General features: G+C 40.3%; 5 protein-coding genes, 2 non-coding genes and 1 pseudogene across 14 annotated transcripts in view; 5 read left to right on the top strand and 3 right to left on the bottom strand.

Moving 5' to 3' along the window:
• LRBA (LPS responsive beige-like anchor protein) overlaps positions 1–9,527 on the bottom strand; it is a 731,946-nt gene extending 722,419 nt beyond the window's left edge. For 2 of the 3 annotated variants that reach the window (XM_044224882.1, XM_044224884.1), the window contains exons 1-2: positions 9,043–9,527; positions 8,263–8,702 (exon numbers count right to left, since the gene is read on the bottom strand). In XM_044224882.1, coding sequence (XP_044080817.1) covers positions 8,263–8,478 — 216 coding nt within the window. In that variant the 5' untranslated portion in view covers positions 8,479–8,702; positions 9,043–9,527. The remainder of the gene's footprint in view (positions 1–8,262; positions 8,703–9,042) is intronic. The other variant, XM_044224883.1, reaches the window with a different exon arrangement.
• Positions 9,528–74,273: 64,746 nt separating this feature from the next.
• RPS3A (ribosomal protein S3A) lies at positions 74,274–83,173 on the top strand. Its single transcript, XM_044225972.1, is given in 9 exon segments — positions 74,274–74,681; positions 74,683–74,987; positions 78,579–78,776; positions 78,807–79,019; positions 79,743–79,846; positions 80,418–80,605; positions 81,940–82,148; positions 82,719–82,828; positions 83,002–83,173. Coding segments are annotated over 9 exon segments (1,857 nt in total). The 3' UTR covers positions 83,124–83,173.
• LOC122890772 lies at positions 81,184–81,256 on the top strand. The gene has a single exon (XR_006381195.1). It is a non-coding gene; the product is annotated as a small nucleolar RNA SNORD73 (small nucleolar RNA).
• On the top strand, positions 82,424–82,495 carry LOC122890773. Its single transcript, XR_006381196.1, has one exon. It is a non-coding gene; the product is annotated as a small nucleolar RNA SNORD73 (small nucleolar RNA).
• Positions 83,174–95,304: 12,131 nt separating the features above from the next.
• LOC122919146 lies at positions 95,305–96,797 on the bottom strand (annotated as a pseudogene).
• Positions 96,798–101,710: 4,913 nt separating this feature from the next.
• Positions 101,711–281,506, bottom strand: SH3D19 (SH3 domain containing 19). Of its 6 annotated transcripts, none has more exons than XM_044224873.1 (21): positions 281,179–281,506; positions 189,220–189,259; positions 155,310–155,350; positions 149,326–149,368; positions 146,927–147,065; positions 146,627–146,789; positions 144,685–145,686; positions 135,646–135,753; positions 131,083–131,195; positions 125,195–125,256; positions 123,538–123,802; positions 121,243–121,311; positions 120,933–121,073; positions 116,853–116,925; positions 115,697–115,827; positions 113,375–113,433; positions 111,089–111,291; positions 110,562–110,614; positions 107,817–108,003; positions 107,334–107,431; positions 101,711–103,639 (listed from the first exon to the last, which is right to left on the bottom strand). In XM_044224873.1, the coding sequence occupies exons 1-21, from the start codon at positions 281,288–281,290 to the stop codon at positions 103,523–103,525; spliced, it is 3,219 nt and encodes a 1,072-aa protein (XP_044080808.1). In that variant the 5' UTR covers positions 281,291–281,506; the 3' UTR covers positions 101,711–103,522. The 6 variants fall into 6 exon arrangements, with proteins under 6 accessions (XP_044080808.1, XP_044080810.1, XP_044080809.1 ...); XM_044224875.1 differs by having other exon boundaries at positions 146,636–146,789; XM_044224874.1 differs by having other exon boundaries at positions 107,334–107,428; positions 281,179–281,465.
• LOC122889587 (serine protease 48-like) lies at positions 223,335–226,215 on the top strand. Its single transcript, XM_044224880.1, has 4 exons — positions 223,335–223,803; positions 225,010–225,173; positions 225,369–225,623; positions 225,716–226,215. Exons 1-3 carry the CDS (start codon positions 223,434–223,436, stop codon positions 225,612–225,614), a joined length of 780 nt encoding a protein of 259 aa, XP_044080815.1. The 5' UTR covers positions 223,335–223,433; the 3' UTR covers positions 225,615–225,623; positions 225,716–226,215.
• Positions 245,138–247,081, top strand: LOC122889588 (serine protease 48-like). The gene is made up of 2 exons (XM_044224881.1): positions 245,138–245,722; positions 246,434–247,081. The coding sequence occupies exons 1-2, from the start codon at positions 245,419–245,421 to the stop codon at positions 246,643–246,645; spliced, it is 516 nt and encodes a 171-aa protein (XP_044080816.1). The 5' UTR covers positions 245,138–245,418; the 3' UTR covers positions 246,646–247,081.
• Positions 281,507–288,358: the final 6,852 nt, after the last annotated feature.

The following is a 288,358-nucleotide window of genomic DNA, read 5'->3' as shown; positions in this document are numbered from 1 at the left end:
TGGCTCAGCACGAAGTCCACCTGGGATTCTCTACCTCTCCCTCTGCCACTCATCCCCCACACACATGCTGTCATAAAAAAATAAATAAATAAATAGAATTTTTAAAAGATGACATATTTACATTACCTTATGAGAAAAGTATTTTCACCCAGAAACAACAAAATCCAAACACCTCATCAGAGGCCTAATTACTTTAAATTCTCATAGCTTTCTAAGATTTACTGTAGCTTATAAAAATACCACACCAATGAAGTTAGTATTCATTGAATAAAGATATTAGACAAAAAATATATTTTTCAGTTCCCAAGCAATAATTGAGACCTCATTAGTTTTCATCGTTCTCTAAGAATATACATGGAAAATCCAGCCTCTCAGCTCTCTCTAAAACTACAATTTTTTTAGAATATGAATTACTAAAAGACTGATAACTCTGGTAAAAAGAAGTCTGGGAAATATATACAAACACCCAGATGCAATTTCTAACAAAAATTAGAGCATGAACATCAGATAGTTACATAACCTTAAAAGTCATTTGGGGCGGGACGCCTGGGTGGCGCAGTTGGTTGGACGACTGCCTTCGGCTCAGGGCGTGATTCTGGAGTCCCGGGATCGAGTCCCACATCAGGCTCCCAGCTCCATGGGGAGTCTGCTTCGCTCTCTGACCTTCTCCTCGCTCATGCTCTCTCTCACACTCTCTCTCTCAAATAAATAAATAAATAAATAAAAATCTTTAAAAAAAAAAAAAAAAGTCATTTGGTGTCCAATTTCCCACCCATAGTAAGAATCTGCACTACAAAATCCCTAATATGCAAACTTCCACAAACTCCATCAAGACATTCTGTACTTGAGGGCGCCTGGGTGGCTCAGTGGGTTAAGCCGCTGCCTTCGGCTCAGGTCATGATCTCGGGGTCCTGGGATCGAGTCCCGCATCGGGCCCTCTGCTCGGCAGGGAGCCTGCTTCCTCCTCTCTCTCTCTCTGCCTCTCTGCCTACTTGTGATTTCTGTCAAATAAATAAATAAAATCTTTAAAAAAAAAAAAAAAGACATTCTGTACTTGACACAGCACATTTCAGTCACATATATTACCCTTATACAAATCCAATTAAATCATGAGGAAAGATATACAAAGATATCAGAAAAGATATACAAAGACACACAAACACCTTTAAAATCTAAAACGAGTAGTATTTGATGCAATTAGTTTAGCAAATGAGAAAGAATTCATGTACTCTCTACATTTCTTGTTTCTTTCTTTTGTTTTTCACTTTGTGTATTGTCCCAACAGTTTTCAAGACTCATTAGAAACACTCACTAAATACAAGTAGGTCTCTGAGTATATATATCCCATTACATGACATAATACTAGAGAAAAGAAAAAACTACTTTAAAGCAGGTTATAAGAGAATATCCTGAAAATAAATTAACAAAATTATTTCTTAGTGGTTAAACAGATATTGAGGTAACTCAAAATTTCACAATGAAAAATTCAAGCTACCTGAAAAGTATCTTCATAAGAAATAGTCAGGAAATAATGAAAGAAATATGGATTAAGGTCTTAACAACATATCTTTTGCAGAAAAGAACAAAAAAAACTAGGGTTCCTAATGATTATAATTTATCAATGATAAGATTAGGAAATTTCCATTTAACAAACATTTTTGAAGTACCAACACTAAAAAATTCTAGAGGTACAAAGATAAATAAGACAACTTACTAAGTACTATAAAACAAAAATGCATTCTGAATACTTTTCTTTCACATATACAAAAAACCTATTAAAACTTCTTTTTTTTAATTTTTTTTAAGGTTTTTATTTACTTATTTGACAGAGATAGCAGAGAGGCAGGCAGAGAGAGAGAGAGAGGAGGAAGCAGGCTCTCTCCTGATTTCTCAATTTAAAATGAACTAATTTTAATGGAAACATGAATGGGTACCTGCAGGGACTTAAATGATCAAACCTATCACTTCCAAGAAACTATGAAGCTTTTAAAATTCATCAGTTCACCTACATGTCTTTTGATTGTCAACATTAATAAACAAGCTAACAATATCTATTCATGACCTACATAAACGTTCGTATACTTTGAACCATTTATTCCCATCTAGAAATTTCAATGCACAAAGCTACCTAAAGAAGCATCAATAGCAAAAAAAAAAAAATTTTTTTTACTCAAATAATTCATCTCCTCCTACAGTGAAAACTATAAAACATTGATTAAAGAAATTAAGGAAAACTGCAAGAAATGGAAAGACAAGTCCATATTCATGGGATGGAAAACTCAATATTCCTCAAAGTTAACTATAGATTCAACACCTCCCCATCAAAATCCCAGCCTGCTTTTTCAAAGAAACAGACAAACTGATCTTATAACTAATGCAGAAATGCAAAGAACCAAGAATAGCCAAAACAACCTTGAAATAAATAAATAAATAAATAAATAAATAAAAAGGACACACATCCCTATTTCAAAACTTACTACAAAGCTACAGTAATTTAAGACAGAGTGGCTGCGGTAAAGAACAGAAATACAGATCAAAGGGAAAAAGTCCAAATAAATCCTTACACTTATGGTAAACCAATTTTTGACAAAACTCAGCAGCAAGAATACCTATTTCAACAGAGTGATAATACCCAAATACAAAAGGTGAATTTAGACCCTATCACATCCTGTCACATACAAAAATCAACTCAAAATGGGAGCACTTGTCTGGCTTAGTCAGAGGGCGGGACTCTTGATCTCAAGGTGGTGAGTTTGAGCCCCATGTTGGGTAAAAAGATTACTTGAACATATAAAACCTTTTTTAAAAAATCAACTCAAAATGGATCACAGGCCTAGATGCAAGAGCTAAAACTATGAAACATCTTGAACACAGGATGTAAATGTTCTAAAATTAGATTGTGGTAATGCCTGCACAGCTCTATAAACTTAATAAAAATCACTAAATTGTTTACTAAAAACAAGTGATTTTTTTATGGTACATAAATTATACCTCAACAAAAGTGCTTAAAAACAAGTCTGAAAAATCACAATGACTATTAAATAAATTCAGAAGGAGTACATAATATACTGCAGAGCCAATAAGGCTGGTAACAGCTATATAGAAACAAAAAATTATAAGGTTGGAATATGATGATTTAACTATCTAAACTACAGATCTTAAAATAACAGTAAATACTTATAATAGCACTGAATGTGCCACACATTATTTTAAATGTTTTACAAGTATTTATTCATATAATCCTAAGTGTAGTTTCCCCCTTGTACAGAGGAAAAACTATGGTACAAAGAGTTGTTTTTTTTTTAAGACTTTATTTATTTATTTGACAGAGAGAGATCACAAGCAGGCAGAGAGGCAGGCAGAGAGAGAGGAAAAGCAGGCTCCCTGCTGAGCAGAGAGCCCGATGCGGGCCTCGATCCCAGGACCCTGAGATCATGACCCGAGCCGAAGGCAGCGGCTTAACCCACTGAGCCACCCAGGCGCCCCAAAACTTGCTCAAAATTGCAATAGAATGTTGAGTTCATGAATGACTTTTTTCCTCTTTAAACAAATACCTTTGAAAAGAATAGTGGACATCATTGGTTGTTTATCCAACTATTCATTTACCCTTTCTATTTTTTTTTTTTAAAGATTTTATTTGAGAGAGAGAGGGAGAGAGTGCATGCATGCAAGCAGCCAAGGGGCAGAGGAAGAAAGAATCCCAACCAGGCTCTACACCCAGCATGGAGACTGACTCAGGGCATGATCCCAGGACCCCAAGAATATGACCTGAGCCAAAGTCAGACATTTAACCAACTGAGCCTCCCAGGCACCCCTACCCTTTCAATCTCTCTGCCCAGTATTTTATTTGCGTATCCACCTCTCACCATACAGGCCCCGTAGTTCAGAGAAAATTAACCCCATCCTTAGGTGTAGTAGTTGGCCCCGGTTTGCTTAAGCCAATCAACCATTTCAATGACCATAGTCACTCGTTCAGTAATCAGGTCCAGACCCTTATTTGGAATGTTAGGACAGTGAAGCTCTCCCAAGAGATGTGAACAAAAATATATATGGTCCCAACCACCACTGGCAGCCATCCTACAATCATGAGAGAACAGCAACAGACTGAAGAAAGCAGAACTTTCGAAATGGAAAGAAAGTGATCTTTAATATTACTGTATTACCATAAGTCTTGCCCTACCTTTGGACTTGGAGATAAATAAGTCTATAAATCCTATTTACTGTGTTTAAAACCAGTTCAAGTTTCCTATTACTTATAACATGATGTACAAATTTATGGGGGTTGGGAGAGAACATTAAGAAGCATTTTGTGCTATTATCTTTTTTTTATTTTTTTAAACTTGCTAATTTGTTACTATCTTTCTAATAAATGTCCATATAAACGCTTGAAAAATAACTACCTGCAATTTTATATGTCTCACACAGTAGCTTGCAGTATTTTAATCAGACATTTAAAAATGTTATTTTTTTAAATATTAATTTCCAATTCTTCCTGAAAAATCAAAAGGTATGACACCTTTGGGCCCATGTTACTATCATCCAACAACAAACCAGAATGGAACAGAAGCTGCCTTTTTAAGTCTATAAGCACACCCTCTGCAGACAGTCAATAAGAACGGAGCCTCTATGTGATATGCTCAGCTCCTATAGTTATTGTAAGTTTGCACCATTAATATCTTTAGCAGGACCTATATCAAATGACATATAGTGAGTCATGAAAAATTATATTCCACTTTTTAAGATTTAACATTTTAATTAAAATAATAAACTTTTTAAACAAGTTTTATTAAAACATGTATTTGTCACTAGCCCGTGAGAAACACTTTTCTTGAATTGTATACCTTTAAAGACCTAATGGAAGTTAAACTCAGCAGCAAGTCTCTGAAAACATGCCAATACCTTAATTATTCTTGGTCCAAATGTCTGACAAATTAGTTTAGCACACAGATAAGAAAAAATGAAATGGTTTAAAGCTGCAACTAGAAAAATGTAAAAGTTGCCTAGAAGTTTGAAACACTTGAATACACAGGTGTACTATTAATCAAAACTTATCTTTAAAACAGATTTGCAGAAGAAATTATAAGAACAGTGGTAAATTTCAAAGGAATTTTAGTCAAGTTACAGTAAGGTCAAGCTACATTAGCAAATTTAGGAGAGAGCACTTTGTAAAGATCTCTGGATGTATGGCTCTACCACTAATTTGGACAACTCCAGGGAAAGGGAAGTTATTAATTTTAACAGCACAGATATTATTACTTAAAGTAGCTAACATGTAATCAGTAAAAAACAATCAGTAGGACATGATCTATTTTAACAAAATGCATCAAAAATAGGAAAAAGTTATAATTGCTATAAATAGTAGTTTAAACTTACTAATGAAAAATCCAGTGAAGATAGTAGAATAAAGCAGAACACACATAAGGAAGGATTCAGTCATACTGGTAATATACTGGGCTAAGACAGACTCACAGGGCTTATATCATTGTAAGACTTAATAACTTACACATATTACATATTCTTCTGTATTCTAGTTTTTCACAATTTTATACATTTTAATCCAATATACTGACTATAAAAAATGTAATGATAAACTTTCTACATCCGCATGCCAAGTAAAGAAACAACTGAATGGCCAGAAAAATGTTTTTGCTTTAAAGCTGTTTTTGTTTTACTCTTTAAAGCAGTTTTGTGAAAGCTATTAGAATGTTAGAGGAAGAAATGGGGGGCACCTGGGTGGCACAGTCAGTTAAGTCTTGGATTGACTTGGGCTCACATGATGATCTCAGGGTTATGAGATCAATCCCCAGGTCAGGTCAATCTGCTTAAGATTCCTTCCCTCTCCCTCTGCCCTTCTCCATCCCCCCAGCTCATGCTCACTCTCTCTTAAAAAAAAAAGAAGAAGAAGAAGAAGAATTGAATTATACTGATGGAGAGTTCATCATTAATATTAGGTGTCCTTATACAAGGAAAGTTATGCCTGAGCTATAAATACCTGCTCAGAGAAGCAAACAATTCTACATCAACTCAACAGACAGATGTACTCCTAGAAAGGTGGCCATTCTAAGCATCACCAAATAGTAGGCAATCTACTCAACCTTTCAGTGTCTCTGTCTACTCATCCATAAAATGAGATATATATTAAACAGTTGTTCAAAGAATTTAAAAACATATGTAAATCACTTGACCCACCGCCTGGCAAATAGTAAACATCATAACGTTTGTAAAATCATGATTATTAATATTTCCTTCTTTAAGCGGAATTAAGATTAAAGCTGATAACTATCAGGAAATATTTAGGTGCTGTAGAACTAACAATGTTGAGATAGACTAGCTTATCAGATTCCCAAAACTTCAGTTCTCAAGATTTTCTAAAGACTGGCCAAGACCATACATATCCATGAAGGAACATGTAAAGTACTGTAAGGTAGAATGGAAAAGGGAGGAACTAATCCAATTCTGTGCTCTACATGAAAAGAGAATGACCTTAAGTAAAGAAGAGGTGTAACTGAACAGAGTTTCCCTCTCCTTTATACGGGACACCTATTACTCTGAAAACATACAGCTGTGCAGAATTTAACCAATAATCTTGTATCTCTAACAGGCCTACAATTATAGACAGCATATAAGCAAACCATTCCTTCAGGATTTGGATTTTCCTTAATAAAATGCAGGTGACTCATATTTGGTGACCCACCTTCACACAGGGCATTCTAAAGGAGTTCGAATCCTCTTTCTGCCAGAAGAATGTTGTATTTCATACACAAACAACTAATTATGGGCTATATCACTACCACAGATTTCTGTTTGTCATCCAAGGAACATGACGTTTAGAAACAGAAAAAGAAATCTTAAAAAAAAAAAAGTCTATTTTCAAGTCTATTTTGAGGTAAAGGAATGAATCATTTTACCATTTATCTCCTTAAGACTTACAAACTTCTAAAGACCACAAACACACTAGATCCCCAAAGTTTAATAATTGTTAAAACTGGATAATGGATACTAGAGAACTATCCTGTTTTTGTATATATGTGAACATTTCCATAATATATAGGTTTTTTTAAATGTGTATATATGTGTCTGTTCTTTCTAAATAAACAAACAAAATGGTAGAGAAATACCCTATTGGAGTTTTTATACTCCAAAAGTAAGTGAATTTCATTAAGCTCCTTTCTCATTCTAGAAGTTGTACTGCAGGTGACCAGACTATTAGTAAAGGTCTAGTTAAGGAAATAATTAACTGCCCTGGAATAAAACAAGCCTAATCTTGAAAACACAGAAGCAAAAGGGAAGAGTACTAAATAGTTATTACAGCATTATACATTCATATTTGTTCCAATCCGTTATCTTCCTAACACAGGTAAGTAGGCAGAAGAGGTGGAAGTATTTTTAAGGCCAAACTTACTTTCCATTCTATAAACTGATGGGCAACGGAAGTTGCAGTACAGAAATCTAAAACATCCCCATTAGAAATAACCATTTTTAAGAATGGAGTAGAGAATAAGTATTGCATATCCACCTTTCAAAAATAACAAAGTTCTGAGTATAACCAGCAGCTTCCAAAGACCAAATATGCCTTATAGTTAGACATGGATTTACTAAAGAAATAGATTTGCTTAGACTGATCCTGCCACAATCCTCTTTTCAAACTGCCATTCAATTTTCACAAGACGTAACCCAAATCCATTCCAAAATTCAATTTTTGTTAATTATGTCTAAAATAAAACTGTTCAAAATATAAATACTAACTTTGTAGCAAATTAATCTTTCATCATGAACAAATCTTTGTTCATCTATGAACAAAACTTTCATGTTCAAAGCTTACAGCAAAATGCAACCTAGGCCAACTCAAAAGAGTAAGTAGTACATAGGGCATTTATTTCTCAAGTCCAAAAAAAGACAAAAATATCTTTAAAATGTTGAAGAGAAATACAGACTTAGTTACATACATCCCAAGAAAAAACAATGTTTATATAATAAAACTTCCCCACTGGAACCCCCACAAAATACTTCCAAGCGACAATTATTTCCTTAGCACAAAAGTGGTACCGGTTGTTTCACAAAACCTGAAGCACCTACATTTACATAATTCCTCTTAAACTGAAAAATACAAAAAATTCTTTCATTTAGGTCAGCAGAATTTTGTGCTTCTATCCATGGAAAAAGCTATCATCAGTCTGAGTCAAGCACATGGCTCCAACTTCAACGTCTAGATCCCCAACCCACTCCTAAGAATATATGCTTATAAAATAGGTATCTACTTACCAGGTTAAAGACAGTTTCTACAATATCCCTATTGGATACTTCTCCAACTTCAACCAACCCCGTCAACACGGCAAACTTCATTCTGATGCCCCTGATGGGGAGCCCTGGTTTCAGGGACAATGCACCCTCTTCAGCAGAGGTTTCTTCTTTCCCTCCACCTCCCCCGTCATCACCTGTTGGTGGCGGGGAAGGGACATTATTGTCTTCACTAGCCATTACTAGCTAGTTCGCGAGAAAGGACAACTCAGAGTCACTACGGGACAGCAGTTGCAGCACTAGGAATAAACACACACACGCAACACAACAGGAAAAGGGTCACTCTTCCAAGTTGTGGAGAAACCCCAAAAGCAGTTGATGGGGAAAGTCCTTGGAGTCGCCCTCCTCCTCTTGGAGAATATTTGTCCAATCTCTCTCCCCGAGGCTGACAACAACGCCAAACCCTATTGGAAGATTAGATAAATGTTAAATACGCTAGGTTTTGTTTTAGGGTTTCGTTGGGGGGAGAGGGAAATAGTTACTGTCTGTCAAATAAGTTGCTAAAGGGACCCTACTACCAGCCACCCGCTACCCTCCCTGGCTCAAAGAGGTAGGTTCTGAGTGAAGGCGGGTTCAAGAGGCCCCTGAACAGGTTCACTCCTCCCCCACACTCTCGCAGGTTCCAGGCGCAGGGCTACCTCTCCTCACAGGTGCACGGAAAGAGAAACTGTCGCTGGGAAATGAAGGGTCCGAGGAAAAGAGGGGGTCCCCAAGCTACCACATAAGTAGAAAGTTCCTCCTCACCCAGATACTCCGGACTCGTCCTCACCCCCCGCCAGGGAGCCGCGAGACGGAGGTGGCGGCGGAGATCCAGGGCAGGAAAAGGCGGGGGAAGGGGGCGGTGATTACTCTCAACGCTCGGCCCAGGGGGAGGAGTGGAGCACTCAAGCACCTGAGGTTCGACGGCGAAAGGGAGGGAGGTGTGTGTTGTGGCTAGGAGGGAGGAGAGGCCCGGCGGCGAAGGCGAGGAAGGGAGGGAGGAGAGAGGTCAGTGCACCTGGTCGCAGCCTCCAAGTTTCCCTAGTCCGCTCCCCGGGAGTCCGCGGCTGCACAGAACTCCATGGCTTCCTGGCCCACCCGACCCCTGCGCAGAGCCTTTGCAAAAACAGCCGCCCTGGCGCTATGGACACCCCGGCTGAGGCTGCCAGCGGTGGTGAGATTGCTACTACCACAGCTCGCTCCCCCACGGCTCGCACGAATGTCCGTGTACCCACTGAAGCTACTCCTCGCCGCCATGACAGCGCCGAGGGCTGCCGGGCGCGGCGTGCGCGTGCGCGAGCGCGCGGGCCGGTGGGGCGGGCGCCCGCGAAGGCGGAGGCAACCGTGTGGCTGGGTGGGGAAGCGCGGGCGGCCTAGGGGGGCGCGAAAGGGCGGAGGTGCTAGGCGCGGGCTTTCAGGCAGGACTACGTGTGAGGGTGGGCACCCTAGCGGGAGCGTTGCCCAAATTACACCATGTATGTCTCGGATCGGCAAGAAGAGACATTTCCTTCCAGGAGCCGACTCTCTCCGCACACGCACACGTAACACCTACCACCCCCCGACCTGGGAAGGTGCTCTGACAAGTGCTGAGGTGATTCTGAAGCTTCTTCCGTTGTTAAGTTACCGTAGGGTATCCTAGCGCGGAGAGAACCCGCCTCACGTTTCCAAGGTGTTTTCTTGGACTTGAAGAAGGACACCTGAGGGACTGCTACGACGAGCCAGAGAAGTGGCAGCGCTGGAGCCAGCGAGGCTGCTTTCCTTGTCTAAAGGGAGCAGAGAGTCCCCACCCCTGACTACTTTCAGCTGCTGCCCGCCCGCGGCGCTCGGCGAAGACTTGGAGAGAGATTTCCACTGGGATGCCCCAGCAGCTGCCAGCAACTGGAAGAGGAGGAGAGGGGGAACGTGTCCACGAGGAATGGGAAAGATTCCTTGCTTTGCAGCTGCCGCCCCACCAAACCTCTCCCACATTCTAAGGGAGGGAGGATTCCTGAGACAGTTGCTCCAAACAGCGTGGAGGCGGGGTTAATTTTGCCTGAATATCTCAGGGGTTTTTTCACTCTTGAAATTTTCCAAAGTGAAAGTTAGGTTCGCCTCATTCTCAGATCAGTTTAAAAGATAAGTTACCTTAGGACTGAAATCAGCACAGGTCATCGTAATGTGTCCTTCCCCTCCACCCCCACTATTAACAATAAAGTATGCCTCCTGATGCATTAGAGAAAAACAGGTATCGTTAAAGAAAATGGGTTTTCACCCTTATGTACCCTCTGAAGTCATAAGGCCTTAAAAAATAATGATGTTTAATATACTAGTAGTTTCCTAAAATGAAAGTGAAGCAAAAAGTGAGGTCAAATGAAATACCATGGAGGAGCCAGAAGAAAAAATATATTGGTTTGAGAAACGAAATAATTGCCTAGAGAAACGGTTACTTGAGATGGGGTTGAAAAGGAAACTGAATTTCAACTATCACATGGAAATTTGTGGAGGGAGGGAGGTAACATGAGAAAAGACAAGAAGCATCTTCGTACCTTCTTCAGAAAAACAGTACACCTTTTAAAAACACTAAAATGAATTTGACTTCACCAAATCGCATCTGGTTGCAAATGTTTGTTAAAGGCTTGTTTTATATAAGTGGATTTAAATATTCCAAAGGTGAGGCAGACATTTTTCTCATAATCTGAATTGGTGATTCAAGTATTGCCAGGGTAAGGGGCAAGCCACATCAACGGCTTGCCTTTCCTTAAATCACGAAAAACTAAACACCTCAGATTTAAATTTCAGACTGTGGGATGCTTGGGTGGCTCAGTATGCCTTCACCTGGTTGTGATCCTAGAGTCCTGGGATCAAGTTCCCCTTTGGGCTCCTTCCTCAATGGGGAGCCTGCTTTCTCCCTCTGCCTGCCTGCTGCTCCCCCTGCTTGTGCTCTAACAGATAAATAATTAAAATCTCTAAAAAAAATTTTTAAAGTTTATATTTATTTATTTATTTCAGATTGCTAAATGAATAAGTCTGGAATAAGAGGGAGTGGGGTAGGGCACCTGGGAGGCTCAGGGGGTTAAAGCCTCTGCCTTCAGCTCAGGTCATGATCCCGGGTCCTGGGATCCAGCCCCGCATCGGGCTGTCTGCTCCGCATCGGGCTGTCAGCTTCCTCTTCTCTCTCTCTCTGCCTGCCTCTCTGCCTACTTGTGATCTCTGTCTGTCAAATAAATAAATAAAATCCTTAAAAAAAAAAAAAAAGGGAGTGGGATGTGCCTGAAGTAAGAGAGACAAACTTCACTTGACCTTTAACACATATGTAGGGAAGGAGACAGAGAGGTACATTTGAGGTAGAGAAGCATTAATGAAAGGCTTCTATTATAGCATTTTGTCTCCCCAGATGTGGGCAAATAGTTGGGCAAATTGAGTATGTTAATATATCTGGCATATAATTGCTAGTAAAGTATTTGCTAAATAAATAAATGTCTGCCATTAAGAAGAAGCAGATGACAATGAACATGTCCTAGTAACAATGTGGTTACAGTTACTCAATCTAATGACTGGGACTAAGGTTTGTTGCTGTCCTTGATTTGCCAGCTCACTGTTAACACTATTCTACTGTTGAAACAAAAGAGACATAAGGCAATTACCCAAATATTTCCCCCAAAAATTGTCAGCTATTTTTTATAGTTTTTCAGAATTATCCGCCTCCTGCTTTACATTACCTCTGGTTACAGTATAATACCTGACCAAAAATGGGAGTTCAGAAGGAAGCATATGGAAGGCGGAAACTTCACTTCTAGCCACATTTAGAATAAAATAGCTGTGGATTATTGTTTAGGTCAAAAGAATAGAATCAGTTCTTCAGGGTGAATTATCTATCCATCACTATTAAGTTTTTTCATGGCACCATCCTGAACATTGTAGGTACTCAATACATATTATATAAGTTGAGTTGAAACTCTAAAGATAACTTGCTTTAATTTTTCTCACCTGAAAGTCCTTGCTTGAATGTATACACCTACTATCAGTTAGAGAGGGCAGGATCTTGGTATAAATGGCTATCTTAATACGAAAAGCAGTTTTACCAGTTGTTAAAACGTTTTTATATTTTTGGTACTATAATGGATGGTTTCTAGTCAAAAGATTTCATATAAAGGTGAGTTTACAGGACTGCATTACTTGTATCCCTATATTATATGTTCAAATTCTATACAAAAAGGAAGAAAGTAGGGAAAAGGATTACCTCCTATAAAGCCAGGCTCAAGTTCTTTTTATCCTCATTGACTTTGTATTTCTTGTCTATCACCATCCTGACAGAATTAAGGACTAAAATTTTTCATAATTTTACTTGCCTTCAGCATTATGTTAAAAAACCGTAGCAGGACAAAAAAAAAAAAAACAGTAGATTCAGAACAGGAAGCCTGTGCATAACTCAGAGAAGCTCAAGCAAAGAGAATGTAATTTCATGGTAAAATCAAGAAGATTATTGATCTATAAACCCTTTCCTATCTACAAAGAAAATTTTGATAGCAAAGATACGATGGAATTTTCTTTCTACCAGAAAGGATACCCAACCTACCCAAATGTAACTTATTGGCATTTTGCTAGGGAATAGATGAAATGATAGTTTAGGGGAAAGGTACCACCCACATGATTTGCTATGAGCCTGGATGTGTATCACTGGATTTGGAGTTTCTTCAAATTGTTATTTCTCATCGCTTATGGTATGATAGACTGGAAATATATGGTCCTGGCTTGCAGCACCCTCCTTGTGATAAAATGAAACATTCATTAAATCTTACTAATGTAAAATAAATTTTTTATGTTAGTAGTCTTTATTAATGACATTTTTATTGGGCGTTAGATTCTAGGAACAATTAAATTTAAAAGAAAAAGACATTATCTTCTCTAATAGTTGGAAACTCAAAAAAGTTTAAAAGTATTATTGACTGATGTTTTTTTAAGATTTTATCCATTTATTTGTCAGAGGGAGAGAGAGAGAGCACATGTACAGAGAGCAGCAGGCAGAGCAGGCAGGAGGAGAATCAAGCACCCTGCTGAGCAGGACCCTAAGAGCACTACCAGAGCTGAAGGCAGATGCTCAACTAACTGTGCGGCCCAGGCATACCTGATTAATTTCTTAATATCTAGAAGTTCAAAATGATCCACATCAACTTACTACATTTTGGGAATTCTTACATTCTTTTTTCCCTTGTGTATGTCACACAAGAGGTAGAGGCTTTGTAAAGGGCAACTCTACTTTCAGCAAGTATGCTAGCCAAGACATACTTTTTAAGACATAAAATATTAATGCAGTAGTTAGTGTATTTGGCATGGACATAGACTAGGTTGGTTTATTTGTCTTTTCTACTTTCCCAACTCTGTTTTGTTCTTAAGTAGTGTGTAAATAGGTTATCTCATTTGCAGGGTTCTCTTATGATAAGTTAACAGTTGTCATGTACTACAATGAAATGTACCACCACCCCATCCCATCTTTGCAATCTATTTAAGTGTATATCCCTAGAATAACTATTGGTATTGTTAGCTAAATTCTGAATTTTTGTCCAGTGAGGTCTCTGAGAGGTCAGTGTGTCCCCTGAAAGTAGCAGGTTACTGTTTAAGTCATCACATAAAAGTGGGGGTGTTCACATAGGAAATGAGACACCAGGAGAATGACTTCAAGCAGATAGGACAAGAAATTATTTTTTTCCAGTCCCCACTCTCTGCATTTGAACTTTTCATTTCCTCTTGGTACTCAAGCTGAGGGGAGAAAGATGACTTCTGTCATATGGAGGCATACTTGGAGCATTCCTTCTTGGAAGCCAAGCTAGGCAGAGAGACTATATAAAGAAAAATTAAGGCCTTCCAGTCAACAGCCCCAGCTGAGTTCCCAGGCGAGTTCCCAGCCAACCACCAGAACCAACATCCTACCATGAGAGTGAGCCATCTTGGATATTCCAGCCAGGTTGAATCCTCAGATGACTGCAGCACTGCCAACACCACATGGTTTAGAAGAGCACAGTTGGATCCAGTTAACCCATAAGAAATTATAAGAGATAATAAGTACTTGTCAATTTAAGCCACTGAGTTTCAGGGGTGTTTCTTACATGGCAATAGATAGAACAACATCAGGTAAAAACATATTGTATAGTTTTGGGTTACTCTCCTGACCATATTATTTTTTTCTGTCCCCAGTATAAACTTTTATAAACTATTCCAGCCTAGTCACATCCATGTTGTAATTTGGAGTCCCCATAACTGAGCCCATATCTTAAAGAGGATGGTAGCAGAGATCCTCAAGGGAAGAGGAATTATGTGGGATCACATTTAGGGTTATAAGGTCCACAAGAAATTTTCCAGGGAGGTTTGCTCTTGATTGCTGAAGAGTTAGATTTAATTTTATTCAAGAAAGCATCCATTTCCTTTAGACACCAAATTATTTTCTTTGCTGAGAAATGTGCAACCATGTGGGTAAGGCAAACATCTATTAAGACAGGGGGAAAAGGGTTCAAGTCCACTAATATTTTTTAAATGGGGGTGTCTGGATGGCTCACTCAGTTAAGCATCTGCCTTTGACTCAGGTTATGATCCCAGGTCCTAGGGATTGAGCCCCACATCAGGCTACTTGCTCAGCAGGGAGCCTTCTTCTCCCTCTCCTTCTGCCCACCCCCCTTGTGCTCTCCCCTTGTCAAATAAATAAATAAAAGTCTTTAAAATTTTTTTAAATGTTAATTAAGATAATAATGAGATAAGATTTTTTACTTCTCATTGCAAATATTTATAGTACCCAGTGTTGGCAAAGGGGAAATGTGCACTCTCATTTGCTGCAAATGTAAGACATCACTGAGAGGCAGGTTAGCAATATAAGCAACATACTGCTCTTGCACTGAGGAATGTATCCTAACCTGAATATAACCCAGTAGATCAGAGGCAGAGTTAAAATTATGTTTATTTTAGTAGTATTTATAATTTCAAAAACTTAGAATCTACATATCTAACACAAAAAAACAGCTAGATAAATTCTGGTTCTTCCACACAATGGAATTCTCCATAGCCATTAAAAATAGCATTGGAGATAGTTAATAACCAGAGAATATTTTCATGATACATTAAGTCAGGGGACTCTACTTTTTTGTGTCATATACCACTGATGATGTGGTACTGATTAGGACCAAAAGATGTTTAAAGCAATAAGAAATTCAATCAAAGAAATTAAGATTATTCAAAAAAAAATGTGCTGAATGATCCTACATATTAAGCACCTCATTAGACCTTTAGGTAAAAGAAAAATCCAGTCCCTGCCTTGGGGAGTCTCAGTCTAGTCTTTGAGACTGACATTACAATGCAGTATGTTAAACCTACAAAAACCTAAAAGAGAGACTTTCAAGAAAAATGTGATACCAAAGCTGAGTATTAAAGGATAAATAGGAATAAGCCAGATGAAAAAGTCAGGGAAGGTTATTCCACAATATGAAAAGTCTCCAGAGTGGTTGGACATTTTGGACTGAGAAGATAATTTAGTCCAATTGTCACTCTTAAATAATAGATTTTTTTCTTCTGGATAGAGCTATAGAGAAGCAATAAGCTTGCTTTATAAATAAATATTTAAAAACACATCCTACCACCCACACTTTGATCACACCCTCTTTATAGGTATTCTTTGTGTATGAGGAATCTACGTGTGGGTAACTCTCATCCCATGACATTGGATGGTATTGTGATTGCCTAAAATGTTATTACAGTGTTTATTGTCCCTGCACAAAGGGGGAAATAGAATTGACTCTGTGCTTACACAATAGGCAGCAGGAGGGCGACTGAATAGATTATGATACGTTCTTGGTTTTATTATGAATGAAAATTAGGTTAGCATAACCAAGACTCCCAATCCTAAATTACAATTGTTACAGGAAAATGGTAAGTGTAGGAAAAGCAAGTAGATTGTTAATAAGAAGTTGACTAGAGATGAAGCTGGAGAAGTGGAGTGGACCAAAGTAAACCAGGCCAAGGAGTGGGCTCTACCATGAAGGGAACTTAATGCCTTCAGATTTCAAACTGTAAAGTGATAGGATTTTACCAGCCTCTTAAGAAAAATCACTACCCAGCTAGCTACCCAACTCCATTATATATATATATTTGGGTGGAATCCTCCATTATACAGCATTGGTAGGAGGCAGTGTTTATATTACTTAAATAATTTGCATTTTAAAAGGTGCAAAATGGTATGGGATAATGAAATGATTAACATATTCATTAAATGAGGGTGCATCATTTTAGGCTTTTGCCTCAAAATATTGAGAAACTGAAGATAAAGTTAAGATTCATAGATTATCTCTCCGTAGATACATGCTATCTGATGAGGAGCTATGGAAGTTTATAAATAATATTCAGCTGTTAAACAAATACTTGAATTGAAACATATTTGGAAGGTTGATGTTCCTGTGTGTGGCACACACTCCTAGGAAAATATATTGCTACTAGTAACCACATGAAAAATGAAATTGGACCCCTATCTTACATCACTCACAAAAATTAACTCAAAATGGATTAAAGACTTAAACATAAAACCCGATACTAAAAAAAACACCTAAAAGAAAACAAAAGAAACTCCTTGACATTGATCTTGGTGATGTATTTTTACCGAAAGCCCAAGCAGCCAAAGTAAAAGTCAACAAGCGGGATGACATCAAACTAAAAAGCGTCCTTACACACACACACACAAATCAACAAAATGAATAAGCAAAGCTGAAGAATGGGAGAAAATATTTGCAAATCATATATTGTATAAGGGGTTAATATCCAAAATATATAAAGAACTCATATAGCTCAAAAACAACAACAACAAAACAATCTGATTTTAAAATGAGCAGACAAACAAAATAGACATTTTCCCAAAAAAGACATCAAAATGGCCAGTAGAGGGGTCCCTGGATGGCTCAGTCGATAAAGCATGCGACTCTTGATCTCAGGGTTGTGAATTTGAGCCCCATATTTGGTACAGAGATTGGACGCCTGGGTGGCTCAGTTGGTTAAGCGGCTGCCTTCGGCTCGGGTCGTGATCCCGGCGTCCTGGGATGGAGTCCCATGTTGGGCTCCTTGCTCGGCAGGGAGCCTGCTTCTGCCTCTGCCTGCCTCTCTGTCTGCCTGTGCTCTCTCTCTCTCTCTCCCTCTATCTCTGACAAATGAATAAATAAAATCTAAAAAAAAAAAAAAAAAAATGGCCAGTGAGGGGTGTCTGTGTGGCTCCGTGGGTTAAAGCCTCTGCCTTCAGCTCAGGTCATAATTCCAGGGTCCTGGGATAGAGCCCTACATCGGGCTCTCTGCTTAGCAGGGAGCCTGCTTCCCTTCCTCTCTCTCTGCCTACTTGTGATCTCTGTCTGACAAATAAATAAATAAAATCTTTAAAAAAAAAAAAAAAAAGGCCAGTGAATTCTGGCACACTGAAAAGAAATAAAAAATAAATATTAATTTTTTAAAATGGCCAATAAGTCCATGAAAAAAATACTCAACATCATTAATAATCAGAGAAATGCAAATCAAAACTACCTCACACTTGTTAGCCTGACCACTATCAAGAAGCCAATGACAACAATGTTAGTAAGGATGTGGAGAAAAGGGATCTCTTATACACTGTCAGTAGGAATGCAAATGAGTGCAGCCACTTTGGAAAACTATATGGAGGTTCCTTAAAAAATTTAAAGTAGAACTACCATATAATCTGGCAATTCCTTATACTCATAAGTATATATCCAAAGGAAATTAAAACAGCGTATCAGAGAGATATCTGCGCTTTCATTTCTACTGCAGCATTATTCATAATGGCCAAGACATGAAGCAACCTAAGTTCCTGTCAGTGGATGAATGGATATAGAAGATGTGATATACATATATAACGAAATATTACTTAGCCATGAAAATCCTGCCATTTGCAACAACAGAGATAAACCTGAAGGGCATTATGCTAAGTGAGCTACATCAGACAAAGAAAAATAGTGTATGATATCACCTATATGTGGAATACTTAAAAAAGCTGTACTCATAAAAACAGAGACTGAGATGGTGGTCACCAGGGACTAGCGGTAAGGGAGATGTTGTTTAAGAGTACAAACTCGCATCTGGTAGATAAATAAATCATAGAGCTCTAATGTACCACATAATGGTTCTAGTCAATAATACTGTATTAGAAACTTTAAATTGCAAGAGATTAGATCTTAATTGTTCTCAGCACAGAAAAAGAAATGGTAATTATATGATGTGATAGAGATGTTAGTTAACACTACAATTAAAATCATATTGCATATATGAATATATCAACAGGTTGTACATATAAAACTTACATGATGGGGGCACCTGGGTGGCTCAGTGGGTTAATCCTTTGCCTTCAGCTCAGGTCATGGTCTCAGAGTCCTGGGATCAAGCCCCGCATCCGGCTCTCTGCTCAGCAGGGAGCCTGCTTCCCCCTCTCCCTCTGCCTGCCTCTCTGCCTACTTGTGATCTCTCTCTCTCTCTCTGTCAAATAAATAAATAAAATCTTTTTAAAATAAATAAATAAATAAATTTACATGATGTTATATGTGAATTACATCTCAATTTTTAAAAAAGAAAAGCTTCCTGGAGAAAGTTACACATGCTTTGAGTTTTAAAGGATAAAGGAGATAGTGTGACATGAAAAAAAGGAGAAAAAGGTATCTAAACCAAGAGAAAAAAGTGTGCAAAGACCTTAAGGTCAGAAACAGCATGGGTTCCAGTGCCTATGAGATATCAAGGGGAGATACCCAGTGAATATTTGCAACGGAAGTTGTAGATAGAAATGTGGCATCATCACTAGAATGAGAAAAATCACCAAGCAAAGTGTGTTATGTTAGAAGGGGGTAACAACTACACACTATGGGGCTTATGGTGGGCCTAGAATAGGTTCTCAAAGTTTTCTGAGTCCTAACCTCTAGGACCTGTGAATATATTACCTCACATGAAAAAAAGGACTTTGCAGCTGATTAAGGATCTTGAAGATCTATAGTCTTGGATTATAAAGGTGGGCCCACTGTAATCACAAGGGTCCTTATAAGTGAAAGAGGGAGACAGAAAGGTTAGAGTCAGTGAGAGGTTTGAAGATGCTACACTGATGTCTTTGAAGACAGAGGAAGAGGCCACATACTGAGGAATTCAGGCAGCCTCTAGAGCCTGGCAAAGGTGAGAAGGCAGATTCTCATCTGCAGTCTCCAGAAGGAATGCAGCCCTGCCAATACCTTGATTTAATCCAGTGAAACCCATTTTGAACTTCTGACCTCTGAACTATAATAAATCTGTGTTGTTTTAAACCACATAAAAAAAAAGGGGTGGGGAGGCACCTGGCTGGCTCAACTAGTTGGAAAAGCATGCAACTCTTGATCTCCGGGTCATGAGTTCAAGCCCCACACTGGATGTAGAGATTACATCAAAAATAATAAAAATCTTTAAAAAAAAAAAAGAAAGAAAGAAAGTTTGGGGGTGCCTGGGTGGTACAGTTGGTTAAGCAACCAACTCTTGGTTTCATGACCACTGGGGCATGAGACAGAGCCCTGCATCAGGCTCCGCACTCAGTGCAGAGTCTGCTGAAGTTTCTTCCTCTCTCTCTGTCCCTCCCCACTGTGTAAGTATGCACTCTCTCTCTCTCTCAAATAAATAAAATGTTTTCAAAAGGAAGGTGGGGATGGGAATATATAGAATTCTCGGAGCTGTGATTGCCTAATGCTCTGGTTCTTAACCTTGGCCATGTTTTATTTATTTTTTTAAAGATTTATTTATTCAGGGGCACCAGGGTGGCTTAGTTGTTAAGTGTCTGCCTTCAGCTCAGGTCATGATCCCACGGTCCTGGAATCAAGCTCTGTGTCAAGCTCCCCGTTCAGCAGTGGAGTCTGTTTCTCCCTCTCCCCTTGCTCATGTGCACTCTTTCTTGCTCACTCTCTCTTTCTCTCTGAAATAAATAAATAAAATAAAAGATTTTATTTATTTTAGGAGAAGAGGGGAAGAAAGAGAAGAGGGAGAGAATAGCCAACAGATGCCCCACTGAATCCCATGACCCTGACATTATGACCTGAGTGAAACTAAGAGTTGGTTGTTTAACCAAGCCACCCAGGCACCCCAACCTTGCCCATGTTTTAGAATCACTCAAACCTTTTATAAATCTCAATCCCAGGCCAATTAAATTATAATTTTTTTTAAGTTTTTTTTATTTATTTGACAGAGAGAGACACAGAGAGAGAGGGAACACAAGCAGGGGGAGTAGGAGAGGGAGAAGCAGGCTTCCCGTCAAGCAGGGAGCCCAATGTGGGCCTTGATCCCAGGACCCTGGGATCATGACCTGAGCTGAAGGAAGCCACTTAACAACTGATCCACCCAGGTGCCCCTTAAATTATAATCTTGATTAGGACCCAGACATCAGCATTTTTTGCAGCTTCCTGGGTAATTCCAATGTGGAGCCAAAGTTTATAACCACTGAACTAATTAATTTTTTACTTCATAATACTCTTTTGATGAAATATATAATAAAGAGTTTGATGCTAATTAAAATAACTTGTATAAATATCTTAGTATCACTCATTTAAATTATTTCTATATTAAAAGCAATGGTCTTATAAATCAGAAAGTAGAAGAATTGAGAATTCTGTGTAAAGAAAAGAAAGTAATGTTTGCTAGATTTCATGTTAAAACAACACAGAAATAGTGATAACTCCAAAATAGTTTCTTTTTTTCCTTTTTCTTTTTTTAAAGATTGTATTTATTTATTTGACAAAGAGAAAGAAAGCACAAGCAGGGGAACAGCAGAGGGAGAGGAAGAAGTAGGCTCCCCACTGACTTGGGAGCCTGATACAGGGCTGGATCCCATGACCCCAGGATCATGACATGAGTCAAAGGCAGATGCTTAACTGAATGAGCCCCAGGCGCCCCCAGTTTCTTTTTTTAAAAAAAGATTTTTTTAAAAGCAATCTCTATACCCAATGTGGGGCTCAAACTTAAAACCATGAGATCAAGAGTCACACACTCCACCAAATGAACCAGCGAGGCATCCCCAAAATAATCTATTTCTAAAACAAAATGTAGTTAGTAAATGAAAAATTACCATTTAGGAAAATGTACTCTAACTTCCAGGATCTAAATGAGATTAATGGAAGTTCTATAATCAGCAACTGTGGAAGAAATAGCAGGAAGAAGCAATTGCACTACTTCAGTGATCTGAAGGGGCACCTGTACCCCAATCTTTATGGCAGCAATGTCTACAATGTCCAAACTATGGACATTGGAAAGAGACCAGATGTCCATCAGCAGATAAATGGATCAGGAAAATGTGGATATATACATAATGAAATACTACTCAGCCATCAAAAGGAACAAAATCTTACCGTTTGCATTGGCATGGATGGAACTAGAGGGTGTTATGCTAAGCAAAGTAAGTCAATCAGAGAAAGACAATTATCATATGATCTTACGGTATGGGGAATTTAAAAAACAAAACAGATCTCACTAGTATGTAGAATTTAAGAAACAACATCGGGGAAGAGAGGAAAAAATAAAACAAGACAAAATCAGAGAGGAAGACAAACCACAAGAGATTCTTAATCACAAGAAACAAACTGAGGGTTGCTGGAGTGGAGGGGGTGAGGAGATGGAGGGGCTGGACATTAAGGAGGGCACATGATATAATGAGTACTGGGTGTTATATAAGACTGATGAAAAAAATTTCATTTGTTCATTTGTTTTGTTTCTTAAATTCCACATGTGAATGAACTCATAAGGTACTTGTCTTACTTAATTATTTCACTTGGTTTTATAGCCTCTAGGTTCATCCATGCTGTTGTAAACGGCAGGATTTCATTCTTTTTTATGGCTGAGTAATGTTCTTTTTTTTTTTTAAAGATTTTATTTATTTATTTGACAGACAGAGATCACAAGCAGGCAGAAAGGCAGAGAGAGAGAGATTGGAGGAAGCAGGCTCCCCGCTGAGCAGAGAGCCCGATGCGGGGCTCGATCCCAGGACACTGGGATCATGACCAGAGCCAAAGGCAGAGGCTTTAACCCACTGAGCCATCCAGGCGTCCCTGAGTAATATTCTATTGTGTATGTATCATATCTTCTTTATCCATTCATCTGATGGTGCACACTTGAGTTACTTCCATATTCTGGTTATGGTGAATAATGATGCAATAAACATAAGGTTTTATATATGTCTTCAAAAAAAGGGTAGAAATAGCAGGAGTAAATTATGTTGTATAATAAAATTAGAAGTCTTTATTCCTCTGCTAAACCCAATTTCTATTAATGGAAGTTTGTTAGACAGTTTAACTTTGTGTTTAAGCTTTAGAAGAACAAAATGTGTTTTGCTTATATCAATTTTAACCAGTTGAGAAAAATCTAATATAGAAAGTAGCACATAGCAGTGCTGATCTAGTTCAAGTTCCATGAGTCATAGCTGTAGAAACTTAGAAGGCAAAAAAAAAAAAAAAAAGTTCAAATTATTGAAGGCCTGGAAAAATGAGGTAAGACTAACTTAAGTGGAAACAAGTTTGGTAAGCCTCCCCAGACTATAATACATACTTATTTCAGCATTTCTGTTTTGTTCTTTACAGATGGATGAGAATTAAGAATAGAATATAATTTTCCTTTTTTTCAATTCTCCCTGAACCATTGTTAACCAAGGTGGTGGTGTACAAAGTGAACAGAACAAATGAACAATTTTTTTTTTAAGTTCCCAAATATTTGACTGCTAGGAAACCAAAGTGAGTGCAATTTTTGTACTATTAAATTAATTCTGAATTGTGATAAATCAGACAAGTTAGGTAAATCTTAACTTTTCAGTTAAAAAAATGAAAGAGCAGAGCCACATCTCAGTTTTCAATTTCAAATTCAGAGATTAGTATGACTGGCTATGTGTGAAGAACGGATGGTAGCCAAGCAAAAATAAAAGCAAAGAGATAATTTAGAATAACAAATAGCCTAAGAAAAATGGATCCTGAGAAGGGAAAGAAAAGGACTCAAGCTATATTTTAAAAAATCAAACCAATAGGATTTGCTGATATACTGTATGTGAGGAGGTAAAGATGAGGAAAAGGGTGCAGTGAAAAATGCCATTTAGATTTTTGACTTGAGCAATTGTTGGATAAGCTATTAACTGAGGTGGAAATAACTGGTGTTGAGCTAGGGAAAGAGTTGGCAGTGACATCAAGGATTTAATTCACTCACTTGTTTATGGCTGGGCTCCTTAAGGCATTTGTGTGTGTGTGTGTGTGTGTGTGTGTGTGTGTGTCTGTCTGTCTGTCTGTCTATTTTTCCCCCCCTCTGAAATGGGTGGTGAAGAGGAGACCCAAGGCCAGGCCTAGGGCTCTTTGAAATGAATAGGTAGAAGAGAAGGAACTAGCAAAGGAGATTGAAAAAGGGAAGCCAGTGAGGTACATGGAAAATAGGAGCAGGCAGTCACTGAAGCCAAGGAAGGAAAGCAATTCAAGAAGGAGGAAAATGATTAGGATATGATTGTGCTTACTCATGGCCCTGGTTAATATGGTATCGGCTAATGGAAAATTATGAGACATATCTGCACTTGTGGCTACACCTATGAAAGAACATGCATTTATGTCACAGCAACATTCAGTACATTTAGTTCTCCCCTCCCTTCTTTCCCCACAAAATTTCCATTATCTGTCATAAAATTGATGACAGATACTACTAATTTCTCTGATGACAGATCTTACTAATTTCTCTCTTCTATACGAAATAACACTGAAGGGTCTTACAGACTTAAAAAGTAATGTACATTAATTGTAGAAATGTTAGAAAATGTAGAAAAGTTGAAAAATGGGGAAAAAATAACCCACACATAATTTCCACACCCAAAGATACCATCTCTAACATTTGGTGTAGATGAGTATTCAAATGAAATAAATGTTACAAAATTGAGCTCATATTAAATATAGTGCTTGTAATCTGTTTTTTTTTTAAACTTAGAAATATATTATTAACAACTTTTCATGTCACCAAATAGTGTTTTAAGCATCACTTTTTTTTAAAAGATTTTATTTATTTATTTGACAGAGATATCACAAGTAGGCAGAGAGGCAGACAGAGGGAGGGGAGAAGCAGGCTCCCTGCTGAGCAGAGAGCCCAATGCGGGGCTCAATCCCAGGACCCCAAGATCATGACCTGAGCCGAAGGCAGAGGCTTATCCCACTGAGCCACCCAGGTGTCCCTTAAGCATCACTTTAATAACTGCATTATTACATTATTGACTAAACCATAATTTAACCAATCTTCTATTGTTTAAAAAATTCAAGTTGTTTCCACTGTTTTGCTATTATAAACATTGCAAAACTGATACTGGTTAACAGTATAGACTTTGACATCTAATACATCCGGTTTAAATTCTATTTCCATTGCTTACTGGCTGTGTGTTCTACGACATTACTGAACAAATTAGTTAAGTTTCAATTTCCTCATCTATAAAATGACTATAATAAGTGTACCCATTTTTAAGGATTAAAGTACTTACCATATCACCCCAAAGCAATTAATGCTTAATAAATTAATGCTTAATAAATGCTATAATTATTTTAATAATTTAAGCATATGATACTAAATCACTATCTCTTAAATTTTTTGAAAAAAATTATAAAAGACTTCCTGATCAATTTAGCTATTTGCCATTCTGTTTACCAGCTAGTCTGGTTGGCATTTGGGATATCCATATAATCTTTGATTTAGTCACAAATTCCATTAATTTCTTGGACCAAAAGAGGAAACTCTTCTTTAATTTTTTTAATTTTAAAATTTTAATACCGTTCAAATCAGTGGGCCAGGTTCATTTCAGCTCCTTCACTGAAAAGAGGTAACTCTTTTTTTATTTTTTTAATTTTAAAATTTTAATACAGTTCAAATCAGTGGGCCAGGTTCATTTCAGCTCCTTCACTTCCAAGCCTGAGGGCAGGGACTGCTTTAGTTTTCCTGCCTTCTCTTTGTCTGTGATGGCCAAGGGATAAGTTATCTACATTGAACTTTAATGTTTATTATCTTTGTTTTTCTTGATCATGGTAGATTTGGCTGTGAGCAGAAAGTTGTGTTTCGTTCCATTCTGTGAGGCATGGTTACGAAGGATGCACGGGAGTGTGCAACCTGCCCAGCAAGAAGAGAGGACAGAAGAGCCAAAAGAGGTAACCCTTGACATTGGGTTCTTCTTTGCTCATTCAGACCGTTAGGAATCCAGGAAGCAAAATGATTTAATTGATTTTTTCAGAATCAGAATCTCAGAATCAACTCTTCCAGATCACACAAAATACCAAAAAATATCTAGTACTAAACACAAGAAACTGGTACAAACTCCTGCTCATCCTGCTCAGCCCCCAGTGTTGCCCACTTCTTCTCTGCCACTTTTTTTTTTTTAAGATTTATTTATCTATTTATTTGAGAGAGAGAGAGAACGAGCGGGGATGGGGAGCAGAAAGAGCGGAACATGGGCGCCTGGGTGGCTCAGTGGGTTAAGCCGCTGCCTTCAGCTCAGGTCATGATCTCAGGGTCCTGGGATCGAGTCCCGCATCGGGCTCTCTGCTCAGCAGGGAGCCTGCTTCCCTCTCTCTCTCTCTGCCTGCCTCTCCATCTACTTGTGATTTCTCTCTGTCAAATAAATAAATAAAATCTTTAAAAAAAAAAAAAAAAGAAAAAAGAAAGAGCGGAACAAGCAGATTCCACGCGGAGAGCCGCCTGAGGCGGGGCTCGATTCCACAACCCTGGAGATTGTCCTGAAATCTAGCGCTGGACACCCAACCAACTGAGCCCCCCAGGTACCCTGACACTTTTTGTAGGTAGTGAAAGGAGAGAAGGCTATGCAAAGTTCATGTGGTATCTAGGAACAAGTCTAGAGGTATTAATTCCATCCTGCCTAATACAACACCTCCCACCAACTCAGACACTCGTCTAGCACTGCCCCCACCTGCTCGGAGCCTACAAACTGCACCAGATCCTTTAGCTTATGTGTCAACAAAGAATGATTTTGACTTCCTTCGTAGGGAACAGAGTTGTCACTCATGTCTTGGTCACTTTTTTATTACTGAAAATTCTTCAGGGTTCCTAATAGGTGAGCTACTTGAATCAAAAGTTTTGAGCAGGTGATTTTTTTGGACAAAAGCAGGAGCAGCCAGACAAAATTTCCACTCCACTTCCTCCTCCCAAACTATTTCTGTTTTGTGGCTTATGGGTTGTCTACTGTGATCTTTTTCTGCTAGGTTCCTAGTGTCAGATGAGAACTAGAGAAAGTACAGGTACTATGCTTACACAGCCTTCATTTCTATTTACAAAATCTCTTCTGTGGAGTTTGTAAAGTTTTTTTGGTTTTTTGTTTGCTTGTTTTTTTTTCACTGCAGCACCTATTGCTCTGCTCTGACCATCAGCCAATGGGCACTAAGGTCTGAAGCCAGTTTACGATGGGGGAAGTAGGGAGGGTACCCATCAAACTGGTTTTACTGCCTGAAGATGACTGATTACCCCAGTTTTAGAAAGAAATGGAACAGGGGCACCTGGGTGGCTCAGTGGGCTAAGTCTCTGCCTTCTGCTCACATCATGATCTCAGGGTCCTGGGATTGAGCCCCACATCTCTGCTCAGCGGGGAGCCTGCTTCCCCCACTTCTCTCTGCCTGCCTCTCTGCTTAACTGTGATCTCTCTCTGTCAAATAAATAAATAAACTCTTTAAAAAAAAAGAAAGAAAGAAAGAAATAGAACATATCAGTCTTTGGATTTCCCAATGCTGAAACTGAATTGAGGTCTGCAAACAACTACTTCACTTCAGTGAAATACACTTCAGTTTTTAACTGAAAAAAATACACTTCAGTTTTTAACTGCCATGTAAACCAGCTTTAGAGAGCTACATTGTTCTCAGTAACACTACAGACTGAATTTTACCCATTTGGATTGAGAGAGCTGTTATGTCCCCAAGCACCTGATTGCTGGATCATTCGGTCAATGAAGAAAATGAGTGTCCTGGGTTAATTCTGGAGGTCTGTGAGTCTCTTCAGTTTAAGTGCTGGCATTTAACTTTTCCACTTTGTAAAACCCAGAAGACGTATATTTATTTATTTATTTAAAGATTTTATTTATTTTTATTTATTTATCGGGGGGGGGAGAGCGAGCACAGGCAGACAGAATGGCAGGCAGAGGCAGAGGGAGAAGCAGGCTCCCCGCCGAGCAAGGAGCCCAATGTGGGACTCGATCCCAGGACACTGGGATCATGACCTGAGCCGAAGGCAGCTGCTTAACCAACTGAGCCACCCAGTAGTTCCCTAAAAAATTCATTTTAAATAATGAGGAAAAGAGTTAATTCTATTTGAGGTCAGTTTCCTACATTCTTATTTAACTCCTCTGAGTCTCACCTTCTTCATCTGAAAAACAAGGCTAATAATATCTACCAAATAAGATTGTAATAAGGATCAAGTGAGAAAAGGATTACCACTACATATAGTAATCGCCTTAAAAAGGAAGTTTCAATACTTGTAATAAAATGAACCAATAATGCAGGAGGAAAAACAAATTTTGTTTAAGAATCACACAAACTGGGCACTTGGGTGGTTCAGTTGGTTAAGTGACTGCCTTCGGCTCAGGTCATGATCCTAGAATCCCAGGATCGAGTCCCATATCGGGCTCCCTGCTAGGCAGGGAATCTGCTTCTCCCACTGACCTCTCCTTCTCATGCTCTCTCTCTCTCATTCTCTCTCTCTCTCTCAAATAAATAAATAAAATTTAAAAAAAAATACACACACAAACTTTATAACTTAATTTTTTTAAACCAATGGAGCATTGGTAATAAATGCCCTCATACTTGGAAAGATATGAATAATTATTTTATTTTTTATTTACTTTTTATTTTTTTTATTTTTAAAAGACTTAATTTCTTTTCGTATTAGTGAGAGAGAGAGCATGCTTGGAGTGGGAGAGAGGAACAGAGGGGGAAGGAGAGGGAGAGACTCTCTAGAAAACTCCATGCTGGGGTGCCTGGGTGGCTCAGTGGGTTAAGCCTCTGTCTTCAGCTCAGGTCATGATCCCAGGGTCCCGGGATTGAGTCCCACATCAGGCTCTCTGCTCAGCAGGGAGGCTCTCTGCTCAGCAGGGAGCCTGCTTCCCTCTCTCTCTGCCTGTCTCTCTGTCTACTTGTGATCTCTCCCTGTCAAATAAATAAATAAAATCTTAAAAACAAACAAACAAACAAAAAAACTCCATGCTGAATGCAGAGTTAGACACAGGGTTTGATCTCTTGACCCTGAGATCACAACTTGAGCCAAAAACCAAGAGTTGGGAGCTTAGCCAACTGAATCACCCAGGTGTCCCTAATCCCCCCCCTTTTTTTTTTAAGATTTTGTTTTTAAGTAATCTCTACCCCCAACGTGAGGCTCAAACTCAACAACCCTGAGATTGAGAGTCACACGCTCTGCCAACAGAGCCAGCCAGGCACCCCAGATATGAATAATTCTTATCTTCAAGATCATTTTTAATTGCCTCTCCTATTACATCCACAGAATGTTGCTTCTGCTTATCAACCCTTATCTTTTTCTGCTTTGAGTTTCAATTTCTTATTTATCAATCTCTTTCCCCCACAAGATTGGACATTCCAGGGGTCTTTCCACTCTTACAACACATGGCATGGTGTCTTGCATATAGCATGTTTTCCATATAAGTTTGTGTTGAAATGAAAGAAGTTGAATGTAGAGACTGTTATAGGTCCTTACTGTTTCCCATTGACAGGTGTGTCCTAAATGGAGCTCATTTTTGTTATCTGTCAATGGAAAATGGACCAGAGGAAGGGATATTATCAGAATGAGTTACAGAGGAAGAGGTTTCAGTAAAGAAAGAAGACTAAATTGTTGAATGCCACAGATAGGTAGGGAAGGGAAGAGGATGATCAAAGTCCACTTTTTTTTTTCTGGTGGTTAGGGGTGACCTTCAGTAGAACTGTCTCAATTAAGAGATAGGAAAAGCCAAATTACTGTAGGCTTGAGAGTGAGTGAGTGGTGACAAATAGTTGGAAGGGAGTATAGACCCTATTTCTAGGAAATAAATTCCTTCAGGGTTGAGCTCCAGTCCACCATGACACATAAGCAACCTCCACAGTTCTACACTCTAGCCATGCCAACCATATTACAATTTCCTCTCCACACACAGTGATTTCCCATCTCCAGGATTTTGTTCTTGGTCTTCCGATCTGATCTGAGAGCCCAGTGTCAACCACCCTGAAACAGTAAGATCTTTTCCCAATTGCTCCTGCTTAACGTGTTCTGTTTTGTCCTGAAGCCAGTAAAATGTAAGCTGTAACTTTCTTAAGTAATTTAACATGTTCAGCCAAGGATTACTGTTAGGTAAATACGTGATTTTCTTATTAATCTGTAAGGGATAAATAAACTGTAATAAATACTTAAACCACTTTTTATAGTAAGATACTACCTATTCAAATGGATAGCAGTTATGTAGATCCAGACAAAGAATTTTAAGTCAGAAAAATTAGATCAAGAGACTTTAGAGTTTCAGCTATCCAACAAACATGTATTGAATGCCTTCTATGTGGAAAACACTGTCCCCTCAAGGAATTTGAGATTGAATGAACAGGTCAGCAAACATTGTTTTATAAACAGTCAGTAAATATTTCAGATTTTGTGGACAACATGGTCTCTGTCTCATCTACTCAATTCTGCCACTGTAGCAGGACAAGAGCCACTGACACCACCTAAACTAGTGAGGTGGGCTGTGTTCTAATAAAACTTTATGGACACTGAAATTTGAATTTCATATGATTTTTACATGTCATGATACATTATTTTTCTTTTGATTTTTTTCCAATGATCTAGAAATATAAAAACTCGTATTTGGCTTGTGACCATACAAAAACAGCAGACCAGATTTGGCTCATGGGCCATAGTTTGCTGACTCTTGATACAGTGAATGAACAGAAAAACAGTTCACTCAGAAACACTTTGAAGTTTGAGCCTCAACACCAAAATAATCTACCATGTTCCTACCATTTTGACAAGATTTGTGACTGATTTATCATATACAACATAGATTTTCATTTCTTCACCAATTTTTATTCAGTGCCTAACTTACTCTGAGCTGAGGATGTAGCTGTGAAGAGGTCAGAAAGATGATTATCTTTAGAAAGATCACTATTTTGCAACTACCCCTGTAAAATAATTATCAAAAGATGCTAAAACCAAAGGGTGAAAGGTTACTGAAGAACTAAATACTCACAAGTTGTTGAAATATCAAGCTAACTGTCAAGGGGAAAGGTATTTTGACAATGAAGCAATCTGACAGACCCTGTCTTAACGAAGTGATTACTATGAAATTCATATCTTAGTGAGAAAGCCAAGCAATATACCACTAAAAATATGTAATATAAAACCATTGAGAGACTGTTAATCCAGTGAAGAAAATAAGTACAGTGATGTGACAGAATGTAACTAGGTAGATGGGAGGCTATTTTGAATATTGTATTCAGGAAAAACTTCTCTGCAGAGGTATCATTTCAGCTGAGACCCTCAAGATGAGCCACCCATGTTAGATGCAAGTAGAAAAGGTATTCCAGGGTAAGAAAATAACAGCTGCAAAGGCAAATGTGTCCTGAAATAATTGGAGAGAGGCAAACAAGAGCCAGATTATACAAAGCTATAGGCCATTGTTCAGAGTTGAGATTTTATCTAAACTCCAGTGAGATAGAAAAGAAATTGATGGTTATCAGAAGGAGGTGGGTGTGGTGATGGGTGAAACAGGTGATGGGATTAAGGAGTTCACTTGCTATGATGAGCACCGGGTAGTGTATGGAAGTGTTGAATCACTATATTGTATACCTGAATATTACACTGCTTGTTAACTAACTGAAATTTACAACTACTTAAGTAATAAAACTTCATAAAAAATAAAATCCAATGGGGGATGTTTGCACAACTTTGTAAATAGTATTCTCTGTAAAAAGTGAATTTATGGGGCACCTAGGTGGCTCACTCAGTCAAGTGTTCAACTCTTGATCTCAGAGTTATGAATTCAAGCCCGTTTTGGGTTCCACGCTGGGCATGGAGCCTACTTAGAAAACAAGTAAGTAAATTAAATAAAAAGTGAATTTGCAACCATATGGTCAACTGATTGACAAAGCTGGAAAAATATCCAATGGGAAAAAGACAGTTTCTTCAACAAATGGGGCTGGGAAAACTAGACAGCAACATGTAGAAGAATGAAACTGGACCACTTTCTTAAACCATACACAAAGACAGACTCCAAATGGGGATGCCTGGGTGCCTCAGTTGGGTAAGCATTTGCTTTTGGCTCAGGTCATGATTCCAGGGTCCTGGGATCCAGGCCCCCATTGGGTTCCTTGCTCAGGCAGAGCTTGCTTCTCCCTATGCCTGCTGCTCCCCCTGCTTTGCGCTTGCTCTCTCTCTCTCTCTCTCTCTCTCTGATAAATAAATAAATAAATCTTTTGAAAAAATGAATTAACAACCTAAATGTGAGACAGGAAATCATCAAAAATCCTACCGAACACAGGCAGCAACCTCTTTGACCTCAGTTGGAGCAACTTCTTACTAGACACATTAGAGGCAAGGGAAACAAAAGCAAAAAGAAACTATTAGGACTTCATCAAGATAAAAAGCTTCTGCACGCCAAAGGAAACAATCAACAAAACTAATAGGCAGCCTAAGGAATGGGAGAAAATGTTTGCAAATGACATATCTGATAAAGGGTTAATATCCAAAATCTATAAAGAACTTATCAAACTCAACACCCAGAAAAACAAATAATCAAGTTAAGAAATGGGCAGAAGACACGAATAGACATTTTTCCTAGGAACACATCCACTTGGCTAAAGGACACATGAACAGATGCTCAACATCACTCATCATCAGGATATACAAATCAAAACCATGATGAGAGACCACTTAACACCTGTGAGAATGGCTAAAATTAACAATACAAGAAACAACATGTGTTGGCAAGGATGAGGAGAAAGAGGAACCCTCTAGCAGTGTTGATGGGACTATGGAGGTTCCTAAAAAAGTTAAAAATAGAACCACCTGGGTGGCTCAGTCAGTTGAGAATCCAACTCTTGGTTTTGGTTCAGGTCATGATCTCCTGGTTGGGAAATGGAGGCTTAGGTGGGGTTCCTCAGTCATCAGGGAGTGTGCCTCCACTCTCCCTCTCTCTCTTTTTCAAATAAATAAATAAATCTTAAACAAAAATAGAACTACCCTATGATCTAGCAATTATACCAAGGTATTTACCCAAAGGATACAAAAATACAGATTTGAAGGGGCACATGCACCCCCATGTTTATAGCAGCATTATCAAGCTATGGAACTATGGAATCACCAAACTATGGAAAGAGCCCAAATATCAATAGAACAATGAATGGATAAAGAAGATGTCGTACAGGGATGCCTGGGTGGCGCAGTTGGTTAAACGACTGCCTCTGGCTCAGGGCGTGATCCTGGAGTCCCGGGATCGAGTCCCACATCAGGCTCCCAGCTCCATGGGGAGTCTGCTTCTCCCTCTGACCTTCTCCTCGCTCATGCTCTCTCTCACTGTCTCTCTCTCTCAAATAAATAAAATAAAAAATCTTATAAAAAAAAAAAAAAAGAAGATGTCGTACATATGTACAACAGAATATTACTCAGCCATCAAAAAGAATGAAATCTTGCCATTTGCAATGATATGGATGGAACTAGAGTGTATTATGCTAAGTGAATTAAGTCAGAGAAAGACAAATAACATTTCACTCGTATGTGGAATTTAAGAAACAAAACAGATGAACATATGGGAGGGGAAAAAAGAAAAAAGAGAGAGGGAAACAAACCATAACAGACAAAGATAGAGAACATGCTGAGGGTTGATGGAGGGAGGTGGGTGGGGGATGGGCTAGATGGTGATGGATATTAAGAAGGCACTTGTGGGGGCGCCTGGGTGGCTCAGTGGGTTAAAGCCTCTGCCTTCAGCTCGGGTCATGATCCCAGGGTCCTGGGTTCGAGCCCCGCATCGGGCTCTCTGCTCATCGGGGAGCCTGCTTCCCCCTCTCTCTCTCTGCCTGCCTCTCTGCCTACTTGTGATCTCTGTCTGTCAAATAAATAAATAAATAAATCTTTAAAAAAAAAAAAAAAAAAAAAAAAGAAGGCACTTGTGATGAGCACTGGGTGTTGTATGTAAGTGATGAATTACTAAGTTCTACTCCTGAAACCAATATTATATGTTAACTAACTAGAATTTAAATAAAAAACTCAAAAAGAAAAAAATAAAATAAAAAGTGAATTTATGGTGTGTGAATTATATCCCAATAAACTGTTTAATTAAAATAAAAATAATTTGAGAACTCATTAAAGATTTTAAGCAAGAACATGATATGGCCTAATTTACCTTTATAAAAAGTTCACTCTGATGAATGGCAGCTTTCTTGAGTCACATATCCTTAGTGGCTTGTATTAAGGTTTTAAACATGTGTTTAAATGGAGATCTTCCCAATAATCTATAAGTGGTTGAGTCATGGAAGTGGTGTCCAATTTATCTTTCTATTGTGCAGAGTGTCAAGCCCAGTGTCTTACTCGTGTTTTATGTTCAGAAAATATTTGATAAATGAAATAATTAATATACACACAGATATATCTCAATGATAAGTTATATTCTGTAACTTTTCCACAATTAGACTTTTTGGAATCAAGAAATCAGTGTCTAAATATTTATTCAATATGGTTTATCCTCAATTTCAAATACCATATTTTTAAGACTTTTTAAAAAGATTTTATTTATTTATTTGACAGAGAGAGAGAGAGCGATCACAAGTACGCAGAGCAGCAGGCAGATGGAGAAGCAAGCTCCCTGCTGAGCAGAGAGCCCAATGCTGGCTTGATCCCAGAACCCCAGGATCATGATCCGAACTGAAAGCAAAGGCCTAACCCACTGAGCCACCCAGGTGCCCCTCATTTTTAAAATATTTATTTATATATTCCAGAGAGAGAGAGAGCATGAGTGGGAGAGGCAGAGGGAGAGGGAGAGAATCTTAAGCCTGGAACCTGACGTGGAGCTCATTCTCACGACCCTGCAATCATGATCAGAGCCAAAATCAATAGTTAGACACTTAACCAACTGAACCACCCAGGTACCCCCAAATCCCACTGATATAAAACATCCCTAGATAGTTCCATGCAGTCATGAAACTGTTTGTGGAGGACTTTAGTTTTATTTTTCATTTATTTATTTATTTTAGAGAGACAGAGGAGGGTATAGGGGCAGAAGGAGAGGGAGAGAGAATCTCAGGCGGACTCCCTGCTGAGCATGGAGTCTCAGGGCTCAATCCCAGGACACTGAGATCATGACCTGAGCTGAAATCAAGAGTCAGATACTTAACTAACTGAGCCACCGGGCCCCCCTAATTTTATTTTTGTATATTTTACCACATTTTTCAAATTTCCTATAAATTAACTTCTAATACTTTTATAATCAGAACAAGTCTTTTAAGACTTTGAAATGTTTATCTCTTCTAGACTATTAAAAACAGAAAAAAATTAACATGGCTAATTTTAAAAACTGTGTACACAAAATCCAAGAATGATTCCTACCCAAATTTCACTCTCTGCAGCACTCTTCCTCACCCAGGTGAGGCCACTCATTCGTTCATTTGTTTATTCATCAATAAAATACAATCAGGCCAGGGCTGATAATTCTACAGCTCCAGCGTGGGCGAAGACCATTTACTTAGAATACGGTGTGAATGGCACCCTCTGGAATTGTGTAACACTTAGGCACTTAGCAGATACTGGTCCAGGTACTTTGTAAGCCCTGGAGGTAGAGGAGTAAACAAAGCAATTCACACATTGTTATAATTACATGTTTAATTATCCGCCTTCCCCAGAGTGATGTAAACCCTGTGAGGCCAGGAACCATATAGAAGATAAATCAGATTTCTGCAGGAGGTGATGACTAAGACTAAGGAGTTTAGCAAGCAGAGAAGGGGGAGAGTTAAGGAAGAAGATTCCTATCAGAAAAAAAAAAAACAGTATGTAGGCAGGCAAGAAAAAATTGTGTTTGACAAATTATGTTTGGCTAAGGAAGAGATCAAAAGTAAAGAACTCAAGAGAGACCCATCCTGGAGGAATTTGTGAGTCACAGTAAAGTACGTAGACTTAATACTAAAGGGAAGGAGAACCCATGAAGAATTTTAAGGAGGGAAATGGCTGGATCACATTTATGTATCCCCAAACCATATGCTGGATTAGAGACAAGATCTGACTAAAGGCAGGGTGATTTGTATAGAAGCTAAACAGCCTAAGAAACGGATTCACAAATTGGAGCCTATTGTAAATTGAACTTGAATAAGAAAAAAAATAATTTTTTTTTAACAAGAGGAAAACAAACAGAAATGTATTAAAATGTATACAGCAGGTATAGATGGAAGATACCAGGGGAAACTGAGTAACCCCCAAAATAAAACAATTTAAAAATCCTTATCTTTACTGATCCCTAACTGAAATTTAGGAATTCCTCTTGTAATGAATGTAAGCACTAAACCACAGTACAATGTCTGTGGGGCACTGGGTGGAACAGTTGGTTAAGCACTGGACTCTTGATTTTGGCTCAGGTCGTAATCTCAAGGTCATGAGACTGATCCCCACATCAGGCTCCTTGCTCAGTGCAAAGTCTCCCTGGGGCTCTCCTCTCCCTCTGCCCCTCCCCACTGCTCTCTCACTCTCTCTCTCTCAAATAAATACATAAACCTTAAAAAAATGTCTGTGACTTTATGATCAGTAGAAATCAGATATTTCCTTTTCCTTTTTTTTTTTTTTCAAGATTGTATGTATTTTTTTAGAGAGAGTGTACAAGAGTTGGGAGAGGGACAGAAAGAGAGAGAAGCAGACTCACTGCTGAACACAAAGCTGGATAAGGGGCTTAATCCCATGACCCTGAGAACGTGACCTGAGCTGAAATCAAGAGAGGCACAACTGACTGAGCCACCCAGGCACCCTGAAATCAGATATTTCCATAACACATTCCAGTTGTTGCAGATATCTCACAATACTGTTTATTCTCATTGCTACTGTGAAATAGTAGTTATTATACCCACTGCCGGACCTTATTATTAAGGATTAATAAAGAAATACATGTGTTACAGGGCACTGGGTGGCTCAGTCAGTTAAGCATCAGACTCTTGATTTCGGCTCAGGTCCTGATCTCAGGGTGTAGGATCAAACTCCACAATGGGCTCCGTAATAGGTGTGGAGCCTACATAAGATTCTCCCTCTGACGAATGGATAAAGAAGATACAGTCCATAATACAATGGAGTATTATGCCTCCATCAGAAAGATGAATACCCAACTTTTGTATCAACATGGACAGGACTGGAAGAGATTATGCTGAGTGAAATAAGTGAAGCAGAGAGAGTCGATTATCATATGGTTTTGCTTATTTGTGGAGCATAAAGAATAACACGGAGGACATGGGGAGATGGAGAGAAGGGAGTTGGGGGAAATCGGAAGGGGAGACCATGAGAGACTATGGACTCTGAGAAACAAACTGAGGGTTTTGGAGGGGAGGGATTGGGGGGGGTAGTTGGGGGAGTCTGGTGGTGGGTATTAAGGAGGTCCTGTATCGCATGGAGCACTGGGTGTGGTACATAAACAATGAATTCTGAAACACTGAAAAGAAAAAAAAATTAAAAAGAAAAAAAGATTCTCTCTCTGCCCCTTCCTGCCCCTCTTTCAAAGAAAGGAAAGGAAAGGAGAGGAGAGGAAAGGAATACATGTGTTACATTTATATTTTAAATATGGGGATAACGGCACTGAAATATAATAGTTTCCAACTTTATGTATTTAAAAACTTTACTCTGAGTAGGGTCCATTGGCTTTACCAAATGGGCAAAGTGGGCTGTGGCACACAAAAAAGGCTTAAAATCCCTGCTCAGGGTCTGGTTATACTTAAATACCTGGGACTTCTCTAAAATACCAGGCTTCCTTCTCTGGCCTCTACCTGCTTCCCTAATCTCTTCTGCTTTAAATACCAGCTCTTTCCATCATCAGACTAATGCTTCAGACCTCACCTCAGGATTCCCTGCTCCAACCCCATTCCCCACTCAGGCGTCCTTTCTATATACCCTCATGACAACCTGTTTTTACTCCAAACATAGTCTTTACCACATGGACCTCGCATCCTACAATTTAACATTTGAGGTTTTAAATATCACAAGTGGCCCTGAAACTCTAGGACATGTAGTAATTTGTCAGTCTGCTGAGGCATGAAATAGGATTGCTACTGCTGACACAGAGTCACTGAGCCAGTCAGGAGCCTGACTTCCCAGGGTCCACACTGCTACATGATGTTGTTTAATGTGCACAAAAAAGCTATACATGATGTCATATTATCCCCCATTTTACAGATGAATAATGTGATGAAATCACAAATTAGAGTAGAATTAGTGGATCTGGAGATTTTCAAAGGTTGACAGCTACAACTCTTTAGACTACTGTTTTGTTTCTAACTCAACCATAAGGAAGCTAGCAAGGTAAAGGCAAGGACTTTGTCTTGAATCTTGACACCCCCAGGGCACAGACTGGTCCTGGTATTAGTAGGTATTCATTAATAAAAGGAGGAATCCTAAGAATTCTGCCTTCCCTCACTGAAAAGAAATTTCCTGGAGATCCTGGCCTTCATTTTGATCCCAGCTAATTCCCAGCTCCTAGAAAAGTGCCTCACTCATAAAAACTAGAAGTATTTATCTACTGACTGCTTGTTTAACTTTAATTTGTGTTTGACACCTGACATACATTTTATTTTATTGATATAATTCTATAAATGCCTTTAAACAGCAGAATATTGTACAAGGTATAAATAAGACCAGTTTTATAGATACCTAGTAACTCCAGCGTTCAACGTTTCTATTCTTTGGAATAACTTGAACATCAGTCTCCTTGATTATTACAGGAAATTTTTACTTATAAACTGCAAAGAGAGACATCTATGTTTTGTTTTGGCTATTGATCATCAGTACACATACAACTGGTACACACACGTTAAGTGTACTTTTATGTAGTCACATTTTTCCTTAGGTTCAAATAAAGTAAAAATAATAATATATAATTTCTCAGTTTTTTCAGAATACTTGATCCTACAGAATGAAAAAAAAAGCAAGCAAGGATAATCAAGAGAAAGTCTTAATGAAAAATTTTATTATATTAAACGGAAGCATTCACTTAGGCTTAAGATTTCTTTTTGAGAGAGTTGAAACTTTTTGGTGGTATTAGGTCAAAGAAAGAAGGGTCCATCTTTTTTCTTTGTCTAGAATGTATTAAGTATAAAAAGTGTTCTATCTCAAAATGCTTCCTTCCTAACTGATCCAGAAATAGACACATAAAATCCAAATGTGAAATGTACAAATTTCTACTTTACAGCTCCTTGCCCTTTTCTCTCATTAGCTTTATTTGAACTGAACTTACTCAGATTGTCGCTAATAACTAGGTGCCCCATGTATATTTAGAAGCCACCTTGCAGAGGCATTTGTCTTTGCCTCTAATATACAGTTTAAATAAGCATTTCAGTTACTGTTTCTCACAGATCACAAAATCCCCAGTTTTGTAAAATTAGTCACTTTCACTTTTTAAAAAAATAATGAATTTTCAAGTGGTAAGGGATGACAAAAGCATTTGGTACTATTTCTTTATATGTTATGCAACAAAAGTAAATTTACTAATGCTTTTTAAGTGATTTATACAAAGATAAGGATAAAATGTAATAAAGGAAAAACAACTTCAGTTCTTCCTTGTGAAATCTGGGGATACATTGACAAATAGTAATGTTTCAGTGAGTCTGAATATATCCTAACCCTACGTATTAGTGGCATGATATAATGGGACCAAAATCATCTCCCCATCAGTGTTCTACCACACCTCAAAAGTCAACAATGGGATTAGTCATTAAGGGTTTTCTTAGCACACAACCATTTTAACTGTAAGAAACCCTGTTAATTTTATTTGTGAATTCATTACTGCTCATGTCATCTAGAAAACACCATGGTCACAAAGAAACGATACATATAATAGGTAAGTTTTTATGGAGAAAAAAACTGCTGGAGAAAAAAAGCTCACCTCTTACTATACAAAAGTGGGGACCCAGTATAGCCAGGAAGTAATGCTTCACCATCTTTCTTTCCTTCTGATCCCAAGGAAGGGTAACTTTGAGTTGGGAAAGAGGTAAAGAAATTTAGCAACTAGTGTCACCTAAGCTTTATACTGTGTGTTTTGCTAAGTGATGATTCTAAAAAGATAAATCCCTAAATTTCCCATGTATAGCATAAAAGGGGCAAAGATTTAGTTCAAATATAAAATAAACTCTAATCTAGGGGTATCTGGGTGGCTTAGTGGTTAAGCAACCAACTCCTGGTTTGGACTCAGGTCACGATCTCAGAGTCATAAGACTGAGCCCGTATGGGGCTCCACACTGGGCATGGAGCCTGCTTAAGATTCTCTCTCTCCCTCTCCCTCTGCCCATCCTCCCCAGCCTTTCAAGACACCCCCTAGCAATTTACATGTTCTCTCCCTCTAAAATAAATAAATAAAGTATACTATAATATTATAACTAAATGAGATTAAGTGAATTAGGAAAACTATTCCTGGGGCACCTGTTGGCTCAGTTGGAGGAGCATGCACCTCCTGATCTCAGGGTTATGAGTTCAAGCCCCATGATGGGGGTAGAGATTATTAAGAATAAGTGAATAAACTTAAAAAAAAAAAAAAGGAAGAAAATATTTCCTAAATTTCTGAGTTAGAATGGCAGGACAAACAGTCTCCTTCCCAAATTCATTTTAGTCTCCTTCCCAAATACCACCAAAACTAAGGAAGTATGGGGAAAATAGCAATATCAAAATTTTGGAAGTTGAAAACATAAAAGGCCATGTTAACTGAGTTAGATCCAAGCAACCCGACTTCCAAGACATCAGTAGGGAAACTGAAAATCTCAATTTATTCTACAGGATCTTCAAAAGACATGAGAAGTGGTGGCAACAGGAACTTCTGGGACTTGCAGTTAGGAAGACTAGAGTCAAGCAGTTTGATCTCCCCTTTTCAACGGGGAGCAATTGCTCATTTTCAAGCATGGGATAGATCAGACATTTATTCTCTGAAAAAAAAGTAAAACTTAATGTCTCCAGACTATGAAAGTGCCTGGTGAAGTTGAAGGGATAGGTTTTGTACCCCAAAGGATGAACTTACCAAATATGCATACTGATTGCTTATTGCAGAGAACAACCCCACCCCCTCCCTTAGTGTCCAGAATGCTAGCAAACAGGCACTTACCTCCCTAGCAGGGTATTGGACATAACTTTCCTGCTGAATCTAACCCAAGGGTTAAATTTGCCCACCCAAGTCACCTGATAGTAAAGTGCAATCCCTTTATTCAACACTTTAACCAGTGTTTTAGTCCCTCATGCTTAATCATGAGGTCATGCTGTTAAGGATTACCAGTCATTGAGGGACGTTTCTAATGTGAAAGATATGGTGTACAAATACAAACAGAAAAAAGCTGGGGGAGTGTGCCTGGGTGGCTCAGTCAGTTGAACATTCGACTCTTGGTTTCATCTCAAGTCATGATCTCATGGGTTGTGGGACCGAGCCCCATGATGGGCTTCTCACTCAGTGCAGAGTCTGCTCCAGATTCTCTCTCCCTCCCCTTCTGCCCCTTTCCCCACTCTCTCTCTCAAATAAATAAATAAATAAAATCTTAAAAAAACAAAAAGGAAAAAGGAAGCAATAAGGAAGAAGCAAATTTTAAAAGGAAAAAACTCATTAGTATCTTTAGAGTTATTTTTTAAAAAGCATACCGCATCCATGAAACAAGACCAGGAATTTTCGGAGAACAAAAATGAGTCATTGGGAATTAAAAGCTTGATAGAGGAATACCTGGGTGGCTCAGTCAGTTAAGCATCTGCCTTTGGCTCAGGTCATGATCCCAGGGTCCTGAGAGTGAGTCCTGCATCAGGCTCCTTGTTCAGTGGGGAGCCTGCTTCTCCTTCTGCCTGCTGCCCTCCTTGCTTGTGTTCTCCCGCTTGCTCTCTCTCTCTCTCTCCCTCTCTATCTCTGACAAATAAATAAAATCTTAAAAAAAAAAAAAGCTTGATAGAAAAAAAACCCAAAAATCAAAAATACAACAACCCTAAAAGATGAGTTAAAAGATAAAGTTGAAGAAAGCAGTTCTGAAAGTAGAGGAGAAAAAACAAAAACGAAGATGGGAAATAGGAGAAAAAAGATAAGAAAACCGAAGAAGGGGTGCCTGGGTGGCTCAGTGGTTAAAGTCTCTGCCTTCGGCTCAGGTCATGATCTCAGGGTCCTGGGATCGAGTCCCGCATCAGGCTCTCTGCTCAGCAGGGAGCCTGCCTCCTCCTCCTCCTGTTTCTCTCTGCCTGCCTCTCTGCCTACTTGTGATCTCTCTGTCAAATAAATAAATATAACTTAAAAAAAAAAAAGAAAACTGAAGAAAAAGAAAAAGCAGAACAAAGGAAATCATCAAAATAATTCTTCCAGATTTAGAAAGCCCACTAAGTGCCAAGGAACACAGATGAAGACTGACTCGAACAAGTTGTCCATTGTGAAATTTTAGGACACCTGGGCAGAGAACTGATTCCACTAACTTTCAGGAGCAAAAGTAAAGAGGTTACACATAAAGGATAAAGAAATGTAACAGCTTTGGACTTCTCCACAGCAGCACTGGAAGCAAGGCAATAGGCTTTCAAGAAGCAAGAGAAATATATTCAAAATCCTGAACAAAATAATCTCCATCCTAGAATCCTTTCCTCAGACACTCTCAATCAAGAATGAGGATTAAACAAAAATATTTTCAGACATTCAAGGTCTCAATTTATTTCTCATGTATCTTTTCTTAAGAAGCTACTAGAATATGTGCTTCATCAATATGAGAGAAAAAACAAGAAAGAGGAAGACATGAGAGGACACAAGGGAGAGGGAATCCCATATGACAACTGTGCCCCACGCATAGGGGTAAACAGATCAGGTGGGGAATCTAAAGAATCAGACATGATCAACACGCTCATCATCAAAATCCTCTGCCTTATATCCTCTTTTAATCTGATGATAGAGTACCTGGGTGAGCCTGACCCATGTTCTTTTCTGGGTTTGGGTGTCTTGACCATGTATTGATGAAGTTTCTGCTCACCTCTTCATCTGAGGACCATCATTTCACCTCAAAATGATTTGAACTTGACTTAGTCCTCAGACCTAGAGGGAGACAATAGGAGTTAAAAGTAACTACAGAACAGCGCTCTCTGAGCAAGCTTCCACTGTGTGACCAGTATCTACTCCATACTACATACGTGTCAGATGGGTGGATTCTGATAAGCTATTTCCCAGGAGTCTCTGTGGAAAGAGACATTTCTTATAAACTCTCAGAGGAGCTGAAACCACACTATGACCCAGAGACTTCATTTGGTGTATTTTCTCCTGATAGCCTTCAACAAATGATGAGAATATTGCCTTTTCTTTATACAACTAGGTTTGTGATTGCTACTCTAATTTTCAAAACTAAATAATATATTATTTGGTGATATATATACACAGATGGTGGGACAAAGCAAATGAATAGTGGACACAAAATCAAAATAATAGCTGCCTCTGGGGAGAAAGAGGAAGATGTTATGGGGAGGAGCACACAGTAATGCCATTTCTTCATCCAAGTCGGGGGTAGACGGATTTATCATGATTATTTAAAACCATGCATATGTGCATATGTAGCTTATACATTGTTCCATTTAAATGCTACATTTTATAATAGAACACCTAAAAATAAAAAAAATTAAATAGACATTTTATTAAGGCTATTTAACTGCATTTCATTAAACATGCTTCTAGGGGCGCCTGGGTGGCTCAGTGGGTTAAGGCCTCTGCCTTCGGCTCAGGTCATGATCCCAGGGTCCTGGGCTCGAGCCCCGAGTCAGGCTCTCTGCTCAGCAGGGAGTCTGCTTCCTCCTCTCTCTCTCTGCCTGCCTCTCTGCCTGCTTGTGATCTCTGTCAAATAAATAAATAAAATCTTTATTAAAAAAAAAAGATGCTTCTATTTTATAGCAACTTTGATTTCAGATTTTAACCAAATTCAAAGTGTTTATAAAACTTAGTCTCTCCAGGGGCGCTAGGTGGCTCAGTGGGTTAAGCCTCTGCCTTTGGTTTAGGTCATGGTCTCAGAGTCCTGGGATGGAGCCCCACATCAAGCTCCGTATGGAGCCCCGCTTTGGGCTCTCTGCTCAGCAGGGAGCCTGCTTCCCCTCTCTCTCTGTGCCTGCCTCTCTACCCACTTGTGATCTCTCTCTGTCACATAAATAAATAAAATATGTTTTAAAAAACAACAACAAAACTTAGTCTCTCCTGGTACAACTATCTGATTCAAACAAAAACTTTTAGACAAAATAAAAAACAAACAAAAAACCCCCAACTCATCTATCCTCTATTCATAGAACATTCCTATCAAAAGGAAATCAAGGGGCACCTGGGTGGCTCAGTGGGTTAATCCTCTGCCTTCTGCTCGGGTCATGATCCAGGGTCGGGGGATCGAGCCCCGCATTGGGCTCTCTGCTCAGCAGGGAGCCTGCTTCCTCCTCTCTCTGCCTGCCTCTCTGCCTACTTGCGATCTCTGTCTGTCAAATAAATAAAAATCTTAAAAAAAAAAAAAAAAAAGGAAATCAAATGAGGGGCGCCTGGGTGACTCAGTTGAGTAAATGTCTGCCTTCCTCTCAGGTCCTTGGATCAAGCCTCACACAGAGCTCCCTGCTCAGCTGGGAGCCCATTTCTCCCCCTGCCTCTGCCTGCCCCTCCCTGCTGCTTGTGCTCTCTCTCTGACAAATAAATAAAATCTTTATAAATAAATAAACAGGTATTTTTTAGACTCTGTTTCATTATGATAAATAAAACATGATCCAATTTGATTTTCTTAGGTGAGAAAGATGAATTAGATTAAGAATGACCATTATGGTTTGCTTGTTGATTTTGACAATATCAAAATGTCATACCTGGCAACTTTTATTTTGTTTTGTCCTGCATCTGCAGATTCTGGAGGCAACTCCAATGTGAAATTTTGGGGGGGTGCCTGGGTGGCTCAGTCATTAAGCATCTACCTTCAGCTCAGGTCATGATCCCAGGGTCCTTGGATGGAGTCCTGCATCCACCTCCCTGCTCAGCTATGAGTCTGTTTCTCCCTCACCCTCTGCCTGCCTCTGCCTTTGCTTGTGTTCTTTCTTGGTATCTCTCTGTCTCTGTGTGTCCAATAAATAAATAAAATCTTAAAAAAAAAAGGAAATCATATGATACAATACTGAGGTTATGTTAAAAAAAAAGGAATTTCCTCTCAAATAAGCATAAAGAAACATGTTTTTGCATTATGTAAGTTTTCCCTGACTGGCAATACACTTTGTTATACTCTAAATATAAAAAATTAGGGGTGCCTAGGTGGTGCAATCACTTGAGTGCCTAACTCGTGCTTTCCAGTCAGGTCAGGATCCCAGGATCTTGAGATGGAGCCCTGCCTCCAGGTCCACGCTCAGCAGGAAGTCTGCTTGTCCCCCTCCATCTCTCACTCTGCTCCTCCCCCTGCTCATGCTCTGTCTCTCAAATAAAATCTTTAATTAAAAGGGTCTTCTAACTATATATATATATATATATATATATATATAAATCTGAAAGTATTTGTTCTATAGGAATATAGAATTCATAGTTCTATAAGGTATTTTATAAGCTATTCAAATAAACATCAGATATATTAGTAACATAAGCAATTTATTAAAAGTATATTAAAAATTAGAAGATCAAATGTTGCCACAGATTTACCAATCTCAAGTATTATTTACTTTTTAAAACACTGAAGTATAGTAGAGCATGCCACTTTTAATCTAGGGGTTGTGAATTCAAGCTCACATTGAGTGTAGAAATTACTTAGAAATAAAATCTTAAGGGGCACCTGGTGGCTCAGTCATTAAACATCTGCGTTTGGCTTGGGTCATGATCCCAGGGTCCTGAGATTGAGCCCTGCATCGGGCTCCCTGCTCAGCAAGAGGCCAGTTTCTCCCTCTCCCACTCCCCCTGCTTGTGTACTTCTCTCGCTGTGTGTCTCTCTCTGTCAAATAAATAAATAAAATCTTTAAAAAAGTAAAAATAAAACACCGAAGTATAGGGGCATGCTGGCTCAGTTGCAGGTGTGTGCAGCTCTTGATCTCGGGATTGTGAAGAGGGGGGCAGAAAGAGAGAGGGGAGAGAGAGAGCCCCTTGAGGGGTTGGACCTCACAACCCTGAGATCATGACCTGAGCAGAAATCAAAAGCCAGCCACTCAAGTGAAACACCCAGGCATCCTGAAATACAGTAATATTTTGATGTACTGTTTTGGATTTTGGTTTGTTTTATTTTTAAACCCTGAATCATTGCTAAGGTGAAGTAAAGCAATTTTACAAAGTTTCATAAAACACAAATATTTTTCTAGCTTGGCTAAATATAAGCTATAGTTAAGAAAAATTTTTTTTAAAGATTTTATTTATTTATTTGACAGAGAGAGATCACAAGTAGGCAGAGAGAGAGAGAGAGAGAGGAGGAAGCAGGCTCCCCGCCGAGCAGAGAGCCCGATGCGGGACTCGATCCCAGGACCCCGAGATCATGACCTGAGCCGAAGGAAAATTTTTTTTAAGTTGTTTTTTTTTTAAGATTTTTTATTTTATTTATTTGACAGAGAGAGATCACAAGTAGGCAGAGAGGCAGGCAGAGAGAGAGAGAGGAGGAAGCAGTCTCCCTGCTTCCCCCGCTGCGGGACTCGATCCTAGGACCCTGAGATCATGACCTGAGCCGAAGGCAGCGGCTTTAACCCACTGAGCCACCCAGGCGCCCTATAGTTAAGAAAATTTTAATTTTCCTCTGGACATACTGCCTCAGGCAAATATCTACTTTTACCTATGCCCAGGGGTTGTCTGATTCATCACTTACTGAAACTGCAATTCACCTGATACCTGAAAAATGCTAATTATATCTACTATTTCTAATTTGTGCTGCAATTGCAAAGCAAGTGTCAATCTAAAACCAAAAATAAGTCATTTGCTCTAGTTATCAATAGCACAAGTGCTTTTTGTAGAAAAGTCTTTAGTATAAAAAGTGAAGCCTTGCAAATTAACTAATTACAATTTTATTGAGTACTTGCTATATGCCAAGCACTGAAGTAACTGCTTTTGACACATCCATGTATGTATAAAACAGAAAAAAAAAAAAAACCCTGACTTCAGAGAGTTTATATTCTGATGAAGGGAAAGATGGTCAAAAAAAATATAGGTATGGGACGCCTGGGTGGCTCAGTTGGTTGGACGACTGTCTTCGGCTCAGGTCATGATCCCGGAGTCCTGGGATCGAGTCCCGCATCAGGCTCCCAGCTCCACGGGGAGTCTGCTTCTCCCTCTGACCTTCTCCTCGCTCATGCTCTCTGTCACTGTCTCTCTCTCAAATAAATAAATAAAATCTTTAAAAATATATATATATAGGTACATTATATAGCATGTAAAATGGTATGAAGAAATGTGGAGGGAAATATAATAGGCAAGGAATATGTATGTCATGACAGTTGTGATTTTAAATAGGGTGGTAAAGGAAGGCCTCACTGAGAAAGTGGTAAGGGCGAAGAGTTAAGGTGGCAAGGACGTGCGTGAGACCTGAAGCTCTCTGGGACAAGGCATTCTATGCAAGAGAAGAGCAAGTACAAAAGTCCTGAGATGGGAGTTCGTCTAGTATATTTGTGAAAAAGCAAGGAGGCCAGTGTTACAATAGTGGAATGAATGAAGATTGTTGCAGGTGAGATCACAAAATTAAGGAGCTAGATCATGAATGCCCTTGTAGGCCATTGTAAGGAATGCAAGGGAAAGTCACTAGAGGTCTTGAGCAGAAGATAGACATGGTTGGCATATATTTTTAAAGAGTTGCTCTGGCTGCTGGATTGTGAATAGGCTGAAGGAGGGACAAAAGCCAAAGTACAAAGGCCAGTTAGAAGAATACAGACAAGAGATAATAATGGCTCTGACCTGGAGAGTAGTAAGAAGTAGTCAGATTCTGGGACACCTGGGTGGCTCAGTCTGTTGAGTGTCTGTCTTCAGCTCAGGTCATGATCCTGTGGTCCTGGGATCCTGGGATCAAGTCCTGCAACAGGACTGCATCTTAAAAAAAAAAAAAAGAAAGAAATTTGCAACATTTATCAATTTATCATTAATGGCAGCTGAATTTTTCCAGTAGTTTGCTTTAGAATTATCCTCAAGTCCTCTTTTTGTCAAATTCCTCATCTTAAACTTACCAGCTCTACCTTCAAAATATATTCAGAATCTGAACACTTTTTTAAAAAAATATTTTATTTATTTATTGGACAGGAAGAGATCACAAGCAGGCAGAGAGGCAGGCAGAGAGAGAGGTGGGGAAGCAGGCTCCCTGCTGAGCAGAGAGCCCAATGCAGGGCTCCATCCCGGGACCCTGAGATCATGACCTGAGTCAAAGGCAGAGGCTTAACCCACTGAGCCACACCCCAGCAAATTTATTTCTAAATAATGTTTCACTACTTACCAAAGAATTTTATGGGTGAGAGATATTTATAAGTAGTAAGCCAGTTGGATCACAGTGTAATTTTTTTTATTTCTGAGGATCTGATAAATGAAAAAACATTCATGATGGCTATTTAAAACAGTACTTCTTATATAACTGTTAAGTATAACTTACAATCTTTGCTCTAGTTGATCTGCTTGAGTCCTTTTCTTATGGTGGGTGTTCAAGTGCTGGTGACACATGCTGGTGCTGTCTATACAGCACTTTAATTGTAGGAATTATCGCTTAGCCTACCCAGCTCCTGATTTTTAATTATCTTTAGAGAACTTATACATAGAAGTTCCACAATGATTACCTACTGTCCTACACTAGTAACTCCCAAACCTGTTCATTATGATGTAAAGGGGACAAGAATATGTTCTCTGCTCCACTTCCTGGGGTATATTTCACTGTAGTGTCTCTCTCCATTTCTACAAATAATCCAAATCTAAAAATGTATGGTTTTCTCTTCTCTTTTTATCTCTTGAAAGATAAAATTCTTGTTTTCACAATATTACTCTTATTTTGGCTATGGTTTCTCTGCTTGGATTTTATCCTGGTATTCTTTTTATTCTAATTGAAATCCAGCTGACATACAATATTTTATTAGTTTCAGGTATACAACATAGTGATTTGAGAACTATATACATTATGAAATGCTCAATACAGTAAGTGTAGCTACCATCTGTCACCATACAAAGTTATTATAATATTATTGGCTATATTCACTATGCTGTGCTTTTCATTATTCTGATATTAATTTTAATTTATTATTAATATTAATGAATATTAATATTCATTTTCATATTAATGAAAATGCATTGCTTATTTCTATGAGGAAAGTTTTGCTTTTAAGATCCTATAATTCTGTTTTTATTGCCATGGTAAATATTGGTCTGTTTATAGTCTATTAAACCTTAAAATTAATATGGAAGCACATATTAGGCTAGGTTGGAAACCTGAAAGTAATCTGATTCAACTCAATATCTAATTACACAGATACCCAGGTCATTTATTTTAACCACATATAGTATCAGGGAACCCACTACACCACATAGCAGTCATCACATTCTTTTTTTTTTTTTAAAGATTTTATTTATTTGACAGAGAGAGATCACAAGTAGGCAGAGAGGCAGGCGGAGAGAGGGAAGCAGGCTCCCCGCCCAGCAAAGAGCCCGACATGGGGCTCGATCCCAGGATCCTGAGATCATGACCTGAGCTGAAGGCAGAGGCTTAACCCACTGAGCCACCCAGGCGCCCCCACTCATCACATTCTTAAAGAGCTCCATTGGTTAGAAAGGTTTTCTTCACAACCAACAAAATAAAGTTGGCTTTCCTATACCTTTTATCCATAAATCCCTGAAACTACAAGAGCACAAATGTCTTTGATTCAGACATCCGGAGTTACATTATCAGGTCAACTAGTAACTAGCCATGTGACATTGTCAAAATCATAACCACTTTTTTTTTTTTTTTTTAATTTGACAGACAGAGATCACAAACAGGCAGAGAGGCAGGCAGAGAGAGAGACAGGAGGAAGCAGGCTCCCTGCTGAGCAGAGAGCCCGATGCGGGACTCGACCCCAGGACCCCGAGATCATGACCTGAGCCGAAGGCAGTGGCTTAACCCACTGAGCCACCCAGGCGCCCCAAGTGTCACCTTTTTTTTTAAATTTATTAATTTGAGAGAGTGAAAACATGGGTGGAGGGGCAGAGGAAGAGGGAAAGAGAACCTTAAGCTGACTCCACACTGAGCATGGAGCCTGCGTGGGGCTCAACTCGGGTCTCATCTCACCACCCCAAGAGCATGACCTGAGCCAAAACCGAGAGCTGGATGCTCAGGCAACTGCAACACCCAGGTACCATGAGGCTCACTGTTCTGATTTATAAAATGAGGGACTGGACCATTGAATATCGCTAGTAGATCTTAAGTTCCATGTTTCTAGTAGCTCTTTCATAGGATCTTACAATGCCGGAAAGTAGCTATCGTATTCTTCCCTAACTTACTTTATTCCTACCCTAAGTTCCTGAGTTCACTCAAGGATTACCTTAGTGACATGGTTTCTAGCTCCTCCACAGTCCTTACTGTACTTGCCCGAGACTCCAGACTGTCAACATGCTTAAAGACAGTACTCAGAACTGAGGAAAATAAATATTCTAGATGTGGTCTGGGTCTTGAGCTCCATGTTCCAGTCCTCCATTTTCCTTTATTAATTATCTATACCTGTGTAACAAATTACCCCCAAATTTGACAACTTAAAATAGCAATAAACATTTAGTAATTCATAATTCTGGAAGTTAAGAATTTGAAAAGGATTTGGCAGAGTGAATCTGATTTAATTTCTCATCAAGTTGCAGTTAGGTCATTGACCAGGGCTGTAGTCATCTCAAGACTCAGCTGGGCCTGAAAGATCTCTTCTAAACTCATTCATGTCATTGCTAGCAGGCTGAACTTTCTTATGGTCCATTGACTTGAGGGTCTCAATTCCTCATCATACCATGTGAGTCTCCTCTATAAGACTGCTTACATTGCAAGGCACCATGACAGCTTACTCACTCGAGAGCAAGTGATCCCAGAGAGGGTAGGAGTGAGGAGGAAGAGAGAGAGAGAGAGACCAGAGTCTTTATAATTCAGAATGAATATCCCATCACCTCTGCCATGCTCTGTTAGAATTGAGTCACTAGGTCCAGTTTATAGGATTATAGCTAGACATTGAACATCAGGAGGCATTGGAGGCTATCTTAGAGGCTGCCGCTTCAGTTGTGAATATCACCTTTCTATGAATGCAGCCTAAGGTTACCTAATAGCTTTATAACAATGGTTCATGTTGAGCTTCTGATCAATTAAAACACAAAAAGATTGTTTTTTTTTTACAAAGCAATTGATTTTGCACTTAGTCCTTTGAATCTAAGGCAAGAACTATCTCTGATTTCATCGTTAGTGCATTTTTTAAGAATTACCTCCTATATCTTATAGTTTAAATTCCTATTGAGAGAATAGAGGTCTGCTAAAACACTGTTTCAGATGTTGACCAATTTACTTTAAGTAACTCCTGTGATATCCCTTGATAGGAAGATTAAAGTTGTCTCATCAACTTTAAATCAGTAAATCAGTACCTTAAAAGCCTTCAACATCTCTTATAAAACTTGATAAACATTCTTCATTAAATTAATTGAAGGTAATTATAAATAAACCATTCTTTTTCTCTTTATGAAGAGAACTAAAAAGTATGAATAAAATGACATATTTAAATGTTGTAGCTGTGTTAAAAAATGTTGAAGCTGTGTTGTATTGTTTGTAAAATATGAAATAAATATCTTTTGAATGTCTGTTTTTAGTAGCATAGTACAGTTGTATGCTGTAAATTAAGGAAGTGCATTCCAAGTTAAGAATCACTGATCTGACTTGGAAATCTAGTCAAATAAAATTATGTAGGTTTTTGATACATGGGAGAAAAAGAGGTTTCAAATTGTTTTTCCTTCTGTCAACAGGAAAAACTGTTTTATTCATAGTCAAAATACCTGGGCTCTGTACATGGCACTCACTGTCTGTCTGGTGTAATCTTAGACCAGTCATCAATTCCTCTTTATCTTGGTTACTGGTCTGTAAAAGGATGTGGTTGGACCAAGGTTTCTTTCAGATTTCAAAGTTTCTGTTTTTATGAATTTCTTACCATTCTCACCAACTTCCTTGAATATTCATTTCAACCTAAAATGAAGGAATTATAGAGAAGGGAAGCTTAGGCAAAATTAAATGTGTTGTGTCTGGCTCCTGGTCTACCACTATACTTTGGAATTTTCATTCATCTTTCTTTCTTTCTTTTTTTTTTCATGACTTGCTTGGAGCAATTTTAGGTTTATAATACAATTCAGAGGAAGGTACAGATATTCCATATACTCCCTACCCTCACACATGCACAGCCTCCCTCATTATCAACATCACTCAACAGAGTGGTACATTTCTTTTTTTAAATCAAGGATGAACCTACATTGACACATCAAAATAACCCATAGTTTACCTTTGGATTCACTCTTGAGTTTGTCCATAGTTTACCTTTGGATTCACTCTTGGTTTTGCTTTCTCTCAGTTTTGTCCAAAACTTTTATACAAAAGTGTAGTGCATGTATTCATCATTATAATATTATATAGTGTATTTCACTCCCCTAAAGTCACTAATCTTTAAGAATTTTATTTATTTATTTATTTGTTTGTTTGTTTGCAAGAGAGAGAACCTGCACACAGGTAGGGGAGGGAGGAGGCGTAGGGAGAGGGACAAGTCAACTCTGCTCTGAGGCCGAAGCAGGGTTGATCTCATGATCCTGATATCACAACCTGAAGTACCTGGTTGGAAATCAAGTGTGGGATGTTTAACTGACTGAGCCACTCAGGTACCCCTAAAGTCACTAATCTTTAAAAAAAAAAAAAAGCAGATATTATTTTTTGGATTATAATTCATATAATCTTTATAAGAAATTCAAATATTTCAAAAATTATAATTTAGAAAAGTCTACCATAATTTGATAGATTTTAAATGTACATTTTAACCTGCATATTAATTTGTTCTAACCTAACCTACATATTTAATGAGCACCTATTATGTACTCAGTTTATATAAAAGCATATAAATATTAATTTTTCAGAAATGCAGTCACCTATTCTTCCAATACATACTATTTAAGCCAGTTTCTTTTTCACCTAAGGAATAATCTTGGACTGCTACATGTTGTCCCTTGTGTGGATAATTAAGTTGTTTCCAATTTACATTATTATGAATAAATTTGCAGTAACTATTCTTATACTTACGTCTTCATGCACTTGTAAAAATATTTCTCCAAAATAAATTCTTTGAAATGGAATTGCTGAATCAGAGGATATATATATTTAAAACTATAGTCAACATTTCAAATTACCATCTAAAACAATCATATATTTACATTCTCTCACCATCAGGAAATGAGAGTGATTATTTCTAAACACTCTCTTCCACACTGGATATTATCAATCTTTTAAATCTTTCCCAATCTGGGGTGCCTGGGTGACTCAGTGAGTTAAAGCCTCTGTGAGTTAACTCAGTGAGTTAAAGCCTTTGGCTCAGGTCATGATCCCAGGGTCCTGGGATTGAGGCGTACATCGGGCTCTCTGCTCAGAGGGGAGCCTGCTTCCTCCCTCTCTCTCTGCCTGTCTCTCTGTCTACTTATGATCTCTGCCTGTCAAATAAAAAAAAAAATCTTTTTAAAAAATATGAGTACTAATTTTGACTTTACCCTGAGTCAGTGGCAATAGATGGGCTATTACTTTAGTTGTACCCTTTACCTCCTCAAGGACATTTTAAGAGATCTCTAGAGGTAGTTGTTATTTCAGCGCAGAGAACAGTATGTCAGGGGAAACAAATGTGTTTGTAAATCATGGGGAAAATATTTGAGAGAGTATAATATGAATTTGGATATGACTAATCATTGTTGACTATTGATGTTTTTCTATATACTCCTTACCTTGATTCAGAATGTATTTGTGAAATTGAAGTTTTCTTATAGGGGTGCCTGGGTGGCTCAGATGTTAAGCATCTGCCTTTAGGTCAGATTATAATCCCAAGGTGCCAGGGTGGAGTCCACATAAGACTTCCTGCTAAGCAGGAAGCCTGCTTCTCCCTCTCCCACTCCCCCTGCTTGTATTCCTTCTCTTGCTGTCTCTCTCTCTGTGTCAAATAAATAAAAAATCTTTTTAAAAAAAGGTTTTCTTATAATAATAGGACCTAAATAGATAAAAAATTAAAAAAATTTTGAGTTATAATTCACATATCATACAATTCACCCTTTTATAGTGTGCAATTCAGCAATTTTTAGTATTTTCAGAGTTAATCACCATACCATTATCCAATTTTAGAACATTTTCATCCCCCAAAGAAACCCCATATCCATTTTTCCTTTGTCTCCCTGCAGCTCCTGGCAAACATTAATTCATTTTTCAACTCTTTAAATTTGCCTATCTTGGAAATTTCATATAAATAGAATCATACAGGGACACCTGAGTGGCTCAGTCAGTCAGATGACTGTTCAGGTCATGTTCCCAGGATCCTGGAATTAAGCCCTGCATCAGGTTCCCTGCTCAGCCCCACGTAAGGATTCCTGCTGCTGCTCCCCTTGCTTGTGCGCTCTCTCTCAAATAAATAAATAGAATCTTTTAAAAATAAATAAATAAGTAAATAAAATCATACATGTGGACTTCCTTGTCTGGCTTTTTTTTTCTTTAATGTAATGTTTGCAAATTTCATCCATGTGTATAGCACGTATCGATTCTTCATTCCTTTTTATGACCTGTCTTAGTCAGTTGGGGTGCAATACAAAATGCCACAGGCTGAATGGCTTAACCAACAGACATTTATTTCTTATAGTTCTGGAGGCTGTGAAGTCCAAGATCAAGGTGTTGACCAGATTTGATTCTTGGTGAGGGCCCTCTTCCTAGCTTGCAGTTGGCCACCTTTTCACTATATCTTTCTGTGGTGGAGAGAGGAAGCTCCAGTGCTTCTTCCTTTACTTTTTTCTTTTTAAGATTTTATTTATTTACCTGAGGCTTGGGGGTGGGGCACAAGCAGAGAGAGGCAGAGGAAGAGGTAAAAGTAAACTCCCCACTGAATGTGGAGCCCGATACCAGGCTCAATCCTAGGACCCCATGACCTGAGTTGAAGTCAGACACTTAATCAACTGCGCTACCCAGGCGCCCCTCTTCCTTTTCTTATAAGGGCACTAATTCCATTATGGGGGCTCCACTGTTATGACCTCATCTAAACCTAAGTACTTCTCAAAGGCCCCATCTCCTAATATCACAATGGGGGTAAGGACTTTAACATAGGAATCTGGGTGTGGGCACAAACATTCTGTACTTAACATGACCCTATATTATTCCTTTGTATGGATATACTTAATTTTGTTTATTAGTTGAGAGGCATTTCGGTTGTTTTCACTGAAGTTGGCTATTAAGAATAATGCTCTTCTATGAGCACTTGTGTACAAGTTTTGTGTGGACACATGTTTTCAATTCTCTTAGGTACACACCTAGAAGTGGAATTGCTAGCTCATAGTAGGAACTCTCTGTTTAACCACTTAAAAAATGGTTTCCCAAGTGGCTGCACCATTTTACAGTCACGCCAGCAATATATGAGGGTTCCAATTTCTCCAAATCCTCACCAACATTTGTTACTATCTGTATTTTTTAGTATAATCACCCATCCTACTGGGTGTGAAAGGGTATCTCATTTTGATTTGTTTTGATTTGTATTTCCCTAATGACTAATGATGTTGAGCATCTTTTCATGTCTTTGTTGGTCATTTGTACAAATATCCTCAAGTTAAGTCAGTTGGTCTGCTTTTATGAAAGATCCACATTCATACCTGTTTTCACTAACCAAAAGAAATCTGGAAAGGATTTTTGCTTTTATGTAAAAAGGCAAAAAGCAAAAATAACATTTGTCATGTTTTGCAGTGAGCCGTTACAGAGGCAGAGCACACCCTCAGCGGCAAGAGCAGCATGACCAAGTTCCTTCCCTGGGAACTACATTCAACATCTCACCATCAAGCTGCCACAGCTCTGAACCATGCCCGTGAGCACCTATGCTTTACCTCTCTTTTGTGCATCTTTTCGCAAAATGTGTCCTAAGGTATCAGAAAAGCCGAAATAGGAGAGGGTTTTTTGGGGGATTTGGACTCAAGAAATTCTCCATATAGGTGTGCCTGGCTGGCTCAGTTGGAAGAGCGTGGGACTCTTGATCTTGGGATTATAGTTGGAGCCCCACGTTGGGTATAGAGATTACTTAAAAATAAAATCTTTTAAAAATTAAATTTAAATTTTTTTAAAAAATTAAAAATTTTAAATAAAATCTTTTAAAATTTAAAAAATTTTTTTAAATAAAAGATTTTAAATAAAATCTTCTAAAAATTTTTTAATTAAAAAAATTTTAAATAAAAGATTTTATTTTTAAGTAATCCCTACACCCAACGTGGGGCTCAAACTCACAGCCCCAAGATCAAGAGTCCCACGCTCTTCCAACTGAGCCAGCCTGGCATACCTATATAAAATCTTTACAAATTCTTTCTCTACATAAATTAACGGTAAGTGCTTCTTTGTTTTATGACAATTTGGCTTACAAACGATTTCATAGGAATGCTTTCCTTTCAGATAGTTTGGGAAACCTGTATATTTTCTTTGGAGAAATGTTTATTTGAATCCTTTGTCCATTTTTAATTGGGTTATTTGCCTTTTTGTTACTGGCTGTACAGATTTTAATATATTCTGGATAAGTCCCTTATCAATATACAATTCGCAAATATTTTCTCCCATTCTTCGGGTTGTCTTTTTAGTTTCTTGATACTAGTCTTAGAAAAAACTTTTTTTTCTTTAAAGGCTTTACTTATTTATTTGACAGACAGAGATCACAAGTAGGCAGAGAGGCAGGTGAGGGACCAGGATGGGGGGGGCAGCAGGCTCCCCGCTGAGCAGAGAGCCCAATATGGGACTCCATCCCAGGACCCCAGGATCATGACCTGAGCCGAAGACAGAGGCTTTAACCCACTGAGCCATCCAGGGGCCCTGAAAAGACTTTTTTTTAATTTTGATGATAAATTGCTTTTTAAAAAAGCCTTTGGAGATCTAGTTCCAGAATAACGTTTTCCTAACATATAATGAATTTTATACCAGGTAGGAAATAATTCAGGAGTGTAATACAAGAAGAACATGAGAGCTTAACTGATAATTAAAACAAAAAATATCTTAATGGGCAGGAAACTAAATTTCACATAGTTAATACATATGAGGAAAAGCTCTGTGATATATATTTAGACTCTTTTCATATGTGCAAGTGCACATAAAGCAGATTGCAAGACATTATTTTATAAGCACAAGCCAAAGAAAACTCTGTGCTTACCCCTAAACTTACTAAGTGGACCTGAAGGGAAAACAGAGGTGATTACTTAGGTTAATGGACTGATGTCTATAAATGACAAGAGGCTATATTAAAGAAGTCATTAACTTTATATACTGAACTGTTACTAATAAAAGTTGCTCTTGAAGTACACCTTTCTGGCTAATTTCTCTTCTCTCTTTGGAATTTTTGGTAGTTAAAAAAAAAAAAGAAAAAGAAAAACTACTGAATTCAATATGCATCTGCAACTTTTACAACAGTTCATGTGAAGCATACAAAATTAACAGCTTATAAATTCTCCTTAACTCAAAAAAGAAAACAGGCATAAAGACATTATGAACCACTGCTGTAGTCACTCCTGTTAAAATACTTATCCAAAATACTTCGGATTATTCATTTCCTTCTTGTAAATACATTTTAACATCCTTTAAATAAACATGAAGATACCAAAAGCCAGAGAAGGAATAGAACAGGAATTTGAGTAAGCAGATGAGGCTTAAATAAGAAGGGAGCTCTTTCGGGTAAACTTGGAGAAAGTCTAACTTGTGTCGTCACACAGGGGAGAAAGGCCAAATGAAGGCAGAAATCTATGCCAAGTCGTCTAGTCAAAAGAGTTCAGAACTTAAGCAGAGTTGAAGCAACAGTCAAAAACAAAGTAGAAAGCAGGACCTTAACACCTTTTATATGCCTTTATATTAAGGAAAGAACTTTTATGTGCTTCCTGTTAAGGATTCTCAAACCTGGCCTGGATGTGCAGTGGAAGTCAATGGGGTACCTGGCAGAAAGGAAGAGAATAGTAGCTTCTGACAGAAATGAATCCTGACAAGACATTGAAGGATGGGTGTCTGGTAGAGTTTCTAAAATTCTGGAGCCATGTATATTCTCCAGAGTGTTCTCAAACTACACTGGAAAATATGGGATAAGTTGAAGAAAGCATTCTATCAGCATCTGGGGGAAAATCAATGTTACCAAGTGGTGCTAACATTTAGTAGATCAGTCGGAATGCTTTGACTATAAATAATTACCAAACCACACTCATACTATCAATAATACTCATACAATAAGAAAATGTATTATGTCATTTAACAAGGGGATTCATAGGAAGGATCAGAGATAGATGCAGTTGCATGACTAAGTCAGAAAAGACCCAGATTTCTTCCATCTCTTTATTTCAACATCTATCAGGTAAGAGCTTCACCTTATAGGTAACAGCTTCATCCTCAGGCAACAGAGAGATGGTTCAGAAATTCCTGGCATCACAACCTAGACATGCCAACATCCAGAGAAAGAAGACCACTCTTAGGAGGAGATATTTCTATGACCCTTGGCACAGTTGGTCGGCTGAAAATTTGAAATCAGTTCTTGGTAAGGCAATAGGATAAACTATGACTAGTTTAGACTAGTCATCTGGGGTGGATTAAATTTCAGGGTCAGTTATTTATATTATCTATTTATGCAGATTTTTGCTTTTGTTGGGATTTCCTTAGTTTGTCCGTAAGTTGTCTACATGTTATTATAAGTTAAAATTTTTGCATGGTATAACTAAAGATGTATCAGTTAATCATTTGCTCATCTGTTTTGGTAAAGAGCTCTTTTTTTCCCCTCAAGCCGTGAAGCCATAACTGAGGGAAATGGATATTTGCCCTGCTGGCTTGTAAACAAACATATAAAATGATGAAAAACGTCTAGGAGAGAAATAGATACACATGAACTATGGCATACACATATGAAACAGTTTAGTCACATTTAATTCAGGATGATTAAGTTCAGAATTAATGCTATAAATACATACTATTGAACTCGAGGCAGCAGAGGGTATGAGAGGGGCATTGTGACCTTCTCTTGATTCCAGAAAGACAGATAGTAAAATTATGCAGTGTCATTTGAGTTTATCTAGCATCACAATAAAGACTCAGGGACCAGGCAGTGAGGGATTATAAATAATAGTTCATTGTCTCTGAGATTACAAATGGTGGTCTTTCAGGTGAAGAGTCACAGTGTCCCTATCCATCAAAAGGCCTGGCTGAATCGTGCCACAGATGCAGCAGGGGAAAGCCTAAACCTTTCACTCTTAAAAGAAGTAAAGAGGTTAAAGAAGTTCAATTCCCACCAAAGATCATGATTTCCAGGCACCTAAACTCATTTGTTTGTTTGTTTTTAATTTTATTATTTTATTTATTTACTTGACAGAGAGATCACAAGTAGGCAGAGAGGCAGGCAGAGAGAAAGGGGAAAGCAGGCTCCCTGCTGAGCAGAGAGCCCCAGGCGGGGCTCAATCTCAGGACCCTGAGATCATGACCTGAGCCAAAGGCAGAGGCTTAACCCACTGAGCCACCCAGGCATCCCTAAACTCATTTGTATCTTCATCTCTTGCACGCCAAAGGTGTTGACCTGTGAACTATTAAACAGTGCCTAATTCCTGAATGAAAGCACCCAAAATAATTTTTTAAGGGAATTATTTTTTACATGTGTTAAAGGGGAAAATCCCTGCATGTGCAAATTCTAAAGTGAAAGAAAAATACAGTGAATTGTAAGAACCTCCTTTTTCCCCCTTGATTAATGGATTTTGTTAGATGTATACTTGTCACAGTGGTTTTTTTTTTAACTTTTTTTTTTTTTAAGATTTTATTATCTATTTGACAGAGAGAGATCACAAGTAGGCAGAGAGGCAGACAGAGAGAGAGGGGGAAGCAGGCTCCCGCTGAGCAGAGAGCCCGATGCGGGGCTCGATCCCAGGACCTTGGGATCATGACCCAAGCCGCAGGCAGAGGCTTTAATCCACTGAGCCACCCAGGTGCCCCTGTCACAGTGGTTTTAAAACTATTCTGATCATAACCCACAGTGAGATCCACATTTTACACGAACACACACTTTGTATTTTTAAAACTGAAACAAAAGCTCACGAAACAATAGTTAAACCTTCTAAGTGATAGTTTTTATTCATTTCATTTAAAAGTAAGTGCTGACTGACACCCAGTAAGTTGATTTGATGACCTACTAATGGGTCTGACCTGCACTTTGAAAAACATTGTCCTAAGCTAAATGGGTAAAGAATGTTCTGAGGTCCTTAATACAAATTATACCTCTGCTCCCTTTAACAGGTGGTGGAAGGAAGGAGACTATCCCATAGATAATGGTAAGAAGTGTCTGGGCTGCTTAACCCCCAACTGTGATGTCTGAGTTTTACCTTCCCTTTGGGAGGTCACAATGCCACCGCCACCTACCCGGCCTCAAGGGGATGTACTCTTCACTTTTAGCCTCTGGTCTAAAGGGGGCAGAGCTCTAAACTCCCTGTGGCCTAGATAAATCGGATTGAAACATTCAAATGACATTTCACCAATGGCTGAGGGTATAACAAGAGGGAAATGAACAAAAAGAGTAATAGGAACCTAGATAATCTTCTATTAAGATAAGGCTCATTTATTTTCAGCTTTAGTGTCTAGGTCATCAGCCTCTAGGGTGCAGAGGTCACCTTTTTCTTTTCCTTCTAGGAGGGCCTTGAAATGAATTCTTAAGAAAACAACAGAGTGGCTCCCAGCCAAGTACCTGCAGTTCCTCCTCCTGACCCTCTAGTTTCTGGTTTCCTGTTTCAGTTCCCACCTCTGCTCTGATACTCAGCCCGGTAAAAGTCCAAATCTTTGGTTGAGGTCTTCACCCCCATGTCAGGAGCGTGATCTTACTCGGAGGGTTTATCCTTCTCAGACTTTAAGGCAAAAGCTTTACATTCTTAGGAGAGATGTATATAAACTCTTTTTTGTGAGTCCCCAAAGGACTGATGGAAAAAAAGAAGTCTGAACATCTAGAAAGTGAATAAATTTACCCTGGTCCTTCTGAAATACAATAAACTCAGATGGAAAAGACATAATTAGAGCAGCAAAAACACCATGCTTCTCAATTTTAGAATCCCTTCCCTTCTTCCTTCTTAAGAGCACAGACTTCAGAGTCAAGTGTGAAGTCCAATTCTCCTTACTCTAAAGGGCAAGTTTCTTATTCTCTCTGAACCCCAGTTCCCTCACCCATAAGATGGACAAAAGTAGTACTCACTTCCCAGGCTTATAAAAAAGAATTAAATGAGCTAACCCACAAATATGTATAATTCACTTAGCAAATAATCAGTAAATAACGGCTGTTGCTTATCTTAGGGTCGTTGGAGACAGACTAAGAAAGCAAACATTGTCAACTGGTTGCTTAACAATAAAATCATTTCAGACTGCCTACTTCCTGGTCTGATGTTTTCCTTGGGGAGGCTCTAGATTTGCCTATACCTAGAAGGATACTGCTCTGGTCTGCTAAGTCCTGCTACTACAGAAACTGGATCGCTGGTGCAGTACATATAAAAGAAGACCAAAGGGCAAATACAGGCATTCATATAGTTCTTTTCCCACCACACCCACCTTAAAGGACCCTGGGATCATGGCCCGAGCCGAAGGCAGAGGTCTTTTTTTTTTTTTAAAAAAAAGATTTTTATTTATTTATCAGAGAGAGAGGGGTGGAGAGAGCGAGCACAGGCAGACAGAATGGCAGGCAGAGGGAGAAGCAGGCTCCCTGCCGAGCAAGGAGCCTGATGTGGGACTGGATCCCAGGACGCTGGGATCATGACCTGAGCTGAAGGCAGCTGCTTAACCAACTGAGCCACCCAGGTGTCCCCGAAGGCAGAGGTCTTAACCCACTCAGCCACCCAGGCTCCCCAATATACCACATCTTCTTTATCCATTCATCTGTCGATGGACTTCTGGGCTCTTTCCATAGTTTGACCTCTGTGGACATTGCTGCTGTAAACACTGGGATGCAGGTGCCCATTCATATCACTACATTTGTATCTTTGGGGTAAATACCCCAAAGTATTTTGGGGTATTTGAATCTTTGTGGTAATTGCTGGGTCATAGGGTAGCTCTGTTTTCAACTTTTTGAGGAACCTCCACACTGTTTTCTAGAGTGGCTGCACCAGCTTGCATTCCCACCAACAGTGTAAGAGGGTTCACCTGTCCCACCAACTTCTGTCATTTCCTGACTTGTTAAGTTTAGCCATTCTGACTGGTGTGAGGTGATATCTCATTGTGATTTGGATTTGTATTTCCCTGATGCCAAGTGATGTTGAGCATTTTTTCATGTGTCTCTTGGCCATTTGGATATATTCTTTGGAGAAATATCTATTCATGTCTTCTGCCCATTTTTTTTTTTAAGATTTTATTTATTTGACAGACAGAGATCACAAGTAGGCAGAGAGGCAGGCAGAGAGAGAGGAAGGGAAGCAGTCTCCCTGCTGAGCAGAGAGCCCGATGCAGGGCTCGATCCCGGCACCCTGGGATCATGACCTGAGTTGAAGGTAGAGGCTTTAACCCACTGAGCCATCCAGGCGCCCCTCTTCTGCCATTTTTTTATTGGATTATTTGTTCATTGGGTGTTGAGTTTGATAAGTTTTTTACAGTTTTTGGATACTAGCTGTCAGGGATTTTTTTTTTTTTTTGGTTGTTGTTGTTTATTTATTTATTTGAGAAGGGGGGCATCAAGAGAGAGGAGAGAATCCTCAAGCAGATTCCCCACTGAGCACAGAGCCCAACGTGAAGCTCAATCCCAGGACCCTGAGATCATGATCTGAGCAGAAATCAACAGTAGGATGCTTAACTGACTGAGCCACCCAGGAGCTCCAGGGTTTGTCAGTTTTTGATCTTGTCAAAGGACCAGCTTTTGTTTTGTTTTTATTGTTTTTCTATTCTCTATTTCATTCATCTTGTCTCTAATGTGTATTACTTCCTTTCATCTGCTTGCTAACTATTTAGTTTGCTCTTCCTTTGCCAGTGTCTTAAGGTGGAAGGTTAAGTTACTGATTAAGATCTTTCTTCTTTAATATACACATATTCAGATATAAGTTATCTTCTAAACACTGTTTTAGCTGCATCCTATAAGTTTCATTTGTGCTTTCATTTTCATTCATCTCGGAGTATTTTCTTTCTTCCTTTCTTTCTCTTTCTTCATTCCTTCCTTTCTCTCAAGGAGGCTCCACACTCAGTTTCCTGGGGTTGAACTCAAGCCTGAAGGCTTAAACTTACAATCCTGAAATCAAGAGTTGGATGTTCTAGCAACTGACCCAGCCAGGCTCCCCTCACAGTATTTTCTAATTTCCATTTTGCTTTCTTGTTAACCTTTTGGGTATTTATGAGTGTGTTGTTTAATTTCAACATACTTGTGAATTTCCCTGAATTCTTTCTGCTACTGATTTCAATTTCCAATTTCTTTCCATTCTTGTGGGAAAACATACTTTGCGTTATTTCTATCCTCTTCAATGTATTTGTTTGTTTTTATGGCTCAGCATATGGTCTATCCTGAAGGGCTCTATGGATGTCCATTAGAGCTAATTGGTTTATAGCATTGTTTAAGTCTTCTATTTTGTGGCTGGCTTTTATCCAATTCTTCTATCCATTTTTGAAAATAGAGTATTGAAGTCTCCAACTATATTGTACAATGAACTCTCCCTTCATTTCTATAAGTTTTTGCTTAATGCATTTTGGCAATCTGTTGTTAGATGTATGTATGGTTACAATTGTTATAGCTTCCTGACATTCATTATAAAATGTCCCTCTTAATCTCAAAGAACATTTTTTGTTAATTGATTTTTAAATCTCTTTTGTCTGACAGTAGTAAAATCAACTCCAACTTTCTTTTGTTGTTTGCATGATATAACCTTTTTCATTCTTTTACTTTCTATTTGTATCTTGGAATCTAAAGTATATCTTCTGTTGACAGTATATAGTTGGATTTTTTTTTAATTTTAAAAAAGATTATATTTATTTATTTGATAGAGAGCGAGAGACTAGAAGCAGGGAGAGCAGCAGGCAGAGGGAGAGGGAGAAGCAGAACTCAACCCCAGGACCCTGGGATTATAACCCAAGTTGAAGGCAGACTCTTAACCAACTGAGCCATCCAGGCACCCCAATGGGATTTTTAAAATCCAGTCTGACATTGTCTGCCTTTTTACTGGATTGGTTATACCATTCACATGTAATGCTATTGGATTAGATTTACACTTACCATTTTAATTTTCTTTTCTCTATTCCTTGTTTTTTTACTGTGTTTCAAGAGGGGTAACCTGAGTTGCTCCCTAGCCAGTATATCCTAGGTTTCCAATCCAATATTGAATTTTGCATTATAGATTCTAGGTGATAAATACATGAGTCTTGCCCAGTGGTTCTTAAAACATGGACTCCAAACCAGCATAATCAACTGCAATTGGGGATATGTTAGAGGAAAAAAGTTAATTTTGGTGATCAAACTTGGGTTTGAATCCCAGCTCCACACTTAGGGCTGTGATTTGGGGCAAGTCACTAAACAACTGAGTCATATTTCCTCAAGAACAATCTTATCCTACAATATTGTGAGGACTAAAAAAGATTAGTGAGATAATGTAAATAATTCTACTACTAGATCAGGACTTCCCTAATGTTAATTTTCTTTCCCATTACCATAATATAAGAAAAGCTTCTACTGTTTTCTCAGTATTTTCAGTATAACTTAAATTATTTTTAAACCACTTCTCATTTCAGCAATTATTAGGAAGGAAAAATGCAGAAATAGGAATAGGAATAGAAAACATGAGGTTGTGTGGTAGTAAAAGAGTAAAAGAGAAATCCAGCCTGAGCTCATCTTTCAAAGTGCTCAGAAAAATTAGATGCAATTTAAATACTACCCTGGGTACTGGTATATGCTCAAGGACTGGAATAATAGCAATTAAAAAGAAATCATTGTTCTATGTATATTTTACTTTTACTGAGAGCATGGCAATAATCCTGTGTGGTAAATAGGGTAGGCATTACTAGCTCCATTTTACAGAGACTTAAAACTCAGAGGGATTAAGTGCCTTGTCTGTGATTACATGTTGGTGGGGAAATTGGGACTGAAGTCATGTCAATTAATTGCAAATATCATAATATCACAATTTCTGAGAGGGCCTCAAAATAAAGAACCTACGAAGAAGATAAAGGTCACTATGTAACTAGAAAATCACTATGTAACTAGAAAACTATTGCATAAATAAATATCTGATTAACAAGTAAAAATTTTGTTGCAGTGAATACCATTACAAAAACCATATTTAAGAGGTTCTCCATGCTATTGAAGAGGAGACCCTATGCTATTAGTAATACTGATTTTGGGAGTAGAAGGTAGGAAGTGTGAATGTGGATATTCATTCAGACCAAAAATTTAAACAACATGCATAATGTTTTTGAAGTCTTTATAATTTGACTTGATTGTACATGGATTTTATGGTAATATGCACATTGCTGTCTTACTATAACATTTGAAGGTGTCACTGAGTGGAATACATATATAGATTAGGTACTGTGCAAATATACAACCCTATATTATTCAACCGCCATAGCATACTACAATTTTTGAGGACAGATCCTATGTTTCTCCCCCTGATTTCACTGTTCCTGCCATTAATGAGTAAATAAACACATAAATGAATAAATGAATGCACTTTCTTTAAAATCATCCTTTGTTTACTCCCCATTTTGTCAAAAACACCCTTCTCTGTTTCTAACCTTTGACATTTACAGTCACTATTCTCTCTTGTTAGTCAAAATATTTCCACCCAGACCCAGATTCAATTCTCTCTAGAACCAAGATCCTTTCTTCCCCAGACCACTGATTTATCCCCTACCTGACAGATCAAAGTGATTCTTGCAGTTATTTTAATCATATCTTGGGTCCCTTGAGCTGCTCACATGAATTTGCTCATCAACATTTCCATTATTCTACTCATTTCTTATGAACCAAGCTTCTAATCAAAATCAGCACATTCAAGATGGTTTCTGGTGCTCCCCTTTTCCTTTTCCCTTTCCCAAGTCTGTTATTTTTGCAGCACCTTTCGTATACTTATTACAGTGTTCCACATCTTCGTATTATTTTATTTTAAAAGTTTATTTAGGGGCGCCTGGGTGGCTCAGTGGGTTAAGCCGCTGCCTTCGGCTCAGGTCATGATCTCAGGGTCCTGGGATCGAGTCCCACATCGGGCTCTCTGCTCAGCAGGGAGCCTGCTTCCCTCTCTCTCTCTCTGCCAGACTCTCTGCTTACCTGTGATCTCTCTCTGTCAAATAAATAAATAAAATATTTTTTTAAAAAGTTTATTTATTTTTTTTATTAATCTTTACTTCCACAACATGGGGCTCAAACTCACAACCCTGAGATCAAGAGTCACATGCTCTTCCAAATGAGCCAGCCAGGCACCCCCACAGCAACAATAACAGTTGTGTGGGTATCAAAAAAAAGTGAGTATCGGGGTACCTGGGTGGCTCAGTGGGTTAAAGCCTCTGCATTCGGCTCAGGTCTTAATCCCATGGTCCTGGGATCGAGCCCCACATGGGGCTCTCTGCTCAGCAGGGAGCCTGCTTCCTCCTCCGTTTCTGCCTGCCTCTCTGCCTACTTGGGATCTCTGTCTGTCAAATAAATAAATAAAATCTTTAAAAAAACAAAAGTTAGTATCCTCTGAATGTCTGGTTCTTAGTGATAGCAGTTGTAAGGAATCTAGCTTGATTGTACCACAGGGTTTTTGTAATGACATTAATATCCCTATGTACAGATTTATTCACTTATTTTTAAAGATTTTATTTTTCTGACACAGAACAAGAGAGAGAGCCAGAGAGAGAGCACAAGCAGGGGGAGCAGCAGAGAGAGAGGGAGAAGCAGGCTCCCCATTGAGCAGGGGACTCTCTCTGGGACTGGGATCATGACCTGAGCCAAAGGCTGACACTTAACCGACTGAGCCACCCAGGCATCCCCTGTGTACAGATTTAATCTCAGTTTTCCTTCTCAGTTCTCTTGCTCTGCTTCCTGGAACAAGTTCCTCCTATCTGCTACCAACAACAAACCCCACAAACCATGTGAGCAGGGGAGCCCTTTCTCTAACAAGAACACACTTGAAATTTAACAAGGTTAAAGATAGAGAGGTGTTGACAAGAGTGCAACTGGGCAGATGGTATTTGTTTTGGAAAAGAGAAAAGGAGAATTAAGAGTTACTGAGCACTTCCTACATGCTAAGCCCTGTGCTAGGCTTCTAATGTATATTGTGTCACTTAAACCTTGCAATAACCACAGGGAGGTAGGTATTATTTCCACCAAGCTGTGACAAAACAAAGACAATATAGTGAGACGGCAGGTGACAGAGCAGTGATTGGAAACCAGGTCTCAGTACAAAATCCATGTTCTTTCTATTATATCTTGCTGCCTTTTAACATTTTAAAGTTCTTTCGGGGGCAGCAGGGTGGCTTGGTGGGTTAAAGCCTCTGCCTTCGGCTCAGGTCATGATCTCAGGGTCCTGGGATCAGGCCCACAAAGGGCTCTCTGCTCCATGGGGAGCCTGCTCCCTCCTCTCTCTCTGTCTGCCTCTCTGCCTACTTGTGATCTCTGTCTGTCAAATAAATAAATAAAATCTTAAAAAAAAAAAGTCCTTTCAAAAACAATGTTCTCATTTTCAAATACATCATCCCCTCTATATGACTCTGCAGATTATCTTGGGACTTAAAGAAATTTACCAGGCCTCTACTATGTTTGGCATGTCCAAGAAAAATTCTATAGCATTCAGAAAATCCAGCTGATCCTTTGTTGTAGTATAATAAAAAGTGCCAGTGGCAACAAGATAAGGAGCTTAAGCTAGAATGCAAATCTGCGTACTACTTCCTTAATAAAGTTTTACTATGGAAAAAAATGTAAAAAAACAACCAACAGCCAGCTGAATGGTGTGTTTAGTGACACAAAATTAACTTCACTCTGTCAAAAAAGAGGTTTGAAGTGGCGGGGGGGGGGGGGGGAGGTTGGGGTACCAGGTGGTGGGTATTATAGAGGGCACGGCTTGCATGGAGCACTGGGTGTGGTGAAAAAATAATGAATAATGTTTTTCTGAAAATAAATAAATTGGAAAAAAAAATCCTTATCTTGAGGAGCCTGGGTGGCTCACTCATTGAGCGTCTGCTTTGGCTGCGGTCATGGTCTCAGGGTCCTGGGATTGAGCCCTGCAGCATCCGGGTCCCTGCTCCCAGCTCAGAAGCCTGCTTCTCCTCTCCCACTTCCCCTGCTTGTGTCTCCTCTCTCGCTGTCTCTCTGTCAAATAAATAAATAAAATCTTAAAAAAAAAATAAAAAACAAAAAAACAACTCCTTATCTCATTGCCAACTGGTAATAGTTTGTTGACTGGTAATGGTTCTGATGACTGTATTTGGGGAAGCACTAGTGTAGGGTGTTTTTTAATAATCCCATCTAGAATACAATGAAACCTCATTATTATACGATACTTTCTCTTTGTAAATAGAAAAGCAAGGAGAAAGCTATTTTCTCAAAGAAAAAAGGTAATCTGCTCTAATGTAAAAATTTCAAACAGGATTCATCCCTTAACTGAGGCATTCATTCATTCATTCATTCAAGACTCATTTACAAAGAAAGGTACTTAGGACAGAGCCTGCCTTCTGCTCAGAGGGAGTAGGGCAGGTAAGCACCAATGTAAAAAAATTATTATTATACAATGTGATTATCCTTGCATCCTCTTTTTATTCTCACACAACAATTCATCAGAAAATTCTGTTCTTTTTTTTTTTTTAAGATTTTATTTGTTTATTTGACAGACAAAAATCACAAGTAGGCAGAGAGGCAGGCAGAGAAAGACAGGAGGATGCAGGCTCCCTGCAGAGCTGAAAGCCCAGTGTGGGGCTCTATCCCAGGACGCTGGGATCATGACCTGAGCTGAAGGCAGAGGCTTTAACCCACTGAGCCACCCATGCGCCCCAGCAAATTCTGTTCTTATCTTCAAAATATAACCAGAATTTTCAAGGCATCCCTCTACCCTGGTCAACTGCATTTCACCACTCCAGAGATGTCATTTGCATGTTAATCTCTATGAATGGTGTCCTGTTCCCACCATTCTTCAACCTCTTGCACCTCCTCCTCTAGCTCCCTAAACCAAGCTACCATCACCTCTTTTAACTTCTTAATTCTATTCTTGCTCTATTACATTGTATTTTCCACACAAGAGTTGGAGTGTCACTCCACTGCTCAAAAATCTCCAACGGCTTTTTAGCCTATACAGAAGAATACCCGAGTCCTTGCTGAAGCCTGCAAACTCCGCATTATCTCGAGCAGGCAACAAACTTATTTTCGAAAAATGACAGGGGATAAGACTGAATTGGGGATGGGAGGATCAGGGTGAGGGACTGGAATGTTCAGACATTTTGAGAAGTTGGGGATGGTAGCTGACAGGTAAAGGACGGATAGGGACTGCAAGAACCCAGGTGAGATGTGATATGATTAATTTCTAAGAGTTCTAGCCTCAGCTATGCAGTTTTCCCTAATCATGCCATGAAGGTAAGGGTAAATGTAAGGTTAGAGAAAATGCATGTTAGTTTTTGCTGCAGAACAAATTCTCTCAACGTTCCATGACTTAAAACAACAAATATGTATTATTCATCACAATTCTAAATGTCAGCAAGGTAGCTCTTTTGTTCCAGGCTGGCTTAGTTGGACAAAATGGTCTAGAATGGACTTCTTCAAATGCCTAATGACTGGCAAAATAATTGTTCTGGAGAGACCTCAACTGGGGCTACTTATTTCTACTTTAAAAGAGCTCTCATTCTCCAGCAGGCTAATAGCCTTCTTAGTGAACTAAGAAGTGTTCTAAAGAGCAGACAGCAAGGTCCATATGTGCCAGCATTTTTTTGTTTGTTTTGTTTTGTTTTTTAGAGGGAGAGAGAGCGCACAAATGAGCAGGGTGGTGGGGCAGAGGGAGAGGGAGAGATAGAATCTAGAATCCTAAGCAGTCTCCACGCATAGAGGGAACTCAATCTCATGATTCTGATGACCTGAGCCAAAAACAAGAGTCAGGCACTTAACTGACTGAGCCATCTGGGTGCCCCAATGCCAGCATTTTTTAAGCCATTTTCTTGAGTCACAGTTGCTAATGTCCCTTGATCAAAGCAAGTCACATGATCAAGCAGTTAGTGTAGGAAGGACTGAACAAGGTCAGTACAGGGAGGAGTGAAAAAACTGGGACCTACACAATCACAAAAGTATACTGCGCAATGAACCTGATTTAGGGTTTTCTGGGCAAGGTCAGACAAGAATAAGGCTATACGGAAGTTTAGAGTTTCTCATCCAAGATGAGAAAGTTTGTTGCTCAAATGAGCAACCATGGGCTGCAGCTGAGAGGAAAAAGAAATGAGATCAGGACGTATATAGAGATTGAGAGAAAATGATGTTAAATGATCCTGGAACCCATTGATGGGTGTCATTCCCACACCAAGGAATTCTCAGACACCAGCTGGATGTGCTACAATTGAACTCAATTTTTTTAAAGATTTTTATTTATTTATTCATTTATTTGGCAGAGAGGGAGAGAGAGATCACAAGTAAGCAGAGAAGCAGGCAGAGAGAGAGGGGGAAGCAGGCTCCCCGCTGAGCAGAGAGCCTGATGCGGGGCTCAATCCCAGGACACTGGGATCATGACCTGAGCTGTAGGCAGAGGCTTAACCCACTGAGCCACCCTGAACTCAATTATTATACTACCTATCCAAGAACAGCATCAGATCCCACAGGTGACATATTCCATCCTTTGAGACTGCCACCCCACCTCAGACAACAATCTCAAGTCCAGACTATCACCTGTTTCTGACTGGCTATGGATCTGCGGTCCCAATGATCCCCTCCTTGGATTAATTTGATAGAGTGGGTCACAGAACTCTGAGAAACATCTTCCTTACTTTAATAAGTAAGTTAACTTTTGATTTACTTACTAGTTTACTAAGTTAGTAAGTTAACATTTAGATTACTGATTTATTATAAAAGGACAGAGCTCAGGAACAACTAGATGGAGGAGATGCATAGGGCAGGCTATGGGAAAAGGGGGCAAAATTTCCATGCTCTCTCCAAACACACCAGCTTCCCCACATCTGCATGTGTTCACCAACTTGGAAGATCTCTGAACCCTCCCATTTTGGGTTTTTATTTTTTAAAGATTCATTTTATTTTAGAGAGAAAGTGTGCATGAGTGAGCAGGAAGAGGGGCAGAGGGAAAGAGAAGCAGATTCTCCATTGAACATGGAGCTAGATCCCAGGACCCTGAGATCAGGACTTCAGTCAGCTGAAATCAAGATTTGGAGGCTTAACTGACTGAGTCACCCAGGCACTCCCTTGCCATTTTGGATTTTTACAGAGGCTTCATTGCATGGGCATTACCAACCACTGACCATTGATGACTGAACTCAACCTCCAGCCCAACTCCCTATGCAGAGGTCAGGGAAGTAGGACAGAAACATCCAACCCTATAAATACAGGGTTGGCTCTTCTGGCAACTAGTCCCCATCCTTAGGTGCATCCAAAACTATTAACATAACAAGAGACACCTTTACTGATCTCATCTCTTAGGAAATTCCAAGGGTTTTTGGAGCTCTCTACCAGCAATGCAGAGGAAGATGTAAATATGTATTTTTTTTTATTATAAATCAGTGTCACAGATGTATTAAAGAGAATGAAGGTCTCATGAGAAAGAGGATAGTTGGGGTACCTGGGTGGGTCACGTGTTAAGCAGGGTCCTGGGATCAAGCTCCTCATTGGCCTCCCTGCTCAGCAGGGAGCCTGCTTCTCCCTCTCCCACTCCTGCTTGTGTTCCCTCTCTTGCTGTCTCCCTCTGTCAGATAAATATATAAAAACTTTTAAAGAGAGAGAGAGAGAGAAAGAGGATAGATGTGTTGGTAGCAGTGGGAAGGGAGCTGGGAGGACTAAAGTTAGAATAATATCTAATTATAAGGCTATAGGATTGACAAATTAAATATTTTAAAAAGCTTAAACACTGGGATATTTCATAAGCAATATTCACTTTAGAAATTATGTTTTTAATTTTTTAACAACAGCTTTTTCAGCTATAAAATTCCCCTTTTAAGGTACACAATTAAATGTTTTTAGTATATTCAGAGTTGTGCAACCACCACCAATGTTATTTTTATTTTAATTTTCAATTATTCATTTTATACTTAATGTCATAGGAAACTTGACAAGAACAGAAAAAAAGGAATACCATTCTAGTACAACTATGTTGACTTCCTCTGAGTCTGATATAGATGGGCTCACAAAATAACCTGAGAGATTTTAAATTGTTATGTTTCTTGTGGTTTTTTCTTTAATTTTTTAAAAAGGTTTTATTTATTTATTTGACAGAGAGAGAGCTTACAAGTAGGCAGGGAGGCAGGCAGAGGGAGAGGGGGAAGCAGGCTCCTCGCCGAGCAGAGCCTGATGTGGGGCTGGATCCCAGGACCCTGAGATCATGATCTGAGCAGAAGGCAGAGGCTTAACCCACTGAGCCACCCAGGCGACCCTCTTGTATTTTTTTTAAAGTCTTTATTTATTCATCTGTCAGAGAGAAAAAGAGAGAGAGACCACACAAGAAGGGGGAGCAGCAGGCAGAGGGAGTAGCAGGCTCCCTGCTGAGCAAGGAGTCTGAAGAGGACTCTATCCAGGACCCCAGGATCACTACCCCAGCCTTAAAGCAGATGCTTAACCAACTGAGCCATCCAGTTATCCCAAGCTTCTTGTGTTCAATACATCTTTTTTTTTTTTTACTGCCTTCTGCCTTTTATATAGTTATGATGAAGATGGAAATGAATTTTATATCTTTGACTACTTTATCATAAGCATTTTCCATTTGTCTAAACAATGTTCATACTCATATTTATAATGGCTGGGTAATGGTATACCAAATGAGTATATCATAACTTACCATTTCTTTATTATTTTTTTAAAATGTAAGAATCATCATCCTTTTTACTATTTATTTATTTTAAATATTTATTTATTTTTGAGAGAAAGAGAGAGAGAGTGTGTGTGTGTGAGTGTATGGGGGGGTGGGGGCAGAAGGAGAGGGAGAAAGATTTAAGCAGATTCTGGACTGAGCTTGGAGCCCAACATGGAGCTCAATGCGGGGCCCATCTTCTGACCCCCAAGGGCACTACCTGAGCCTAAATCAAGAGTCTGAGGCTTAACTGTCTACACCACCCAGGCATCCCTTCCATTTCCTTATTTTAAAGCATTTAGGTTATTTCTCATCTTCTAACTTTATGATTAAGACTGAATAATACTTTATACATACAGGTTTTCCCCAATTTTATTTCCTTATGATATATTTGCAGGACACTGATGGTTTTTGAATCACATGGACAAATTACTTTTCAAGTGGCTTATCTTTGTAAAATACCAACAGGTATGAATGAGAGAGCACTAGTTTCACTGCAATCTGGTTAGCATTTAGTAATACCATTTAAGCATTTAAGATAACCTCATCTGTAAAAACACAAACTTGCAATTATTTTGTCAGGATGATAACAAAGTAGGATTTCCTCAAATTTTCTCCATTTATGGAAGACATTTCTAAACATCAATTAAATGAATGATCTACTGTTCCCCAAACTTCCAAACAAAAATTCTACTTAAAATGCTATTCCTGGGACACCTGGGTGGCTCAGTCGGTTAAGCCGATGTCTTCGACTCAGGTCATGATCCCAGGGTCCTGAGATAGAGTCCCACATCGGGCTCCTTGCTTGGCAGGGAGGCTTCTTCTCTCTCTGCCTCTGCCTGCCACTCTGCCTACTTGTGCGCTCTCTCTCTGACAAATAAATACATAAATAAGTTTTTTAAAAAATGCTATTCTTGGGGCACTGGGCTGGCTCAGTCCGTTGACCATGAAACTCCTGAACTTGGGTTTGTAAGTTTAAGCCCCATACTGGGTGTAGATACCTTAAAAAGAAAATCATAAAAAAGTTTCTTTTTAGTAAGGAATTACTTGTCCAAAACAGGATGGGGGCAGGGGAGGAATAAACAAATACCAAACTGCTTTTGCCCTAGTGTATTTCTTGGTTCCAGATAATAGGTACACCCACTTGGATAGCCACTCTGGGTGACAGGGACATAAATCCAATCCCAGGATCCATGGGAGGTATGAACTCTAATAGGAGGTCCTCCTTTCAGCAAACTGTGACCCCAAAGGGTTACACCATTAAGAGCTGAATTTAGAGTAGGACACCTACAAAGAATTATATCTGCATTTGAACCTCCTGTGTTGCCCAGGAAGCCTAAAGCCAAAAAAGCTGGTTTACATGCCTGCAGGACTCCAGCAGCGTACTGTACCAGCTACTTTACCTTCTGGGGCTGGGAGCGGGGTGGGGTGGGAGTGGGGGGAGTTGTGGGGTAGGGGTGGGGCCTCGAGGGTGATGGTCCCGAGGGGGTGGGCGCTGGGGGTGGCCGCACTCCCCACCTGGCTGAGTTTCTGACCCTACGAAGGTTTGGGCCGCAGTGGGGAAGGGTCCTGGTCCCCGGCTCTGCCAGACCCCTCCCAGCATTTTAGGTGCCCCCGTGGCTGGGACAACCCGGTTCCTCTTCGTCCTCCTCGCCCAGGCCACGCAGCCAGCCCAGTTCATCCAATGCACGCTGCCCGCTGGCCGGCCCGCCCGCCCCCCACCACAGCCATGGGTACAAGTAAGAAGAAGATGCAGATGCTATAGCCAGACAAGAAGAATGCCATCAACTGTGCGGAGCAGGCCGACGCCCATAAGAAGCCGGCTGAGAACCATTGCAAGCAGCTGGAGGAGGAGCAGCAGGCCTTCCAGAAGAAGCTGAAGGGGACAGAGGATGAGGTGGGAAAGTATTCTGAGCCAGTGAAGGATGCCCAGGAGAAACTGGAGCAGGCCAAGAAGGCTACCAACGTGGAGGTAGATGTGGCCTCCCTGAACCGCTGCATTCAGCTGGTAGAGGAGGAGCTGGTCCAGGGAAGCTGGAGGAGGTCAGCAGACGAGAGTGAGAGAGGAATGAAGGTCACTGAAAACCGAGCCATGAAGGGTGAGAAGATGGAGCTTGAGACGAGGGATGAGGGATGAGCAGGAGATGCAGCTGAAGGAGGCCAAGCACATCACTAAGGATTCTGACCGCAAATATAAGGAGGTGGCCAGGAAGCTGGGGATCCTGGAAGGAGAGCTGGAGCGCCAGGAAAAGAGAGCAGAGGTGACTGAGAGCTGCGCCAGGCACCTGGAGGAGGAACTCTGAACCAGGGACCAGGCCCTCAAGTCCCTGATGGCCTCAAAAGAGGAGTATTCAACCAAAGAAGATAAATATGAAGAGGAGATCAAACTGCTGGAGGAGAAACTAAAAGAGGCTGAGACCTGAGCTGAGTCTGCCGAGAGTCTGTGGCAAAGCTGAAGACCATCGATGACTGGAAGAGACCTTGGCCAGTGCCAAGGAGGAGAACGTGGAGATTCACCAGACTCTCGACCAGACCCTGCTGGAACTCAACAACCTGTGAGGGTTGCTCTGCTCCCAGCTGGGCTGCCCTCCCACCCCAACACAATAAAATGGATGTTACTCAGAAAAAAAAAAAAAAAAGTCATATCTGAAGAGGCTATCTTCATCACAAGCCTCAAATTATTCCCACAAATATTAGTTTTCACTTTTTTGAGATTTTTATTTATTTACTTATTTGAGAGAGAGGGAGAGGGAACAGAAGAGAGATTGTGAGTTGGGGGGAGGGGCAGAGGGAGAATCAGACTCCCCTGCTGATCAGGGAGCCTGATGTAGGGCTTGATACCAGGACCCTGGGGTTATGACTTGAGCTGAAGGCAGACGCTTAACTGACTGAGCCACCCAGGTGCCCCAAATATTAATTTTCAAATGCAATGGCCAGTACACAAAGATAACTAGAAACTAGACTCTACTCAAAGAACCAGCACAGAAACAGACAATAGAAACAGACTGAGAAAGAATTCAGATACCAGAATTATCATACAGTGACTATAGAACAATTATGCTTACTGCCTTCAAAGAATAAGAAACTACAACGTGATATAAATTGAAAAAGAATTAAGTTGACCTTTTAGAAATAAGGTACAGTAATCAAAATTTAAAAATCACTAGATCAGTTTAAGAGATTAGTCACAGATGAAAAGAAAATCAGTGAAGCAATTTGACACTTTACTAGGTTTGATGCCGTGTGACATTTTTCTGTTCCATTTTATTCTATCTGAATTTTCAAATTCTCAGATGGTTGAGACCCAATAACCTGATTTCACATGCCCTGGACTGTCTTTTATTCAACATAATTAAATTAAAACAGATAACTGCACCATTTAATGTAACAATGTCAAGGAACATAATTTTTTTTAAAAAAGCTTTTATTACAAATAGAGGATTCAAATATGTACCTCTGACAAATCCCTTATGTGCTGATTTTGCTAGAAGAAACTAGATGCAACTGACTTCATTACTGCCTCCTCTGTGGCTTTTTTACTCTTGGGCAGAAAGAGGAACCAGATTGGGAAGAAGACAGGTTTGATTTTAATTCTGGAATAGGTAGCCTTGGGGTCTATAACATTTTCCACTGGGAAGATTTTAAACTAGTGAACTGCCACCTATGAAGTAAACTTAGGGTTAGTGTAAGTATAGATTTAATAAAGAGAGTTTATTAGACTCAATATTATATTTAGAAGGACTCACTGATTTCCATTGTCACTAGTTTCCACCAGCCTGCAGTGAGACAAGAAAAATATTATCTAAAGAGGTTTTTTTTTTTAATAAGATTTTATTAATTTGACAGACAGAGATCACAAGTAGGAAGAAAGGCAGGCAGAGAGAGAGGAGGAAGCAGGCTCCCCGCTGAGCAGAGAGCGCAGGACTCCGGGATCATGACCTGAGCCGAAGGCAGAGGCTTTAACCCACCGAGCCACCCAGGCGCCCCTAAAGAGGTTTTTATAAAGTTGATTTATTTATTTAAAAGGACTGACTTTTTAGAGGATATGTTCTTTATTTTTATTTTGGGGTCAAAATATAACTTAAAAAAAAGAAGTGATACAGACAATAAATGGCAGTTATCTTTTTTAATAGGTTGGTAAAATTCAAAAATTGCAGTTCTATTGGTTCTAAAATTATTTTGAAAATCTGGATTGATCCATAAAGTCCAAAAGACTGGGAAAACCACTGATGTCATCTACCTCTTATTTTTTTATACAACAAACATTTTGAGGGCCTATGATGTGCTAAGAGAAAGGGCTACAAAATAAGAAAATGACCGCACTGTCACTCCTGCTGACAGTAAGAAAGGAACAGGTTTAATCCATAGTTACTAAGAAGTTAAGTAGTATTAGGTCTTCTGGGAACGGGTCTGAGGGAAAGCCGGTTTGTCTGGGGACTCCATCTCTTACTAAAAGAAGAAATGAGGCTAAGCAGTCTTACAAATGCACAGAGGGAAAAGGAATGAGGGAAGAGAAAACTGTTTAGGGTAGGGAATTTATTTTATTTATATATTCTTAAGACTTTGAGAGAGAGAAAGAGCACGAGCAGGGGTCGGGGCAGAAAGAGAGAAGCAGACTCTTCGCTGAACAGGGAGCCCTCAATCCCAGGACTCTGGGATCATGACCTGAGCAGAAGACAGATGCTTAATAACTGAGCCCCCAAGGCGCCCCGAGGTCGGGAATTTTAAACAGGGTTGGGGACCTGGTAAAGGCCAAGATGTAGTGATGATGAAAAGAGATGAGGAGGGTCAGATATAAGAGTTTTTGTTGGCTTGGCTATGGACTTTAATTTTTGTTGTTGTTGTTGTTGTTATTGTGAAATTGCAGTAAACAAACAAAAAACGCAAACCATGCAGCACCTGGGTGGCTCAGTCAGTTAAGCATCTGCATTCAACTCAGGTCATGATCTTGGGGTCCTGGGATTCATTTCTTGCTCAGCGGGACTCTGCTTGCTTGCCTTCTCGCCATGCTTGCTTGCTTGCTCTTTCTCAAACAAATAAATAAATAAAATCTTAAAAACCAAACCAAACCAAACAAAACCCAAGCCATCTACCATCTTTACCATTCTTTCTTTTAATTTTTTTAAATTTTTTATTAACATATAATGTATTATTAGCCCCAGGGCATCTTTACCATTCTTAAGTGCACAGTTCAGTAGTGTTAAACATATTCGTATTGTTATAAAATAAGGACTTTATGGTGTAAGCGCCTTAGATTAATGGTATTACTGAAAGATCTCAGAATAGGATTGGAGATTTAGGAAGACTGTTTTGGATGTGGGAGTAGTAGGAGGTAGGGGATGGAGGTTAGGAGGGCTGAAAGGGATTACAGGATTAAAGGTTTGTGGGGCCTTGTGAGTGGGAACCGGTTTCTGGCTTGATCACAAGGTTTTTGCCAGAGGGAATGTTAGGGACCAGAACTCAACGTGTACCTCTGGCTGAGTACCAGGCCAGCTTTCCAGGGGCTGCCCTACTTGAAGCTGTGAGCCTCATCTAACCAGGATGTATTCTGTTAAAACCCTAGAATTAAAAAGACTTTTTTTTGCATCAGTTGCAGAAAAATGAAGTTTGGTGCTTTTCAGCTTTTCTTGAAAAATTAAAATATCTTTAATTTTGTAAATTAAAGTGGAATCATAGTCCCTCAAGGAAACAATCACATTAACTTCGTTTTAATGTATAATAAACCGATAGCAAAGTGCACAAGTGTGTAACTTGATGTTCACCAGGGAACATTCCCCACTAACCAGCAATCCTATCAACATGCGGAACACTCCCAGTATCTCTAAAGTTATTTAATACTGCTTATTCAAATCCTACTAACTTATTTAATCCTACTAATTTATTTAATCCTACTAACAACCTATGAGGCAGATTATATTACTATCTCCTTTTTAAACACGAGGAAACTGAAGCACAGACAAGCCATCAAGCTAAATATTGAAACTAGCATTTGAACCTGGATCCGCTGTCTGATTCTGAATCCCACACTCTCCAGAAGAAAAGAGCGAACCGGTAAGTTCTTTCTTAACAACGTGGAAAGGCGGCCTCCTGCCACCGACACTTATTTCCGGGCGTCAGAGCCACGGAAACCACACGCCACCACTGGCTCGTACCTGAGGACGCCGACGCCAGCGCCAGCGCCCGCCCCTCCCGAGCGCGGCGTCCTGGAGAGCCGCCCGCGGCGTGCTGCGCAGTCTCCACACACGTGAGGGCGCTGTCGCAGCTTCAGTCGGAGTTCCTCTTTCTGTTGTCGCGATATCTTTGACGCCGGAAAAACGCAAGACCGAAGGTCCCGTAGATGGCACGCCTCTCCCAGTACGCGTAAGTTCTCGCGTGAGTTTTACTTCCGCCCTTTTGGCTCCCTGAGCAGCGCCATGGCGGTCGGCAAGAACAAGCGCCTTACGAAAGGCGGCAAAAAGGGAGCCAAGAAGAAAGTGTAAGTGTCTCCTGTCCTGGCTTCCAGCTTTTTGGGGTCATGCTGGGCTCGGCAGGCGGGTTCTGGATGGTGGTGTGAGCCGGATGGTGAGGATGTCAAGTGGATTGCGAGGGCCGTGTCGAGTTGGTAAACTCAGAACGGCGGCCTGGGGTTATGGGTGCTGCATCGCTACGGGCTGGTTTCTTTCCTTTGGCCTTCCCGGTCTTGGGCTCCCGCTTTTGAGCGAAATTGCCGATGATCTTTGGGGCTTGGGTGTTTCGTATTGTGGGTTTCTTGGCCTTGTAAATTTCACGGGTAGTCGATGGTACTGCTCCCGAGAGCTTGTTCACCCGAGACCCCGCACCCCTTCCTCTGCTTGGGCCAGGTGGGACCCTTGGAGTTCCTTTTGGGTTCGTGTGAGTCCTTGCAGAGCCAGGGCTTCCGCTACGTGTTTTCATGTACCCGGAAGGTTCAAGAGACGTGCATGTAACTTGGAGGCAGTGCTTCTTGTGAAGCCGAAGAAACGATGGGGTGGGAAGTGTGTACATTTATGGCATAACTTTTTCGGTGTCCGGTCTGTGTACAGTGAAGCAGACCGTGGGAAGAGCTAAGTTTGCACCTCCCTGAAGGGAGTAGGTTCTTAGACTCCAGTTGCTTACATGATCCTTAGAATGAGGAAAGTTTTAAAAACTCAGTAAGAATTACGTGATCTGCGGTAACAACTTACTTGTTTTTAAAATACAGGGTTGATCCATTTTCTAAGAAAGATTGGTATGATGTGAAAGCACCAGCTATGTTCAATATAAGAAATATTGGAAAAACGTTAGTCACAAGAACTCAAGGAACCAGTGAGTATTTTCTCTTTTTTTTTTTTTTTTGTTTTTTTAAATACGTCTGCTGGTGGGAGAACTAAGTAGAATGGTCGCAGCTTTGGCCACGGTGGTGTTTGTTTGGTACAACACTTGGGGAAGGAAGGTGGTGCTTTGAGAATTAGTTAAGAAAATGTGCTCAGGTATTATTTGAGTTTCTTGTGAGGATTGTCAGTAAGTCATGGGTGTCCACATGGAATTTGGCTAACAAAAGTTAGGGTCTTTATAATTTACATTAACTTTCTTTTTTTTTTTTTTTTTAAGATTTTATTTATTTATTTGACAGAGAGAAATCACAAGTAGGCAGAGAGGCAGGCAGAGAGAGAGAGAGAGAGGGAAGCAGGCTCCCTGCTGAGCAGAGAGCCCGATGCGGGACTCGATCCCAGGACTCTGAGATCATGACCTGAGCCGAAGGCAGCGGCTTAACCCACTGAGCCACCCAGGCGCCCCTTACATTAACTTTCTAAGTTCAACCTTATGCATGAATGTTCTTGGCTGGCTTGACTTTATGTGGTTCTTAATGATAAAAACACAATTTACTGTTTTCTAGAAATCGCTTCTGATGGCCTCAAGGGTCGTGTTTTTGAAGTGAGTCTTGCTGATCTGCAGAATGATGAAGTTGCATTTAGAAAATTCAAGCTAATTACTGAGGATGTCCAGGGCAAAAACTGCCTGACCAATTTCCATGGCATGGATCTTACCCGGGACAAAATGTGCTCCATGGTCAAAAAATGGCAGGTAAGAATAGAAGTTTCTTAGTGCATGGTGTTCTAGCGTGCATGGTCAAGGATGCCCTTTCGGAAAAGAAGGAACATATGTGATTGAAGTAGAGGATATTTCAAATCCATGACGTTTTGTAGCTTTTATCGAGTGCTGACTCCGGGATTGGCACTCTTGAACTTGAGTAAAGCAGTGAGTGAGCCATGATCATCGTATTTAACTGGAGTTCAAGATTCATTATCTTTTTTTCCAAGTTTTTAAAATTAGGTTATCAGAGTTGGTAAGAGTGGCAAAGCTTCTTGTGAGGTTAGAATCTTTGCTCAGTTTCCCAATTGTGTTCTCTTTGGCAAGTAACTTAAAGCTTGCTGGGCTTTGATTCCTTTATCTAAAATGATGTGTAGGTAAGAGTATCACTTCTTAGGAGTTACAAAGATGAAGTAAAAGAGCCATGAAAACATGCTTATAGACAGAATTTGTGCATAATGCACAATGCTTTGACACAAAGCATTTAGAAGGCATTGTTACTACAGGAAGTAATTACATCGGTTCAGATGTGTTTGGCTAACCATTCAGTTTTGGGATGTTTTGTATATGGGAATGAGTGATGACAAAATGTTTCGGTCCCAAATGATACATATTGATTATACCGTTACATTTATTTCTGACATTCCCTGAAGGTTTTATGGTTGAATTTCTGGAAATACTCTAACGTCCTTTCACTATAAGTGTATTACTCATTTTTTAAACTAAAGTATACAGTTTACAAAATGCAAAGACGGTATTTGTTTTTGTTGCTACCTAAGGTAGTTCTCATTTTTTACTTGAGGCAAAAATATGAGTAGTTAGTGGATTACTTAACTAACATTTTAGCTGTGAAATTAAATATTTAATCATCATCACACTTTAGTTTGGAACAAAAGTTACATTTAAAAATATGCATTTAGTGTTGTAGTAGTATTTCACCTATTCAGACAATACTTTATTTAAAAAAGAATGACCTAAGTGTAGACTAGAGTCTCAGAACGGGTTTTCTTAGATGCAGAGGTATATAGTTGATTGGTGGGAAAAAAGTCTGGCATGTAAAAGAAATGGGGCTGGATGCTGCTGAGATTGGGATAGAAGTGTTCACCTAGGGAAGAGTGTTGAGAGGACTTGGTATTTAGACATGAAGGGTAGTAAGATTTGGAGTAACTGGGTAAGTTCACTTCAAGGAAGTTAATTCTGTAAATTAGGTGTGTAGTTTGTATGATGATCATGTACTTGATATTTCTAGCATTTTTATATTAGAATTTGAGGGCTATAAATTAATAACATTAAAACCTGGTACATCTGACAATATCTTTTTTCACTAGACCATGATTGAAGCTCATGTTGATGTCAAGACTACCGATGGTTATTTGCTTCGTCTATTTTGCGTTGGTTTTACTAAAAAACGCAATAATCAGATTCGGAAGACCTCTTACGCTCAGCATCAACAGGTCCGCCAAATTCGGAAAAAGATGATGGAGATCATGACCCGAGAGGTTCAGACAAATGACTTGAAAGAAGTGGTCAATAAGTTGTAAGTGTTTGTTTTCCTCATACCTCATAACAGTGAATCTCTTCTTATCCCTCTGATGAAGGACTTCTCAGACCTGTGTTTAAATCCTGTCTGTGAAACTGTCTGGCTATGTGTCCCTTAAAATATTTTAAGTGCTTAGTAAATGTGATTTGGTTTTTTTATCCTTATTTGAATGCAGCAATCTCATAGTGAGACCTGAAGTATAGGAAATGTTTTTGTCTTAATTAGAAAATATACTGAAAAGGCTAAACTTTCTACTGTCAGTGATGTATGGGAATAGATGATGACAAGATGTTTCGGTCCCAGATGATGTCCACTGATAAAACTGTTAACATTTTTCTGATGTTCCCATGCAGTTGGTTTGAGAGGGTAGAATAGAAAAGGCAGAAAGATCAAATGCTAACTTTCTTACTAACTGGCTGTATAATTTAGGTCATTTAACCTCTACCCTTAAAAGGACTGTCTTACAAGACTGTCTTATAAGAGCACTGTCTTGCAAGAGAATTTGAGTGGATTAAATGAGGTGGGTATTAATGTGTATATATTTATCCTTTCTTTACTGGTTTGCAGGATTCCAGACAGCATTGGAAAAGATATAGAAAAAGCTTGTCAGTCTATTTATCCACTCCATGATGTCTTCGTTAGAAAAGTAAAAATGCTGAAGAAGCCCAAGTTTGAATGTAAGTTAAAAGGTCATAGGATTCCTGAGAAAAATGTGCAGCAAGATATATTGGTGTCTTGTTTTTTTGAGTCCAGATAATCTTTTTTTTCTGTCCTGCGTATATAGTATCGAAGACATTGTTTTAAGAAAATGGTGTGCTATAAAAATTCTTTCTTTCTTTCTTTCTTTCAGTGGGAAAGCTCATGGAGCTTCATGGTGAAGGTAGTAGTTCTGGAAAAGCTACTGGGGATGAGACCGGTGCTAAAGTGGAACGAGCTGATGGATATGAGCCACCAGTCCAAGAATCTGTTTAAAATTCAGACATTCAATGGTGACAAATAAAAAATTTATTTGTGATGTTTAATTTCTGATGATTCTTTTTAAACAATGTAGGTTTGGTGAATCAGATACTCTGAACTGATGATGGTGCAAACTTTTCTGAACTGTTGAATGGATTTTATCCATTGCTCTGGGTTACTAAATAGCTGCAAAAGGTAGTGATCCATTTTAAGTTGTAGTGATCTGGATGGAAGTACTATAGAGGAGTAATAAAAGGAAATCTTTTTTTTTTTTTTCTTTTTTTAACATGGTGTATGTTTTTTAAAATATTTTTTTTCTTTTTTCAGGTTTTGTTTATTTATTTGACAGAACACAGGCAGGGGGAGCAGCAGAGGCAGAGGGAGAACCAGGCTCCCTGCTGAGCAAGGAGTCTGACCTGGGACTCAGTCCCAGGACCTTGGGATGACCTACGCGGAAGGCAGATGCTTAACTGTCTGAGCCACCCAGGCATCCCTTAAATGGTTCTTGAACCATCTGGAAGGCTTGTTAAAATAATGGCAGGGCCCTGCCCCAGAGCTTCTAATATACCGATTGTAGTGTGAGACCTGAAAACTTGCCCTTTTTTAAAAATTTGAATTGGGGCGCCTGGGTGGCTCAGTGGGTTGAGCCGCTGCCTTCGGTTCGGGTCATGATCTCGGGATCCTGGGATGAATTAAAAAAAAAAAAAAAATTTTGAATTAACAAAGTTTCCAGGTGATGGTGATGGCCAGGGACCATACTTGGAGAACCACTATGCTAGACTGATTGAATAATGGGAAGAGCCCGTTAACTTTTTTTTTTTTTTTTTAAGATCGATTTATTTGACATCACAAGTAGGCAGAGAGGCAGGCAGAGAGAGAGAGAGAGGAGGAAACAGGCTCCCTGCCAAGCAGAGAGCCTGATGCGGGGCTTGATCCCACGACCCTGAGATCATGACCTGAGCCGAAGGCAGAGGCTTAACCCACTGAGCCACAGGCGCCCCTAACTTACTTTTTTTTTTTTTTTTTTCCCCTAAAGCTGCAAAATGTCATATTGTGTACTAGTACTGGGAGTTGAACTTGGCTAGAGAAATTGGTTGTTGATAACCTGTTAATAAGTGGGTATTTGATGTTGCACACTAGCCAGTAATTCCTTCTCTACTGTTTACCCATTTTCTGTAGTCCTGCTCACCTCCAACTTGCTCATTTTCAATCAGCTGATGACCTTAAAATCATTAGAAGAGTTTAAAGTACATGAGAGAAAAGAACTTGACAAATTCCCAGTCTGCTGTTGTATGTATATAGTGGCATTTTTGCCTTCCCTCTTGGTTAATCAAGCTCATGGCTTTAGCAGTTTTTACCTTTATTGGTATTTATTTGACCATTCCCTTCCATCAGCATACATTCTGAAGTCTACCCTTCCAGGTGGCACCCTACCCAAACCCTTTATAGAGCAAAGCTCAAAAAAGTTAACGATACATACTTTTTCTTGGAAAGTGAGTTTTTTGTTTGATGTTTGAGTAAACCATTTTCATTGTATCTTAATTTTACTTTTAAAATTACCCAGTTAGACACATCCACAAGCTGTTGGCTGTGAAAGTTAGAGTGACTTCGTCGCTAAGTCTAAATGGTCTTTTTATGACCTTTTATGTGCCTCTAGTGGCATTTGACAGTTGATTTTCTTTGAGAAACTTAAAAAGATTTCCTCCCATGTCAGTAGCCATTACTAGTTCATCTCAGACTTGTTGGAGAGGCCTAGGGCTTAGTCCTTGGACAGTTATCAGTACTCTCCCTAGATACTATTCAGTATATTAAACTGACTTCCAGATTTTTTATTTCTAGCCTGTACCTTTCTTTGAACTGTAGGTTTGTCTATCCAACTGCTTACTTGATATCTTTACTTGAATAGAGAATAGGCATTTCATACTTGACAGGTCTAAAATGGTATTCTGGATCCTAACAGTTTAAACTACTCTTTTTTTTTTTTTTTTTTTTTTTTTAGGTTTTAGGCCAAAATCTTCTGGTCATCCTTGACAATTCAGTTTATTCAAAATAATATCTGGAATCTCACCTTTTCTTAACCAACTCCATTGTGATCACTTTTGTCATCATTATAACCAGATTGTTCCTGCCCATGGTCTTTCACTCAAGGCCCAAATTGGAATTGTCCCTGACCTCTTACCATTCCTTAGCTTTCTAGCCAGATTGCCCTCACTATTCCTGGATGGACTAGGTACATTGTTAACCTTAAGGATTTGGCACTTGTTCTCCCTGTGCTTGGAATGCTCTCCCCTTAAATGTCACAGCACTTGCTCCTTAACCTCTAAATCTCTAAGACCCCCATGATGGGCTTGGCCTATTAAAAATTGTGCCATATCCTCCAGCATTCCCAATTTCCCATTAAACTTTTTTCTGTAGTTTTGTGTCTACTAGAATGTTCCATGAGGATTGCTTTTTGGTCTCGTTCACCACTATACCTCTAGTGCCTAAGAGTTCAGTGTTGAAAAAGGAATGATATTCCTATTAATACCTGTGGTGAAGTAAACATTTTCAGTGAAAAACATTAGTTGTACATTTGGATTTCAAATACAGGGGCTTCCTTTCCAGGGTGGACAGAAGTTGGGTCTAAAAAGGTTACTGAGGGTAGGGTTCAGGAATTGAGGTAAATGGTTTTTTATTGGTGTTAGTCAAGCTCCAATCTGCTACATCTATATAGGGCTTGGCATAGTTCTGTTTTATCTTAAGGATTCATGTGAAAGTGGTTCAGAAACAATATGTGATTGGATTTTTTAAAAATGGTTCAGCCTGTTTGATGGTGGATTTAATTAAGTTACATTCTTGGCCACCTTGAAGGTGGGTAACTTCCAACCAGTGGAAAATATGTAAAGGGTAATTCTGTTTCCTGTTTCCCTTTTATTTTTATTTTTATTTTTTAAAGATTTTATTTATTTATTTGACAGAGAGAGGTAACAGGCAGAGAGGCAGGCAGAGAGAGAAGAGGAAGCAGGCTCCCTGCTGAGCAGAGAGCCCGATGCGGGGCTCGATCCCAGGACCCTGAGATCACGACCTGAGCCGAAGGCAGCGGCTTAACCCACTGAGCCACCCAGGTGCCCCTCCTGTTTCCCTTTTAAATCTTACAAACTTAATACATAGATCCTAAGTGTTCACAAGTGGCTTTTCTCTGCTTGACTCTAATTGGAACAGTTTCACTTCGGTCTTTCCTTGGAAAACAGCTGCTGTAACCAGGGATACAGGAACCTTCAAAAACAAGCTACTGAAGAGCTTTGTGTTCAGGCATGATTGGATTAGGCTGTAAACAGGTGACCTTAAACTGGCTTTTGCCCTTTATTTTAAAGTGGCTTTTGCTTCTGAATGTGTACAGTTGAGAGGTATTTGAAAGTGTGTACTAATGTGGAAAAAAAAATGCTTGGAAGAGTATCCTAGATAATTTGGGTGCACATTATGTAATTCTACAGGTTTTTAACTGGAAAAACGAGGCAGAAGAAAGGTAATGGAGCTTGAGGATTCTGCTTTGTTACTTGCTTTGAAGGGGAAAGAGCCATAGGCCAAGGGAAGTGGGTGGCACCTGAAAGCTGGAAAAGACATGGACATAATCGTGTCACAATGGTATGATAGAATGTGGCATCATTCATCCCACGTTGCGTGTACAGTTGTCTTAACCACCACCAAAATAAATTATTGGACAGTTTTTTAAAGAATGTGACATGGCCTGCTAATTTTTAAGATTTTATTTGTTTTTAAAGAGAATGCACGTGTGCAAGTGGGGAGAGGGGCGGAGGAGGGGAAGGGAGCCGTTCTAAAGCCAACTCCGCACTGAAGCACTGAGTCACAGCTGGACATGGCGCTCAACTCACCACCTAAGCCAGAACCAAGAGTTGAATGCTGAACTGACGTAACCGCCCCACAGCCCTGGCACAGTAAATTCTTAGAGCTGGCCTGACATTGCTTGAGCACAGAGCCATTACATTCTCCTTCTTAGGCTTTAAGTAGTTTCATTGCTACAAGTATGTATATCTTTAAGGCCCACTTCCAGTTCTTGCATTGATAGCTATGTAGTTAAACTTGTCTGAAGCTTGTTCTCTGGTCAGTTCCTCTGGAAGTTCTCATGGGATTATTTTTTTTAATTCTTGCATGTTTAGTATAGTTTGTGTCTTTATTCCTGAAAGTAGCTTTTTTTTTTTTCTTTGAGCATCTTAAATATGCTCCTGCATTTTCCTCTGCCATTAAACATTACATTGCTAATGAGGGTCTGATGATGATTTTCTAATTTTCTTTCCCTTATAAGTCACTTTCTGTTTTCGCTAGAAGCCCAGATTTTTTTTTTTTTTTTAAATCCAGTGAGTTTATAAAATATATCTTGGTAGTTGTTCTGACCGAATAGTCTCAGGTATGCAGTATACTCTGTAAATAAGTAATTTCAATTCTTTTGGAGGCAGAATTTTCATAAATTAAGGTTGTTAGCAATTGTTCCGTTCCCTTGATTGGTTTCCTTTATTGGGACTTCTTTGCCTGTCATTACCTGGCAGCTGTTGTAATGCCTACCTATCCATGTGATAAACTCTTTAGATTGTATTTTTGTAGGATGTGTTGGCTAATACTGCCCATGGGCTACGTCTGGCCAGTGTCTGTTTTTTGATGGCCTGCAAGCTAAGAATGGCTTTTCCGTTTTCATATGGCTGAAAAAAAAGTTATTACATGTGAAGATGACATGAAATTCAAATCTCAGTATACACAAAGTTTACCTGGAACAGCTGCACATTGAGTTTTAGGTACCGTCAGTCACTGCCTCTGGCCCTGCAGTGGCAGAGTTGAGTAGCTGGGACAGACCAGCTGCGGCACACTCATTGCTTCACACTAAGGGGCAGCACGGTGCACACTGCAGCAACACAGTAACAACTAGCTGAAAAGACCGCTTTGAAGGTGCAAGACATAAAAATCTCATTACAAATCAGCATTTATAGATTAACATTGGCAGTTTACGGAGATTGCTGACTTGAACACTAAGGGAAATGTCACCCCCAACCCCAAAAGAAAACTATTACTAAACTATTATTAAAAAATTTACTCAGGGCGCCTGGTTGGCTCAGTGGGCTAAAGCCTCTGCCCTGGGCTCAGGTCATGATCCCAGGGTCCTGGGATTGAGCCCCACATCGGTTTCTCTGCTCATCAGGGAGCCTGCTTCTGCCTCTCTGCCTGCCTCTGTGTACTTGTGATCTCTGTCAAATAAAATACTTAAAAAAATACTCAACTGTTACAGCTTCTACTTAAAATTTTTGCAGGATTTTGTTTCTGCTCATTATGCCTACATAGTATCCTCAATTTTGCTCCTTGGCCCCTTACAGAGAAGGCTTACTGACCCCCACTATAAATAAAATAAAACATTCAAATTAACTGACAGGGTTTGGGCAAAAGTTGCAATGGAGGAAAAAAAAAATTATACTTGCTGAATAAATGTGTGTGCGTGCACACGTACTTCTGGGTCAGTCCAGCATACTACTGTATATTCTGCTAAGGCTGAGATCGATGTATACATGCTTGTGCTATAAATGCTTGTAGAGTTTCAAAGATTATCCCATCCAGGGCACTGCTACTTTTAGAAAGTATTAATAAGACAAACTCCCCTGCCATTTACCACCAGTGGGTGGGCTAGGATTTAACACAAGGGCCTCCACCCTTTGGTGGCCAGTATTTTCACTCTGTAGATATCCTATTAGTTGGTAAGGCAGGATCCTTAATCTCATAGGCCTTGACTAGTTTTTATGAACAGGGGTGTTTGAAAAACTCCAATAAAATACAGGGACCTGCTCACCAAGTAGTTTTGTTGGGACTGCTTGGGTGGATTTAGAATATTCAATCCTTTTAGTAATCAAGGCAGGTCTCTCGACCTGCTAAAAAAGGAGGTCCAACTCCTTGGAGGCTTTGGGTATTGGAGAAAGCATACGTCTCAGTAAATGGACCTTTCCGGTCAAGTAAAAATGGCAGCAGCTTTAGAATCTTCATTTTGCATGAGGTTGTGACAGTTACTCTTGGGAATCCGTGTCTCCCAACCCACTGGCTGAAGCATAGCTGCTAGCTCATGGGGGCCCTCACTTCATAGAGATCCCCTAAAGACACACTCTCAATCACTGGTGGCTCAGCCAAGCTGCAAGCTGATGGTACTCATTACGCAATGTGGAACTAAAGGGAGTGGTCACTGCTCAGTGAGCTGAGGCAGTTCTCACAGACCTGCCAATCCGTCCCTTGATCAACAGTCCCCTTTGCTGACTCTTTGCCCACGGCCTAGCCATCTGGACTGCCACTTTAAAGACTACATTCAGGCAGATTAAAAACATCCCTTTTTTAGGGCTGTGAATTGTGGGAACAAATTGCAGCTATTGATTGGGCCATCTGGTAAAGGCCAGCTCTGACATGACCTAGTAGAATCAAACTACTGATCAAGCCTGCACCACCTGGATTGCCACCACACACGGCAACACATTCACCATTAAGGGCTGTGCACACAGCAAAGAACTCTTTCTCATGCATGCCAGATGTGTGACTCCTGCCAAAAGCTAGCCCATGTGTCCTGAGGTGAATGAAGGCACAGACTGACTGCTGACAGGCTGACTCCACTGGACTAGGTTGCCACCACTCAGGGCAACTGATGGTTATGATGTTGCTGTTCCACTCTGATCATCTGACCATACAACTGTAGCCCCTGAAACTAATACCATACATGCCACGTTCTTAGCTTTTCAGACCACTCGCGATCTGACGTTGGGCCACTATTTGTCACAAAGGCCACTTAGCAGAGTGTCTGAAGGATATCTAATGGCTTTCTGCCATCCACAGATACCTAGCATCGCTGGGCATTGGGAGCAGGTTTCTTTCTTTCTTTTTTTTTTTTTAAAGATTTTATTTATTTATTTGACAGACAGAGATCACAAGTAGGCAGAGAGGCAGGCAGAGAGAGAGGAGGAAGCAGGCTTCCGGCTGAGCAGAGAGACCGATGCGGGGCTCAATCCCAGGACCCTGAGATCATGACCTGAGCTGAAGGCAGAGGCTTTAACCCACTGAGCCACCCAGGCAACCCCGGGAGCAGGTTTCTGATTCTACCACCCTCACTTCCTCCCGGTTCTACATACCTGAGTAAGGTAGTTGGGGGTCACAGAATATGGTAGCCCCCAGAAAAGGATCGTCTCTTGGCTGCCTTCTGGGTGATAATCAGGACAAAAGATCTGGGTGAAAGTGGGGATGATTGGAGAAAAGATGAAATTAATGTCTCCTCTGGCATTGGAGGAGAAAACACCTTAGATCCTAGGAGGGAGGGCAGCACAGCAATTAATGTACTTTTTGTTACCTAGATCATTCTCAGTCTTGGCAATGTTAATATTTTAGGCTAGAAAATTCAGTGTTGTGAAGGGCTGTTTTGTGCATTGTGGAATGGTCAGCAGTATCACTTGCCTCAGCCCACTAGATGCCAGTAGCTCCTTTCCCCTAGTTGTGACAATAATGACCTTGGACATTGCCAAATAGCCAAAAAAATTGCTCCCAGTTGAGAACAGCTAACCTTAATCTAAAACTCCTACCTAAATCATGTGGCAGTTGCAGCTAACAGTTTGACCTGCTCCTGGGTTTCTCATCTGTGTCCATGTGCCAAAAAAACAAGAAAACTTGTATAGACATGTATGGTCCTGAACTATCCCATGCCTGATGCCATCAACCGCAGCTCCCAAATGCAAATGTGTACAAACTGGCAGATCAACACAACCTTGATTTGATCTGGCTGATCACATGCTTTTGATATCTGAGTGGCTTTCAGTTAATGCCAAAAATGGCAACTGGAGCTGCAACTATTTGGTGACACTGTCCCTGTGACTTAAACCAATGTGATGATAATCTCAATCACGCTTGACAGCAAAATCTAAAGTGAAGTTAGACCTTTGCCCTTGCGGTTGTATTTCTGGATGGGGAAAAAAATATATGGGTCATGTCCACTGAGACAGGGGTTGCTTTTTGCCCATCTACTCCCCTGTAATGATTGACAACGACTCCAAAGATAAGCAGATCAGTTGAAACTTATTTGCACAGTTTTAAAATGAATAAAGGCCTGGCCTTAGACTCAATCCTGGTTGCCTCAAATAAGAGCTACTGCTACCCTCTTGGGCTTATTCACAGTTGGCTATGTGTAGAGGGAATAAGATCAACGCCACACGTTAGCTTCATCTGTTGCTTCAACTCTAACTGATGACAGTCTTAGTTATGTGCTGTGAGATTCTAACCTCTGTTGATTAATCAGAGTGGTTGATGGAGAAGCATATTCATATAAAAATTCAAATTTGGCTATGAATGTGTCACACTGAGTGAACTGAGAAGCAGTCAGCTATAGAGCCCAAGTGTCCCTGCATGTGCTTGTTGAGTAAGCCAAAAATACAGTTCTTTGCTTGCTCTTTGGGGCCGTTTCTCAGGTTTTGTTTGCATCCCTGTGGCCAATCTTGAGGGATGATGTGATGTCTCCCCCTGGAAAAAGAGCAGGCTTGCTTCCACTTACTACGCAAGTGCTAAATCTTAGTGTTCCTCGTTTAGTATGCAATCCACTATATGACGGGCCCTTTGCATTGCCTCTGTGGGATTTGAGGGGCATGGGAAACTGGAACAAATGAACATGAAGCTTCGGCTATTGGTTTGCTATGAGTAAAAAAATCCTTTCATTTCTAACCCAGGAGTCTCATGTCTTTTGCCAGCATCCATGAAATGGTGACAGGCTAACTTTTCAGCTTGTATGTTGGGTAAAATGTCAAACACTGCACAGTTCCTGACACTTTCTCTCCTCAATTATTTTGAAGCAAATTTCAGATATTAAATCTAAATATTTCATCAGGTAAGTCTAAAACAATTTCTTAAAACAAAAACAAAAACATAACCACAATTCTATTAACATACTTCTAACTTTCAGTAATTCCTTAATAGTATTAAATATCCAGTCACACCAATTTAACTGGTGATTAATTCTCTGTTGGATATAATATTGTGATAGGCAATGCAAGTGTGAAAGCAAGGGTAGTGAGCTTCCATTTGCTAAGACCATTCACGAAGTCTACTGCAGGTATCATTAGCTCTTAGTCTGTTTGTGGAACGGTAATTATTTCTGTTCAAAACAAAATATAATTCACTACAGTGGCAGAAACAGACAATACAATTAAACTGTTAAAACCAAATGCTGGGGCACCTGTGTGGCTCAGTGGTTAAGTGTCTGCCTTTGGCTTGGGACATGAACCCAGGGTTCTGAGATCGAGCCCTGCATCAGGCTCCCTGCTTGGTGTGGGTGTCTACTTCTCCTTCTGCCTTCCCCTTTCCCCTTTCCTCTGCTTGTGCTCTCTTGCTCTTTCTCAAAATAAATCGTGTCTTAAAAAAAAGGACAAACCAAATGCTGTTAAGAAGTGGAGTAACTGAACTCTCAAATATCACTAATGGAGTGTAAAAACACTTTGGAAAACAGGCAGCCTTTTTTTTTTTTTTTTTAAAAGATTTTATTTATTTATTTGACAGAGAGAGATCACAAGCAGATGGAGAGGCAGGTAGAGAGGGAGATAGAGGGAAGCAGGCTCCCTGCTGAGCAGAGAGCCCAACGCGGGACTCGATCCCAGGACCCCGAGATCATGACCCGAGCCGAAGGCAGTGGCCCAACCCACTGAGCCACCCAGGTGGTTTTTTTTTTTAAAGGGAGAGCGAGTGAGCGAGCCAAGGTGAGCAGAGGGCGGGGCAGAGAATCTCAAAAGACGCCCTGCTGAGCTGGGAGCCTGAGGCAGGGCTAGATCTCACAATCCTGAGGTCATGACCTGAGTTGAAATCAAGAGTTGGCCACTTACCTTAAACTGAGCCATCCAGGTGCCCCAGACAGGCAGCTTTTTAATAAAATTAAATATGTACCTATTTCACCCCTTAACAATTTTACTCCTAGATATTTATCCAGGAGAATTGAAATCCTATGTGTGCAAAGGACTTAAGAATGTTAATACTAGTCAACGATAAAGCTGGGGGAGGGGAATGCAGATACCAGTTTTATTCATAATAGCTAAAAACTAGAAATAAATCAACAGGATAAGTTGTGGTGTATTCATATGATGAAATACTACTGAGAAATAAAAGGGAAACAACTATATTACACAAAACATGGATGACTCTCAAATATGTTGAGCAAAAGAAACCAGAAGAGTAGATACTATGTTATTTCATTTTTATGACATCCTAGAACGGGCAAAACAAACCTTTAGTGATAGAAATCAGAACAGTGACTGCCTCTGCAGGGGGCAGGGGGTGGGACAGGAGAGCAGGATGTGATCATTGAATGGAAGGCGGCATGAGAAACTTTGTGGTGATGGAAATGTTCTATGTATTTATTGATGGTTTTGAGTGTACAGAATTGTCAAAACTCACAGAATTGCATACTTAAGTTCTACACATTTTATGCAAAGTATGCTGCAAATTAACAGCAACAACAAAAAATGGATCTCAACCAGCTAGGTCATGGACTTGCTGCATTTTAGTTATCTGTCACATTCTGGAATATGCTTTCCATTCTATGAACTTCCTCCTTCATATCTACTTCGGTCTGGAACCAAATCTAAATACACTTGTTTGTCATGGGCTTCTAGGCCACCTCAGGATTCAGGACCTTGGCTCCATGTACGGCTCTGCACCGAGGCTTGGGCATCATCTCCAGGAACCATGCCAGATCTGATCACAATGTCCAGCATTCCAGTGGTTATGGTTATTACTGCCATCTATGGCCTGATGGCAGTTGTCCTTATTACCAAATTCTAAAGAAGAAAATCTTAACTTTGTGCACTTGGACACCAGCTTGAGTGATTTGGCTACTGGCTTTGTGCAAGGTCTGCTCAGCAGCCCTATCTGTGAGTGAATTTCTGAGTCTCATCTTTCCAGAGGAACTGTTTCTTTGGTCTCATCATTTGCCTTTATTCTCTTTATAAAGTAGTCCCTCCTCGTGTCCATCAAATAGAATGTGCTGTAGCAGCCATCCTGCCCGATGAAGCAGGAACAGCCTGACACATCGCACCAGGGTAATCATCCACTTAGCAGTTAGTCTTCCGGATGCATGGTGTTTGAGTGCCCTCTATTCTCTTGCTTTCTGACCTTGCCTCAAACTGTCTCATTCATTACAGTGGACAACTAAGCCTTCTCGTAGCCCAGCCAGGCCCCTCTGACCAGCAAACATGAAAGCCTCTGTCTGCTCACCAATATTCTTCTTCCCTGAGAGTGCTCTGTATATAAATGAATTTGATAATTCTTTTCATCACTGTATATTTTTTATTAATTATTTTTACTAACATATAATGTATTATTTGCCCCAGGAGTACAGGTCTGTGAACCATCAGGCTTACATACTTCACAGCACTCACCTTCTCACATAACCTCCCCCATGTCCATAACCTCACCACCCTCTCCACAGCCTCCTCCTCCCAGCAACCCTGAGTTTGTTTCGTGAGTTAAGGTTTGTCTTATGGTTTGTCTCCCTCCCGATCCCATCTTGTTTCATTTTTTCCTTCCCTACCTCCCACCGCCCCCACTGCCTCTCAAATTCCTCTTATCAGGGAGATCATATGATAATTATCTTTCTCTGCTTGACTTATTTCGCTCAGCATAATACCCTCTAGTTCCATCAACACTGTTGCAGATGACAAGATTTTCTTTCTTTTGATGGCTGCATAGTATACCACCGTGTGTGTGTGTGTGTGTGTGTGTGTGAGAGAGATTAATCTCCACACACACACACACACACACCCCACATCTTTTTTTTTTTTAAAGATTTTATTTATTTTTTTCTTTTATTCTTTCTTTTGATGGCTGCATAGTATACCACCGTGTGTGTGTGTGTGTGTGTGTGTGTGAGAGAGATTAATCTCTCACACACACACACACACACCCCACATCTTTTTTTTTTTTTAAAGATTTTATTTATTTATTTGACAAGAGATCACAAGTAGGCAGAGAGGCAGGCAGAGAGAGAGGGGGAAGCAGGCTCCCCACTGGACAGAGAGCCCGATGCAGGGCTCGATACTAGGACCCCAGGATCATGACCTGAGCCGAAGGCAGAGGCTTTAACCCACTGAGCCACCCAGGTGCCCCTCACACCACATCTTCTTTATTCATTTGTCTGTTGATGGACATCTAGGTTCTTTCCTTTAGATCTGTATATTTATTTTTTAACAGCTCTGACATTTCATATGTTAAAGAGAAGACACCACTGGTCTCCTTAGTACAGGTATAGCTCATTTTGTTGTTGTTGTTGTTTTCTTGTTTTTTCATAAATTGGAGGTCTGTGGCAACCCCACATCGGGCAAGCCTATTGATGCCACTGTTCCAATAGCATTTGCTCACTTTGTGTTTCTGTGCCATATTTTGGTAAGTCTTGCAATATTTCAAATGTTTTCATTATTATTATATTTAAAATGCTGGTAATCAGTTATCTTTTTTTTTCCTTTTATTGTGCTGTATGACCTTTAACTAGGTATGAAGACTTCCAATCATGTCACCTAGGGACCATTTTACTGGCTGCTCTGTTTGGCCGCCAGTCTTGTCTCTCTCTTCAGCAATGGTGGGGCAGATATCCTTTCCATGGGGAAGAGAAATCTATAGTTTGTTTCCTTTGCCAGTATCAAAAATGTTGGTAGTTGGGTAGCAAAGCTGTTGCCAATGGCATCTTTCATGTGAACAACATCAAACGAACTGGGGTGTCTCTCTCTGTTGGTGATCACACCAGTACTTCCCAGGCTAGCATCCCCAATCACCATACACAGATTATCAGTGTCAAACTTGATGAAATCAGTATCTTTCCAGTCTCCAGATCAATCTGGATGGCATCATTCACCTTGATGAGGGGATCAGGATAGCGGATGGTACGAACCTTATGAGTCACTAGATGGGGGATTCCTTTTGTCCCCACAAAGATCTTTATCACTTTGTACAACTTGTACTTGGCCTCAAGTGTAATGCAAAGAAGAGCAAAGCGAAGCTTGGTGTCATATATCAGAAGGAAATTTTCCCCAGTCTTGTCGATGCTGATGACAGCCATAAAGCCAGCTGGGTCGGTCCCATCAGTTTGGACCTTGCCATTGATCTTAATAGAACCCTGCATACGGATCTTCTTTACTTTATCTCCTGTTAGGGTATACTTAAATCTGTTCCTTAGGAAAATGATGAAAGGGAGACATTCTCTCAATTTATGGGGACAAGAAGATGGGTGAGGAGCAAACACATTGGTCAGTTTATCCAGCATCCAATGCTTTGGCGCTGCTACATGCCTCAGATGCTTCTTAGGACCACAAGCCATGGCTGTGCTAGGCACGAAAAGAGGATTGCCTCCTTCTGGTACCGAAGAAAAGAGGGTTGGAGGCTGCGTGCCGATCGGTGATCTTTGATATTACTATTATATCGTTTCCTTGAGACCCAACAATGTTGAAGTTAGGCCAATTAATAACTCTACAATGGCCTCCAAGTGTTCAAGAGAAAGGAAGAGTGTGTGTCTCTTACTTTAAATCAAAAGCTAGAAATGATTATGTTTAATGAGGAAAGCATGTCGAAAGTGGAGATGGGCCAAAACCCAAGCTTCTTGCACGAAAGTTAGCCAAACTGTGGATTCAAAGGTAAAGTTCTCCTAGGAATTTAAAGATTTTTTTTTTTTTTTTTTTTTTTTAATTTGAGAGAGAGAGACAGTGAGAGAGAGAATGAGCGAGGAGAAGGTCAGAGAGCGAAGCAGACTCCCCATGGAGCTGGGAGCCTGATGTGGGACTCGATCCCGGGACTCCAGGATCACGCCCCGAGCCGGAGGCAGTCGTCCAACCAACTGCGCCACCCAGGCGTCCCAAAGATGCTACTCCAGTGAAGAGTGATTAAAAAGTGAGAGAGCGGGGCACCTGGGTGGCTCAGTGGGTTAAGCCGCTGCCTTCGGCTCAGGTCATGATCTCAGGGTCCTGGGATCGAGTCCCGCATTGGGCTCTCTGCTCAGCAGGGAGCCTGCTTCCTCTTCTCTCTCTGCCTGCCTCTCTGCCTACTTGTGATCTCTATCAAATAAATAAATAAAATCTTAAAAAAAAAATTAAAAAAATAAAATAAAATAAAAAGTGAAAGAGCCTTATTGTTGATATGGAGGAAGTTAGAGTGGTCTGGATAGAAGGTCAAACCAGCCACAACATTCCCTTAAGCCAAACCCTAATCCAGAGCAAGACCCCAAGTCTCTTCAATTTTGTGAGGGCTGAGAGGTGAGGAAGCTGAGAAGAAAAGTCTGGAGCTAGCAGAGGTTGGGTCATGAGGTTTAAGGAATGAATCCATCTTCATAACATCAAAGTGCAGGAAGAAGCAGCACGTGCAGATGGAGAAGCTGCAGCAAGTTCTCCAGAAGTTCCGGCTAAGATCATTCATGAAGGCGGCTACACTGAACAAGAAATTTTAGACAGAGAGGAAACAGTTGTATATTGGAAGAAGATGCCATCCAGAACTTTCAGAGCTAGAGAGGAGAAGTCAAAAAACTTCAAAGGACAGGCTGACTCCCTTGTTGGGGGCAAATGAAGCTGGTGACTTCAAGCTGAAGCCATTTACCATTCCTCAGATCCTAGAGCCCTTATGAGTTACGGTAAATCTACTGTACCTGTGCTCTATCAGTGAAACAACAAAGCCTGGATGACAGCACATCTGTTTACAGCATGGTTTACTGAATATTTTCAGCCCACTGTTGAGACCTACTGCTCAGAGAAGACAACTCCTTTCAAAATATGACTGCTCATTGACAATGCACCTGGTCATCCGAGCTCTGATGGACAACATCAATGTTTCCATGCCTGCTAACACAACATCCATTCTGTGGCTTGTGGATCAAGGAGTAATTTTCAACTTTTGAGTGCTCTCATTTAAGAAACACATTTCCTAAGGCTATGGCTGCCCTAGTTTCTCCTTTAATGGATCTGGACAAAGTAAACTGAAAACCTTCTAAAAGGATTCAGCATTCTAGATGACATGAAGAACAGCTGTGATTCATGAGAAGATGTCAGAATATCAACACGAGCGGAAGTTTAGAAGAAGAGCGTTCCAAACCTCAAGGACGGCTTTGAGGAGTTCACGACTTTATGCAGGAAGTAACTGCAGATGGGGTGGAACGAGCAAGAGAAGAGAGTTAGAAGTGGAGCCTAAAGATGTGACTGGGTGGCTGCAATCTCATGATCAAACTTGAAGGGATAAGGAGCTGCTTCTCATGGCTGCGCAAAGAAACGGGTTTCTTGAGATGGAATCTACCCCTGCTAAGGAGGCTGTGAATATTGTTGAAATAACCACAAAGGATTTAGAATATTCTGTAAATTTAGTTTGAGAAGACTGACTCAAACTTTGAAAATTATTCTACTGTGGGTAAAATGCTATCAATCAGCATCACATGCCACAGAGAAATTGTTCATGAAAGGAAGAGTCAATTAATGTGGCAAACGTCACTGTTATCCTATTTTAAGAAATTGCCACAACTACCCCACCCTTCGGTAGCCACCACCCTGGTCAATCGGCAGCCATCAGCATTGAGGCCAGACCCTCCACCAGCAAAAAGACTATGACTTGACTGGCTGAAAGCTCAGATATGGTTAGCATTTTTTAGCAATAAAGTTTTTTTTTTTAAAGATTTTATTTATTTATTTGGCAGAGAGAGATCACAAATAGGCAGAGAGGCAGGCAGAGAGAGAGAGGAGGAAGCAGGCTCCCTGCTGAGCAGAGAGCCTGATGCGGGACTCGATCCCAGGACCCTGAGATCATGACCTGAACTGAAGGCAGAGGCTTAACCCACTGAGCCACCCAGGCGCCCCAGCAATAAAGTATTTTAAAATTTAGGTATATACATGGTTTCTTTTTAAGAACTTAATGCTATTGCACATTTAACAGACTATGGTATAGTGTAAACATAACTTCTATACGCACTGGGAAACCAAAATATTCATTTGACTTGCTCTGTTGTGATATACACTTTATTGCAGTGGTCTGGAAATGAACCTCCAATATTACCAAGCTTTCTCTGTAGAGAGCGATCTTAGGCAGAGTACTGAATTGAAGGGTTAGTGACATGCTCTGATGCTCTTTGGAAGTAAATCTGCTCTTCGGCTGTTGCTACTTGGGATCAGGAGAACACTGTGGTTGGCCTCAGTGGTCCCGGGTCAGGGCTCTATGGAATAAATAAACTTAGATACGACTAGAGAAATAAATGTCGCTGTCCTTTTTATTTTAATTGTAAAGAAGAACTAAATAATGCTATTTTGGTATTAAGACTGTCAGCTGATTCCTGTTAAAAGAGGATAGACAACCAACAGGTAATTTTCCTTTCTAAATTTCCTTTCCTTTCTAAATTCTAAAGGAATTTGAATCACTATTTCTCCTGAAAAATATTTCAGTGAGTTATTACCTAATTTGCAGTATTCGAAGATAAACAATCCATGGCTTATATGCAATTAAGATTCCTTAAGAAATCCAGACTCTGAAATATAAATTTATTGGCTTAACAGTGCCTGAGTTAATCTATTAGACTACAAAATACTACAACAGTGTTTTGCACTACATGAGAACTTAGGTTTAGGAATTTTTGCTCTTACCAAGAGCACAGCCCATAGAAACACCTTTTTATGATCTGATGTTTCAAGCATTCATAAATTTCCCATTAAGCCAAAAAGGAAACCCCATTAATGGATCAGTTTATGTTTGAGTTTTTAGGTACCATCAATATAAACTGTCTACATAAAATTGAGAAGCCAAGAAGGAATTTTCTTTTTTTCTTGAAGAGAAATTAATTTAAGGCTGTAATTTATTCTCTGCAACTTTTTTTAAAAAAGATTTTATTTATTTATTTGACAGAGAGAGCTTATAAGTAGGCAGAGAGGCAGGCGTAAGGGTGTGGGGGTGGGAAGCAAGCTCCCTGTGAGCAGAGAGCCCAATGTGGGGCTTGATCCCAAGACCCTGAGACCATGACCTGAGCTAAAGGCAGAGGCTTAAACCACTGAGCCACCCAGGCGCCCAATTTTTTTTTTTAAACTGGTATTTATTTATTATATTCGGTTAGCCACTATATAGTTCATCGTTAGTTTTTGATATAGTATTCAATGATTCATTAGTTACCCATAACACCCCAGGACTCATCACAACACGTTCTGCAAGTCATTCTAATCATATGTATCATACCTGAGAAGTTATGTTTACAAGAAAAACAGATCTACTTATTTAATTGCTACAGAGAAATGCATCATGTTAGCACAACAAATGGGAAAAGGTACTCAACCGGGAATCAGTAGAGCTAGCTAGGTTTTGCTTTAGGCTCTGCCATACCTGTATGACCTTAGGCAAATCATTTACCCTCTGCAGGTTGAGCTCTGGTGTGCAGACTCTTCTGTGGTTTAACGGGATGAGCTTGCAATTAGGAGAGAGGCCCCTAGATGGTGCTGTTGTTCTGACTTAGGCTTTGTATTTTTTTCCCCTCTAGCATTACAGTGAAGTAAAAAAGCATAGGTTAGAAAACGATTTCCTCTTAGTTCTGAAAAAATTCACTTTTAAGTATTCAAAACGGCATTGAGTTATGAATCATAAGGCCCATGTGCATCTGGCATTAATTAAAAGGAATTAACCATAAAAAGGAATAAACCATTAATGATTATAATGAATATCTCCTATTTTAATTAGCCCAAATATCTATCAGTATTTCTCTAGATATATGTATCTAGGCCCAAGAAACTGAATAAAAACCAAAAAAATTACCTTTAAGAGTTGATGGATAACAAATACTATAGAAGAGTATTTTGTTTTTCTCAAATGCTAGTTCTAACAAAAAATCTTGACAAATGCACTGATGGTTTTTCCACTATGAATGTTCCAGGCTATATTTAAAACCTGTGATTTCCACAAGCACAACGACAGATACATTGCATTACCCCCCAACCCGCTCAGCTATGTAAACAAGGACATCTTTTTTTAAAAAAATCTACTTTAAGTATTTCAAAAGGATGAGAATAATGTATTAAATGACTTCTCTAGTTTCAACCCACTAACGACAAAGGATTTGAAGATTGTAGTTTGAGCAGGCTTTGGACGTACACTATCAGATTTCATCTAAAATTATGGAAAGGAAAAGTAATACATTCTTATTTCTCCCCTATGAAATTCACTGAGTATGAAAATTAGGTTCAATCAATACAGAGAATAAGGAGGTACCTATTGAAACCCATCCTGACCAACATCCTGGCCTCTTGTCAGTTGAGTGGGTAATAAGTGGCAAGCAAAAAAGGTGCCTTGAAGGAGTGAAATGATACAAAACTGAATTTTGTTTCGATAAAAACTTTTGTCAACAAGTTAAAGAGGTTAAGATATTGGATCTTGGTGTATCCAATAGAGTACTGCTGTGTGTGAAATCTTCCCATCCAACCAACCAATCTACCAATTATCCAACCAACCAACCAACCAACCAACCAACCAACCAACCAACCGTTTATTGAGCCCTGTATGGTGCTAAGGGCTGGAGACACAAAGGTACCACCTCCATTCTCAAAACATTCAGTCTAGTATGAGAAAAGGACTTTGAAAAGTTCAGTTCAGTTTATTATAGTGTCAAGTAGATTTACAACTATTGCACTTACCATTCTGCTAACACAAGGCCAAAATTTAAGAGGGATATTTTTCTCCAATAAAGCTAGGCTTTCACGATCTTTGATATATGATGTCACAATTATAGGCAAAATAATATACCTCATGTCCTATTCCAGACACATCCCCCACTTCCAGCTGTTGTGCACCTTACTGCAAATAAGACTTTACTTGAGACAATACTCTAAGTCATTCATTTCTCATGAAATTACTCTTAGGTGAGATTTGACAAGTTTTCTTTATAATGTCCTCTAACCAAAATGTATGAAAAACAGCTCCCATACTCCAAAATCAATTATAACCATGTAACTGAAAAATGAAGTTCTATCAAAGACAAAGTAAACATCTCCTCCCTTACAGTACCCCACAGGGTGTTCAAATAATTGTTGACAACTGGCTGCCAAACTTTCTGGACAGTGGGAAACAATGACAAAAGCTAAAAAGTGACCAAGCATATGAAACTCTTCTCAAAAATGGAAGAAAACTGTGAGGGCTGTTGGGGAAATGTTTTACATTTCCAATGAAATTCTATTCCATTGATCTGTTTGGAAGATTGTCTTCGACCTATTTGGCTTAAGCCCATAAACTGTAATTGATTCAATCACATAAAGAACCACTTTTATCTTAAGTCTGGAATGCATAACAAATGGATAGCAGGAAAGTGGTTTTTTAATTTAATAATTTGCGCAGGAATAAACTGGGGACAAAAACCCAAAGAAGTATCAGCCTTGGATCTCCTTCAGTTATTTTTCATTCTGATTATAAGGAAGAAATGAGCTGTGGGGGTTTGGTGTTTTCTGTCTTAATAGTTGCTCTGTATTCTGAGATATATGTGATTCATAATGTACCAGTATAACAAGACATAGGTTTTTATGTATTACTGGGGTAACACAAAGAAAATGAATTTTTCTTTGGGTACCAGTAATTGTCAAAAGAATGATTGCAGATTCAGAAAATGTGCTTTATAATAACCCTGTTAGCATAAAGTATACATGGAAGAAAGAAGGTGTGGCCGGTATGTGGAAGGGTTAGTTGTATTAGCAAGGCATTTCAGGATGGTTTTGGTTCTTTTGACTAAGATACATCAAATTCTAACCCCCTTTAAATCCTTGGACAAAGGGAAAAATACTTAGTAACAAAAGAAGCATTTGATAAGCACGAGCTGATTTACCAAGTGCTTATAAAGGCTCCAGCTAGTTAATAAACTGCCCCACCAGAAGCAAAGATTTGCCCTGGTAATAAGGATAATGGGTTTAAATGGTTAGAACTAATTTGAATGTCAAAAATGAAATTTAGATTACCAACCATGTCCTGACAGTTACAGCACAGAGAATATCAAATTATCAAATGTCCTCTTTTTAAACTAAAGTGAAAAATGAAGAAGCATGGTTAATTTCCTGGTGTTGAGGTCAAGATGTCCAAGTGCAACCTCTGTTCATAAGCCTCCCCATGCCGCCACGCCACCTGACGCTTTCCCTGGGGGAAGTGTGTACCTGCCTTGCTGATCCCACCAGACGTCCCCCCTGGTAGGATACCAGGGTGGTTCACAGGTTTCCATGTGCATGTTTCTACTGTGAATGAAAGCGGACTACAGAACCTGGACATATTCTGCTTTCAGAAAATTCTAGTGTACCATGTAGAGCACAGATATTTCAGTTTACAAAAATAGTGCAAAAACGTATCTGATAGTCAAAGTAATAGTTCAAGTGAGTGCTTGTGCCAAAGAACACAGTCATTCTTCACCTTTAGCTGACTTGTAAAAACTGAACATAATTTTTGGGAAATATTCCAGATTTTCCCATTAGTTCTCCACTCATCCAGTCATCATCTACAGATTCCAGCTCTGTTATGATGTCTCCAGCCTGTCAGAAGACATAAATTGGAAAGAATGATTATTTTCTGCTGCGGATTAAGTGTGGAAAGCAGCCTCCTTGAAGAGGCATGGTTAATCTTCTCTTGATGTCACTTGCTTGATCTTGATCTGCCCAGTGGGTTACGTGATGGGCCACGCAGATGATGGAGACCTCACGACACCCTCTGCTTGTATGCCTCTTCTCAGAACCCGTTTCTTCACTATCGTCACCCTTACTGCACTTTTATTTTCCCACTTGCATTTTGTGCCCCCCAAATTCACTACTCCTAATCTCAAATTCTTCTTTAAGAACAGTCCTAGATGTCATATATGTTATATATAGATTTTTCATGTAACAATTACTTCCTGAGCACCCAGTATGTGTCAGACCCTGTTCTGAGTATTACGGACACAGAAGGAATAAGGACCCAATTTTATTTATTTATTTATTTTTAAAAAGATTTTATTTATTTATTTGACACACAGATCACAAGTAGGCATAGAGGCAGGCAGAGAGAGAGGAGGAAGCAGGCTCCCTGCTGAGCAGAGAGCCCGATGCGGGGCTCGATCCTGGGACTCTGGGATCATGACCTGAGCCGAAGGCAGAGGCTTTAACCCACTGAGCCACCCAGGTGCCCCAAGGACCTCATTTTAGAGTAGGGAGGCAAATAAATAAGCTGGCCCAAGAGGACAGAAAGTGGGGTTCACATCTCATTAGTTCCAGTCAGGGAATACCCCCCTGAAGGTGACATTTAAGCAGACTTAAAGGTAAGAGAGCCCATGTGTTTACCATAGGTAGTTCTACTCTGTGTACTTGACAGGAATTAACTTGCTTGAACAACACCGCAGTCCTAGAGGTGGACCCTGTTATTTTGCTGTTTGAGAGAGTTTTTGTTTTTTTTTTTAAAGATTTTATCCATTTATTTGACAGACAGAGATCACAAGTAGGCAGAGAGGCAGGCAGAGAGAGAGCAGGAAGCAGACTCCCTGCTGCATGAAGAGCCCGATGTGGGGCTCGATCCCAGGACCCTGGGATCATGACCTGAGCCAAACACAGAGGCTTAACCCACTGAGCCACTCAAGTGTCCCATGAGAGAGATATTTTTATGGACTTCTTCATTTTAAATCTCTCTGAAGCTCAGAGAGATTCAACAGCTTCCCCAGGGTTGCATGTCTAGTTAGTGCTACGTAGGGTCAGGAGTCCAGTCCAGTGTGATTTCAGGGCCAGTGTTGCTAACCATTGGGGAACACGGCCATCACAATTTACAGTGGACTTTTTACTTTTATCATTGCCTTTTCTCAACATCCTGAGCACTTTGTACTGTACATTCATTCTTCCACATAATGGTATCCTCCTTTACCATTTAGTTCATTCCATGCTCCTATGGTCTAACAATCAAATTTATATTCATTCCTGTCTTTAAAGAGCTTCTCCCTGACTCAGAACATCTGATTTACCCTCATCAAGTTAGTCAAAGGGACTATGTGTCTTATTCATGCGTGAATTTTAATTCCTCAACAGATGAAGACATCACTTTTGAAATTTTCTCTTGAAACTATTTTGTTCTTTATGGGTTCTAACCATTTCTTAGAATCTGGGCTTAAGATTCTATAATGGTTCACGATGACCCTGGCTACTTTTAAGAATATCTTTATCAGGCTAAATGGATTTTATTTATAGCACTAGTACACTGCCCTCTGTAAAAATGGTTTGATTTAAGGCCTTTCTTTATGGAAAATGGAAGGGAAAAATGCTGACTATCAAATGTCATTAATTTACTTTACTCTGCCAAAATCTGTAAAAATTCTGGCTGTTCAAAATTTCTATTATAAATAAGTTCCTTCTGGTTTCTAAATTATAACATAATAGTTAAATGAAACCGTTTTTTTTTTTTTGGCTCTGGTCTATACGTACATACTATGTCAGTTTTCTGATGGCAAGGAAAATTTCTTTTTCAAAAAAAGTTCTACTAATATTCTATGAATATTTAATAAAATATTAAAGATTAACAATGAATCCCTTAAGCTTAAAAAAAAAAAAAAAAACTCAGGAACTACCCTGTTTGTATTCAGTCATTTGTAAAATGAAGACACCCTATTTTCTGGAGAATACTGTGAATTCTGTTATTTACACTGACATAACTTAAACAAAGGCCAAAATAACATCCAAAAAGTTTGAATCCATATTGTTCACTTGCAGTAACATTTTACGTAACAATAAAAAGAATTAACTTTGAGCCACTGATTCCCATGACTGAAAAAGATGAGGGCAACAGTTTCTAAACATTTGGATTTTGAGAACCAAGAAATTAAGGAGGGAAAAAAGGGAACTGATACAAGGTTACCAAATTATAATTCTGCATAATAAATAGTATTTACTCACAGCATTTTATTAGAGAAATGACATTTTATATGAAAAGGAAGAAATTCCTAGAAGAATGGAAAACTCCATAACAAAATAGGAAAGTTAGCAACTTTCTACTGACTTATCTCCGCATGCCCCTTACTCCACGACTTCCCAGCATCACCTTCATCTCCCTTGTTTTGTTTTTGATAGCTGGTGGGGTACCTACTGTTTTAAGTTTCATCTTCTCCAATCACTCCCTGATGATTTAATTTTTTCTATGGCAACTCTGCCTCTGGCCGAGTATCCGGTGATAGAGAACTTCCCAGCATCTGATGCAGGCTGCTCTGATGGCAACTGAAGGAAACCCACCCTCTTTCCTCTTGGAACAGTCCCAAAGTCCTGTCCTGAGTGCCTTCCTCTGACCATGGTCAGAGGAAATATTCTGTTCTTACTCTTTAAAAAACAAACAAAAAAGAACAAACAAAAAAGAGGAGGTACTTCTTCAGGAAAGTAAAATTGAATTTTAGGCTGCTAAAAACAAAAACAACACATTTGCAGGGGCACCGGCTGACTGAGTCAGAAGATTGTACGACTTTTTTTTTTTTTTTTTTTAAAGATTTTATTTATTTATTTGACAGAGATCACAAGTAAGCAGAGAGACAGGCGGGTGGGGGGAGCAGGCTCCCCGCTGAACAGAGAGCCCAATGCGGAACTTGATCCCAGGACCCTGAGATCATGACCTGAGCCGAAGGCAGAGGCTCAACCCACTGAGCCACCCAGGCGCCCCAGACTGTGTGACTCTTGATCTCAGGGGCGTGAGTTCAAGTGCCACAGTGGGTGTAGAGATGACTTAAACAAATAAATAAATAAGCCTTCGCATAGGAGCATAACCTTTTGGGATCATTTCCCCAAAGTCTAGTCAGTATCTTTGTAGACAAGACTCCAGTGTTTTACAAAGCCTGCTGCCGTGGCCAGCTGTGGCAGGAACCATCTGATTCTTCCATTGATTTCGAAGACATGATAGTAGCAGGCTGCAAAGGCCATGGAGAGAATTATCCTTCACTAGGGCTACCAATGAAAATTCCAGTATTGTTGAGCTCAGATGTTACCAGGCCCAGGAATAAGGAATTTGTTTGGGGATTGTGGGGCGGTAAGTTTTTAAGTACTTAAATGCCTTGCTGATAATTTAAATGTGCCCTATTCACCTTCTCTAATCCTATCCATTAGAGTTAGGGTCTAAGATCTGTTCATTCCTGACTAATAATCAATTCTCTACCCAAATGTTCCTCTCTTCACTGGAAGACACTTCAAAATTTAGAGCCATTTAATGTAGTTACAAAAAGATACACATTCTTACCTTGAAAGAAAGTTCATCTTCATTCTCCCCATGGAAATCATACAAGGCTTTGGCCTTCTTCCCCTTCAATGCCAAAGCAGACATATTTTTTGCATCTGCTGTGAAGACACCAAAAATCCAAATATATAGAGAGAGACACTGGACTAAAACACAAATCAAACATTTCAAGAAGCCCCCCTTCTCATTCCTGGGACAGAATAATTTCAATTAATTTTGTATTTATTTAACTTGCAAAAAGATGATGTTTTCTTACCAGGAATAAAACTAGACAGCATATATTTAGTAGACAAAATTAGCCATTATTAAGTGAAGGCATTTTTGTCTTTATTTACCCCCCAAAACAAGAGAGTTTGCATACATTTATGAATCACCTCTTTCAAGCAAGTTAAACTGAGCATAGCCAGAGGGGAAAGGAGTATCTACCATTTCTAAAGGTCTCAGGCTCCCCTTCGAGAGAAACAGTCATTTCGGCAGTTGCCATACCTGGGCAGGGCCGCACGAAGACTGCTGGGAAGATCCCCTCCCTGTCACGCAGTCTGCCCTTGTACCAGTCAGAGTCCACACGCTCAAGGATCAGGATCCGGTCTCCCCTCCGGAAGGATAAGTCATCACCGGTCTCCGCTGTAAAACTGTGAAGGGCTTCACACCATTCTCCGGAAAGACTATTATCCTGTTACAAACCACAGGTTTGGTAAGAAATGTGAGATTTTTATTTGACGCTGATTCCTACAAAGCTTAAAAAAGTAGTGGGGGAAAGAAAAAAGAAGAAAAGCTAAGGGGTCAAAGATTTCAAAGCCCGAAGGCTTCTTTAAATCACCCAAGACTTTATGTTTTCTACCAACTTTCAGAAATAAAAGCTTCCATTAACTTTTTTCTTAAAATAGAATTCCAAATGACAGATACGATGAGATTTGCAGCTTTTTAGCTTTTAAGGTATACATACAATGCTTAAGCAAAACCTTTTTTCTAATTGAGTTTTTTTAAATTTTATTCATTTATTTGACACACACACACAGAGAAATCACAAGTAGGCAGAGAGGCAGGCAGAGAGAGAGAGGGAAGCAGGTTCCCTGCTGAGCAGAGAGCCGGATGCGGGACTCAATCCCAGGACGCTGAGATCATGACCTGAGCCAAAGGCAGAGGTGTAACCCACTGAGCCAACCAGGCACCGTCTAATTGTGATCTTAAAATAACATCTGTAACAAGAGTTACATTAAAAACATTAGGTAAAAGCATATGGTGTTTACGTATAGTATTTATGATGCTTTGAAAAAATTCTGGTGAAGCATATAATTTTCAGTAAAGCTCTTCTTTACCTAAATTAGGAAGGCTCAGAATAGGCACTCTGTTAATTCCAGATCTTGATCTGATTCAGAGGCTATCAGATTCCATCACATGTGACTTCATTATTCACACTTTTAATTTTACGAGGTATATAGTTAGCTTTAAGGCTGGCGCGGTAATGATCCAAACATGGTGGGCTAGTATGAAACACTCCAACAAGAATGCTTTTACCTCACACCCAACAGAGGAAGGTTTTGCTCTGTAAAAACGTGTCTCTGCCAAGTCAGGATGGGAACCCCATGTTCGAGGAGCTCAAGCAGGGAGGAGAGGAAAATGCGAAGGCAAAGGCTTGGAGCCAGACAGGCCTGGGTTCTAGAACCGAGCCTCAGATTCATGTTAGTGCTGCTCGGTGTTGTTGTGAGGACGGAATGAGGTAATGCAGGTTGCATGCTGGACACAGCGCCTAGCATAGCTGAAGTTTGCCACAACTGATAGGTTACTATACAAAAACAAAAATATAAGCAAACAAACCCCCTCTTTTTCCTGAACTTGAGTAACCCATCTTCAAGAATGGCACTTTGAACCCCCAAGAAATGCAGGCAACTAATGTGAACATTTCCTTCTGGAGAACTGTAGTCACTCACCATCCTTCCTGTTTGACTTTATCAGTGAACGGGGATCAAAGATTTTAGAGATACACAGCCCAATTACCAGTGATGTTTTGATAAACAATGACCCCATCAGGCTCACTCTTCTAAAATAGGTCATAAAAACAATGGCAATCACCCACATTCCTATTCCATTTAAACACTCTAAAGTCACATTATATAGCATAACATTTTTAATATATTTTTTTTCCACTATAAAAATAATAAAATGTTCCCAAACATTTGGCAAGTTGGAAAATGTATGAAGTTGGGGAAAAAAAACTACCCCTTACAGCAACTTAAGTATATTTTCTTCTAGTCTTTTTATGCTATATATTCAATTTCCCTATATGTTTTCCTCCCATGACATTTACTTTATAAATCTAGTATTCATGGTCTCAGAACATCCTCCAAATAATGGAGGTTATATTTTATATATAAATATTATATAAATATTAAATACACATATAAATTATATATATTCTCTATATATAATATATATATTATATATATATAATATATTATATATTATATATATATAATATATATATTCTCTATATATAAATTAGGTTGCTTCTAATTTTTCCTATTATACAAACACCACCATGACCATCTTTGTGAAGAAAACCTTTTTTTTTTTCCTCCTTGGGGGGCGGGGAAGCAAGGGGAAGGACAAAGGGAAAGGGAGAGAACCTCCAGCAAACTCTGTGCTGAGCATGGAGCCCCACGTGGGGTTCGATCCCACGACCCTGAGTTCACAACCTGAGTTGAAACCAAGAATCAGATGCTCAACCAAGATACCCAGGCGCCCTTTAAAATTTTTTTTAGTATCAGTCACTTATGGTATATCTTTTATGAATATTCTAATCATGTCTGTTTTTATAAAAAAAATTTGCACGTCTTTTAAAAAAAATTATTTATTTACTTGACCGAGAGAGACAGCAAGAAAGGGAACACAAGCAGAGGGAGTGGGAGAGGGAGAAGCAGGCTTCCTGCTGAGCAGGGAGCCCAATGCAGGGCTTGATCCCAGGACCCTGGGATCAAGACCTGACCTAAGCCAAAAGCAGACACTTAATGACTGGGTCACCTAGGCACCCTGATTGCATGTCTTCCTAACCCATCTTTATGAGCTCTATTATACAGAATAAAGATAGTAACCTTCTAACCATTTATTTCAAACATTTGCTCTGTGAATTGAAAAATGGTTTATAACATTTTCTCTTGGTAATTATGATTTTAATATTCCTCCCAGAGTTGAAAGCAGTTTTCACTACAGTTGCCTATTCAAGCAGCCTACCTGAGAATTTGCACCAGAATCTTCTTTTTTGGTCTTGGGTGGTACCTTTGTGCCTATGTTTAAGGAAAAAAAAAAAAAAAAAGTTAAAACTTTAGATGTTGCTATTGGAAATGCAACAGATGTTGGAGAAAAACCACAGAGAGAGAATAAAAATTCTGGGACTCTAGATCAGTTTCTTCATGTCCTGGTTAACTCTGACCAGTACCATTCTCTCTGGGCTCGTTTTCTTTACTGAGAAGTGAAGGATACACACTAGTTATACTAGATAGTCTACTTCTGTTTCATAGTCTATGATTCTTTACAATTTCTGATATGAAGCAATTGCTAATTACCTAAAACACCAATGCCAGATCCTTGAGAGATTACCACAGTAATGGCTATCCCAATAATGATTATTATCATTTAAAAATAATTTTTCTTTCTACTTTAAAAAATATAAATTATTAAGCAGCTCAAGAATTATCCTATTATTTGGTTTAGCTGAATTAGGATAGAACATAATAAAAACCCATATTCTCCATACTCACTGAAAACATTTGTTCCAGAGATGGGATGGTCCTCCACAAGTTCTACAAAATTAAGGGGAAAAATCCCAGTTCTGTCTCGAAGTTCTCCTCTGGCCCATTCTTCACTCACATACTCTTTAAGAATAATAATTTCTCCCTCTGAGAAGCTTAACTCATCCTTCTGGTCTCCAGTATATTCAAACCGAGCGACACATCTTGGGCCCCTGAACAAAGAAGATCATGCTGTGGGTTAACCTAGAGAGTACTAACTTTCAAAATGCTTTAAAACTTTCACTCGGTCTTTCAATAAACATGTATTCTGTGTTTATTGTGGAACAAGATACACGAGGCATAATTTCTAAATTATATTTCTAAATGATATTTCTAAATGATAGTCCTTACTTTCTAGATATGAACCTATACTCTCAAAAAAGAGTAAAGAAAAAAGGCCAAAGTCAGGGTCACAGAGTACATGTAGAATTCCAAATAAGGATCGGGGGGGGGGGTCAGTCTACACTGGTCACCTTTTGGTCCCCTTTTACTTCATTGCATGTTTGTGTATGCCTGGGCCACAGTAATCCATGGCTGAATCCAAACCCTCTCAATCGGAGAGGGTTTAGGAGCTGAGTTTAGGAGCGCCCACCCTGAGAATCTCGGGACAAGACACAGAACTTCCGCGGCAGAAGGCAATGGGCATCAGCTGGGCAGAGGAGACCGCAACACGTGATGACTCATCCGTGAGTTGTCTATAGGGATACGTGGTCTTCACAACCAGGAAGTTGGAAGAAAACAGAAACTGGGCAAATTGTAACAAACGTAAACTTAATGTGGTTTCTTTAAAAGATGATTTCTGTAATCACCTTTAAAAAGGCTTCACTTCTGAGAATAAGAACAATCCTTCAATGATCTACAATTGTGACCAAAAAGAGGTAAAAGTAGAGATAAAACGGTGTCTCCAGAAGGCACGGTTTAATACCAAACCTTCGATTTAAGGCTTCAGAAAGGAAGTCTCAGTCGGAGACTTAGAAGCAACAGTCGCAGGAGACACAACTGCCTGAGGAGACAAGGTCGGTCCTGGCACCAATCAAAGTCTGATTTAAGTCCGGTCAATGGACCAACGGCTGCAAAAGCCCACTTTAAATTCAACCTGCTGACACAGAAAACACTGCTTAGAAATAGGAGACAAATTGAACCTGAGATAGAATTCAACTATTGTGACATCAGAAGTTTTCTTATTTGTGGTAACCTTTGCATTTATTTTCTGAAGTCCTTGGGGAGCATCTCCTTATGTATGACCTATTCAAAGACAGGTTTACAGTCTTCAGCAGGTAGTGAATTCTACTAATTTGCTCCTCTACTGGAACATAAAGTTGCAGTATGGCAGTGTTTTAAATCACAAAGGAGTTACGGTGGTGCATAAAAGGGTATATAAATTCACGGAAAGGTCTTTAGGCATAAAGGCAGACCCCTCCACCTTAACTCTTCCTTTACTTTCTTCTCATTCCTCTTAAAAACAAAACAATATAAAATGCCTAGCAGTTTTTGTGGGGTTCCTATTTCTATAAGGTTAAAGTATTTTCAGTGACTAAAATATCTAAATAGCCTGTTGGAAGACAGACAGAAGGCCCAAACAAAATGCATCGATAACGAACCTGTCTCTGCTCGAACTCAGGCCAGGCTGTGTGTGAAAAGCTGCAGGAGTTAGTCTGTGGCTGTCTGTCTGTCCTGCATGACATGGAGCATTGCTCCTGCCAGCTTCTATCGGCATGTCGCATTTATCAGAATTTTAATCCACTATGGCTTTTTATTTTTATTTATTCATTTATTTTTTAGAAGATTTTATTTATTTATTTGAGAGAGAATGAGAGAGAGAGAAAGCATGAGAAGCAGCAGGTCAGGGGGAGCCTGAGCAGAAGCCGAGCAGGGAGCCTGATGCGGGGCTAGAACCCCTGACTCCAGGATCATGGCCTGAGCCAAAGGTTGTCGCCCAACCAACTAAGCCACCCGGGCACCCATTATTCACTTATTTTCTAAAAAGATTTTATTACTAAGTGATCTTTACACCCAACATGGGGCTTGAACTTACAACCCTGAGATCAAGAGTCACATGCTCTTCCAACTGAGCCAGCCAGGCGCCCCCATCCCCCCACCACTAAGGCTTTTTAAACAAGTTTTCCTCATCATTACAAAGACACACTGAGAAGGTGAATAATCACACATGTGAAGTGTTTGAAGTTTGGTAATTCTTTATGACATAAATGCATGCCTCCTTTGCATTTTGTGCAAAAGAACACAAATCAAACTTACTTAACACAGTGAGATGAAACAGATTCTCTTTTCCCATTTCCTCCTTCAGGAACATCAACCTGTAAAGACAACGTCAAGGCAACAATTTTATGTTTTCAGATTTTAGTAAGATAAATGTAAGCCTAGGTAATTAGGAAATATGTGATTAAAATTAGCCAATTTACATAGGTATTAAGCTGATGAAGTTGTACCACAGGTGCTAAAAGGGAAGAAAACCAGAATTGGGGTTTTGAAAAAAAAAATATGTAACCTGGGCACCTGGGTGGCTCAGTGGGTTAAGCCGCTGCCTTCGGCTCAGGTCATGATCTCAGGGTCCTGGGATCGAGTCCCGCATCAGGCTCTCTGCTCTGCAGGGAGCCTGCTTCCTCCTCTCTCTCTCTCTGCCTGCCTCTCTGGCTACTTGTAATCTCTCTCTGTCAAATAAATAAATAAATAAAATCTTTAAAAAAAAAAAAATATGTAACCTGTCTTTCTGCAGTAGCCTTTTTTTGAATCGCCAATCAATCCTCTTTCTTGCTGGAATAAGCACACTGATACTGCTCTACAACGGACTCCGTTTTCTCTCTCCCACATCCTCTAAGTCGAAAGCTTCAGATGAGGAGGACTGAAGACAGAAACTAGGCAGCAAACACTCAGGCACCAGCCGGCCTATTTCAAAGCGTTAGTAGAATTCTGCCATACTTTCCTGACCCCCAAATAAAAATTTTAATCAAACTCGTGGATTCTCTCTCTTTTCCCCACTCTGGACCATTTTCTTTTCCTTCAGTGTGAGTGGGGAAGAAGTAAGGAGTGAGTATTCAGTGAGCGTCTATTAAATGGCAGGCACTTTACAGAATACCTTATTTTCAAGGCTCAGTAGAGCGGGGTTGTCATAAAATATTTGACCATAATGCACTATGCCTGAAAGCTACGTTAAGGTTTTCAGGTTTATTTAAAATAAATCAGCACCCTTCCCGATCAATTCTGAAAGTTCAAAAACAATTTTTTAAACTAGGAGGCTTCGAAGTGGCACTTATACCAATAAAGTGGCAGATTCGACGTGACTGATTTCACTGTGGTTACTGAGCTTTTTAAAGTACTGCCATATTGGGCAGAAGAAAAATAAGGAAGAGTGCTAAAACAAACATTATTCTTAATATTAATTTAGAGAGTGTGGTAAAGATTTCTCTAAAGAGTCAGGGCATATAGAGATATCTATCTATCTATATATACACTGCACAATTTTTAAGACCCTCATTTTGAATTCAAGAGACTCAAACTCATTTATCTTTGAAAAATACAGTTTTTTAAAAAAAGATTTTATTTACTCATTTGACAGAGAGAGATACACTCAGAGAGAGAATGAGCAGAGGGCGAAGCAGGCTCCCCAAAGAGCCAGGAGCCTGACATGGGGCTCGATCCCAGGACCCCGGGATCATGACCTGAGCTGAAGGCAGACTTTAATCATCTGAATCACCCAGGTGCCCCAGGTTTTCTGTTGTTTTTGTTTGTCTTGTTTCCTAGGTTTCTGATGTAATGGAAAATCCTTGGCTTTTTCCTCTTCAAATAAGCTGTTAATGCTCAACGACTTAAGTTAGCTTTATTGATATCTTCCGGTATCAGTAAGTTATATAAGGGACTGAGTCATACTCTTCCTATTGATATAAATGTTCAAGTGGCATTCTCATTTTCTGTACGTGTTTCACAGACATCTGGGCTTACTAGCACTGAGGGCTCTACAATATGGACTCACATACTGCAGGCTGGGAGGGTGTAAAAAATTCTGATACTTTAATTTTTCCCAATCAGATTTGAAGTTATTATGTGAAAAACCATGAATGGACCACTACCTCTAATTAAAGTACTTTTGTAACCCCAAACCTTTTTTTTCTTTTTTTTTTTTTTTTTTAAGATGAAAATAAATGGGAATGGAAAGAATGAAAGAAACCAAAATTGGTATGTAGTCCAAAGAAAGTAAGTGGCACCATAACCTCAGGGAAAATTCCTCTGGGACTACCTGGTACCATTTAACTGTTGTTTTCTAAAGTATCGTTTAGTGCCTACCCACCCCTCCAAGTTGGTTTGCCTGTTGACCTGCAGTCATTTCCCACCTTCGGATTTCAGACAGCACTGAGGCATTAAGTTGTACACTCCACATAATATAATAATAATTAATCATTATCTAGTTAAACAAAATTTTATTTTTCGAATTTTCCAATGCATTTTCCAGATGCATCAATGTTAGAACAGGAACAAGAATGTAAGAATCTAGGCTTCCGTCTTTTTCCAAACTGCAAGTTACACAGAATATATGACAAATTTAAATAAGCATTACCCACTTACAATTACTCTGACGTAGTTGGCAGGAAATATGCCAGTCTGGTTTCTACATCTCCCTCTATACCAATCTGGGTCTATTTTTTCTAGAAGATAAACAATTTCTCCAGAAGTGAGGTGCAAGTCATCAGTTTGCTCTGTAACATAAAATTATAATTACGTATATGATGAATTCTCTTGGTTGCAGATTTGATTAAAGCAGAGCACAAAGTAACATTTACTTCTGTCCACTGAGGCAGTATGTTCCAGTGATTCTGAGAACAGATTAGTTCAATCAAATTGATTTAAAAATATATTCTTTTGGGGGGGGATATTGTTATTATGAGCTTCCTCTTTAAAGACCAAATTAGATGCATTTACCATGCATTGATTGATAGGAAATGGTTAAAAAAAAATACTGTGCTCACCAACGGTTCCTACAGGGCCAATATAAATGTTTGCTGAATACATATTGAACAATGAAAGATTTTATAGACATAGTATAATATTCTTACTATTCTCAATCATGCTTAAAAATCATTTTAATCTCAAAATATTAACTAAGCAACTACTACAGCTCTTTAGCAAGCAAATGTACTACAGCTCTTTAGCAAGCAAATGTACTCACACTAAAATAAAGATCAGTCTACCAAGCAGATCAGAAGAGATGTTAAATAAATCAGGAGTTTATTTGTAGTCCTGTAATCTTAGATATAAAAGGTATCTAAAAATTTATTACAAAAATGTGTATTTTCATCTTGCAAATAATAGCTAAGTTATGTGTGCAAATTTTGCAGCTGTTAGGAGAAAATTATTTCACTTATTAAATTAGAACTAATCTCATTATAATTGCTAATTGGTATGCACTGTTTTTAAAGAGTTAAAAGTTTGCAGTTGGTAGGCAATTTGCTATTTGTTCATTGTAAGGAACCCTCCTCCTTTCTGCCTCCCCTCACTCTTTCTCTCTCACAGGGAGTTTCAAAGGCAAGGGAATGCAGCTAAGCTCTCTGGAATGGTTGGGTCCAATCGACCCTTCCTTGAAGGCAGGGCGATAGATAAAATGACCTTTCCAATTCAGAACTCCACTGGTACAGAATATGAAGATGTCCTTGAGAGGTTAGTTCAGGGAAGATGGCTGCCTGGTGATCCTAAGGCTCTAGCACCTGATTACTCATGTGCTTACCTGCTGGAAAATCATGAAGAACAACAGCATGAGGGGCACTACTGTCAACAGGCTTCTGGGCATGGTTCGGATCCTGAGGGAGAAAACAGGGCTGTGAATGAAGTGTGCAGGATGGATGCTGGATTTGCCAGTCACTCTGAGACCATTTTTTTTTCTCATTAGAATCCTCTTGACACAATTACATTCTGAGTACAAGATGCAAACCACAAAGCTGAGCCAAACAAGGGAATCATTATCAAGTTGAAAAGGCATGTGTCCTTGCCAAGGGAGGAGAGGAATCACTCAACTGTAATATCCCCCAGCACTTTTTTGAAACCAAGAGAGTAAAATAAAAGGGAATTAACTTTTTATCATCATTATTATTATTTTTTAAACTAGTACCATTCTTCTCCGAAGTAGTGGTTTTTGATCTGTGCACCTTGCCAAGGTTGCTTTTTCCTTAAATTACGATCAGTACTAAATTTCAACAGAGCCTTAAAAGTTGAATCTTCATTAAAATGGAAAAAGAAGAAAGCTCTGCAATTTATGCTCTTGCCTTTCATAATGAAAAGAGCTAATGACTTCCACACAAGTATAATTCACAAAAAGTAAAATCTATTTCATTTATTACCACTTAACAGAATGCTTTCTCTAATTTGAAGGCCAACACTACTTCCCATGCCTCGTCTGGATTTTCTATTTAATCTAAATGGTTTACTCAACAGTAATTCTAAGTAAATTAGCAAAGAGAATACAACACTCTCTACTCATGTAGCCAACTTCCTAGATTGGCTAGGGGAGAAGGTAAAGTTGAAGAGTGACATTTTCTCATTGGCAAGCAGTTGTTAGTTTAACACGAATTAGTTATCATCATCATCATCTAATCTGACTGAAAGATATTATTTGGAGTTGTAACTTCAAACTCTTCAATACTCACAAACTTGTGAACTGAATGTAGATTTATTACCTCATCTTTCAATCAAAATACCTCCCCCCCGAGGCATGCTATATTCTCTCAAGTTAGGTAAACATAAATACTAATTTGGGCCAAGACAGCTTACCAAAGTAACACTGATATTTTCTTGGAAGCTGCTCAGTGCTTTTCTCTAACTAAATGAGCATGATGGGAATTTCAGGAAAGGAGCTGTGAGGTATCTGCAGTCTGGAGGGGCTTTAAAAAATTCACTTAAGTTATTATAGGTATGTCTGTATGATTTTCATTTTTTTCTGATTAAAAAAGGAATGACTGTTCAGTGAATAGTGTCAGGCTAGATGGCTATCCATTGGGAAAAAAATGAAGTCAGAGGCTTACCCCACACCAAACACAAACAAGAATCTTCAAAGGGGCCCAACAATCTAAACATTACCAAGCCTGAGAGGGAAGATGAGGTGGGACAGTAACTTGAGCCTCCCAATTAGTTTCCCTTCTCCGCCTTCAATGCAAGGATTTCCCCAGCAATGAGGCCATGGACCTGGCCTGGCAGCTGAGGGGCAGAGAACAGGGTTGGCCACCAGGGGTCAGTACGACTCCAACCACGCCATCCGGGTGGGTATCTGGTAGGTATGAATATATTCCAAAGCTCTTCCTAATAGGACTATAAATGCTGACACAAATGAGTAATAAAAAATGCTAATATTCAGTGTTTACTCACTATGTGCTATTCACCAGGTTAAACACCTTAATATGCATTAATTAATTCTTTTAAGTTTTTTTTTAAGATTTTTTTATTTAATTTTTTTAAAAAAGATTTTATTTATTTATTTGACAGAGAGAAATCCCAAGTAGACGGAGAGGCAGGCAGAGAGAGAGAGAGAGGGAAGCAGGCTCCCTGCTGAGCCCAGAGCCCGATGCGGGACGCGATCCCAGGACCCTGAGATCATGACCTGAGCCGAAGGCAGCGGCTTAACCCACTGAGCCACCCAGGTGCCCAGTTCTTTTAAGTTTTTAAACATCTCTGAGATATCACTCATGGATCACAAAATTCACCCCTTTAAAGTGTACACAGTTTGAAAATTCACAGAACCGTGCAACTCTCAACAAAGTGAGAATTTAGACCATTTTTAGGTCTAAATTTAGACCATTTTTACCACTCCTCAAAGAAACCCTCTCTCGGTTAGCAGTCACTCCCCCTGCACCGTCCCCGTGGCCCTTAGGCAACCACTGGTTTACTGTCTGGATTTACTTCTTGTGGACTTTTTATAAAAATGGAATCATAAAATAAATCAATTCTAAAGAAACCTGTGTGGTGTTACCACAACTATTTCCCACATTTATTTATTTATTTATTTATTTATTTTTTAAGGATTTCATTTATTTTTTTGACAGACAGAGATCACAAGTAGGCAGAGAGGCAGGCAGAGAGAGAGGGGAAGGGAAGCAGGCTCCCTGCTGAGCAGAGAGCCCGACACGGGGCTCGATGCGGGGCTCGATCCCAGGACCCTGAGACCATGACCTGAGTTGAAGGCAGAGGCTTTAACCCACTGAGCCACCCAGGCACCCCCAATTTCCCACATTTAAAAAAAATGAAGGTAGAGGTTAAGAACGGCCTGGTGACGTACAGTGAACTGAAACCATGATCTGAGACACTCAACCTCAACTGATAATGTTCACAAAATATTTTCTGTTTACTAAGGTAGGGGAGAGTAGAACTCAGTTTTAGAAATCTTTACCTTAAAATTAGGCTTATAAGTAGGTAAATTTTGTTTTTCTGGAAAATGTAATGCTAAGCCATGAACCCAGAGTCTACAGGAGGCTTCATTTTGGTATCACGAGTAGTTGGCCAAAGGAAGCCGGGTGTCTTCAATTCTATGGTACAAGGGGAAGGAAGTAACATTTAAAGTGGAAAAAGCTGGGGTTCCTGGGTAGCTCAGTTGGGTGAGGGTCCTGGGGTCCTGGGACAGAACCCTACATTGAGGTCCCTGTTCAGCAGGCAGCCTGCTTTTCCCTCCCCCGCAACCCGCTCCTGCTCTCTCTTGCTATCTTCCTCTCTCAAATAAATATTTTAAAAAATAAAGTGGAAAAAACTTTGGACTGTTATAAAAGAATAACTTCTAATTTTTTTTTAGCTTTTCTTTTTTTCTCGAGGTAAGCTTTTTGGCAGTACAACTCCCACTGTTACCCATCGGTGCGTTCTGAGAGAGGAAGGACAGCTGGGACAGATGGATAATGCTGTATCAAAACAAAGGGAAAATGAGCAACAGGGGAACTCTACTATGCGGACTAAACTTAGAATTTCAGTATCCTAGCGGTGACTAGTTTCATACATATCTTCTCTGCTCTCTGAAATATCATCTCTTACGTTTCTTAGCAAACTTCAAAAGATAAACTGCCTTCTGGGAATAAAGAATTGGACTAGATTTTGAAAAAGCAGGACAAATGGCCAATCAAATAAACCCCCTTGTGTTAAGTGATAGGTGGCTATTATTTTTCATGTGTGCCACGTAAACTACCAGACAGTGAAAACTTAACGGGGTAACTTAAGAAGCTCTTTTACAAACAGACCTCTGTAAATCATTCGGTGCTACTTTTCTGGCGAAACAAATGACCTTCAACATGCACCGCATTCTCCCAGGCTCCGCAAATTTGTTAGGCCTACCCTGTGACTTGAGGTTGTTGGATTACATTTCATTTCATTATTCTGAGCTACGATGAGAGAAATGAGGCTTGCTCTAAGCTTCAATCTTACAGGGAAGTGCTTCTTAATGTCAGACTTAGCATTTATAGGGCCCCCTTAAAAATAATTATCCATTCTGGTAGAAAACTAATCTCTGGCACTTTGGTAAACATGTTTACATTATTTCAAAAATAAATAGCTCTCACAGTTGAAAATTAATGACGGAGTGGCCTCCTTGCTCTAAGTCATCATGAGATGAAGAAGGCTAAACACATGGTAGTCATTCTCTGTAGCAAAGTGATTAGCATGGCAGAGGCAAGTCTTTTAGAAGTAATTTATTCTTAAAATGAAATAAAATGCTACCGTCATTTTTAACTCTGGTTAAGATAAACGTGCTAATAAAAACCTGAGGATGAGATAAAATTAATAGTTCTATGAAATGTGCTGCCATGTGTGATACGAGGGCCGTACAGTATTAATTCCTTACATTTGGTCTGCTTCTAAGATGTTCATCAAGTGGGGTGATAATCTTTATCTGAGACAGGTGAACTCTGCCAGTATCTTCTCCCTTTTGGCATTCCAAGTAATTATTTTCTGCCTGCTTCAGCATCACAAGTACGTCCCCACGCTGTAAGGCACAATACCACACTCTGCAGCAATTATTATTTAATAAAACATTATTACTTTTTTCACATTTTAATCTTCAGAGCCTAAAGCATTTAATAACGTGTAAAGCAGTAACAGAGGCCACTGATTTTTTTTTTTAATCAGTCAGTAAAGAAAGAGCTCTACTTTACCTTACAGGAGAGTTCTCCAGGGTTTTGGGAGACAATGTCTTCATTGGCAATTCCATGAGGCACAGACAGCTTAAACACAAACCCACAAAAGGATTATTCGCCATCAAATGACCTCCTCCTAAGCTGCTGATAACATGGGAGATTTCACATGTGTGCAGACGTGCGCGGACAGTGCAACGTCTCCAGCAGCTCAGCTGTTTGGGTTCCTCAGGCTCTAGATCTGGTGGGGCCTGCCACTCGCATGGATCCCTCAACAGTCCCTGGGAAGGTGTAGTTGAGCCCACAGGATGGTGGCTTAAAAACGCAGCCCCAAGTTCCCTTTAACAACCACAACCTGCAAGTTCCGCTCTGCAGGACAAGGCCCACCGTGTCTCCTGGGCATCTGGATCAATGCTCAGCACCCAACCTCAAGCTCTGTCAAGACAGGGTCCTCAGTGGTTGTCTTCTAAAGGCTGACGGGGTGCTGGAGTCTCCTCTGTAGTGCTTGGCTGACTGATTCCATCTGCCTTGCATCTCATTTTCTCCTAATCTCTTCGACACCAAGTGTCTACTTAAACCTAGTTCACTGCCTGACCCCAGTCACTTCCTGGTCTACCCCACTGCTTTTCTATCTGCAGCCCACACTGGCCAGAGGACTCTGTTCCCGGCCTCTGGTAAATTCAGGTCCGTGAGTACAGATCAGAGGGCCTGTAAAATATAAAAGGCATACCCAGGAAATGTGAGCACACAAGCTCACTTCCAACAAGGATAAAGGAGGTTGCCTGGGCCCTTCACTCTTCACTCTTGAGTGAAGACTCAAGAGTGCAAGAACGTGTGACCCTGTAAGCCTGGGTTGGGTGGTGCTGATTCCCAGGATCTCTGTGAAGAGTCCCAGGCTCCTGAAGTAACCAGATTCCTGAGTAGCAATTTAATGAAAGGGTTGCCATGGAAAAAATGAGAGACTTAAAGAATCATTTCACAATGAGACACTTTACTACCATTTTTAATTTATTAACTTGAGACATCTAAATGTTTTATACAGTTATGCTAAGAACCATAAGCAAAATGCGGTTCTTCCTAAATGAGACTCTGAACATGGAATGGCCAAAACAAGTAGACTTTACAGCTAGTAACACTACTGTTGTAGTATGGTTTAATGGCTATGAGCACGGGCTCCGAGCCAGCTGACCTATGTTCAAATCTTGGCTCTACCATTAACTGGCCTTGTGATCCTGAAAAAATTCCTCAACCTTCCTGTGTCTTATTTTCCTCACTGGTACAACAGAGATCATTATAGTATTTACTTCACAGGGTTGGGTGATGAATAAATGAGTTATTTAAAAGGCATAAAGCGTTTCAAACAATATCTGGCTCATAGTAAGTACTTAATATATCAATCACTGTTTATTATTTTAAGTTAAAGAACATCTCTGGGTTTTGGCCATTAAAATTTCCTCAGTTTAAATGAAAATGAAAATGAATATACTACATCTTTCTTACCTATTTCTTATTTGTCTATACCCTTCCCTCAGAGGGACTAGAAAATCCTAAATGGCTTAAGGTAGAAACAGATTCTGGCATAATGATGGAAATGTAGAACATTGACTTATTAATTAGTATCCTTGTTAAAAATCACTGTCCTATAATTGTTTAAAAAGTGCGAACAGTTCTGTTCCCCTTCTTATTCGCTTTGCATTTTATCAGGCTAACTTGACCAAAGTAGAGACAGCACATCAGCTCTGTTTTCAAGCGTGGGGAATGGACAAATGTTTAAAGTCACACGGAAAAAAACCTTCAAGAGAACAGAATTAATACCTCAACGATCTCAGTTATCGATTAAAAACTTCTAACCGGTGACTGTTAAAGGGGCCATGATAATTAGGTTTAGAAAAGGGAAAAGTGAGGAAGAACGCACCCATCCTAAAGAGGGATTCCCTTCTATTGCAATCTGAATTTTAGTCTGTGGGCAAGGTAGCTGTAAGACACAAACTGTATCAAGTTATGAACTACAACATCTGTCAGAGCTACTCCCATCAGTATAACACACTGGGTCAGGTTTTTCAGTTTCTGTTTGGTCAAGCCAGACAGCAGGTTACAATCTCTGTCTGCCCTACTTCCTCTTCCTGCATTTCTTCTAATAAGGAAACCCCGCTGGAAAGACCTAGGTTTCACTCTGGCCTACTTATCTCAAGCCTTCTTGGCGCTCAAGGGGCAATTCCACATTTGTCTCATCATCTTTTTCTAAGGAATAACGCGTCTTTTATGTACTTCAGGACAAATCTCTTGACGAGAAACATTTTTAAAAGCTACATTTACCATGTATTTCCTGTAGAGAGGGTGTCCTGGTTTGGGGCGAGGGGGCAGCACCGGATCTTGAGTTCTAAATACTTGACTCTTGGCTTTTGAGAGTCCAGATGCCAAGTTACTTTGCTTTTTCTGAAGATCCATGTCAGAAGAAGACCGATTAAAAGGCAGTTTTCTACTGGATGCGCTGGTTGCAGAAAGTTTGGGGGGAGGTGGTCTCTCAGGGGCTCCCCTGTGAGGAGGTTGTCGAGCTGGTATCGCTTTTCCATTTACAGGTCTGAAATTCAATTTGGTAGCTCTAAGTCCGTGCTTGATCAATATTAGGGTCCTGGTTGACTCTTTCTTATTACACACACACACACACACACACACACACACGTTTTTGCTGGTGTAATATAATTTACTAAAACATGCAGGGTATGCGATTTTTGAGCAAATGACTGCTGCATTAAACATTATTAGAGGAAATGCCATGGTGCTCCAGCTTCCTCTTATCTTGCACTAGAGATTCATTAGTTTCAGACAAACAAGGCTTTACTATCATGAGTTCTCTAAGGCCCCATTTACTCTGAAACACACCATGATGACTTCAGAAGACTAAGCACTTTCTACCAAAGTCTCAGATGAGCGCTAATAATAAGGTATCAGGTGTATCTATGGGGTCTTCGACGTAATTACAAAAGGATCATCAAACTCCAATATTCGTGTTACAGGAATTATTATTAAAACCCAATTTAGATTAATATAAAGCAACCTAGTTCTGCAAATGGGGTTGGACAACTATTATTTTGAAAGCCTTCCCTTAACTCCTATGATAAAAATAATTTCCAACATGGGAACATCTTCCATTGCATCTTAGCTTTTTGTTCAAAGAGCCATGGAACTCAGGAGGGCAGGGAACCCCTGAGCTCATAAAGTCTGTCTCCTTTTGGAGATAGTTCCCAAATCCAGGCTAGTTCTCACAGCAGGAAGCTTGTGTGTGTGTGTGTGTGTGTGTGTGTGTGTGTGTACATACACATTCCAAAGGTGGAGTTGCTTTAGGTTCAGAAAGCAGTTTTGTTTATTTAATTGAGGAAAAGAAATAAAGATCCATGTCTGTGTTCTAGGAGTTGTGGGATTGTGTGAAAAGAAAGAAGGAGCAGAGATTCCTACAACCTGCCGTGGGAAGCAGATCAGAGGTTGGTTAGTGCTCTGGGTGAGTTTGTGAGTTCAATGCATCTCTAAAAGATCTAAGACCAACGACTCTCAGTTTTGTTTTGTTTTGTTTTGAAAGAACTTATTTATTTATCAGAGACAGATGGAGAGGGAGAGACCATGAAGGGGGCAGTGGGAGAAGCAGACTCCCTGCTGAGTGGGAGCACAATGCGGGGATCGATCCCAGGACCCCGAGATCATGACCCGAGCTGAAGGCAGATACTTAACTGACTAAGCCACCCAGGTGCCCCAACACTCAGTTTTGGTAACAGAAAAGAGAGTCTAGTCTTTGAATCATTAGTTTTTCTCTAATTTACCTTTTTTTAAAAAGTTTATTTATTTTTTTAATAATCTCTGTACCCAATATGGGGCTTGAACTCACGACCCTGAGATCAAAAGTCACATGCTCTTCTGAATGACCCAGCCAGACAGCCCTTTAATTTACTTTTTACAAGTTTTCCCACACTTTACTTACCTTGGTGGCAACCTTGGGGGTCCCCGCACAGAGCCTCCTGTTTGACCGGTGTGGTCAGATTCCTACAATTATCAGAGAATTCTTTTAAGTTAAGGTAAATTTGAAACAGAAGCTTGTCGAGAGGAATTATGGACAACTTGTTGGCTAGATCTCTAAGTGGAAATGTAGCTGAGTTATAGCCAGTAGTTTAGGAGTTTCTGGTCTTAAGCAATATTAACTCATTACTTGCTCCTACCTAAGTTTTCAAGTCCTAATATAAGTGAAAACAGAGAGGAGACCAGCAGGTGGAGCACAGTGCAACCAAGTGGACAACATGGTTATGCATGCAGCAGACCCACCACGTATGAAAGATGTTGCTGAAATCTTATATAGCAGCAATTTAAGCAGGCACTGTGGGGAATTAAAAAAATATATGGCCTCTATTTATCCCATGATAACACATAAAGTATGCACTACTCCTCGGTTTAAACATATAATAAGTGAGGTGGTGGTTAGTTTGTTTTGCTTCGAACAGGCAGATCTCACATCGCTGGATGGTTTATACTTTATGTGGTGGCTTTTCAACTGGGAGAAGGAGAACGCAGAAGAAGCTTAAGGGATGGCCTGAAAGCAAAGTATGTGAAGCAGAATAGAAAAGGCCCAAGAAAGAAGAGAGGGTAAAAGGGGATACCTGGAAAAAGAAAAGAGAGGTGGAGCAGGAATGTACGTGCCTAAGAGCAGAGGGGAAAAACTGGAAGCGTGGAGAACAACAGGGAGATTTCTTTAGGCTAAAGGAATCAAACCGTATTGTTTCAACAGGTTCTTCAAACGTGGTGCAGCCCAAGGACTGGAACATGAATACAATACAAAGGGAAAATGCTAGTCCTTTAAAATTACACTGCCCCCCCCCCTTTTTAAAGGGAGATTGAACTGTTGCTTGGGGTTCTTTGGGCTAGTTTAGACTGTTTTCCTCCTTCTCACCTGATAAATGAGTTAAAATTCACTTCCACAGTGTTTTAATTTGAACTGAATATTAACTTTTCCTTAAATACCAAATGATTAATTGCCAATAACTGCGATCATTTAAGTATGTTTCAAAATCCCATTTTTAAAAACAAATTAAGCTTGCCCTTAAAACCTGGTTTCACTAATGAGTTCAGTTAATGTAGTGAGGCGAGTCACCAGCACATAAACCCTGCAATATTCCAGTCTAATCCATGCCTTATAAATACACAGCTGCCCATTTCCCCCCACTGACGAATACTGCTATGACTTTGAAAAACTCACTCACATCTTTGGCCCTCTTTAAGATTAACAAACGAACAAACAGAAAAACCATCTAGTAGACAGGCAGGAACTCTTACTGTTTTTTTTTTTTTTTAATTACAGTTGTTAGGTAACTTAATAATTAAGGGCAAATTAAACAAATACATTCGGAGAAATCTGACGCAGTTATAGGGGATGTACTTTAGTAACAACCCGCCACAGAATCCTACGAGCTGCAATTTTCTCTCAGTGGTGTTCTGTTCATGGAGGATCTTAAGTATCTTTCGAGTTTCTCAAGTTTTTTGAGTTTCTCAAGTTTTCTAACTGAGAAAGTTTTAACTCAGGAGAAAAAAAACGGGGAGGGGACGGAGCGCCCTGACGGGCCAGGAACGGCTGGCACGCGGTGAAGGCACTGCTGTGTCCCGCATCCGCAGTGAATACTGAGAAGAGGGGAGGGGACTGTCCTCCTGCTCGCTGAGTCCAGCTTTGCGCCCCATTCTGCCAACAGTCTCTGGAAGATGACTGATTAGCGATTCCCTCCTTTCCAATATTCCGCACCTAACTGGAGCCTCTCTGCATCTGCTTTTTTGTAGTTTTTCTTTAGCTCTGACATCTCTGCACTTTGGCTTTTGATGTGTCTGGACAGGCGTTTTGGTTCCTGGAGACGTTGGTTTTTCTGCTTGTACTGTTCCTGCGGATGCCATCTTTTTGTTCATCGGCTTTGAAACGGCTTCTTACTTTCTAACATCAAAATAATCCCGCAGTTTTTTGCAGAACTTCAAAAGACCAGGGGGTAGTCTTGTCTGTCGGAACTACTGAGCAGCCTCCACGGATGCTCCTTCTGTTCTTTCTCCAGGAAGTGGGGCCACTCCTTCGCTCCGGAAGGCCGCGGCCAGCGTCTGCGCCAGCGTCTGCGCGGCCGCCCGGATTCCTCAACCACGCCAGGGGGCGCCTCCTGCCTCCTCCTGCACCGGCTGCAGCTTGCCTGAGGAGTCCCTGCGGCCAGCACGGGGCACACAGAAGCACCCGTTCCTAGTCCGGGGGCTCCGCATGGTCCTTCCCCTTGACTCGAGTGTGAGATTCTGTTAACAGTTCTCTTGTCCTAAGATGGGAAGTTCCCTGGCTCTCAAGGCAGGAGAAACAGTGGAGCGTTCTCGTCCTGCGCCTCGTCGGAAGACACGGCCGGCCAAGCCCAGGCCTATCCCCACCGGTAATTACACTGGTAAAACCATCTCTCTAGGTATCCTCCCCGATACCTGAAGGCTTTATGGTCTCTGGTTTACTATTCATTCAGTAATTCTCATTTTCAAACAAGGAATTTCTCGGGCATAGATCTGACTTCCTGGCCCTGGAATTGTGTGTGTGTGACTTTAGCCGGCTCCTGCCCCTTGCGGTCTGTTTCTTCTCTCTTCCTGCTCCAGACCCAGTACGTCTCTCACGGTATGGACTGATTAGAACACAGCACGGAATGCTCGGCCTTCCTTCGTAAACAGTGTAGGACAGGATTTTCCTGTTCACGTGAGGTACAGTTGTGATTACAGGACCTCTCCAGATGGTCTAGTTTATTCTAACTTCCTCTTCTTGTTTTTCTAAAATGTGGGAGTTGCTTCGTGGTCCGCTTAACACCAAATGTAATAATACCTAATACTTTAATAGAGCTTTATGGTTTACAAAAGCCCATTACACGACTTCCTGAATGAGGTATGTGCCTGCTCATCATCCTCTCACTCTCCTTTACAACCCTTTAGAGCAGAAGCCAGTAACCTTCTTAAGTAAATTTTCCTCCATGGAAATTTGGGATTCTCTCCTATTCAACAACCGTATTATAGGGACCCTATCATCCCCTTTTGGGCTTTCTGGGCCCAGTTTTAATAAAAATTTATTACCAAGTACTTTGAAAATGCAAATGATCACTAAATTTTAGTTCAGCCTACAGGAAAATCTCATTAACTTGATATTGGCTAATTCAATTTAATGTCTCCTTCAAAGAAATATCTTTTCACTAGATGATTAGATGGGTTTGCATGTCTAATAAGCATAGTTAATGCACAGAATAAAACTACTATGAAATTTGAACTGAAAATTTGGTTCAAAGGCATTAAGAATTTGTTCCTTAAAAATTTTTTTAATTTTTATTTTCTTATTGAAAAATTAATATATAACATTGTATTAGTTTCTGGTGTACAACACAATGATTTAATATTTATATACATTATATAATGGGCACTACAGTAAGTCTAGTTACCTACTCTCTGTCATCCATATGAAGTCATTACAGTATGTCTTCTTTGGAGAAGTATCTGCTCGTGTCTTCTGCCCATTTTTTGACTTAATTTTTTAGGGGTGTTGAGTTCCAGAAATTCTTTATAGATCTTGGATACCAGCCCTTTGTCTGTACTGTTATTTGGAAATATCTTCTCCCATTCTGTGGGTTGCCTCTTTGTTTTGTTGACTGTTTCCTTTGCTGTGCGGCAGCTTTTTATCTTGATGAAGTCCCAAAAATCCCTTTCGCTTTTGTTTCCCTTGCCCTTGGAGAGTGTCTTCAAAGAAGTTGCTGTGGCTGGGGAAGAGGCTGCTTGCCTTGAGGATTTTGATAGATTCCTGCCTCACTCTGAGATCGTTCATCCATTTAGAGTTTATCTTTGTGAATGGTGTAAGAGAATGGTCGAGTTTCATTCTTCTGCATGTGGCTGTCCAATTTTCCCAGCACCATTTATTGAGGAGACTATCTTTTTTTCCCACTGAATATTTTTCCTACTTTGTTGAAGGTTAGTAGCCCATAGAGTTGCAGGTCCATATCTGGGCTCTCTACTCTGTTCCCCAAAGTTGTTTGACTATTAATGACCATATTCCCTATGCTGCATACTACACCCCCATATCTTTATTTATTTTAAAAGCAGAAGATTGTACCTCTTAATCTTCTTCACCTATTTCATCTATCCTACCCCCCCCACCCTTCCACTTCCCCTCTGGCAACCTCAGTTTGTTTTCTCTATCTATGAGTCTGTTTCTATTTTGTTGTTTGTGTTGCTTTTTAGATCCCACATATAAATAAGTCATATAGTACATGTCTTTCTCGGCCTGACTTATTTCACTTAGCTTAATACCCTCTAAGTTCATCCATTTTGTCACAAATGGCAAGATTTCATCTTTTTTTGTGGCTGAGTAATATTTCATTGTACATAGACAGCACATCTTCTTTACCCATTCATCTATTGATGGACACTTAGGCTGCTCCCACATCTTTTTTTTTTCTTTTCTTTTTTATTTACTTGGCATAGAGATACACAATGAGAGAGAGAATACAAACAGGGGTAGTGGGAAAGGAGAGGCAGGCTTCCCGCCGAGCAGAGAGCCCCATTCGGAACTCGATCCCCAGACCCTGGAATCATGACCTGAGCTGAAAGCAGGCGCTATTAACAACTGAGCCACCCAGGAGCCCTGCTGCTTCCATATCTTGGCTACTGTAAATAACGCTGTGATGAACATAGGGGTACACACGTCTTTTTGAATTACTGTCTTCATTTTTTTTTTTTAGGTAACTACCTAGAAGTGAAATTGCTGGATCATATGGTAGTTCTGTTCCTAATTTTCTGAGGAACTTCTATACTGTTTTTCACAGTGGCTGCACAAATTTACCTGCCCACCAACAGTGCAAGAGGGTTACCTTTTCCCCACATCCTTGCCAATGCTTGTTAACAAACCTTAAAAGATAATCTATCATATGGGAATTAGAAACAGTATGGGGAAAAGGTATAGAGATTGAAAAAAAAAATATATATATATATATTTATTACTTGTTAACTACCACTGTTTCACAAGTACATGGTAAAGTACTATTTTTTATTTAAAAATTATTTTCCTTAAATTTCTTATGGTAATTATCTTAAAATTACGTCACTAGTTGGACATTTTAAATAAAACTGATGACTAAGTCTAATTCCACAAATATTAAAGGTTTTCAGAGATGTCAATAACTTCCTCATTATTAGTGCCATTTAAAAGACAATATAGGACAGCATAGCACAAATTATTTTATGATGAAGTACAATGAACTGGCCTAATTCTTTTGTTCTACAAGAATTTTAAAAATATTGAACAACAGGGGTGCCTGGATGGCTCAGTGGATTAAAGCCTCTGCTTTCCCCTTGGGTCATGATCCCAAGGTCCTGGGATCGAGCCCTGCTTCGGGCTCTCTGTTCAGCGGGGAGCCTGCCTCCCCCGCTTCTCTGCCTCCCTCTCTGCCTACTTGTGATCTCTCTGTCAAATAAATAAATAAAATCTTCAAAAAAAAATATTGAAGGGGCACCTGGGTGGCTCAGTGGGTTAAGCCGCTGCCTTCGGCTCAGGTCATGATCTCAGGGTCCTGGGATCGAGTCCCACATCGGGCTCTCTGCTCAGCAGGGAGCCTGCTTCCTCCTCTCTCTCTGCCTGCCTCTCTGCCTACTTGTGATCTCTCTCTGTCAAATAAATAAATAAAATCTTAAAAAAAAATATTGAATATCACATTAAATAAGTACTGGGGCTCAGAACTGGTTTGCAATAGAAGTCTTTATGTTACCAACAGTAAAATAATTCAGACATCGTAATTTAAAATTAGTAGCTTCGTCTTTGATCTAAGACAATTTATAAGGACAACTTACCAAGTTTCTAGTTCTGTCAACAGTACTGAGCTTTCCAGACACTGTACTGCAAGTATTTCCAATAGGTTTTTCAATAGGGAGAGGAGGTGGGCTTTGTGGATCCTCATGTAAACCTGGAAAAATAGCAGTAATTCATCAGTAATTTCTGGCCTTTGGGGATTCTGAAAGATGAAATGATTGCAGCTTGTTTCCTCAGGAAAAAGACCATCTTAAGAGAGCCACACAAAAAATGGACAGTGAAGTAAATGAGAAGGAGCTAGGAAGCCTCAGAAGACTGATGGGTTAGGAGACATCAGGCAGTTTTACTGAATGTTGTACAGAGTAAAAATAATACTGAATAAATAGTAGCAGTAGCAGCCCGCATTTTTGAGAACCCTTAGTGCGTCACGCACTAAGTTAAGGTCTTTTGTTCATATACATTTCTTCAACTGATATCTATGTGCTCTATCTGCACAGTTCCCTGGCTAGTCGTCACATGTGGTGATTTAAACTTATATCTTAAACAAAATTAAAAATTCAGTTCCTCGGCTGAACTAGCTACCTTCGCTCAGTGGCCAAGCGCTCACAGCCACATCTGGCTAGTGGTTACTATCATGGACAGCACCATCCTGGAACATTTCCATCTTTGCAGGAAGTCCTACTGGACAGCACTGAGCTACATAACAACTTACCTATTCTATAGATGAAGAAAGCAAAGCTGAGAAGACAATAAATAAGCCATTCAATGTCTTAATGCTAGTAATTGTCAGATCCAGGGTTTTGAACCCTAAAGCCTGTGCTACTGTAATATGGCATGTTGCTTCCTAATAAGTTGTGTAATCCAGACGTCCCCCTCCCCCAAATAATTAAATGTTTTCTAATTCATTAGCTCCAGATTAATGGACTTAATTGCCTTCATTTTAACAAATAGTATCTTTACATCCAAACTATATCCTTAAGTCAGTGATAGCATAGGCCCCTTAACATATTCTAAAAAGAAGAAAAAGATCAGATTTAATTAGTGACAGCTAATTAAACTCTGTGTGCAAAAACACTTGGAGAGAGGATGACTTAACATACTAAAGGAGGCTAAAGTCACCTTTCACACAAATTTAGACACTTAAAGGAGATGGGATTTTTTTTCCTTCTTTCAAATGAACACTCTCTACTCTCATTTCACATGAAACACCTATAAACAAGAGGATGATCTGTCAGGTTCCTATTTTATCTACCGGCAGGAAAACACTCTCTAAAGGAGGAAAATACCCAGGCCAGCTACTAGGAAACAACGAAAGAGAGACAGACAAGCATTCCTAGCGAGAAGCAGGTCTGCTCTGGAAATGAAGACACACAGCAACATTTCAACTCAGCTGCCATCTTGAAGACTCTCACTCTGGTACAGTTTTCTTATTCTTATAAAGAAATGATAAATCACACAGGATACTGTATTGCTGTGATGAACCATTAAGGGTACAAAGTCGTAATAACGTGAAAGTAGACAGGAGATACCTTACTGGCAGGATGGGACATAGGGATTATCAGGCATGGGTGTGTGGGCTAAGTGGAGAATTCCAATTTCAAATCATGTGGTCAGAGGAGGTCTCAATGAGAAAAGTGGCATTTGAACAAAGACCCGGAGGAGTGGTGAAGGAGGGAGCCATGCACCTATCTGGGAAAAGGACATCCTAGTTAGAAGAAACAAACCTCAAGGGGAAAGATCTGACAGGCTCAAAGAAGGCCAAGAAGTCTTGCACCGCAAAGCTTTCCTTTCTTCATCTGACCATTCCAAGTTCTTCCAACACCGAGGAAATTTTTTTTTCCTCCACAGCACATATGAATTGCTTAATAACTAAAATAATACAGTCCTGGGGAACTGGTTTTTAATAGAACTAATGCTCTAGAAACTGGCATGTCCGTTCTCTCACATACGGCAGTTAGAATCCAACTTTCGAACAGTTCCTGGAACTTTGTCAGAAAAATAAATAAAGGTGCTTTCTCAATACATCCACTACAGGATTCTAGGACTATGAATCCAATTTGTAAATATGCAGACAAGAATGAATGTAGCAGGCCTGGGACTGCTTATTCATAGAAAGGCCTGCTTCCAGGGTGGGTCCTTGCTGGCATCTGGGAATTTGGGAGTTGGGGAAGGTTCCCACCAGCCCCAGAACTGATAAAATGAAAAAATATGGTTGATGCTGAATACCTGATTTTCTTCTCAGAATCTAGAATTTTAGAATGTGCCCAAATTCCCAGAGGTGCCTACGTGACCAACCCCTAATAAAAAACACTGGGTATTGAGTGTCTAATGAGCTTCCTCGGCTGACAACATTTCACCTGTGTTGTCACAACTGGATCCTGGGGGAGTTCAGCAGAGCCTTTGTGATTCCCCTGGGAGACAACACCTAGAAGCCCGTGCCAGGTTTCCTCCAGACTCTGCCCAATGCACCGTTTCCTGTTGCTGATTTTGTTTTGTATACTTTTGCTGTAATAAATCACAGCTGTGAACATAATGCTAAGTCCTGCCAGTCCTCCTAGGGATTGTCAAACCCGGGGTTTTGGGGGACCCTGGTGCAACAGGAGAATAAACTTAAATGTAAAAACTGTATTACTTAAAACCTACATGAGCGTCAGGCAATATTTATGCTCACTGTATTTCACTGTGCCTGTTAAAATCCAGAATACATTTTAACAAGGTAACAGCAAGCAGACAAACAACCCACTGAACTATCATCTGGGAGACTTACATAGCCCACTTATTTGCGGGCTATCTAATGCTGTCAAAAGAAATATACCACCAGTTCTTTAACCTACCACATAACCTCCTAAGAAGCAAGAACCCACCAGAATTTGGTACCCTTGACTTTTTCTCCTCCGCATTCTTCATAGTCATTGTTTAATCTTCTATGTGGCTTAGAACCATCAATTAATAAAAAAACACTCAAAACACCAAAAACAGTATGATCCTTCTGGGTAGTTTTTTTTTACAGAAAAACCAAACCCCTGAACTAAAGGGGTTCCATGGCATTCTAGAGTATGCCTGGAGAATAGGCTGGGGATGTTACAGACCAGTGAAGGACGGGGACACTTGATCTGCTACCAGGAGCAACGGAGTGGCAGGATCTCCTACTGGCTAGAGGCAAGGATGCATCTGGACCATGCAAAGGCACTGAATGAAATGAAATGAGAGCAGACGCTCCCGGCAAAAACTGCGTGATCGCCCCGATCAACGCCAGGAACCGCTTTGGAAATCAGTGCACAAGCACGTGCGCACACATGTACACACACCTTTACACAACTTTTAACCATCTCCAGGGTCTAAAATAAATGCGCCTGGCCTTCTTGGCTTCTCTCTTACAATAATTTCTTTGCAGTCCTTATAAAAGCTCACAGGAAATATCATTTATTGTACCATTAAAAAAATCAAGGCAAATAATATCAAAATGGAAAGTTACACTGATTTTTTAAAATGTTAGACATTATTATGTCTTCATAATTCTTGGTTACTGCTCTTCATATAATTCATACATACTTAGACTATGGTATCCAGGCAGACACACACAACGTTATTTGCTATCACTTTCAATCAGAATTGACATGTGAACAATGTGAGGGTTAGAGGTGCTAATACCCTGGTGCAGCCAAAAATCCGTAAGTATCTTCTTCTCCTAAAGATACTATTTATTTGACAGAGCCCAAGTCGGGAAAGGGCAGAGAGAGAGGGAGAAACTGACTACCTGTTGAGCAAAGAGCCTGATGTGGGGTCCAATTCCAGGACCCTGGGATCACAACCTGAGCCAAAGGCGGACACTTAACCAACTGAGCCACCCAGGCACCCCCAATATGTAACTTCTGATTCTCCCAAAACTTAACTATTAACAGCCTACTGATACCATAAATAGCCAATGAACACAGATTTTGTATGTTATATACATGACATACTGTATTCTTATAACACTGTAAGCTAGAGAAAAGAAAATGTTATTAAGAAAACCATAAAGAGGGGCACCTGGGCAGCTCAGTTGGTCGAGTGTCTGCCTTCGGCTCGGGTCATGATCTCAGGGCCCTGGGATTGAACCCCACATCGGGCTCTCTGCTCAGCAGGAAGCCTGTTTCTCCCTCTCCCTCTGCCACTAGCAACCACCACTTGAGCTTGCTCTCTCTCTCAAATAAATAAAATCTTTAAAAAGAAAAATAAGAAACCATAAAGAAAATACCTTTATAGTACTATACTGTAAAAAGTCTGCATATAAGTGGACGCACACAGTTCATATCTGTGTTGTTCAAGGGTCAACTGTACTTTCCCACCATCTTTACCCAAGGCACTAACAAGATACTACAATTTTTCTGAGTTCAGTTTCCTTCTACTCTCTGCCTCAAAACCATGGTATAGATAAATGAAATCCATATTTACTGTACCAACTGTCTAAAGAACTGTGAAAAAAGAACTTGTTTTCAAATATCCTTTGACTGTAAATAGCAAATGGCCGATCACACATAATTTCAAAAGCAGACATTGACAAATTAGTATTATATTTCTCCTAGGCTCTGAGAAGCAAAGAAAGAAGGCCGGTTAGTGCTTACATTTTCCTGGTTTGGCTGGAATTCGAATCACAGTGGGCTTCCTGGTGGGTGCTGGTTGAACTGCTCGTTCCTTTGTTGGTTCTGTTTTTATGGGGAGCTGAAAGGGATCTAATGAAAAACACAGTTTATTTTGCATGTTTTAGTTAACACGGACTCAAAACAAAAAATCTCATTCATAATTAAAGAGTCATATTTTCATGCCCCAGGGAAAACTATTCATGGATAAACAAAATCTCAGTTTGCAGAGACAAAAACAAAGTCGGAGCTCATGAAAGGAAATAAGTTGGTGCTCTGTAAATAATTCATGTGGCTTTTCTTCCTCTCTGATGAGAGATATCCAGGACAATCTTGAATTATGTAGAAGCTATCTTCCACGGGAGTACAATCATTTCATAAGTGTCGCCTGAAAATGAGGGGCAATTGAAAGAGGAGCCAATTGCCCCTCTGCTGGGAGGCCTCCTAGATCCCCCAGGCAAGAGGTCTCTTCTCCCCCACACTCCTGCGCCTGGACTGGAAAACTGATGCACAGGGCTCACCAAGGGCCCTCATCCTGCCCAGCACCGTGCCTGGCACAGGGCAGGTACCCAGCGGAGGAACACCAGTCGCTCAGTCAAACCACACTTCAGTCAACATGAAAATGGAAAGTGTTTTATCCTGGAGATAAAATCAAACATCTTCCTTCAAATATTTAATTTGGGGGCAAGGACACCGGGCTGGGCACTTCTCCATTTAACGGATTCATTTAAAACTGACAATACAGGGACGCCTGGGTGGCTCAGTTGGTTGGACGACTGCCTTCGGCTCAGGTCATGATCCCGGAGTCCTGGGATCGGGTCCCGCATCGGCCTCCCAGCTCCATGCAGAGTCTGCTTCTCCCTCTGACCTTGTCCTTGCTCATGCTCTCTCTCACTGTCTCTCTCTCAAATAAATAAATAAAATCTTAAAAAAAAAAAATTGACAATACATGTTCAAAAAAAGTATTTTAAACAAAGACATAATTACCAAACTTTTTTTTTTTTTTTTTTAGCTGAAAGAAATAGTCTTTTTTTTTTCTTTAATGTAAATATTCTTTTCAGTACTTTGGGGAAATGACCATACAATTTCTTAAAGATGAGAAATCTAAAAATACTACATCAGCAAAAATAAAATAAATGCTGTATAATGGATACTCTGTGCAGCACACAGACTCTCCTGAGCTGCCTCTGCCTTTAATTCTACAAGAGGCTGTAATTCTGTACCTGTTCTACACTCTTCACTATAGGGAGATACTCCCTGTAAAAACAACATACACCATAGCTCCTGTGATGAACAGCGTTCATATTCTGCCGATTATGAGCTCTAGTTCCAGAAGCACCTTCTGCTGACCAGCTATTTTCAGGACACATGAAGAGCTGGGCTAAGGATAAGGAGGCTGTCCAGCCCTCCGATACCTGACCTTCCCTTGCCCCGCAGCTCGCAGGCAACCCTACCATTATCCATGCCACCAAAGGCATCATCGCTCACTCACCAGCCACCTGCTCCCATGTGAATGTCTACCACGTGCCAGGAACAGTGATAGGTGGGGAGATACTGTGGTAAAGTACGATCCCATTTTATTATCTACCACCTAGGAATGGCCCTCAAGTGGCGTGCCAGGTAGAACAATTACTACTAGGCTACTGAGAAAAATAATGTATTAGATGACCCTTTCATGGCAACATATTAGCTCACAAGTGAGGAAAGTCTTGTCTAAGTTCAAGAAACCAACTGGGGATTATCAAAACAATATCAAACTTGAAAAAAAAGTTGTAATAATACAACTTTCTTCTACTGTAAACTACGAGCTCAGGAAACAAAGTTCCTTCTAGATTGAACCACATTTTTAAATTCTATTATTTTGTTATACCATTTTTTACTTCAAAAGTAGTACTTATTATAAAAATGGGAAACATTAAGAAATCTATGAGGCAAGGTCTCCTGTAATCCCATCCCTCCGGTAATAATGAAACTTTGGTGATCTGCCTACAGATTTTTTTACTATATTACATGTATTATTATGTAGGTATTTTGATAAACAAAAACCCCAGGATTTTATACCTTGCCTTGTAATCTGCTTTTTTGCTTTTTTTCACTCAAAAGTGACTGGATGTCTGCTACAAAGCAAATGCTGTTCTAAGTTGCTGGGAATACTTCAGTGAACAAAGCAAAGAAACCTGCTCTCGGCACTTACATTCCAGTAGGGAGATGGCGGTAATAAACAGTAAATACAATAGTAAGTAGTTTATGTGAGAAGTACTACTGAAAAAGGAAAACGTAGGGCATGGTGAGAGATTTCGGGTGTGGGCAGACTGAAAGCAGGATGCAGCATAAAACAAGAGTGCAAAGGTGGGGGGGGTTCTCTACTACTGTCTCTCCAACAACTAGATTTCACATATTCTAATAGTTCTTCCAACTTGGATTATATGCACCAGTGTCTGGGAAACAGAAGTGCCAGCAGGTAAAAAGGGGGTATGCTCATTTGTATTAAAGCCCATTATTGCAAATATTATCTGAATGTGAACTCTCTAAAGCGTTCATCTATTCTGAGTGATACTAGCTGAAGTTAAAAGAATTTGAAGGCCCTATGTAATCCTGATTTGCATTTTATTCAAACACAGAAACATAGTATCTTTCATTTGTGTTCATCTTTCCTTCCTATTCATCTTTCCCTACTATTGCCCTTGTTCTGCCTCCTTGACCCTTATTGGACCCCACTGACTTCCAAGGACCCACCTTCCTTTTCCCAGCTGTGGAAGACACTTGACTGCTCAGAGACCTGACTGTCCTCCCTCCCCCCAGTCTTGGATGTCACACCCCATTGTACTGGGGGTCTGGAAAGGATTAAGGCTGGTGACTGTTCACTGTGTCCTACCTTTCAAGTGGCATTTCTGCTTTGATAGTTGTTTCTGATACCTATAATTTTTTGGTTATTAGTTGAGGGGTTTTTTTGGGGGGGTGGTATGGAGGGGGAAGAGAATCTTGAGCATGGGATGACTTCAATTATTTCCCAGCTCATAATATATTCTGAGCCAGAATACCACCTACACTCTCTCACATTCCGGGGGACGGCATGCATAAGGCGGCGCAGGGAAAAGAGAAAGGACACCCATCACTGCCTTGAGGGGCCAAGCACAGGGGCATCCAAATTGTGCTTGCTGTTGCCCTCCAGACTCCCGCTCCAAATCCTGCACACTGTGCAGAACTCACCCCTATTACATGGAAGGGTCCAGTTACTTTTTTTTTTAAACCTAAAGGATTTACATTGAAGTAGTATAGATACAATTGATGTAACAAACTATTCCAAGTGTCCTAGTTACCTACCCACTCTTTCTCTTTCTTGGTCTTTATTTTTAATATCATTAGCTACTCTTTTGTAATTGGTACTCAGATCATGTAAAATTATTCTACTACACGTCTCTGGAAAAAAAAAATTCTTCGTACAGTGAAGCAAGGAAGTCTTCGGGTTCTAGTACGGCGGGCTGTTTGGCAGGAGTGGGTCTGTTTAATGACCTTCCCCAGCTGTGCTCAGTGAGTCAGTAAGCTCAGCATCTGCCTCTCTGTCTGCATGCTGTCCAGGCTATAATCCAGACGAGGTGTGCGGATTAGTGGGGAGGACACAGAGCATCACTTCAATGAGGAGGAGGAAAACTGGAGGCCTGTTTTCCATCTTGATGATGGTGTGCAAATCTCTTTAGTTAAACAGTACGCAGTCTACATTTTATGTCTATTCATGAGCAGGGTGTTTTTTCTAACAGAAATGAAAGTGGGCAACATATAAAGCAAAGGTGGCATCTCATGTTTGGGAACTCCAGGCGTTGCCAAGTGGGAAACTGGATCGCTGGTACAATGAAAATGTTTCAAGTTCATAACCTCTGGCCCAGCAGTCTCACTCCTTGGAAATTTATCCTTCAGAAATAAGAGCCCTAGTAGGAGAGGCAATATTTATGAATGTTTACTACAGCATTATCTGTAGAGGAAAAAGAAATCCAAAAAATCAAAAGCAATGTCCATGGATAGGGGAAATGTTGACTCAATCGCAATATACTCATACTAAGAAATATTAGGCAGGTATAAGGAAACAAGGAATTAGATTTAGACCGACTGGACTGAGAAGTCCATAAATCTCACTGTTATATAAACAAACAAACAAACAAGGGTATAGTATGATGAAAATGTTCGTAAAAAGTAGGAAAAAGTACCTATATGTATGTTTGTAAGTTTTGGTTTGAAATGTCCAAAGGCACAGAAGGCCACATACAACATTGAGGATATGGATGGACTAGAGATAAATTTTTTTTTCTTTTAGTAAATGTTTGTATCATTTCACTTGTTACAGCAAATATGTGTTACTTTGTAACTGAAAAAATCCAGTAAAATAAATTCAACAACAAGAAAAAAGTTACAAGATGAAGCTGAAATAACTCCCCTACCAAACAAACCAAAAATCACTTAAAAATAAGGGGGAAAAAGAGAAAATTCTAGTCCTTTTAGTTGCTTTTTAAAGGCAATAATGGGCATAAAATTTTCCATAAGGTAATTAGAAAAATTAAAGCTTTATGGAAAATTAAAACTCTTTTTTTGAGTCTATGTAATAGGATTTAATGCACATATGTTTTTGAATGTCTTATTTACACATATGTAGTTCAAAATAATAGGCTTTCATTTATAATCTTTAATAACAGCAATTTAGAAAAATCATATACTATTATTTTTAACATTTCTACTCATCCTATGACTGAGGGTCAGTGCGGGAAGCAGCTATCTCTCTGTGGCAAAGATGACAAGAGCTAACTCCCCCGGGTTTTCTTTTTCTTTTCTTTTTTTTTAAGATTTTATTTATTTATTTGACAGACAGAGATCACAAGTAGGCAGAGAGGCAGGCAGAGAGAGAGGAAGGGAAGCAGGCTCCTTGCTGAGCAGAGAGCCTGATGTGGGGCTCGATCCCAGGACCCTGAGACCATGACCTGAGCCAAAGGCAGAGGCTTAACCCACTGAGCCACCCAGGTGCCCCTCCCCCAGGTTTTCATCCTAATTCTGCTTATGGTTAGCTATTGGAAAACCAGGTTCCCCATCCTCTCCTGTCAACCCAGTTCCCTCATAAAGAAAACCTTTGTTACCAGCTTTTTATATATTTTTCCAAAGATACTACATATCTTTATGTGTGTGTGTTAACACAAATAGTAGCTAAAATGCCACGAATATTAACTATACCTTGCATTTTTCACCTAACGATATCTTGGGCGTTGGAACACAGCAGGAAGTAATAGGTGGTGTGCCTCCTTTTTAATTAGCACACAATCCTTCACTGCATGGGCATACCAGTTCACTGGAGGTTATCGCAATATTCTGTGGAAGTGCTTCATTTGGGGTCCAAGAATGGGCCCTTGAAGGTCTGGAAATTGTGCATACGTGAGCTAAAGGGCTATTTTCAAGAGAGAGAAGAGTCCCAGGATAATCAGATTCTCAGAGTTCTGTGATTCCCGGGGGGGGGGGGTGTGTTAAGAACCACAGTGCCACGACTGTACCACAGAGTTTGCTCTGGCTTCTAAAGAGAAAACACAGAGCATCTCAAAAACAAAAACAAAAACAAAACAAACAAACAAAAAAAAAAACAAAACAAAATCCAAAACGCTTTCCTATCTAAAACTAAGGAATGTCCACGGCATTTTTCTCTACTTTTATTAGCAGTAGTTACTCTGCCCTCCTTCCAGCGTCTCGCACCAAACCAATTATTCCACACCTGCTGCCAAACAACCTGGCCCCTTTTACACTTCTATCCGCATGGTCTTCATTACTGGGCTGAGAAAAACACTGATGGTAATGTAGTTTTCTGCCCATTACCTGTCTCTCATAATATGCTTGTCATCATAATTAGTTTCACCATCCTTGGCTTGCTTTTCTGTCATTTCTTTCCCTTGAGTTCTGTTAATAGCAGAAATTGGCTGCTAAACTATTATTCTGGTCTGTGTAATGGGGCTGACAGCAGAGGCATTCTGCTTTTTTTTTTGACAACTGGGTATGATTTGTAAAGGTGTGAAGAGGAATTGCTAATACTTCTCAGCTCCATTACATTAACCTGGAAGGCATTCTACCCAAGGAATGAATCCAATATTAAATTGCTTGTTTTATGAGTTTTCCCTTAATAATTTTTCTAATCTTTACCATGTTTTCACAGCTTCAGTATTTTCTGATCTCTATTTCCTGAGATTAATACAGCAACTTCATTTTATGAAAACCAGCTCATTAGATTTTCTTTATTTTTGAGGGAAGGAAAAGGAGGAAAGACGTATTTGTGAGTTCCTCTCCTTTCTTTCGCATTCCTATCTCAGTTTCTGGCTAATGCCAGGATGATTAAGTAAGGTTTCACAAAGAGACAATGCTACTGATACACCATCAAAAAGTCACGGAGCCTGGGGCGCCTAGGTGGCTCAGTGGTTAAAGCCTCTCCCTTCGGCTTGGGTCATGATCCCAGGGTCCTGCAATTGAGCCTCACATCGGGCTCTCTGCTCAGCAGGGAGCCTGCCTCCTCCTCCTCTCTCTTTCTGCCTGCCTCTCTGCCTACTTGTGGTCTGTCTGTCAAATAAATAAAAATCTTAAAAAAAAAAAAAAAAAAAAGGTCACGAAGCCCCAAATCAATAAACGAACAAAAACCACTCTACATGCTGAGGAATTCAGGGTGATCCTAAAGGCCTCTGGAGGACATTCAGTGGGAGAGCAACAAGGTCCAGGGTATACTCTAGAAAAATCCCTTGGGTAGCCATAACATGGAGGATGATGGGTTTGAAGCAAAAGCAGGGGCTCAAAGTAGGAGGCCTCTGTAGTAATCTGTAATAAAGACCCAAAGGGGGGCAGTACAGGCAGATGAAAATGAGAGGGCTCAAGAACTACTTCGAAGGTTAAACCAGCAGGAGTTGCTATCTAATTGGATGTGAAGGGCAAGAAGTAACAATGATTACTACTTAATAAGCACTTGCCACATTTCAGACAATGGGACAGGGCTTTCCTGCACAATCACATTTAATCCTCGCACTGCCTCCAAGAGGAGTATTATTACCATGTTTTATAGATGAGGAAATCGAGGCACAGTAGGGTTAAATAAATAGCCCAAAGTCACACAGCAATTAAGTGGCAGATTCTGGCCTGAACCCAAGTCCAAACAAACAGCGTGCCACATAGGAAAACTCGAAGATGATCTCTAGGCTTCTCCAAGGAAGGCTGGGGACATGATGGGGGACATGATGGCATTATTAAGTGAGTACAGAAAATAGGAAAAGGAGCAGGTTTAGAAAGATGATGAGGTAAGCATTCAGTGACTCCACAGTCACGAGCAATGGTTAGAGTCAGGTAGGGCAAGCAAATTACATACTTCGCTAAGAGACTGCCTACATAATTAAATATTGTGCAACGAGGTGGTAGAAATCAAGGGACAGAAAAGGCTGAGTATGAGGCATGAGACTATATTCATGTTGAATGTATACTGTTGACCTTCTTTTGGAAGATGACTATGATTATCCATTTGATGACAGGGAATAAAGTCTCAGCAGTTATTAATCAAGTTGCCATCCCCACAGAATCTAGCAGTTTCTACAAAAGGTGGTATTTCTTCGGCTTGTGCTGATTCCACCCCTTAACAATTTGCTGTTGTTGGTTTTACCATCCCTATCCCACCGTGAACCTTGTAACACTAAAAAGGTTTAAATAAGAAAATGATGTAACAAAGACTTGAAGTGTTACCTGGGTTAAGGATTCATACAATGTTGGTTAGCAATGTCATATAATGAAAAATACACTAGACCTAGAATAAAAAGATGGGAGTTTGAATCATGCCTCGGAAGCTGCTAATGTTATGACACTCGGCCAGCTACCCACTGATTTCTCTCAGTCTCATTTTCTTCTTCTGCAAACTGAGGCCAACAATACCAATACCTTGCAGAGAGTTACTGTAAGTATTAAATGATGTAGGTCTGGGTACCTAGCGAAATGTTTGGAACACTGCAGAAGCTCAGTACATTCTAACGTCTTTCCTCCTACCTCTTATAGACAAGAGGCATGCTGTAGCCACTAACATGTTGTATGCATAATAAATATTTAATAAATATGTTTGTTATCATTGAAAATACACCTGTGCTGTACAGAATTTGGTTTTGAATCACAGAGCTTATCCCATTTTGATGCATGTTAAACATTTATAAGATGACAGCTAACCTTTTGAAAATACTATTAAGCTCATATGTTCACATATGCTACCCAAATAAGTAAACAGCAGTAAAAGGAATCATCAACGACAAGGAAAGCAGCTTACTTTGACAAATCAAAGATAAGGTTTACCATCATAGCCTCCATCTGAATAGTGTGAGCAAAGAAAACATACTCTCTGAATTTCCTCTTGAGAAATTTAATTGTCCTGATCCTGGCAGGAAATGTACAGCTGTTGTATTTTATTTACAAAACTTTGCATTCCCCAGGGAAGATGTTCTGTGATTAGTGAAAAAATTTTTGCTACATATGGCTGGGTCATCATTCCTGGCTTTGCTCTTGCCAGAATCCTCCCCAGGGTCGACGCCTCTCCTGGCATTCCCCATGGGGCTGGCTCAGTCTACGGAGCCCTTCTGGGGCCACACTGTTGACTTCTCATCTATGAGAGGTTTCCCCTGCCTCCCCCTAGTGCTTGACTCTCCACCTGCCAGAGTTAGGAAGTCAGACTCACACCTGGTTTAGTCACTAGACCCAGTCTGCTTATTTCTGGCTCACGTAGTAGTCTACATGTGTCTCCTGCTTTCTCTGTCTCCATCTCCCCCATTCTAGATTTTCCTATCCCTCTGTCTCCATCTCCCTCCCAGCTCCATGTTTCTTAATCTGTGTTTCTGTCTCTGTTCACACACAGGCATGAGCGCGCACGCGTGCACAAACACACACACACACACCCTCCAGAAATTATGTCCTAGAAACTAAAACAGCAAGTGCCATTCAAGATGCCCTCTGGTGAGTTTCCACTCCCTCCCACTTCTCCTTTTTACTCACCCAGAACCATCTCTGAACCAAGAGATTCTTCAACCAGGTTCCCAGCTGGTGTGGGTAAAACATCATCATCAAAACTGATGAGGTCAATGTCCCCTGGAGGCTTGCTTTGCTGAGCTGCAGCTGGGGAGACGGCCGGGGGCCCTTCTCCCAGTGACCTGAATGCTTTGGCCTGTGACGCCACTGAGAGTCGGGGAGGAACGGTGACCGGTTTCAGCAAAGCTGTAGAGTTGGGGATTTCTAAGGAGACCGATTTCTTCGGCAACAAAGGCCGAGGAGCAGGGGTTGGGACTTTCTTCCCACCATCAGGGCTTTCAGCCATGGGCCCTCCTCCCAGAATCTCATGATTAATACTTCGTGTAAGGCCAGCATTTGGTTTCTTTGGCAATTCAGGTTTGGTTACTGGGATGCTCCCTACTTCTTGCGGTGGAGACTGTGGGGTGAGCCCTTCCCTGGGGGCCACCTTGAGTCTGTTTTCAGTCCAGGAGTCCCACTCTCCAGAAGCTCGGTTGGCAGCTGGCTTGGGAGCCACTGAGGGTTTCCCTGAGGGAAGAGCAGGCCTGGGGGGGAGTGTGCGGGGAGCGATTTCTGGTTTCGCGGGTGGTCCCGAGGTTTCTTTATTTGTCTGGCCCTCAAATGCTTTGATTCTTGAAACGACACTATTTTGGCTTCGTTCTGTGTTCATAATGTTCATCACTGCCTGACTATCCAAGTTGTTGGTACTATCCAACAAAGACTGGGGCTGGCTCAGCGGGGACTCCTTGTCTGTGGCTGTGGGGCTGGTTTTCTGGTGATTTTGCTCTTTAATGTGACTGTCTCTGGCTACAGGTCTGAGGTTGGCTTTTGATCTTGGTCTTGGCACTGGACATCTTGTAGCACTGGAGTTCTCTGGACAGTTCTGTTCTTCTGAAGTATCAAAGACTATTAAAGGTGCAACATTTGTTGGAAGATCACTGGCGGAGACCACCGGGGAAGGCTGGAGAGGCTTAAGAGGTGCCTGTAGTGCTGACAAGACCAAAACCCACAGACACAAGTTGCAACAATATAATTTAAAAGAAAAAAAAAAAAAACCAAAAGATACACAGACTGTTTAAATATACATGTAGAATATCAAGAGATCTTGGTTTCCTTAATTAGTAAAAAGTAAATCCAAAATCAATGCGGAACTGTTTACACTCAGCTGCTCGCAGGAGTGTTCTTCAAGTTGTATTTATTCATAAGAGAAATATTCATTACATAATATTTTTAAAACACCATTAAATTCTCAATTCCCAGCAGACTTAACACACGAACCCTTTCCCTCTCGTCAGAATGCCAACATTGCTTGCTTTACTTTTCCAAAGTAAGAACTTACTCTTATCTGTTATACGAACACGATGCTTTTTAAAAGTCTAATGGAACAACCCGTCTTTTATACTCTATCAAGTTTAAGGTTGCTAAATAGAGCATCCTTCTCAATGGGCATAAAGGGGATCAACAGTAATACAACCGTGAGTTAAAAGAACGCTGTTTGGGGCGCCTGGGTGGATCAGTGGGTTAAAGCCTCTGCCTTCGGCTCAGGTCATGATCCAGGGTCCTGGGATCGAGCCCCGCGTCGGGCTCTCTGCTCCGCAGGAAGCCTGCTTCCTTCTCCTCTCTGCCTGCCTCTCTGCCTACTTGTGATCTCTCTCTGTCAGATAAATAAATAAAATCTTTAAAAAAAAACAAAACAAAACGCTGTTTTTGCGATATGAACATGGATGAGCCCCAGAGACTGGGGCTGCAGTTCATGAGAGTGATCTGTTGTGATAATCACAGCAAATCAAAATAATGGAAGCACACAGTGATCACACTGACTGGGAAGCAGAGCTCAATGAATTATGCTCAAGTAGCAAATTATTTTAAAGGCCAGAAGCCTACTGATTACTCCCCTAGATCTAGGTCAGAATTAGGGAGGACAAATTACTTGCATTACTTTGAGGCAGCTGGTTGTCTATTTCTTCTGGAAAGTCAGTCTGAGTTGCAGAAGTAATTGTGTGCCTGGGAGTGGCAGCAGCATTATTATTATTCGTAGTATTCACTTGAACTTGGTTGATTTCTTTTATGACTTGTTCATAAGATGGTGGAAGCTGCAAAATAAAGAATGAAGATTTTAGACATCTATGGACAAGAGCCAAAGTATTGACGTATTAATAGTCTCACTCTTCTTATCTTTGAACTCACTTTAAAAAATAAAATGCAGAGAGATAATGTGATATTTATTTACCTCAGCAGGAACCAGCTCACTGGGCCTCCAAGGACCTGCTGCAGAAGACGGGGGAAATCCCAGTCCCGGGGGTGGGGCTCCCGGGAACCACGAGGCCGGCCTCAGGGGCTCAGCTGCCACGATGGTGATCTCTGGGCGCCTAGCAGACAAGACCTCAGTGAGGGTTTACAGGTTGATAACAAGCTATTGTCTACCTTAAACATTCAAAGATTCCTAAAAACAACCACTGCCTCAAAAAAGTTACATAAGAATTGCCGTAGTCCTAGAAATGACCTGTCTGGCCTGGGCTATCAAGGGAGCAGAGGACAGTCATCTTCCAGGACTCCGGGGCTCAAAGTTAGAGATGTACCTTAAGCATCCTCAGTTCTGCCTTGCTGGATAAGAGTAAGAGCTAAGGAAGGCTCACACAATCTCTTCATTCCACGGTTCTGCTATTTAGCCTATACCATGAACATAAATAATATATGGTAAGGCAGAAAGTATATCGGTCAAATAAAACTGCTTCATTTTCTGCCATTATAAATGACATACTCTGACATGATACCAAAAAAGAACAGTATCCTTTTCCTCCTCACCCAGCCTCTGCCCCAATTCAAAGTCTCTAAGTGTTTAGAGATTGCATGTTCATCTCTAGACCCTGCTATGTGTGTCTGTGCTCCTAGTCAGTGTGGTATATGACTCTGGTAACTAACCTTTAATACTGGCACCACAGTAATTCAGGCAACTCAGGCATGGCTTCCTTTCATCATTTTCTTAATCTGTTTCTACATTCTCATGTTTAAACTTTATAGTCAACCTCATTTCCTAACAAACACCAACTGTGTGACCCTGAGCAAGCAATCAACCTCTCTGAGCCTCAGTTTTCTTATCTAACAAGCAGGGATGATGAGATCTGCCCTGACCTTCTCTAGCACTCTACAGAAAATGAAAATAAAAAAGCACTGCAGGGGTGCCTGGGTGGCTCAGTGGGTTAAGCCGCTGCCTTCGGCTCAGGTCATGATTCAGGTCCTGGGATCAAGTCCCGCATTGGGCTCCTTGCTTGGCAGGGAGCCTGCTTCTCTCGCTGCCTCTGCCTGTTTGTGTGTATTCTCTGTTGAATAAATAAATAAAATATTTTTTTTAAAAAAGGCATGGTATTGAGGCACCTGGGTGGCTCAGATGGTTAAGCATCTGCCTTTGGCTCTGGTCATGATCCCATGACCCTGCGATTGAGCCCTGGCATCAGGCTTCCTGCTCAGTGCAGAACCTACCTCTCCCCCTGCCATTCCCTCTGCCTGTGCTCTCTGGCTCTATCTTTCTGTTGAATAAATAAATAAAATCTTAAAAGAAAAAAAAGCACTGCTATTATCAAAACTGGGCATATTTGCACATTCTCGTCTAGCTCATGAAACAGTAGAACCTGCTCATTGATTAAATTTGAATTGCATTACCTAAAGACCTCTGCTTAAAGCTTTTGTCTAACTAATGAGTTATTGGCTAATAAATATTAAGCACTATGCATGCAGTAATCCTTAGGACAGCCTTGAGATAGGTATGACTAGCAACATTTCTCTTTAAAGATTTTATTTTTAGTAAATCTCTGTACCCAACACGGGGCTCGAACTTAAAACTCTGAGATCAAGAGTCGCATGTTGTACCCATTGAGCCAGCCACGTTCCCTCATTAGCAACATTTTAAAGATGGGGATACAGAAGCTAAGAAAAAGTTAAGCAGCTTGCCCAAGGCTACACAACAAGAAGGCAGTGAAATCAAAATTCGAACTTGGTTATGTCTGACGCTGAAATTCTCATTCTTCATTATTCTATATTACCCTGTAAGAAATGTGAAAGCAGGTACCCTGTCTTATAAAAAACCACCTATCCATGCTGCTTCCATCCATTCAACCATCTGTCTGTCTACTGGTACTTCCTTCTGTCTATCCAGCGACTCTCCCCTGCCTTCCCCCTCCTTCCCTCCCTCCTCCTCTCCAACCAGTCACCCAGCCATTTATCCAATTAGTTATCCATCCATCCTGACTCTTCTCCTCTCCTATTCTTCCATTGTTTCTATCTTTATCTATGCAACATTTACTAAGCAGTGAGGAGGTACAAAACATTTCTTTGAGCAACTCTATGAAGCAGTTATGACAGTTCTTTACACAAAGCACTTAATAAATATTTAAACAATTAACTTCAGTAAATAATTATTGCCAAAAGAACATTCTGAGGTTTGTATTGCTTCTTTTCCCACCAAAATTTTCATCATTTGAGCTTACAGATTAATTCAGGAAATGTACTGATGAGGCAGAACACTGCTTATGTAAACACACTGCTTATGAAAGAGAAATATTTAACTTGTTAACGGGCAGCACACTTTGATTTCATTATTAGCAGAATAGATGACCTCTGTTATAGCCATACCTCCTATCTCGATGAAGCTCACTCTGAAAAGAAGTCCGAGAAGCTACAGAAGAAAGAATAAACTGTTAAAATACAAAATCAGTACATTCAATTAAGGTTTAAATTTTTATGGGTACATTATTGGAAAAAGTTAGCTGATACTTCCAATCATAGAGGATATCTGAATTTTAACATCCATAAGTAGAAAAGCAAATCACACTGATCTTTTTATATGGCATAAAAATAATTTTATTTACATATTTGAATTGCATAAGAAAACACAGATTTCAAAAACTCCCCAAAGCACATCCCATGGTTCTGAAAATAATTTGAAGAGTGAAAGGGAAAAGAAGACAACTATTAAATACAAATTGCCTGGTAAGAGCATTACGACAATGACATGAATTTACAATGGGCAGAAAAAATTTTAAATATCTATTCTAATCCATGAGACTGTACTTTTGCAATAGTTGTTAACAACTCTATTGTAAAGAAAGTGAAAGAGGTCTGATTTCCATCTATTTTCTAATATTTCTGGAATTTCATAACCTTTAAATTGTTTTATTACTTAAATTCAAAGATAATGGTAAGAAATGCAAAAACTGTTCCTAACACTTTTATAAACATGTTTCTAGCACATACTACTGTATACACAGCACCAAGTTTTCCTTTAAGCCTCAAACTCAAAAAACTAGATGGTTCAGACTTTTTCCAAATTTATTTTTAAATTAAATCAAGTCTTAATCATATAATCTGGAAAATGTCACACATTACATGTATGTGTAATGGAGAACAGTATTCCTATTTTCAAGAAGCACATTCTTACAATTCCTTTAAGAAAACCTTCAAGTACCAAACTGTAAAGATATGCACACAAAGGGGAAATTGTTTCTGATATAAACTATTTCTACCAGCTGCCTTTATCTCTCTCTACTAGTCTACTTTTTCCATTCTTCTGACTGAGAAGGCTGAGGACATGAATCCCTCCTTCCCTCCTCCTATTAACTTCGGATCCTCTCCGAAGACGGAGGCTGCCAAAGCCGGGGTGCAGGGGTGGAGGTGGGCAGTGGGGATGAAATCTAGGCTGGAGTGGGAGCTGTGACAACTGCTGGGCTGGTCTATCAGGAATCCTACATGTGTATCCTTAGCCGATGGCATTGTCGAATTTTTATTGAGAGCTAAACCAAGCAGAGGTACGTTTTGTCTCCTGGAATAAGAGAGGACAGAGAGGCTCAAGCTCTGAGAGGGTATCTGATTCGTAAGAACGGCTGCATTAAGTCAGACAGAGGCACAGGAGTGCTAAGATCACATCACCACCGTCGCGACAGCCAGAATCAGCAGACACAACACTATTAAAAAGATACCATGTCATTGTCACAAACGTACCTCTTCCACGGGGCATTTTGGCTGTGCACTATTCATGAGTGCTAAGGGAAAAAAAGAAGGGGTTATAGAAGAGGAAAGGGAGAAAAAAGAAGAGTGAACCAGTTGCCTAGGCTTTAAAGGAAATTCAGGAACAAGACTGTTCTGCCATGCGGCTGTTTCCCTCCCATCTGCACACTGGGACAGAAAAGGGAAGTTGATGCACCACAGTTTCAGAGAGTAAAGAAACAGACAAGGAGACATCTCTACAGACTAGGACATTCACCTACATAACCCCAATAAAAATAAAACTACCTACAGTTTTTAACAACATTGCAAAAAACAAAACAAAACCAAAAAAACCTAAAAACCATTTTGAAAAATCAATTTGCTACTTTAACAGGGATTAATTTTAAACTATGAATATAGTACTTAAAGGGGAACCCGGGAGTCAATTTACGTTCTCTTAAATCAGTAGCTTTTCACTTGATTCCGCTCCTTCACAGCAGAGGTGATTAGTGGCAGGAGTCCCTGGTTGGCAGAGGGATACTCCCCCTCGGGAGGGGGCAGAACGAGGGACAGGAGATCTCCCAGCCTTACGTGTCGATCTCCTCCACGTCCTTTGATAGTCACTGCTTTCCTCTCTCCTGCTTTGAATTTCTTTTTCCCCTTCCTATTCACTGATGTATGAAATCTCTTTTCTCTCTTGATCCTTATAGAATGACCGGCTCTTGTTGCCAGTGTTGAGCAAGGTTAGCTGCTAGAAATACGTTAGATTTTCATACAGCATCTCTCAGTCTTCCTGCTAATAAGTCAACTATCCACTTCCTCTCATTCTCGCTTTCCCAGATCAAACAGACTTGGTGTAGGTGTTGCCAGGACGATCAAATTCGCCACTGACGCTCATACAGACCAACATGTTCCTTTGAACCCTGCCACAAACTGCTAGCTACTCTTCTGTGCCTTTCGGATTAAGGCCACAGTTAAAAGTTATCCTGTTGTTCCACAGAATTATTTTCAAACTTGTCTAGTTCATATGGTTAAATTCTAAGTACAAAGTAAATTCATATTCAGCTGTTTATAAAAGACAGAGATCTGGATTTGCAATATTACTACTAATAAGGAATCCTTCTAAATTCCAACAGGATTGTAAGCACAGACAGACGCTCAGTGATTATCCTACTCTAACCTTACAGATGAGGAGGATGGGACACAGAGAGGTTAAATGAACTCTCCCAGGTCACACAGCCTATTATGAGAAGGGCTGGGAGAACTTTGGTCCTTGAAGCAGTTTAACTCCTCATGGAGCCAAGAGAGGTGGAAGCTAATCCTGATTCTAAATAATTCAAAATTACTGATTAAATGATGATCACATGAAATAAACACATAGAAGGATTATTATAAGCATCATTGCTACAGGACCATCTTGCCAATGAAAACCACAATAATCACAAAAAAAAAAAAACCCCAACTCCCTAACATTTCCTTGAGATGGTATGAGTCACGTGTTTGACATGGTAACAAGAACATCTGTAGTTTCAAAGCTCAATGACCTCGTAGTCAGGCAATTTGGATTAACATCTCAAATCTACCTTGTGCAGCCATTTCATTTTTCTGAGACTCAGTGATCCACTGTCTGTAAAATGGGGTTAACATCTACCATGTGGAGCACTGTCTTATAATGTATGTGAGCAGTTCCAGACTCACAGCAGGCAATGAATAGTAGCTGAATCTGAATTTCAGAGAATAATTTTCTCTTAAAAAGTTAATGAAAGGAAAAGCATGAAATTCCAGATATATCCAATTATAATCCTTCAAAATCTTTACCCATAATATTTAGGGCTCACAAGAATGACTGCAAAAAGAAGGACCTCAAGACTTGACTGGAACCAGTATCATTATGGAAGAATTTAAAATACCACCAGTAAAGGAACCTTGCTTTTCAAACGTAATGGAAGTCCTCCTTACTGGAGAAGGATGACTAAGTATGGGAGAGTAAAACAGGCATTTCACTGGGTTGAGTAGGCCAAAAATTGTTGACAGCTTTTTCTTACAGAATGGGCAAAAAGTGCAAAAGAGAAGGGGAGGACACAGTTATTCTTCATTCTGCATTTACATGGTATTACATGAGGATGTCTGACCTTCTTGCCTAAACATCCAGGAATAATACAACTAACAAGTATTTCTCTGAGTATATGCAAAGTAACAGATAAATAAGAATTAAAAGACAACAGAATTAGTTTTTTTTTTTTTAAAAAGATACCTCTAAGCAAGTTTTCCCGTTGTTTCGTCTCCCTCCTCTCTGCTATTTCACCAAATGCCCCTTTTAACGTGCCAGTTTCATCTCTCCACAAATTCCTTCCCTACTGCCTACAAATGTCTCCAAGCTTCCAATCCTGAATAGACATGTTCAAATCTCCCCTCTGTTTGATACTCCTCAGCCTTTCCTTCCTCTATTTACCACCAAATGTCATAAACAAGTAGCCTACCCCAGCTGTCCTGACTTCCACATATTCTATTCATTATTCAAATTGAGGCGTGGCTTCCAATGTCAGTGTTCCACTGAAAGTGCTCTCTCCAAGGTCACCACTGGCCTAAGGGCCACATATGATGACCTATTCCCAGCCACCTTTGGCTTGTTCTTACTGAAACATTAAGCGCTATTTGCAGTTCACTTACCTTTTAAAAAATCTCCCTTCCCTTAACCTCTAAGGTACAGTTGTCTCCTGTTTTTTTCCATTTTCTGATCATTATTTTTCAGTCTTTTTTTCTTTTTTGCCCCCTCCACCTTGTCTGTCTTCTCCAAAAGCCTTGCACAGCACAGGGGCCTCAAGGTAGAAGCAAGACCCATCCTAGAGGACCTATGGGAAGTCAGGTTCAAATTATAGTTCCCAACAAAGAGGTCCTAAAATCCAAGAAGCAGCAGCAGACAGGACTCAGTCTCTCCTCCTTAGCAAGGAAGAATTTTGGGGTGGGGGGGTGGTCATTCACCTTTTGCCCTATGGCACCCTAAAGGCAGAGCATGGCCTCTCAGACAATAATTATTTCCCAGGATTCTGCCCTTTATCACTTTCTCTGGCCTCTATGTTTCCTCTTTAAGGGTTCAGCTACTCCTAGGTTTTGCCTATAACCTTGACCACCCCAAATTGTATCTCCAGCAAAAAATTCTTGCCTAAATTCCAGACCCCGATTATTTTTTTAATTTTCTGTGCCCCCTCCCAATCATCTCTATACACCACCCTGCCCTCAAAGGGCTCTAAGGCATGAATTTTCCATTTTCATATCCGAATTCCCTTCAACGTATACTGTGGCATTCCCATATCTTTATAATTCACTACCAACAAAAATAAAATGTGGGAAATGCAGAATATCCTGCTGTATGGCCACCTTGCAAAATTTTCACTGCAATGGTTCAAATACATGCTCTTCACAATCCATGGATATCCTAAATTTATACTCAGTACTACAAAATTATGTTTTCAAAAATAGGGTACATTCTCCTCAGGGTGGTGACCTCAGCTCAAATACTGCAAAGAACATCTAAAATCCCCACCTTATCAGAAACCTCATTCTGAAGGAGGTGAGAGGCCGGCAGGGGGAGCTCTCATGCTCTACCACTTGTCGCCAACTGCAGATCCGACAGGGAGAGACGGAGCTCAGCAGATACTTCGATACTCCGCCTTCAGGAAGAAGAAGGGCTTTCCTTCTCCCCTAGCAAAACCTCAGTCAATGAGAGACTGTCACAACTCAGCCAGTGAGAAGCCACTATATTTTGACCTCCCCAGTTTACTCCAATGGGCTTTTTGTTTGTAACAGTCTTCCCAATTCCCCCCCTTATTTTCTAAAAGAATGTTTTTATGTTTTTTCTTTCTGTTCTGCACACCTGCCTATGGTTTTGCTGTAGCTTGCTTGTCCCAGATTGCAATTCTCTGCTACTCTTGAACAAAATCTATTCTGCTTGTTAAAAATAAATAAATAAATAAAAATTCCCTCCTTATATTTAAAACAGGTAATCCATGTTCTGTTTAGTTTCCCTAAAACTAAAGGGAACTTTGCAGACTCTTCTGTTAAAAACAATGTAAAAATTCTTCACCAAAATCAAGTTTTAACCAAGAGGTTTGGTAAAGCTTTAACTAAGAGGTAAGATTGAAAAGTATGAATGCACCATTTTGGAGAGAATTCTATTCTGGCACTTGTATGTGAAAAGGAGCCGATCTCCACAGGCATTTATACAGATAAATAAAAACACTACAGAAACAAATGAATCAAAAAGGACAGGGCTTGATTTTTCTTTTTTTACCTATAGAAAATGGTAAATTACCTATATTTATTTATTTACCTATAGAAAATGGTAAATTTATTTTAGATCATAAAAATTGACCATAAAATCCATATTTTTAAAAATAGTTTAGTTCTGTGAGAGGTAAATATTATTCTGAGGAATGGGCTTATCAATAAATGAAAGTTGAAAAGAAAGTTGAAAAACTAATGTCTGAAATGGTTTATTATTCCTTAGGAGAAGAGGAAAGCTACTTTTGTTGGGTTCTTTGTAAGATTCATCAAATACAATCACTTGCTGGAAGCCTAAACCATCATTTAAAATACCACAGAGGAAAATACAGAGCAGGAAAAAACAAACTTACATCTCTTGATTACCGCTCTAATGGATGACAAAGGTCCTTGGCTAGAAAAAGAAAGAAAGAAAACATTATTGTATTCATTAATCCTTTTGAAGAAGAATCTTTCATAATGCCAGGTCATTTCTGGGACTCAATATGGCGCCAAGCAGCAAGTTTGATGTATTAGTTACTGGCTTATCCTCCTTACAAAACATAAATTTAAAAAAAAAGTTTTTAAATTGCCTTGGATATAAAATGTTTTATGGGAAATGAGAAGGCAAGTGAAGTATATGTGCAGTGCAAATAAAAATCTGCCTTAAAATTGCTTTCACAGCTACCTACACACTGCATCTTCCAGTGATGCTTTGGACAGCGCCTGAAGTCAGGCAGCAATTACACAGTAATCAGAAGAGTTCTGACCCCCTATATGTCTCTGGTGTTTGACATGGGAATTCCTATCTTTTCACAACAGATCAAAATAGATCATTTTTATAGTTAATTTGACCTAAGAACGAACAGCATTTCTTCCTAAGATTAGAACTTAGAACATCACCACCTAAAAATGAAAGTCTTCTGGTTGCTTTGAGTTTTGTTCAATGGCTGGTTGATCCTGGGTGTCCCTGACTGTGTGACCTTGGGTTAACTCGCACAAATCCTTCTGAGCCTCCATTCACTCACCGTCAAGTTGTTAGCTGCAAAGGTTTATAATCACTAGTTGGTAGGGCTTTTTTTTTTTTTGAAAATTTTATTTATTTATTTGACAGAGAGAGACACAGCAAGAGAGGGAACACAAGCAGGAGGAGTGGGAGAGGGAGAAGCAGGCTTCCCGCTGAGCAGGGATTCCGACAAGTGGCTCCATCCCAGGACCCTGGGATCATGACCCGAGCTGAAGGCAGCTAGCTACTAGCTCTCTTAACGGCTGAGCCACCCAGGCGCCCCAGGCTGTTTGTTTTAAATTTTATTCAAACAAGCTGGCCTAATTGCTTTTGGAATCATTTAGAAAAAATACACAAACCTAAAACATTAATTATATGATTTTTTTTAGGGGAGAAAAGAAAACCTGCCTTGTTTATAAAATTCTTCACTTTTTTCCCTAAATGCTCTTAAAATTTATACTTATTTTTGATCTTATGAAACACATGCCTGTGGTAATCTGTATAAATCCTCTTGCTGTTTCTTAGGTAGATATGATAAAACTTAGGGAAGATGCAGTAACAGATCAGTTCATTTTATGGGAGACACTTTAAGAATATACTGTTCTGGGGCGCCTGGGTGGCTCAGTGGGTTAAGCTGCTGCCTTCGGCTCAGGTCATGATCTCAGGGTCCTGGGATCGAGTCCCGCATCGGGCTCTCTGCTCAGCAGGGAGCCTGCTTCCTCCCCTCTCTCTCTGCCTGCTTCTCTGCCTACTTGTGATCTCTGTCTGTCAAATAAATAAATAAAATCTTAAAAAAAAAAAAAAAAGAATATACTGTTCTGGGGGTGCCTGGGTGGCTCAGTGGGTAAAGGCCTCTGCCTCCGGCTCGGGTCATGATCCCGGGGTCCTGGGATCAAGCCCCACATCGGGCTCTCTGCTCAGCAGGGAGCCAGCTTCCCTCTCTCTCTCTGCCTGCCTCTCTGCCTACTTGTGATCTCTGTCAAACAAATAAATAAAGTATTTAAAAAAAAAAAAAAAGAATATACTGTTCTGCCTGACCAAACAAAAACATTACAGGAGGTCATTACAAGGTCATGAAACTAGGACCATAATATAAAAACATGTGTTTTCAGCAATACTGATTTTGTTATCTTAGATTTAAAGAAAAAAATCCACATATAATTAAGCTGTAGTATCAGGTGTACAACACACTGATACCACAATTCCATACATTACTCAGTGCCCAACACAGCAAGTGCACTTTTCACCCCTTCACCTACTTCAACCATCCTCTCACCCGCCTCCCCTCTGGCAGCCACAGGTTGTTCTCTACATTTAAGAATCTCTTTTTTTGTTTTTCTCTTATTTGTTAAGTCTTAAATTCCACATATGAGTGAAATCATTCAGTATTTATCATTCTCTGACTGACTTATTTCACTTAGCATAATACTCTCTAGATCCATCCGTGTTGATTGGATAAGCAATGCTCATTTTTATTTTGTTTTAAGTTTATTTTTTAGTAATCTCTACTACTCAACAAGGGGCGCAAACTCACAACTCTGAGATCAAGAGTTGCATGCTCTTCTGACTGAGCCAGCAATGTTATTACTGTTTTCATTTTATTTATTTTAGAGAGAGAGGGAGAGATAGTATGTGTGGGAAGGGCTGAAAGAGGGAGAAAGAGAGTATCAAGAATACTACACGCGGATTACGGAGCCTGATGCAGAGCTTGATCACAGGACCCTGAGATCATGACCTGAGTCAAAACCAAGAGTTTAATGCTTAACCAACTACACTACCCAGGTGTACCCCAGCAATGTTCATTTTTGAAAGATCTTGGGGCGCCTGGGTGTCTCAGTCAGTTAAGTGTCTGCCTTCAGCTCAGGTCATGATCCCAGGGTCCTGGGATCCAGCTCTGCATCAGGCTCCCTGCTCAGCTATGAGCCTACTTCTCCCTCCCTCTCCCTCTGCTCTTCCTCCCTGCTCAAGCTCTGTCTTCTCTCAATTAAATAAATAAAATCTAAAGTTAAAAATATTAAAAAAAGAGTTCTTGAAGGCTTTCTGTAAACAACTACTTGAAAAAATTAGCATTAGGTCACTCAGAAGAATAACAGTAATAAAACGCAAATAGGTTGGCTGAGGTTGAGAGGGGAACTTCTGGGTGCAAAACTGGAGAGACTCTGCATGTTAATATTGTATCTGCTGATTCAAGTTTAGTAATTAATAGACTCAAACTCAGTACTTAACAGGCAGGGCCAAAAAAGCCACAATTTCATGCATATGTCCAGGGAGAACATATGGAATGTTACTGAATGTAACTGAATATTACATCCTTGCTCATTACCACTGATTGGTGGGATGTTATTATTTAAATAATAATATTGTAAGTATTACTATAATATTACCATGTTAACCAAAAAACCACTGTTACCTTTGTGAAGGAGGAAGGTGAACTGACTGGGGTAGAATATAAGGGTGTCTGGGTCGAAATATTCCTCTCCCAAAAAAGATATGCTGAAATTCTAACTCCAGTATCTCAGAATGTGACTTTTTTTGGAAACAGGGTCATTACAGATATAATTAGTTAAGATGATGTCATACTGGAATAGGGTGGTGCCCTAATCCAGTAAGACTGCTGTCCTTAGAAGAAAACCATGAAAGAGACACAGAGGAAAGGCACCAGGCGACAATGAGGCAGAGACTGGAGTGACAAGGCTGTAAGCTGAGTAATGCCAAAGACTGTCCACAAGCAAGCAAGAGCCAACGGAAGATTCCCCTACAGATTTCGGAGGGAGTGTGGCCCTGAGGACATCTTGCTTTCAAACTTGCAGCCGCCAGAGCTGTGAGGAATTACATTTCTGTTGTTCTTAGTCACCTAGTTTGTGGCACATTGATAGGGCGCCCTAGGAAACATATACGTGGGGTCTTCTGGGCGCCAAGTAGATGTGGTTAATTCACTGACCTGCGTACTTTGTAAATATATGTTACACTTCAATAGAAAGCTGGGTGGGGGCATAGAAGGGTGGTAGAACCTTGGCACAAAACAGAATTCTGTCTGAGGTCATCCCAGATTCTACAATTCTCAAGATTTATAGCATCATGTTTAGGCTAGCTCTATAAACCAACCAGCCAACCAACCAACCAACCAATCAGTATCATATCTAAAACAGCATTTTCCAAACTCTAAAGTTTAATGTTCTCCTTTCTAAGTTAACAGGTTCTGTGGTAGAGAAAATAAAAAAGGAGGCAAATGAAGACCCCACCTTTCTCCATCTGTATACAAAACAGAGACTGTAGGTGAAGGTTCCACTCTCTTTTTTTTTTTTAAGATTTTATTTATTTGAGACAGAAACAGAGCATGAACAATGGGGAGGAGGCAGAGGGTAGAGGAAACAGCAGATTCCCCACTGAGCAGGAAGCCCAATGCGGGGCTTGATTCCAGGACCGTGAGATCATGACCTGAGCTGAGCTTAACCAATTGAGGCAACCCAGGTATCCCTCCCTCCATAGTCTTTTTTTTTTAAAGATTTTGTTTGTTTATTTATTTGACAGAGATCACCAGGAGGCAGAGAGGAAGACAGAGGGGGAGAAGCAGGCTCCCCGCTGAGCAGAGAGGCCGATGGGGGGCTCGATCCCAGGACCTGAGATCATGACCTGAGCTGAAGGCCGAGGCTTTAACCCTCTGAGCCACCCAGGCGCCCCCCTCCATCCATAGTCTTAAAAGAATCCCTCATGGAAGTTCTCCCTTAGCATGAGCTCAGGTTCATGTCTTAGCTGGGAACATCCAGGAAGGATGGGCACTATAGGACATCCACATTTTTAGAAACTAAATATACTGTTGATAGGACTGGCACACTAATATTTGATGAGATAAATAATGAGTGGAGGTGGGGAAGATAGAGGTGTGCAAGAGGTGGTTTCTGAAAGTGCCAGAAAGGCAATGGAGAAGTCTGGGGTGTCTTATTTATGTATGCAACTATTCAACCATGGAGCACTTACTATGTACCTGGTGTCATACCCCAGACTGGGGAAACCCATATGAATATACAACCACCAAGAAGAATGCAGTCATGTTGATAAGATCAATAAATAAGGGATGCCTGGGTGGCTCAGTTGGTTAAGCGGCTGCCTTCGGCTCAGGTCATGATCCCAGCGTCCTGGGATCGAGTCCCACATCAGACTCCTTGCTCGGCAGGGAGCCTGCTTCTCCCTCTGCCTCTAGCCTGCCATTCTGCCTGCCTGTGCTTGCGCTCTGTAGCTCTCTCTCTCTTTCTCTCTCTAACAAATAAGTAAAAATATTTTAAAAAAATCAATAAATAAAAGATTTAAAAAATGTTATACAAGGAGTTGAAGAAAACAGCTGATGTGGAATAGAGCTAATACAAGTTCTCCTCCTTGGCACGACTGACATTAGTAAAGGACGAGAGGTTGTCCTATTTATTACAGGATGACTGGCAGTGTCCCCGATCTACTGGATACCAAGAGTGTATTTCCTCCCACCCCCTGCCAGCTGTGACAACCCACAATGTCTCCAGACATTGCCAAATGTCCTCTGGGCAGGCAGGGGAGGGGAGAATCACCCGCACTAGAGAACCACTAAGTTAGTGGCAAAACAGAGCAATAGGATTTATATGGATGCAAAAGCAGGTGACTTTGTCATTTCTGGTTGCCAGTTGATGGTGGCAGTAGTGGGATAAAATTGGGGGCTGGATATGAAAGAACAGGACAAAGGCAATGAGGAGAGAGGAAAAAAGCAAAAGAAATTTCTAGCACCAAGTTTTAGAAAAGTGGTACTCTGGTTATACCAGATGAAAAAATGAATCTTTTTCTGATGGACATTTTTTCATTCTATGAAAAATACCCCTAGGTCAGGTGTTTATAAATCAAGGACGGACTGCACTTAAAAAAAAGAAACATGATAGTTATTTCAGGACTACAGTAAGCAAAAGTCCTTGAGTTACTCCATTTCAAAAAAACGAAAACCCCAAAATACCTTCTATGTACGTTTATAAACAAAGCCTTAGGTCAGCCCTGATTTGCTTCTCAAAACAGAAAGCAATAATGGTATATCATGACAAATACTGTGTTTCACTCAATCTTTTATCATCCTATGTTACCTGCTAAAGTAAGGTAATATTATGTAATGGGAGAAGAAAGTATGAGTTAGTAAATAATAGTGTGCTACTGAAACAAATATAGAGCTATAATGCCATTTTAATAATACTTAAATTACTATCATCATCATAATACGTAGAGTCATATATGATAAGCTGTAGGGAGTAGCAAAGAACAGTGTATTTCTTGAAACTAATGAACACAGATTACCTGTTAATTCTAAAACTCTGATGAACCTCCATAGTTTGAAGTTTGGGTATATAGCAAGGGGGTAATTTCTTCTTAAGAATTAGAGAATAGGGAGGTGGGGTTATGGACAATGGGGAAGGTATGTGTTATGGTGAGTGCTGTGAAGTGTGTAAACCTGGCAATTCACATACCTGTACCCCGGGGGCTAATAATACATTATATGTTAATTTAAAAATTAAATAAATAAATAAAAGAATTAGAGAATAAGAGGGCGCCTGAGTGGCTCAGTTGCTAGGTGTCTGCCTTCGGCTCAGGTCATGATCCCAAGATCCTGGGATATAGCCCCACATCAGGCTCCCTGCTCTCTGCTCAGCGGGAAGCCTGCTTCTCTCCCACTCCCCCTGCTTGTGTTCTCTCTCTCACAGACTCTCTCTCTCTGTCCAATAAATAAATAAAATTAAATAAAAAAATTAGAGAATAAAGATAAGTAAAGAAAATTAATTGAGATCCAACCAAAATGGCTTTTGCTAAAGTTAAAAACGCTAACAAAACTGCAAAATACTTCTATTAATACTCTGAAAGCTTTAGGGAAAGAGTTATAGGAGTTCTGATTTCACTTTTTTATCACCATTGACAGCTCAATTATAGTAATTAAGATCTATAATACAACATGAAGTTACACAGGAAGTTTTTCTACTTAATCTTTTTCAAAGCAAGCAAATCATATGTACAACCTTTATTTACACAGTTTCAGAATAAATAAAGCCAATGCATATTTAAATGAGCTTTCATTAATATAGCTACCCATTATAAATTTGTAAAATGAGTTTTGGGTTTTTTTTTTTTGGTGTAAGATTTATAAGGGAAGCCTGGGTGGCTCAGTTGGTTAAGTGTCTGCCTTTGGCGCAAGTCATGATCCTGGGGTCATGGAATTAAGTCCCTCATCAGCCTCCCTGCTCAGCAGGGAGGCTGCTGCATCCCCTGCTTGTGCTCTCTTTCTCTGACAAATAGAATTTTTTTTTAAAAGATGTATTTATTTATTTGAGAGAGAGAGAGACAGAAAGGGCGAGCAGAGGAAGAGGGAGACCAACAGACTGCCTACTGAGCAGGGAGCCCAATGTGGAGATCAATCCCAGGACCCTGAGATCATGACCTGAGCCAAATTCAAGAGTCAGATGCTTAACCAACTGAGCCATCCAGGCTACGCTGTAAATTAAGTCATTATCAGTGAGCATAAAGAATATGGAGGAGGACAGGTAGAGAAAAAGCAAATAGGATGCATGATATGTCTATTGGGGCATCATGACTGTAGAGGAAAGAATACAGAATCTGAAGCCAGCCAGATACCTGCTTTCATATTTCAATTTACTTATTTGGTAGAATTATTTTCTTTGTAATGAGGATACTACTGTCTATCTTATGACTTGTTATTAAGATTGAATGAAAAAAACTACGTAAAATATACAGCACAGTGCTTGGCACATATTAGAACCTTAAAAAATGTTACTTATATTTCTTACCTTATTTTCCAATACACAATTTTGTCTAGTCCATAATTATGAGGCTGAAATTTTGGGGGCTATCCTGTGGATACCAGTTGAGTTACCCTACAGTTACCGTAACAGTACCTTATAAATTCGAATAACTGATCATTTGCATTTCAGTTGCAATTATTATTCACTACTGGAAACCCTTCCGAGGTTCACAATGCATACTTCTCATATACCTTATCTCCTACCAAGCTGATGCAATAACAAAGCCAAGAGAACAAAACAGACTGACAAGCTTTTGTGAGCACTGTATAATTCCTGAGAACACAGATCTCTATTCCTTTCCAGCACCCTTTCCATGATGTTTTTCACAAAATAGACACGGTGAAGAGTAGCTCTAAACAGTTTCATATTCCTTTAGCTCTATTAAACAAAAAAAATCCTGTAAGTGTTCAAAGATCCTGGAAGAAACTTTCAGCTCTACTATTAATAACTACACTACATTTAAAATTAGAGTATGTTGCCCTGTTCTTCCCAATTCTTTGTTTTCTGTTTTTTTCCCCAACACATAAATGTCTTGACTTCCTAATTAGACTGCCAACTTCTCAAGGAAAGAGACTGCCTTTTACTCATTTTTATAGTGCAAGTCAGTGGAACAATATCGTGTGCTCACTGAACTCCTGTGAACTCAATACTACTCACAGAGAGAAATAAATATAATTTGAATAGTACAAGCAATCCCACCTACAATTTACTTCAAAAGCAAATCCCCCACAAATAATTTTGCTGCTGGCTTTGTTCTGCCCATCTTTATTCCCAATTACATCTTGCTGTATGCTCACTTTGCTAAGGGTATTGGGCTCTAATATTTAACAAGAGGCATTTTTCATACAAAAAGTCACCTTGGGGGTACCTGGGTGGCTCAGTGGGTTAAAGCCTCTGCCTTCAGCTCAGGTCATGATCCCAGGGTCCTGGGATCGAGCCCCGCATCGGGCTCTCTGCTCAGCGGGGAGCCTGCTGCCTCCTCTCTCTCTGCCTGCCTCTCTGCCTACTTGTGATCTCTGTCTGTCAAATAAATGAATAAAATCTTAAAAAAAAAAAAGTCACCTTGATGAGCATCTGGTAGTCAAGAGACAGAAACCTGGCAAGGTTTGCCTTAGGACATGGTACCTGATACTCCAACATGGCACTGGGTTTGGCAACAAACATTGTACTTCAAGTGTCAGTTAATGGAAATTTCAGGGGTCATTCTGCCTAATCACACATTTACATTGTACTCTATCTTTAGAACCTGTCTCTTTATTATATTTAAACTGTGGTAATTCCCAACTAATAAGCAGCACAAAATCTTCACTGGTGTGCTAAATTTCAAATCATGTATAATATACAATAACACTGAGTGATATTAATCAGAAAAAACTTATCTGAGTGGGTTTTATGATGTAGAACACATAAAACCAATTTGAGAGGAGATACAGGGCATAATATTTACTCAGCACCTAAGGAAGGTGGTATTTACTGTAACATGGGACAGCAGAATCTTTAACCTCATCAAATGTGAACACAAAAAATGTTGAAAACTAATGATCTGAAGTGTGACTGTGTTCAATAAAATATACTGAATAAATTAAGGAATTAATAACCAAAATGTATTTTTTCTAGGATTATGTATTTCCTCCACAGCCTTCCTAAAGTGATTTGTAGAGAGAGTTTAACAGAAAACCTAGGTAGACAAAAAGGGCTAAAATCTAATCCTTTCTCTTTTGGATATACAGCAACATAGTAGGATTAAATTTTATGATTAGAAGTTATTTGTTGGTAAAAGGCAAAAAAGGGATAGCATAGCATTTTTTTTTTAAGATTTTATTTATTTGTAAGAGAGCAAGAAAGAGAGAGCATGCGTACAAGTCAGGGGAGTGGGGGGGGGCGGCAGGCTCCCCGCTGAGCAAGGAGCCCACTGCAGGACTCGATCCCAGAACCCTGGGATCATGACCTGAGCCAAAGGCAGATGCTTAACTGACTGAGCCACCCAAGCATCCCAGGATAGTATAGTTCTAAAGGGGTATCCACTGTGTGCCAGGAAAAAGTAGGGAGAATAAGAAAATACTAGACAAATATAAGGCAGTTGCAGTTTGAAACAACCCAATTATATCCAGAGACTGGTTTTTCAAATTTTGTTTTATTAGCTGGTTGTTTCTGTATTTTTGACCAAAAGACAAACATTCACTTAACTGTTCAGAGTAAATATTAATTTTCAGGAAATTTAATGCTTGTGCTATTCCAGGTATTATGCTAAAGTACCAAAGAAACAAGATCAACTAGGACATGGACCCTGCCCATAAGATGCTCATAGTCTAGTCAGAAGCCTACAGACAACAGAATGGCTTATGCTCTGCTTGTGTTTTGTTTTTTCTTAAAATTGGGGCATTCATATACTTTCTACCTTGTATTAGAAGCATTCTGGTATGTTAGTTCCTCACTAGACTATAAAGTCCTTCTCAGGCAATGCACATATTGGAATGATGTTAAACCTTAAATTAAAAAAATAATAATTATGATAAATTTTAAAAATTATAGTAATTTTTAAAGTCCTCTCGGAATGTTCAGAGTCTATACCATATAGTATTTTAGATCGTACATAAGGAACAAGTCTTCTAAAAACAACTGACTCATCCAATTATATCCTACTTAATGATGACTTTTAAAAGAATGTAAAGAGAAGTTCTAAAAAAAAAAAAAAAGAATAGAAAACTCACACTTTTCTCTCAAACCCATCATTCTGGTTTCCAAAACTACATGTATCAGAGCTTCTACCTAAAAAGGCCGACACACCCCTTTGGACACTTCCTTATGGACATTCAAGGAAAACCTGGTATAAAGTCCTAGGACTGACAAGAGACTGGCATGGGATCCTACTTGGCAAGAGAAATTAGAACATGGCAGAAAAAGTTTGGCAGAAATCCAAAGAGTCACTTGGTCATAATAGAGAAGGAAAATTTAAAAGAAGATGTTCCTTCCATCACAGTCCATATATGGAATCCTAACACCTATAGAATAAGAAACAAACATCAAGTCAAAAAGCCCTCTGTCCAAAGATGAAAGAATACTCAAGGAGAAAAGAAAGGAAAAGGTTTCTTGAAACCTACTAGTTTATCACCTACCTGGAAACACCTGCTTTATGCTGTTTGTTTTTTACTAAATATATATATATATATATATATATATATATATATATATAAATATTCCAATACAATGGTTAGCATCAAAACACATAATCTACTTTTGTCTCCCCTTGGTTCTATGATGCAAAACGACAGAAGATACTGGAATGTAGAAAGTCCTAACAATACTGTCTCCCACACTTGCTTCTGTGAACTCAGATGTAACCCTCTCGATGTGAGAGTTACGGAGAAGAGCTCTCTCAATTCTTACATTTCTGATTATAACTTTTAGTTATCTGTTTACTTCCTTAATGCAGAAACAAATCTAATACTTTAAAAATAACCTGATATTAACTATTCTTTCAGGGACATTGAAAATCAAAGGAACATATATATGGGTAAGAAAAGGACAATATCTGATTAATAAATTATTTTAATTTTAGGTCATATAAAGGATAGAGGAAAGGGTAGGAAGGACGGAAAGATGAAAAGTGGAATTAGACTCCATAAACAACCTGATAAGTCCATCGAAGTAAAAGTGGGGAGATTAATTATTTAGTGGAGATACAATTAATATAGACCAATACTTTTGGGTTTTGTTTTGACAACTTCCTGACCCATTTTGAATCATTCAGTACTGAAACCTACAAGACATAACTGCATAGCACAGGTGCCTGCTATTTCTTTGATGTGGCAACCCAAAATCAGCACTAAAACTCAAAAGTTCCAGAAGCAGCTGATACTTGGAGCTGAGTCGGCAACAAAATATGTTAAAAACAAAGGGGTGTGTGCATGTATATGAATATTTGGAAACATGTCTTAACCTTAGCATTCCCAATGAGACCAAATTTGTCTCCATTAAAACTCAGTATCTATGAGCAGGGTCCATGTCCCAGTATAATAAAAAATAAAACCTTACTATTAATAAAAATGTACAAAAAATCAAGAGGGTTTGGTAGAAGGCAGCAGAGAAATAAAAAAGGTGAGAAACATGATTTTGTGTTTCTCCATTCTTTATGAAATTAAAATAACACTGCCTCAAGGGATGATACCTTGCTGTTTCTCACTGCAAAAACAAATACATATTTTAAGCATCTGAAAATGATTAAAATATTAATTAAGTGATGCTTCCAACAAGTTAGAAAGAAATTAGGCCAGTTTGAAACCTTGACTCTAAAATCTAAAAAAGGAGGCGCCTGGGTGGCTCAGTGGGTTAAGCCGCTGCCTTCAGCTCAGGTCATGATCTCAGGGTCCTGGGATCGAGTCCCACCATCAGGCTCTCTGCTCAGCAGGGAGCCTGCTTCCTCCCCTCTCTCTGCCTCCCTCTCTGCCTACTTGTGATCTCTATCTGTCAAATAAATAAATAAAATAAAATTTTAAAAAAAAACAAGGCAGATAGTTTTAAAAAGATGGGATTAAATGTTATTAACAAAAATAATAAATTATTGAGGTTATAGGATGCTACAAGATTTTTCTACACTAGTAATTTTTTAAAGTATCTTCTAAGTAGAGTGCCTTAGTCACCCATTTCTCACCTTTGTAATCTCTTGATCAAAAGTATTATGTTCGCTAAGCCCTTCCTTTTACCTTTTTTTTTTTTTAAAAGATTTTACTTATTTATTTGACAGAGAGAGATTACAAGTAGGCAGAGAGGCAGGCAGAGAGAAAGAGAGGAGGAAGCAGGCTCCCTGCCGAGCAGAGAGCCCGATGCGGAACTTGATCCCAGGACCCTGAGATCATGACCCGAGCCGAAGGCAGCGGCCTAACCCACTGAGCCACCCAGGCGCCCCTTCCTTTTGCCTTTTATAAAATGCATTACATTAATATCTTTTCACAAATCTAAGTAATAGCTAAAGCAGCGTGGACTTAATCAATGGTGGAGAAAACAACAATGAAGCAATGAACATATACACAAGAGCAAAATCTAATCTATGTAATTTCATGTATTAAGAGCCTTAAAGAAGGTCTTTATTTTACTAATAAAAGCAAATTCTTTTTCAACGTTTTTATTCAAATGCCAGTTAACCTACAGTATAATATTAGTTTCAGGTATACAATATAGTGATTCACACTTTCATGTATCACCTAGTGCTCATCACAAGTGCCCTCCTTAACCTCCATCATCTGTTTCACCCATCCTCCACTCACATCCCCTCTGTAACTATCAGTGCGTTCTCTGTAGTTACGAGTCTGTTCTTTTTTTTTTTTTTTTTTTTCTAATTTATTTGACAGAGAGAGAGACATCACAAATAGGCAGAGAGGCAGGCAGAGGGGGAGGGGGAGGCAGGCTCCCCGCTGAGCAGAGAGCCCGATGCGGGGCTTGATCCCAGGACCCCAAGATCATGACCCAAGCCAAAGGCAGAGGTTTAACCCACTGAGCCACCCAGGTGCCCCAAGAGTCTATTCTTGATTTGCCTTTCTGTTTTTTTCCTTCCTAGTTTGTTTTCTTTCTTAAATTACACCTATGAATGAAATCATATGGTATTTGTCTTTCTCTGACTGACTTACTGAACTTAGCATAATGCTCTTTAGCTCCATCTATTTCATTGCAAATGGCAAGGTTTCATTTTTTATGGTTGAGTAATATTCCATTGCATGTATACACCACATCTTTTTCCTGTCTCAGATTTAGGTTTAGTATTAGGGCTAGAGCCAAGATTAAGATTAGGATTAGCGTTAGGGTTCAGGTTAGTGTTCGGAGTTAGGGGTTAGCAGTTAGGGTTCTAGTTTGCACCTGGCATCCTGCTTTGCTGGCAGCAAAGAACACACATGACAGAGATCTACTGAACTGAGGCAAAAAGGGGTTTGGGGGCTCTAGATAGTCTTCCTTAAAAAGAAACTATTTTTGGGCGCCTGGGTGGCTCAGTGGGTTAAGCCGCTGCCTTCGCCTCAGGTCATGATCTCAGGGTCCTGGGATCGAGTCCCGCATCGGGCTCTCTTCTCAGCAGGGAGCCTGCTTCCTCCTTTCTCTCTGCCTGCCTCTCTGCCTGCTTGTGATCTGTCTCTGTCAAATAAATAAATAAAATCTTTAAAAAAAAAAAAAAGAAACTGTTTTTTGAAAATTCATTTAACTGAGTCCTTCAAAAACAGGCAGTTTTTTTTTTTTTAAAGAATTTATTTGATAGAGAGAGATCACAAGCAGGCAGAGAGGCAGGCAGAGAGAGAGAGAGAGACAGAGAGAGACAGAGAGAGGAGGAAGCAGGCTCCCCGCGGGGCAGAGAGGCCAATGCAGGACTTGATCCCAAGACCCTGAGATCATGACCTGAGCCGAACGTAGTCGCTTAACCAACTGAGCCCCCCAGGTGCCCTATATATGTACTTATTACTTAAGAAGATTATATATTTTTTTACTTTTATAAGAAAAATGAGAAACATATCCACCTAGTGGTGGGCCAGAGCCACCTCAAACTAGCTTATGAGAACAGAAAAATGTTCAGACATGTTGCAGGCCAGTTGTCAGACATAGCCATTATTAAAAATTGTATCAACTTAGGTCCAAGTCCCTACTCCAGTGCATCGAGTATACTTGGGCCCAAGCTTAAGCTTGTCAAATAAACCCCCGTGTGATTGCACTGGTGCTTGGCTCCTTGGTGGTCTCTCAGATGTGAAAACTCGGGCACAACATTTGGAGGTCCCACCGAGATCTGGGAGACTCTTAGGACCCCAACCTGGAGGGTCTTGCGCCAGCTGTTCGAGTGGGAGGAGTGAGGAACTAAAGAGAATATAGACAGTTGACATACTGAGGCCATCTATGAGAAAAAGCCCTGTGCTTCATGTTCCAGTTTTCAATTCCAGGGGGAGGAGAGAGAGCACAAGCAGGAGGCGTGACAAGCAAAGGGAGAGGGAGAAGCAGGCTGTCTGCTGAGCAGGCAGCCAGAGCCACTGGATCCCAGGACCCTGGGATCATGACTGGAGCCAAAGGCTGACGCTTAACCGACTAAAACACTCTTTGTTCCATTTTGAGTAAAGTTTATTAACTAGTCAAAGAAATAAAATAAAATAAAATAAAAAATTTAAAAAATAAAAATTGTATCAACTTATAGAAATTATATGACCTTACAATGAACAAATCACATAAAGACAAAGGTAGTAAGTACTCAAAATTTATTTCCCATTTATTTTACCATTATCTATGCTCCTGAGATTACGTGTGCCTATGACGTCTGTTTGGTGGAAATACTTTTACAACAATGTGCTACTGAGCAACTCTTTCCAATTTACCACCAGGGCTGTCATGTTCTTAGCGTGTAACTAGCTACGGGTGGTGTGTGTACAAACAAAACCTGGCCAATTTATCATTTTACTGATTGCTTAGATTTAAGAAAGTGATGGGGAGAAATGTTAATAATGCAGATTTGACATAAAAGCATGTTGTAGAGGTTACATTATGAACAGCACAAAACATTGAGGAAACATTCTCCCAATATGTGAACACTATGATCCGAATCCACAAAGAAGCCGCTTGGGTCATCAGCCCAACATATGGAAATCCCGACATATGCTTTGGTTGTTTCACTTTCATCCTACTCATTAATATAAACAAGAATATCAATTAATATTCACAATGGAATTACACTCAAAGAGCTGGTTGTTAGGTATTGATTTATCAGCACATGACCGCAAATGCCCAAAATGTTAACTACTATAATTGTTTCTAAAAGGTACAGAATTATGGTTTTCTGTCTGCCTATTTTTCTGCATTTTCCAACTCTTATATAATGAACATTATTGTTTTTATAAGTTATCTTTAGAAGAGATTTGCTGTAGCAAACAAAACAAAACAAAACAAAGAGTAATAGACCTGGCTGGCTTGGTCAGTGGATCACACAATTTCAATCTCGGGGTTGTGGGTTTGAGCCCCACACTGGGCGTAGATATTACTTAAGAAGATTAAATTTAGGGACGCCTGGGTGGCTCAGTTGGTTGGACGACTGCCTTCGGCTCAGGGCGTGATCCTGGAGTCCTGGGATCGAGTCCCACATCGGGCTCCCAGCTCCATGGGGAGTCTGCTTCGCTCTCTGACCTTCTCCTCGCTCATGCTCTCTCTCACTGTCTCTCTCTCTCAAATAAATAAATAAAATCTTTAAAAAAAAAAATTAAAAAAAAAGAAGATTAAATTTAAAAGGCATGTCAAATTTACGACTCCTGAATAATTAAAGTTGCATGCAAACCATCATATAATCAATCACCTTCTGGAAATCACAGGCAGAGATCAAATCAAGACGCTATGCACAAACAGTAGCATGCCCACAACTTCAAAACAATTTACAAGAAGAAAGCCATGTATTTCACAAATCTCTGGGATCAGCATAAAATAAAAAGCCAAGGAGCTAATAATCCAATTAAGTGAATATAAACATTGATAATTTAAAAATCACTGAAGTAACTATTATTCTCTTAGCTTTTCTTTGTTCCAGGGTATTCTTTGTTCTCCTCAGTGTCAGGCAACTAGAGTAAAAATGATGAGCCCCGGTCCAGTTAAGTGGAGAAGACAGGAAAGTAAACAGCCAATTTGTCTTTAAGTGACTAATATTTAATACAGATTAGGAAATGTGTAAATGCCCAAGGATATCTGGAATCTTTAAAATATATATCACACATACTGAACTAATCATGAATGTCAATTCAAATGAGGTACAATTGACAGAGTAAAATATAACCAAGTTTTAAAAAATAATAAAATAGATTCTCAGTGGCAAGACTGTGCAGATATGAATAGTAACATTTATCTCCTTGCAGCACTCAAAGCCAGAGTCGCTCCTCAAACTCCCACAGCTCGTCCAGTGTGTCGGCATTTTCAGAACTGGCTTGGCATGATGGCCCAGTCTTAGATCACACTTCTAGTTGCACTCAAGATCATCCTGCTCACACCTATAACCAATGGCTGTCACCTGAAGAATGTCTGTATGATATGCAAGTTGTTTCTGGGCAAAGCAAGCCCCTTCCTGTTAGATTCCCAACAACTGAAATGAATGTGTATACGGACAGATGGACAGGCAGGTAAGCAGGTGGACAAACGGTCAGTTCAATAGCTGGATAAATTTTGTTCTTAACAACATTTCTTTTGAAAAAGAAGATACATTATTTAATAATTTGTAGAACCTGCAGGTCCCACCTATCTAGGGAGCAAAGACCTTCCTATTTTATTGATGGGAATGACAGAGGGAGGAAAGCCTTTCCAAACGTGGGAAGCTGCTGTCATGAAGTTACACACTTTGCTTCCAGATAGACACTCTGTTAAAACTGGGGCCACAACTCTCCTAGGAGACATATACAGCTGTTCTGGGCTGAGGTGAACCCAGTCAGATGATATTTGGGATTCTCTGTGGAATCTGGAGAAGAGAAGGTGGAGACAAAAGAGGAAAGAGAAATGTAGTTGTGGGTGGTAGGCTGAGCATCTAAGACATGCTTTCAAACTCTACTCCAGATATTACCTCATTCCCACAAGCCACAACCCTGACACCAAGGGTCTGAGAAAGACTGGGTCCAATTCCCCTGAAAGGACAGTCAACAACAGCAGCCACCGTTCCCCCACCATTGTCACCAGCGATGTAGAACAATCCTGGGAAGTGGGGTAGGGTAGCAGAGCTACCAGATGATTTCGGGAGCCTGAGAAGACAACAGTGTGTCAAGATAACTAACACACAAATAAAAATCAGGAAGGTTTTCTCCAGCTCACTTATTTATTTTTGCAAGTAGCTTCAAAACGGAATACATTTCTTGAGCTCCTCGGATTTCTAGGTGTTTCTAGTCCTTCTCTCAAATCAAGGAACATTAAGTTATCATCTGTTCTGTATCAAACTTTTGTGTCTGAAGACACAAAGATGAGCATAATTCTTCCGGTGCGGGGCGGCCAGACTTATACATATAAACTATAATACATATAAACTATAATGCTCCAGCTAGAATTATGCTGAAGTAATTAGGAAGGGATCTTCAGTTTGTCCATTTTAATCCTTGTGATCTCAAAATGTTTCAAATAGTAACTTTGGTCCTGATTTATTGTTAAGTTTAACATAAAGACTGTACTTGTATTTCCTTTTAACGCCAACATTTCAGAAGTGTTCGTTCTCAAACTAGGATTTTTTATAGGAACAACGACCTTTCCCTCATTGAAGTAATTCAGCCTCAATCACTTCATCTTATACTACCTGGTGAAGCAGAAGGAAAGCTGCTCGCTTTGCTAATATTGAATCGCTGCAACTTATTTTGCCACAGTAATTTTGTATGTTGTTTTTTGTGGGGGAAGATCTCTTTTAAAATTGTAAAATTTGGGGGCGCCTGGGTGGCTCAGTGGGTTAAGCCGCTGCCTTCGGCTCAGGTCATGATCTCAGGGTCCTGGGATCGAGTCCCGCATCGGGCTCTCTGCTCAGCAGGGAGCCTGCTTCCCTCTCTCTCTCTCTCTCTCTCTCTCTCTCTCTCTCTGCCTGCCTCTCCGTCTACTTGTGATCTCTCTCTGTCAAATAAATAAATAAAATCTTAAAAAAAAAATTGTAAAATTTGAAAGCTTTAGATTTGTGGAAATGTTGAGTTTTCTTATACCCCACACCTACTTTCCCCTGCTGTTTACATCTTATACTAGTATGTGACATCTGTCACAATTATGCATGTGTTTTTGAACACTCTGATCATGTAAACTCTACTTTTCCATGTTTTATTTGTAAGAGATTACAGAAGGTACTAGAAAAGATCTCCTACAGGAATTGGTGTTAACACTGAACTATAAACACTGAGTGACAGCATTGTTCACCAGAACAACAAAAACACTGTCAAAACCCAAACATTTCTTCTCAAGGTTAAGTTAGGTCCAAACTGAGATAAGGTCAAGCCTATTCATGGGGCGTGCCACTTTGACTAGCTCCATATTAAGACAAGATATTTGGGGTGGTATTTTATGAATAAGAGAATTTACTAGCAAACGGAAAAAAAATTCATGAGATATGAAGACTGCTACCCTTAACAGAGTTTAAAGTAAATTAGGATGAGGTGAAATTTTTGTAGATTTATTTTTTAGGGTTCTGTTTCCCTGGATTTAGTATAAACTACCTCAGTGCTTTGTAGAGTGTTTACCACATACAACTATTTGTTGAGTATTAGTGAATCCCACTTTCAAATATGTCGTCGTACAGAAACCCTCAATACATCTGTTTGATGTCAAATTTGCATTCCTCAATGTTTCATGGAGATGTTATTTTTTTTTTAAGTCATGATTCTTCCAACATCAGGCCTAACACAAATGTAAGTTGTGGTTTTCCCTCAGAATTAAGCAGAACAAAACTGTGGGAGATCTGAAGGATTTGTTGAGAATCAATAATCAGTGTTTAAGAGTAAGAAAGGGTAGTATTTTATTTAAATACTGAGATCAAGTCTCTTCTGTATGCATGTAAAAGGCCAGGGACAAGTAAGAGGTGACCTACCCTTGTACAGAAAGCACTTGTTTCATTAAGGCTACAAGTAAATTCACAAAGAATGAAGGACTTAGGCCAAGGGTCCCTTTGATGGTGGTCAGATACAGCGAGTGGACTGTGTGAAGAGTTTGGAGGAGTGAGATCTGGTCTCAGCCCTGTCACTACTCACTCGTGAGCACAGTCGTTATCTCTTGGTACAAATTTCCTCATCTCTAATATGATATTACTGGATTGGATAATCTCTTCTACCCACTATACTAAAATTTCTTAATATCAAACTTAAAAAAATACCAAGATCCCAATTTCAGTTCTACTTAATAAGAATCAATCACTTAATCTAACTTGGATGGAAGGGAGTTAGATGTGATAACTGATGCATTCTGGGAATAACGACCATGAAACCTGACTGAGTGTTGCTCTAATGCTTCACGTCTTTCAACTCTCTTGATCCACACACCCACCCCTAGAAGTAGGTCCTATTTATATCCCAGATTTACAAATTGGAAAAAAGGTGTTTATAATTTAAATGACCAAGATCTCACAGCTTGTGACCAAGACTTGATTTAAACTTGGAGAGTCTGGCTCTAGAGCTGGAGTGCTTAGCTACCATGCCTCACTACCTCACAAAGAGGTCACCTACAACCAAATGCTGATGGGGAAAACACACATACACAAAACACTTATGCAAGTGAGAACCGTGGATTAGTTACCAAGAAACCTTGAGGACTTGCTCTATTTCACCACATAGCCCAAGGCTGGAAGATTTAAATCAGAAGTGGTAGTGGAGGAAGGGAGAAGGTGTCTTGAAAATTATTAGAAAATGATTTAAGACTTCCATCACTTTTGGGATTTATTTATGATATATAGTATGTCAAAAAGTATATGCAAACAAATGTCTGGAAATTCATGGATCTAGATGTATTTTGTGTTGTTTGAGGAGGTCCCATATTAGGGAGTTTTTTCCTTTGGCTGGTGGAAGAAGACAAGAACGATAGAGACCTCTATTACTCACTGAGGCACAGATCTGGTTTGTCAGTTTTCATAAGACAAGCAATATATTTCCCTTTTCATGCACCATACTACATGGGATTTGGTGTGTACATAAATACCTTACAAAGTACTACTCTGCTTTTTTTTTTTAAATATATTCACGGTGCCCTAACCTATGTGGAAATAAATCCTAAAATCAAGGCTATTGTCTGGGAAAGTCCTAAAGCCAATGTGTGCTAACTATGTAATTTTCATTTCTAAGTTTCAACACTGTTCTTGTTATATCTTCTAATGGTATTAGATTATCTCGTGAGCTTAAAAGCAACTGAACTGCCTTTAAACTGAAATTAAATAAAAGAGGTTTAAACTATGAGGACGTAAGGCATCTTAGGAATCCCCACAAGCAGTGTCCACACCCTCGCTGCTTTACTCCTCGCATGTGCTACAGTGGGACTCTCCTTGCTTGCTCACCAGCATACACGCCAGTATTCATCAGGACGTACATCCCGCCGAGCCCAAAACTAAGTAATTTTCAAAGTCCAGAAATCCTGGCTCTCAGCTCTGTCTTTGGTCTAAAATTTCAAGAGAAACAAGTTGATGATCACAGCATATAGGTCAGAAGTCCATCAGCTACGGCCAAAGGGGGCAGGGCCACGTGGAAACGCGCTCACAGGGAGACAGTTCTCACAGGCGCCAGCGCAGGCTGGCTGCACAGCAAACACGCCCCCTCACCACCGCGCCTCGTGGTGTCAAGGGCAGATGCTGTCCGGGTCAGGGGGTTTCCACAGAGGCTAGGTTTTGTTCCTGGGTAGACTCCTGCGTGACCAGACACCAGGGCTCTGGCATGAAGAACTCTCTAGGGTCACAAATAATGTAACTGCACAGTTACTTAGGACAAAACAGATAAACTTACCAAACAGATCTGTCAGAAAGAACTGCTGGATGAAAGACCCTTGAAGAGTGCTGATCTTGAAAAGCAGAAAGAACAATGAAACACCTATCCAGGTGAATTTCATCTGCTTAACCGAGATCCAAAGCAACTGTGATGGCCAATGTTATGCGTCAGCTAGGCTAGGCTACAGTCCCTGGTTATTCAAACGTTAATTTACGTGCTGCGGTGTAGGTCCTGTGTGGATGTGGTTAAAGTTCATAATCCGTTGACTTTAAGTATGAGCAATTATCCTAGAGAATCTGAGTGGGCCTGATTCAGCTGAGAGGCCTTAAGAGCAAAACGGAGCCTTCTCTGAAGAAAACCTGCTTGTGGAGAGCAGCTTCAGTGTCCAGCCTGTGCTTAGAGGCTATCTACTCTGTGGGTGTCTGACTTGCCTGGCCAGCCTTCATAATCACACAAGCCAATTATCTGTAATTAACCTCTTGATACATACACATCTCCTATGGGTTCTGTCTTTTTGACTAAACCTTAACTGTTACAGCAACTAAATAATCATTGTAATAACCCTAGGGAACAGGTATTATTAGACCCGTTAGACCCATGAATAGATGAGGAAACCAGTACAGAAAAATAAGAACCTGCCCAAGGGAACCCAGCTCCTGGGTGGGAAAGCTGGATTCTAACTCAGGCAGAACCTATGTCTGAACCCAAACACCTTACCTTCTATTCCACAGCCTTTCTGAATGATTCTACGAGTATGAACAGAGCCTAAATAACTAAAAAGGTGTATTTAGAAGTTCATTTTGGAGTACCCTAAAAGGTTCCCCAAACTTGAACAAAGATATTCCCGATTTCAAATACAGGCTCAAGGATATGAATATTGATGTCCACACCTCAAATCCAGGTACTCTCAGCCCCGAATGCCCTTGGACGGGCCTTTGAGAGGCTCTGGGTAAGGGGATCTCCAGAGGCTGTGGATTAGTACAAGACTCCTTTGGAAAGTATTATTTGGGGCCTAAAATAAAGCTTACAGAAATGGGTATGCTTAACAAACCTAAGTATCCTAACAGAAAAATGAGTTCAATTGAAAGAAGCAAAATTCTTAGTGTTTATTTTCTTCTGACTCATTCACAACAATGCAGGGCCAGAGATGATCTTTAGCCCTGGTGAGAACGAAACCCTTTTCTGAGCAATTCGGTAGTACTAAGAAAAACCTTAAAATGTTTTTTTTCCACTAATTTTAATCTATTAATTCCACTGCTAGGAATTTATCACAAGGGGTTAATCTGTGATGGTCCGTAAAAATGCAGGTTTAAGAATCTTAATCACACTGGGGTTCCTGGGTGGCTCAGTTGGTTAAGCCTCTGCCTTTGGTTAAGGTCATGATCTCAGGGTCCTGGGATTGAGCCCCGCATGGGACTCTCCGCTCAGCAGGAAGCCTGCTTCCCCCCGCACCCCCCCGCCTCTCTACTTGTGATCCCTGTCAAATAAATAAACTCTTTAAAAGAAAAAAAAAAAGAATCTTAATCATAGTACTGTTGATAATAGTAAGAAATTAGAAAAAACCAAAATGTCTAACAATAGGAAACACATACCTGATAGAATACCATTAAAAATCATATCCTAGGAAAATTTTGTAAACTATTTTTTTGTGATAAACAGGACGTAACAGTATTATTACATACATATATATGTATGTATTTTAAAATTACATATTATATAAAATCACATGCGCACAGAAAAAAAAGACAACCACCAATTTACCAAGTTAGCATTCAGTGGTTGGACTACGAGTAATTTTAATTCTTTTCTTTTTAAAAGTAAACTTTCGGGGGGGTGCTGGATGGCTCAGTTGTTAAGCATGTGCCTTCAGCTCAGGTCATGATCCCAGGATCTTGGGATCAAGCCCCAAATCAGGCTCCCTGCTCAGTAGAAAGCCTGTTTCTCTCTCTCCCACTCCCCCTGCTTGTGTTCCCTCTCTCACTCTCTCTGTCAAATAAATAAATGAAATCTTTAAAAAATAAAATAAAATAAACTTTCTAAAATTGTAGTACAAGTTTTTTTTTTTAAGATTTTTAAAATTTATTTGACAGAGATCACAAGCAGGCAGAGAGTCAGGCAGAGAGAGAGAGCGGGGGAAGCAGGCTCCCTGCTGAGCAGACAGCCTGATGTGGAGCTTGATCCCAGGACCCTGAGATCATGACCTGAGCTGAAGACAGAGACTTAACCCACTGAGCTACCCAGGCATCCCTGTAGTACAAGTTTTAATCATAATTTCTAAGTTTAGTGAAATGGGAACATTTCATGATATAATGTTAAATAAAAATAATTTTTTTCCAATTTATTTATTTTCAGAAAAACAGTATTCATTATTTTTTCACCACACCCAGTGCTCCATGCAAGCTGTGCCCTCTATAATACCCACCACCTGGTAACCCAACCTCCCACCCCCCTAAATAAAAATAATTTTATGGAGCAGTGTATTCATGAGCCTCTATGTTAAAATTAGTGTCTATTTGAAAAGATACAAGCCAGAAAAAAAATGAAAATGTAAGTGATTAACTATGAGGAGGGATTATAGATTTTTTTCTTTTATATACTTATTTTTTCCCCAGATTTTCTATCATGAACATAATCTGCTTTATAATCAGAACAAATGAATGCAATTTCATTGGGGGAAAAAAATGGTGTTAAATATTGCAATTCACCACATGGAAAAATTTTGAACAGTATAGTCCTGCTAATAAGAATTTTTTCTATTTGGGGACGCCTGGGTGGCGCAGTTGGTTGGACGACTGCCTCCGGCTCAGGGCGTGATCCTGGAGTCCCGGGATCGAGTCCCACATCAGGCTCCCAGCTCCATGGGGAGTCTGCTTCGCTCTCTGACCTTCTCCTCGCTCATTCTCTCTCTCACTGTCTCTCTCTCTCAAATAAATAAAAAATAAAATCTTAAAAAAAAAAAAAAAGAATTTTTTCTATTTGGAACTTCTCTTTAGAATCTGTAACCAGAGAGAAACTACTGGGGAACAAGGAGGGCTAAACTTTAAGTCCTGCTTGTCATCCCTGGATAAGGCAGTGGGCCAGGGACAGACTACCTACAGGAAACCAGTTTACAATGGAAGACATGTTTGTATTTTAGACATAATCTAATCCTTCAGACAATCAGATAACCAACATTTTCCCTTTATTCTTGTAATTTATTAACTTCCAGAGGGTACTGATTCTCAACCTTCCTTTTCGAAAGGAGAGACAGACACGTGAGTTGTTCTTGGGCACACCTGTCTCCCTTCTACTACACTTACTTCAAAGTGTTGCACAAGGGTGGACAAGTCCACTGTGCATCTTTGCAGAGGTCCTCTACAGCTCAAACGAGAACCAAAGTGACAAAAACTTCATTTCTACCTGATTTATTATCTAGAGGAGGACGTGATCAAAAGGGAAGCCCCCAACCTTGAAATTATATTTTTTGGACAAGGCCTGATTTCTGGTTTGAGAAGGGTTTGGTGTGTAAGAACAGAATGAATTTGGATCAATAGCCATTAGCTATTAATGAGATAGGAGGTGACTGGGATACTGAGTGACTGTGTAGCAATACTGTGTGCACAAAGATTCTACCAGGAATTAGGTAGTACGTGTCTGTGGTTTATAGTCCTAATCAATGCTCTTGAAGAATGTGATATACACTGTGCCACTAAGGGAAGAGATTTCAATTAAAAACTGAAGTCCAGCTGTATGAGGATATTTATTAGCTGGGGTAGAACCATAACCTAGGAACATACTGAATCCACAAAGACGTATACAAAGTTCATTCTACTAAAGGCCATTTATCATAGATGCTGTAGAACTATGTAAATAACTGCTTCTAAATTACACTGCAGAAAAATAAAGGATGCATATAAAATGTAACTAACCCAAGGGGAAGAGAGAAATGAATTAGAATGAAAAAGTGGAAGGTCCAGGCATTTCATTCCCTTCTTGGAGTGCTGAGAAATGGGTAGCCATGCATGCCCATCCTGAGAAAAAGTAATGAATACAGGACCAGCAGCTGTTCCCAAGTTAACTGCCTGCTGACAGTTTAATTCAAAACAACCTCAGAGAAGCCCCCACACTAAGTACTATGGCAGTGGTAGGCCAGCTGATAAAACTTTTCAATTACCCAACTGATAAACCATATAAATACTTCATTTTCATGCTCATCACTCTGGGGGCAAATGCTAACGTCACGTTGCTTAAAACCACAACAACATAATAAATGTACATTCTCTGTAGAATGATTCTCCATAGAACCACATTTCTCATTGCAAAAAGATCCACCGCCCCCCAAAAAAACCTGCATACACTTTAATTTTTCACCTCGTTTATAGCATTTACAGATGCTACAACAGAATTAATGCTTCTCTTAGAGCTTAGAAAACATAATGCCACAAAGTAATTACACACAAGCTATAGTTTATAGAGGTACAGGAATCAAAACATATGGGCAGGGAAATGCTACAGAATTATAGTAGTTAAACTAAGCCCAGCAGAGCATGACATTGTAACAAACATTTTAGAAAGGAGAAGATCAAAAACAAGTTAAATCTTCTGCTTCTAGCTAATCTATTTAAGCCATAATGTGATGATGGTAAAGGGTCAAATAAAATCCTCAACATCTTTGTCAACAGGGTACCAATGCAGAGAACCAAGACCCTTCCAAATTCTTAGCAATAAAGGGGTTGCTGATTTTTAACAGCATCAATTATGAATGCTGAGTGTACTGACCTACTGCATGTTTAGTTTGAGTCCCTCCCTGTGTGGGGTGACATTTCAGGCCAAATTATGTGGAAGTGAGACCCTTGCTGAATATGGAGTGACACCAAACCATCATGAAGCATCTGAGATTCAGGATGAAAACAGAAATGTAGGGTATGTAAATTTTCAAGACTTAAGATAATTATGAATGAGAGTAAGAGTTCAAGAGAAACTTGAAGAAAGAAAATCTACCTTAGGGCACCTGGGCGGCTCTGCCTTCAGCTCAGATCATGATCCCAGGGTCCTTGGACCAAATCCCACATCGGGCTCCCTGCTCAGTGGGGAGTCTGCTTGTCCCTCTGCCCTTCCCCATGGTTCATGCTCTTGAGCTCTCTCTCTTTCTCTCTCAAATAAATAAATAAAAACTTGAAAAAAATTTATCTTAAAATAAACAACAGAGATGTGTATACATCTTACACATGTATGCACAAGATGTGAACATAAAGATGTTTATTTCAGGGCACCTGGGTGGCTTAGTCAATTAAGCGGCTACCTTTGGCTCAGGTCATGAACGCAGGGTCTTGGGACTGAACCCCTCAACAGGCTCCTTGCTCAGCGGGGAGACTGCTTCTCCCTGACCCCACCTTGTGCTCTCTCTCAAATAAATAAAATATTTGTCTTTTTTCTTTTTTTTTCTTAAGATTTTATTTATTTATTTGTCAGAGAGAGAGAGAGAGAGAGAGCACAGGCAGGCACAGTGGCAGCAGAGGCAGAGGGAGAAGCAGGCTCCCCGCCGAGCAAGGAGCCCGGTGCGGGACTTGATCCCAGGACTCTGGGATCATGACCTGAGCCGAAGGCAGCCGCCTAACCAACTGAGCCACCCAGGCATCCCTCAAATAAATAAAATCTTAAAAAAAAAAAAAAAAGTGTTTATGACAAAGCACTTCTGCTATGCTATTGATAAGCAACCCAAATGCTATCAATAAAGGATGGATTAAATAAATAATAATATATTACCTTAGAAAATTCTATGTAGCTGTTTAAAAAATAATGAAGTAGAAAGTGACATGGTAAAACTTCCTGAAATACAGTAAGTGAAAAGGGCAAGTTTGCATAAATATATATATATATGAATATATATACACACATTTACTATACATACACATCCCTGTTTATTCTAAATATAATTTGAATATATACTATCATATACACATAGAAAGCAGACTACGATAAACACTGAACCACTAGATTCTCTTTTCAAAAAGTATGTTTGTTTATTTATTTATTATTTATTTATTTATTTATTTGAGACACATGCATGCATAGTGGGGAGAAGCCTGGAGTCCTACATGGGCTCCAACCCAGAACCCTGAGATCACGACCTGTGCCTAAATCAAGTGTCAGATGCCTGACCAACTGTACCACCTAGGTGACCCTGAACCACTAGACTCTTAATAATAGTTGCCTATGGAATAAAGGCAGCTACCAGGTTTCTGTACTACTAAGACATGTTTTCACATGTATTACTTATATAACTCTTAAGTGACAAAATGAGATAAAAATCCACAAAGCAATAAACTAGGCTTCAAGTAAATGAGCTACAGGAGGGCGCCTGGGTGGCTCAGTCAGTTGGTTAAGCACCTGCCTTCGGCTAGGGTCATGATCCCAGGGTCCTAGGATCCAGCCCCACATCGAGCTCCCTGCTCAGCGGGGAGCCTGTTTCTCCCTCTCTCTCTCTGTCCCTCCCCACTGCTTGTTTAACTTTTCACAGTTAAATTTACCAATCTTCTTTGTGGTACTTGTTGAGTCTTGTTCAAGAACTCATTCCCTACCCCAAGGTCATAAAGATATTCTCATATATTTCTTCAAAATGTTTCACTTTCATTTTTGGACTTCTATGTATTTAGATTCTACCTCATATGATAAAACAAATTCCATCTGAGACTTTTTTTTAAAATATGGATTGTCAGGCGCCTGGGTGGCTCAGTGGGTTAAAGCCCTTGCCTTTGGCTCAGGTCATGATCTCAGCGTTCTGGGATCGAGTCCCACATCGGGCTCTCTGCTCAGAAGAGAGCCTGCTTCCCCCTCTCTTCTGCCTGCCTCTCTGCCTACTTGTGATTTCTCTCTCTGTCTGTCAAATAAATAAATAAAATCTTAAAAAATAAAATAAAATTAAAATATGGATTGTCAATTGTTGCTGGACCATCTCCTTACATGTCCATTTCCCCCCGTCATCTGAATGCTGCCTGTAGAACTGTGTGTATCCACCTATGTCTGTGTGGACTCTATTCTGTCTGTTCCCTCGACCTGTACTTCTGTTTACTGACAAAACACTGTCTTAATTACTTGCAGGAGTGAACCTCTCTCTCTGGAACTTCAAAACTGCCTTGGTTATTCTTGCTCTTCCTCATAAATTTCAGAGTCATTTTGTTGAGTTAAAAAATGATTTTGTGATTTTTCTGAAATTTAATGGAATTTTAAGAAAAGTTATCAAAGGGGGTTATAACAGGTGGTTTTCAGAAGGCTTCAGGGAAGACAAAGATTCAAGTGATAATTTTTCAAGAAGTAGATTTAGGGTTCTTGTTTCAACACTTTTTTTTTTTTCTTTTGGCTGCTGTAAATTATTTCCTCGTAGTAGGTAAAACATTTAAGACAAAGTAGCTGGGTTTTCAGCCCCATGAGTCATTGGGATCTATTATTCAGAGCTGGTAGGGTAGCAAAAAGAGCTCCTAATTTTCCATTCCTGGCAGTATTGCCATAGGGCTTAACTTTCTTTATTATCTTTAGCTCTACTTCCCTCTCAATTAGTTTTCCCAAACTGTCATTTCATAGCACATTTTTCTAGATGTTATTAATAGCTGTGTCTGGGAAAAGAAGTTACAACTGCAAACAAATTTTTAAAATCCTGTATTGTAAATCTCTCACTTGGAGTTTTAGAATGCACTTTAGTGTATCAAAGACTCTTAGTGGAATCCCAGCAAAGAAATTTGTCTAATTTTGTTTTAACTCACCATTTCATGGGCTTTTTTGTGATGGGTATTTATTTCTTGTATACTGATTAATATCCTACATAAGAATGTTCCATGGGACATCAATTTGGTAAACGGTATATTTAAACTAACAAGGCAAAGACAAGAATTCAGATACTTCTGACTTCAAGAGAACTCAATCAGGGCACCTGGGTGCTTCAGTGGGTTAAAGCCTCTGCCTTCGGCTCAGGTCAAGATCTCAAGGTCCTGGGATCAAGCCCTGCATCGGGCTCTCTGCTCAGTGGGGAGCCTGCTTCCTCCTCTCCCTCTCTGTCTCTCTCTGCCTACCTCTCTGTCTACTTGTGATCTGTCAAATAAATAAATAAAAATCTTTTTTAAAAAATTCTAAGACAAAAAAACTCAATCAACAACAGGCAAATTTTTTGAATGCCAACATAAAAACAAATGAATCAAAAAACACCCACCAAACCTTTACAGACGCTTGAGCAGTATTTTTTTAGCTTGAGATCTTAGTGTTGACCTATACCTGATTAAATTCTCCCTTTAACTTGACAAGAGTTATTATGCTTTCCTTCTATCAGCAATGAAATGAAAGGCAGACATCCCAGGTTTATTCACTTGTCACTGGGAAAGCTATATGAGTGTCCAGCCTTATAAAAATACAAACAAAAGAAACACATCTCTCTCATCCTTGCTGGGCGGTAAGCCCACTATTCTTACTGCCGAATGAGTAGACTGCACAGAACCAACAAAAATACCAAAATTAAGGGGTTTCTGTTTATATTCTCTTCTTTCTGCTCCGCTGATGCAGCAGGTATGAATCTGCAGACACAACACGGGCCTGCTGAGGTAGCCCTGCTCGGATGAGACTAGCAGGGGCCAACAGGTCACGGCCAATCTCAGCAGACCCCCTGCACAGCACACAATGGTCCTTCCTGCAAAAACATTTCTTCTTTCTTATTAGGGCATTACTCCTTGCTGTACTGTAACAAACACAGTCAATAACAGTTACTGGTGAGCTTTTGACAGTCAGATTCCTCCCAATTTGCAAAGGAAGGACATTGGCATTTCCCTTCTCTCTTTGAACAATAATTGGCATTTATCCGACAAACATTTATTTATTAAGTGCTTATCATGGACCAGGCACTATACTAAGTGCTAAGGTTACCAAGACTAGGAGCACGGTCCTTGAGAATCTGAAAATATAAATTAGAGGTCAAAGATAAAATACTTTCCAAATTAACCTGAAGATTACCATTAGCATTGCCTAAGTCCAGCGATGAGGACCGGGAGGTTGACTTTCAAGTAAATGGGCTGAGATTGGGAGTATGAATCCCAGACAATGGGCGCTCTATGCTCCAAGCCTCTGGAGACTTTTTCTTATTTTCTGTGGTACCCTGAGCCCAGATTAGGGCCTCTCAACAAATACCTACGAGCTACTAAATGAATGAAGTGCTAGAACCGTCTAGAATAATAATTTAGCCATGTATGAATCTTTTTATTCCCCACACTAGCTTATCTAGCTTTTGCTTGGCAATGCTCCCTTATAGAATAACCTGTTCCATCTTTGACCAGATAGGGTAGGCATTCCTTCCTCACACTGTGCAGAAATACAACGCTTTTCAACTTCCACCCACGGATGCACATTCTGCCCTCTGGGACTCGATGGAACACGGAATGGTTGCTTCCACTGCTACTTTTTATTTTGCAAATTTCAAGTCCATAGAAAAGTTGAAGGAACAGCACAATTAACGCCCATATGCTTGTCATCTATTCACCAATTATTACTATGTTCCTGTTTCTGCAGTTCTACCTCTTACTTTTTTATTTACTCATAAACCATCTGAGAGTTATTCTGCAAACATAAGACTACATTACCTCTATTACTTTTGTGTATATCTCTTAAGAATAAGGACATTCTCTCATATAACAGCATTTTTTAAATATCCCAAGGAAAAGTTTTATTAATAAAATATTATCTAAAATAAAATTCATATTTAAAATTTCTTAATTATCCCCAAAGTACCTTTTTTTAAAAGAAATCTGGATTTTAAAATTCCAGGTTAAAGAAAAATTCAGTCTCTTTTAATCTAGAACTTTTTTAAGGCTTTTTGTACCTTTATTGCATTACCTATTTCTGCCAGGGCTAGTACTACAACAGTGGTATCTATATGTATATCTATATCTATCTATCGATATATCTAATATCTATATCGATATTAGATATATCTATAGATAATCTATAGATATAGATATTAGATATATCGATAGATAGATATAGATATCTATAGATTATCTATAGATATAGATATTAGATATATCTATATCTATAGATATAGATATTAGATATATCTATACTGTCAGGATGCCTCACTAGTGATGATATATAAGTTGACTGCCTGATTAAGAATGAGATCACCAGGGGTGCCTGGGTGGTTCAGTGGGTTAAGCCTCTGCCTTCAGCTCAGGTCATGATATCAGGGCCCTGGGATTGAGCCCCGCATCGGGCTCTCTGCTTAGCACAGAGGCTGCTTCCTCCTCTCTCTCTCTGCCTACTTGTGATTTCTGTCTGCCAAATAAATAAATAAAATCCTAAAAAAAAAAAATGAGATCACCAGAACTATTCACTGAAAAGTTACATTTCCCCCTTTGTAGTTAAAAATAATTTTAAGGCAGTGTGTGTGAATATTCATCCCTCCAACAATTTATTGCCCAACTTTTAACAGCCACTTGATGATCCTTGCCTGAATCAACTAATATACTAAGAATTATAAAATGATGATTTTCTGATTCTACAAGTTCTTCTGCATGGATTTTTAAAAACCCAATGTGTTAGAATCCATTACCACTTAAAGGTGGGTTTTTTGTTTTTTTTTGTTTTTTTTTTTTTTTTGATACTCAAAGTGTCCCAGATTTGACCAGCAGGAAGTTCTTAAAATTGCCTTCTAGGCCTTTTTGGTATGACCCATTAGTTGAGCTTTTCCCATCTTTCCGTCACACCATGAGTCTGGACTCCCCTGTACTTTCCACTCCACAGACCCGAAATTAGCCATTCCTTGAAGGATCCCTGGTTTCTGGTGGTGGAGACTAGCCTTTAGGAGAAACAAGTATGCTAGAGTCTTCTACATAACAGCCCTTCAGGTGCTCAAAGCCAGTTACTTCTGTCCCACAAACTTCCACACCTAGGCTAAAAATTCACCAAACTCTTTACACAAGAGTTTCCTGGGACTTAACTTTGAGTTCCATCCTCGTCTTCTCTTTTATATTCCCAGTCTCAACTCAGTTGCTGTGTTCTATTCTAGTGGTTCCTAACATGGCCACACAACAGACTCACTGAGGGACTTCTTTACTGTACAGATTCCCAGGACCCATTCGCCTATACTTACTGAGTAAGATTCTCTGGAGTGGAGTCTGGAACTCTATTCTTTAAGTTCCTCAAGTGATATCAACATAACCAGTCCACTACATACTTCAATTTTTCAAGGCCTTGTGGATCCAGAATTAGATAGAATATCAAAAAGTATGGTCTAGAGCTACTACTTTTCTTTTATTGGACATTCTATTTCTTTTAGTATAAATAAACTGAAGCTCACATTTTTGGGGGAGGTGGAGGCAATGACCTAATATTTTTGGCTCACAACAAATTTCCAAAGAACTAAATCCTCAAGACTTTTTCAGACATACTGTTAAGTTATAACTCCCTTATGTCCTTATGTTCCGTTGGTCTTTCAGAGCCAAGTGCAAGGATTTATATTTGTTCTAATTAAAACTTCTATTGCTTGATTTACCAAACCTTCAGTGTCTTACGGATCCTGATTTTATCATACAAAGTGGTTTTTTTTTTTTTTACTATTCCAATTTTATGACATTCACAGTTAAAGTCTTCTCTCTTACACTGCCTTTTTTCTGTTATTATTTTTAAGTATAAAAAAAATCAGTCTCACAGACTTTTCTATGATTGTGGTGGTGGTTACATATCTATATGTATTCATCAATACTCATAGAAGCATACACCAAGAAGAGTGAGTTTTAAAGTATATGAATTATACCTGGAAAAAAAATCAGCCTTACATTCCAAATATTCCACTGTATTTTTCTCCCAGATTAGGCCTCACTGATATATGTTGATTAATAATTTCTGCATAATGGAGGAACCCAACTAATGAAGTTTTCATAGACTTTGTATTTTTATTCATTTGAGGTCAATGTATTCTGGGTTTGATACCTTGAAAAAGCATCAGGGTTTGTTTTTTGTGGGTTTTTTTTTTTTGTCTTTTGTTTTTAAAATTTAATTTATCATTTGACAGGGAGAGAGAGAGAGAGAGAGAACACAAGCAGGGGGAGAGGAAAAGGGAGAAGCAGGCTCCCTGCTGAGCGGGGAACTGGATGTGGGGCTTGACCTTAGGATCCTGGGATCATGACTGGAGTCGAAGGCAGACCCTTAATGACTGAGCCACCCAGGAGCCCCGTAAAAGCATCAGGGTTTGGTTTACTAACCCAGTCAACCCAGTGAATGCATTATTACCATTTAATCAGTTCCCACAACACAAAATGCAATGTAAAAGTGATGAACTGCGAAATAATGTGAAAATAGTATTAAAGGAATTATAATCCTTCATAGAACTAGGCTTAAAAAAAATCAAATACAGGCCTATCATTTTGTGTATGAGTAGAAGTTAGATCATTTTCCACCTGTAAGTTTGACAAGGATTTTAAAAAATACTCTTCAGTGCTGGTGAAGGTCTTGTGAAATAGATCTTCTCTCGGTATATGTGATGGGCTTAAGTGAAACAGCCTTTCCGGCCTTTGAACCTATCTAACAAGAACTTAAAGAATTCGACTGGAATACATATATACTGAGAAAAACTAGAAGAATTACACCAAAGTTCTAGCAGTAACCAGTTATCTGTAGCTAATGGAGACAGGCTGTTTGGCTTTGTTTTTTAATGCTTTCTATAAAAAAGAATGTTTAAAATATTTCTACAGTGAGCCCATGTTAGTTTTATAATTAGAAAAAAGAAATATATATATATATATATATCTTATAAAAATATCAAAGAAAGGGGAAGAAAATAAACGACCAAAGGAAGGAAATAGGGATAATTTTGGGGGGAGTAAAGATTTAGCTGTCACTTATAGGAATGATCAAGTAGTCAATAATTTCATAAAGAATTTCTGTTCCAAAAATGAACAGTATTTCCCTCGTGAAGCTTCTCTGAATGCCACAGAAGATTCAAATATACAGCAGCTCGATAAGGGATACTTGAACTGCCTCCAAATATTTTCCAAATAAGAAGTGTTATACAGAATTATTAAAAACCATAAACTCATACCTTGAAGAACGATGCTCTGGTTTATTTCGTTCGTTGCGATCTGTAAAGGAAGGAGACAGTAACATGTCAAAATACTCTTCAGAAGCCCTGGGAAAGAAGTTCTCAAATGCCAGCTGCCATACCACAGATTTCACCAAGGACTGTTCAAAGGTTGCTGTGTCTTCCCCTGTATGAGGCTGTTCATCAGAGTTGAAAGGAATTGTCTGACAGAAGAGGTACAAAGGATACAAAGATAGACAGGCATGGAAAGTTTTTATGGTTTGTTAAAATCATCTACTTGGAAAGTATATCATTACACATATTATTTCATTTTCAAAGATCTTTGCTGTTTTAAACACTTTGCTAAAACCCAAACAAATTTAGCTAAGGAAAGAAAGTAAGGAAACTGAAAAGCCACAGATTACTCAGCTCAAAAAAATCATTCCATGAATCATGGTTGGCAAAAGCTTCCAACAGAATAGGGAGGGGGGGAAAATGAGCAGTCAGCTACAGCAACATCTGCAAACACCCTAAGACCCAGACAGCCTCATCCTTAACTCTCTAGTGCCCAGAACTTTTCAGAAGCTGGGTTTCAACATTTCACTGATAATGAGGTGTAATGTGCTACATAGAGGGCAGAGATTCTGGACCATGAGTGCCCCCTTCCCCTGGGGACACTTGACAATGCCTGGAGGCATTTCTGGTTGTCACAACTGGGGAAGAAAGAGCTACTGGTATCTGGTAGGTAGAGAGCAGTGATGCTGTTAGACATACTACAATGCAGCCTACAACAAAGAATTATGTCACCCAAAATGTCGATATAGCTGATGTTGAGAAACTTTGCCACACGGTAAGAGACAAGGACATGGCTGCTTGAAGTTTTCACATGTGCCTCTTTGAAGGCTGCTGTAAAAGGCTGTTAATTAACCTGAAGACAACTGTATAATAGAGAAAGGACTACAAAATCCACAGGCTGTCTTTTTTTTTTTTTACTCCAAATAATTTTTTTCAGTACATGCTTAAGAATAAACAAAGTGAAAAGGTCTCAGTGCTTTGGAAAAACTAAAAACAGAAAGCAAAGTGTAAGCCACAATAAAATCCTATGCAATGTTATTAAAATACAGTTTTCTGAAGTATCTTCTGAATTAATACAAACAATATAGAATGTAATGGCAAAACAAAGACTGGACAGGAAGTACTTTTCCCCCTAATTTTACTGCTTGTGGAACAGCACAAAGATACTAAAACATACTATAAAACTTCTCGGGAGAACTACGGAAGAAAATGCGTTAAGATTCACACAGTTAAATGTATTTATCAATTCTTTCTAAATAGGTTCATAATGAAAAAAAAAATGCTTTCTAAACCAAGGAGTTAGTACACAGGAAGTATGTTTTCTGAAAGACTAACATGTAGGAAGAGTCACAATAAAACATGTTTTTTTAGATACACTGCTCTCAAAAAGCACAATGTTAATATGCTTCTGGTTCCAGTTTCTCTCCACAGTGACCTCGTATTACTGCCGCTTTGAAAGCTTTTGTTTTAATTTAACTTCGTTTTACCCACCCTCAATAAAAACATTATGTTTTTTCACTTGTGGAGCACTAAAAATTTAAAGTCGTAGCAAGACAGCACGCATTTTAATCATTTTTTTCAATCGCTCTTCTTCAGCTGTAGGCTGCTAGTTTTGTTAACAAAAGGAAAATATCTCAAGGCAAAGCTGAAAACTGGAGGCAGATCAGCTATCCTCATATAACAAAGCAACAACTCTTACCTGTGGCTAACGATGAGCTAAAAATCTGCCCAGGATACCATTTGCTGTGGCTGGGATCCTATTTTCGTAGAGTTTATTTAGGCATGGAATAGCAAACTCCCCCCCAAATCTCCCTAGTGATACAACACACAGGAGGAGGGGAGAAACAGAGTCATGATGCGTGTAAACAAGACTCAGCATCTGAGGGCTTCCCTCCAGGGCCTGTTCTGATTGGCAGATGTGCTATGACCAATCTGCACAGCTGGAATGTGTCCACTCAGGAAGCAAAAGCCTCGTAGCTCTCCTTCATTCTTGGTTAAAACAGGAAATTCTACAGTCATTTTATACGTTGTGCTCTAAGAAGACATAAAATGCCTCCCCACCATACTTCTCTGTCGAACTAGTTGATTATCTGCTGGAAGACATTTTTAACATTCCCTCCCAAATTCCCTCTGCATTGTATGTGTTATATTCCTTTGCAAATATACGTGCACAGTGATTGTAACATTTTAACACTCCCAAGACCCATATATTTCATAATTTGAGGCTAAGGGTAAATCATCTGTTACTCACAATAACCCCCATTCCCCCAGCTCTTGACAATGGGAAACAAATTAAAAGGTGTTCTTGTCCTACTATTTTTTCTCAAAGTATAAAAACAATCGGACTTCACATTTTGCCATAACCCATCTTTTAGCTTGAATACGTATATATGTAGTATGTATCTGTTGTGTATCTGCGTGTCTACACAAATTTTTAGATACTTACTTTAAGCAAAGTAATTTTCATGACAATCAAGATGATTGTGCAATTGTCAAGAAACAACACTAGTGGCGATGCTGAATTTTGGCAAATTAATAAATGGTTATTATTTTGGTTCAAAATCCAAGACTGAACAAAACAAAGCACCAAGGGCAGATTTGGGATCTGGATCTTGCCATCAATAATGAAACATCTGGATAGATCTCCGTTAAGAAAAACGAGAACAGTGCTTATAGCGAATATGGAAACTTCATCTTGTCTATATATAGTACTTTAAGCATATGGATTTTATTTATTTCAAATCAAATACTACTTGGCATATAACCCCAGCCTCCAATTTTTTTTTCAGAGTTTCTAATTTTTAAATAATTAGGAGAGAATATACTTGCAAAGGTTTCTTGAACTTTTACATACTCAGGAATCATACAAATAACTTACCAGACCAAAGTCTCACCATTTATATGAAAAAAAAAAAGAGTTCCTAAAAATAAGAAGGCTCCAAGTCTAACATTTACTTGCTGAACAGTGCATCAGCCACAGCAAATGTGCAACGACTCTAGGGGCCTACCAAAGGCCAGCAGCACACTCTCAATGTGAAGGTCAGCGTGGCCGGATAGCAATGTAAAGTCTGTTGGTTTTGTAGGTATCTTTCTCTCTCTCTCTCTCTCTCTCTCTCTCAGACACACACACACACATAGTGAGGCAAGAGAGAGAAAAAGAAAACATGCTTGCATTCCCTGTTCCTATTCATCCATGTGTCCTGGTTAAAAAAACTAATTGAGGAAATGGAAGACTACCCCACAAGCAGAACACAAGCAGAACAGGAGGCAGAACTGGTGTAAAGGGTGCTGTTGGCTGTGTGAGTGTAAATGTTATCGGGAGGCAATGGGGGAACCCAGGCACATCAAGGGGTCTGAGATCAAGAGAGTGAGAGGACGTTATTATCAAGGGTTGGTGACTCTGTAGAACTCTTTACCCAAAATTTCCTGCCCTGATGACTTGTGATTCTAAATAATCTGGACATACATGAATCCAATGTTTATATATTTAGGTGATATTCCACTTAGGTAGAAATGGGCCCCTGTTTTGGCAGGGACAGCTTTTTGGGAATGGCTAGGCAGAGTCTACTGATGTGCAGCTATTCAGGGTGATTCTGAATCTAGTAATACGGCAAACACTTTGAAATGAAGATGACAAAAATGCAAATGTCATCCATTGCTTTGATTAAAACTATGAAGAATGGCCAACTTAGAACTTATTAGAATCCATGGTAAGACATTCAGGCTTTGAGGATTTGGCTTTGATCACTTAACTGGACAGAAAAATCAAACCCCATTGGGCAGGGAACTTAGACTACTAACTCAAGTTGGCAGTAGAAAGTTCTAAATCATTCTTTGAAATTAGCAGGAAGACTCAAGCTGACATGAATGAATACTTACAGACATGCTCACAACAGAATAGGAAGTGGTATAATGAAAGCTACCTTCTACCTCATATTAGGGTATTAAAATGAATAGTATCTTTAAAATTAGTATTATCTATAAAGGGATTCTATACCATACTCCCAAGAATTATTATCAAATTCCAACTTGGGGAGTTTATAGTATATGTTACTTTTAAAAAATGGATCAATCCTGGGGCACCTGGGTAGCTCAGTGGGTTGGGCCTCTGCCTTAGGCTCAGGTCATGATCCCAGGGTCCTGGGATAGAGCCCCGCATCGGGCTCTCTGCTCAGTGGGGAGCCGGCTTCCCCCTCTCTCTGTCTGCCTCTCTGCCTACTTCTGATCTCTGTCTGTCAAATAAATAAAATCTTAAAAAATAAATTAATTAAAAATGGATCAATCCTACAGAAATCCTTTGTGTCATTTTTTTAAATGATTTTATTTATTTATTTGACAGAGACAGCAAGAGAGCACAAGCAGGGGGAGCAGTAGAAAAGGAGAAGGAAGCTCCCCGCCAAGGAGGGAGTCTGATATGGGGTTTGATCCCAGGACCTTGGGATCATGACCTGAGCTGAAGGCAGATGCTTAAAGATTGAGCCACCCAGACACCCCTATGCCATTCAGTATTAACCAAAGGATCGACACATTCTGAAAAAGAATTTCCTGCAGGAACAGTATTATTACCTCATCACTTAGAAACAGAAAAATAAAATAATGTGTCCATCCATTAGAAGGAGGAAGATATTCATGGATCATGAATCTCACTTTGGCGACTCTTGGAAAGACTGGGAAAGTAGTTCCACTCAAATAGCTCATGGATGGAATTGTACATATATGAGATAAGAGTTTTCAGAGGCTTTATTAAAGTTTTTAAATGGTTCTTTTATTTAGGCAAAGAAAACTGCAAATATATGTCTACTTGAAAAGAAGCTAGGGTTCATTCTACAAAATTTCTAACACTAAGACTTACTCACCTCCTCCTTCCAGTTCATCTCACCACCCCCCATTCAGGTATGTCTCCAAATTGGCTATAAGTCATTTTTGAGACTCCTATAGTAAACTGTATATTGGTCTTTCATCCTTTTTTTTTTTTAATTTTATTTATTTATTTGAGAGAAAGAGAGCTCAAGCATGAGCACAAGCTGGGGGGGAAAGGGGGACAGGCAAAGGGAGAGGGAGAGAAGCAGACTCACCATTTGGTGGGGAGCCTGAAATGGGACTCTACTTATCATGACCCTGAGAGCATGACCTGAGCACAAATCAAGAGAGGGATGTCTACCCGACTGAGCCACCCAGACACCCTAGTATACTGCTCTTTTAAATAGCAGGTTTTCAATAAATATATATTTGCTGTTGTTGAACTTAAGCAAGTTATTACTACACCAAGAAATTAAAGAGAATCTCTGTGAGTTACCACTTCAGGAGGCTTATTATAGAGTTTATGTGACTGCTACCCACGCGTCTATGGTAAGTGGAAAAATTTAGTCTACAGCATGGTCAATACTGACACCTGTTATTAATTCTAAAATGTCTAAACTCATTAAAATGCAGCACCCTAATCACACAGAGAGGGAGAAACTAGAGAATACGGGAAGTGTTTTTCAATAAGGGAATTATGTTTCAACAAAGCAGACTGTCTCTGTAATCTGCCCCCCACCCCCACCATAGCTACTGCCTTACCTGTATTTTTTTTTTTTTAAGATTTTATTTATTTATTTGACAGACAGAGATCACAAGTAGGCAGAAGCAGGCAGAGGGGGCAGGGGAAGGAGGCTCCCTGCTGAGCAAAGAGCCCTATGCGGTGCTCGATCCCAGGACCCTGGGATCACAAGGGGAGCTGAAGTCAGAGGCTTAACCCACTGAGCCACCCAGGCACCCCTTTACCTGTATTTTATGTTCTGATCAGCACTTGTCAGGACTATTGCGTCTTGACTGGATTTTCTGGTTCTAGTCTCTTTTCCTCCAATTCAGCTACCTTGCTGGCCAGACAACTCTGTGCCTCAGAAAAATTCTCAATCACCTCATGCTTAGAGTCTAAGAGGATTACATGAGCTAATATCATGACATCCTCAGCACTTTGCCTGTGCAAAGTAAGTACTCAATGAATGTCAGCTGCCATCTTGTGAAAAGGCGACGGCACAAATTACTCAGTCTCTTTAAACCTAGGTTTTCTCATCTACACAATAGAAAAAATGCTATCCTGATAGAGCTATTGTGAGCTAAAGGAATTCAACGATATAAAGAACTTAGCTTAGACCCCTGAAACAAATGATACATTATATGTTAATTTTAAAAAATTAAGAAAAAAAGAACTTAGTTTAGTACCTGGAACATAAATTCCATGACCCTGTTACAATCACTCTTAACTATCTTCAGTGCCCGGCTCAAAACCACTTTCTTCATGAAACTATCCCTGACTCCTTTTTCTTTTCAGCATCCTTGTATTTCGTTTCCTTTTGCTGCTGTAATAAATTACCAAAACTTAGTGGCTTAAACAAAAACTGACTATACTATAGTTCTAACGACCAGCAGTCAAAACAGGTCTCAATAAGCTGAACGTCAAGGTGTCTGCACAGCTGCAGTCCTCCTGGGGGCTCAACATGAGAATCTGTTTCCTCGTCTAATTTCTCTAATTTTTTTTTTTTTAAAGATTTTATTTATTTATTTGAGAGAGAGAGCATGAGCGAGGAGAAGGTCAGAGAGCGAAGCAGACTCCCCATGGAGCTGGGAGCCTGATGTGGGACTCGATCCCGGGACTCCAGGATCACGCCCTGAGCTGAAGGCAGTCGTCCAACCAACTGAGCCACCCAGGCGTCCCATCCTCGTCTAATTTCTCAAAGTCGCCTGCATTTCTTGGGTTGTGGACCCCTCCTCCAACAACGCAGCCAGCATCTTTACATCTTCCTCTCACTCACTCTGACCTCTTCTGCCTCCCTTTTCCACTTAAAGGACACTTCGGATTACAAGAAGCCCACCAGGATCATCCAAAATTATCTGTTCATATCAAGGTCAATTGATTAACAATTGATTAGCAATCTTGATTCCTCTCTGCCACGCAAAATAACATCTTCACAGGTTCCAGGATTTCAACATGGGCATCTTTGAGGGGGCAACATTATTCTGCCTACCATATCCCATCAGAATTCTTATACTATCTGTATCACTCACTTGACACTTAGCATATGTGTCTTATTACTTAAAGTTTCAGGCACATGTCTATCCCTTATCTAACCAGTGTGCCTAGTGAGGGGGGTACTCTTTTTTAGTAAGCTCTAACCAGGGAGTGGGGGGTTGGTTTGAACTCATGACCCCAAGATCAAAAGTAGCAAGCTCTACTGACTGAGCCAGCCAGGCACCCCTGCAGAACTTTATCTTAAAACTCTGCTTCACAGGCAGACTGTAATATTTACATCTGTAAATGTTTGTTGATGATGGTAATGTCCAATGAATGCCGGTGTCTTCCATGTCTTCCTAAGAATGCCCATATGTGTATTTTACGTTTTATAAACACAGTAGTGATTCAAGAGTCACCTCTGCCCTATTAATGACCCACGTTTGGTCTACTCACGTCTCAAAGTAGCTCTCACCAAACCAAACCATACATAGAGGAAGAAACAACAGCACATTTGAACTCAAAGAAGAATCACCTCTTCGGCAAGAGACTGCAACTTTTAAAATATTTTTTTCTTTGAAATAGTTCAACTGAATCATTTTGATTATTGAGTGCAACTCACTACTGAACCAGGCTTTTTAAGAAATAGTTTCAGAGATGAAAAATCGGAGCCACCATCTACACTGCCCCTCTTCACCCCAAGGTGCATTTGATAGCAACTTCAGGAAGATGGGACATTTTACCAGAGCCACTCCGGTCCTGGGAGCAAGGTGGTGAAGGCTTAGAACAGGGTACCATCAACTCTCCTTGCTGTTCCCACCTCAGGCTCCTTAATGATTTTCTTAGTAATTACTCTCAGACCTCTTTTTGGTACAAAATCACACGTCTTCTACAAGTGAAACTCATGATTCAAAGAGGGATAAAAAGACCTTTTAGTTAAATTTGAATCTCTACTCCCCCAACTACCAAATTAAAAATATTAGAGCCATAGTCAAAACATGAGGTCATTCCTAAGGATTTTTCTAAAGAAGTCATAAATTTTAACTAGAATAAGTAAGATATGCTATAAGAAAGGCAACCTGAGAAAGTGACTCAATAACAGGTATTTCTTTCAGTGTTTCCCAAATTATAATAACCTCTTGGATAGTCACAAAGCATATTATTATCTTAAAGGCTCTGAGAAATCTTGCCATTAAACACAAACACAAACAAAAACAAAAACTGTTTAACTTTGTTTAACACAGGATTTCCCAAACTAATTTGAGGATGAAGTCATACTTGATATCTGGTAGCCTGGCACATTGTGTGATCTTATCATCACCATCCACTCCCCTGGAAAACCAAAGTCCCTTACACAGAGTTTGGTGTGAGGAGTTCCCAGGCCAGCACCAAGCCTGGTATGCAGGTGGCCCGGCTCAAATGATCTCAGCTCCGGTACAGCCAGGCATAGGACCCAAATGCAAATAGAATAGGAGTCTCCATTCCAATCCTATCAGGTCAAGCCCTGATCTTTTAACATGGTATTAAATGTCCTCTCTAGGGGCGCCTGGGTGGCTTAATGGGTTAAGCCTCTGCCCTCGGCTCGGGTCATGATCCCAGGGTCCTGGGATCGAGCCCCACATCAGGCTCTCTGCTCAGCAGGGAGCCTGCTTCTCCCTCTCTATCTGCCTGCCTCTCTGCCTACTTCTGCCTACTTGTGATTCCTCTCTCTGTCAAAGTAATAAAAAAATAAAAAATTAAATGTTCTTTCTATATTCCCCTCACTTATTGATCTTTGATTTTATCACTGTTCAGGTTAATTTGTGCATCTGAGAATCATGTGTTCCACAGAGATGAGCGCACTTAGTGCCTCCAGGTACCTACTACTGGGTCATACCCGTAATGGGAAATCGACAACTACTTCAGTAGGACAACCCAGACAGAGGTTTTAAGTGCAGGGAGTCTAGGTCAAACGGCCTTGTTTCGAGTTCTTGCTTCACCATTTATTACCTGAATGGCCTTAGCAAGATATTTAAAGCCTCAGCATCCACTTCTGTAAGAAAAAGTAACAGGAGTACCCATGTCTCAGCAAGATGAATGGGGAGTACGGGAAGAAATACATACAAAAGACAGGATGATTGCTGACTAGGATAAATGCTCAGTAAATGTTTATTATGATGATGATAATATCAGGGAAGCAATATGCATAGAGTTCATAATACTGTGAGTACAATGATCTAAAAGGTTATCCTTTGTCTAGTATGGATTTTTTTTTAAAGATTTTATTTATTTATTTGACAGACAGAGATCACAAGTAGGCAGAGAGGCAGACAGAGAGAGAGGAGGAAGCAGGCTCCCCACTGAGCAGAGAGCCCGATGAAGGGCTTGATCCCAGCACCCTGGGATCACAACCCGAGCCAAAGGCAGAGGCTTTAACCCACTGAACCACCCAGGCGCCCCTAGTATGGATTTTTTAATTCGTGGGGTTTTTTTTCTCCTGCTTATTACTGGTCAAGAGGACAGGACTGTACTAATAATTAATTTCTGAATCTCCTCTTATCCAATCTTATCCAGCCTCTTACCCTTCTGAACCAAGGACTAACTATAAAAAATTAATAAATCTGGACTTTCACTTTTCTTCATTTTCCCACTGCAGCCTCTGACAGAAGTGATAAATTAAGGCCTAAGGAAGCAGCAGAAAGAAGAAAGAGAACTCAAAAGCAGACAGAGGCAATGCCTTCAGGATGAAAACTGTGCCAACCAAGAATCACCACCTCTCCCACCTTTGAAGTTTTTCTCCATCCCTAGTTCATCCTGAAGGTATTAAACCCTCACAGTCACTTTTTGAGACCCAAGATCTCTAAAATTAATTTTTGGAGTAGGATTAATGAGTGATATAAAGAAAGAAACAAAATAGAGAAAACATTTCTATTTATAATATGTTACTAAAAGTATTATTTATATGTGTATATAAATATATGTATAAAATTACTGACATCTACCTCCTTATCTTAGGATAGTATGGATTTCTTTTATAAGAATCCAAAAAACAGGGTGCTTGCATGGCTCAGTTGGTTAAGTATCTGCCTTCTGCTCAGGTCATGATCTCAGGGTCCTGGGATTGAGCCCCGCATAAGGTTTCCTGCTCAGCAGGGAGTCTGCTTCTCCCTCTGCCCCTGCTCATGCTCTCTCGCTCTCTCTCACTCTCTCAAATAAATAAAATCTTTTTAAAAAATTTTTATTTGTTATTTCAGGTGTCAAGGATAGATAGCATCTCTAACCACAGGTTGCTTTTTCAGCTCTTAGGGTAAAAATGATGATTTTTTTTTTCTTTAACAGGCAAAAGGCCCATTCTTACACTCCTTATTCCTTTAGTTTTGATTAATTTGCAGATGTTATAACAAAGTTTTACCTTTTCACACCTGTCTCTACAATATGCGCAAGTATCAGAAACCACTCTAATCAGAGACTCCTTCACCTACAGGGAAAAGGAGAAAAAGCAGGGAAAAAAAGGAAGTTCACCATATTCCAATTACCATACACCTCACTCTGAGGTGAGATCATTAGGCTGTGGAAATCTTTCTTATACAGGTAAGGATTTTTCTGACCGGAGTCCTCAAACAGATTTTTAGCCACAGTGGGGCAGTCTTGGTCTCTAATCTAGAATGACTTTTTCCCTTTTAATCAAGTAAAGGCAAAGCCATATCTGGCATTGTCACATTACCTTACCTAGGGAGAGACAACGTATTCTTTGCACAACACCACACTGCCTCTTGCAAATTCAAGCCCACCTGTCTCCTTCCTCTCCTTTCTCAGCAACCTTCCATCTGCACAACCACCTTCAAAAGGCTATTGGGACCCAAGCAAAGAGAATGCCCCATTGTCTCATTGTGTTCTTCAGCTGTATAGAATGCCTCTGAACTAAGTGTTCAGTTCTGATTTTTCACAGTTCTAGAGACACACAGGATCTTTAAGAGACCTGAGAGACACCTGCCATCTCAGCTTTGAAGCCTTACTAGATTCCCCATAAGCAGAAATATCGCTTCCCCACCCCCGCACCACACAGTGCCTAGCACCGGTCAGCACTTCCCACATGTTGAATCACCTTATAATTCTCTTTATCTACGTCTTATTGCTTCCACTTTGTAAGTTTCTTCAAGACAGAGCATTTATGCGCCTTGCCATGGCTGGCACAGCACGTTACACACAGTAGGTACAACCAGAGGATCTACTGTAGAGCATACCGGTAGGAGTCCTCTCCAACACCTCTGCAAACTGGGAACCCGCAGAGCTGCAAAATCCTTTGTATCATCTGCTGTTTCTTTTGGGGGTGCGAGGGAGCAGTTGTTACTAATTCATGGAGAAGACAGATTGCGCATTACCATGCAAAGACTTCAAATAATTTTGATTTGGAATGAAAGCATTTTGAAGAGCGGCTTCAGAGTTGCAGGATTCACAAAACACTGTGTCATGAAAAATGCACCATTTAAGGGGAGGAAAAGCAATGCAATTATTACGAAGAAGCACAGAAAGCTACACAAGGGATTCACCTTCTGTGGCTCCCAGGTCACAAAACACAGTGGAGATAAATTCAGAGCCGGCGATCAGCATAATGACAATGACAACGATGACAGCTATTATTCACCGAGTCTCACTATGTTAGAGGCATTCTAATATAGTCTCATTTACTCTTCATGGAATTCCTACGATATGAGTCTTTTCCACTTTATTGATGAGAAAGCAAAGCCTCTGAGAAGCTAGTTAAATACAAAGGGACTATGAATTTTCAAACCTGGATCTGAAGAATCCCAAAGTCCCTGCTCTTTCCACTCGGTTAGAAGGCTGGAGGTCCCACTCATTTGATAAACTACAAAGGTAAAAATGTAGAAATGCTGTTCACCATAAGCGACACTTACACGTCAGTATCAGACGGTGTGTTGTTTACAGACTGAACCCAGGGCCTCAAATTCCTTCTAACTGTCTCTGAGGCTTCTTCAGCTTCACAAAACAAACACCCTCTCATAAATTCCTAAAAATACAGAAGATTTTGCCTTGGGTGTCTTATGACAAGACCCCTCCACTGGGAGAATAGCTCCAATTCACTACCTGGTGCCATCAATAATTTTATGCCACTAACATTTAATCTATGGGTTCAACAGAGTATGGAAATAGGTACATGGTGATAGGGACAGTTCATTATCAAATTAAACAGTTATGAGAATATTGCTTATTGTTAATTCCTGTACTTACAGAGTGAAATTTTTAGAAAAGAATAAAATGACCTACAGTAATTATTAAATTTTTATATGACACCAATCTGGGTATTGGTGATTTTCTTTTCAAATACAATTAGCCATCTTTTTTTTTTTTAAGATTATTTATTTATTTATTTGACAGAGAGAGATCACAAGTAGGCAGAGAGGCAGGCAGAGAGAGAGAGAGAGAGAGAGGAGGAAGCAGGCTCCCTGCTGAGCAGAGAGCCCGATGCGGGACTCGATCTCAGGACCCCGAGATCATGACCTGAGCCGAAGGCAGCGGCTTAACCCACTGAGCCACCCAGGCACCCCAAAATCCACTCTTAATAATGATAGTTAAAACATACAAACACTGGGCAGCGAGGAGGAAGAAATATTAGCCACATACCAGAAACTGGCTCTGGGGCAGCTTATGTGTCATTTATGCAAAGCAGACTCTCAGATATCATGGGTTTGCCCGTCATCCCCTAGCCAAGATTTCCACACTATTCCACACCCAGACTCACTGACACATCTGAAATAATGTCTGTTTACATCATTGCTGAGTTAACCCATGCACCACAAGCAATTAAAAAACAGGTCTGAGAAACAGCGGACACTTCGAGTAATATGGAGATGAAGTACAGATCCAATTCTACTTTATCAGAAACCCGAGTAAGGCGTTGTATGCTTTCTTCCCACAGAGCCGTGAATGAAACACCTGCAGATGCAGGTGCGTGAGATCAACCTTAGCCACTCTCTGGCTCAGTGTATTCAGGTACAGACCTCTCTGATCTACCCAGCTCTGGCCCAGAGAAAAAAGAATCAAAGACAATGCTGACTGTCTTGGAGGATAAGAGACTGTGGAATACTCCCGGAACACAACAAAAGCTACATTCAACAAACCTACAACGTATGTTGAGACACAAGAGCAAACAATTTCTTCTTCTTCTTCTTTTTTTTTTTTTTTTTAAGATTTTATTTATTTATTGGGGCGCCTGGGTGGCTCAGTGGGTTAAGCCGCTGCCTTCGGCTCAGGTCATGATCTCAGGGTCCTGGGATCGAGGCCCGCATCGGGCTCTCTGCTCAGCAGGGAGCCTGCTTCCTCCTCTCTCTCTGCCTGTCTCTCTGCCTGCTTGTGATCTCGCTCTGTCAAATAAATAAATAAAATCTTTAAAAAAAAAAAAAAAAAAAAAAAAAGATTTTATTTATTTATTTATTTGTCAGAGAGACCCAGAGACAGAGAGTATGCACAAGCAGGCAGAGTGGCAGACAGAGGCAGAGAGAGGAGACCCGAGTCGAAGGCAGCAGCTCAACTGACTGATCCACCCAAGAGTCCTCTTTTTTTTTTTTTTTTTTAATTTTATTTATTTGACACAGAGAGAGAGAGAGAGAGAGGGAGGGAGGGAGAGTGAGATCACAAGTAGGCAGAGAGGCAGGCAGAGGGGTGGGGGGAAGCAGGCTCCCTGCAGAGCAGAGAGCCTGATTTGGGGCTTGATTCCAGCACCCTGGGATCACAACCTGAGCCGAAGGCAGAGAGAGGCTTTTACCCACTGAACTACCCAGGCACCCCCTTTTTTTAACTTTACATTTTATTTTTTTCAGTGACCCCAATTTCATTGTTTATCACCACACCCAGTACTCCATGTAAGACGCGCCCTCCACAATACCCACCACCAGGCTCCAACCCCCCACTCCCTCCCCTCCAAAACTCTCAGTTTGTTTCTCAGAGTCCACAGTCTCTCATGGTTCATCTCCCCATCCAATTTCCCCCAACTCCCTTCTCCTCTCCATCTCCCCATGTCCTCCGTGTTATTCCTTATGCTCACAAGTAAGTGAAACCATATGATAACTGACACTCTCTGCTTGACTTATTTCACTCAGCATAATCTCTTCCAGTCCCGTCCATGTTGACACAAAAGTTGGGTATTCATCCTTTCTGATGGAGGCATAATACTCCATCGTATATGTGGACCATATCTTCTTTATCCATTCATCTGTTGAAGGGCATCTTGGCTCTTTCCAGTTTGGTGACTGTGGCCATTGCTGCTATGAACATTGGGGTACAGATGGCCCTTCTTTTCACTTCATCTGTATCTTTGGGGTAAATACCCAGTAGTGCAATTACAGGGTCACAGGGTAGCTCTGTATTTAATTTCTTAAGGAACCTCCACACAGTTTTCCAAAGTGGCTGCACCAACTTTCATTTCTAATGCATACTGTGAGTACAAACAATGCAGAAGAACCTTTGATATGTCATGAGAATTTTAAGAATCCACAAAATCTTTAACAAAAATATTTGTGCAACTTCCCAGACCGCTCTCAAATAACAATTTCACCAAAACCCATGTATTTCCTGTGCATATCTGTATAGCATGAGTTAACTATGTTTTCAACATTCACTACAGTTTTATCAACCACTTGGATTCATGTACTTGCCTTATAGCAGGAATAAAAAATTCCAACGTCAGCTGACATGATAATTACTTGAACTTACAGGGTTTCTATTGAACCATCAAACGGTGAATATTAAATAAATGAATGCCCAGGAGCTACTAAAATATAGGATTATAAGGGAAGGATTTTTTTTTTAATTTAAGATTTTATTTATTTATTTGACAGACAGAGATCACAAGTAGGCAGAGAAGCAGGCAGAGACAGAGGAGGAAGCAGGCTCCCTGCTGAGCAGAGAGCCAGACTTGAGGCTTGATCCCAGGACCCTAGGATCATGACCTGAGCCGAAGGCAGAGGCTTTAACCCACTGAGACACCCAGGCATCCCAGGGAAGGTTTAGTTGTGACTAAGAATCTTAAAGGCTTGCCAGAATAGATAGCATTTGGTTTGAGCATAACTTTAAGCTGGCAAGATTTGAGAAGTAAGTATGGGAAGAAAGGCATCTAAGTTTAAGAGAACTATATACAACACAATAGTAGAGAAAGCACAAAGGACTGAGGGAGAATACTGAGTAACCCAGGTAGATCCCAGAGTGTGAGGAAAATATACTGGGGGATCGTATTACAACATGAATTAAGGATCATTTGGAGCAATTTATGGATGTTATATGTTAGCATCTGTACTTTTGTGCAAGAAGTGGAGAAAGGGTAGCCTGGTAGAATGGACTACAGTGGAGGGCTGGAGGATTAAAGAAGAGAGACCATGAACAACAGTATAAACCAGGTGGAAAGCTTGATGTAAGGAAAGAGTAGGAGGAAATGAAAGTGGGAGGGCTGGGTAGAAACAGACAGGATTAGGAATGGGCAATATGTGTTGAGGGAGGGAGCAGGAGTAATGATTTGGTACATGGTATATGTTACCAATAACTGAGGTTAGAAATAAAGCAAGATCAGACAATGGGTAGGAATATACCACATTTAGGATAACATTCACTACTTAGCACTATCAAGAATCTTATGCTACTGGGACACCTGGGTGGCTCAGTTGGTTAAGCAGCTCCCTTTGGCTCAGGTCATGATCCCAGCGTCCTGGGATCGAGTCCCACATCGGGCTCCTTGCTCGGCAGGGAGCCTGCTTCTCCCTCTGCCTCTGCCTGCCATTCTGTCTGCCTGTGCTCACTCTCTCTCCCTCTCTCTCTCTGACAAATAAATAAAATCTTAAAAAAAAAAAAGAATCTTATGCTACTAACATTTATGAGTTCAGCACAGTATGGAGCAAGGTTTGAGACTTTTAAAGGAAAAATCATATGAGGGGCGCCTGGGTGGCTCAGTTGGTTAAAGTGTCTGCCTTCGGCTCAGATCGTGATCCCAGGGTCCTGGGATTGAGCCCCACATCGGGCTCCCTGCTTGATGGGAAGCCTGCCTCTCCCTCTCTTGCTCTCCCTGCTTGTGTTCCCTCTCTCACGGTGACTTTCTCTGTCAAATAAGTAAGTAAAATCTTAAAAAAAGAAAGTCATATGTAGATGTTTACTTGACTCAGTGGTTATATCTACCTCCTCTGCCTATAAATTGAAAGATAATGAAATAAAATGTAAAAACCTGAATAGAGGGGCACCTGGGTGGCTCAGTGGGTTAAAGCCTCTGCCTCCAGCTCAGGTCATGATCCCAGGGTCCTGGGATCGAGCCCTACAACAGACTCTCTACCCCACGGGGAGCCTGCTTCCTCCTCTCTCTCTCTCTCTGCCTGCCTCTCTGCCTGCTTATGATCTCTGCCTGTCAAATAAATAGATGAAATCTTTTAAAAAATGAAAAAACAAAAATCGACAAAAAAAACCCTGAATAGAACCATGACAACTCTAAAACAAATCAAGAATGAGAGTGATCCAATGAAACAGACATCCTAAGAAATTTGAAACCAAGGTCAAAGACATCAGAGGTTAAACATGAGTTCTCTCTAGCAAGCTCTTTCTGAATCAAAGAATAAAAACTGGCCCCTTGGACATCCATGAAGATAGCTAATTAAAGCTATATTCAGATCAAGAGATCAAACTCCTCAGCATTGTTCAGCCCATTCCACAACAAATTACACCTAGAAGCCAGACAAGGTTTCCCTTTTGAGCTGAAGGGAGAAGACTGCTACCCATATGAAGTTAGTGATCTGCCAAGGGATAGTCCCAGTGGGGGACCTGGGACTTCATGAGGGGAAAAGAATATAGTTTACGGTAATTTAGGCTTTAAATTAACTTCAGACCCAGAAATTATTGGGAGACAAAGAGGAAAGACAGGTCCTACAAGTAAAATACAGTAAACCACTCCATTTCAAGATACATCTTACTCCTAGAATAACAACTCTCTTTTTTTTTTTGTTTAAAGATTTTATTTATTTATTTGACAGAGAGAGATCACAAGTAGACAGAGAGGCAGGCAGAGAGAAAGAGAGAGAAGGAAGCAGGCTCTCTGCTCAGCAGGGAGCCTGATGTGGGACTCCACCCCAGGACTCCGAGATCATGACCTGAGCCGAAGGCAGCAGCTTAACCCACTGAGCCATCCAGGCGCCCCGAATAACAACTCTCTTAACTTGGCAATTTTAAGGGTCTGAGCTTGTCTTCCAACTCCCTTATAGGAAAACCCACAATAGTATAACCCATTGGGGTGCCTGGGTGGCTCAGTGGATTAAAGCCTCTGCCTTCCGCTCAGGTCATGATTCCAGGGTCCTGGGATCCAGCCCCGAGTCGGGCTCTCTGCTCAGCAGGAAGCCTGCTTCTCTCTCTCTCTCTCTCTCTCTCTCTCTGCCTACTTGTGATCTCTGTCAAATAAATAAATAAAATCTTTAAAAAAAAAATAGTATAACCCATTAGTACACCATTTACACAGTAAGTTATGTCATTCAGAGGAAAGCACTCCTGGAGAAATAAAACCACTACTTTTATCAGCCAATTTAGTCTTTTATTCATAAACATGTACCTACAACCAATGCGAAGCAAACATCTAAGGAAAAAGCAATGGTATAAAAGGGAAAGATCAAAATGAATGATCAAATCTGGATCAAAACAAAAGTGAATTTAGAGACTAGAAGAGAATGTTTAAAATATTCTACCGGAGGGGCGCCTGGGTGACTCGGTCGGTTAAGCGTCTGACTCTTGGTTTCGGCCCAGGTAGTGATCTCAGGGTGGTTAAATCAAGCCCCACTGGGGGCTCCGCACTCAGTGGGAAGTCTGCTTGAGATTCTCTTCCTCTGCCCCTTCCCCGCTCCCCCCGCAAATAAATAAATAAAACTTTAAAAAGGAAAAATATTTCTGACTAACACATACTGGCCTGCCAACCTGATCTATGCCAAACTGAGAAGTAAAGGTAATAAACAGAGCTGCTTTCCATTCTCTGTACCATGTGCATCAACTAACTGTCACAGCCCTGCAATTATCCCATTTCAAGATGTGCAGACTGAAGTTCCCCGGGGTTAAGTAACTGACGCAGGGTCACAAGACCAACCAACAAGGGCAGATCTGAGACTGGAACTCAGCTTGGTCTGACTCCAATCCCACACTCAAGATGGCTTTTCAGAACAGCACGTTCTTGATGTGCCTTTTTAAAGAAACAGTGAGGGGCGCCTGGGTGGCTCAGTGGGTTAAACCTCTGCCTTCGGCTCAACTCATGATCCCAGAGTCCTGGGATCGAGCCCCACATCGGGCTCTCTGCTCCGCGGGGAGCCTGCTTCCTCCTCTCTCTCTGCCTGCCTCTCTGCCTACTTGTGATCTCTCTCTGTCAAATAAATAAATAAATCTTTAAAAAAAAAAAATACACCCAAATTTGTCTTCCATTTCCCAAGAAACAGACACCATTGTAAAAGGGAAAGAGCTCTCACTAGTTATCTCTCCTTGATCTTTATGATGTTAATCAATTAAGAGCAAATAAATGTGCAATCAAGAATTTTTATACTTTTAGTAATCTGTGTCCAAATACTTATTAAGAAAAATCATTTTATATCTAGATTGAGAGCCTACGCTGATATGATCAAATTTAAAAGTATAATAGTAAATAAAAAGGTGAGACTTTATACTATAAAAGGAGAAAATAAATTGAAGAAAGAGAAAAAAAGGAAAAAACAATGTCCCATTTCTAATTCACTCCGTGAATACCATTAAGATGTGGGAGAGGAAATGTATAAACTGATGTCACAGACCCTCAACAAACATGGCAGTAAATAAAGTGATTCCAGTCTCTAGTGAGGATGTCACTGACAACAGAAGTTCTCAACTGTTTTAGGCGTTCATATTATGTTGCCTACTGGCAGAAATTAAGTCATAAAAGGACAAGAGGTGAACAAATGGCAATCATTAATGTTATTATTTTGAAAGACTGAAACACAACATGAAACATCGGATCTGTCCCATGTGTTTCCAAGGCTACTCCCTAAGTCAATGCAGGACAACTGTTGGAGAAAAGCTGAACATTCAAACATTCTCAATCTGTTATTCTTTTCCTGAGCACTAAGGAAAATTGCTTTTCGTTGCTCTAAGCTCAGGGAAGACTGATGTGGCTTGAGAATAGCTGCTAAAAAGGAGATAGACCATAAACAGAGAGATTTTCCAATCCTTGCCAGAACAAGAACCGAACAGGGAGTGCATTTCCATGTATGTCCTTTTCGAGGAATGAAATAATCCACAATTTTCAAGACTCGTTTTGAAACTGAATTTCTAAGGTATAACATATACTTTCTCAGAGCAGTAGCAGGCACTGATTGGTAGGGAGGCTAAGTGATTTTTGCGGGTTAGTGAAATAGCTTTCAGCTCCTGAACTTAGTAACTAGGAATCAAAGGCTGATTTGACCTTCAAGGGTCTAAAGCAAACAAGACACACACATCTTACCGTGACACCAGAGTCTTTTTTCACATCTCTGAAAAACGAAACTGCAGACAGGTTTTCTTTAACTCAAAGACAAGCTAATACATGAGTTTGGGGGAACTGTATCTTTACATTTTAGAGAAATTGGGTCAAAACCCTGACAGCATGTATAAGGAAAGCTCAACATTCAAGTTAGTCTAAGGAAAACAGAACTGCAACAAAGAACTGCCACAAAGTCAGGAAAGGAATATGCTATAATTATCTGATTCTCCATTGTTGCTTTCAACATTTGAGGATCACAGGAATGGCTTTTTCTCAGAATTATCTTTAAAAAAAAAACAAGAATATTAAAAATGAGATTTAAACATAAACCCAATGCTTATTTTTAAAGGGCTTGACAACACCACGTTATAGTCAGAGACCATAAGATAGATATGTCAAGGGAAATGTATGTTCTGGGAAAGTATAAGATGCAAATGGACATCAGAACTATGGCAGCCTCTCAATCTTGCCACCTAATTTAAAATAATTAATCTGTACAGAAAAAGTGTCTCCAATGTTGAACTGAAATGCTAACCAAGTGCCAATAGGTGTGGCTGTCTCTAAAGCACAGCCATAGCAAAACCAACAGGTCACAGACAAGCAATCTCTACTGAACAGAATCCAAGTACATATAAGAATAAATTGCGGGGCGCCTGGGTGGCTCGGTCGGTTAAGCCTCTGCCTTTGGCTCAGATCATGATCTCAGGGTCCTGGGTCGAGCCCGGCATCGGGCTCCCTGCACAGTGCGAAGTTTGCATCTTCCTCCCTCGCACGCTTGTTCTCTCTCTCTGCCCTCTCTCTCTCTCTCAAATAAAGTTTTTTAAAAAAAATAATAATAATAATTAAATTGCTAAGCAGTTTTCATCACTACTGACCTTTCTGATTTAGTCTTTAAACTCATTAGTATATTAACATTAATTTGCTCAAATCCTGAATAAATAGTGTAACAAGACACAATCCTCTATTAATTTGTTTTTTAGAGGAAGTGTAAGGGGATGTCACTATTTGTTAAGATTTCAGGTGAATGTTTTAATACAGGAAAAGGGAATCCTCCCTTACAGTGCCACGTTTTCAGAGGAGAACAAATCTAGGACACAGATGAGTTATTTCTACCTTCCCAGCTTTTAGTGGTGACCATACCCAGAGCCCTTTTAGATGTTCTTGAGGAAGACACACACATTCCCTATAAAAGATCACGGAAGTTCCTGGTTTGATCTGGCTGAAGTCATCTAAATTCAAATTGAACAGAATGGATTTGCATTGGCCCATTTTGGCTTATGAGTTTTTCACTGGGACTTGACCCATTCTCACTTCCCAAAGAATTTAAAAACTGGGATGGATTTAACTGGAGAAGGAACAACAGGATTTTATAACCATCTTGAAGACAGAGAAAAAACAGCTGCAAACAGTTTTTCCCTGGTGGCACTGTTTTGGGTCGATTATTATTTTTTTAATATTTTATTTATTTATTTGAGGCAGGGAGCAAGCACGAGTTGTGGGGGGGCAGAGACAGAGGGAGAAACAGACTCCTTTCTGAGCAGACTCCCAGATGTGGGGCTCAATCCTGGGAACCTAAGATCATGACCTGAGCCCTGAGCACCCAAGCACCTCAGCAGATTATTTTTTAACTGATATTTTTAGGAAAATTTCTGCATCAAACTAAGTCGCTTGAAGCAAAGTTACAAAAGGCAAATATCCTAACATCATGTTAATATCTAAATGTGAAAGGAAATCCCAACTCCAGGTATTCATCTAAGGAGAACTGACAATATTTTATTTCTCAGAGTTTCAGGTGCTTTGTGATAACATTCTGAATTAAGGTTTTGTTCTATGCTCTCAATATTTGAAGGCTATGAACTGAGTTACTTTCTATTTTGGGCTTATCACATTACCTAAGATTTTCTTTTCGATGATGATGTTCAATAGTGCTTTGAGTAGTGTAGAGAGACCCTCTTACCTACCACCTGTAAGAATGGGTACAATCTTTCTGGAGAGCTATTTGGGGCTTTAAAGTTTATAGCTTTTCCTCCAAAATTCTACTTCTAGAAATCTACCTTCAGGAATAGAAAAGTGAGGGAAATACCCATATGTAGACATTTAATTGCACTATCCTTTATAATAGCAAGTCCACATGGTCAACAGTAGAGAAATGACCATATGTTGACACATTCATAACTTTTAATAAACTGTGTGGTTATTATCCTATTCAACATTTATTGCCAGGACTTACCTAAAGTGCTTTATTCACTCAGCTTCCCACGAACTCTATGAAGGAAGTTCTCTTATTTACTGATGGGAAAGGAAGAAGTTCAGTTACTTTGCTAAAAGGTCATGGAGCTAGATGTGAGGGTCTTGGGATTCCAAACCAATCCTGCTCCAGAGCTGAAACTGTTCAACACCAAACTGCTGTTGTGTGTGTTGCTTTTCAAAGGTGATACTGCATTACAATTTTTCTTCCAAAGATTTTTGCTTCAATATTCACACCCAAAACTATCTCTGGTTTTCTTTCAGGAAACATACCTCTTCCTTGTTTCAATATTAATGTTATTTTCCCTTCATAATAAGGAATTTGGAAATTTTCCTTCATTTTCTGCGCTCTGAAACAGTTAAAAATAGCACTGCAATCACCTGTATCTTAAAGGTGTGGTTGAATTCCCTTGTAAACTTGAAGGAGAGGAAAGGGAGGGTAGCTCATTAACAATTTTCTCTATTCCATCAGTAATAACTGTCTTTGTAGATGTCCTATGTCTCCTGAGGTCGGCTGTGGTCACATATTTTCCTTTTCATTTAAAAAAAACCCAATAGCTTTATTGAAATATTATTTACATGCCATAAAATTTACCTGTTTGCAGTACACAACTCAGCAGTTTTTAGTAAATTTGCAGATTGCAGATCTGTGCAATCATCAGTCATTTTAGAACATTACCATCACCCTGAAAAGATGCTTTATGCCCATTTGGAATCAATCCTTGCTGCTATCTCCAGCCCTTCCAACCTGTTTTAATTGTACAACGCTATAACCCTGATGCATGTATGAACAGATGGATTCGTTTTATATGGATTTAATAAAACAAGAGTCAAATCTAGGATATATTGCATATAGTGTGACTATATTAAATTATTTACTTCTAAGAAAGTAATGTAGTGCTATGTAGAAGTGGTATCATTTTCTTATAGCTCATTAAAGTTACTTGGCATTTATGGGGATAAAAGACAGTATGATTGTTCTTATTTTCTTATGTTCAGTACTGAGACTGCAATAAACATGTATTCTTAAATGCCCCAATGGCAGCCAAACAATAGGAAGCAAAACCTGAAGTATGATCACAAAAACCACCCTGCCTCCAGCCATATCAGAAACTGCCATGTTTCTTTACTTTGTATTGTCCAACTGTAAGATAGTTTTAAATTATTTTCTTACTTTCACTTTTTAATTTTTCCTAATGAAAGTATGAAAAAAATCTAGCTATTTCTGAATTGGACGAAGTGTTTTTTCCATAATGTTCAGGACCTGAGTGCTGAGAATTAAGCTCAGCTGACTAGACGTCCAGCCAATATATTTTTAATTAGCACTGAATAGAGATTTCTCTCATTAGGAAGCGTTAGTGTCATTTGATTTCAGATCCTTGCTTCAAAGTTCTCCCCATATAATAGGGAACATTAAGTATAAGATTAAACTTAATTTAATAAGAAAATCTTTCTACATGTTCAAACATGCATAATTCAGTCAGTAGCATATTTAGATCGAAGATTAGAAAAAACTGCTTTGAGCATTGAGAATTTCTTCCAGTGATAAAGGTCAACAGAAAACAGACTCGGGGGGCACTTGAGTGGCTCAGTGGGTTAAGCCACTGCCTTCGGCTCAGGTCATGATCTCAGGGTCCTGGGATGAAGCCCCACATCGGGCTCTCTGCTCAGCAGGGAGCCTGCTTCCTCCTCTCTCTCTCTGCCTGACTCTCTGCCTACTTGTGATCTCTTTCTCTGTCAAATAAATAAATAAAATCTTGGGGGGGGAACAAACTCGGAGAAGCAGAAATAGCATTGACTTTGGTATAAAGAGGGGTTCAAATCCATCTTTTTCTTCTTCCCTTTTTCTCCCCACCCCACCCACCACCAGGGCTTATAAAAACAAAACAAACAAACAAACAACAACACCACAAATGGAGACAAATCACAAGCAAAAGACTTCAGGGGAAACAAAGTCCCAGGACTTTCTTAAAGTGACTTTATGCTGTTATATATATATATATATATCTTTAATTCAGGAACTAAAGTAACTAAACTAAGTTGCTTCCCTGTCAATTTAATATCCTTGTTGTCCATCTGTTACTCTTCTATCGTCTTCTCATCAAAGACATAAAGTAAGCCTCAAAAACAGTTAAGTGGGTATTAAAAGATTGTTTCGAGTTTTAAACAGATGTGTACTTATGTGAAAGCCCAACTATAGAGCACTCAAGGGTATGTAATTATTTTGCTGACAAGTCTGAATTCACAATAAAGTTATCCAAAACATACATACACTCAGGCATATTTTCAGAGTCTATACATATGCTTTGTCCTAGGTATACACTCATTACATCCATAACATTTAAAAATATTTTCTTGGTTAAATAAAAGAAAAAGAATTTACTTAGCTCTTCTAGTTTCATACCTAAAACTTGTTTTCAAATGTTTCTCTGAAGAAATTATCAGTTATAAGGCATCAATAATAAATATCTTTTAACTGGAGGGAGATCATAAATATAAATTTCTATATAGAATAATAAGCATGAGAAAATGAAAAAGCAGTACTAAATCTATACTGTTACATCTTAAATATGAACCATTAGAGGTTTCTCCTTCCAAAAAAGGCCAAAACTTTGAAAACACGATCAAGTAGAACAAATAAAACTTCATATAAAATTTCTTTCCAATTCAGTCACCACAAACTCAGAATTCAACTCCGATAAAACCTGGAATCAATGATTTAGAAGGGTTTACCAGAGAACTAGAAATCTTTATAAACTTTGAAAAAAAAAGATTTTTGCAAACAACATTTTCAAGGACAAAACAGAAATCAAGTCTGCTCTTTTATTATGATGGCTTCCATTACTCTCCAGCCTTGCCTCTGATCACTTTCCTCTTTAAAAATTCAGTTAAGGGGGGCGCCTGGGTGGCTCAGTGGGTTAAGCCGCTGCCTTCGGCTTGGGTCATGATCTCAAGGTCCTGGGATCGAGCCCCACATCGGGCTCTCTGCTCAGCAGGGAGCCTGCTTCCCTCTCTCTCTCCCTGCCTGCCTCTCTGTCTACTTGTGATTTCTCTCTGTCAAATAAATAAATAAAATCTTTTAAAAAAAAAAAATTCAGTTAAGGCCCTCTCTGTTTAAGCTCAGCCTTAGAATTTGGAGAAGCATTAATATTCCATCCCCTGCATAAGGAATAGGAATGAAATATCTTCTTATTTTTCTTATTCCCCAATTTCAGTTACTCCCTCCAAATTAGTACAGTATTGTTTAGTGAAAACGTTTTCTCCTAATAGTCCCATCAGATGAGCTACTGTGGAGGAGTTGAGGAAATCAACAATGAGTATGAATGAGGAGGTAGGAAAAGGGATGCTCTCAATCACTGTAACTCAGTACCATCTTTGCGAAAGACAATTTAGAAACAGAGATCAGACTTAAAACGCTAGGTATTTTCTGGGCGCCTGGGTGGCTCAGTTGGTTAAGCAATTGCCTTCGGTTCAAGTCATGATCCTACATCCAGCTCCCAGCTCCACGGGGAGTCTGCTTCTCCCTCTGACCTTTTCCCCTCTCACGCTCTCTCACTGTCTCTCTCTCAAATAAATAAATTTAAAAAACAAAAAACAAAAAACTAGGTACTTTTTTTAGTAATCCCATGTAAGAGCAATTCACACCAAAGCAAGTACAGAGGTACCCAAGAACATAGATATTCCTTAGCATATTCTACAGCATAATTTATAATAGCAAAAAATAAACACTAAGTTTCCATCAGTGCATATGAATTTAAAGTCACGCTATACTTCTGCATTGTGTAATGTTATGCAGCTGAGCTCAAGAAAAGTCTTCAGCTCAGTATATGTTGGTATGGAAGGACCTGAGGGAGAAAGGGAAGTTGCATGTAAAATATTTCCACTTTTCTGTGATGTATTCACACACACACATACACACAGAGATATGTATACACAGAAGCCACACAAATATACATGCACAGGCAGAAAAAGAAGGAAAGACATCTGGAGCGATGCTCAGAAAAGCACCCAAGAGGTGCTAGAAGTAAAGAGGGCGAGGAGGGAAACATTCTATTTTACTCCATATCTTCATTTCTCGACTGTTCAAATTTTTTCAATAATTGTAAAGAAAAAAACTAACTATATATTATGCCTTGCATGTAACAGAAGAAGGAGCCAGACTTAGTAGGATTTTAATAATAATTGTTAACTCTAGATTTCTTTCCACCTGACAGCCTGGAGAAAAAGGGCGCTCTGCTCTGGTCACAGGAGCACCAGATCTAACGTCAAGTCTCCCATGATGGTTTTGGGAACCAAATGGGGAACTGTGGCCAAAGAAAACAGTGGTTTTTGAGCTGAATCGCTAGGTGAGGCTCGGCCAACAAAGAGGACGACTGAGGGACGCATCCCAGCCTCAAGATTCAGTGGCCCTTAAGCCTGGGGTCCTTGGTGTTCAGATCCATACTTAAAAAGACTCAGAAAAGTGAAAGAAAGGAGAGCCAGAGGCCTCTCTGTGCTTCTGACAGTTCTCTCTGATGTCTAGGGCCTCTCCCACCATACTCTACCGTCAGGACTAAATGATCTATCACCCGACCTCAGATGCTACCTCCGTGATCTTCCCCTGCCTTGTTATCACCAATAACTGCATCTTCTCCGTGACCTCAACCTCAAGCATCTCACTTTCCCAGCACACTTAACTGTCTTTCCCGCACTCCTGAGAGCAAGAAAGCCAATTCCAATCATTTTCAACCCCATTAAGATGTAGAACTCACTGATTTTTGCCTTGCTTTCCTCTCTACAGTCCCCTCATTCCTTATTTCCCTCCTTCCCAGCTTAAGTTCATTATTTCTCATTATAATCACTCCCTTTCCTGGCCCCGTCATTGTACCCACTTAGAGAACCTTGGCCTGGGTCCTGCCACCACTCTGCCTCTCTATGCCTCCACCCATGTTGCCAAACACTACCCGTGAACAACGTTAAGTCTGGCAATTTCACTTCAAATGCCAGTGGACGCTTTCTGCTGTCCAGCAGTCACGCTATTATATCTCTGGCCCATTCATCTCCCACACTTGTGGATGACTAGTTCACTCCCTCTTGTAGGGTCCTCAATACTTCCCTTCCCGTCCTCACTCTCAACAGATGATTTGTCTCCCACTGAGGAAATGGAAACCATCAGCAGAGAACTTCTACCACCACATCTCCTACCAAACGGCATCTGTATTCACATACTTACTTTTCTTCCTGTTGTACAAAAGACCTGCCTGTGCTCCAATCCAAGCATCCTCACGCCCCAGCTGACAGTTAGGTTCAGTCCCCTCCTGTCTGCTCAAGGACACTGCAGCGATTCTCCTGCTTTCTCTCCTGCATCAATTTCTCCCTCTTCTAAGTAATTCCATTAGCACACAAACATGAAATAATTTCTCCCATCTTAGAGCAAGAACAAAAAACTGTACCACCTAGGCCCTTCTGCCAGCTGTTTCTCAATTTCTCTTTTTTCCCAAAGATTTTATTTATTTGTCAGAGAGAGAGCGAGCAAGCACATACAAGCAGGAGGAGTGGAAGAGACAGAGGGAGAAGCAGGCTCCCTGCTGAGCAGGAAGCCTGATGTGGGACTCCACCCCAGGACCCTGGAATCATGACGCTTAACCAACTGAGCCACCCAGGTGTCCCAATTTCTCAGTTTCTCTTAACAGTAAAACAACTTAAAAAAAAAATTGCCTTATTTGCTGTCTCAAATTCTTCCCCTTTCTGTCTTGAATCTGTTGGTTTGCAAGCACCCCGGGAGCTTCCCAGGGGTGATATGAAACAGAGGGTAGGGAGAGACCAAAGAAAGAAGCAGGCCACTTCCAGACTGGTAGTTTAACAAGGAAGGGAATTTACACAAGGCTTATTGTGGGCAGCCACCAAGACAACTAGATATCTATCCTCACCTGCCAAATATCAGAACTACACAGAGGCCTTAACTGGGCCAGTCACAAATCCTGTCTGGACAGTCTCAGCAGCACATCACCATCTCAGGGATGTGTCTTTGGAAAGCCTCCAGGAATATGAAAGGCAAATGGAACCCACATTCCAAGAACAGAGGAGGGGGTAAGGAACCTCTGAATGCCCAGGTCCAGTTCATGGGTTAACGGACAGTCATGTCCACTTGATAACCTCCTTCAACAGAATCCGTCCATGAGGCTATATCCAATGGTCAGTTCTTCATTGTCTGCAGCACTTGGCAGCCAATCACCTACTCCTCCCTGAAACATACTCTTCACCTGCCGACCAGAAGACTACTAGCGGTTCTCTGCCTAACTCGTGCTATCCTCTCAAGTCTCTTACTGGTTCCTGTTTATCTCATCTGAACTTTGGTGTGGTCAAGCCTTGAAACTCAGAGTGGGCTCCATTTCTACTCATTCCCTAGGTGACCTTATCTCATTCTAAGGCTTTAAATACTTTGACGGGCTGGTGACACCCTAATCCAGCCCTTCAGTTTGTGGCAATCTCCTGATTCCACATTCATATATTCAATAGCCTAGCAGACATTTCCGGCTGGACATCTTTCAAGCATCGTAAACTCAACCTGCCCATAAATGAATTTCCTATCTACCCCCTAAAAACCATGTCTTACAGTGTACTCCATCTTAGTAAGTGGTTATTCCACAGTTTCAGGGGCCCAGGTCGAAAAATTAAAGATTTTGTTTATCTGTTTGACAGAGAGAAAGAGATCATAAGCAGGGGGAGCAGGAGAGGAAGAATCAGGCTCCCTGCTGATGAGGGAGTCAATGTGGGGCTTGATCATGACCTGCGCTGGAGGCAGACATGTAACTGACTGAGCCACGCAGGTGCCCCCAGGATCTACCACTTTTTACCACTTTGCCCTCACAGCTCTGGTCCAAAGTCATCATTACCTCCTGCCCAATTTATTGCAACAGTTTTCTAACTGTTTCCCTGCTTCTACCCCTCACCCTTCTCAACCTAGTAGTCACTGTGATCCATTTAAAACTTAAGTCAGAACAAAATATTCCCATTCTACCAAGAATAAAAGCCAAAGTCCTCACAGAAGCCCATGAGGACCTACTCGGTCTGGCTCACTCCCTGTCTGACCTCATTTCCTACTGCTGGCACCCCTCACGCACTCTGCTCTAGCTTTAGTGTTTCTCAAACGCCCAAATACACCCCTGCCTCGGGGGGCTTTGTACTGCTATCATTCGCGCTTCAACCCATCTTCCCTCAGGTGACCACTGGCTCAATGCCTCTCTTTCCTCCAACACCTGCTCAGAAATTACCTCAGTGATGTCTTCCCTGACTACCATTATTTAAAAGTCACCACAGCTCCACCACAGCATCCCTTTCCTATTCTATTTTTCTCCCCAAAGCATTTGTCATGATCTAAAACTACAGTATAAGCTCCATGAGGACAGAGGCTTTTTCCATGTTGTTACTCCTCCTATTCCAGAACACTGTCTGGCATGGACAATGAAAAAATGATCACTGAATAAATAAACAATGTCTCCTGGACTTGGGAGGCTGCTGTAGCATGGAGGGAAAGATTACCAGACAAGGAATCAGGAGATTTGGATGTGAATCTGATTACAGTAGTCCCCCGCTTAGCCACATTTTCGCTTTCCACAGTTTCAGTCACCCCTGGTCCACCGTGGTCCAGAAGCAGACGTCATCAGAAGGTCTGTACTAGTCTAATCCACTAGGTCCCAAATCCTACATCACTCACCTCACTTTACCTAAGCACACAGGCATTTTATCATCTCACAGCATCACAAGAAGTGGATATAGTACAGTAAGACATTTTGAAAGAGGCCACATTCACATAACTTTTATTAGAGCATTGTGTTATAACTGTTTTAGTTATTATTAGGTATTGTGGGTAATCTCCTACTATGCCTAACGTATTAATTAAACTTTATCTCAGGAATGTACATGTAGGAAAAACAGTACATATAGGGTTTGGTACTATCTGTGACTTCGGGCCTCCACTGGGGGTCTCAAGAAACATCCCCCAGGGATAAGAAGGGGGACTACTATTGTACACTAGGAAATGAAAGCAATTTCCAGGTTTGTAGTGCACAGTAATACAGCTAGTTAAATCATTTAACCTCTAAGGTCCTCTGTTTGCTCATCTATAAAACAGAAATGAAAACCTTCCCAATCACCGTGTGGAGGAAAATGTTATGCAAATGGAAAATACTGTCGAGCTCCAGTAACTGATCATATGCTAACCTACTGAGAAATCAATGTTAACACTGCTAGACTAAGTTTATTCTTGGGCACCTGGGTGGCTCAGGGTGGCTCAGTGGGTTAAGCCTCTGCCTTTGGCTCGGGTCATGATCTCAGGGTCCTGGGATCGAGCCCCGTATCAGGCTCTCTGCTCGGCAGGGAGCCTGCTTCCTCTCTATCTCTGCCTGCCTCTCTGCCTACTTGTGATTTCTCTCTGTCAAATAAATAAATAAAATCTTAAAAAAAAAAAAAAAAAGTTTGTTCTCTTTGTAAACTAGAAGGACAACCTGAACTATAAACAAAGACTTTAAACTGCCCTACTTCCTCTCTCCAATTTGTAATGTGTCTACATTATTAATTATACACATTAGTATCCTAATACTAGTATCTAACTTCTGGGCATCATGGCTAAAATAATTTTTGCTTTCTATCCATTTCACCCAGGACCAGGCACTGAAGGACCAGACTTCAGAAGTATGGCTGCAAAACCCAGGGGGGAGCTGGGCCTGAGATGCCCTCGGCTGTCCAGGGAGAGAGGGTGTCTGGGGCTTTTGTCTGGCGCTGGGGAGGGACAGACCTTATCCATTCCCTTCTGCATAGGGGAGATGAAACTTTGTGTGTTGAGATCTTTGGTACTTTTATTTGGTCCCGAAACTGTCCTCCTCACCTGTCTTCTTGCAGCGCATAACCAAACAAAGCTGAGAGAGGCTCTCACAGAGGCAGAAATATAAGCCAAGCTCCTTAGTCAAGAAAATAAAATGTCAAGACAGTCTGAAGGGTGTCTAGAAAATACAGACCTCGCCAAAGCACAGCTGGAAAAACTGGTAATTGAAAGAGGAAAGAGGCATCTTTTCTAAATTCTACTTTTGTTTCAAGTTACATAACAAGAAAAATAAATACTTCATTTAAGTTAGTTTAGTTCTTCACAGAAATCCCTTAATCGTGATTCAGAATGATGGCATTAGCATGTATTAAGGGAATATAAAAACCAAGGTGTGTTTCTCAGTCCTCTAGAAAACTTCTTGTTACATTAACCCCTGCACTTTTTATAATATTCTAACAAACTCACTGAATTTATTGCCAAGGCGGAGAAAGTCATCTCCTGACTACAGGGTCTGATCATGCTCATTGGTATGCTTCAGGTGATGTGAACTATATAGCTCATCCTTTTCTCCTTTGGTCTCAAGTTAAATTAATTCTCAATTTTAATAATCCTATGCTTGATTTTTTATAAGTAAAAATTCCTCCCACCCCCAATTTCCGTAGGCCTTCTAATTGCACTCATTTTTACTGTACCCACACTGCCCTCCTGTGCCAAGCACCAGCTCTGGAATTAAAGAGCCTAAATAACTGTGTCAATGTCATCCTCAACCTCCTCACCATGGTTTTGAAAACAGCAACCAACATTTGCTCAGTACGTTGGTTATGTGCCATATCCAAGCCCATTCAGATTTTAGAGCCCCTGGCTCTCTTTTTTTAATGAATAGGAGATCAATTATAAATAAAAACCTCCTGAGTTACATCCTTATTCCACTTCTCTCCAACTAGATTGCCAGCACCTTGAAGGCAGGGAGCCCCCATAGTTCATGCTTCTTTATATATTCTGCCATATTTAGCACATTACCTTGTGCATCATACAGATCTAATAAATATTTGCTGATTTAGGAAGGCCAAGGACAAATTACAACAGGTAAACCGACACAAAAAGGAGAAAGAGACAAAGCAGAAAATACTGGTCAGCTATCTGACTGGCTTATTTCCTTTTCTTTATTTTCTCTTGTTAGTTCTGTAACGGGTCAGGAGGCCAAGGACTTAGGGCACAGCCCTTTGGGATCCAAGCTCAGGGATCCGCCCCAGGTTGGTTCACCTTTGGCTAGAGGGTAATTACATGGGAGCAAGTAGGGCAAGTCCCTGAGATGTGGCAGGCTGGACAGAAGCAGGACTGCAAGCCTGGCCTTGCTCCACACCAGGATCACTGCACTGACTGAGCCCAGCTCCTTCTGGTGCCCACCCCAACTTGCCCCTCTTCCTATTGGCAGAACCCCAGACATCCTGCTCTCCTGCACAGCAGGGGGCGCCTCAGGCCCCAGCTCCTCCCCCTGGGTCCTGAAACTCTACTTTCATCCAAGTCTGGTCCTGTCAGTGCCTGAGTGTTGTGAAAACCAAAGGAGAGGAGGTGAAGCAGGAGAAGCTGGTCCTGCCCCCCTTCTCTGGCGGCTCCCCAGCTGGCCTCTCCCTGAGAGCCTGAGTCCAGAAAGAAGGAAGTGCTGATTCTGAGGGAAAAAAAAGACATGGGCCCAGCTGGTTGTGTCTTCCTGCTGCCCCTTCTGCTGGGGATCTCAGGTGTGTTCCTGGGGTGACGAGAGTCCTGGGCGGGGGGCGGGGGCTCAGCCCAGGACAGCTGCTCAGGGCATGGGCTGTGGACCTCCTATGGCAACAAGAATTCATCATGGGTGTCTCCCACATACCCCCTTTTCTCTCCCTAGGCGCCAGTGAGGAGGAACCAGAGAATCTCCTGAAGTCAAGTAAGAGGCCCCAGTCAGTTCAACAGGACTGGGTGGACCAAGTGACAGGCATTTGTGCCAAGCAGAAGAGAGGACACCGGTTTGGGAAAGGAGTGCAGAGGGGTGGGGGCAGAGGAGCAGGTCTCTGGGCAGATCTCCCATGCCTTTCTCCTCTTTGCCGGCAGTCTGCGGGCGCCCTGCCGTCTCATCTGGCATTGCCTCGGGCAGGGAGGCCAACGTGGGCCAGTGGCCCTGGCAGGTCAGCATCCGCCAGGGCCTGCTTCACATCTGTGCAGCCACCCTCATCTCAAAGCAGTGGGTGCTGACCGTGGCAAGCTGCTTCCGGTGAGTGCGGGCCTTGCTTCGGAGAGACCTGTCAGGGGACTCGGGTGACTGGAGATCCTGGGCTACGGGCAGACAGGAGTTTACCTTGCACTGCCCGATATGGTACCCTGTGCCTTAGAAAAGGGTCCAAATGTTTCCTGCCCTAGGTCTCTAGTCAATACAACTACTCTTAAGATTGCAGGCATCTTCATATTTGACAATCACTTTGACTGAAATGAATGCCTAATAACAGTTATCCCCTGTGCCCCCAACTCAGCAGCTACCCAAGGACATACTCCCCGAGGGAGGAATCCTCCCTGTCCAGCATGCCACATGTTCACACCACTCTGCATGCACAATCTTGAGCCCTCTTCACTCACCCCAGGTGACCTCATTCTCTCCTATGGTTTAAAATATCATATATTGGCTGGCAACACCCACATGGACATCAATAGCCCCAAGCTCTAGCTCTGCCCCATTTCCATCTGGAAGTCTCACTGGTACCTCAAAGGTCACACGAGCAGGACAGAGCTCCAATTTCACCACAACCATCATCCCAAACCAACTTCTATCTTCCCTGTCTCATTCAACAACATAACCAGTTGCTCAAGCCATACTCAGAAATATGAATTCACTCTCCCTCACCCTCCATATGCCAATTCTGTCAGTTTTATTTCCAAAATACACTTTGACTCCAGTATAGCTGGCCCCAGACCACTGCAGTAGTATAACAGGTTTTGCTACTTGATTCATATACATAACAAAGTGATTTTTCAAAAAGTCAGAGGTAAGATCCCGTCACTCCCTCCTTCAAATCCTTCAGTGGATGCCCAGGCAACAGAATAAAAGCCAGCTGCCTCACTGTGGCCAATAAGCTGTGGATCACCAGATAGCTGCTCATTTTCCCAACCTCATCTCATTCTACTCCAGGTTCACCTCGATTCCTAGAAACTGCCAAGTTCTTTCTCACCCTCCAGGTCTTTGCACAGTCTGTATTATATTCCCTCTGTCTCACATGCTTCTCCTGATAGCTCTTCTCAAGGCTGAAACTCGGGTCTTTTGGGACCCTGTTGAGAACTTATCTCTTCAGTGAGACCCTTCCTGATTGCCCAATCCAAAGACTCTTCCCCTGTCCTTTATTCTCTAAGTTAAAATCCCATTTTCTGCATAGTATTTATCACACTTTAAAGGCTGTACTTGTTAAATTGCCTGTTGCTTGGCCATCTTCTTTCCCTCCCTTCCTCACTCCCCTCTCTCACACACACTCGCAGTGCGCACAGACACGCGCGCATGCACACAAGCCACCAGTCCTGTGAGAGCCAGATCATGTCTCCTTCATATCCTCAGGAAATGCTCAATACTTAGTGAAGGAACAAAAGCTTACGAAAGAGTCAGGGGAAAAATGCAACCTCCAGAACTGGGGTTTTCAGGGACACCCCATGACAGAGTCACGAGAAACTCATGGTCCCCCCACTCTGCTTCTCTTCTCAGGTCTAAGGACACCAGAAAATACCATGTGTTGGTAGGGTCACTTCAGGTCTCTGATCGCCCAAGTTCTAAAACAACGACAATCCCTGTGTCCAGGATTATCCCCTACCCTCACCTCCAGGGAAACACAACTAGTGCCATTGCTGTGGCAAAACTGGCCTATCCAGTTTCTTTTACCCCTGTTGTCCTGCCCATCTGCCTCCCCTCATCTGTAGTACAGCTCAAGAACTCAACCTCCTGCTGGGTGACTGGATGGGGCTATTCTGGAATGCACCAACGTGAGGGTAAGTGGATTTTCTGAGCTCTCTTTCCTCAGCTGACATTCTCTAACCCCTGCTCCCTATCCCAGCCCTAGCTCCACATATACTGCACTCTCCAAGGCAATTAATCTGACATGCCACAGACTTCAAATTCTCCTTGACCCTGTTCCCTCCCCTTTGCTTTCATACTTCTGCTGCAATCTCTCTTGCTTATTCGTGTCTGCCTCTGCTCTTGTTTAGCAGTAGTGCTAAGACCTTCAAAGTGAGAAAGACAAGACAATGAGCTTACAGACAGGGTAGCTCTCAGTCTGAAATGTAACAGAGCTTTCCCTCTGCACCTGGGTGGTATATGTGGTTAGGTGGAGAGGGGAAGCGGGCATGAAGATGTATTAAAAAAAGTAAGGCTCCCGTTCTCTTTGAGCAGTATTAATTTCTTGAGATCTTATTGCTTGTCACTTGAATCCTGTAGCTGTCATACATCTGGTATAAGCAACATTTGATTTTTGAAGTGTGTAGACCATCTCTTCATATTTCAAAATGTAATTTTACATTTCTGCATTTTAAAACAGTTTGGCCATAATCTAGACGCACGCTTCTAATTCACATACCTGCACATGTGACCTTTGTGAACAGAAATTTGCATGTATAATCTGTGTTTACTTGTAACTTTCTGGTAATATACTGCTTATATCTGTGGATTCAAGTTTCTGAAGTGAATACCAATAAAAAAAAAAACTTAGGCCATGTTCATTGGATATACATGTTTGGAATGTTAACCAAAAAAAAAAAAAAAAAAAAAAAAAAAGTAAGGCTCCTCAGCAAGTCTCAAGTCAGGAGAGGAGAGTAGAGCTTCATGACTGAATCAACGGTCTTCATTCTTCAGAGTCTGCTAGATCTACTACCTCTTCGTATTCTATGGAATATAACAATATATCCCAAGGCCAAATGAGGTCATTCTGCGTCATTGTTTTGGGTTTTCCTGAGTCACAAGATTTTCTGTTATTTGTGGCATCTGAGTGGGAGCAAATGCCTTCTGCCTTGTTCAGACCCATGGAACTCAGCCCTTCAGCTATTTCCTGAACTGGAAAGAAGAATGCCATCTGATATGGAGGCAGAATATTTAAAAGCAGAGCTGAAATCCCTGAAAAACAGAGGCATGAAATCTCTATCCCTAGCTGAAAGTTGCTTCCTGCATTTTTAAGACAGCTCTGATTGTTTTTGTTCTCACAGATATGAAGCCGTCTTACATACTGAAGGAGCTGGAAGTGCCTCTTATGGATCTCCAGACATGCAGTGACTACTATCAGAAAGCAAACCTGCGTGGAATCAAGCCCATCATCAGTGAAGCCATGATCTGCTCCAAGCTCCCAGTGGGTCAGACGGATCGGTGTATAGTAAGAATCCATCCTGTAGGCACCTTCTAGAACCCTCCCCTTTCCCATGTGCTTATTCCATGTCTCTTATCTTCAGAATCCCTGGGTGAATCCAGCAGTGCCTGGAGAGGCCCTAACTCCACAGTTCTTGACTAACCAACCGGGAGAGTTCTGTCTACCCTGTGCAAGGCCTAGTCATCTTTCTTCTCTCCCCAGGGCAGCAGAGGTGATCCCCTGACATGTAGAGTGGAGGATTTCTGGGTCCTGGCAGGAGTGGTCAGCTGGGAGTCAAACTGCATCCAAAACAATGATCCTGGAATATATACAAACATCAGTTTCTATAAATCTTGGATTGAGAAGTCAGTCATTTCACATACTCACTTTTCTGCTGTCATCAGTCTGTACTTCTCTGGGCTCCTCCCTGTAATGCTTCTACCTCTCATTTTCCTGGGGCTACCTTAAGTGGCTGAGGTTAGTACGACCAGAGTAAGTGACAATTAAGAATGAGGAAAAAAGGCGGGAAATTCTAATAAGTTGATGGCTTTTGTTTGTTTTTTAAATAGGCTCCATGCCCAGTGTGGAGCCCAATGACCGAGCAAGACCTGAGGGGAGATCACGTCGAATTCCTAACCGACTGAGCCACCTAGGTGCTCCTAGAAGTTGACAGTTTTGATGAGAGATTTTGAGGAGTCACCAAGACAGATGCAGTTCTGCTATTTCTGCTAGTCACCATAAGCCTAACATTTCTGTTGCCTTTTATCCCCAAGTCAACCTGGAAAACAAGATCCCCAGTGTTAATAAAGTTTGGTTGATTCCAACTGTTATTTCTTATATTCATTCTTTTGATGAAACTGGAGACAGTGCCTGGGGAAATCCCAAAGCACAGAACTTTAGGGCTGAAAAAGATCTGGAAATCACCTGACCCAACCAATCCCACACTCCACAGAGAAAGAAACTGGAGTCCAGAGAAATTAGTTAAGTTTTCCCTTGCTGAATTCCAGATGAAAATCATCCAATATGGGGGGCACCTGGGTGGTTCAGTGGGTAACCCCCCTGCCTTCAGCTTGGGTTGTGATCCCGGGGTCCTGGGATCGAGTCCCACATCAGGCTCTCGGCTCAGCAGAGAGCCTGCTTTCCTCTCTCTCTCTCTCTCTCTCTGCCTGCCTCTCTGCCTACTTGTGATCTTTCTCTCTGTCAAATAAATAAATAAAATCTTTAAAAAAAAAAAAAAAAAAAAAGGGAAGGAAAGAAAAGAAAATCATCTGATATGGGCCTAGACTGGGTTCTGAAGAATGAGCAAGGAGTCAAAAGATGAGGTTTCAGTGGAAGCACAGCAGGAAAGAGGAGCTGAGGGCAGTGTGTTAGTTATTCCTGTGCAACAAATCACCCCAAAACTTAACAGCTGAGAAAACTCAAACACCGATTCTCTCACAGCGTCTGGGGTCCATAACCAGGGAGGGCTTAGCCAGGTAGTTCCGGCTCAGGGTTTTTTCAAGGGGCTGCTTCTGTATCAGCCACAGTCATCTCAAAGTTCAACTAGAAAAAGAGTGCTGTCAAGCTCATTCATAGGTCTGCGCCGGCTCCAGAGGATCTGCTTCTAAGGTCACTCACACATCTCCGTAGGGCTGTCTCATGGCAACTACCTTTCCCTAGAGTAAATGAACCAAGATAAAGTAAAAGAGAGCATTCAAGATGGAAGCCACGGTCTTTTCATAACCTAATCTCTTAACTGACATCTCATTACTTCTACTGTATTCTAGTCTTCATTTATTTATTTATTTTTTCTTTCTCCATACCCAGCATGGAGGCCAAGGCAGGGCTTGAACTCAGGACCCTGAGATCAAGACCTGAGCTGAGATCAAGGGTCAGATGCTCAACCAACCGAGCCACCCAGCCACTCCTGCTGTATTCTAGTCTTTAAAACAGTGAATCAACGAGGTTTGAGTTTCAGGAGGCAAGGATGGCTGGGGCCTCGGATTTTAAAGGGTGCCTTCTATAGAGTCAGGGAAAAGTGTGGCCTAAGGAGCTAGAAAGCTAAAACTCACCAGCGTTTAGTAGTTGAGGATTAAATGGAGGGTTTAAATAGAGATATTCAGGGGCGCCTGGTGGCTCAGTGGGTTAAAGTCTCTGCCTTCGGCTCAGGTCATGATCCCAAGGTCCTGGGATCAAGCCCCGCATCGGGCTCTTTGCTCATTAGGGAGCCTGCTTCCTCCTCTCCCTCTCTCTCTGCCTGCCTCTCTGCCTACTTGTAATCTCTGTCTGTCAAATAAAATAAATAAAATTTAAAATAAATAAATAGGGGCGCCTGGGTGGCTCAGTGGGTTGAGCCGCTGCCTTCGGCTCGGGTCATGATCTCAGGGTCCTGGGATCGAGTCTCACATCGGGCTCCCTGCTCAGCGGGGAGCCTGCTTCCCTCTCTCTCTCTCTCTCTGCCTGCCTCTCTGTCTACTGTAATCTCTCTCTGTCAAATAAATAAATAAAATCTTTAAAAAAAATAAATAAATAAAATAAATAAATAGAGATATTCAGAGAAGAATGCCCTCTGAGCCTTTCACTAACTCCACCCACTGAAAGCACTTCATGGTTGTACTCTTAAGGTGTCCTGGGGTTAAGGGAAGGTGTTTATTCAAGAGATCTCCAACTCACAATTTCCTGACCGAAGAGTGGTCTAAGAACATGTCTTCATGTAAGAAATCTATGGGTGCTTTACCTGTGTCCTTTTCCTCAGCAGGTATACAAAGAGTGGTTAAGAACATGGGATCTGAGGGGAGTGTGATTCGTTATGCCCCTGCCTTCCACTCATGATTTTGGTGTCTTGGGACTGAGACACAAATTGGGCTCCCTTCTCAGATCAGTGGGAAGCCTGCTTCTCCCTCTACCTGCTGCTCACCCTGCTTGTGCTCTCTCTGTTGCAATAAATAAAATCTTAAGAAAAAAAAAAATAGAAAGAAAGAACATGGGATCAGACACTGGCCAATGCTGACTTAATTTATGGATTTCATAACAAGCTGATTAAAATAATAACAGGATTCTCTGTATTACTAGGCAAATGATAGTTAAAAAATATAATTAGAAGACTGTGGAAGTTTTGGCAAGACTGTGGAATGCACAACAAAAAGTGGACATACATCCCTTGCTCAAATTTCATTAAATACCAATAAAATCATTGCTTTAAATGGAAAATTTTCATTAATAACTGTGAAGATAATTACTTAAAGATACATAAATTAAATCTGGGCCATTAAAAAGCTTTCTGTACATATGAAAATGATAACTTTGAAAAAAATTAATTCTCTAAATTCTCTAAAAATGATACGAAGTACAAGCAGGATTCAAAGAATGATAACAATTTATTCTCAAAGGGACACTATCCATGTTAATAACTTTCCTCAGGATTTTTTTTCAGACAACAACACTACAGAATGGCAAGCAGGGACATATTAACATAACTAACAAAACTGACAAAAGATAAACTCACTAAACATGTGAGATTCTAAGTATAAAAGATAACGTTGTGAGAAAAGACAATGGATCTAGATACTAGAGCCAAGAAATCCAACAAGGAGAGCAAAGATTTTAGGATCAGGAAATAAATTGTTGAAAGGCACCTTCCAAGTTCCCTGACAGAACTCTCAACTCAAGGCCTAGGTCTGCTTATATTTAACAGATCCAGTAGATGATCCTTACCCTTCTTCACACAGCAGCACTGGAAAATCAACTAAGTGAGTAACTGCTGGGAACGTAAAATGCACCTATTTCCACTACAAGGCACTGTCTCACCCCTCTCCTACCAGGACGCTCCAAAAAATGGACACTTAGCAGAAAAATTTACACATAATGCACGAGATGGAATGAGGTAAGTATCTGTAAAAAGAAACTCCCAAAATTTCAGGAAATACATGCCTCTGTGTTTTAATAAGCTAAACTTAGAGATCTGGGTATAAGGTCAAAACAACATAAGAGGTGTGAAATCGTTAAGTGAGAAGCTTAAATCTAATCAACAGCACAAGGCCCTGACCATAATCCGAAGGGAAAGGTCAGCATGGAATCCAAGGAAGCAAAAGCCAGATAACTATATGAGTTCATCAGACCCTAGGCCATTAAGGGGAAAAAGACTCTGAGTTTGATGAATATAAAACATCACATTTATTTAGAAAAATACGTTCTGTTGTGGAGAAGCACTCTTTCACCTAGTTTTCATAAAGAAGGGATATTTCATCCTAATAAGTGAAATGCTCATGAGATGAGATTAACCACTTCCATTTATTCAGATCTAAGTCTCTTCAAACCACCACCCACTTACTAATTTGTCCCTACTCATATCAACAAGATGTGCCCTGGTTAGGAAAAATGAAAATTCCAAATAACAGAAAGGAATAGCCCTCAATGCAAATAAACATTCTGGCTCATACACAGGTCTCTTAAAATTTAGTGAGTCCGTCTCTTGAACTTGATGTATTCTAGGTGATCTGACAAACCTTGAATTTCTGAAGCTAAAAAACTAAGGCCCCAAATGGAGAGGACTTGTGCAAAGTCACATTGCCTGTGAAATACCTGCCTAAGGGGGACTCTCTGGGTCATATGGCATCTTTACCTCATCTCTGTAGCAGGAATTTATATTTACTTTATGCCTCCTCTGTATTAGCTAGTACACTGATTACTTTATTTCTCTTTTAAAGATTTATTTATTTTAAGGCACCTGGGTGGCTCAGTCGGTTAAGCATCTGCCTTCAGCTCAGGTCATGATCCTTGTTTCCTGGAGCCTCGCACTGGGCTCCCTGCTCAGTGGGGAGCCTGCTTCTCCCTCTCCCTCTGCCTGTCACTCTCCCTGCTGTGTGCTCTGTCTCTCTGTCAAATGAATAAATAAAACCTTAAAAAAAAAAAAAAAAAGGATTTCTTTATTTTAGAGAAAGAGTACAAGTACATGCATGAGAGTGGGGCAAAGGGGAGGGGCAGAGGAACAGGGAGAAAGAGTCCCAAGCAGACTCTGTGCTGAGCACGAAGCCCAATGCAGGGCTCAACCTCATGACCCTGAAATCACAACCTGAACCAAAACCAAGACTCAAATGTTTGACTGTGCCACCCAGGTACCCTGTTATCACTTTATATATTATCTTACTTAGTTCCTAACAATTCAAGAAGGGATTACTAATTCTGCTTTCACCAATCAATACACACACACACACACACACACACACACACACACAAAACACAACTGAGGCTCAGAGAGGTTAAGTAACTTGCCAAAGATCACATAGCTAACATTTGATTAAATAGATTTATCCAGGACCGTCTGACTCAAAAGATTTGGCCCTTTTCAGTACACCAGATTACCTCCACTCACTGTTAGAAGGCTCTACTAAAGGTTCGTCTTTATACTACGCCAACATAACACTGCCCTTTTTCCTGGTTATTTGCACTTACTATACTCCTAGCTCCACTTGTAATTATTTAGGTATATACAACTTTACTTTTCCTGAATAGATAAGAACATCCTTGAGAAAATACCCAGTTATCCTATTCATGTTCGTGACCTTCTAGCAGCATCTAATATAGAGACTTGCAAACAGAAAGCATCAAATCTTATTTTTTGAAAAACAAAATGAGAGCTTAGACTATAGAAAACCAGTTGTCAAAACCATAGCAAGAATTCCTTTAGCATGAGAACAAGTAAACAAATAGAAAAAGGGAAATATTTTTCTCTTAGTGATCAAAAGAACAAGACCAACAGCTCTTGCAAAGAGGGACTGACTGATGGGCAGGCCGCAGGGCCCTGGGCAAGTAGGATGGTGCTCAGAACAGGATCAGTCCCATGGAGAAGGTGACTACAGAAGAGGGAAACTATACAGAGTATTGGCCAAGAAGGCAAAAAGCTGGGAAGAGGAAAAGGGTGTCTCTAACAAGTTGTCCAGGGCTTAGCCCTGAAATAATGGATGCCAAGTTTATGGACTAATGCTAGAACACACTGGTTAGTGGAACTAAAGGTGGACTAAAAATGTCTTGTACAAGTTCAAGAACTGAGAACAGACTGGATCTTTTAACAGGCCTAGGGTCTATTGTGGCGGTGACAGAAAAGGCAAAATGCCAGAGTAATCAATGATTCTTTAAAAGACAGTTTTATAAGGGGATTTATTCATTTTCCAATATAATACATCAATCTCATGGGTTGAATTATAAGAGACAACGGAATCCATTTGCCCTTCCTGGAAATACAGACAAAAAGCTACAAATCTACTGCTGTCCCTGTTTTATTCTCAGATGCTTAAGAGAAGACTGCATCCCTGAAGTGACATCCCCACTTTCCACAGTGGTTTCCAACTGAGGGTGATTCAGCCTCCCAGGGGACATCTGGCAATACTCACAACAGGAGGTGGTAGTACTCCTGACAGCCAGTAAAATAAAGGCCAGAGATGCTTCTTAACATCCTACAATACCCAGGACAGCATCCCACAATAAACAATCATCCAGCCCAAAATGCCAATAGAGCCAATGCTGAGACATTCTTATCCACGGGTACCATCAACATTAATCTAAGCCATCACAGAGATGAGTTGTTTGTCCAGAATCAAGTTAGCACTTAAAAGGGAGATATTAGTTTAATAACAACAATAAAAACTGCAGCTACTATTTATTATTGCATCCTTAAATAGGCCAAACCCAAGCTAAGTACTTTCATTTTTTTTTTTTAAATAAAAGACTTTATTTATTTGAGAGAGAAAGAGAATGAGTGAGCTCTCAATCGCACAAGCAGGGGGAGGAGACAGAGGGAGAGGGACAAGCAGACTCCCCACTGAGCAGAGAGCCCACTGTGGGGTTCGATCCCAGGACCCTGGGGATCACGACCCAGACCAAAGACAGCCACTTAGCCGACTAAGCCACCCAGGCACCCCCTAAGAACTCTAACTTTATCTCATTTAATTTTTACAAAAATCTTGTGGGGTATTATTATTTTTATTTTGCAAAGATGTAAAAGTTCTAAGTTGGCCACAGCTACGTGCAAGTAATAAAGCTCCTATCACTACCATCACACTGCCCCTTTTCCAAACCAGCAGTTAGCGTGCAGAGCAGAGGTACTTAAAGAGCATTCTAATGTTACTAGGGTAATGATCTGGGAATACAGAATCTAAGACCTGGAAACAGAGCAGAATGAGAAAGGAAGAAAGCTCCCAGAGCCATCTCAGGAAGTCTCTGGAGTGCCAGTGGCATCTAGTCTCTAGAGGCTTCCAAGTCCCTGGCACTTCCTTACCTGAGAAGAAAGGGAGCAGTAAAATGGCACACCAACATGTCCACTGACTGCTACACCAAAAATAAGAAAATAATTGTAGAGGGACAGCTGGGGCATAGACAAAGGTAAATAAATAAACAGATAAATTAGCAATGTATAATTCAGTGTTACATCTGTAAAGAACCTGAGATCAACTGATTGCAGTACCTTCACAGAATAGGAAAACACAGGCCTTAGGAACAAAGTGACTTGCTTAAGATCATATAGCCGTCCCCATGAAAACCACAGAATAGTCATTGAGGGTTGAAAACCAGAGTGCATCTGTCCAGTATAATCTTAAAAAAAAAAAAAAAAAATCAGGGGCACCTGAGTGTAAAAAGTCATTAAGCGTCTGCCTTTGGCTCAGGTCATGGTCCCAGGATCCTGGGATGGAGCCCCCCATCAGGTTCCCTGACTGGCGGAGAGGGGGGTGTAGAAGAGGGTAACCTGCTTCTCCCTCTCCCACTCCCCCTGCTTGTATTCCCTCTCTTGCTGTTCTCTCCCTCTCTCTGTCAAATAAATAAATACATACATAAATATCTTTTTAAAAATAGTAATAATAAAAAGTGAAAATAAAAATTAGCTTAGATTTAAAAAGGACTCATAAGTTCCAACTCTTTAAAAATGAACATTTTCTGGAGAGGGTCCAAGACAGCAGCACTGAAAGATCCTAAACTCCACTCCTCCCATGGACACAACAAATCGAAAGCTACAACATACAAATCACTTCCCTCTACAGAAGACCTGAAAACTAGACGAACTGCTCTCCCCAAAAATGGATAAAAGGAGCAATCAAGATATGCAGGAGAGACAGAGATATGGTCTCATAAACAACCCCACCCCTGGCATGGTGACAGACAACAGGGAGGGATCTCGCCAAACAGGCACTCCTCCCAGGGCAAGGGAGAGGTTGGTGCCCCATACCTGGCAATCTACCCCTGCTATCCACAGGAAGACAAAAGCCTCCAAAACATCTGCCTTGGAAAACCAGTGAGGGTATGGCTGGGGTTCCCGAAGTGTTAGAGGAAACTTAGATTCCCCTCTCAGAGGGCTCACACGTCATCTTGAGGGCCCTGAGACACAAATCTGAAAAGTGCCTATGCTACAGGTGACAGAGATTCATTTGCTAATCTGGGGGCATTGGCTGGAGGAGCGGGAGACAGCAGAGATGCTCACCAGAGTCCTACTGGTCACTACTGCTAGCACAGGCAGGTGAGAATGGATGCAGTATCCTCCTGCTGCTTTGCTGGCACAGGTCAGGGCAGGAGCAATGTTCCATTGGCTCCCTGGCTGGGGCAGGCAAGATCACAAAGCTCTCCCACTCTCTAAGACTGTGAGTGTGGGCAAACGCAACATTCTCCTGCCCCCTGACTGAGGCTGGTGACTGTGAACAGTCGTGGCATTCTCCTGCTGCCAGCCCAAAGCCAAAGGGGGCAAACTGAAAAGGCACTTCCAGTGAATCACTTAAGCCCACAGATGCAAAATGCCGTTAAGGCATTTTCCCCACTGCCTTTCTGAAGCCAGTGACAGTGCCCTGCCCCTACCCTCTCCAACTGACTCAATAAAGCCAGCAGATACATGCAATTCACACAAGAGACACCCTTGATTGGCCCTGGTGACCAAGAGGACTGGTGTTCTAAAGCTCCACAGAACTGTATAACAACTGGAAAGGCGGTTCTGGGCAGGCTCCGACCCCCAGGACACTACACAGACAGCACACTGAAACACAACTCCAGTCTCACAGTGAATAAAACCCATTCACTTAGCCTGAAGCTTCAGCCTGCAGGGTAGGCAGGTTTCCCTCACACATAGAGACAAAGGAGTGGTCCCAGGGAACACAAGCAGGGAGAAATCATCCTTGTGCACCCTGTTAGCTTCACTAGAGTCAAGGAGACTTCCCAGAAAGGAGCCTATATACTCATCTGGAGCCCCAATTTTTGCAACTGTCACCCAGGGGACCCCCACCCACCAATCTACTAATCTAAAGATCAGCTAGGACTACAGCTGAGGTCCCACAGGACTATACATATTTGCATACTTTAAGCAGCTGCCTGAGAGTCTGGATTCCAATTAGCAGGTGCTTTGATTACAAACAGGTCTTGGCACACTCTCTACAATGGAAGAACATCAAAAATAATTCAGGTAGCTTAGGCAATCATAAAGGCTCAGAGACAACCGATAGCTAAAGCAAGATTGAATGAAAAGGATCATACTTACATAAGGCCATTCCTTCGAGACTGAGAGAGGTAGATGTTTGCCTACTATACAGAAACACAGAGAGTCAAAGTGAGGAAACAGAAATATGTTCCAAATGAGATAATAAGACAATACTTCAGAAAAAGGCCTTGCTGATACTGAGTAAGTAAACTATCTGATAAAATAATTTAATGTAATGGTCATAAAGATGCTTGCCTAACTCAAGAGAATGGGTGAACACAGTGAGAATTTTAACAAAGAAATAGAAAACATTAAAAAAGTACCAAATAGGGGTGCCTGGGTGGCTCAGCTGGTTGTGTGTCCCACTGCTGATTTTGGTTCAGGTCATGATATCAGGGTCTTGGGATAAAGTCCCACATCAGGCTCTGCACTCAGTACAAAGTCTGCTTGGGATTCTCTCTCTTCCTCTCCCTCTGGCCCTCCCCCTGCTTACATTCTCTCTCTCTCAAAATCCACATTATAGGGGTCCCAAAAGGAAAATAGGGAGATAAAGGGACAGAAAACTTATTTGAAGAAAATAATGGCTAAAAACCTCCCTAAAGAAAAAAAAACAGGCAATGCAGGTCCAGGAAGCCCAGAGTTACAAATAAGATGAAACCAAAGAAAACCAAACCAAAATACATTATAATTAAAATATCAGAAGTTAAAGATAAAGAGAGAATATTAGGGCGCCTGGGTGGCTCAGTGGGTTAAGCCGCTGCCTTCGGCTCAGGTCATGATCTCAGTGTCCTGGGATCGAGTCCCGCATCGGGCTCTCTGCTCTGCAGGGAGCCTGCTTCCTCCTCTCTCTCTCTCTGCCTGCCTCTCTGGCTACTTGTAATCTCTCTCTGTCAAATAAATAAATAAAATCTTTAAAAAAAAAAAAAAAAGAGAGAATATTAAAAGCAGAAAAACAAACTGTTACATATAGGGAAATTCCATAAGCCTATCAGCAGATTTCTCAGCAAAAACTTTGCAAGTCAAAAGAGGGTAGCATGACATATTCAAAGTGCTGAAAGGAAAAAATTTCCACGAATACCCTGAGAATACTCTACCAGGCAAGGTAATCTCTCAGATTTGGAGATAAAGAATCTTCCAGATAAGCAAAAGCCAAAGGCTAGTAAACTACCCTTAGAAGAAATATTAAAAGGCTTAAATTAAACAGATATAGCACTAATTAATAACAAGAGACATACAAAAGTAAAAAAAAAAAAAAATCTTACTGAAAAGGTAAATACGTAGTAAAGGTAGTGGATTATTCACTTACAAAGCTACTAATAAGGTTGAAAGGCAGAAATTGTAAAATTAACAAAAACTACAATAATTAAGGAATACATAAAATACAAAGATGTAAAAAGAGACATCAAAAACAAAATGTAGGGGTCCTGGGTGGCTCAGTGGGTTAAGCCTCTGCCTTTGGCTCAGGTCATGGTCTCAGTGTCCTGGGATCAAGCCTTGAATCTGGCTCTCTGCTCAGCAGGGAGCCTGCTTTCCCACCCCACCCCCCCCACCCCACCCCCCGCCTCCAACCCCCGACTTTCCACCTACTTGTGATCTCTGTCAAATAAATAAATAAAATCTTAAAAACAAAATAAACAAACAAAAAGCAAAATCTAGGGGGGATGGAGAGTTTAAAAATGTAGTTTTAGAATGTGTCCAAATTTAAGTTATTACCAATTTAAAATAGATTTTTACACACAAATGATTACATTTGTGAACCTAACCACAAAGCAGAAACTTACAGTAGATGCACAGAAGAAAATTAGAAAGGAATCATATAAATGTAACACCAAAGAGAGTTGTCAAACCAGAGGGAAGACAGAAAGAAAAGAATAAAGAAAGAGAGAAACTATAAAAACATCCAGAAAACAGTTAACAAAATGGCAGTAAGTATATACTTATTGTGATGTAATGTAATGTAAATGTAAGTGGACTAAAATCTTCAATCAAAAGACAGAGAGAGAATGGCTGAGTGCACTAAAAAAAAATAAAACAAGATGCATTCATATACTGTCTACAAGTGACTCACTTCAAAAGTTAGGACACACACAGACTAAAAGTAAAGGTATGAAAAAAGATATTCAATGGATATGGAAACCAAGAGAAAACAGATGTAGCTATACTCATTTCAGACAAAAAAGGCTTTGAAACAAATACTGTAACAGGAGAAAGAGGAGCACTACATGATGATACCCAGCTATAAGATATAACATTTACAAATATATATGCAAATAAAACAAGAGCACCAAAATACATAAAGCAAATTATTAACAGACTCTCTCCCCACTTCATTTAACATTGTACTGGAAGTCCTAGCCACAAGCAATCAGACAAGAAAAAGAAATAAAAGGCATCCAAATTAGTAAAGAAGTAAAACTGCCACTATTTGCAGATGATGTGATCCTATCTATAGAAAACCCTAAAGGCTCCACTAAAAACCTGCTAGAACTAATAAATGAATGCAATAAAATTAAGAATACAAAATTAATATATAAAAATTTGTTGTTTTCTTATAACTAATAGCAAACTATCACAAACAATTCAAGAAAACAATCCCATTTACAATCCCATCAGAAAGTATAAAATAAATTTAACCGAAGTAGGTGAAAGCCTATAACCTGAAAAACTGTAAGACACTGATTAAAGAAACTGAAGACACAAAGAAATGAAAAGATATTCTGTGCTCATGGATTAAAAGAATTAATGTTACTAAAATGTTCATACTACCCGAACCAATCTACAGATTCAATGCAATCCCTAACAAAACCCCAACAGCATTCCTTGAAAAAATAGAGTAATTCTAAAATAGGTATGGAATCACAAAAGATCCCCCAAATAACCAAAACAATCTTGAGAAAAAAGAACAAAACCAGAGGTATCACACTTTCTGATTTCACACCATACTACAAAGCTAAGGTAATCAAAACAGCATGGTATTGGTATAAAACAGACAACACAGATCAATGGAACAGAACAGAGAGTCCAGAAATAAACCCATGTATGTATAGTCATTTACAATAAAGGAGGCCCAAATATACAATGAGAAAAGAACAATTTCTTCAATACATGGTGCTGGGAAAACTGGACAACTACAAGCAAAAGAATGAAACTGAACCATTATCTTATACCATATCTAAAAATTAACACAAAATGGTTTAGAGACTTGAGTAAGACCCAAAACCATAAAACTCCTAGAAGAAAACATGGACAGTAAGCTCCTTGACATCAGTTTTAGCAATATTTTTTTGGACCTCAATTCAAAGGCAAGGGAAACAAAAACAAAACAAATAGGACTACATTTTTTTAAAAATGCTTGTCCACAATAAGGGAAACCATCAACAAAACAAAAAAACAACCTACTGAAAGGGAAAAGATACTTGCAAATCACATATCTGATAAGGGGTCAATATCCAAAATATATAAAGAACTCAAACAACAACAACAAAAACCTAACAATCCAATTTAAAAATTGGCAGAGGACCTGAACAGACATTTTCCCAAAGAAAACATACAGCTAGCCAATGGGCACATAAAAACATGCTCAACATCATTCGTGATCAGAGAAATGCAAATGACAACCACAGTGAACTACCACCTCATACCTATCAGAATGATTAATATCAAAAAGAGAAAAAAATAACAATTGCTGGTGAGGATATGAAAAGGGAACTCTTGTGGACTGTTGGTAAGAATGTAAACTGGTGGGTGCCTGGGTGGCTCAGTGGGTTAAGCCGCTGCCTTCCGCTCAGGTCATGATCTCAGGGTCCTGGGATCGAGTCCCGCATCGGGCTCTCTGCTCAGCAGGGAGCCTGCTTCCTCCTCTCTCTCTCTCTCTCTCTGCCTGCCTCTCTGCCTACTTGTGATCTCTCTCTGTCAAATAAATAAATAAAATCTTAAAAAAAAAAAAAAAGAATGTAAACTGGTGCAGCCACTATGGAAAACAGTATGGAGGTTCCTCAAAAAAATTAAAAATAAGAGCTACCGTATGATCCAGCAATTCTGCTACTGGGTATCTTGAAGAAAAAAAAAACACTAATTCGAAAAGACATATGTACTTCTATGTTCACTGCAGCATTATTTATAGCAGCCAAAATATGGAAATAATCTAAGTGTTCACTGATGGATAAATGGATAAAGAAGATGTGATTATCTGTCTGTCTGTCTATCTATCTATCTATCTAATGGAATACTATGCAGCCATAAAAAGAGTGAAATTTTATCCATGGCAACTTGGATAAACTCTGAAGGCATTATGCTAATTGTAAGTCAAAGACAAATACCACAAGATTTCACTTATATGTGGAAAATAAAAGATAAACATACAAACAAAACAGAACTAAATCCAGACTCAAAGACATAAGAACAAATTGGTGGTAGCCAGAGAGGAGGAGGATTTGGGTGGGTAGGGGGCAAAACGAGTGAAAAACAAGATGTACAAACTTCCAGCTATGAAAAAGTCATGGGGATGTAACATAAAGCACAGGAAATGCAGTCGATAATATTGTGTTAACTTTGTAAGGTGACAGATAATAATCAGACTTACTGCTGTGACCATTCTGCAATATGTAAAAATGTCACATCACTCTGTTGTACACCTAAAACTAATATAACAGCTTATGTCAATTATGCCTGAATTTTAAAAAATAACAAAGAGAAGAAATGAAAAAGAGGACATTTTCTTCAATAACTCAATGCCATTATCACATCTATCAAGACTAGGAATAATTCCTTGATACTATCTAATACCCAGTTCATTATCAAATATCCTTGACTGTATCAAAATGTCTTTTTCAAGTTGGTTTGTTACAAACCAAACAAGGGCCACACATACTTATGTCTCTTAAGTTTCTTTTCATCCAAAGAACTTCCATCCCTTTTTACTCTCATACCATTTGCTTATTATAGAAATCATCAGTTTGTTGTTTTATATAATGTCCTGCATTCTGTATTTGATTATAGACTTGTACTATAATTAAACTTACTCTTTATCCTCTCTGTGTGCTATGAGTAGAAGCAGCTTTAGAGACTCGGGTTTCACCTTTTTTTATCTGAATACGTCACTGAATATTGCTTCATACTTTGTCGTATCAGGAGACACACATCTGCCTTTTTCTATTTTTCATGATGCTCAGATTGATCAGAGGATTCAAATGGTAACAGACTGAGGACTCTATCAAGTTCTCATCTGAAACTATCTTCTTCTGATAACCATCCCCCGAATCAAGGATCTTATGAGGGGCTGCAAGCAGTGATTTTCAAATTCCATCAGTCCAAGCACATTTATTAACTGAAATTCTTCCCTCTCATCAACTAAGCCCCCTGGTTGTTTTTTTGTTTTGTTCTGTTTTTTTGTGGGGTTTTTTGTTTGTTTGTTTGTTTGTTTGTTTTTTACTCTGAACCACCATTTGGACAGGAAAAGCAAGATAACTACTTAATACTTCCCTTTCACTTTCAGTTTTCAGAGGAAGGAGCTGGTGTCTTAGTTACTTCCAGTAAAGCTTACTTCTAACTAAACTGGAACCAAAATAAACTATGTATTTTTTGTAAGACATTTAAACAAAAGGGAAAAGAAGAGATCCGTAAGCAATCTACTAATTCTAAAGAGTTAACCAGCGACTTCAGATTTATCCAGGGATATAAAAGTCCAAAGATCTAGGACAGCTAGATCTAAGACTCCCAGAGGAAAAAAAAGGGTCTGGTCAAATTCTTGTTCCTTTGATAAATCAACAGAAAGACCTGTCCAGAGCTTTGGTGTCTTTGCCAAATGACTACCTTTATTCCAAACATGACTTGAAGGCAAATCTCATCCCGAGATCTTCTTAAAAAGCTATACTTACATGAGTTGACTAAATAGTACCATTTCCTGTGGATACCATACATAAATTGGAATACCCTGAGATACAGTGAATCTGGCTTGTGTCCCTCTACAACAGTCCCTACTGCTAAGCTGGCCACATTTCTGCATCCTCATCTTCCCCGCAACATGCAAAAGGGCACTCACACCGAACACAAGAAGTTCATAGCCAAGGAACTATGCCCTGACAAGACAAGACCATCTGTTCAAATTCTTGGGAATTTGAAATGAAAATAAGGAAAAACTTGGGCAGGGTATAGTGGAGAGAAAGAAAAGGCATGGACTATGGTTGAGCCATACAACTGGCAGAGGACCCAAATGAAAATCCTGAACTCTCGTGATGAGCTTCTGAGTTATCATGAATCTGGAGCTACCTTCCTACTCTGGTCTCCATCCAGATCTGTCCTATGATAGCTCCAGATGTCTTTGTTACTCTGATCTCCCTATTGTTCCATAGATAGCTATATCTGTTTGCTAGATATGCCTTAACAAAGTACCACAAACTGGGTGGCTTAAAAAACAAGGTTTTTTTTCTCACGGTTCTAAAGATGAGTCTGAGATCAAGGTGTCAGCAGAGCTGGATCCTCCTAAAAGACATTCCTTGGCTTGCACATAGCCATATTTCCCCTTCATACATGTCTGCATTCAAATTTCCTCTTTGTGTAAGGACGCCAGTTATATTGGGTTAAGGCCTACACCTAATGACCTCATTTACCTGAATTACTTCTTTAAAGACACTATCTTCAATTGTCACATTCTAGGTACCCCACATTCTGTGGTTAGGACTTCTGTGCATGAATTCTGGGGGATGCACATTTCAGCCCATAACAGTATCTTTAAAGCGATCCCCTCTTTACTTAAGCTAGTCTGAGTCTTGTTGGTTGCAACTGAATAAACCTTACCAAAATCGCTACCTTTTTTGGTCTTCTATTATTTAATTATTCATGTATTTCTTTCAAACTTCCCAAGAGTTTGAGCTATGAGAGAGTAATAACATGCTTTAAAAGTTCAGTGAGTTCTATCTCCGCAGACCTAGTACCCTACAAACAGGTGGTACCAGAAACATAAAGGGCACAGAGAATTCTGTAGAAGATGCTGTGCCATGGCACCCAAAATCCCCTTTCAGGACTAAAGTATTCCTTCTCTTAACAACCAGGAGTGTTGGCTGCTCTTAGCTCATGGCTAAGTTCTATCCCAAGAATTGTCAACAGAGTCACTTCACCCAAGGTAATGCCCGTTCCTTTCCAGCAGCCTACATCCAATCATACTGAAGTCCAAAGGCCCAGCCTTCTTGTCTCCACTCAGGACATCTCTGAAGAGCCACCCCAGCTCCAGAGCAACTTGTGGGATTGGCTGTGGCCCTTATGCAAGTGATTTACAGTCCAGCTCTCCCTCTGCCCAATCCTGCTTCCTTCCTGCTTCTGTCCCCACTCACCTCTCAAGGTGTTGATCCTTAGACTACTCCCCAATAAACTTCTGCACACAAATCTCTTAATCTACTTCCCAGAAAATCTGACTTGCCCTATATTTTATGGCTAACACTGTGACAAAGATGCTACCCTTGATCTTAGCCTAAAGGCCAAGAACTGATAACACCATGACAAAGAAGAAAACAAAACAAAACAAGAAAAAAATTTGGGGGAAAATTAGCCAGGTACTAGGTAACTTCCTCGTTTCCCTTTCTTGCTTCTAAAGAATCCTGTCCAAGGGGCGCCTGGGTGGCTCAGTGGGTTAAGCCGCTGCCTTCGGCTCAGGTCATGATCCCAGAGTCCTGGGATAGAGTCCCGCATCGGGCTCTCTGCTGAGCGGAGAGCCTGCTTTCCTCTCTCTCTCTCTCTCTCTGCCTGCCTCTCTACCTACTTGTGATCTCTCTGTCAAATAAATAAATAAAATCTTAAAAAAAAAAAAAAAGAGTTGAAGAATCCTGTCCATCTTCCACTTTCTTGCTAGAGGAAAGGGTCCCGTTCCTTCTGATCCCCTCTGACTTGCCCTGTGCAGACGTCTACCGCATCCTCCAATCCACAAGCAGGAACCCCAGACATCCTGCTCTCCCTGGACAGTAGGGGGCGCCTCAGGCCCCAGCTCCTCCCCCTGGGTCCTGCCACGCATTTCTGAAGTCTGACCCCTTCACTGCTGGCTCTGCGGTGAAGACCAAAGAAGAGCAGAGGGTGAACCAGAGAAATACATCCAAGAGCAGAAGCTGGTCCCGTTCCCCTTCTCTGGCTACCCCCCAGCTGGCCTCTCCTTGGACACAAAAAGTGCTGATTCTGAGGACCAAGACATGGGCCCTGCTGCCAGCACCTTCCTACTGTCTTTACTACTGGGTGAGCCTCTGAGGGATAGGGGGACACGAGCGGGTGGCAGAAGTTTTCTGCTGAAAAAGTTATCATATAGAACAATAGGAAACTTCACCACGGGACATTACTTATGAAGAGTGTGTCCTGGGGAAATCCTGAGGGGATATTATTCGGGAAGCAGTAAACAAAGACCCCTGCCCTCATGGGGCTTGTAATCACGGCATTTATTAAATACATATATTTTAAAGCAGGTTAGAAAGTCCTAAATGTTATGAAACGAAAGGGGCAGCAGGGGTGCAGGGCAGGAGGTGTGGTGTAATTTTAAATAGAGTAGTCAAGGAAGTTTCACTGTGGAATCATTCGGGCAAAGCCCTGAAGGTGCTGAGTGACTTAGCGAGGAGCATCTAGGAAAAGAGCATTGTAAGCAGAGGAAACAGGAATTCTGAGCGATTTCAGGCATAAGCTTGTTCACTTATTTTTCTGGCCCATGATGATTTAAAAGCAGGGTAGGCTGAGAACAGGAGAAAAGGTAACAGGTAGCAGAAAAGATACACAGATACTGTAAAATGCGAATTCAGATAAAGAAAACAGCTCATTAACCTCAAAAGCGCCGGAAGACATCATTGTGTTTACAACCTAATATGCCTGATATTCCTGATGACAATCCTGAATCTTCCAGTAAAAGTTAAATTACGTTCTGTGTATGCTGCTAAAGAGGGCAGGTTAAGTATGTAATTTTCGAGATTCTCACTAATGGGCAGACATTTATAAAAATCTGGCCTTTAATATAAATCTGAGAAATTAAAATGTGTGGAAAGCTTCATCATTCAATGAATCTAGACATAAAATGCATTATTGTGTATTAACGATATGGTGTTTGTCTTAGGGTCTTGCCCAAGCTCTTCCCCTGAAAAGAAAGATCTGCAATCAGGTGAGTGGTCTCAACCTGGACTAGCTGGGTTTGGAACTGGGATAGGATGGAGGCTGTAGCCAAGAGAGGACTCAGGTCCTAGGAACAGATGGGAGTTTGAGGATGATAAGATGAGGACCTGAGGAGCAGGACACCAAGGTTCTACATGTCTGTCTCTCTTCTCTCTCTAGTGTGTGGACGACCTGTATACTCAGGCCGTATTGTGGGTGGCCAGGATGCTGTTGAAGGGCACTGGCCTTGGCAAGTCAGTGTGCGCTTGGGCGAGAACCATGTCTGTGGAGGGTCTCTCGTCAGTGACAGGTGGATACTGACAGCAGCACACTGCATAAAAATGTGAGTCCTAGTTCTGGTGACTAGCAGGAAGACAGGTTCTCAGTAAATACTTGAATGACTTCATGAATGAACCAACAGACAAAGGAAAGTGGTAAGACAGGTTGGGGCAGCTGGGTGGCTCAGTCAGTTAAGCGTCTGACTCCTGATTTAGGCTCAGGTCATGATCGTGAGATTGAGGCCCAAGTCGGGCTCTGTGCTCAGCGTTCCGTTCCGTCAGCTTGAGATTCTCTCTCTCACTGCTCCTCCCTTTGCTTGCAATCTCTTTCTCTAAAATTAATAAATAAAATCTTAAAAAACAAAGAAAAAACAAATACAAAACAAAGAAAGTGAGAAGGAGGCAGAAGGAAACCCTACATCACCTTGGACAAGGGACAGGACATAGAGGTAGAAAAAGAAATGACAGAGTTAGGCACTATATTAGAAACTTCTCTTACTTTGTGCCAAATTATTTCCTAAACATCAGCCAGGGAACTGTCTTAAGCTTTTCTGGATCACAAACACAATCTGAGCTCTCTCGCTCAGGGCTACTGCTGTAAGAGAAGAAAGGTGCCATGTGGAAAGTAGTTCTAGGGAGAGGCTCATGTGAAACTGACGTCTCCAGCCTGTAACAGCTAGTGAAGACTTGAGGCCTGCCACCATAAGGGCATTTGGAAACAGATCCTCCCAGAATCAAGCCTTGAGATGAACGCAGCCCAGCTCAACTGTAGCCTCGTGAGAGAGAAGTTGGAGGCACCCACCTAAGTCACACCTGATTCTTGACCCACAGAAACTGTGAGATAAATGTTTATTTTTTTAAGCCTCTAATTTGTGATAACTTGTTATGCAACAACAGATAAGTAATATATATAGAAACCAAAACGGCAGGACTTTTTAAGAACAATACCAAAAGCTCAAAGGAAATAGAGCAAGAACTTCAGAATGCTGGGAGAAAATTATTTCCAACCCAGAATTCTACCCATACACAAATTATTGATCAACTGTGGGATAGAAAGAAGACATTTTTATATATACAAAGCAGCAAAAATATTACCTCTCATGCACATTTTCTCAGGAAGCCTTGGGAGAATGTGCTTCAGTAAAATCAAGGAGAGATAAACAACATGGAATCAATGGGGGGAAAGGGGACACAACACAAAAGAGAATTCCCAAGAAAATGGAAGAGAATACTGGACAAAACTCTGGCCATAAAGCATGTAAGAGGAGACCTTGGAGACAGGAGACAACAAAAGAAAGAGTGATTAGGAAGATAGGAAAGGAGAAACAGCAACAAATCAACCCTAGTCCAAGCTGAAAGAAGCCTGGTTCATTCTAGGTCTGTTACCACCCTTTCTTCCCTAGAGACTCAGTGCTACACATAGGCAGCTTGTTCTCACCCAGCTGTAGCACCTGGGATGCTCCATTTTTATTCTCCCTTTTCTATTCCCCTTAGGCGCTGGATTCCTTTGTTTTATAATGTACAGCTGGGATCCATTCAGCTAGACCAGACAAGTCAAAGTGTGAACCATCGTGTGTTCAAAATTATCACCCATCCCCAAACTCAACACACTACTGCAGACATCGCCTTGCTGAAACTGGTCTCTAGAGTCACCTTTACTTCTTCCATCCTGCCCATCTGCTTGCCCCGGATCACAAAGCAGTTGAAAATTCCAGCCTCTTGCTGGGTGACTGGATGGGGAAATGTTAAGGACGATGAAGGTGAGAATGGGTTAAAAAAAAAAAAAAGGGGGGGGGTGTTTTATCCATCCTCCTCTTTTTGTACCCACTCCAGAACATTTGCATTCTATGCATACCAATACAATGGCAAATACTTTTTAATAAAGCCCAACCATTGATATTATCTATAAGTCTTCAAATAAAATATCTTTTTTCACATTTACTATGTTTATTTTATTTACTTTTAGATCCTGCCTAGAGTCTAGCTACAGCTGCAAGAACAGATACTAACAATTTGAACAGATAATTACTTCTTTGAAAAAGGTTAACAAACTTATCTAAAGCCTGGAAGAGTCTAGTGGTTTTCAAAATCTGTTTTTAAAGTGTTGGGTCAGCTCTTTCCCAGAGGGCGTGACAAGAAATGATCTGGGAGCAGAAAAACAGGAAAAGAAGGACTTCAAATACTCACATCTTTACTGAATCAAACTGTATCCCAATTTCTCTTTATCTAGAACACGAGGAATACCCCACATTGGCACATCAGAAAAACCTTAGGACAAACTGAAATAATTTTGAACTACCCATTGTGTTAAGATAAAATTTACCAAAAATATTCTTGCATTAGCAAGTATGACTGCAAAGTGACTATATTCTGCTTTTGGATTCCCACAGACATTTCTGCTAATCATGAATGAAAGTCGCCCTTGCAACTTTCCAGATTGCTTTTCCTTTCATTCCTGTCTGTCTTTACAGATCCTGATTCTCCCTCCATTCTCCAGGAAGCAGAAGTACCCGTCTTTGACCGTCAGGTCTGTGAACGACTCTACAACCCAATCGGTTCCATGCTGCCAGAATCAATGCCAGTCATCCAAGACGATGAAATATGTGCTGGTGATATAGCTAAAATGAAGGACAGTTGCAAGGTTAGGGTTTGCTCTGAATTTTTTTTTAATATGAGACTTTAATTTTGATCTGGGTTTTCCTATATGTAAACAACAGTAGATTGGGAATCAGGAGACAAAGGTTCTGACAATAATTCTTGTGTTATGCTGAATTACTGATGAATTTAATTCTCTTCCACTTTTAATCTAGAGAAATGCTAACCATTGGTTACTGGGGTTTTCACAGACTTGTATATTTTTACAAATATATTAAGAAGTTGACATAGAACTGCCAACTTTATTTTTAAGTAAGAACATTGCATTCTACACTCAAAAGATGTCATTCCACTGTCTCCTGATCATTAACTGTCCAATGAAGAATGTCTTCTTCCACTGAGTGTGATGTGTTGTTTTGCTCTGATTGTTTTCAATATAATTACCTTCACATTTGATTGTCAGAAATTTGAATGTGATAGGGCACCTGGGTGGCTCAGTTAAGTTAAGCATCCAACTCTTGGTTCCGGCTCAGGTCAGGGGAAGTCAGCTTGGGATTCTCTCTCTCTCTCTCTCTCTCCTTCTGCCCCTCCCTTGCACATGTGCATGCTCTCGCTCTCTCTAAAATAAATAAATCTTTAGGAAAAAAAAAGTTTGAATATGATGTGCTAGGAGTGATTTTCTTTGTATCTATCCTATTTAGGATTCATTGTTTTTGTTTTTTTGTTTTTTGTGTTTTTTTTAATATTTTATTTATTTATTTGACAGAGATCACAAGTAGGCAGAGAGTCAGGCAGAGAGAGAGGAGGAAGCAGGCTCCTGGCTGAGCAGGGAGCCCACATCGCCCCTGTTTTTGTTTTTTTAATCTGTTCTTTTATCTTTTACCAAAACTTAAGAATTTTTTCATTCATGACTTCTTCAAATATTCTCATTTCTCTCTTCGTCTAGTTGAAACAGAAAGTGTAAGTTACATCTTTTGATATTTTCACACTGTCTGATACTGTTTTTTTGTTTTTTGTTTTTTACCTTTCTCTCCTCTTCAAATTGGATACTTATAAATTAATCTATATTCAAGATCATTGCCTCTCTCCTGTCATCTAGGTTTTAGTGTTAGGGTCATCTAGTGAAAGTTTTCTTCACATATTTTCACGTATTTTGTTTTTTAGTCCTAGAATGACCACTTGGGTTTTATTTCCTTTTCCTCCCTCCCTCTCTCTCTTTCTCTCTCTCCCCTTTCCTCCCTCTTCTTCTTCTTCTTCTCTCTCTCTCTCTCTCACACACACACACACACACACGCACACACATACTTTTCTCTAATTCTGCCAAGATGTTCTATCTGTATATTCATTATTTGCAATAAAACAACAGTGGAATACGGTTTCATATCCACTAAGATGGCTATTATCAAAGCAGACAATAACAAGAGTTGATAAGGATGTGGATAAATTAGAAACTTCATACTCCCACTGGGAATGTAAAATGGTACAGCTGCTTTGGAATTACTATTCTCAAAAGGTTATATACAGAGTTACCATATTACCAAGGAATTCCACTTTAGGTATACGCCCAAGAGAAATAAAAACATGTCCACAGAAAAAAATTACATATGAATAGTCATAGCAGCATTATTCATAATAGTCAAAAAGTGAAAACAATCCAAATGCCCACCAACTGATAACTAGACAAACAAAATATGGTCTATCCAAATAATGGAATAGTACTCAGCCATAAAAAGGAATGGAGCACTGACAGATGCTACAAGGATGAATCTTGAAAAAAGTATTCTTTTTTTTTTTTAAGATCTGTATTTATTTATTTGACAGACAGAGATCACAAGTAGGCAGAGAGGCAGGCAGAGAGAGAGAGGAGGAAGCAGGCTCCCTGCTTGAGCAGAGAGCCTGATGCAGGGCTCAATCCCAGGACTCTGAGATCATGACCTGAGCTGAAGACAGAGGCTTTAACCCACTGAGCCACCCAGGCACCCCTGAAAAAAGTATTCTAAGTGAAATAAGTCAAACACAAAAGATCATATATCCTATGATTCATATGTCCAGAATATGCAAATCCATAGAGGTAGAAAGCAGATTACCAGCTGGCCTAGGGCTGAGAGGAAAGGAGGGCGACTATTAATGGGTATGGGGTTTCTTGTAAGGGTGACGGAAATATGGTGATGGTTGAACAACATTGTGAATATACTAAAAACCACTGACCTGTACACTTTAAATGGGTGAATTGTGTCGTATATGAATCATATCTCAATAAGGTGTTAGGAAAAGAGACAGCAAGATTTAGAGATAAACCATCAACTACTATCACTATTATTTTATATAAGAAAGGATTATTTTAACATTTAAAAAGGCAATAAGAACCTAAGAATAGAAAAATAAGGACTGTTCATTAAATTGAAATAAATTTACCTTTAGGGAAATAATTCATCACATTAATTTTTCTTCTTTATCACAGGTGAGTATTTTGAAACTACTGATATATTTAGCTAAGGTCTCTGCCAATTTCAAATTCTATGATTCTAGAATTCCCATGATCTTCCCCTAATGCAGTAAGATGCCTAGCTCCCTCTAGGGTTCTTCTGCACCATGGGTTCTATTGCCCCATTTAAGGAACTCTCCACCTCTTGTGGCCACTTTCCTCTTCAAGGTCCCTTCTCACTACCCTCATGACCCCTATCTTTCCTCAGGGTGATTCTGGAGGACCTCTGTCATGTCATATTAACGGTGTATGGACCCAACTAGGACTGGTAAGCTGGGGATTAGGCTGTGCTACATCTCTCCCTGGAGTCTACACCAGTATTATCTACTATCAAAAATGGATTGAGACTACTATCTCAAGAGCAGAGGTCTTAGATGCCAATATTTTGGACTTCTCTGACTTCCTGAACCTTACTGTACTGCTCTTTCTGGCTCTCCTGGGACCCTTCTGTGCCTTTGGGCCTAACATTTTACCAGGAGAGTAGACAGTATAGCTAAAGCCACTGGCCAAGTATAGGGTCGGGGTTGGAACACAGAGAGATTAAGCCCCAGGAGCAGAGAACTCACAGGAGAGTCACTGGGAACCCTAGAGCACTTCATTAAAAGAATTAGAAATTACTTTTGTTTCAAGGTTCTTTATTCTGAAAGTATGTTTTAGTGGTTGGAATGTGAATAGCTGAGAAATGAGACTGCTGGTTTTGTACATGGCATTCTTTGTCCCTGACTATGAATCTTACAAGGCAAGAAAGGTGCCTTCTACGAATAAGTAATTATGGACACAGATAAAATGGCTACTGGAGAAGCAGCCAAGGAAGGAAGTATCTGTGAAGCAAAAGGGGTTAGTCCTCAAGGAAATATATTAAGAGCTGACTTTGGGGGCACCTGGGATTCAGTCCCACATTGGGCTCCCTGCTCAGAGGGGAGTCTGCTTCTCCCTTCCCTCTCCTTGCTGCTACCCCCACACTTGTGCGCTTGCGCTCTCTCTCTCTCTCAAAAAGAAACAAATTTAAGAAAAAAAAGAGTTTACTTTGGGTCCAAGGTTTTCATTATCGGCTTCTTACCCTGTCTATATTCCTCACTTCCTCTACTATCCTACATTTTGCCTCTGCAAGGGATCAAATAAAAAATGTGTATGTATAATTCAGCTCTGTGTTTTTCTGAAAATTTTAACTTTTTGAAATACCAATGTGACCTACTACCAAGAGATGGATTAATGCCATGATCTTAAGAACTGAGGTCTCAGGTTTCAATAATCCAGATCTTCCCAGGTTGTTTAATGTTATTCCAATAATAAAATATTCAAATGTTTAAAAAGGACAGGATAACGTCCCTTGCTTAACTAGCATGCTTGTGAAAGACCCGTGGATCCCCTTACCCAAGAACTCAACACTGCCACAGGATGCAAGCAGCAAGAGGTTCTTTATTGTAGCGCAGGCGCCTGCGGGTGGTCAGCAGCTCCTGCTAGCTGAGCACACCAGGCTGGGGTGGTGCAGGATTTTTATAGACAGATACAAACAAGTTTTGGATGGGGCAGAGCTGATTGGCTGACAACTTGAACATTTGAAAAAGGCATACTTGGTGTTTGCGGATTGGCTTTGGAGGACCCACGCGGGCGAAGAAAAAGGCGGGAAGGGGGAATGAGGAGGGGGAGTTGGACCTTATTACTCAGCAGAGATGCATCCTGCCTACGTGACTATGTGGCCCCCTGCCTATGCCTCGGCTATTAGCAGAAGGTATCTTGTTCAAACAGGAGACCAGTGTCACACCCTAAAAGCCAAGCGGTTACAAGAAGGCAAAAGAGCAGTTAATTAGTTAACAACTGGGGGAAGGGTCTTTCACTTCTTTTTGCTAATCCATCCCATGACCTACTATTTCCTACTTTACCTAGGCTTCCAGAAGCGCAGAGCTAAGTTAATCAATTTCAGTCATTATCTTTATCCTAGATAATTGAGTGTAATTCCATTCACATCCCTTTTAATTTAAATCATCCTTCATTTCTCATTTGAGTGAACGTTAAGTTTTATTGCATCTGTGTCTTTCCGAGTAAGTCAACTTTCAAAAAACAATTTTTGGATACACAAACACCTTTAATAGGAAATGAGGGTAGGTTTGGAAACTTAAAAATCCTTGCTAGCTGTTAACCCCATCTCTCTTCTGGACTGCCACTGCCACCCACGTCCTTTCCCTCACGCACACCTATGCTCAATGCCACTTACTCTCCACAGCATTCAGACGAGTGTTTTTTAAAAATAAAGATTAAAAAAAAATAAAGGTTTTTTTAATACATTTCTCCCCCCCCCCATTTTCCCTGCTTCAGCACTTCAAAGACATCTCCTTGCTCAGAGGGTAAGGACCAAAGTCCTTAAGAGGACTGACAAAGCCCTGCGGGCTCTGATGTCCGCCTACTTCTTCAGCCTCCGGGCACCCTGCTCTCCACGTTTTCAATTCTTCAAATGTTTCAAATCCCCTCTCAGCAGCAGGGCTTCTGCATCTGCTATTCCCACTCCCCTACCGCCTTTGCCTAGTTAATTCCTACTGTGCCTCCGATCTCAACTCACCCTTTACTTCCTCAAGGAAGCTGTGCCCAACTCTCCCGAGCAGATCAAATCCCCCAGTATATATCCTCATAGCATTATGGAGCCCTCTTTTGTAGGACTCCACACAGCTGTTAATAGATCATTCGTCTGTGTAATTGTCTAGTTGAAGTACATTTGACTTACCAAAATGGAAGAATTTTTGTTTTTGCCAACCACTGTATTCTAGTTGCAGTAAATACTTGTTGAACAAATGAATGAATGAGTAATACTCAACCTCTTTGTTTCCCCAACTAAGAACATAGGTATTTTGTTCATGAAGGTGGCCCAGAACCTGACACAAGGTCTTAACACAAAACAGACCTTCAAATATTAGTTAAATAAAAGAAGAAAAGAATGGGGTGCCTGGGTGGCTCAGTGGGTTAAGCCGCTGCCTTCAGCTCAGGTCATGATCTCAGGGTCCTGGGATCAAGTCCCGCACCGGGCTCTCTGCTCAGCAGGGAGCCTGCTTCCTCCTCTCTCTCTCTGCCTGCCTCTCTGCCTACTTGTGATCTCTCTGTCCAATAAATAAATAAAATCTTTAAAAAAAAAAAAGAAGAAGAAGAAGAAAATGTTTCAGTCCCATTCCCTTTCTCGTCTCTCTCCAGTCATAGCAAACAAAGGAGAGCAAAGAGCATGCACAACAGGCCAACTGGAAGGTTTCTATAGGCAAGAATTTAAATTAGGCAACCGCTGGAAAGACATAGAGGGCAAAGCAAAATGGCAACTGAGAAAAAAGAACAAAAGAGAAAAAAGGGGCAAGAAAGGAAATAGAGGAGAAAGCACAGACTAAAATCAAAACAAACAGGAAGAGAAAGCACACAAAAGTATAGGCCAGGACAACACAGCACAAGGACATAAAGAAGGTCAAGAAGGCCAAAACACTGCTTCCTATCATTTCTCCAGATTCTCAAGAAGACCTGTTCTGCAGCATGGGATCTGGCAAAATTCTTCTCATGAACCAAGAGGTGAAACTTAAAACTTCCGCAGGGACCAGACCATTCAAGGGGAAAGAATAAGATAATGAAAGAAGAGGACCACATGACCTCACTGTCCTGGCCACTACTGGTTGGATGTACCAGGGATAAGCAAGCCCCTGCGTAAACAGCTGGCCAGAAATGATAGGGCAGGTGGCCTAAAACCCTACCTGACAGATGCACTCAGCATTGGACAAGCCAACAGATCCCTTCTCCTGGGAAGTGTGAATACGCATCGTATAGAATTCAGCATGCACTCAACAGTACTGAGTGCCTGCCCCGGTGTTCCAGGCACCATTTGGGCCGCTGAAGATGCAGTATGTTCAACATATCAAGCCTGCCTTCAAGGAGCTTACATTCCAGTGGGGGAGAAGGACAATAATCAAATGGAAAATAAATGTTTATTATAATGTCATGTATGGGAAAGTCTGATAAAAATAAAAGAGAAGCAGCAGATAGAGGATCACAGTGGGGGATTCCATTTTAGATAGGGTGGTCAGGGAAATTTCCCTGAGGTGTTGACCTTATATAGAAGCCTGCATAAAGGAGGAAAGAAACAAACAAACAGACCAACCTGAGAAAGAACATTCCAGGTAGGTGGAATAGAGTACAAGGTTCTGAGTTAGAAGTATGCAAGGCATGTATGTGAGGAAGAACAGAGAGGTCAGCGCAATGCTGGAACACTGTGGGCAAAGAGGGAGAAAGGGATGAACTGAGACCAGAGAGGGTGTCAAAGGCAGGTCCTATGGAGTCTGGAAGACCCCGGTAAGGACTCTGAATTTTATTCTCAGTGCAACAAGAAGGCATTGGAGGGCTAAGACAAGGGGAATGATGAAAGAAGAGAAGAACAGAAAATCCCATACCGCAGCACATGGGAGTATGCGGAGGCTATGAGGGGATAGGGTAACAGAGAGGGGGTTCAAAAAGCAGAGGGAATAAGAATCTTATACCAAAGTACTATTAAGCAAAACACAAGGGCTGCATACAGTATCCTGAAGCATCAGTGAGGAAGGTTGGATTCCATAAGGCTGTGTGTTGTTGTCTACCCTAGTCCCCATATGCACTACCCTTACAATAGGGCCCTACAAACCAGGGTGAAGAAAAGCACAAGCCCAGGTTTCTTACCATCTACTTTGTAATTCATCATTAAGACACCAACCTAACTTCCCATTTGTCTTTTTCCCTTCTTACCCAGACCAATGTTCTTCTCCTCCCTTCATTTCACTTTTATCTTGAGCCCTTGATTTATCTGCCCTCTATCCTGATATACCCTTCTCTCATAAAGCTCAATCCACTTATTTTTGTCTACTGATTAAGAAAAAGAGGCAGTAAATATCTAAAAAGCAGACTGAAAGGACCCTAGGAAAATGGTTTTAAAAATTAACTGGAAATGGGTGAACTATATGATGTGTGAAATCTATCTCAATGCTATTTTTAAACAACAGGGAAATTTTTCTTCTGTTTAAATTAAACAAAAATGATTCATCTGTAATGTATTTGGGACTCTAGGATCTCCTAAATAATTCTTAAACTGTATTTTTTTTTTAAAAAAGTTTAAACTAACTACATACATTTTTTGTTTCAAATGCTAACACACAAAATGTAAAGCTTAACCCAGTAAGAAACAGCAACTGGTATACATTACGGGGGGGTGGGGGGATCAATAAATATTTGTATTCACACAACTAAAATGTCAAGTACTTACTGGTAACAAATTTAGTCAATGACACCACAAGTGACTAAATGGGGAAGAAATAAACAGGGACATCTTTACACTCTATTTTGGAGGGGGGCTCAGCAGCATTTCTGCTTTAAAAATCAATTTTAATTTGTAGAATACTTTATTCCTTGGAATATCTGATTTATGCTCCAATTTTCACTTTCACATCTTGAGGAATTTAACTAAGGTGGGATTTAAGGTCCCATTTAACAAATAAAGCTGTACAATAAGGCTGCTGAAAATCCAATCAGCAATTTTTCCCCTAAAAGTGGGGGGGGGGATTATATAGCTATTTCCAGATCTTCTATTAATGACAAACGGACTAGTTCAAGTAATCACCCATTTTTCCTTTATTTCACTGAATTGTGAAGTCACCCTCAAAATGTAGGGACATTATGGAAAAAGAATTCAAAATAATAAAATGTGGAGGTTGAACTTTGAAATTATTTCGACAGTGACTCTTTTATCTTTTCAGATGTTTGACTTAATTCTGAAGCTGTACTATTCTCCCCACCACATTTGATTATGCATAGTTTATGCATAGCTGGAAATCAGCAACCTGAGAATTTTATTAAACAAATGCCTTCTTCAGGAAAGGGAGGAAGAGGAAGGAGTCACTCAAAATAACCAGAGGTTAGACTGATTATATTCGCTACTGTCAACATTAAGAGAAAAAACATTATCTGTCATAAGAATAAAAAAGACTGAAATATTTAATAAGAAATTCTAATTGTCATTCAGGATAATCACCCTTGACTGACCCAAATTCTCTCCATGGCATCGTCTACCATGTAAGTGCTCATTTCCTCTCTCCATGTGGTTGGAAGAAAGTGACTGGGGTCTGTCCTGTGGCACATGACACCTAGCCCACACTACCTTGTTCCATAATTAACTATGAACACCCAGCAGTGAAGAGAGTAAGACAGGATTAGGGCCTCGGGCTCCAAAATGCTAAAAGCTTCTGATTTTAGTGAAAATTAGTGAGAAGAGGATAGATTCTAGATGCAGTTGGGTAAAAATGAGATAATACTTTGATAGGATTTAGATATGATGTGATGGATTGGATGTGGATGAAGATGGGAATGGTAACTGGGATACAAAGATAGGAAAGAGAAGGACCTGAAAAGAGAAATCAAGAATGAGTCTTGGGTTATTGGCCTCAGAATGGTCATACTATTAAATGAAATAAGGAAGGATGGAAGAGGAACAGATTTGAGGGGCTACCTAATCCAGTGGTAGGCTGAATTTCCCCAAGGATGTCAATGTTTGTAATGCCCAGAATCTATGACTGTGTGACCTTACTTGGTTAAAAAAAAAAAAAAAAGACAGACAGACAGACAGACTTTCCATACATAATTAAGTTAAACATTTTGAGATGCAGAATTTATGCTGGATTATCTGGGTAAGCCCCACAGAATCACAAATTTTCTTGTAAAACAAATGCAGGAGAGTCAGAGTCTGAGGTGTTTACTCCACTACGCAGAAGACAGAAGGACTGAAGCAGAAGGAAAGGAGGAGCAAAGATGCTATGCTGCTGGAACTGAGAATAGAGCTAGGGGCTACAAGTCAAGGAGTGTGGTCAGCCTCTAGAAGTTCAAAAAGGCAAAGGCACGATTCTCCCCAGAGCCTGAAGACCAGACGCAGACTTATAACACCTTGATATTAGCCCAGTGAAAGTGATTTCAGACTTTGACCTCCAGAACTGTGGGACAAGAGATTCATGTTGTTTGAAGGCACTAAAGTTTTACTAATTTGTTACAGAAGCAACAGGAAAGGAATACATTAATCTCAGATTTGAGAAGCCTATTAGATAACCCAACTAACAATACCAAGCAGGCAGTCTGGAGCTCAGAGAGGGCAAGACTAGAGAACTAAGACACACAAGAATGTTTAAAATATGGACCCTCTTATCCACACCCTTCTAACCCTACACCCCAAAAGAAAATTCAAGATGTTCAGGTATTCCTAGATTTACTCATAGAACCTGCAGAATATTTTAAGTAGCCAGAAGGCAGCTTATTCTAACCCTGATAAGAAGACTGTTTCCAGGGTGCCTGGGTGGCTCAGCGGGTTAAGCCGCTGCCTTCGGCTCAGGTCATGATCTCAGGGTCCTGGGATCGAGTCCCACATCAGGCTCTCTGCTCGGCATGGAGCCTGCTTCCTCCTCTCTCTCTGCCTGCCTCTCTGCCTGCTTGTGATCTCTCTCTGTCAAATGGATAAATAAAAATCTTAAAAAAAAAAAAAAAAAAAGACTGTTTCCTCCCTAAGGAGGAGGAAACCAAGTAACTCTTCATTTAAAAACAAAACAAAAAAAACTTTAAAAATTTGTTTCCCAATACTGTTTATTTAAAAAAAGAGAGAGGCATCTGGGTAGCTCAGCAGGTTAAGCATCTACCTCTTGATCTCCCCTCAGATCTTGATCTCAGGGTCCTGAGTTCTGGCCCCAGCAATAGAAATGTTACAGAAATATCTAACAGAGAAAGTTCAAATCCTCCATGTAACCACTGTAAACCACTGTATTCATCACTACCACCTTTTATACTCCTCATGCTTAAGGATGTGGTCAAGATGCCTCTGACTTCTTTTTAACTGTTTACTCAGATGTACAGTTGTGCTTTTTTTTTTTAAACCTTGCTTTAAAAAAAAATTGAGGGGCACCTGTGTGGCTCAGTGGGTTAAGCCTCCGCCTTCAGCTCAGGTCATGATCCCAGAGTCCTGAGATCAAGCCCCATATCGGGCTCTCTGCTCAGTGGGGAGCTTGCTTCCCCCTCCCCCTCTGCCTGCCCTGCCTCTCTGCCTATTTGTGATCTCTCTCTATCAAATAAATAAATAAAATCTTTAAAAAAACAAAACAAAAAAAATTGAGCTTACTTTTCAAAATTAGCTTACAATAACACAAAGTTGTGGTTACAACCTGCAAAGCCTCAGAGTTGAGAGATATTGGATTCATTTTATTAATAATTCCATGTAATTAGGCTAGATAAAAAGACACGATAACAGTTGATCAAAGAAATTTTCTGTCAGTGAATTTTTTTAAATAATGAAAACATTTAGCTTTAAAAACTAAAATCACTAGTTCATCTTCAAAGGCAAGTATTTGAATGTCAGGAGAAATCTCCTATCCCACTGTGCGTTCAATGAAGCTATTTTTACTTCTGAAATAGAGACCTAACATGAAGGACCTTGCAGAGACAGTATTTTAAAAATGTATTTTTTCCACATTCTTTTGTCCAGAAGCTGCTGAGCTGGTCATAAGGAAAAATATGTTAGGTCACTAAAAGAGGTCAAATAAATGGATAGATCTAAAATGGATACATGTTGGGGCGCCTGGGTGGCTCAGTGGGTTAAGCCGCTGCCTTCGGCTCAGGTCATGATCTCAGGGTCCTGGGATCGAGTCCCGCATCGGGCTCTCTGCTCAGCAGGGAGCCTGCTTCCTTCTCTCTCTCTGCCTGCCTCTCCATCTACTTGTGATTTCTCTCTGTCAAATAAATAAATAAAATCTTTAAAAAAATAAAATAAAATAAAATGGATACATGTTAAAACTTCTGAAAGCAGGTCACAGAGAAAGCAAAACAAAACGAAAGTCAATCTACCCTTCTTTGCAGCTCATCAGGCCTAACCAAGCTCTTCCAAGAAAGAATGATCCCTTGAGCATCCAAACAGGAGCACCCTTGCTGTTGGATCATGCTGCAAACTGTGCACAGTCAATGGGGCGCCTGGGTGGCTTAGTCCGTTAGGCTTCCAACCCGTTAGGCTTCCAACTCTTGTTTTTGGCTCAGGTCATGATCTCAGGGTTGTGAGATCAAGCCCCTCGTGGAGCTCTGCTTGTCCCCTTTCCCCTCCTCTCTGCCCCTCCCCCATTCACGCGATACTCCCGAATCTTTAAAAAAACCTGCACCAGTCAACTTTGCACAATATTTTTCATCAAGTGTTTGAATCTCTGTAAGTGGAAAACATCTACCAAATACCGTGTGAATTCATAAAATAGACTCTAGAAAAATCTTTCTTGGACAAATACTGTTTTTCCAGTCATGAAAATAAGCTATGCATACAGGATATATCTGGGAATTCCCAGGAAAAAAAGGTTCGAGGCCCCATTAAGAAATCTGAGCTTTAAGGGGAGAATACAAGGTACGAAGTGCTGGGGAATAACAAGGTCAATTTACATTTTAGAAAAATCACTTTGATGGATGTGTAAAGAATGAATTACAAAAATGCAAGTATGGAGGCAGAGAAGCTAGCTACAGGGCTGCTGCAAATGGTGAAAAATACCTGGACCGGGATGGCAGCTGCGAGGACAGAGAGAAGAGAACCAAGTCAAGGACTACATAGGAATGTATGTTCAAATGAAATTTGGTAAGAGATGATTTAAAAATATAAGTAATCGCGGTGGGGGAGGAAGTTAAGAACTTTACCTAGGTTTCAGGGTGAGAAATATAGATTAAAAACATCAAGAATCTATTAAAAAAAAAAAAGAAATCCAAACAGACACATTATATTTTTACATTGTTCATTTATTAAATAAGCCAGTTGAGAGAATCAGAATATATTCCAAAAGCTCAATGGGCCAATTTCTAGTTACTTATTAGTTACAGAAAGTTCATGAAAAAATAACACACAAAGAATCCTAAAACCCAAGTTTCTGCCATGGTTCCAGTCTCCTCACACTAGCAAACATTTTAAAGAGGGTGTGGTAAACGATTTTGTTCCTAAGGACTCACAGCCCTCCCTGGAGAAGGATTATCCACCCATTGAAGGTGCCAGGTGACTTGTGGGGGCCTTCTGCAGAAAGATTACACTTCCCTATACCACTAACATTGTTGGCCAAAGAAATGTGAGTAAAAGTAATATAAGCTACTTCTGAATAAAAGTTTTAAGAGGTGGCACATGATTTATCCATTGTTTTTTTTCCCAGGTAGGAATTGCTCCTTCAGCTAGGATCCCAGAATGAAGACGACAAGTGAGGCTAAGCTATACCTCACCAACTGAATATAATTGTTACAGGATACTGAGCTTTGTGATTGTTGATAACCACAGAAATTAACAACAAAACACGACAGATGTGTTTAACAAGTAACAATATAAGACTTATTTCCCCTCTTCCAGCTGAATTTTTCTGTTGATTTGCTAAGAAATCAGCGGATAGTTTAAAAAAAGAAAAAAGTTGGCCCAAGTACCCCAAAACTAAAAGAACTTTTAAACTGGAAGGAAACTTGATAGTCTGTTACAGCAAACTTTTTCCATAAAGGTTTAGAAAGCAAGTATGTTAGGTTCGTGGACCACATGACTGTCAGAACTACTCAGCTCTGAAGATAGAGCACAAATGCAGCCACAGACAATATGCAAATGAATGAGCATGGCTGTGTTGCAATAAAACTTTATTTATAAAAACACTGAGTCAGATTTGGCCCACAGAAATATAGTTTCCAGATCACTGGCCTAAATCCTTCATACTGTCAATGATGAATCTGAGACCCAGAGAGATTAAATCAAGGTCATACAACTGACTAGCTGCAATATGAGCATCAGAATGCAGTCTCCTAAATCTAATCCTCTAGAAAAGGTTCTGCTGGATCACAAGATGGAAATGACATATACAGGAAAGTATAAGGCAGAGAATGCTAAGGGTGGGTTTTGATTATATTAAGTAGCTTTCAACAGTTTAGTTACAAATGAGGATTTACCTTTCAAGTACTTATGGCTTTCAATAAACAAGTGAAAATCATAAGATTGAATAGATGAACAAATGATAAATAGCCAATACATGAAAAATGACCATCACAGGAAACACAATTATATACCTCCTTCCTATTATCATGTCCTCACTTTATCAATCACTTAATAACAGGACAACAATTGCTATGATCATTGCAATCCAACTCATCTTAAGGATTTTTTTTTTTAAGGGCATAATATAAGCAACAAATACACTAGACCAGTAGGCAATTATTTTACAAGGTATTTTAAATTTATTTCTTAAAGTAATACTCATTGGAGGAAACTCAAACAATACAGAAATATATACAATGACACACTCTACGCCCTCATCAATTCCACTCCCCAGAGTTTTAACACATGACTGATTTATATCAATCCCAACAGTGCCAACTGTGCAATCAAACTTTCTCTTGGGACACCTGGGTGACTCAGTCAGTTAAGTATCTGCCTTTGGCTCTCAGGTCATGATCACAGGGTCCTGGGACTGGGTCCTGGGATTGAGTCCCACATCCAGCTCCTTGATCAGTGGGGGGAGCCTGCTTCTCCCTCTGCTTGCTGCTCCCCCTGTTTATGTTCTGTCTGTCTTTCTCTCTCTCTCAAATAAATAAATAAAATCTTAAAAAAGAAAAAAAAAGCTACTTTCCCTTTCAGTAACAGGAGGAATATAGAGTTCCCCTGGCCAGATACACCTTAGAAATCATGTTTTTAAAAAAAGCAACAGAGAGATTAAGGATTGTCTATGGCCTGAAACTGAGAAAAGCATGCTGCCTATGCAGGGTTTAAATGCAGGGTCTTGACCCCAGCACAGTAACCCAATGAGTGAGACTCCTGAAATATTTTGATAATGTGTACAATACACAAACACTTCAAAACGAGTAACAATGTCCACACCTTCTCTTTTGGTATTAATTGGGAAAACTTGGCTAACTTGCTGATAAAAAGACTGACAATGAGATTTTTTAAAAATTCATACTTGAGTAATGTCAGTGAAAATGGCAGAGTAAGGAGCTCCAAAAGTCTGTCCTCCGTAAAATCAATTTTAAAAACCTGGCAGAAACTGGCAGAACCAACTCTTTGGGAACTCTGGAAACTAACCAAAAGCTTGCAACAACATCTTATTGCACCTAAGTCCAGGGAAACACTTAAAAACAATCTGAACTCTGGTTAAAGTAACAAGCTTTGTAACACTTTAACTTACCCTGGCTCCATCCTCTATTCTCCAATTCAGTGGGTAGCCTTGAAAAATAGCTTGTCTTCCTGGTACCAGTAACAAACAGAGTTAAAAAAAAGGGGGGGTGGGGTTTAGAATAGACCCTCATTCACAAATTGTAAGGCAGTGGACCCTTAAACAACATGAGGGTTTAGGATGCCAACCCTCCGTGCAGTCAAAAATCCACACAAAACTTCTGCCTCCCCCAAAACTTAACTATTAAAAGCCTACTGTTGACTAGAATCCCTACTGATAAGCCTATTAATATATATATTGTATGTTACATGTACTACATACTGTATTCTTACAATAAACTAAAGAATGCTACTGAAAAAAAACATTTATAGTACTGCACTGATCAAAAAACACCTGTGTTGTTCAACAGTCAACTGTAAAATGGGTGCCTTGAAAGACCAGCACAAAAGACTTGCCTTTATCTTGCTTAACTCAGAACTCTCCAAGTGCTAAAAAGTGGGTAGCTGGAGAAGTCTGTTGAAAATATTTACAGGTAAATAAATATATTAGTTGCTGCTACATGGGACAATGGATAACAGTTGGGGGAAACAGACTAACCAAAGACATTGGGAGGAAAGCCTGGAGAATAAAAAGCTTTGGGGAGTAAGGACTTTGAAAAGTTCCCCATATTCCTGGGAATCTAGAAAGCCCTGTGCATTCCCCGGGGCTCGGGGGAGGGGAGGACAGTCTCAGAAAAGATCTGAGAAGGCCCTAAACTCCCATCTCAGGCTGATCTTCAGGCTCTACACGAGCAGGAAGTGAAGGCTACAGCAAGTTGTACACTGCCTGGCTGGGCCTCGAGGGTATGCTTGATACACCCACAGAGCCCACCGCAAAGACTGGGAGATGGGGGCGGGGGCACTCTAGATATTTAAGGGAAATTATCCAATCACTAACTGACCACTAAGGTAATGAAACTGATACTTCAATGCCACACATCACAAAGAATACATAAATGTATACACAAAATGAGTTCAAAAAAGTCACTAAACAAACAATACCCAAAAGAAGCAGTAATAATAAACTTTGTGGGGAGAGAAGAATCTGATTTCCAGCACTGCTACACTGTAATATTCAAAATGTCCAGTTTTCCACAAAAAAATTACAAGAAATACAAAGAAACAAGAAAACATGGCCCACACACAGGGCGGGGGCGGGGGGGGGGCAACAGTCTAGAATATAAATGGTTCCTGTGAAAGCACAGACACTGAACTTACTAGACACTTTAAACCAGCTATTTTCAAGATGTTCAAAGAGCTAAAGATACTATTATCTTTAATAGTAAATTAAATTTACTATTTAATTTAATTTTGAAAAAATTAGCTACAGACTAGGAGAACTATCTTCAAATCTCACATGCAGCAAAAGATTTGAATGCAAAATATATGAAGAACTCTTAAAACTCCACAATATGAAAACAACCAACCTAATTTTAAAATGTGCAAAGACGATATATGGATATCAACTAACCGCATGAAAAGATGCTCAACATCATTATCCATTAAACAAATGCACATTAAAGCCACAATGAAATACTACTATACGTCTACCAGAAGACCAAAAACAAGTAAGAAAAACTTGCCAATACCAAGTGCTGATGAGGATGTGCAACACATGTAATTCCCATACATACAGCAATAATGCAAAATGGTACAGCCCCACTCCGGAAAACAGCTTGGCAGTTTCATATAAAGTTAAATAGGGGCACTGGGTGGCTCAGTGGGTTAAACCTCTGCCTTCAGCCCAGGTCATGATCTCGGGGTCCTGAAATCAAGCCCTTGCTTCCTCCTCTCTCTGCCTGCCTCTCTGCCTACCTATGATCTCTCCCTCTGTCAAATAAATAAAAAGTAAAAAAAAATTAAAAAAAAAAAAAAGGTAAACATACATTTACCCAATGAGCCAGCGAACTGGTACCTAGGTACTTACACTAGGAAAATAAAAATTTCTACACAAAAAACTATGCATGAAAATTTATAGCAGCTTACTCAAAATCTCCAAAAACTGAAAACTTAAATATCCTTCATTAGGTAAATGGATAAACTGTGGTACATTCACAGAATTCTACTCAGTAGTAACAAGGAACAGACTACTGATACAATATAACAATACAAATGAATTTCCAGGACATTGTGTTGGGTGAAAGGAGCCAGTCTCAAAGGTCAGATTCATTATGCTTCCATTTATACCATATTCTAGAGAAGTTAAAACTACAGACACAGAAAAACAGATCAGTGGTTGCCAGGGGCTAAGAGTGTAGGGAAAGTCTGAATGTAAGGGGCAGCACAGGCATTTCAAGGTGATGAAAGCATTCTCTATCTTGACAATGGGGGTAGTCTCATGAATCTATACATGTATTCAAATTCATAGAAGTATGTACCCCCCAAAAAGTCAATTTTTGTATATAATTTTTTTAAAGATTTTATTTATTTGAGAGAGAGAGAGAGAGAGAGAGAGAGAACATGAGCCAGAGAGAACACAAGCCAGAGCAAGCACAAGCAGGGAGAAGGGCAGAGTGAGAAGCGGACACCCTGCTGAGCGGAGATTGGGTCCCAGGACCCCAGGATCATGAGCTGAGCCAAAAGTAGACTCTTAATTGACTGAGCCATCCAGGCACCCCCATATATAAATTCTTAAATTAAAGGAGAAAAAAAGACTGCAGGGGTTCAAAACTTAGCTCCACTTAATTTCTCTTTGCCTCAATCTTCTCATCTGAAAAAGAGAATCTGACTTTGTGTTATTAGGGGGATTATGAGTTCTTGGCATATATTAAGCACCAAACAGTGACTGATAAATAAAATGTTTTGTTCAAACATGCCAAAAAGTTGATACTTTTTAAAGAACTACTACGGGAGTTAAGAAATCTAGTTTTCAACTAAATGAGCAAAGAACTAAAGAATACTGGAATTAAAAACTCATAATTCCACATTTCATTAAACATTCTCTGGAAACCTATGAAGTGATTAATACCAAATCACCTTCTGCAAAATGTGAACCTGTGTAAAACCTCTGAACATGAGCAGCTCTACTTTAGGGACGCAAACTTTGTCCTGTTTTCTGAAACAGTAACTACACTGCACTACTGAACTGGGCAAAAGCATATGACCGGACACAAGATTATTACACCTACTTTCTTGATAAAAAATTGGACACTGCAGAAAATAGTTTCCTAATAATTGTACTCAAAATATTCTTTGTAATATAAAATATAATTACATCTCCCAATCATCATTTTTGGAAAACACTTCAATTTCCTGCTATTTCCCCAAACTGCTAATAAAGACCCCTGGCTCTTAAACGTCAACAGGGCACAGTTTGGGTTGCTACCCGAATCTGTGTTCCCTTAAACTGCAATTCTAAGACCCCAGATAAATGCTTTTGTTTTATTTCGGTGCTTCCCCTCTCCTCAGTGAACAAAAGTTCACAGAATCCTTCTGCTCAAGGAGCTACTGAAAGGTATGTTCCAAGTACTACATTAAGAACTCATCATTCTACACTTAGAGCAAAATGCTCTGATTAAGACTCCCTACCAAACATTCCGTACCACCACCGCCCCTCTCCTGCGAGGCTGTCAAACGCCCACTCCTCCTCCCACGTCAGTCAGGTAGCGTGTGCAGCGCTGAACCTGCTGCTTGCTTTGACGCCCTGCACGCCCTCCTTCACTGGCCCGGCCACTCACTCCTTCCTCAGGGGCCTGTGGCTTTCAGGCAGCAGCGGCGGCTGCAAGTAAGGGTGACTCGTATTTTCCCAGGGTCACTCTTCTTACCTGAAAATCAGCCTCCTTTCCATGGCCAAGTATCCAAATCCACATTTGAACGTTAAAAGCAGGTTCGAGGGGGATCCAAGATGGCGGCGCCCTGGCCCGTGCAAGACGCGCAACCGTCTGAGGTGGCCACGCTGCGCTGCCCGCAGGCCCAAGGCGCCCGCAACTTCAAGGCCCCACAGAGCTGCTTTGCCGCCCCAGGCTAAGAAGACCCCAAAGGGAAGCCATGGGGGAAGGACTCCCAGCCCTGGACTTGACATCCATCTGCTGCCCTTTCAGACCGGAGCCCGGCACTAGCTGTACTGACGACACCACGCGGCAAACGACCTAAAGTTCTTCTTCTTCCTTTTTTTTTTTTTTTTTTTTTTTTTAAGATTTTATTTATTTATTTGAGAAAGGGCGGGGGCGGAGGAGAGTAGAGGCCGAGGGAGACTCTTCACGGAGTGAGCAGGGAGCCCAATGCCTGGGCTTGATTCAGGACGCTGGGATCATGACTTGAGCTGAAGGCAGACGCTTACTTAACTGAGTCACCCAAGAAAAGGAAAAGGAAAACTGTTAAGTTTCTTAGTGTCAGAGCACATCCTTTCTTCTCATCCATGAACAAAGTAGGAAATTTGCTTTCCATCATGGTGTACATAAGGTTCTGGGTCAAAATAAAACAAAAATAATAAAGACCACATTAAATCACTTCTTATAGTTCAATTCTATTCTATTTTGGCAGATATGTATTGACCATAAGTACCAGACACTCTTCTGAGTTATGAGGCTATAACACTAGGGGGGAAAAAAAAAGTAAGTCTCTCCCCTTATGGAACTCATAGCCGGAAGTAAAGAGCATTCAGGTCATGCATGGAGTTTGCCAACTTTATCCTCCACATTCTAATACTCCTCATAACATCCCCGAGATCTGAACTCCAATGTGACAGAAACAGCTGTAGGTGATTCTCAATTGTCCTACGCAGGTACCACACTCCCCTAGGAAAAGGGATCTGAGATGGGTCCAAAAAGGTAGCTATCTGTAGTTTGTCCTGAGCCTCTGAGGTAAACTGGCCTGAGAACCCTGCCCAAAAGGGTACAGGACAGTAGCTGGCCAACATACTTAAAGCCTCTTTCTTGAAGAAGCTGACTATAAGAAAAACAAGAGAGCCAATTCCTCAGTACCTTTAGAAGCCATGGAAGCAGACAAAAGTAAACGAAGTCCAAAAATTGTGGTATCACTACATACAAGTAACAGTTACCCCAACTTTGAAAGAAATATTCTCTGGAGTCACTATTTGCTATCAGTTTCCCAGAGCACACTGTATTTCCAAATGACTTCTAGGCTATTTCTAGTGTCTTCCAGCTTACCCCTGTATCCCTGTAATAAGCCTCCATCAGCTGAGGTTAGCCAAACAGGACTCTATTTCTTGCACTCTGAAAATACATAATTATCACATACATTGCTTTCCAGTTACTTCAATGATAGTGTCTTACAACATTATTTATGTTCAGCCCCGTTATGAATAAAGGGATTAAAATTCCTGTATAAAATGCATGATGGATTCTGATTATTTCTTCTGTTTGACTACAAGTCATCACAATATGAATTACTTAGGATGGAAAAACCTAACAGTTCAAATTACAAGAAAACATGCTGATACCACTCAACCTCACCTTTTTTTTTTTTTTAAAGATTTTATTTATTTATTTGACAGAGATCACAAGTAGGCAGAGAGGCAGGCAGAGAGAGAGGGGGGATGCAGGCTCCCCGCTGAGCAGACAGCCTGATGCGGGGCTCAATCCCAAGACCCCGGGATCATGACCTAAGCCGAAGGCAGAGGCTCCAACGCACTGAGCCACCCAGGTGCCCCGATCAACCTCACATTTGTTAATAGGACACTAGAGCAGTGACTCTCACTTCACACTGAGAAAGTTCAAAATCCCAGCTCCCCAGCAACTATTCCAGAAGTAATTAATGAGGAAATCTGAAGATGGGGTCAGGAGCATACATCTCTTTTTTAAAGTTCTGCACCTGTTCTGATGCCTAGCCAGTGTTGAGAACCTTGGCACTATGGTGTAGAGGTAACTGTAGGTAGCATTGGTACAGACAATGTGGTCCAGGGAGCAGCAGTAGCAGCATCTGGAGCTTGTCAGAAGTGCGGAGTATCAGGCACCACCCCAAACCTAGTAAATTAGGGATCACATTTTTATAAGATCGCCAGGTGATTTATATAGGCATATTAAAGTTTGAGAAACACTGTTTAGAGCACCCATTGCTACAGAACTGTGAAAAATACCTATGCCGTGTTATAAAGTTTAATTCCTCAAGAAAATATTCTAAGAAAAAATAGGAATAGAAGAGCGTAAGATGTAAAAATGTTTGTGATATTAGGCATTTCACATTATTAGGCATCTAATTAAGAGGAACATTCAAATGCAATCCCTATTCCAAATGAATTCTACTTACAAACCACACCTTCCACTGGCAAGAGTTATACCTCAACTGGCTAACACAACTGTACTTTATAATCCCAGAGTTCCGGTTATCTCCACTGAGCTCGTAGTGTGTCTAAATGAGGATTCCTTGTAGGGAAATATAGAAATAAGGGGTGTAGTGACAAGGGATCATCTACAGGAGTGGCGCCATGCTGGGGGTCCTTCCAGTTTTTTGTGAACATCTCTCTATAGTTTCAAAGGACTGTATGGAAATGATTCTTATTGCAAGAAAAGCTAATTCTCCACAGGTTATGCAAACCTTGTCTTGTGTGCCCCTTGTTCTTGGCCAGCTCTCAGAGAAAAAGTATTTAAGTTATCTTCCAGTATAGTGATTCCTTGATTAATGTATTTTCAGGAAACAATGCTCCAGAACAATGAAGGCAGCCCTATCAAACTCAAATGAACTCTGAATCCTAAGTGGCAGGCCTGGCATGCATTGTAGGGCTCATCAGCAATGCAATTGTGAACCTGTTCAAATGCAGCAAAGGAGGGACAAAATCACCTCCCATCACAGCTTCCATTTACTTATTTCCCAAGAAATATTCTGACCTGGCAATAAGCAAAATGACAACATCAGAAAACTGTTTTCAGATCCTACAGGTTTCCTTTTCAGCTCCCTTCAACTTGTCCTAGGAGGACTGGCACCCTCTTGAAGAACTCTACATCACAAAAGGGAACTAGCACCTTCCCTGGAATACACTTGTTTTTTTTTTTTTTTTTTTTAAAGATTTTATTTATTTATTTGACAGAGAGAAATCACAAGTAGGCAGAGAGGCAGGCAGAGAGAGAGAGAGGGAAGCAGGCTCCCCGCTGAGCAGAGAGCCCGATGCGGGACTCGATCCCAGGACTCTGAGATCATGACCTGAGCCGAAGGCAGCGGCTTAACCCACTGAGCCACCCAGGCGCCCCTGGAATACACTTGTAAAGCAATTTAAGAATGAGTATTTCCTTTTCAAAAGATTGGTGGGGGGGGGCTGCTCTAAGTGATTTTTCAGTGGTCACATGACAATAAAGAACAAAAGAGCAACAAGAATCTAGGTATCTTCAGGTTACCTAGATTCTTGTTACCATGTTACCATGCATTAACCCTGGTGGTAAGGAGAGAAAATAAGATCAAATTAGAATTTGTATCAGTGAGGAATTGCATTCAGCTGCTAGTTGTACAGGCCAAAGATAACAGTGGCTTTAACCAAATAGTTTATGTTTTCTCAAATAAAGGGAGCCAGAGGTGGGGCTCGATCTGACCTGAGCAAAAGGCAGAGAGGCTTAACCAACTGAGCCATCCAGGTGCCTCCCTGAGTCCCCTCTTTAAAGTACTTTCCTATGGGCGTCTGGATGGCTCAGAGGGTTAAAGCATCTGCCTTCGGCTCAGGTCATGGTCTCAGAGTCCTGGGACGGAGCCCCACACCCTGCTCAGCAGGGAGCCTGCTTCCTCCACTCTCTCTGCCTGCCTCTCCGCCTGCTTGTGATCTCTGTCTGTCAAATAAATAAACAAAATATTTAATAAATAAATAAATAAATAAAGTACTTTCCTAGAAACCCCACTCAATTTTTACTTGCATCTCATTAGTAAGCTGGTAGAAGTAGTTTCAAGGTGGGCACACAGCCCCATTTGGAAATACAGGGTTCCACTGACTAAGGGAAGAAGGAGATGAATACTGGGTAGGCAAAAGGAGTCTCTGTCACTTCCTAGCTGTGTGACCTTGAGTAGATAACTTACCCCTCCTAGGTCTCATGTTCCTCTATCTGTAGAAGTGAAGGAAATCATCACATCTACCACATAGAATTGACACAAGGACTAAACGTAAAACAACTACAATATTACCTGGTACCCAATGCACAATAAATATTAACTGGTTATTATTTGGTTATCTGAGTCCAGTGCTTTTCCAAATTCCTCTCCTACTCTAACTTCCTCTCCATATCCAAAACTGAAACACAACTCATATTAGCCCTTTGTACATGCTGATACTCTAGTAGGAATGAGTTTTAATCACAGGACGCCTCGATGAGACATATGTATTTTATGCCTTTCCTTTCTAATTATGAAATGAAATTATGTGCCTGACATCAGGACATACCAGATATTCTGGGCAGAATTAGGGTTCAGGAACTGAGCTTACATTCTCCTCCCAAGGCAGGGTCTAAAGACAACTCCAATGCATATGTTTAGAGAACCTTAAGAAATGAAGGAGACAGTCAAAAAAAAAAAAAAAGGAATGGTATTTCTGACGCAGAGGGATTAAAAAAAAAAATGATGTAGATACTCTGCCCTCAAGAAGTAAGAGCGTAACTCCTGCCTCCTTAAGTGTGGGCCACGCACAGTGATTTCCTTCACTTCCTACAGGATAGAAAGGGGTTTGGGGGTGGACAGCGTAACCCTGAAGTACAGAAACCTGAAATATACTAACTCAGCTGAATGATCAAGGTCAACATTAACAGTGATAAATGATGTTAATATTATGTGCACTTAATATACAATAAAAATGTGGCAAACATTCATACTTCCCAAACACTCAAAGCTCCACTCTAAACATGAGAAAACGTATCAGAGTGACATCCTGCAAAAATATCTGGCCAGTAACCCTCAACACTGTCAAGATCATCCCAAACAAAAAAATCTTTGGAAACTATCAGAGCCAAGGGGAACCTAAGGAGATACCACAACTACATGTAATATGATATTTTAGACAGGATCCTGCAAAACAAAAAGGAATTAAGTAAATGCTAAGAAAATCTGAATCAAGTATGGATTTTAGTTAATAATGTGTCAACACTGGTTAAGATGTAAATAATTAGGGAAACTGGATATAAGTATATGGGAACTCTATGTACTATCTTCACAACTTTTCTACAAATCTAAAACTATCCTAAAAAACAAAGTTGTGGGACACCTGGGTGGATCAGTCAGTTAAGTGTCTGCTTTCAGCTCAGGTCATGATCCCAGGGTCTTGGGATCAAGTACTACATCGGGTGGGCTCTTTGCTTGGCGGGGAGTCTGCTTCTTCCTCTGCCCGCCACTCCCCCTGCTTATGCACTTTCTCTCTCTCTCCGAGAGAGAGAGATTTTTTAAATTTTTTTAAATTTTTAAATATTAGGGGCGCCTGGGTGGCGCAGTGGGTTAAAGCCTCTGCCTTGGGGGCGCCTGGGTGGCTCAGTGGGTTAAAGGCTCTGCCTTCGGCTCAGGTCATGATCTCAGGGTCCTGGGATAGAGCCCCGCATGGGGCACTCAGCTCAGTGGGGAGCCTGCTTCCTTCCTCTCGCTGCCTGCCTCTCTGCCTGCTTGTGACCTCTGTCTGTCAAATAAATAAAATAAAATCTTTAAAAAAAATAAATAAAATAAAATAAAAATAAAAATAAAGCCTCTACCTTCGGCTCGGGTCATGATCCCGGGGTCCTGGAATCAAGCCCTGCACTGGGCTCTCTGCTCAGCAGGGAGCCTGCTTCCCCCTCTCTCTGCCTGCCTCTCTGCCTACTTGCAATCTGTCTGTCAAATAAAATAAAATAAAATAAAAAATTAAAAAATTAAAAACAAAGCTTATTTAAGAAAGAGAGGGGGACCTGGGTGGCTCAGTTGATTGAGACTCTTGATCTCAACTCAGGTCCTGATCTCAGGGTTGTAGGATAGAGCCCTACATCAGGCTCCATACTCAATGTGGAGTTTGAGATTCTCTCCCTCTGCCCTTCCTTCCCCTTTCTCTCGCTCATGCATGCTCTCTCTCTCAAATAAATAAATCTTTAAATAAATAAATAAATAAGATGGTCTACAGCCTGTACCCCCCAACACTCCCCCATATACCCATTTCTAACCCAAAGGCAAGCTTAGAGCTCCTAAAGATGAGGCCTATAGTTAATGAGAGAACAGAACTGATTTCTACCTCCTTGTAAACGAGAAGGCAGGCTACCTTCCTGCTTTGTGTCAGGCTCTTCCCACTTCCTCCCCAACCTTAACCCCCTCTATACTCCAAAGCTACTAAACATATATTTGCAACTTGTACTTAATTGATAATATTCCCATCATACCGACCCTCCTTACTATAAATTCCCTAAAACACATCTCATGTTTTCCATTGCCAAAGTAGATCATCACTTCATCAGTAGAGCTCCTGTCTTTTTTTTTTTTTAAGATTTTATTTATTTATTTATTTGACAGAGATCACAAGTAGGCAGAGAGGCAGGCAGAGAGAGAAAAAGGGGGAAGCAGGCTCCCCACTGAGCAGAGAGCCCGATGCAGGACTTGATCCCAGGACCCTGAGGATCATGACCTGAGCCGAAAGCACAGGCTTAACCCACTGAGCCAGCCAAGCGCCCCTGGAGCCGCTGTCTTAAGCATGCAGGACAACTGAAGCTAATATAACTGCTCTCTCCAGGTGAGGCAGTGTCTTGAGCTTTGCACTTTTGGATTCTCCCTCATCAATAGAGCACTTCACAAAGAGCCCTGAGAAAATTGCCCAAAATCTTATCTCACATTTTGGCAAACATCTATAAACCAAGTCAAAAGTTACTTTTCTTCTCATCTCCTAGAATCTTCAAGTGTAAAGTTGGAAGCCTCATCCTTTCGATTAATAAAGCAAAAACCAAGGCCCAGAGAGATGCTGTAAATTGCTAGAGGCTAAGCAAAGTTAATTGAGAGAGACTTGATTAAAACCCAAGTGTTCAGAGGATTAGTTCCAAAGTACCACTGAATGCAAAAAAGCTGAAATGATCTAAGGGAAAACAGAGTATGTTGCCCTCAGAATATAATGTGCCAATGAAGTTGGAAGCATCAATGAATCGTGTCGAAATTTAACAAAAAGAAGAATAAAAAGATGCACCATGGTTAACTCTGAACTAAATGAAAAGCAAAAATGAGCTTTTCATATTTAATGATAAATAAAAGGTAAAGGTCTATACAAGACATGCTGAAATTCTGTATGGAACAAGAAACGCCAAATGAAGAACTCCGCTCAGTTTTTGGAGGTCTTGTAAAATTGATGCATTTCTAAAAAATGCATGAACTCCAAAGCAAAGTAACTATATTAGATTACAATATGCTGAAGATGCAGGTTTACCTCCTCCTTCTCCACCAAGTGAAATCCCATTAATTTCTCCCAAATGAAGAAAAATGTGGATTCAGTTAAGTGTCAGCTGTTTTAACAAAAACATAAGTATACATAAATAAACACAAATAACTTTATAGGTATTTACTACGTTCCTCGCCATGTTCTAAGATTATTAACTGTACTAACTCATTTAATCCTCAAATTCTATGCAGTAGGGCGCCTGGGTGGCTCAGTGGTTTAAGCCTCTGCCTTCAGCTCAGGTCATGATCTCAGGGTCCTGGGATCAAGCCCCACATCGGGCTCTCTGCTCAGCGGGGAGCCTGCTTTCCCCTCTCTCTCTGCCTGCCTTCTGCCTACTTGTGATCTCTCTCTGTCTATCAAATAAATAAATAAATAAAAATCTTAAAAAAAAATTCTATGCAGTAGACTTTATTAATATTCCCATTTCACAAATAAGGAATGGAAACAGAGGTTAGGTAACCTGTTCAAGGTCACACACTTTGTGAGAGGTAAGCCAAAAAAAATCAACCATGACAGTTTGGGTTCTTTTGCTAAAGACCCTTTGGTAATCATCATAGACTACTTTATATTCTTATTTACCTTATTTATTATAAAGTGTATTAGCCTATAAGCATGGATAAATTCCTAAAAACATACAAGCTCCCAAGAGAAGACACGGATAAATTCCTAGAAACATGTGACCTCTCAAAACTGAAGCAGGAAGAAACAGAAGATTTGAACAGACTGATTACCAGCAATGAAATTAAATCAGTAGTCAAAAAACTCCCAATAAACCAAAGTCCAGGACCAGATGATTCCACAGATGAATTCTACCAAACAGATAAAGAGGAGTTAATACCTACTGTTCTCAAACGGTTTCAAGAAAAACAGAGGAGGAAGGAAAGCCTCCAAATTCATTCTATGAGGGCAGCCATTACCCTGATACCAAAACCACATCAAAACAACTATTTTAAAAAACAAACAAACAAACAAAAAAACTATAGGCCAGTATCTATGATGAACCTAGATGCAAAAATCCTCAACAAGGGGCACCTGGGTGGCTCAGTGGGTTGAAGCCTCTGCCTTCGGCTCGGGTCATGATCCCAGGATCCTGGGGTCGAGCCCTGCATCGGGCTCTTTGCTCAGCAGGGAGCCTGCTTCCCCCCCTTTCTCTCTGCCTGTCTCTCTGCCTACTTGTGACCGCTCTCTGTCAAATAAATAAATAAAATCTTTAAAAAAAAAAATCCTCAACAAAATATTAGCAAACCAAATCCAAGATACATTAAAAAGTATCATTCACTATCATCAAGTGGAATTTATTCCTGGGATACAAGGATGGTTCAATATTCACAAATCAATCAACCTGATACATCACATCCACAAGAGAAAGGACAAAAAGCATATAGTCATTTCGACAGATGCAGAAAAAGCATTTGACAAAGTACAACATCCACTCATGATAAAAACCCTCAACAAAGTACGTTTAGAGTGAACATACCTCAACATAATAAAGGCCATATATGAAAAACCCACAGCTAACATCATATTTAATAGGGGAAAAACAGAGCTTTCCCCCAAGATTAGGAACAATTAAGGATATCCACTCTCACCACTTTCATTCAACACAGCACTAGAAGTTCTAGCCACAGTAGTCAGACAGCAAAAAAGAATAAAAGGCATCCAAATTGGTAAGGGAGAAGACATAAGACTTTCACTACTTGCACAGGACATGATACTATAAATAGAAAACCCTAAGACGCCACAAAAAAACTACTAGAATGGATAAATGAATTCAGTAAGGTCACAGGATATAAAATCAAAACACAGGATCTGTTGTATTTCTATACAGTAATAATGAAGTAGCAGAAAATTAAGAAAACAATTCTATTTACAATTACACCAGAAATAATAAAGTATGTAAAAATTTAATGAAAGAGGTAAAAGACCTGTCCTCTGAGAACTACAAAACACTGATGAAGGAAACTGAAGATGACACAGACAAATGAAAAGGTATTCCATGCTCATGGACCAGAAGAACAAATACTGTTAAAATGTCCCTATTAGGGGCACATGAGTGGTTCACTGGGTTAAGCGTCTGACTCCTGATTTTGATCAGGTCATAATCTCAGGGCTGCGATCCAGCCTTGCAGCAGGCTCCATGCTCAGTGGGGTGGCTGCTTGGGATTCTCTCTCTCCCTCTGCCCCGCCCCTCATGATTGCAGGTTCTTGCTCTCTCCCTCAAATAAATAAATCTTAAAAAAAAAAAAAAAAAAGTCCAGGGTGCCTGGGTGGCTCAGTCAGTGAAGTGTCTGCCTTTGGCTCAGGTCATGATCCCAGGGTCCTGGGATGGAGCACCCACATCAGACTCCCTGCTCAGTGGGGAGCCTGCTTCTCCCTCTGTCCGCTACCCTGCTTGTGTTCCACTCTCGCTGCGTCTCTCTGTTAAATAAATAAAATCTTTAGAAAAAAAAAAAAAAGTCCATATTACACAAAGGAATATACAGATTTAATGCGATCTCTATCAAAATACCAAGAGTATTTTTCACAGAACTAGAACAAATGATCCTAAAATTTGTATTGAACCACAGAAGTACCCAAATAGCCAAAGCAAACTCAGAAAAAGAACAAAACTGGAGATATCACAATCCCAATCCCAGATTTCAGTATACACTACCAAAGCTGTAGTAATCAAACCAGTATGGTTTGGCACAAAAAGAGACACACAGGTCAATGCAACAGAATAGGGAGCTCAGATATAAACCCATGATTACACGGTCAATTAATCTACAACAAAGGAGGCAAGAATATGCAGTGGGAAAAAGAGTCTCTTCAACAAATGGTGCTAGAGAAACTGGATAGCTATATGCAAAAAAGTGAAACTGGATCACTTTCTTATACAATACACAAAAAAAAACCCTCAAAGTAGATTGAAGACCTAATGTAAGAACTGAAACCATAAAAATCCTAGAAGAGAGCAGACAGTAATTTCTCTGACATGGGCCATAGCATCATTTTTCTAGATATGCCTCCTGGGGTAAGGGAAACAAAAGCAAATAAACTCACTCACACACACACACACACACACACACACACAAAAGGACCCCCCCCCCCAAAAAACTACCGGGATTGCATCAAAATAAAAAGCTTCTGCACAGCAAAGAAACAATCAACAAAACTGAAAGGCAATCTACCGAATGGGAGAAGATATTTGCAAATGACCAATCCAATGTTAGCATCCAAAATATATAAAGAACTCCAATAACTTAACACCAAAAAGCAAAAATAATCCGATTGAAAATGGGCAGAAGACATGAATAAACATTTCTCCAAGAAGAACTATAGATGGCCAACAGACGTATGAAAAAATGCTCAACATCCCCAAAAATTCGGGGAAATGTGTATCTAAATGACAATGAGATATCACCTCACACATGTCAGAATGGCTAAACTCAACAGCACAAGGAACAAGTGTTGGTGAGGAAGTGGAGAAAAAGGAACCCTCTTGCACTATTGGTGGGAATGCAAACTGGTAGAGCCACTGTGGGAAACAGTAGGGAGGTTACTTAAAAAAATTAAAAATAGGGTGCCTGGGTGTCTCAGTTGTTAAGCAGCTGCCTTTGGCTCAGGTCATGATCCCAGGGTCCTGGGATAGAGCCCCACATCAGGCTCCCTGCTCATCAGGAAGCCTGCTTCTCCCTCCCCTGCTCACCCTGCTTGTGTTCCTACTCTCTCTGTCTCTCTCTCTGTCAAATAAATAAAAAAAAATCTTTTGAAAAAATTAAAAGTAGAATTACCACATGATTCAGTAATTCCACTACTAGGTATTCATCCAAAGGATACTAGAACACTAATTCAAAAGGATGCCTGCACCCTAGTGTTTGTAGCAGCATTATTTACAATAGTCAAGATATGGAAGGAGCCCAAGTGACCACCAATGATAACTGGATAAAGAAGATGTGAGCTATATATACAGTGGAATATTATTCAGTCATCAAAAGAATGAAATCTTGTCATTTACAATGGCATGGATGGAGCTAGAGAGTATAATGCCAAATCAAGTTGGTCAGTCAGAGAAAGACAAATACCGTATGATTTCACTCATGTGTTGAATTTAAGAAACCAAACAAGTGAACAAAGAAGACAGACAAAAAAAGACACTTAAACATACAGAACAACAAAAAAATAGTGACAAACTGGTGGTTACCAGAGGGGAAGTGGGAGGGGGAACAGATGAAATAGATGATGGGGAGTAAGAAGTACACAAGTCACGATGAGCACTGAGTAATGTACAGTACAGAACTGTCGATTCACTATGCTGTACACCTGAAGCTAACATCACACTACATTAATTATACTAGAATTATTTTTAAACAAAACAAAAATAAATAAAGGGTATTAGCCTTACCTTCACTAATTCCATGACATGTTCTTTTATTTTATTTTATTTTTTTTAAAGATTTTATTTATTTATTTGACAGAGAGAGATCACAAGTAGGCAGAGAGGCAGGTACAGAGAGAGAGAGAGAGAGAGGAGGAAGCAGGCTCCCTGCTGAGCAGAGAGCCCGATGCGGGACTCGATCTCAGGACACTGAGATCATGATCCTGAGATCATGACCTGAGCCGAAGGCAGCAGCTTAATCCACTGAGCCACCCAGGCGCCCGACATGTTCTTTTAAAAACAGGGATCCTATTTATAAATCTTTGTGTTCCCTGGGGGTGCCTGAGTGGCTTAGTGGGTTAAAGCCTCTGCCTTTGGCTCAGGTCATGATCTCAGGGTCCGGGGATCAAGCCCCGCATCAGGCTCTTCGCTCGGCGGGGAGCCTGCTTCCTCCTCTCTCTCTGCCTGCCTCTCTCCTACTTGTGATCTCTGTCTGTCAAATAAATAAATAAAATTAAAAAAAAAAAAAATCTTTGTGTTCCCTGTATTTTCTATACCATTTTGCATATATTATCCTAAAGAGGATAACTAGACATATTTTTTTTTAAGAATTATCTTTTTAATTGAGAGAGAGAGAGCACATGCACAAGTGCGGGTGGAGGGGCAGAGGGAGAGAAAAAGGGATAAGCAGACTCCCCACTGAGGGGGGAGCCCCACACAGGGCTTGATCCCAGGACCCTGAGATCATGAGGTGAGCTGAATTCAGACGCTTAACCACTTAACCAACTAAGCCACCCAGGCACCCCTAGACAGGTCGTCTTAAAGAATTTGGAGAATGCAGGTCATATATATATATATATATATATATATATATATATATATATATAATATAAATGCATCCATAGTTTCCAGGGGACTTAAAATAAGTTTCTTCAACTTTTTAGACAACTGCAAACTGGGCCATATGACCTGGAATGTCCCATGAATCAACTCAAAAAAACTGTAGTTTATGACTTAGAACACAAAAGAGAGGTAACTGAAGTGAGGCTGTACCTACTACCTGTATTATTTTAGACTAAGTCTTCTCACATTTCTGAGTTTCAATTTACTTGTCTTTATTTCTTTTTAGGATTTTATTTATTTATTTATTTATTTATTAAATTTTAAGTAACTTTGAATTGGACACTACCTAATTGTTTTTTTTTTTTTTTAAAGATTTTATTTATTTATTTGTCAGAGAGAGAGGGGGAGAGAGCGAGCACAGGCAGACAGAGAGGCAGGCAGAGGCAGAAGCAGGCTCCCCGCCGAGCAAGGAGCCCGATGTGGGACTCGATCCCAGGACGCTGGGATCATGACCTGAGCCGAAGGCAGCTGCTTAACCAACTGAGCCACCCAGGCGTCCCTTATTTATTTATTTGAGACAGAACCAGAGTGAGCAAGAGAGTGCGCATGCAGAGCACGAAGGGGGCAGGGGAGGGGCGACCAGGCTCTCGGCTGAGCAGGGCACGAGCAGGGCACGAGCAGGGCACGAGCAGGGCACGAGCAGGGCACGGCAGCCTGAGCCCAGGGCAGACACTTAACTGACTGAGCCACCCAGGTGCCCAGGAAAAGCATTCTTAACCAAGCAACACAGTAGGGGGAAAAGGGGCACAAACTGTAAAGAAAGACTCGTAAATACACCTACATTAAAATTCAGAATTTCCACATCAAAAGAAACCATAAAGAAAAATTTTAAAAATAAGCCTGAGTAGAAGAAGATATTTGCAACATATGGAACCAACAAAACTTCAGATTCCTTTGTAAGAACTCCAGTAAATCAATAAAAAAATGACAGACAAAAAGGGTGATATATTTATGCAATGAAAATAAACTACAGCAGCATATAACAATATGGATAAATCTTACAAACAATATTGAGTGAAAAAAGCAGAACACTAAAGAATACAGACAGCATGGTTCCACTCATATGAAGTTTTAAAATAGGTAAAATAATAACACTGTATAGGGATGCATATGCATACAGGTAAGACTGTACAGAAAGGCAAGAAATAATAATCGCCAAAAGTCAAAAAAGTAGTTTCCTCAAGAGGAGAGAAGAGGCCATGACCTGGAGGCATCAGAGTCTGCTTCTGGGGAACTGATAATATTCTATTTCTTGATTTCGACATAGGTTACAAGAGTTTCACTTTATAGTTTATATGCTTTATACACTCTTCTGAATGTATATTGCAAAAATAAACACACCTTCCAACCACACCTACAGTTAGCAGGAAGAGGAGGAGTTCACAGACTCCCCCAGTCCATAAACCCCAAATGTATGGTGTCAAGTTATGTGAGATCAAAGAGAAAATTTAGACTGTAAAATCGTGGGGGAAGAAGGAAGCAGAGAGAACCGGAGAGGTCAAAGATTAGAAAGACAGACGATAAGCAGAAGAAACACTAAGCCTCTGGGTCAGTTCACATTCTCACTTGGACAGAGAACAGCATCTAACACAAACAGAACTAACAAATGCCCAAGCTTGGTAAGGAATGCAATGGTGTCTAAAAAACACGTGAACTAATGAGCAGAGTTTGTAAAGGAATGTGAGCTATTAAATAATGTATCCCAAAACAAAGAAGACCAATTGTTGCAAGTTTAACCCTCTGCCTGCTCCATAATATTTCCATCCCTCACTGCCTAATGGAAATAGGACATATTACATGGTTAGAAACTGCAAACACCAATTTCTGAGTGAAAACGTACACAATGTCAGGTCCAGCAAAGTAATATCACAGAACCTAGAAAAGCTTCTGCCAGCCTTGTTATGAATAAACACAAATATTGCAACTAAATGATGAACATATGTCTGGATCATATCTAATCCGACCTCCAATATTCTTCACACTACAGTCCATTGTAAGAGAAAGTGAAGCTTTTTGCTGAAGATAACAGGAATCCGAGGCAGCCTACACTGTTTAAATCAGCAAATCAATGGAGGTTCATCTTTGTGAAGTTTTTTCATTGTATTCTTCCAAGAAATATTCATTCATATCTAGCAACTGCCCACGATTGCATTAGTCTGGATTATACTGAACACAACTATCAAGTACTTTCAAAACGACTAGTGTTCATGCAGAAAGTCAAATGCTTTATTTTGATGAAAAGCCCCTGTAATGGGCATCAAAATTATGTTTAAGGTTCCAAGATCCTACCAAAGGCATCAAATTGACTATTTCTTTATGTTCCACTAAATTCTTTCCCATCATCCCATTTTCTATCTCTCATTGGTTACCCTCAGACCTGTTCTTTTCTCTTAATTCTCCAATTTTCCCTCAGGTTAAGCCACACAGAAAAGCTTCACCATGATTTGATGGAATGTTTACTATGGTCCATTTTCTAAAGAAGCTTTACTAACCCGTTCTCATCTAAATCTTTCTCACTTCTCTATCTCCCTCCTGTTGTCATCTCCCTAAGTTTGTTCTTCCCTGCAGTGTGCAGATAGGTGGCTAATGCCATTTTAAACAAAGGCCAAAGAATTTCCTCTCCATTACGTTTGACTGAAAAGCTACCCCAGGAACACAGAAGGGGTGTGTGGATCTACCTACTCTTCCACTTAAGTTCCAAACTATTGAGCCAAGCCGCCTTTGTGCACCCAAAAGCACAAGACCATAAAAGTAACTACAGGCCCAGAAATGAGTCTCGGTCCAAACGAACTGCCTTCTGGCATGCCCCATGCTGGACTGGAGGGCTCACAGAGGAACTAAAGCAAGTGCGATAGATAGCTGGTGAACTCGGGCGGTGGGGGTTGGGCAGAATCAAAGGTCCGAAGTTCCAGAGACACGAAACCAGACTCGACTATCAGCACACGGTTCCACCTAGTAGCCGCCGAGCAGGCCAACCCATCGGGCGGGGTCGTCCCCCGAGACTGCCGGGCCCAGAGAATTCTGCACCGGCCCTGACTCATCTAGAGACAAGCAGTCAGTCACCCGGGCCGCCAAGTTCAAGCCGGCAGCTCCTAGATCAGCGCGCACGAAACGTCCGTGGTTTCGCCGCCAGGACCACGAGCAGGTACCGACCAGTTTGGATTTCCCGGGGGCTCGGCCCGAAAGTGAGGACGAGGATGGAAAAGCCACTCTTCCTGCGTCTCTCCGCGCAGAGTGAAAGATGCCGGTCGCAGCCGGGCGGGTGAGCGGTCGCCGCCGTCCGGGGCAGGACCTGCGCGGCCCCGGGGCGTCCGGCCTTCGGTCCCCTCCTCCCCGGTAGCCCCTCGCGCCGGCCGCGCCCCTCACCTGCGGCCGAGTGGCCCGACAGCGCACGGCCGCGGGCGCGGCGCGGGCCCCCGAACTCGCGGCGCTCGCGCAGCTCTTCCTCCTCGTCCTCCCGCCGCCGGCCCTCAGCCATGGACGAGGCGCAGAGGCGCAGCCCGGGAACGGCGGGCGAGCCGTGGGCCTCGGCGCCGGGTCCGCAAGCACCGCGCGCTCCACGCCAGCGCCCTCCGGCCCGGGGGAGGCGGCGGCGGCCGCGACTACCTCGGCGGACTCCACCTGCAGCCCGCGGGGGAGCGGCCTGGCTCGGGCGGGCCGCTTTCCCCGCCTCCTCGCGGCGCACCAGCGGCCTCCTTCTCCCGCTTTCTGTCTCCCACTCTTTCCCCCTGCCTCCTTCCCTTCCCCGCCCAGCAGAGTTGGAGCCGGGATGGGGCGGGTGGTGGCCTGGCCTCGCCTCCCGGGGGAGGGGTTACCGCCGCTGGGGCCGCCCCATAGCCACTCGCTGGAAGCGCCCGCCCGACCAAAACAAACGTGTACAAAATAAATATATGGGATAGGAAGCTGGGAAAGAGGGGGTGGCTTGGCCTCTTCCTGCCCTTTCACGACATTCGGGTGTCAACAGGAAACCCATTTGCTTGACACTTACACAAAAGAGGGGGGAGGGGCAACCTTCCCTTGGCTGGACTTGGAGAGCCCGTCGGCTGGGAGCCCTCAACTTGGGAACAAACGTGGAGTTTGGTCAAGCCTCTAGGCTGCACGCTTTTCTTCTTTTCCTCTCATAGCACCCTTTTAAATGGACTCTCGTCAGAACACAGGATTTCTAGGGCAGTGGAATGATTTTGTATATTGTAACGGTGAATACATATCAGTATACATTTGTCCAAACTCATAGCACGTACAACATTCACGGAACCCCAGTGTAAACTGTGGGCTCTGGGTGATTGTGATGTGTCAAGATTATGATGTGTTCCTCAGTTATAACAAATGGATGGATCCCTCTCTCCCAGATGTTGATAATGGGGGAGGCTGTGCAAGGGGGTTATATGTGAAATCTCAGTCTTAGCTCAATTTTGCTGTGAACCTAAAATATACAGTCTAATTTTTTTAAAAATTGGGGCGCCTGGGTGGCTCAGTGGGTTAAGACGCTGCCTTCGGCTCAGGTCATGATCTCAGGGTCCTGGGATCGAGTTCCGCATAGGGCTATCTGCTCAGCAGGGAGGCTGCTTCCCCCTCTCTCTCTCTGCCTGCCTCTCTGCCTACTTGTGATTTCTCTCTGTCAAATAAATAAATAAAATCTTTTTTAAAAAATAAAATTAAATTTAAAAAAAAAAAATAAAAATTGGGTTTGTTTTCCGCCCGCCCCCCCCACCACCACCACCTCCCTGTATTCTATTTACCTTAGGGTTAGGAAGTGGCCACAAGCCCTAGAAGAAAATGTGTTTAAGAACCATGTACCTGAGTAATTGCAAAGAAATGATTTGGCACTGGAGTGAGAAACTGTAATTTGAAGCACTTAGCTATGAGACCTCTTCCGTGAACGTTTTTCAAAGGTGAAAAGAAGGTGAGAGAAAGTTATTAAGTGTATCTGTACAGTACACATCTTAAGTTCAGGACTTGCATATGCAAACATTCTCACAGAGAGGGGCAGATCCTAGAATCTCAGAAAAATATCCAAGCGATATTTTTGGCAGGGACACTGTCTGGACATGAACCTGTAGGAAACTCCCTGGTGGAATGAACAGGCCTTTATCTCCAGCTTGGTGCTCTATTTCTGAGAGACTGAGAGAGTTCCTGATGTCAGCATGTGAGAGAAAAAGAAAGGGAGAAAAGGGTCACTGAAAATAGAATTGCCTGCTGTACCTGAGTGCCATTTCTTTGCCTTTTCAGTAGTGGTTGCTGCCACCTGCAAAAATCATTCTGCTTTTAGGCAGATAAGAACCACAATCGATTTTGTGGAAATGAGGTCAAATCCACCAGTTAAAATTTTATTATTGCATAAACAGTTAAATAAGCAGACATCTGGAGAATTTGAAATTGAACTAGGGAAAAAAGTGTTCTGAACCTGTCAGGTCATTCTAAGTGCTTGGGTTCACTTTAAGTGAAAGCCTGTTTGTAACTTACCTTCAAGCATGAGAAATCACTTGAAGGCTCCTACTCTGACAACTTCACAACTTCACTGAGCTGTTGGGAGTCAGTCTCTGGTATTATTCAGATTCTTAGTTTGAAGAGGCTTGAAGGTGCTCTGGATCTCCCATCCAGTAAGAGTTTTCAGAAGCCACCTGCTTCTTTTGGAGTGCATGCTCAAGACCACTTTACATTCAGCAAACATTTATGGGAACTATTTTGTGCCAAATACCACACTAAGTGCTGTGGGGAGACTCAAAAGAGGGAAGGAAATATTTACTTTCAGGCCCTATGGTAAGTGTTCTTCATATAGGTTTTCCCATTTTTTTTCAATTTTTAACATAAAATTTACTGTCTTAACCATTTTTTTTTCAGTAGGCTCCACACCCAACTTGGGGCTTGAACTCATGACCCTGAGATCAAGAATTGCATGCTCCCCTGACTAAGCCGACCAGGTGCCCCGATTTCCTCATTTTTAAATGAGCAAAACATGCTCCCTATTCTCCAAAGACAAAGAAAGATTTGTCCAGTTTACCACAAAACAAGGCTAACTTTGGTAAATCTTATAATAGAGATATGATCTCAGAAAAGAGTGCCAAGATAATTCATTGGAGAAGGAATTTTCTTTACAAATAATATTCATATGCAAAAGAATGAATTTGAGGGGCGCTTGGGTGGCTCAGTGGGTTAAGCCTCTGCCTTTGGCTCGGGTCATGATCTCAGAGTCCTGGGATCGAGCCCTGCATCAGGCTCTCTGCTCTGCAGGGAGCCTGTTTCCTCCTCTCCCTCTGCCTGCCTCTCTGCCTACTTGTGATCTCTCTCTGTGTTAAATAAATAAATAAAATATTTTTTTAAAAATGAATTTGAATTCCTATTTCATATTGTATCAAAAATAAGCTTAAACAGGATCATAGATCTATATTTTAAGACCTAGTGATGAGGAAAATCTGTGCTCTAAGATGGCCAACCCAGTGAGCAAAGTAGTTCCAGCCCCTACCCCGGGGCTCTTCCAGGTTCTTCTCACTGCTCTGCTTCCCAGAGGTGCCAAAAGTACCAAGTATGCAGAAGCAGAAGGGTATAAATTACCCCCTTTGTTTGTGCTCAGGGATCAGACCTTTGAAGATCACTCTCTTCTGAGACCGCTGGTTAAACCTCTGATCCTCCAAGGTCTCCGAGTGCCGCTTGGTTCTTCCAAGATTCCAAGGTTCTTCCAGGATCCAGTGCAGGTTCTGTAACACTAGAACTATAAAGCTCCTCAAAGAAAACACAGGACTGAATCTCTGTGACCTTGGCTTGGACAATCATTTCTTAGGATGACATCAAAATGTGTAATCATCAAAAGTAAAAGTAAATTGGATCTCTCCAAAATTAAAAGCTTATGTGCTTCAAAGGACATCATTAAGAAACTAAGAAGCCAAACCTCAGAATGTGGGAAAATGTTTGAAGATCATATGTATAATAAGGAACTTGTATTCAGAATACATAAAGAACTTACAACTCAACATTTAAAAAAAAAATTAGCCCAACTTTAAAATGGGCATTCTCAAGGTGCCTGGGTGGCTCAGTCAGTTGAGCATCCAGGTCTTGTTGATCTCAGCTCAGATCTTGATCTCAGGGTTGTGAGTTCAAGCCCTGCATTGGGCTTCACACTGGGCATGGAGCCTAGTTAAAATAAATAAATGGACATTCTTCAAAGAAGATATATAAATAAATGGCCAATAAGAACATGAAAGATATTCAACATCATTAGTCATTAGGGAAATGTAAGTCAAAAATTACTGAGGCATCACTTCACACCTCCCGGGATGGCTAAGATAAAAATATAGACAATAATAAGTGTTGTTAAGGATGTGGAGAAATTACAACCCTCATATGTAGCTGATGAGAATGTAAAACGGTACAGCCACTTTGCAAAGCAGAGTGGCACTTCTTCAAAAAGTTAAACATAGGGTTACCATTTAATGCAGCCATTCTACTTGTAGGTATACACCCAAAAGAAATGAGAACATGTCCACACAAATATTTGCGCAAAAGTTCACAGCACAAAAGTGAATACAAATGTCCATCATTTGATGAATAGATAAGCAAAGTGTGGAATACCCGATTAATGCAGTATTATTTAGCGATGATAAGGAATGAAATGCTGCTACATGCTACAGCTTAGATGAACCTTGAAAACATTACACTGAGTTAAAGAAATCAGAGACAAAAAGACTGCTATGATGTCTGATTCTGTTTATATAAAATGTGCAGAGTAGGTTAAGCCATAGAGACAGAAAGTAGATCAGGGGTTCCTGGGGGCAGAGGAGAACAGGAAGTTACAGCTAATAGGTACAGGATTTCTTTCTGAGGTCATGATAATACTGTAAAATTAGATAGTGGCAAAAATTGCACAACTCTGTGAATGTACTAAAAGATGAATTTTATGGTATGTAAATTATATGCCAATAAGGCTATTTATTGAAATATTTATGTATAAGTATATGTATATAAATCACCATAAAAGCTCAAGAAACAAAGACCAGTGAGAGGACTGCACTCTGAAGTCATCATATTAAAGCAGAGAAACCAGATGGGAATAACAAGCAGTGACAATTTACTCATATGAAAGAAAACCAAAGGTGTGGCCAACTAGCAACTAAATAAACATAGTGAAACATCCTACCCACCCAAGTGACACAAAGGCCAAACCCATAGAAGGAAGATGTTAAGAAACTTGGAATGAAAATTTACAGACTAAGATAACAAGATTCACCATCAAAGCTTTAAGGTATTAAAAAAAATTTTTTCGGAAGAGAGCCCTGAAACATTTCCTAAAAAAAATGTTCTTCGCTTCTCACTTTAGATATACAGCCTGTAATAAACTGGTATATTGAATAAAATGCTACCAAAAGAAAGAAGAATATAATATATCAATAAATATGTCATAAAATTCTTGGCAAATAGATGACACAATAAGTACTTGTTTAATGACTAAATGAATATAATTTCTTTTTTTCCTGCTGAATCTCCAGAAGGCATGAGTCTCAAGTCCTTTAGCTTGAATAAAAAGAAAGTATTTGGAATTTAAAATGGATAGCTGAAGACCTCAAAAAAGGAAAAGCAGGGATGGTACATAGTAGGTATACAAGGGTATACAGTATTTCCAAAGTTTTATTTCTTAAAATATCTGAACCAAATATGTCAGAATTTTAAGAATTATTCAAATAGGATGGTGGATTCCTGAGTATTAATTGTATTATTCTTCACATATTCTGTGTGCTTTTAGATTTTCACTATATTAAAAGAATTAAAAAGCAAAAGGCACAGTATAGTTGACTGACATAGCTATAATTTGTGTTTTCCAGTGGACTCCACTGTAGGGCCTTCTCCCTGTGATAGATAGCTTGTTAAAATGTCCCCATTTCTTTATGTCTCCCTCTTCCTATACTTTATGACTTTATGGCTTTCTATACTTTTTGACTTTTTATCTCCTCCAACAAGCGGTGGTTTCCTAACCCATGAAGTTGGGCCAGCTTTGAGATTTTGCTTTGGCCAAAAGAATATGGCCACACCTACATCTTAAGAGGCCTTGCTTGCTTCATCTTGTTCCCCTGAAAGCCTTTTACCACCATGTGAGCAAGCCAATGTGAGCTGACTAGAAAACGAGACACTCTGAAGAGAAAGACCACTTGTCCTGGTGGGAGCCACCTAGACCTGCCCATGGCCAATGACCCCTAAACTTGGGAGAGAAGCTAGTTGCAATTGGTGGAGCTGCTCATCTGTGCCACCGCTGACTACAGGCACAGAAGTGACCCGGCTGAGTCCAGAATTGTTGCCCAGCTGGCCTGTAACCCCATGAGCAGTAAGAAGTGCTTAATGTTTCATGTTACTGAGGTTTTGTGGTGCTTTGTTATGCTGCATGTGCTGATTTGGGAACCCCTGCAATCAGTCAATGAAATAGAATTAGAGGTGCAAAAATGGGATTAGAGAGTAACACCTGTGAAAAGAACAGGGGAGACAGAAGTACCAGACAATGGGAAGCGTCATATCGCTCTGCAGACCCGACAAAGCCTCTGCAGGCCCAGGACTTTAAATGGCTAGGCCGTCACTCAGTCACTGGCTGAGGCTGCTTGAAAGCTGGGGCAGACACTGAAGAAGCCACCAAACAAGGGGCTGTCTACTTACCACTTCTCCGTACCTGAGCAGCAAGAGCTTTCTTGAAGGACATGGCATCTGTCCCTGTCTGCCATTGTTCAGACACCTGTTGCAGCACGCAAATCCACTGCTCCATACATGTCCAGCGAGCAGCCCAGGGTAAGCTCCCGTCACTGCACAGGGTTTTAGGGCCTGCACTCGCTGTCCTAGCCTCTCTTCTCCACTCTCCATCCTAAATTCCCCTCTTGCCTCAGCTACCACCTCTACTGGTCTTGGTGGCTTACCTGGTGGTATGACCCCAACTTTCATTATCAGGGTATCTTAGCCATTATTAATCATATCCTTCTCAGACTTGGGTCGCTTCACTTGTCTATTCACAATTACAATTGGTCAAAGGAGAAACAAGAACCAAGAAGGTGACCAAGTGGGTCATCTGAGTTCCGAACATGTGCCTCCCTGTTCCTGTTGTAAGAATTAGCCTTACCTCCCATTGTTGATAGGAGTTAATTATCCCTGCCAAGACGGTCACTATTCTCACTTGCCGGTTCCCGGCCACAAGGGGCTCAAAGTGCCCAGATGGCAGCCATTGTTTGTAATTCAACTGGACCCTTGCTGTATCCTCTGGCAAAAGCCTGGCTCTATCGACAACCAGAACCTCTAACCCTGTAAACCCCAAGAAGCATAACTCAGTAGGTCACTGGGAGTGACCGCTCCTGTTTCTGCCCCTTCATTTCCAGATCCACATACTCTTTTTTTTTTTTTTAAGATTTTATTTATTTATTTATTTGACATAGAGAGAGAGGGTGAGAAAGAGATCACACGTTGGCAGAGAGGCAGGCAGACAGAGAGGGAGAAGCAGGCTCCCTGCTGAGCAGAGACCCTCATATGGGGCTTGATCCCAAGACCCTGGGATCATGATCTGAGCCAAAGGCAGAGGCTTAAT

Source organism: Neovison vison, chromosome 11 (genome assembly GCF_020171115.1).
Source record: "Neovison vison isolate M4711 chromosome 11, ASM_NN_V1, whole genome shotgun sequence".
NCBI lineage: Eukaryota > Metazoa > Chordata > Mammalia > Carnivora > Mustelidae > Neogale > Neogale vison.
This window is presented reverse-complemented; position numbering and strand designations above follow the sequence as displayed.

What these genes read in the sequence shown, in the direction of transcription:
- LOC122889587 (XM_044224880.1), top strand. Translation starts at nt 223,434, where the DNA reads ATGCAACCTCCAGAACTGGGGTTTTCAGGGACACCCCATGACAGAGTC. An exon ending in TGGAATGCACCAACGTGAGG is followed by an intron (nt 223,804 to 225,009) that starts GTAAGTGGATTT and finishes TTGTTCTCACAG; the next exon opens with ATATGAAGCCGTCTTACATA. An exon ending in GTCAGACGGATCGGTGTATA is followed by an intron (nt 225,174 to 225,368) that starts GTAAGAATCCAT and finishes TTCTCTCCCCAG; the next exon opens with GGCAGCAGAGGTGATCCCCT.
- LOC122889588 (XM_044224881.1), top strand. Translation starts at nt 245,419, where the DNA reads ATGCTCCATTTTTATTCTCCCTTTTCTATTCCCCTTAGGCGCTGGATT. An exon ending in AAATGTTAAGGACGATGAAG is followed by an intron (nt 245,723 to 246,433) that starts GTGAGAATGGGT and finishes CTGTCTTTACAG; the next exon opens with ATCCTGATTCTCCCTCCATT.
- SH3D19 (XM_044224873.1), bottom strand. Translation starts at nt 281,290, where the DNA reads ATGGCTGAGGGCCGGCGGCGGGAGGACGAGGAGGAAGAGCTGCGCGAG. An exon ending in TTGACAGAACTAGAAACTTG is followed by an intron (nt 125,257 to 131,082) that starts GTAAGTTGTCCT and finishes TGATAATTGTAG; the next exon opens with GAATCTGACCACACCGGTCA. An exon ending in CCCCCAAGGTTGCCACCAAG is followed by an intron (nt 123,803 to 125,194) that starts GTAAGTAAAGTG and finishes ATTGAATTTCAG; the next exon opens with ACCTGTAAATGGAAAAGCGA.